The sequence below is a fragment of the Anopheles bellator genome, chromosome 2 (assembly GCF_943735745.2).
Source record: "Anopheles bellator chromosome 2, idAnoBellAS_SP24_06.2, whole genome shotgun sequence".
Taxonomy (NCBI): domain Eukaryota; kingdom Metazoa; phylum Arthropoda; class Insecta; order Diptera; family Culicidae; genus Anopheles; species Anopheles bellator.
The window spans coordinates 21,988,543-22,252,491 of NC_071286.1; the positions used below are offsets into that span (position 1 = coordinate 21,988,543).

Here is a 263,949-nt window from a genome sequence, read left to right on the forward strand (position 1 = left end):
AGTTTCCTCCTAATTTGTCGCAATATCGTTTGACATTTAACGAATACCTTCTTCAGATATTCCATCTAGCATTTCTGATTTACATCAATGTTCTTTCCATGTCTAATGCTTAAAAGTGCTCATAAATATATTTTATACGAAATTGGATCACAATTGTCTAGGACATCCATTTTCAAGTTCTTTTATGATAATTTTCAACACATTCATGGTACGGTAGGACACACAAACAGGTGTCATCCGTACCATCGTTCGCTGCCAGGGAAGGCAAAGCTTGTTAGTCAGCGCCATGTCTATTCACTAGTGCTACACTCGTTGGCCGCTTGCTCCTCGCCCGAGCTGATCTAATTGCGCACGAACCACCGACGGTCAGCCGAAAATGTGCTTCCGTCGACAGGATGTAGGACAGCCACTCTCCTTAGGCAGTTCGGAAAACTGTTAATGTACCGTGCGCGAATGACCACCACCGACCAACCAGGGGCCGACCGAGCGCCGGTGACCGTTGCCGGAAAATCGTGGCGGGAAAAAAGTAATATAAAAGACCGATCTCGTTAACGATGTCCAGTGCAGGCTGGTCAGGTGGGCCGGACCCTCGAGGGCCCGAAGGCCTACGGTGCAGCTTATCACCCCTTACCGCGGTCTGCCAATAGAAATATGATCGTGTGAAAAGCGCTTACATGTCTCCAGATTTGGTCACGAACTCTCGAGTCAGTCTTTTCGTTTATGGCACTCTGGTTGACAGTTTTCCGCTCGCCGTACCAGCAGCAGGGCAGCCATAGTTTTTCCGCCGCGCACACGGCGCCAGCGAATAAAAGCCCACCGGGAAATCGGCTACTTCACCGTGAAGCAGGAACCGGCACGGCAGCAACAACGACTGGCGGCCTCGGCAAGTGTTTTACAATCTCGGTAGCATAAATTTTAATGACGGCAAACATTTGTGTGCCGTTGGGCCGCCCACGATCGCTCGCCCCGGGATTCGCCTCCTGCTGCCGGTTCTCGTTCGCCCTCGTTCGGCAGCGATGGGGTTGTTTCAGATCGTTGTTGCTGTCGTCGGTTCCATCGTTTGGCGGTCGGTGGAGTTCCTTGTATCGACAGTCCGGTTATGTCCCCGATGTTCCCGGTTTCCGCGGAACAATGCTCTGCAGTAGGGCAGGCACGGTGGTGTTGGGGCGGTGAATTACCGACCCGTTCGTGGGGTACGGCCGTGCCGTTGCCGAAATCCACTTGAATCAAAGATGCTTTGCTGCTTCTACGCTCAGCCAGCCGCAACAATGTTGTATGTTTGCGAACGAACGCCGGGTTCCCTCGAGTCTTTCGAAGACATCAGGGCCGGGACAGGAGAGAGGAGATCTGCTGGGACAAATTACGATGCGTGTAAATTACGAGTGAACCCGCCCCACGTATCCTTTGGCGGACGGGTGATGTTGCATGTGTCGTACAAATACAGCCATCGTCGCTGTCGGCTGTCGCTGGTTCGCGTTGTCTTCGGGGAGGAATTATAGCTCCACTAGGAAAATGTGCTTCCGCTAAAGGCTCAAAAATATGGGACTGCCACCACAAACACATACACACCCGGGCCGATTAGGTCGTGCGGTAGTTTTTAATCGGTGTCCGTAAGTGGATAAGATACGACGGAATAAATCGTGTAGCGTTCGCTCGCGAAAAGCCACTCGCTGATGAAATTGTCGTGAAGGTCTTGGTGAAGGGGTTAAGAAGGGGTGAAACATAACCATTCGTGTCACCCAGCGGCACGGAGAAGGTACATTCGACAATGGTTGTAGTAGTTCTGCGTCGTTGTTTTAATGTGTAGCTAATGTTCAGAAAAGACGAGCTGCGTTTGAAACACGCACCATGGAATCGTCCTTCTTCGTTTTGCTCAATTGAACTCTCATGTTTTTCGCCTATTTTTTTTTAAATTTGGTTTTTTCTTATTGGATGAATAAATATTACAACTAATTAGTTTTTCGTTTCGTCGCTCCATTATCGAATGGAGCGACGAAATGAAAAAACGTACGTTTCCTCGATATTTTCATTTGTATATCAAAGCACATAAAAAACTAACTTTAGTGGCGCAAACTATTATAGTCATTACAAAAAAATTTTATATAATAACTTAAAAGGACTGTTCAAAGTTCTTTTCAAATACTTGAACTATAATGAACGCAAAGCGAAGTTTTCCTTAATATTACCTCTGAATTACATTAAATGAAAATGTGAAAGCAGCTATCATTGTACGATTGGACTCTATGTAAAGTAAGAAAAAAATGAAAATAGTTGTGAAAAAGAAAATTTCAATGTTACTGAAGCAAGCATCTGAAGCAATGAAGAAGCAATCAACTGAAAAGTATAATAAAACGTGTACGATTTTCCTATATAAAAAAGGGATAAATCGATAGCACGAAAGAACAAACATTGATTCGTTGGTCAGAAATCAACCCGCTATTCAAGTTCTACAGCTCACAAGAAAAGCATGCAGTGGCACGTGGCATTAGTAAACAGAAGACGATTCCATTTGTTGTAAAGTGCTCATCCGGACGAGTCCTTAATGGATAGAACATATTATAACTTTCAACATTAAGCAGCAGTATATCTTGCAGTAGTCACACGAAAAACAATTATAAAGTTATCTTTAATTTCCAGCGAATTTCTTCCCCCGCCCGGGTTGCTTTAAAGCAGACCCCAAGAAGGTAGAAGGTACGAGCAACGCCGAGCACCAAGGATTGGACTTACAACTTTCTCCAAGAAGTCGGTTCCAAAACATTCCTTGCCGAGTTGCCGGTGCGCGGTGGCTAGGCCAGGACGTGGATAATGCTTTGAACACATGGAGAGTCTCGGTCGTTAAAAGTAAATTAGAAAACATTACTTTACTTTCTTTATGCTGCGTTCCTCTCAATGACACCGCTCGTATGCTGCGCCGCCGCACGCTGCTGGTGTGCTGCTCGGACACGGTTGACCAACGGACCAGCACGAGATTAGTTGGCCAGGCTGCTCGAAATTGAAACAGCGACCAGATGCAGCCCGAGCAAGTATAATTACTCGGCATACTTGGTGGCGCCCGGTGGCCCCAGCAGCGCGCTGCCCTCGGTTTGGGACTCCTTATTCGGGAGCCGCGCGGGATCTAATGAATATTGACTTTGTTGGATTGGCCAATCTGCTGATGAACGGTTTTCGATCGACAAAACAGCACCCGCACCGGTCGTTGTAATTAGGTTTAGAACAAATTTGAAATTGTCCAACTGACACGGCCAGCGGGTAGTATAAATTTACAACCGCCGAGGTCATAAATAAAAAGAGCAATAAAAAAATTCGTCAAGTTCGTGCGAATGATGTCGGAAGCACTTCTTCACGATCGCCGTAAGTACGCCCATATGGTGGCGTACTTTGACTGTGAAAAAAACAATTGGGTACGACAACGGTGTTTGCTACATTGTGCAGTCGTGACCAGTGCCATGTTGCAACAATTTGCTGTTTTAATTAGTTGTTCAAGAAGAAGCAGAAAGGTGACAAAAACCAATTGTGTTGCTTCAATGCATGTTCTCGGAACTCGCACATATTTTGACCAGTCAGTTTTGGCTATTAGAAAGCCAAACCAACAAGTTTGTTTGTTTGTGAGGGACTTAATGTGCGAAAAGATACTCAAATTTGCCCCATAAGCTGCTAGTTTTTCATCTTATTTTCCACCAAAGGTAGTATAATTGACATACGACACATCTTTGAAGTAGTTTTTTTTTAAGTTGCATGGCCCCGCTATCCGATTGCGAGAGGAAACATAACTCGCCAAGTGTCGTTCATTTCGGTATGAATAGTGTTCCTCGGGCGAAATGCTTACAGTAAGAAAATCTAATGATGTACTTTCAGCGACAACGTTTACATATTTGAGCAGACGGGAAACCGCTTTTTTGTGGAGTTTTCCAATAACGAAATGCGTCGTGATGGAAAAGTTTCAGCGCTACAATCAACAAAATGCGAACGTACTAGGGAGCAGAGCGAAGCGGATACCAATCGTGAGAATTGTGATGGTGATTTTGCAATGTTTCAGCACCATTTCATCGCCTTCGACGGCGGGGACTCCGGTGTCTCCGGTGTGTACCGGTAGCATCTGCCGGCAGGCATCGTGGAAGTAATTTACCTTACGGTCCCTTTTGGGTTTCCACCGAAGCGGCGCGTAGCGGTACATGCTTCGCAAGTCGAGAAGGAAGCATCGTTTCTGCACATCACTCAGAACTCAGAAAGCCGGGAAAACAGGGCCGGCCGGGAGGGGTCAAGGGGTGGAGGGGTTCAGGTTGCCTGCAGCATGTCGTAGGGCAGCATATCGAGCGTCAGCGTCGGTTGGTGTAAGATTGCACTGTTCCTTTGAAAGTTGATTCCTTATCATTTTGTCAGGTACTCCATTTTCATCCGGGGCCCGGCGCTCAAGGAGGTGAACAGCGGGTCCCCGGCGAAGGATCGGCCATCGTCTGGCGCGGGAAATGAAGTGAGTGAATCAGTAATATCGGTTTCGAGGATACAGCCGACGGGTCGACGCCGGTGACAGGTAAAGTAATCGGAATCGAATGAATAACCACTTTTTGCCTGCGCACCGCTTGGAGGATGGAAAATTGATAGTTTCTTCGCGGAACGTGGTGAGCTGCAGCAGCTGCATTGCGAGAGTCACTCCGGCGGCGGTCTTGGCGGTCCGCCAGACCCGGTTTCCGCGATTGGCTTCCTCCAGCGACGATCCAAAATTCAAATTGACTTCGAAGCACCTTCGAAGCCAGCGCTCGGTTGGCAGCGCCAGAGGTCACCGGAAGGGCCGCCCTTCCATGCTGGTCGGGTTTTAATGAAGCATGTTGGTTAAGTGATCGATGGATGTTTGATTAGTTTCGCACGAGAACGAAAAAAAAAACACCCGGAAACGGAAAAGCAACGCGCCGCATCCGGGCACTGGACCAACCGACGATAGGACGGTTTCAATTACGTCGCTGGCGGGTCTCGGCTGCCAACATCTTGCCCGACGTCGGTTTGATTAATATGCACTGGAACGCGGTACGATTGACCACAAATGTATCTTTTTTGTTTGCTTCGCAACCGGCACAATCGTCTTGGCAGAATTTCTGATTGCCAAGAGAAAGGAATCTGGAGCAACAAGTAACTTTATTCGACGTCTCTGGATTTAATTTAAGTAAATCAATGCCTTAATTGTTTTCATATCGCTTGAATTATTTGTGCCATTATCGTGTTTAGACGACTTCTTGGTGGAGCTTCGGAATAATCTTCATAAAATACTCTTACATCTTGAAATTGGTGTCCGTTAACATTTTAACGTTTTACTCTACTTCAAACGTAATAAAAAATCGGTATCAGTATTTCAATAACTCGTTTTGCAACGTATTACTTATTTGGTTTTTATCGAGCGTTTCATTTAACGATAAATGTTACGATTTGCATTAGCGATTTCTTTGAAATCTGTAACACAACATTGTGCGGTGATGGAGAGTGCTTCTGCTGTTTGTAGCTATGTTACATAAAGTGCTCCGAGTCTCGAGAATGAAAATACCATTACATTCGCGCACGAAAATGCGCACTGCAAATGTGATGAACATGATCGGATGGAAATGATACTTGGCTATTTATTGAATCCAAATCGTCCCGTGCATTCTCCCGGGCAGTAGCTGAGGCGACTTCGTGGATCCTTGTGTGGTTCCGTCCCAACACAACTCCTGATTTCCGTCCGAAATGAGGAACTGGCTGTGCGGGGTGTCTAGCAGGAAAATGGGAACGGTCTGCGGTGATGTTCGTTTTTCCATTTGCGCACCGAAAACCGATCGCTTGAGGGAAGGTAGGAAAATTACGAAACCATATTTTCGCCGATCGTTTGCGATGGGCTGGGTCAGCACCATGTAACGCTTTGTATCGTCGTACCGGCACGGGATGTGCCAATGCTTTCCCGGTATGCGGTCCGTCTTTTAGGACCGTTCGGTCAACGATGGTGGCTTCGAATTGGCGAGCCTTTGTTGTCCGTTCCGCTGGCGGATGTTGGAATAATGATGTATTATTTCGAACATGTTGATGGCAAATTTCATATAAATCATTTCACTCGCATACGCATCGTGGCGCTACATAACAGTTCGCAGTCGTTTAACGTTTGGCCATGTTGGTGGAAAGGTGCAAAAGCTAGCTCGCGAATGTGTTTGACGTGCGATGCGCGAACGCCGTTTGGGACATTTCTCTTGTTTGACAGAGACACGCTTGTGCGTGCGCGCCTTTCCTGGCGTAACAATGGAACCTTTTGGTAAATTGCGAAAGGAGGTAGAATTGCACTGTGAATCAAGCAAAACTTCCGTGGTCTTAGACACGTTTGCTGGTCTCCCGTGCGTCATCGTAATGGCAGTAGTGATTGTGAAATTCATTTATGATTTCAATTTTGCACCGTCGCGGGTTGATTGAATAGTGCAAAAATAAAATGCACCATTTGATGTATTATGCCTTGAATATCTGTTTCTGAAAATTCACAACTAATTATTTTTTATTTCTTCTGTTGAAATGTTTGCATGAATATTTACAAAAATAACAATATTTTGGAACGACATTTAAAAAACACGTTTTAGAATACGTTTAGCATTTGTTGCGGCTCTACTATTGTTGGCAACAATTTATAAAGTAAAATTAACAAATTAATTTTTATAATTTCTACTACAAATTGCTCACACAACGTGTCTGTTTCCACCATTGTTAGTAAGATTGTTGCAAATATTATCTTTTGCTCTGCCTTTATTAAGCTATTTAATTTAAAATGACGTTAATGTAACGTGGCGTGCAACAGAAGTAGTCGATGGTTGCGTACGTTAAACGGTAATTAAGCCGATAATTATGCTGACCAGTGTAAAGCTCGGTGATCTAAGAATATTGCATCCGGTAGAGGTGCGGTCGTAACGGCACAAAGAGCGTCGTGTCAATCGCAGTGTCGGCACCGCGGCCGGAAGCAGATAGCACGGAAGTTACGATTCAGCCACGCTGCGCTACGGTAACGCGGAAACAAAGCCGCGAACATGAGCCGAACACGGATATGCTGAACACGACAGCTGGTGGCTTTAGACTGCGGTCAGAAGTGAAATATGATCAAATTTCGTTGTAAATTACAATCAATGCATTGGCACGTTCGCGCGAACGAACGCACGAAGCATCAGCCGAGGCGAGAGTGTAGCATAAATTGGTAATGCGAATAGCTGATTGGCCTCTTTAGCGGTGCATGGTTATGCCCGGCCTTAAAACGGTGCTCGAGAGAATGTTAAAAGTTAAACCGATGACAGGGGCTTAATAGAGGCAGACGAACACACATGGACAACATTGATTGATTACGAGCAATTGCTTTCGCTAACCTGAAGTAGTGTGATCAACTCATTCGTGAAAAGATTGAAAATGATGTAATAGAAATTAATAGACACATAAATAAATGTTGTATTTTGTGTATAACTTTCGGGTCAAAATGACATCACAGAATCTCAAGAACTGGAGCGCGTTTCACCAAAGTAACCCAAAACATTATGGTCCCGATCTTTTGCCAGCAAATCGACGACCAGCATCAAAGCTGTCAACAATAGTCTCGGTTTGCGTCTAGACTTTTTTGATTACTTATGCAGATTGGAACGGATCGTTCCACATTTGGGTCTGAATGGGCCGACAACGGAAAACGACTCAATTTCCGAAAAATAAACCCATTTTAAGCGCGGACGCCACGCACACGTCCTTCGCACGAGTCGCGCTGAAACTGAACGGGGTGCCCGCTAACGCCACCTCTTTAGGCCAAAAGTTTTCGTCGAATGCATGTGAACTTGACATTCGTTTGCTTAGCATAGCTTGAGACGACCGGTTCGAACCGGCCTAAATATTCATTTCTTTTTTTTCTAAAGAGAAACAATATCACTTCATCACGATTAACGACACATGTTTTGTGTATATTAGCATACTCCAGTGGTGGGTGATTCATAAGAACGAACTCTGGCTATTTTCTGCATGGCGCCAAAAATCCACAAACAAGTATTCACTTCGCATCTTGTGCAAGGAAACGTTGGCCGTACATAGAAACCAATCATGGTAAATACTTCGCATTAAGTTTCGTTTTTTCCAAAACACTGTATTCTGCTGAGTATTTTAAGGTTTGATGATGAATAAATTATTGTTTATTTTCTGCAATTTACAAGATAGATTGATCACAAATAGTGTCTATAGTTGAATTGATTGCTACAAAAGTTAAATGAATTGCAGATAGTATTACGTACTCAAATGATGGTGGCCGTTTCATAATTGTTGGAGCAGCTGAACCATACGGTGAACGGTGAAGAACGGTGAACCATACGTCAGCTAATTGAGGCTAACCACTTTCGCTAACGGTTCGCTAACAACAACTTAACATACTGCTACCGGAAGGATGGTAGCACAGAAACGCCAACAAGAAAGTTTTATTTTTGCCGCCTGCAAAATTGCTCAGTTTTGCCGCGGCCATCACTAACCCGTGTGGAACCCGAGGCAAAGTGAAAACCGAAGCATGTAGGAAGCGAAGCATTGGAAGCTGCGAGAAGTGGAAACTGGGAGAAAAAAGAGCCAAAACAGTGTCTGCCGAGGAGTAATTGAAGGCAGTTCTGCGGCGTGCAGTGGAAACGAAGGCAGGAAAAGAAACTTTCTACCTTCGTTCGTTCGTTCGTTCAACTTTTTGCTCGGCGGCCAGTAGGTGGTCTTGGTTTTAGTTATTTTGTTATATTAAATTACAATGTAACAAACTATTTTAATCAATTTTCTCTACCTGCTTGCAACCGGGACGAAAGCCACCCGTCCAGATTTCCCTCTCGTCGGCGCCTCTTATCGACCGCGCAACATATCTTCACGTAGCAACATACACTCAGTCAACGGGAAACTGAGGAACTATCGCCGATATTAGTTCGCGAAGATTGCCGGAAACCAGACAGGTACCGGTCCAGGATAGTAGGAAGTGCACTGATAGTACGAAAATAGAGTGTGTATGGGATGTTGAGTGAAATGAGCCTTTTCAACGGTTGAGCAGCGCCCGGCCACTACAGGTTGTCGGCGGGACCTGTAACAGGTTGTTACCTCGGACAGCATGTGTTACAAGGATGTGCGAAAGGTGGCTTTGAAACTTTCATCCCGCTCGCAGCTAATAACTCGTGAGATATTTCAATTAAACGGTGCAATCTTCTTCACGTCCGCCGTTCTCGGGCAACTTCCGGGCGAACGAAAAGTGTTCGTGTGATCGAAAAGTAATCCACCAATGGAAGCGCTTCGATCGTGAAGGCAGGCACTGGTGCATGTGCATACCGTTAGAGCAGGTCCCGTTGAAACCGCCATCTCGGTAAGATAAAACCTACCACCACCGGTCGGAGCCGGTTGAAGTGAATCCCGGGGTTTTGCATGTTTGAGCAAGGATTTTGACGCGGTATGGTAGAGCGGTAGAGCGCAAAAGCGAATTTGTCAGACCGATTACCGGGAAACGGGAAAATGGTGGCCCCCAGAAACGTCACCAACTGACACTGGGCCGGGCCCAGCCAGGTTCCGGCCAGCCCGACATTGGGGCTAATGGCATCGCAACGTCCATTCCAGTGCCCGTGGTGTCGTGGATGCCACAGCCCGGGCGATGGTCGTTTTTCTTGCTCCGGGGATTACATTTTATGTGTAATAAATGTATGCAGATTACATGCGACTGACTCGAGCCGAGCAACGAAGAAGCTCGATGTTGGCCACCGCTACGGGTGCGATGTTGGATAAGGCTGGTACGCGCCTAACGTGGTTGAGGGTGATCCCAAAGCGGTGCAATCGGGAGCGACGAGTTCGCCACCGGACAGCTCCGAGATGGGAAATGTCTCAGTCTTGTTGGGTGAGTTACGCATTAAGATAAATGCTGATTGTAAAATGGTGACACATCGGACCAATCGATTCGTGTGTCGAGGACCGCATGATTTCCGGGGAACAGTGGAAACAATTGGAGCCATCCACCAACCCAATTCACGCGACGAATGAATTTACTTTTCTTCAATTTCAATTTCAATGGTTAATTGATTCCTATTTAAGGTTTTAGTAATTTTCTTGAAAATTATACCACTTTATTGACCTAAACTATTTTGTATAACATTAACGACAGGTCCGTATGTGTAATCGTTTTGATACATCTTAAAGTTGGACACATTTGACTTTGGTACAATTCGTTCATAACTGTCCATAATTTCTTCTAACAATTCTTAAGTAAAATTGAAAGGACTTTATTTTTAAAAGGTTACATTTTAAATCCAAATGTAGTCGTCGTTTGAGCTAATTGACGACTGAGCCGTTATGACAAGAAGGATCAAACCTTATGCGATAATGGGATGCATCGGAACGGGATGATGAGAAAATAAACTCAAATTATGTGCTTTGAAATAACATTGAAATGGAAATGTACTAAACGCTTTTTATGTACTATTATTATGTACTAGCATTTGTCTCAAACACACGAAATGTCAAAGGACCTGAAATAAAATGTTTGGTGGTCGATTGCTCCATTTTACTTCTTTTTCGCATGGCTATTCTGTGTTGGTTACACGACTCATACACGATACCTATCAACATTTCTGATTCCGATACGCTAAGAATAAAGACGATTTTTAAAACACTTTTTTCAACGCTATAACCATCACTGCCACGATCATTCCAACCGAGATGGTGATCACGAGAAAAAGCTTTCTTTGGTCGCTGTGCCGTTCATGCGTGTCATTTCTGAAAACGATAGACCTCGTCTTTTGCTGCGAGCAGTTACAGCGAACCGTAATATCTGGATCGTCGGGAGTCGTAATGTTCAGCCATTGTCTCCAATGTTCGTGTAACCTGGTGTCCATAATCGAGTGAAGTCTCTGGCCAGTTCTTACATCCCGTGGCCCTCGGCTTAGGACCAGCAAACCGTAGGTGTCCATCGAGCGGGAACAGCTCAGCAGCAAAACTATGCTTTCGGTGAGCTGCAACACGTTGACTAATCGAAAATCACTTTCCTCGCGCGAATCGGTAATTCCAGTTACGTAGGTCTCATCGGGAAGGGTAAGAATGTCCCAGGTCGAAAGCTTGGAACTGCCGTGGCACCCGAAATCCACTATAATCACTCCTAGGTGCGTCGAAAGTGTAAAGTTATAGCAGTGCGCATTCCGCACGATATCCGGGGGCATATGAAACATTGTTCGGTAAGGGAGCGATGGTTGCCAATAACCGATGACGTTCCAGGTCCTGCTGTCACTCTCCTGTATCATCGCATTGAGGTCGGTCTTGAACTTGCTACTGAAGGCTTGAAGCACGCAAATCGAGTCGCGCTTGGTTCCTTCGACTACACCTGAAAATATGAAAAGCACGGCTACCACCGCCACTGCGAGGAAGAGCGCCATAGTTGGACTGATGTGACCCGTTAAATCACTACCGACTTTCACTGGTGATGTATTGTGATGTGACAGAGTGTCCTAACATTGTTTACCGCTTAGGCAATCAGAGAGCAGCTGGAAAATTATGTTAGTGACCTTTTTTTTACATAATGAGCGTGAGTGTTTCGAAATGTCCGATATCGGTCTGTGTTTTAGTCATTATCAGTTTCCATCCCCCAAAAATCGTTAGGGTCGGCATTCATATCCGATGTGGACTTTATCATTTCTGGCTCTCTTTGTACACTCGGTGTGGCAGCTAAGTGTAATGTAATTCAATTTTAATTGAACTTGAAGTATGTACAAGGCCAATCATTGGGGTAATCCAACCATGACATTGATGTATTGACCGATGTGTTAGAGAGGAACAGAGCATTTTACGTTATCACCTTTCAATGTTTTGTTTCAATGGTGAATGAGAGTAAAAGCCACTGCATGATAAAATTGTTACAATTATGATATGCTGTGGCAATTACTGGGGCAAAATAAATGAAAAATATTGTATGCTTTAAAAGCGAAGTTGGAAAAATTTGCGGTTGATTCTGAGAAGGTCATGAATTGTATTACAGTAATATATGTTCTCAGAATCAACCAAAGTCTTTGTTCATACTGATATCATACTACCATCAGCTGGCAGGCTGATAAGCTTTACGATTGGATCAGAAAAGCAGAATCCTGAACTCCCTTTCAGGGGTCTTACAGAACATCAAAACAGTTGTTCCAACGAGATTCCAATTTATTAATTCCATACCTGAATCTGAAAGGGCTGCAAAATATGCTTTCCTGCAGCTGTTATGACGTCACCATTTGCTGAAAAACGCTTTCTATGGATAACATTTTTTAGGTCTGCAAACAGATGGAAGTCACCAGGGGCGAAAATTGCTGAATACGATGGTTGCTCCAACAATTTGAACTCCATTTCGTCCATTAATGTAATTCCAATGTAATTCCAATTAATTCATTAATAAATTCCAATTAATGCATGGATGATTGCCATTGTCAAAATGCAAAATGTGCTCTTGAGGCAGCCCTGATGCATTGTCCTGATGAAAGAGGATGTTTTCCTTCTGCAAACCGTGTTTTTTCACGAGCTGGTCTAAAAGGTTACAATAATATTCAGAATTGATTGTTTTACCAGTTTGCATGTAATCGATAAAGAAAATTCCTTTCGCACCTCAAAACACTGATGCCAAGAGCTTCTTGCAACCCATCACTATGGATGAGACCCAAGCCTCAAGGAAACGAAAACGAAAGAAACGGAAAAGTACAGAAAACGGAAACAGCACGGAAAATTCCAAAATGAAACGATCAGAACCTAAGTTGGGATGGCAATATCTTCGGTCCAGTAGCAACGCTTCAGTCGCAGTAAGGTGCAGTACGTTCTATCGAACGTCGAAACACCGGACCCTCTGCCCGTACACGGTTCGCACCTTAAGACAATGGCCTCTTTCGAAACTGACAAAATCGAACCAGGATCATTAGTATGTTCGGGGCGTCGGTTCGGTGTAGGTCGCCGTCGCCACCCTGGGGCCGATAATTCCAAATGCACGTCAGCACCTGCAGCGTGCGAGCTGAAAAACGGGACGTCTTGCGCGTACGTGCAAAATTTGTAGGAAATTTTCCATAAGCTCTGAAAATATTAATCAATTTATCACGTCGCACGCCCAGGCTGCTCGGTCCGGGGGCCCCACGGAACGGCACCACTGTTCCGACCTTCCCATGCCTCTAATCGGCCGTGTGGGACGATCCGTGTAGCGCCCCGGGCACCCGGCCACTCCCGGCTGGGGCGAAATTCGGTTTTTGCTCAAAACTAAATCACGTACGAGGCGGGAAATTATTTTCCTATCAACGAAAACGGAAGTCATGTCACATACAGCAATGAAATTAATGCTGATTAATCCACTTGTACCGCCCCGACGGCCCGTCTTGGGCTTCGCGGCACCGAAGCGGAGGGAGACGAGAGATCGAATGCACATTTCGCCCACTCCGAGCAAGTGCGGAACCCAAGGCCCGGCCCGGTCGGGAGGACCTTCGCGCCGTCCGTCACCAATATCTCATCATCCGCCGCACGTGGGCCACGGTGTGGAGCCATGCACCGCATGTTCACATCAAACGCTCCGCCGGTCCACGGTGCACCGTGCAAGATGGTGATTTAATTACCACCCATTAACGGTCACATCGGTCCCTCGCGCTGCAGAGACGAACGCCCGGAACACCCGGAACGCGTCCCGTTCAATAATCACTCGATCTTGATTTACCAGCTGCCGGAAACGCCCATAACTGTCCAGGCTCCAGGCGGTTCGGGGCCGGGACAGGTCCAAGATATATTTGCATAATTGTCAAATAATGTATCTTCATAAATCCATGACACCCACAGTCCCGGGCGCCCCGATGCGTACCGTACCTGAACCCGAGCCCCAGGCCACTAGCGACCAACGAATGTGTCTAACTCGCTGCAAAGTGGGAAAAATAAATAGTTTTAATGGGTTCCACCGAACCAGCAGGTTTGCCGGAAGCGATCCTGGGCGGAAGTGCGACCGAACACAACCGTGTGACGACAACTTTGTTTTATCTCGCGCCGAACAAACGCCGGAACCATTCCGGAACGTGGTGTCCGCAAAAATGCTTCGGACGCCACTCGGTGATGGTGGTGGTGGCGCTGTCCGAAATTTGCCGACCCTCCCGGCCCGGCCAGCCATTCGCCTAGTGTCGCTCCCGGCGAGCTGGGCTGGTTAATAGGTATTTATTTACTGCTGCTACTGTTGCTGCTGGCAGCACTGCAAGCACTTCAACCACCGCGGCCGCGGCCTCGGGACTTCAAAACGCCGGTTAGCAGGTTGCAGTGGAACTCCGTGGAGTTTCCGAAGTGGTTTTGCGTGTGAGTAGAGATACGCCGGGTACCGGGCGCCTCCATCGCCAAGCGGTCCTGGCCGGTGTCGGTCCGTCTCTATCCGCACCGCAAAAGCAGAAGAAGAACAGGTATCATATAAAAGCGGCAGCAAATGGTCGACCCCGGCACGGGAGATGGGTTGCCATAAGTTTTCGGCAGTATTTCCGGGCAGCGTTCGCGTTGGGTTGGCCCGGAAGTGCATACAGGTGCAGTGCCTAGATGCTGCCGGAGCCGTGTGCAGTTCGTGTAGCTAACTTTCCGAACGTCCTGTTCATCTTTAATTGATGCATCGTTCGTGCAGTGGGTGCAGGACTGCATTTCTCACTCGATTAGATAATTTAAACAGAGTAAATTTGAATTATGAGTACGTTATTTGTTTGTATTATTTTTGCTCTGTTGTTGTTACCACTTTGAGTTGTTCATCGCTTATGCCCGAATGAAACGTTCCGTTTATTGACTTATCTTCTTGGTTGAAGCCCAATCTACATTACAAACAATTTGTTACGATTTTCCGTTCAATCAGTTCTCTTGTTTCTACTTTTTCCGACGTTGTTCGTTTTCCTGATGGTTGGTTGTTTAGTTTTTTATTGCTTTCGTTTGACAGTCGTTTGTAGCGAATATCACGTTAGCTTGGCATCGGTTGGCCAGCAATTTAATTACTAACCTCGGGTTGTCCGATATACTTTTCATTCAATTGATGTTGTGCTTTTTTCGGTTAATTTAGGTTTGCATCCGAAAGCGAAACGTATCGCCGCTAGTTTGTGGACTCTGTGGTTGTTCTGGTTTCGGTAGACACCCGAACGGGTCCCACTATTACGGTACCACTAGCAACCGTAGCAACCCGTTTCCCACGCCGGACCCCTGCCGGAAGGAGGGCGAAGTTCGGCACCGGAAAACCCCACGGCCGGCTCTGGAGTACCCCGAGAGCCGGACCGGACCGAAACAGTGGCTTACACCTATTAACGGGCGTGTGTACACTTTTTCGGTCGGTATCCCCGGAAAGTGTTTGCGACGGTTGTGAAATACTATCTCTCCTATTGCGCTTCCGGTTTTGCGGGGCCCCCAGCCAAGTGGCCTGGCCTAAAGTGGACGGTGGAGTCCATTTTAATTCCCACACAGTGGTGCAGAAAAATGGCTGAACAACCGGACCTCGGGTTGGGGCTCTTATGAAATTATAAATGAGTGATGGGGTCTAGTGAAGTGCGGCGGCCAGCGTTTGAAGGCGAGGGGAGCTTTATTTGCGGTGTCGAGACGACGGAATGTTTCATTTTTTTGTTGTTATGCACCACCGTTGGACACTGTTGGTAGGTTAGGTTCGCAGCGGAAAGGCGATGGTGGCCAATGTGCAACGGAACACCGGAGTAGCTGCGGAGGCGCTCGACGTGCTTCAAGTCGCTTCAATTAATTCCTGCAACATAAAAACCACGGCCAGCAACCGCAGCCGTGCACCGTGCGCGCGGTTAGGTTTCGTCGGCGCGCAGGACGCCAGACTTTAATGAGCAGCAGCAGCAGCAGGAGCAGTAGCCTTTCGTAGGCTGCCCAGTCGTCTGGCCACAAGTTTCCGTGCAGGAGCTGAAGGGGCGAGGGTCGGACAAAAAACTTACGCCACAAGTTTGAAAGGACGTCAGTCAAGGGAGATGGATGACGAGCTTGATGATGGCGACGCTTATCCAAATGAAATGAAAGCATGTGAGGCATAAAAGCGTGATCTGAAGAGGCACGAAAAACCAAACAGATAGGCGGCCAGGATCAACGCAATGCCGGGTGGTGCGAGCTGACCGGCGCCAGCGTGTGTGCGTGGGTGCCAGTGTTAACAGTTCGGTTGAGATGACGAAAATTGGAGGCAATTTATACGGACAACGGTCCGCTGGTCCGCTCCGTCGTGCAGCTGTCCTGGGGTGCGACGCTTTTTTTGGTAGTACCAGCGCTAGTAGACGGGGCCAGCAATGTAGGTGCACCGTGGAGGTGCTCCAAACGGGGCCGTAGATTTGGTGTGGAATGTGTCCCTTTTTGGCTGGGAGCGTAGTTGGTATGTGTGGGTTGCCTGCACACCGTTCGATAGTGCCGAGGAATGCATTTGCATGCTAACGAAGTGTGCCCGGCGAAAGGAATTTAATTAATAAATAATGAAGGATTTTCGGTTTCAAATACGCGACGGCCGCGCCACAAGATCGGACCGCGACAGAGAGAGTGGACCGAAGAGTTATTTAAATGGCTCAATGGTGTTCGATTTGTGGTCGGAAATATAGGGCGCACGCTTTTTAATCATTTGATACATTTTCATGAGGTGATTTTTTTCACGGTCGAACGATGTGCCCCGATATCGGGAGGATCGCGTTTTTGGGCTAGAAAGACGTCCTGGAAACATTTCACCGAGCAGAAATTCTACCTGCCGGAAATTGTGTTCTTGTATTTTGAATGATTAAAACGTGTTCAATGTGTCCGTAGTTTAAACAAATTATTTACACCATTCACTTCTTGTTTTTTTGTTGCAACAAATTAGGCAATTAATGCTGTGTGGTTTGGAAGCTAGTAATGAACAGATAATTTTGTTGAATGTTCGTATGTTATGGCCAGAAATTGAATTATAAAATTAGTTTTTCGTAGTTTTGCTTTCTGTGTTTTGATTTAGGGAATTTAAAGGCCATCTACGTCACTTTCGTAGTTTAGCATTTAGAAATGTGGAAATGTTTTTTTTAACTTTGTCAATGAAATTATCAATTATTCGAGGGATCTTAATGTACGTGCCGTAGCCTCAAACGCTTACGTATTTCATGATGAGAGTTCGCAGTGCAATGAGGTTAGATATGGAATCAGTTCCTAAGGGTGGCATCAGTTCTGTGCATATGCTGAATGCCAGAGGAATTAATAACCCGATATTTCGTAAATGAAAATTATTATTGATATTGAACGGGCAGAACAGTTGGACATGCAATGCCTGGGTTCAAGTCGATGATTTTTGTATTGAATTTCGTGGTCGGGCGACCGTTACTGTAAGTGAGTGCGGTGGTATTTTTTTTATTAAATAATACTTAGATTAAAGTTCCTACAGAGTTAATAAATTTCCTTGCGGGCTTAAAAATGCCTGTTCCCGGTCCACGGTGACCATGTGCCAAGAAGGGCCGTTTGAATTTGACCTATTTGTTCGATGCACCGCACCGGCCCATGTTGGCTCAGAACCCTTACCGTCTGGTGCGGCGACGGCGGCTACAGCGGCCGTTTCACTCATTTTCCCAGCGCCTCCCAGCGTTTTCCATCGTCTCGTCCTTCCGGTCGGCCGGTCCCGTTGTGAAGTGGGGCTGAAAATGGGGAGCTATTTTCGAACTCACCGCACTCAGTGGGGCGGTTGGTGATTTTCGAAAATAACCCCCCCAAAACCTTTCGGCAAACTCACCTACCATCCTATCCTTCTCTCTCTCTCTGTCGCTCTCTCTCTCTCGCTCTCGTGGTCTGCCTACCGGCGTCGGCTCTGGTGCTTGCGCGGATAAACCCTCATCCAACGCTTGGGGCTGGTGCTCAGCCTCCACCGGCACCCACCGGCTGGGCTTATCGGGCGTGCAGCGTGTTTCGGTTTATCACTCTTACAAATACACACGAGACCAGAGCGTTCCGGCTGCGTATCGCTGCCACCGTTCTCCGTGCGTGCTCTGTGTGTTGGGGAGCGAATTCTGACATCCGAACCAGCCGCGGACGAGAGTGTGAGTGTCCCCTCCGTACGGATTTTTTGATAACAGCTGTTGGCATGCGCACCTCTTCCAACGTGCTACGGGCGAATGTCACTTCGGTGCGCGGAGCGTGAGCTTCCCGGCGGAGAGCGAGACTGTGACTTGGCGGAGCGAAAGTCGACAGTGCGTGAGAGCGACCAGGGTGTCGGTGTGTTGGTAGGGCAGGCAGGCTGGCTTCGTTTTCCCAGCAAGGACTAGGGATTGGTGGCGCATTTCCACACAAAAGTACCACGCCAGGCGCCGCGAGTGACCAGACGCGTTTCGAGTGTGAACAGAACCGCATGCGGGTCAGCGTTTCTGCGCGTCAGGGAAGCGTGTGAGCGAAGCAAAAACCCGGACACCGTGTCACCGTGAGGTACCGTGTGCGCTGGCCGTCCGCAGGGAAACGGCAAGTGGGGAGCGTGTGCGCGTGTGTGGGCCTGTGTCAGTAGGTCTGGTCAGCCAGGTGACACTTGGCTCGCACCGGACCGGACCTGGCTGCCATTTTCGCCCTGGCTCTCGGGCATATGGACCGTGGATTGTAGTGGAAAGTTTTACTATTTTTCCGGTGAAAAGCACGGCAGGTGTTACGCGTACCGGAGTGTGGACTAACTGTAATCAATCGCGTGCCCCGGAGCGGGGCGCCCAATTCGCTGCGTGCTGCGTCGGCCGATGTCAATCAATTCTTCGGCCGGGACGGCGGCCATAAGTGATGGCGGTGGCCGCGAGTGAGTGAGCCTAGACGCAGGAGTCACAGGAAACGCTGGCTGGAACCGTGCCCTACGCGAAATCGCCTACGTGTGTTCGTGTGGAGCTTTCACGCTGCCGGAGAGTGTGTTCGTGTGCGGAGAGAAATTGTTTTCCGGCTGCCGCCGCGACCAGACCTGGACCATTTTGACATCCCTCTGCGGGGAGTCTTCTATCACACACCGATGCTTCCTGGGCCGGCCACCAGTAGTGAGGCAATCCGGTTTTAACGCTAAAGGCCAAAGATACGGACCAAATGCTCGGCGAGGCGTTGCGGTCAACACTGAGCTTATCAGTACGTGGTGACGGGGCCCATAATTCGGGGGCCGATGTGACACTTGCGATGGGGTGAATGTGAGTGCGTGCGTGCATGTGTGTGGCAATTGCGTATCTTTTCGGTTGAACACGGGCTTTTTTTTTCGTTCACATTGTGGCGTTCGCTCCCGTGACGTCGTTATTTATGCAACCCACTGATCACAGCGTCACACTCCACCGTGTGGTGATTGTTGAATGGACTGACAGTGTTTGGTGGGGCGAACGCAATCGGGATCGCCAGGAAGTTAGTGGGAAGTTGAGAAAAATCGCGCAATCGGCTCACACTCATAGCAAAGCGCAAAAGGGTGTTCGCATACGGGCCGAGACACCGTTTGCGGTTGACATTGTGGTGTGTGGTGAACACGAAACCGTGTACCTTTAGCGTACAAAAATAGTCCCGTGTTTTGACAGCTTCTACCTGTCTCTTTGCAAATGAATGCTCCCGATGAACGGGGAATGGCGACCCATTCAGCTTAGCCAGCTGAGAGCGTGTTCATTCGCGTTGCGAAACGGTGCCAAAACGAGAGGGAGCGAGTGAGAGAGTGAGAGAGAAACAATACAACTGACTTAACCAGCCTATGGGGCCAGAATGAATGAAAAGTGTTGAAAGTGGTGCAATGAGTTGGAGCAAGAACGAAAAGCACGACGAGATAGAGAGGCACATAAATGCAAGCGAGAGAGTGAGAGAGAGAGAACAACCCCGTCTGTGTGAGAGGGACAGAGAAGGTATCCATGGCAGAGAACACTAATTTTCCCAATCGAATTTTCATCCTGCAATGTTGGTACCGCTGAGGTTTGGCAACTGTTGACGCTCTCTCTGGCTCCGGCAGCGAAACGGAAAACTGAGAGCAACCGCGACTGTCTCTCATTTTCCTGAGCCCACTCCCGCTACACCGTGAGTTACTCCCCGGCAGTGTCGTGCGGATCTGGCGCTCTCGCGCTCTCTCTCTCTCTGCCACTGGTTGGGAAATTGCTCCGTTTTTCCGGCCTAGGATAGTCGCCGCTCCGCTCGGTAGGTGCTCTCACTGCACGTGCAGCGTGGCTCCTCAGAGAGGGGTGCGTCTGTGTAAGTTGGAAAACTTGTCCCTACAACAACACGTCGGTTGGCATGGGCAATCCTGGCGTCGTTTCGCGTGACCCACCGTGTGCGGGCGCTTGTGTGTGCCGCTTGCTTGGTAATGGTGGCGCAATACTTGAAGTGTTTACAGATTCGATTTGACGTTTGGTGGTGTTACGTCGTCCGGTCGCCGAGCGATGCCGGTTTCGAACGGAGCCGATCTCCCATATGAAACCAGTTTATCGGTAGGCCTTTCGGGGTGGATTAGTATCGAGTCGGGGGAAAAAACACAATTTTTGTGATGTCCAAACCAACCTTCTGGGCGAATGTGCCTTTTTGGGTCAACGATCGTCACGGGGCAATCGTATGTATGCGATGCGATACCACTCGCATTAGTTTCTCATTAGCGACGGCGAACAAGCGTCATAATTATGGAAAATTATGTTCACAACAGAACGTTAATATGTGTGGCCCACCGTCGGTCGGTTGGTACACGGGCGTACCTAATTACGATTTGAACGCCGTTGCGCCGTGGCACGGCCATCGATGCTCGGAATGGAAGCTCCCACTTTCCTGCACCTTCAAATTGTAATTATGGATGAACTAGGGATGATGGCCCCCGGGGCACTCGTCGCACACACCGACAGACAGACAAACAACCACCGACAAAGGCTGCGGGACCAACTGGATTCGGTGGCCCCCCGGGGTGGATCTCAGAGGGTGGACGTTTATAATTTCATCATTTCGCTGATAAAATATGTATGTAATCGTTTCATTCGCGCGGCGGAAGGTCGCCGATAGGTCGACCTTCCCCGCGAGTGCCCCTGTTCGGTTCGGTACGTTTCATTATGTTTGTCGGCCCGAGCGGCGTACCGGAACGCATCAATCATAGCGGAAAATTTCCTATCATTATTCGTCGCCGCGCGGTTCGTCCTTCGGCGGGGGCTTTCAACCAGTGTGTGCATCCCAAAGCCCCCGTGGCCTGGCCTGCGTAACAAAGGGCAGATCGGCGGTGAAATTGCGGGTTCCGGGCCAAACAGTTTTCGCTGACGTCAGACGGGCCACGAGCACCGTTAGAGAGCATCCGTCTAGACGCATCCATACGCGCGAGTCTGTCGCAGCGCGACACGCACACAGCTGCCGCCGGATCCCTCGGAGGACACTTGACTTTCCGTTAGGTTTCGGGGCTCCCGCGACCCCCTGAGACTGAGTGGAAAATGAGTGTGCCCGGGGGAGGAGGACTCATTTCCTCCGTTGCTCGGGTGCTCAGCAGAGCTTCCCGACGAGTGCCATCGAGGTTCGGTGTTCCCCGATTCGCTTCCGCGGGGCCACTTCGTGTGGCTCGAGTTCCACGAAATGGCGCATGTTAGGGTGGTGGGGGGAGCGGGGGTGGTAACTCACATTCCCGAGTGGGGCTCGGATCCACCGGTCGGTCGGTAGGTAGGTTTGTCGGTCGAGAGTGCGTGCGAGTTCACTAGGGTACGGTGCCACTAGGACTGGGTAGGTCGGGCCCGCCGAGTTTGTTTACCCTTCGGCGGGGGGTTGGGGAGGGGCACCGTCCGTCCCACCGGAACTGAGTGAGTGACGCCGCCGCCGTGACGGCTCGGGTTCGGGCGGCTGAGCGGCCGAGTGTCCCTTTTGGCGTTCGGCGGCGGCTGGATGGTTCGTAGTCGCGCCCGACCGGTTTCGGGCAGGATAAAGAATAAAACGGAGCGAGCGCCACTGTTTTGCGGTCAATTCGTGTCGCTTCGTGTCAGGAGACAAGTTGATCAGAGGCAGCCAAGCGCGCGCGCCCCACACGCCAGTGGCAGAGGCTAATCAAGGCAGCAGCAGCACTCTCTCGTCGGGGAGTCGTCGAGGCGTCGGGCAACTCCATCGCAACGCCATTGCTTAATTCGCCAACAAAAAAAACGTTATCAAACAGCACCGAAATTGGGCCAATCTTTAGCCATCGACTGTTGATGTGTCTTTCTCTCTCTCTCTCTGTGTGTCCGCCTTTGAGTGTTTGAGTGTTAAGTTTTGAAGCTGAAACGGAAACTGTTACTGCGAGCAAGAGTCTAGTTGCGTCGTCGGGCCATCGTGCCATCCATGGGAAGGGTAGTCGCCTAGCAACGCGGCGCGCTTCTTAAGTGTCATCCTCCGGTTTCGTTCGTGAACTTTTCCGACGTCACCACATCATCTGTTAAAGCGCATAGTTTTGTCCCGTTTCAAGTTGCTGTACCGTGTTACATCGTCCTGAAGGGGCTTTGGCGCCAGTAGCTGCACCCGGTGTTGAGTGACGAGTGATTGTAGTGCACACAGTGTTCTGCTTTTCCGGCGGGATCGAGTAAGTGATGAGTGGATGAAAACAGAAAACCCGCCCGAATCCGTTGGTCCAGGAACCAGCCGTGCGCAGTGTTGGCAGTGGAGTCGCCTGGTGGTTGTGGAAGCAGTGAAGAGTGGAGTGTCGCCAAGTCCAAGCGGTTATTAAACGAAAACAAACGAATCCCCGAAAGCATCCCAGGACGAGCGTGGTGAAAACGCCAATTGCGGCCCGTGGCAAGTTTCGCGATTCGCGTATCCGTGTGCGTGCGTGTGTAGTTTATTCGTGTGCGTGAGTGTGCGTGCGTGTGTGTTTAAGGTAGGGACGTGAGCAAGAAACTCAAACAGGACACTCGTCCGTTCGATCGGTGATCGGCAGTGCTTTGCGGCGCGACGTCGCAGCTGCCAGGTTCCCCCTTCAGGTTCTGGGTCCACGGCCAGCGCTTACGATGGGTGACTACCTGTACTCGAGCTCGGTCCTGGCGAACGATTCGTGCGTGAGCAACGCTTCCTCGCTGCTCGATACGCTCAGCATAAACAACCTGCTGAACATCAAGCACCTGACCGGGGCGGGTACCGGGAGCGGGGCCGACCTTGGGGCCAGCGTCTCGGACGCCCTGGGGACGATCGTCGGCGAATCGTCCTCGTCGTCCTCGTCGGTGTCGATTGGTAGCAAGAACAATAACGGTGCCATGTCCGGGAAGCTGTCGGTCGGAGCCGGACTCGCTGGCTCGAACGGTGTGGAGGACGGGCAGGGCGGTGGACTACTGATGACGTCCAGCGTGGCCTCGTCCAGCTGCGGCGGAGGTGTGCTAGGCTCGGGGCCGGGAACCATCACGACCGCCATCTCGTCCGATGGCTGCTGTCTGACCGGTGCATCAGGATCGACGGTTCGCGAGCTCTCGCTAGCGCTCGGTGGTGATGACGGAACCGTGACCTCGTCGCTCCTGAATGGAGGCAGCATTTCTTCGCCCTCGATCGTCGGTCTCGGCGGAGTCAGTGGAAGCAGTGCGAACGGCAACAACAACAGCTCCGCCAACAGTGGCAACAACAGTGGTAACGGCGGGCTCAGCAACGGCAGTGGAAGCAATGGGACCGGAGGCGGTTCGAACAGTACGAACAACAATCTGCTCCTGGAGGCGTCGGCGTCGGCCGACCAGCTCCAGCTGCAATCGGTGGCGGAGGAACTCAGCCTGAAGGCGGCCGATCTGAGCTGTCTAAGCTCGGTCACGTCCAACCTGATGAACGGCTGTCTCGCGCCGAGCGGGCTCGGCTTCGGTGCGACCCCGGACCACTCGAGCCCGTGGTCGACGGGACCGGACGAGGCGGGCCAGGCCGGATCGAGCGGACACCTGTCGATGAACGGGTTGGGTGGGTTCCAGAACTTCACCAGCAATCTCTACAATGGTGCCGTGGCGGCGGCTGTCGCAGCCACGGCAGCTGCCCAGCAACAGCAGCAGCAACAGCAGCAGCAGCAGCAGCAACAACAACAACAGCATCAACAACAGCGCCGTGCCATCACTGCATCGCACGGAGCCTTTCCGAACCATCACCACGGCATCTCACCCAACAGTCTCGCCGTCTCGCACGGTAACGCAATGCTCCAGCAGCAGCAGCAGCAGCAACAGCAGCAGCAACAGCAGCAGCAGCAAAATCAGTACAAGAGCTCGTACCCATCCTGGTCCAATCCGGGACCCTGGTCACAGCAACAGTCCAGCCAGCAACAGCAGCAACAGCAGCAGCATCACCACCAGCAGCAACAGCAACAGCAGCAGCAACAGCAGTTGCATCAGCAGCAGCAACAGAGCGCACTGTCTTCCTGGAACCGGGGCCGCTCCGTGCCGAGCCTGAATCCGTCCGGGCTGGGGCCGAACGGGCTGCACGCCCGCAAGCCCCCCGTTCACTCCCAAGGCAACCCGTCGCTCTCGCCGTACGGTGGCCTTGGCAACGGGGGCCATCTGCAGCAGCAGCAGCAGCAATCTCATGCCCATCATTCTCAGCAGAGCATGCAGCATCAGCAGCAGCATCAGCACCAACACCAGCAGCACCAGCAACACCATGGCCACCACGGTCACCATCAGTCGAACGCGCTGCAGCCGCTGCAATCGAATCTGGCCAATTCCCCGTCGCGCTATCGGCGCAGCACCTCGGCACCGTTTCCGAACAAAACCAATCTCTCCCAATCGCTGGGATCGGCCGGCGGTGGCGGCAGCTCGGGCGGGCCCGGAGTTGGCGGTAGCGGCGGCGGCGGCGGTTGCGGAGCGGGAATCGGCAGTATGGGTGGAGGCTTCCCGGGGCCGCTCGACGTTGGCGGAATCGACGAGAACCGCGATCCGTTTCTGTCCTCGTATCAGGTGAGTTGTCCCCCGAACCGTGTTTAACGGTGCGATTGGCCGGAGTCCTCTAGGCTGCTCAAGAAGTTCGTACTATCGATAACAGAGGGCGCTGCTACGAGCCTACTTTTTATTTGTCATATTGGTACACTCTTCATATGAATGTATGTGAAGTTTCATTTTAATCAGTCACTTAATTTTTGTTTTATAAACTATGTGGTGCTGTGATTGAATTTTTCTTGGAAGGTTTAAAAGTAACAGAAATTTATGGATGAATGTTGTCAATTAGTAATTTAAAAGGGGGGTTTCTAAATGTAAACATGGTCTTACAAGCCTTCAAGACGAAGCACGTTAAAGATCCCCAAAAAACAGATAAAAAATTCTGAAATCGTAGTAAAAAGTACAGAATTCGTATTGGAAAATCGTCGAATCCGTGAAAGAGATTTAGTACAAGACCTAGCAGTATAACCAATATTTTGACTGAAGTGTTGGGTTCCAAAAAGCTGTGTGCGCAATGGAACTAAAAGTGGAATAAAAGTGCATTCGAATGCAAGATTCTCGGCAACATTTTGCGCTGAGACACCCCTGTGGATGAGACTTGCGTCTATCACTATGATCCTGTATCAAAACAAGAGGCTAAAGACTAGTACGAGTAGATTATTTTAGACTAGACTAGTAAATTTTGCTAGTAGATTATTTGCAAACTGGCTAACAATAAACTTCGATACCCTCTTTATTCATTAGATTTGGTCCCTAGCGACTTGTATCTTTTTTCATACCCATATAAAAGTCGTTCGTGAAAAGCGTTTTTCATCAAATAACGACGTCATAACAGCGGTGGAAGCGTATTTTGAGGTCCTTCCAGTTTCTCACTTTACGGATAGAATTTATAAATTACAGTCACCTTGTAATAATAATGAAGTGTATTTCAAACCATCTCAGAACTTGATAGCGTCCTTTTGTCTGGCGTCGAGATGGCCGGGATCGATTCCCGGTCGCATTTAAGCGATTTAAAACTGTGTCTTCCGTGAGGTGTTGTGGCCTTTTCTTCGAGACGCATGGAACAATGGAAAATTAGTTACCACACGTTGTAGGGCGGGAAAGTATTCTTAGCACCCGCCACATGTGGCTGTGTGTGCCACGGCGCAACATACACAAGCACAAGCCAGCGCGCGCCGACTTGCGGGTGATCGATTACGCAAAGGAACGGAACGGGAAGGTTGCTTAGAAGTGATCGCGCGCTGCTATTGAGTAATGGCCGGCGGCGGGGTGATTAGTAGACTGCCTGTCGTGGTGGGGTGGTGGTGGATGGGTTTGTTGCTCCTCACCACACCGCGACCCCGTGGAAAAATGCCAAATTTAGAATGCTGTACGCGGGCGGTACGTTGCCATTGGCCTTGAAACATGACGACGCTACCTGGCTAATGCCGTTGGCTTTCGGTTTGACGCTTCGTTCGTTGGTTTGGTTTGCCTTTTTGTCACTGTCACGGCCACCGCAGCGAGCAGGCAGTGGAGAAAGTGTCCCCGGCGGGAGAGAAAGCGGGACGGAAGAAAGTAACTGAGCGAGCGAAGGAACCGAGACGAGGAGTGCGAATTGTTTTGGATTTATTTTTACTGCATCGCGGTTCCGTGCGGTCGAACAAAGATGGCGGTGAAGCAAAGGCACCGGCCCCGAGCAGCCGTTGCCAAAAAGGGCACCCTTCCCCTCGCTGACAGTGAACTGTCAGAGTTTTTTCGGTCGACGGCGTGACGTAGCCGATTTGAGAGGTTCGCAGCCCGGCTTGAAGTTTCACTGTCCCCCGGTAAGACACTTTCCTCGCTGTCTCGGACGTGGTTTGCCAACTTGTGTTTGTGGTTGTGTTTCTCGTACTGTTGTTGAGTTTCGCGGACACTTTGGTGGCGCAGATGTTGGACGAAGCTCCGCCGGAGACGGTTATTTGAACGCTCGGTCCAGTTCCGTTCTCGGAGTTAATTCGAAAACTTAAAAATCATCTTCCCGAACTTTGCTCTCCGAACGCCGGAAACTTGTTCGCCATTATTGTCTTAGCCGAGCTGGGTGCCGCTCCGGAAGCATGCTGGTGTACTTGAAAGTGCATTTTCAGCAAAATTCATTAGAAACATGACACAGATAATGGAACCTAACCGGGAGGAACCCGGTTTAAGCGGTTTAGTGTTTCGTTTTGCCTAATTGCAGTTCTTCCTTCTCCCGAAATGGGATTTCAAAATCCGTTAATTAAGCAAAGATGGTGATCCCGGCTCGCTGACGCGTCCGCCTTAAATCCGCTGATGGCTTAAGCATCCACGGGCTTAACTGTATGCGATCTGGGCGCTAGGGCAGCGTAAAAAAACTTCTTACCGGCGCGCAGATTATGCTACAGCCACCTGTGTGAGAAGTGTAAAAAATAAGTCTCGTTACACGCGCAGTGATGCCGCGGCCGTGACCCGGACGTGCCGCGTTTCACTTTTAACCTACACACGTCCACCGTCCATCACTCTGAGCTCCTTCGACCGAGCGTAGGAAAGTTGGCGACAGAGAAAGAGAAAGTAGGAAATGGCAAAAGAAGCACGACTCCTTCGCGCGGCCACTACAAAGAAAGCCAGCAATTGACGGCACGACGGTTGGCTCGCTTTTCTTTGCCGACCGCGGCTCCCATTGTTGGTGGGATCGGGATTTGTTTCTTCTCCTCCGTATCAGCCCCAACTCACGTCCTTCCCCCGGGGGAGCAGATCGGTCCGTTGGCAGCTTCCTATCGCCGATTGGTTTTCTTTCTTTCACCGACAGCGAAACGCTCGAAGCGAAGGTCTTCAAGCAAACGGATCTTACGTAACTCGGGCGGACGACGCTTCTTCTTCCGCCCCTTCGGCCGTTCCATCCGGCCTGGGTGGATGTAACGTTGTTGCCGTGCGACTGTTTGGTGGAATTAAAGCAGCGGGCAGCGAACGGGCACTTCCGGTGGCGTCTGAGGGTGTTGCGATGCGATGCCTTACGCCGCAGCTTAAAACAAATGATGCGAAGCGTTTCCGTTACGAAAAGCGCAACCGACCAACGAGCCCGTGAGCATAAGCCGCTTAGGACGATCGACTGACAAATAAAAACAAATCGGATATGCTTCTTTTGTTTGGATCGGTGCATCTCTGCAGTGTCGTCAACGTTGATCGCTTACGATTAATTTGTGTATTTTTAAATGAATTATTTTTTTAATGAGTTATATCCCAGCCGGCTATCAGGCGGATTTGTTCATTTCAATCATACACGCGATCCTAAGCCCCAAATACGTGATTTCATGCGTTAAATTGGGTTTAGAATAATCAAGAAAATTTTTAATTGAGCTTAAACATATTTGAAAATTTGTATTATGATCAATGGGGTTTCTTGCTGTTGGTCCATCTTCCACCAACTTTTACGTCAACTTCGTATTGATCTTCAAAGATGCACAAATAAGTGCCAATTCCCAATGTTTTGGGTCGGCTGGAGCTGTTAAAGGAGTTTATTTTTGTATAAAGGATACGCAATACAATACATAAACAATATAGTAAATCTGTTTCACTTTAAACTACCGAAAAGCTTTGGTCAGGCACTTGGTGACACTTTTAAAGGCCTTGCCCGGCGTGTTGAATTAAGATTGATCAAAGCACGATTGAACGAGTCCAAAATGACCACTACAGTAATGCTCACACTTACTTCGACCGAACGGCCATCGAAATGGTTACGGTTACGAATTGTTCACCAAAAAGGTTTCTGCTGCAGTTTTTATTTCATTTTGGAAAATCCCTTTCATTAATTGTTCCAACGCGTCCACTCATTTTCGAAATCGCCACCGTTCCTTTTCATTCCGTAGCGATTTATTCAATTTTCATTTGCTTGCATAATTGCGTACAGTTCGCGCAGTTCGCGCAGTGACGGCGGCGACGGTTCGCTGCTGCCCTCGTCAGGTGTGCACCGGGGCTTACTTAATGTAAATCGGTCCGTGACACCGGGACCCACTTGAGCACATTAAATTCAGTAAACGCAGCAAACTTTTCTCCTCAGCAAACACAGCGGCCGGCAAGTGAACGGTGCAACAGCTGCGACACAGCTACCACCGGTTCGGCGGAGGTCCTGTTGCACCTCGCCGCTCTTGCCAGGGTTACGAAAAATCCCGGGCTGTGTTAATGAAATGCATCTGCCATTAATCGCAACCAGTGTCGGTGCATCCATCCTGAAACCGGTCCGATAAGCGGTTCGTACGGTGGTCCAACAGTGCTGTGCCCAAAGTAAAGTGCACACGTCGCTTCCGGCAGCGCCAGTTTCAAAGTGCTTTGGTCAAAAAATTATACCACTGCTGCCGGTGCTGCTGCTGGTGTGGGGATACAAGAGAGTTGGAAAAAAGACGGCCCTTCGCAAGCAGGGCACGGGGGTCCTTTTTGTGTCACGAGTGTATCGATCCGGAAGCTGTCGAATTATGGCGAGAAAAAAGCACGGGCCCGGATATAACGAGACAGGTTCGTGCAGATGGTTCCACACACTCGATAGTCGCTTTCGGTGACGGCGACGACGCCACACCGTCAGTCGTCACTTTCTGAGGCCAGCTTCTCAGTGCTGTCGCTTTCGTGAATGTCAAACCGTGTGGCCGTGTACTTTTTCATTCCCAGCCTTCCTTGGGAACCGTCACAGGCTGTCTGTTGGTCCAGATTGCATAGCTCTTTTTTGCTGAACGCTTTTATTTTGTCGGTTCTCTAAAAGGACTCATCCATAGGCTTAGGGACACAAAAACAGTTTCGGCTGTGAAATTTCGAAAGAAAAAAAAATCTTGAACAGGATATACACCACAACGTAAAAGTATTTCGATCATATGATCTTAAACTTTGTGCAAAATTTCTTCGAAATATTATATATTTCATGTTCCAATTAAAACAATGGAAATGATAGAAACTAGAATTCTAAAATCACAGAGCACGCCATGTAAGGAATGCTGGCAATGATTGTTATGGTTTTAAGTGTTTGATACTCTATCATGCTATTTCTCTTTAAACTACATTTCGATTGCCACGTAGCTATATGATGTTTGCTTTATATTTCACGAATATTGTGAAGTATTTAGGTAGATTTATGTGAATTGTTGATTTCTAGCGAAACTTCTTTGCTGGACTTGCTTCATTATGGAATTTATTTATTCTTGTAAAATCGCACCATATACGTTGAACCAACATATCATATATGTAGAAATACTGCCACGGCCTGGATTGGGATTATTGGACTTCGGCAACTTGCCTTAATATGAAACCACATGTTAACTGCTTTCTACCCTCTTCCTGGAGCACACTCATGCTTCGTTTAGCGTTTCGATTGTTTTCGGAAACGATGACGATTCCGATGACATCTATTGCAGGATGCCGAGTTAAGGTTGTATGTGCGCCGCAGAGCGGAGGGATCCAATTATGTCTATGCTTCGTACTTATGATTCTTATGTCGTAATATGTCCTCTGAATAATGTAATAATGCGTTTGGCCTTATTGGGTGTTGGTTGGTAGAATTTTTCCTTGTTTTGTTTCTATTTCAGATGCAATTGGGCAATAGGACTTACTTTGTTGCTTCGACCTAGAGCAAGCAAACTGTTTTTTGAAGTCAGCAGAAGTTAGGGCCTCAAGCATTTACGTTCCTCCGGTTTACCTTACAGGATTAAACTACTAGTATTCTACTACTAAGGCTATTCTAAATAAGAGCTCATGACAAGCAATAGAACATACTAAATGAAGATCCGGCTGGCTAGAAGCCCAGATCAGAGAACGATTACTTGTAGTCGTTGAGGACAGAGCGTTTACATCCGCCCCGTGGCCGTTCGTGTACTTTTGACCTTTGGTGTATGCTGGCCTAGGAGAATGTGCCAATCCAGGGAAGTGAGACAACTAAGGAGCACTACATGAAATGGGGGATCCAAAGCGCGAAAAGGGAAAGAACAAAACGCTGTTCAGCATCCGCCGCGGTACATATCACACTGTATCGCCAGCGCCCTTTGAAGGGGCCTCTGAGGGCTCTGAGCTACCCGGCCAAAGATTATCAACGATGGGAGGAGGGCTCAAGAATTAAGGCGCGCGGTTGCCGGGGCGGGGTCGGGGATGTTTTTTTCGGTTGTGCCAGTGTAAGAAAATAAAACCCGGCCCGGCGTGACGGTGGCAGAGAAATGGCCATAAGCCGCACGCCGCTTTCTGTTTGCTCGCTTTTATGCTGGTGTGCCTACGGGGCGGGCCGGTGCCCGGTGCCGCCCGGAATGCTGCACCCCGGTGGTCTCGGTTGTGCCGCCCATTGCAAAGCATAAACGAACGAGCCCGGGTACTGGGCCCCGGGAAATGTGGCCCAGAATAATGACGTCATTAAAAAGCATCTTTTTGACCTACTTTTCATTTGCGCCAAGGAATCTATCAACAAAACAACGCCAAACGATGGGGCTCGATGGTGTTGGCTTTTCCGTCGGTTCGAAGCGTTGGCCGTCGTGGCCGTGTGTGTGCGTGGCGTCTCGTGAGTGTTTGTGTGGCCGAAGCGTGTGTAGGCGTGGGAATGTGCTCCAGCGGTGCGTGACATTTTCCTCCCTTTTTTGTCATTCCTCGCACACACTTTTCTCAGCGGCGTAGAGGTTCGAGAATAAATATCTTCCCGCTGGCCACGCGCATCGTTCGGTGCTATCTTGTTTTTTTTCCATTGATCCATTTGTACCCCGTCGTGCAACTCGTGCCCAGGCAAGGGATAACGAATCGCTAATGGGCAGACATCATCACCGCTTGATCAGAATGTCAACCAGAGCCTCCGTACGTCTCCGATCGGGCGCACTCAATCGATTGGTCCGCAATCAAGCCCCGGCCACATGTTTCTGTGTGTGTGCGCTACTCTCTCCACTTGTGGTGGTATTGGTGGGCGTCGTGTTGTGTGCAAAACAATGCTTCAAATGATTACCGTGATTAAAGAAAGCGATTAGCATGGCATCATGGCTCGCATGCCAGTCCCGGAATTGGAGAAAAATGGTTTTCCCGTTTCCCGCGCGCTGATCCGGAATCCTTTTGAACCCTTCGGCTCCGGGGGCTGCCTGCGCTGGATCGCAATTATGCTCGTGAAACATCAATCAAAAATTAGGATCCGGCCCTGGCTACTATTACCGGGGCTAATGGGGCGCACCAGAAACCGGCGGCGGCGGCGGCGGCCTCTGATGGGGATAATTTACTTTAATTACCCGCTTCCTGTGAACTGACAATTTTGGCGCCCGACGAGGTGGAAGAGCCTACAATTTACAGGAACAGTGACCGGGTGCCGTCGGATGGTTTATTGTGCCGGAATGGCCGTAAAAATAAAATCGTTTCAGTGTCGGCTCTGGCCAGTGGCGGTACGTCGGAACATATCACATCCAGAATCCTAGCTCATCCGAGTGCCGGTTCATCGAATCAACGGGGTGGGCGGAAAAATTAGCTCGCCTACTGACCCACCGGGCGGGCTAATATGTGGGCGGACGCCTTCGTTTTTCTGGCCTTTCCGACTGTTTCTGGTTTCGCTCCTTTTTCTGCATCCCATTTTTGAGGTGGCCTTTTTTGCTGCTATTTCGACTCCTTCCCGAACGGATTTACATCGATCGGGTGGGTTTTTGGGGCGAGTGAGAATTTTCTCAGACACTCCTTGCCAAGCTTCCGTGGGAAGCAAGAAGCGAGAGGATTTTGAACGGCGTGGCAAAACGGGGGCCCGGGAAATGGAAACTAGGCACAGAAGGAAACGGTCTAGTGGCGCGTGGCCCGGTCAGGATGAAAAATATGTCCTACGTGGGATGATTATGGAAATTTTTCCATCCTGGCCCGGCGGTTTTCGGTCCGCTTCTGCGTTCCCACCGGGCTGGGTCCAGGGGTCAGCTTCAGAGTTGGGAGTTTCGTTTCGCTTCATGCGGCGGGTTTTTCTGTTTCTGGCTTATTGTTTCTGCTAGCCCACCGGATTCTCGGACCTTTTCCGATTCGGTAACGTCCGCCGCTTGACTTATCCGCTGATGGAGTGGCTGCACAGTCGAGCGTGGCCACCACGGCGAAACGTTTCTGGCGCCGCTGGAAAGCCAGAACGCGGCGCAACGCAAAACTTCCACAGTCGGAGCACGTGATCAATGGGAATGCAATAACCCACAATAGTGGCCAGCGAAAGATCCTCAACGCTTTTTGCTGATAATGCAGCGGGCGCATTGAGTGTGTGCCTGTGTGTGTTAAATATGAGAGCAACCTGCCGAGGGTCACACTCCGTAGGTGTTGCACTTCAAAGGCATTCCGCAGTGATGGAGTGATTTGGTTCCTTCTATTTCTCATTGGCATTCGGCATTTATTTGATGTCGAGATCGTTTCGGCGAAAAGCTAGGCTGTTGATGGTGTTTTAATGGCCCTCGTGCTGCGGGCTGTTTGGTTGTTTCAGGAGTTGTGTCTGGTGTATTATGGATTTTGTTTGGACTCGAGTCTAGCGCAACATATCGTCCGCCCTCGGTCTGGCATTTAAAATACATTACCATTGACACGAGGACGACGCCTTTTTGAGAATTTGATGAACGCCGAATTGCAATCGCAATGTTCTATGCTTCATCCACTGTTACATACCTTTAATAAGTTAGTTAGTGTGAATGAAAAATGTTAAACATTATCTGAATTATCAATTGCTTATTTTGCAAACCCTAATTTTTCCATCGTAAGAAATTCCCGTCCCGTGAGTCGCTTATCAATAAATGGTCATAGCTGGTTCAAAGCTAAGGAAACTACCTTGTATTCGAAAAATATTTATCCCAAAACTTATCTTACAATTCATTGCAAACGCCGGGAAGCCCCGAGGCTAATAACAGCTTGCAATGGCTTGCGCTACACCAATTCGACATCGGTCGCACGTAGGGCGACTGTTTGCTCGACCTGCACTCGAATGAGTTTACTTAGCTGGTGATCCGTCAGATTGTCAGTGTGTTGAGTCGTGTTATACTACTTCCGGAGGATTTTTTTCCGCCCACTTCACTGGCTGCCGGAGTAATGTTGGCGCTCAGGACTCTCCAGAACGGAACGGGAGACGTCACGAAAAGTGGAAAAATTCATTTCCTCGCTTACAAGTGGGATCGAACGGAACGGAACGGCACGGAACGAAACCGAAACCTCCGGCAAAGTTTCTCCGTGGACCGATTGGCACCAGCGTGTTGCACTGGCACGGCACTTCCAGCGACTTCTTCGGTTTCCGGTTTTTGGTAGTTTTACACACCGAGATGATTCGATTTTTTCGTGCTCCTACAGACAGACCAGACAAGCACGAGTAGCACGGCGGCAATCTGCTACCCGACCAATCGATCCTGAAACGCTGCTACTGCTGCCACTGAGACTGTGAGGCATAACCGGTGGCGTACGGAAAATGAAAAAAGGATTTAAAATGTTAACTGGCGGAGGGTTTGTTCTTACGGTTGGGCCTTTTTTCGTTACAACTTTATGGAACGGCAGGGCCCCCTGGCAGCGTGTTTTGCAAATTCCAAAGGGTTGACCGGCTGACATGGCGTCGTCCTCGCTCTGGCGTCGTGTTCGGTTTTGGCCTTCGTTCGGTTCTTCTTCACGTCGTCGTCGGAGGCTCCGGTCCGTTACATTTGCCTGTCGCTGCTTGTAATTTATTCACTATGCTTTTTCGGTCGACTGTATGTTATTCTGGTCGGTTTGGTAGGCTCTTCCCTCCGTTCCGGAGTCGTCCCGATTCGTCTTAAAGCCGTTCGGCCTGGCAAAGCAGAAATCATCGGTCCAACCCCACCCATCGGTCGACGTCCGTTGGCGGCGGCGGCTCTGGAGAAAATCGATGCTGGTCGGCGCGGTTGTTGGTGCTGCTGTCATCGGCCGTCGAGCTGTCGAGATGGTCGATGACAGTCAGAAAATGAAGTCGCGGCCCCGTTTAGGCCCAGCCGACAGCCGATGGAGGCGCCTGGTTACTCATCCCGCGGGCGGTTAGTTAATTAGCAGTAAACCGGAAGCAGTCAACCTTCGCTGAAACGTGGAACACAATACGTCAAACTGGAGGTTTCTCCGCTACAATGGCGGGGGCTGGACCAATTTTGACGAAAGAGTTTTGCAGTCGGCCAGACAAGTATCGATGTTTATTCGGTTCCATTTTAAGTACACACCGAAAGGTCATTTAGTGGGAATGAATGTGAAGAAAGTCCATGTTTCAGAACGACTACCACCAGACCAGTAACGGAACGTTTTAGTTCATTTCTTCCCGACGAGAGCTGTTTATCTTTGCCGGTCTATTATGAATGACGGCGAAACTCTTACTGTTGCGTCGGCTAACAAACACAACAATTGATTGATAACTTTTGGCCCAAACAGTGTACTCAGGCTCGAACAGCTCGAAACTTTGAATCGAACAAAACCAATGGCCACGTGCTTCGTTGTGCTGCTGCTGGCGTTTCTTCGACTCGAAATGGCTCTACAGCTCCGTTCGAACGGTGCCATCTTTGAGCTCGGTGCCCGAAATATCAGCGCGTCGTCGTCCTCGTCGGTCGGTGGATGTCGTAGAAGTTGGATCGAAAACAGTAGCAACAGCGGCACGAGCGCGCCAGAGCCTAATGGTTCATTATACGCCGTGTCTTACTGTGCTAACGGCCCGGCTCCCGTGCCAAACTTTATGTCGCTGGCAAACGGAAACTGTGTAGTCGGGTGTAGTGTTAGCGGACGACGAAAACCAACAGAAGGCGGAGACGGCGAGCAGCGGTGGAACCATTTTCCGACTCCGATTTTATTCTCGACCATTTCCCTTGGCCAATCGAAGTTGCGAGCGCTCGACTGGCGCTGCTTGTCGGCGCACCACTCGCTAAATATTTGCCCGTACTTTTCGCTTGTTAAACTGTTTGAGCCGGCCGCTGTATTGATTTCGTTTAATGGATGCAATTTAAATTGTTTACCGTGCGCCGGGATGTTACTGTTGTGCGCCGGATTGTCGCACCCGAGCGTGACGGGAGCTGTTGGCTGTATGCAACCCAGTCGGGTTGGGTTTGCAGTTTCGTCCCAAAAAGTCCGCCCAGCCCAGTGATTGAAGAACAACGAACTGGAAATTGATACTCCATTTCGGACTAATGGCCATTCCTTCGCTCGAAAAAGTTACAGGAAGCTGAAGGTTATCAGCGAAACTGTACGCCAAACACCACTAAACTGAAATTAAACTTATACTATCCACGGAGACTGCATGGAACCCTTTATGAGTGCCGTAGGAATGAGAGAGATAAACGGATCGAAATATTTTTCAATGATACAAACCATGCGATCGTTGTTCGATGGAAGAATAAGTGCTGTGATTTCGTATTGGTTTTGCTTGGGTTACATAATTGGCAGAGTCCATCGTATTGCCTTTTGCCTTGTTTGAAGTTCAAATCATTTGTTCATCCCTTTTTAATGCTCTAATGGCAGAATATTCTCCACAGTCTTGTGTGTACCAATATGGCCAGCATGATGTTTGTCATTATTTCTTAATTAATTTTACGCTCATTGAGTTTTGATAATATGGGAACAATATTTCAAAATTGCCAATATTGCTTTATCTTCGAATAGAAAATGTCAAAGTGTTCTCGTTGGAAAAATTAGCTTCCACTGTAGCAACGGTCGGGCAGGAACAATGAAATATTAAATTTATTTAATGTTTCATAAATTGGTGGCTTAGCTTAACGTGCCCAACCCTGCATTAGACCGCTGATGGACCTGGCTTGTGCGGGATGGGAACAGCTGGTGGGTAATATTTTGTGGTTTGGGTAGAAAACTAATTTCTTCGGGACCAGACTGAAGACTGCTGCCCTCGTTGTCTGTCTGTGTTTGTGAGTGCAGCACGATAGTTAGCCGTCGTTACTTTCGTAATCCTTTTCCTAATCGTTCGCCTGCCCGCCCACTGATTGGTTCATCCATAACTCTCCAAGGTGGCTCCTGTTTCGACAGCGGGCGTGATTGATTATCACTTGGCCGGTTTGTGTTTCTTTTTTGCCCAGGGGCCGCGCCGCCAGGAGCCGCTCACACGGAGTGCAAATCAAACACAAGAAAAAAATAGATTTTAGCTTTCTCGTCAAAAGCGCCGTCCCGTTCTCCGATGTTATTCCTCTCCGGCCCGGTGTCGCCCCGTGTCACAATTACAAACACAAATCGGATCGATCGGGACGGGTGATCCTTATCTGCGTTATTGCTCAGCGTTCGCCGTATTAACACGACTCCCCGGCATTGCCATTCAGTGGGGAGAGATGCTTCGTCAGGCAAAAAATCCACTTCAACACCCGGGCACCCGGGGAACCGGGCACTTTCATCAGCGACCACCGGACCACCGTCTCCACCAACTAGGGCATTGAGCGCCGGGAATGACGGAACGATATTTGGTTATGTAAATTTTCCCGTCCCTACCATCGCCCTCGGTTCTCGTCCTTAGACAGGGAGCTTTCACCCCCACCCGGTAAGAGAACATCATTTGGGGTCAGTTGGTGTGGTTGGTGCGGTGGTGGTGGTGACGCGGTGTTACTGGTAGCCTTTTGTTCCTTCGGTTGAACAAATGCGTTTTTCGCAGCCACTTGCCGCCTGGTTCTGGCTGCGATCCGTCTGTAGTCATCATTGACGTCCCCTTGACGGCGCTTCGTACTCCTCCATGACGAGGGTGGTGCACACTCACACACCCACACACCTACACACATGATTGAAGTTTCCTACCCGGGGTGGCTTGGTGACGTCGTCACACTGTCTTGACATGCTGGCGATTTCTCTCCATGGGCCGAGTATTTTTTTTCCCGAGCAGTAGTTTCCCTCTCTGGCTTCGGCTCCATTCCGGGGGCATGGAGCCCGCCGACCTTAGTCGGCTCACTTCGGGCCTGTTGTGTGTATTATAGTTTTCACTCCGTTTGCTCAGCTTAATTATTCCACAAATGGTCGCCCCACGAAGCTCATAACTTGTGCAGCTTTACTTTGGACGGGTCTTGGTATGCGGTTCGCCGTAACACGTGTGGTGTGTGACGGGGACGACGACGACGGCATTAGAATGCAGCTAACTTTGTTTGGGAAGCTCTGGGTCATTGCGAAAGTAATGACTTTTTTAATGCTCTCTTTTTCCGTTACACGTTCATTCTGTGCAGGGAAACGTGAAAATGGCGGGCTTTTGTCGTTATGTTTCTATCAATTTCTGTTCAATCTTCTAGGTTCATTTCCAATAAGTGGTTTCGTAAAGGGAGGCACACATATGAAAAACGAAAAATTATTAGGAAAAGGAAAACTAAAACACATGGTCGCCATGTGGATGTACACGACAAGGCATTTCTAGCCACTTACACTCTGCACCTGGTTCCGGTTTTGCAGTAGCTGCCAATTATCGCTTGTCCCGGACGGCCCGTTACATGCCTGTGTTGAAGTTCTACACGTTGTAGATTTCGAAGAAGTTCAGAAACTGCTAGAGTCGTTCCGTCGGTCTGAAACGATCCAGTTGTCAGGATTGCGTAATAGACGGAGCTGAAAAATGTTGCTGCTCAGCTCGGCCTCAACGCTGCTTGTAATGACCGCACGTTGCTTCTCGGATGCGGCCTGCTGTTAAGTACCGTTTCCTTTTCGTGGCTGATAGGTTTCGCCCGAGATTTACCTGTAATGGCAAGCCCATTGCATGTGCCCATAGGAATGGGAATAGGATTATCAGTTACTGTGGTTAAAAATATGATCATAAATATTATATTGCCAAATAGCCTAATATTGCCAAATAGCATGATTTTGTTCCTCAATCCTTTCTACAGTCCTTTGATATTATTGTTTACCATATGATTTTCATTGAATTAGGAAATTTGATTGAATTTGGTCGATGTCTTCTCCTATACTCTAAGGTTCATCAATACCCACTTGTTTGCAATACTGGGATGGTATTTGCGAAGAGGTGGATACTTTAAAACCTTAATATCATTACTCTCGAAGTACTGCATTACCTTGGGAATTACTTGTGCCTTGTGAATTGATGAATTATTCTGTTGTACTCATACGGTGAAATCTTGACCAAAATACGTTTTTCCTCATGAATGATTTTATCTATCAACAGATTTTGGTAAGTTTTAGTGTCAACAAGATAAAGTGATTAGAGTGAACAAGATCAAGGCTAACTTGCATGTTTCATGGAAACAAGCATCGTTGGACCGCAATTCCCTTGTTATTCACGTTTTAATGTTGATTTAGCCCGCTCTTAGAAGTAAAGCTCAACCCATAACCGGAGTTGAGTTTTAAATTCATCATCATGTAAGAGCGATTCCAAAACCGGATGTAGAAATATTTTCACATGTTATCCAAATGCTCAGATGATAAACTTTGCGAGCATTGTATTTCTGCTCTCGCAAAACCGAAACTGAAGCGATTTCCCGGACAGTGGCCCTTCGCTAGTCCGATGATGTAATGCTGTTATAGAACTGGAACGGAAAACTTTTCACTCCAGGAAAAATGTCATCCCTTTCCAACCGATCTCACGGTCCAAGGGATTCGAAGATAAAGGAGTGCTGGGAACAAATTGTGTAATAGTTGAGCTCAACTCTACATTCAAATGTGAACCATCCTTTCACCAGCAAATTAATGGCGAACGAAGCGAAACAACGCTTTTGAATCAGGAATACATAAGATTGTAAGTTACAACCCTTAAAACGGATGCGTCACCATCGGTCGCCCGTGCGGGTTTGGCGAGGGCAACTGGGTGACAGCGGGTGACACGGGCCCCATTTTTATGGCCTGACCAGCGTGACACTTTTGCGCCAGAAACAGTAAAAGAGACAACGAAAAAACTTTTATGCGCCACCGATTGGTTTTTCGTCGTTCGATTTGCGGGTCGTTTCGAACTGTCCTCGTAGCCGCTAAAGTCCCTCTGTCTCTCTCGCACAACAACGCACAACGAAACAACAATCACCCAAAGCTGGATTAATGTTGTTAAAGTGGAACCACAGAGAATGGTTGGGTTGTCTCCGCCGCACGCTCCCCTCGTTGCACAAACCCCTCTGGCGCGCTGGACCGGATGGTTCGTCCTTTTTTCGTGACTTTTCCGTTTCTTTGTCTCCGTTTGTGGCCGCAAAAGTGCCAAATGAGTCACGTTTCAGTAATTTAAGGAGCAACGCATTTTATGCTCAGCCTTCTCGGCCGCTTCCAGCCGCTCCAGGCCCAGGATTTCATGCTTCATGCGCCCTCCCGGGATCCTCGACGGGGAGGGTATGTTCTCCCGACCCAGGGCGAAGGTCCCGCCCATACTTGGCTCCCGTTTTCGATTTCTTTCCGAAACCGACGGTTCCTCTGTTCTGTTCTGGGTGGGTGAAGGAATTTTCATCCTGAAGCGTTTCACTTTCTTTTCCGTCGCGCCGAACGGCGACATCGACTTCAACTTTGTGCGGCCCAGCTAATGGCCCCATTTCTGCGAAAGTGCACCGTACAGTGCACAGTGCCGGGGACTCTTCTTCGGGTTCCCGTCCGGCTTCATCTGCCTAATTCACTCTTCGCGCCACGTTGGCCTCCTGCCAGCAGTCGTCGGCCGGAGAAAAACAGGATCCCAACCCACCGCTGGCCCGGATTGGCAACTGAATTAAAGAAGACGCGAAGCGAACCCCAATAGGGACTGTGGTTTAATATTCCACGGGAATACCCACGCGGTCCCATTGTTTATTACTGCTTTACTGCGAATGCACCGCTGTCGGGTGAAATACCTCGCTTCCAATTCCAGGTTCGTCGTCGGCTTTCACCAAAGGGCGCGCTATGCTTATTAGGCAACTTTCTTAAAGCAACTTTTGTGAATTGCGTGGCATTTTTCTTTTCTACGCCGCTACTCTGACACTGGGCAAAGCATCAAATTTCTTCTGTCTTTCTTTGGCTTTCGTCCGTCTTCGTTGGCGTCATTGCCACCCAAAGTTCGTCGTGTGTTCCGAGCGAAATCCGACCAAAAGTGTCTACCGCAAAACTTTGCCCAACACTGTTACGCTCTGTGTATGTGTGTGTGTGTTTGTGGGCTGGAGGATAACGTTGACAAATGTCTGACTGGAATGTTAATTGGCCTTCCGGTAGTAAGGTGGTCCGCTCGGTACCGGAACATTGTATTTCATTTTTTTTTTCTAGTCGCTATCTCGTTCCCTTATTCGGGGTGAGGAGCGGTGAGTTTTTCTTTACATTGCTACGTGCTTCTCCTGTGCTGGCAGCCTGATCCGATTGTTAGGATAATATTATTTTCGGCCCCGGCTTATCAGCGAGGCGTTAAGTTGCGTCGGTGTGGAAGAAATAGACGTGGTGGAAACATCGGGCGGAATGGGGCTGGGGTTGGAACGTAAACGGCCCATATCACTGGCCCGGACCGGTGTGCTTCGAAGGAAATCATTTAAGTTTTTCCTTTTCGGAGCTCTCGGCAATCACCTAGAGCGCCTTTAAGACACCTTAGCCACGTTGCTTTTAGCAAGCAGCCTAAGCAAGATCTCGAGTGCTATTCGAATCGATAGAAGGAAATGGTATTTTTGAGAACATGCTTAACTGTCGCTATGGCTTACAATGTTTGAGAAATTATTATATTCAACTCACCAAAATTGGACTTATCAAAATGTGACGTGCGTTGAATAAAATAGTACAACCTATGATCCGTCGGTTTAGTAGGAAAAGCATAATTCACAAGACGAAGATGACATTTTTGTCAGCGTAGACATTAGTTCTTTTCTAAATGAAAATTTTCTAAATGATGAAGATCATTAGAATGTTTAACCATACATCAACGTACAATAAACATACTTTGCTTTTAGAACAAAAAATAGCAATGTCCAAGGTATTATATTAATTTACATCTCTTTGATGCCTTTCTAACGCACTGTAAACTTTAAGCGTGACATTCATGTTCATGAGTAATCCGTTACTTGAAATAACAATTTTCTTAAGCGAAGGGCATTCAAGCCTCATATGTTTCATTTTTCATATTATATGCAGTTTATGCGTCTGTCTGTTTGACAGTAAGACAACTGCCGATATTTTCAACAGACGCAGATTTGGACAGAACTATCTGAATTGGTGCTTTTTTTAAAGTAATCGTAATGCCAGATTATATCCACCTTCAAATTGGGCAAACAAAGCTACATTCGGTCATTTTGCCTGACCTTGTCTTCGGATTAGTGACATAATTTATAACTCTATTCGAACTGAAGTTTCATTTTGCTTTTGAAGTGATATTCGAGATATTTCCAGAGCATGATTAAGAAAGAACTGTGTTGGACGATGGTTTTACAATTGCAAATGGTCGGATTGACTTGGGTGAATTTGAAATAAACGATTCTTCTAAACAATCAACGACACGCGAGAGCATTTTATATTGCCAAAGGCTTCGAATAAAAATAAATTGACGTTAGATGGTAGAAACATTTGCCCAAAGTGCAATGTATGTGCAATATTGTTGCAGTTTTATCTAAATTATGCACTTGAGAATCGGTCGCTGAGAAATGATTCAAATACATAAAACATGTATCACCGTTCCACGCACCGGAAACGCACAGTAAGTGTTTCATGTGCTGGGTTTGAATAAATTCAACCCAACCATCCATCCATCCTGCCCATTCCTTCCTCGGCATTACATGAAAATGGAAATGTTATAATTCTTGGCACTGTCCAACTGTCCACATTCCCATGCGAACGATCATTTCCGGTTTCAACTCCAGTGTGGTGGTCCGCAGAAACTTTTGCATGCTGTCCGAAATCCCCCTAAATTCCTTTTTCTTCGAGCTGCATTCGGCCACCAGATCTGGGACGCTTCGGTTCCGGGTGGGATACGAGTTTCTGCGAATGAATTTTTGAAACTAAAATTAAAGCAAGTACACTCCACTCGACACGACAAGCACTTGTTCCGGCACTTTAAACTGGCCACTGCCCGATTCTGGTTCGACCGGGAGTCGCTCTCTGGCATCGCTTTAACCGACGTGCAACCGTAACCGAGGGTGCACGAAGTAAACAACCCCGTTCGGAAGCCCCATTCCGGTCTCGGGGCGCAACATTCGCGGTTCATTTGCGGCCAGGAAATGGAGCCCCAAAACGGACGCCCCCGAGTGCACTTCCGTTTCGGGGTTTACCAATTTGGCCCGTGCTTCGGCGTCTGTGTATGTGTGTAATCGAATAGTGTTCTTTCCTGTAAATTTTCTTCCACTTTCGCCGAGCAGCCGTCCGGCGGTACGGAGGTAGCGTTATCAACGTTGCTGGCGAAGCTGCAGGACGTCGGCGGACTCTTTTCTGGTGGCGTCCGAAACCATCCCCTTCGATGGTCAATATTGAATTCGTTTCCGTGGAAAACTCTAGCTTTCGTTTGTTTTTCAATCGGAAAAGCGTCGGTGCAGCGACGAGAACCCGCAGGGTCGTTCGCTTCGGTCGTGGGTGCCAATTGAAGGTTGCCGGAACCGGAACAATTGCTTGCCGCCCGCTCCGCTTCCGTCGGTCGTACGGTGTGCGATGTTCCAATCAAGACAACCAACACCTGTTAGCCTGGCGTCCGGTTTGCACCCACCCAGTGCTCCCTGTTCTGTTCCTTCAATTCAATTGCCAGCGGGTCGGCAAGGTCCATAAATTCCGCCAGATATGGGAGCCTCGTATGAATTCGATCGGAAAAGCGGCCATGGCCGCTCATGATTTTCCAACTAGCCCCGATCATGGGGCTGTGTGGTGAGGCGGACGGCAGTTGATAAGCATGAAATTGAGTGTCCGCAGGGTACAGAAATCGAATTCCGTGCAATGTTTTTGGTGAAGCTGCAAGACTGTAGAACTGCGAAACAAAGATGGGGCATTCTGAACCGCCTCATATCTGAGTGTCGTAACCGTAGATGCTGTGGTCGAAATTCGGAAGGACTATCCGACCAATGAGAACTCGCTTCAAAGCCCACGCGCCAAAGTGGCCTCAAATGCGCACGGCTGAATGCCAATTTGAGTAGCATTTTTCGCGGGCGCTTTTGGTCGCGACTGGGCTTGTGGCACCCGAGCCACCGAGCGACTGGCTGGGCGAAATTTAATTAAAACTTTAGCCCGCCATTGAAAAACGTGGCTCAAAATGTTTCTGTAAGTGCCGTCATTGAGCGCCGGGGTCCGGTTGTCATGGTGTCCCGAAGCGCCGAGCGCCGAGCGCATCACGGGCTGCAACATAATGCTGCGGCCGCGGAGATGCTGCAGCCAAAGGAGCACACTGTGAGTCGCGAGACAAACGAAACAAAGCACCGTGCACACAAACACAATGGGCAACATGGAATCCTTGGGTACCGAAAACATCTTCCGAAAAGTGGCGAAAAGCATAAACGTGCGCTAGTAAGCGGCAGCCCCTTAACTGCATCTTCTGCTGCGTGCTTGCGGATCGCGCCGAAATGGCATGCTGGCGGGCGACGGGGCACGATGGGTCGCCTCCCGAAAGCACCGAAAAGCAATCACGAATTTAATGCTTATGCCAGGCGCAAATAATTGAGATTCTTTTCCTTCGTTTGCTCCGGAGGTTTTAATCATCAGGCCTCGCTGCACTTGCGCATCGGATCGGTGGGGCCATGGATGCAGATTCGGTGCATTCTTTGCGGTGCAGAGACGGTGCGAGGTGCGAACTTGCCCAGCGGTGGAATGGCGACCCGAGGCCGAAGGTTGGATGGTGCATAAAAATATGCACATTCGCCCGCCAGGCATAGGGCCCTTGTGCACTCACACACACAAACACACACGCGCACACTGGCACCATTATTTATTCAAAACACTTTCAACCTTCCAGCCGGGCCAGCCGGGCCATCCGGGCCAGCCTCGGTTGAAGGATATGTTTTGTTTGCTCTCGAAAGCCGCCGAACAGGAGGCTTACTCCAGCATAAAACCATGCAATTTCCGCCATCTTTTGCATCTTGCTTCCCTTTCTCTCTCTATTTCGCCCTCTCGCCATCTCTCTCTGACTCTCATTTTATTGCAGTCAAAGTGCACTACGCCTACACTAAGTGCTTTCTCTCTGTCCCTCTCTGATTCGCTCCAAACATGAGGCCGTGGAGTTTTCTCCATTTTCTTCGTTGCAACCTCGGTAGGTGGGTGGCGGTACGGGTTTCTCTCTACCCGCTGGGGGGCGGCGGCGAATGTTTTCCACTTTTCGTCGCCGCAAGCCATTTCGCGGCCGTTCCCGTCAGGAGTGTGAAAAACCGCACGAAAACTAAAAGCACTCCCCGCAGGCTGGGTTGGGAGAACTCTCTCTCTCTGTCTCATGGGGACATGGAAAAGAATTTCACCCATTTCTAGTTCGCCCCCGGGCCGGTGAAAACAGTCATTAAGAATGTTTCGTTACAACTATTTCTGCTAATAGTTTCTCGTGGCCACCGCTTTCGTGCTTTAATTCGTCGCGAGACCAGATTTTGGTGCGAGGTTCGGGAAATCTTTTTGCGACTACGCTCCTTGCGCCCGTCTCCGGCTGCTGTTTAGTTATTTTAATCCTTGTACACCGGAGAAACCACCCGAGTCCCGGGGAAACGAAATGCGCCAGAAACTTAAGTACGTTTCGTGGGAACTCGTTCTCGCCCCTAGACCGGTGTACGGATGACTGGGTGCTTCGCGTTGGGCTGTGACCTTTTCTCGTAGGCGCCATTTTCTTGCTCGATTAATCCTTCCGAGAAGCCGGCGAAAAGGAGCAGCGACCGGTAGGGGATTAAAAACCGAATCGTGCCGAAACCTTTCTCGATTCAGTGTGCGCGGGTGTACGGGAAAAGGGGAAGCGGAGAAGTGGGAAAAGTGTGTTGTGATCGGTGAACTGGGCGATCGAATTTCGTTTGTACATTTTCTAACGACATGAAATAATGATTCTATTTTGTTTTGGCAGTAGTGCTATGCTTTACACCGCGCTTCAGCTGTTCGATGTTCGGTGGAAACATATTCTCCTTATGAAACGCTTACGGTGACAGGTGGAAGGTATACCATATCGATTCCCAAGAAGTATTTCAATACGAACCAATCCACTACAATCATCAATTGTGGGGCTTAGGGGAACGAATGGCACACTGATGTAGGTGTTACAAAGCCTTCCCGAGAAGTTGCCGAAATGATCCAATGAAATATGTAAACGGTTGGCCCGGTCGATGGCATAACAATTTCATTTAACTACGGTGATGGAATTAATTTTGATAATTGATTTAAATTTGTTGTTTAAAAGCGCATACAATTGAAAATAAGGATTAAAATTTACAATTAATATCAGAAATTTGTTAATAATTGAAAAAGTGTTTCCATAGTTTCGTTACTGTGCTGTTCTTTCCAAGGTATTGTACTATTTATTTAAAGGTATCTCCAGTAAGATGGAAGAATGTAGATCAATCGAATAATTATATTATTTAAATATTTGATCAACAGAGAATTTGAGGGATAGAAATCAACAGTAAATTTCGGCGCTCTAACAAATCGCTAAGACAAACAGATGTTTGCAGGACTAGCATTATGTCCACTATGAATTGCTAATCATTATTATCGAAAGCGATTGTTCAACGAAAAGAGATCAAAAATAATATAATTGACCAATACAAATTCATAGTACGAGAAGGAGATTGATTTGGATGCCATATTGCTTACGGGAGTAAATTATGACCCATTAAGTTTTGGGATAAGCTTCCACTTTTGCCAATATTGTTTTGTTCTAGCTATTAGCATATTTGTGGTAGACTTTAACTGTTTAATTCCCTTTTTGGTGGTTGTTTAAGTTCGTTTTGGAAGGAAAAAATATGAAAGGGAACCTTGGTCGGTTGTTTTCTTTATCGGCATTTTAGAAATAAAAACCCAATTAATGGTTTACCATACTGTGGACCAATTTTCGATGTTCTCGGAATAGATTTGTGTTTTTGTGTTCCTGTAGTGACGAATCCACAGCGCACCGCTTTAGTTCGTTAAGAATTCAGAGAAAAAATCATTATTCGAAGAGTCGTTTGCTAAGAGTAACGATAACAGCTTTTGGTGGTGTCCTTTCCAAAAATCGTGTACCCAAATTTATCTCTAGCAATCGATTTGGTGGAAACATTTTCGTTGGTTTTCCCGTTCCAGTGCGTTTGGGTAACTGAACGGAGATCTTCCATACATGATACCTGAAGATAAGTTTCTCGTTAGGACGCACTCATTATAAACGGGTGATTGCCATTAAAATCTTGCGGTTGTCGAACGGAAACCGCAAGCGAAAAAAAGATGTTCAAAACTGCGTACTCCGTAATCGGCTTTGACGGGCTGCAGACCGTCGTTCGTTGAACGCCGCGCACATCATTATTGGGTGCATGCTGGGGGGAGCGCACTGTACTTTTCCGCTCCGCAAGGAACCGCAAAAATCACGAACGCACGCACCCCGGTCGAAAGGAGGATTAGTGTCCTGTGCGGGCTCGGAAATGTGGAGCCCACAGCACTGACTTCCGCGGCAGCGACGGTTCGCCCGAAGGCAACGAAACAATCAGAAGCGCCTCCGCACACCCAAAACACACTCGCACACACACGCACACATGGTCTATGTGGAGGGCGAAAGCGAGCATAAAAGTTGCCACAGACAGCCCAGACGCCACAATTGAACAAAGTGATGTGGTATTACTTAATTCGCGTAATGGAACCGATAAGCTGCGTCTGTCTTTTGCCACACGAAACGTATCCGCACACACCCCCGGAGTGCCGCGGGGAGTGTGTGGCAGTGGGGCTCTGCCAGCCTGGCGGCTACAAGCGAACCCCGCGGCCACTACCCACCGCTCGTGCGCTCGTTCATCATCCACCGACGCCGGCGCCCGTTCTTTCGAAATGAAGAAAATGTCGCCGGTGGCGGATAACGAAGCTGTTTAAACTTTACTTTGACGAAGGAAGTAAATTGATTGGCTTCTCCGCACCACCTCCCAGCAGCTCCACACAGCTCCCCCCACAGCCATCGGTGCCATTGGAGGGATTTGCGGAGGAAATGGCTGCATCATCACAGGATAACGAATCGAACTCCCGCTTGCCGCGCGGATCCCGGCGAACGGTGGATTGTGGTCGCATGTGTGCACCGGAACCGGAACCGAGTGGTCACGCGGAAGACAAAGAGGACACCGGAAAATGAGGGCCAGAGAGAGAGAGAGAGAGAGATGGAATGAGAGAGAGAGAGAGAGCATAGGCGGAAAAGGCGCTGAACAGAAAAGCACGTCCTCGGCACGTCCTTTTGACGCGCGCATGTACGTGAGTGGCCGTGCAAGGATGTAACAAGGTTTGGGGCGTGTTTGGGGTTAGTTCGCTCTCTCGGTTTTCTTTTTACTTCGTCCGCTGTGAGGCAGACTGGCGACAAAATTTGCGGGCCCTTTGGGCACCGTCCGCCAGGCTGGCTGCCTGGCTCGCCGGCTGGCTGGCTCGTGTAGCTGGTCATGTGGCTGTAAATGTATAATTTACTGCTTATGAACTGTCGCCACACTGCGATTGCTGGCCGACCCGCTGAGAACGGAACTCCCAGAAACGCTCGCGATGCCCTTTGGCGCGTTGGCGCGTTGGCGCCCCAAAAAGGCTCCTCAATAAGGCACCAGCTTCGGGTGGAGCCGATCGTTGGTGCAATTTTCATCGGTCATCCAGCGGGGCCAAGATTAGCAATCGGTCGCCCGAAGACGTGCAGCATAAATGGTTGAATCCCCTGATTTATGTTGCGTGGGTCGACCGGTTGTTGGAAAGCTTTTTGCCTGTTTTGTCGTTCTTTTCTTTCGCATCGCCTCAAACTTGTCAAGTGAGGGCCACCGTTCGGTTGCGGCGCAGATCAGAGCATAATCATCATTAGGGGGGACGCCGGCGGGGTGGCTATGTTGACCGTGAGCACCCGCGTGGGTCCATGTTTTTCTTTCGCGGCGCGTAGAAAGTCCCAGATTTGCGATGGGATTTGGGGCCCGGCTGAATAATTCAGCATGTTTTGCCTTTGCATGAGTGTGCGGTAAAGGCGCGCCGCGCCAGCCCTGATGAGCGACAACAATGCAACTTATTAGGGACACCAAATAAGTTTCTGCTCGGTTCCCGAGTGCTGCTGCTGCTGCTGCGGGCCACTGGGATGCTGGGCTTCCCGTACGCCAAAGAGCGGGGCTACTCAGCCGCAGCTCTTCAGCCTTGCGGTGTTGCTATTTCCAGACACAGTGCCAATGTTGCTTTTTTTCTCTCCGGCCCTCACTGCTGCCGCCACCGCCGCCGCTGCCTAGCTAATGTTGAGTACCGTGTGGAGTACTGTTACACCGTAAAAAAATTGGACCGGAAGTTGGACCCCGCTCGGGACAGTAGACGGCCGTTGCGACGGGGAGCAAAGAAAGAAAGAAAAAGGTAAGCAAAACTTTGCAAACCGTTGCGAGGCGTTGCGAGCAGTCTTCCTTACTGCGCCACGCACGTCAACGGCTCGAGCGCAAGGAAAATGTTTCATTTTCTTTAAGCACAAAATAGCGGCATGAAAACTGGGGGAAAACGAAGAACTGTGCGACAGAGTTTCCGCGCGCCCCAAACAATGTCCCGGGGATGCGATTTTTCTTTTGCCATCGTAAGGGTTGTGCTTGCTGCCGCTGGCCGAGTGGTGGATGTCTAAGTATGTTTCTTCGGTGGTTAAATATTGTGACCACGAGAACGTAACTTCTTCTGCGCGCACAAGTCTTACGGCTGGGGGATTACTACGGAGGTTCTCTCATTATTGTGCCTTGTCCCTCAAGTTGGATCCCAAATTGGCTGCGGGGCTGCAGAAAAAGGATGGCCCCGGCAATTGACCTCTGTCCCTGGTTACTACTCTTTTGGTGCGGTGAAGTTTAAAATCTATTGATTGGTCTTCTGTCTTCTTTGTTTAGTGGTGCGATGTTTTCAGCACACGATCGCTAGAACATCTCCCAACTACATCGCGCTCTCTAAATCGAATTTGACGACGAATGTTTGCTGAGCGTTTTGAATAAAAAGCTGGCACCTAATCGCTGCCGTGGTCGGAACGGGGCAGTTTCAGGCACAATCCCGGGGTTTTTCGCTGGTTTTGCTTATTGTTGCGGTGGCACGGTACACATAGCACGATCGTTCGTAACCGAACTGTGGTTCGCTCTGCAATTTGCGTTGTTATCCTTGAACAACACACGCTTCGGTCCCGAAACAATCAACCGTTCGCGGTGAAAGCAACGTTCGCTGTGGAAGTGGCCGACTCCATCTTCTACTGCTTCTACGCTAGATAGCGGTGCGGTGATGCGGTGACAGTCGCAAAAATTATCAACCAACACAGAACAGGAAGTAGCACTCAGGGAGTGTGACAATCCGCTGCAAGGCTGGCCGTATGTGCATCATTTGCATGCGAGCAAACGCAGCACCGAGGGGCCAGGGGCCGGTAGCTTCTTGCTGCCATCGCCATCGGGTGGGAGATGGTGGCGCGGGCGGAAATCGTGACACAATTTCACCACCCCAGCCCCGACCGCCCTACGAACCGCCACTGCCGCTCAGACCGGAAGAGTAATTTCACGCCGCAACCAAGGAAGGCACACGGCACGGTTCAGCTTCTCCTTTGATGCGATGACTATAATAGTAGTAATGATGATGATGATGATCATGATGGCGATGTTGATGGTAATGCTGACGAGAGTGACGAGAGGGGTCTTTCGAGGTGCTGGGAGTCCGCGAAGCAGGAACCAGGGCCCTTGATAGGCGCTGGTGACAATGCACTGCTCGGCTACTTTTGCTGCCGAGTGCACTGAAAAATGGCTGAAAAAATATGCTGCCCAAGTGCCCAACGCCACTTCGCCCCCACCCTCCCCCCGGCCCGGTGTGGGCCCCAGCCTTCACCCGCGGGATAGCAACCAACAATCACGCCCCCGGATCGGTCGTGGAAAACCCGGACGGCGACGATACAGGGAGCGACAGTGAGAAAAAATGAAACCAGAGCCTTAAAACATGTAAACGAACTGCAGCACCAAGGGCCAGTGCAGCAGCAGCAGCAGCAGCAGAGCTGTTATAAAGCAATTCATTTGAGCACCAGCGAAAGGGACGGAAAACAGCGATGGTTAGGGGCGGGTTTTCCCCGAAGTACGACGACGGCGCTGATGGAGATGGCAAAAACAAAAGCCCTCCGTCCCACGTCCCACGGTTGGGTGGTGGGTGGTGCGGGGGATAAAGTAAAGAATAAACGACCGACGTGTGTGTAGCGTGAAATCAGAGCCAGGTCCTTTGGGGTGGAAACGGTTCAGAAGTGGATTGCTTGCGTGAAGTCGTCTTGGGCGAGCCGATTCGAGGCCAACAGCAGGAGAGATAGGAAAAACTTGATAAAAGTGTGTTGGTGTGTGAGAGAGAGAAAGAATGAGGGAAGGGGGAGAAGGACTCACCCACAGTACCGCTGTGTCACGGAGAATGGTCGGTACCCCGCGACACCGACAGGCTAACAAACTTCACGCACGGTTGCGGAACTTCACCGAAGCAATGAACTGACGTCTGGGTGGTTTAGAGAGATGTGAAAGAGATAAAAAGAGAGAGAGAGAGAGAGAGAGAGAGAGAGAGAGAGAGAGAGAGAGAGTGAGAGAGAAAAGAATCCAATCCGTCCAACGCAGGAGAACAAGAAATCGCCGGAGCGGCCCTAGCTTTGTTGGCGACAAGATACCGATTGTAGTCGTTCGAAAGGCACAAGAACGAATCCTTCGAAGCCCTTTTCAGGGTCTTCTCGGTTTGCGGTGCCGGAAGCACTCCAGCGAACGTCCCCCGGGGAGGACAAACCCCGAGAACGCCCGCGAGCGAATCGAACCGAAGTTTTATGAAACACGCTTATCGGAATGTAACGATGCACTTGAATTGCATTTTTGCCACCCATTCTAAGGTGGGGTGGAATGCACCGCATGGCGAGGGCACGGGTGATCCCGAGCAAATCGGGCGCACACAATTCGAAGGTGCATATTGCGTCCGGGTTGGTGAGTAAGATTTTAATGAACTCCCATGATATCACCAGACCGGCACTTCCAGACACCCGCCGTACATTCCGGGTGGAACAGCAATGCACTTCCGGCACCTCCGGATGCAACCCGGAGGGCCCGGTATCACACGTATTGATTCGTCAATCTCGTCGCTACGTTTGATGTTTGAGAGTGCGACTGGCAACGGGGCGGAAAACTGACAAGCTGGCGCACAGGCATCGTCGAATGGGATTAATGGGACAGCGGAATCCTTATTCACTATCCAAGAGCTTCTTACGTCACACGTATTCGAAGCTTTGTTGACAGCGAAATGCTTTGCTTACAGATTTTTGCCTTTGCTTTTGAAAACTAAACTTTGTACTATAGTGTTTGTACTTCGTGGCCAATTGTTTCGTATGTTTGTACCTTAGCAGCGAGTCTTTCGAATAATAAATATTTTTTAATGACAGATTCGCAATACGGATCTACTGACTTATGTCAAAGGAATAAAAATAAAGAATCATGATTAAACCATGATACAAAGGCATAGATAGTTCTGTAGAGCAAGCTCACACCTCAATAAATCTCCCTCATTTTTAAGTTGAGTAAATTGAGTTTTAGAGTATGATTTCTGGACGTTGCAGAATTCGATTCGAACGTGTGCATCGTTCTAGGCAGATTGAGCCGCTCATTATTGATGAACAATTTCAATCACAATCCTTCAAAATGGACTACATTACTTTTTATATATGCGTTTTATGACCTAATAGACACGTTAGGTGTGCTGACATCATAAGCAAATGCAGCGAATAGAATGTCATTTGGTGCCGAGTGGTAACATTAAACTTTTAATGACACTAACGTGGCCACGAGGTATATTGCACTTTTAAAAGGAGTGCCTATAAATTCTGACCCATTATCTGCTTTAATATGAATGCTCAGTTATTTGCGCATTTTCTTTTGTCGTCCGGTAGAGCTGCTGGCCACGATCGGAAGACGTTCAATCGTGTCGTGATGGAAGTGTGAAGCGTTTTGCAACGTCCGATCCCTTGTACCGTACCGAGCGGATGCAATAATGGATCACTATCAATACAGGTCCTGTGCCAGCTCGAAAGGAGCTCAACGAGTGTGATAAACAGCGTAAAACACTCATCATGATTAGCGGTGGACGGTGGCCAGTCCGTGGAAGATTTATATTTGTCTCCCACTATCCCCACTGAACCATTTATCCATTCCGCCAGAACGGCGCAGAACGAAAGCTAACCACAAAATTGCCTTCTTTCTCGTTCCCAGGTGAGTCGCTGGTTTCAACTTCACAGAACCTGACGCTTCCTAGGGCAGCTTCCGAGCGTTGCTCGAAACCATTAGCGTAAGTACGGCGAATTATTCAACTCCTGCAACCGGCGGCAGCGTTACGGTGCGTTACGAGTACGAGCGGTCCCGAGGGTTAGCGCCCGGATCGGCCCTGCTTCTCAAGTGGCCACCGTTTCGGGGCTGTTTGCATTTCATCTGACCGGAAGTGGTGGGTTTTTTGGGGGGCTGCGGTTGTGCTTTGCTTTGGCAACATCACACCCGCGACGGGCAATAAGTTGCTGGCCGCGAACCGAACCGAACCGAACCGAAAAGTTATGATACCGGCCGACGCTGACTGAAACGTAGGAATAATAATTAAAATTTTATGATGTCCTTCATGAATACGCTCAAACCTTGTGGACGGTGGTGGCGGTGCACAAGTTTCGCTTCCTCCCTCACTGTACGGTCTGTCAAGTTTCTGGCTGCCGGCCGAGGCTGCGTTGGGTCTGCGTTTAAAATTATTCATAAACGAACGGTGGTTTGAGTTCTCGGGAAGTTTCTATTTCTGTTTGGGGTTGTGGTGGTTTTTTGTTTTGTTGTTTGGATGACCAACAATAATCAAAAGTGATGTTGAAAATAATGTTCTCGAGCAAATGAAAACATCGCCATCAAACGAACGCTGCAGCTGGAGCCAAACTTTGCCGTTTCCGTTCGTTTCCGACTTCGGTTACAAAATCAAGGTCAGCAAAACATGCGACGGCGATGTGCTACACCGTTTCCGAGGGTCAAATTACTTCACCTTGGTTGGTAACGGCAAAGTGGAAACAGTTTACAGGCACCTATGGTGGAAAACTTTCTCCAAAGGAAAATGGACATTCAAATTAGGTGATACAAAAAATGTTAGCCGTTACTCGTAACGGGACACCCGTTACGAAACCCGATAAACCCGACGTTTGGGATAAGGTGGTTTGATGCTCACGATAGCATTTAACTGCGAAGTCAATTATTCGAGGCTGAATAGATTTCGCAAGCGGTTAACGATGTTTTGGCCAGAGTTTAGCAGAAAAAATATGTAATTTTCAGTGAGCTCCTGCACATAGCTTATAGCATGTTGAAAATCATTAGGCTGTGGTTAAACATTTAAAATAATTTCACGGTACAACCCAAACCTATTACCATTCTGCACTACTACTTTGTTTCGCACTTTGTAAGAACTGAAAAATGTAAAAAACAAGTACATCCTGGAAGGATGGGCTGAACGCCAAAATCATGAAGTTGATTAGGTAGTTCGTTCAGGTGCACGCAATGATTTAAACATATGTTTTAAAACGTACATTAACGAAAGCAGGAAAGTGTGCATGCTTCATAAGAATACTCCTCATAAGTCTCGTATCACTTTTTACTAAACGTATGACCAACTGAACCAAAGAAAGGTGCTTTCAAATGAAGTGAAGCTTATCTCACTAAACCGAATTCACAGAGTTCGCTTACCATTTGTTTGCACTTTCAACGCGTTCGTAGCTTTTTTTTCTGTGTGTTTCCCGCACAAAGGCCAGCGTTCGAAGCGTTTGAGCCTGCTTACGAAAACCAATCGACATTTTATCGCGCAATCGTTGCCACGGCTGATAACACCATTAATCATTGATGTGTTCGCGAATGGCGCCTTCCCATACACAGTTGATTGGCAACATGATTGCTTGCGCCCTAAACGGGCGTGGAGTTCGCTGAAACCATTTGCCCAAATCTCCAATTGGCCCTCACCTATTGGCGCCACCGCAAGAAAAAAAAAAAACGAAACAGACAAATTCAATTAAAGACTTCCGACTCTGTTGCCTCCGCGCGCTCTCGGAGGCGAGAAATCGCGGCCACGGCGGCCAAACGAGCGCTGGGTGCGTGCTGCATGTCAATGAGTCGATCAGCGCGCTGTTCGGCTTTCATAAATATTATTCCAATACGCCCGATTTGGCACCCCCAACCCATCCCCCCGTTTCTCCCCACGCCCCCCCCGAACACACACGAATTGCTCACAAAGTGGCAAATAAAAAGCGTGCGCCAAAGGAAATTCAAATCACCACCTGTTACCCCGGGGCCAGAGATGGAAGGGGCCACCCGCCCCGATGGAAGGTGGGTGTATGGCACGGGAGCCCCCGTCCGGAAAGTTGGCAAAAATTTGGCATTTGGCGGCCGGCGGAGAGCAACAGAAACATTAGAGAGGCAGCTGAGTGGCCGCGCGCTGCTTTTGACGCCCGAAACCGTCAGTTCGAGTGCCAGGGTGGGAGTTGGGCAGGGTAGGGCAGGGCGGGAGCGGTAGCACCCTGGCCTCAAGATTCATGGTCCTTCGCCCGTTCCATCCACCGGCATGTTCATGCATATTAATATCATTTACCATATCGTACCTTTGACACCTGGTATCATCGCCGCCATCGTCGTCGCCGTCGTAGCGGCCCTCGGGGGCCATCCATCCACCCACTCTGCACCCTCCGGGGTGTGTCTCCGCCTATGCCACGCGCCCTTGACAGGAGCCAATTTTTCAACACTTTTACACGGTCGCCTTCCTTACGCTGCGCCTAGCGCGCCCTACGAAGCCTCCCAAGGGGCGCACGCCGGAGGGAGAAAGAGAACGAGCGAGCGAGCGAGCGAGCGAGCGAGTGCTATTAATGTTGATGTGATTTGGCCCTCCGGGCGCCACTTCGCGCCACTGCCAATTTCGGTGCCTCGAGCTCCTCGAGCACCGCGTGCATTTTTGCTGTTGTCGGAGAACCCATCGAGCCCGGTCCGCTGGGAGAATGCTGGGAGCGTGGGGGGAACAGGGTGCTTGAAGTATTGAGTTAACACCGCACGTCAACCGTGCCCCGGAGGGGTGGTGAAGAGGGCACGCCGTGAGCCGATTCCATGTCGCGCGGAAGCGCAACGCTAGAGTCGGGAGGGAATTCCCCGAGCGTCCATTTCCTGTGCCGCTGGCCAGGCTCCAGTAGGCTTTGGGGACAGGATGGGGAATCGCAGGGCGGGGTAACTGCTTGCTTCTCTGCGAAGAGCGTGAAGAGCGTGTGTCCGTGGCCACGTTCGGCGTTCGGCATAATTTGAGTTGATTTGATTTATGTTTTCCGTGTCAGTGTCATATTTAGCATTTTCAGCTGTGGTTAGGCCACTAACGCCAGACCTCACGCCCTCCTGCCCTGTTCGCGCCGGTGTAGGTGTGCGGTCCCAATTAGGGTGTGGGTTTTGGACCCAAGTGGAGTAGACGTAACACCATTGGACCTCGGTGTCGGGCAGAAAAAATCTACTTCCTGCTGTCCTTGAAACATGCCCAACGGTCGACCGAATGGTGGCACGGACCATGTGGGAGGGATTCCGGTGGCCACTAAGTACCGAATAGTGGTCTAGTATTTGCACAAAGAGAGAGAGAGAGAGAGAGAGCGAGAGAAAATTATGTGTGACAAGTAGTTAGGCGGCAGGATAACATCTAATTTCGCCTTGCCTGCCGACACACGGCCACTCCCACGACCGCTAATGTCGCGGTCAACGCCAACTCGAGCGCTAAGTGTTTGCGCTCTGGCGATGATGTTTAATATGATTTACTTGCCCTCACTTCCAGCGGCCCCCGAGCCACCCGGTGGCGTCTGGTGAGCATGCTGCCCATCATCCTGCCCATGTTTTCTATGTTGCGAGCAGGGAAATCGCTCCGGTGAAGAGGCGAATTACATAATCGCTGTGTGGCCAGGGCAGCAGTGATGGCCAATTAAAATGGCGCTGTGCTGTCCTGTGTATGGGTGTGTGTGTTGTGGGGGTTTCTCTCGCTCCCTCTTTCTTTGCTCCCCTAACCCTGCCGCGGCTTGGTGGAAATGGGTGAAGTTAATTGAATTTGGTTGAGTACATGATGCCGTGCACTTTGCACCGCACCGGACGGCGCACCAGGCACCCGTTTTGACCCGGACAAGAAATGCCCTTTTTTGAGTTTCTTTTTCAGCAATTTTCCCGCTACGCACCGGGTGGTTAAGCTTTCGCAGGCTGACTACGGTAAGCGGGTTCTTTTATGCGGTCCCGTTTTTCTTTTCCGGCTGTCGATCAATGCCTTTTTCGTGGTGGTTGCGTCAATAATTAATAATACGCTCTGCTTGGTCAACGCTGGTATTAATTATTCGATTGTTCGATTCCATTCCCCGAGTGCCGCCCTTAAACAATGCTGTGCTGGAGGAATGTAATTTTCCGCGAAGAGAATAAATCGGTTGTAAAATATTGACCACCGTCAATTAGCTTGATGATTTTTGATACCTTGCACGGTGCCATTGAGTGTTTTCGAATGGCGGGGATAAATGACAATTGAATGGGTATAAACTGTTACATGCAATCAGTAAACTCACAGGATCAGTAGGGATTGCAACACTTGCCGACTGTGCGGTACACGTAATCCTATTTGAGGCACTTATCGAAAACATTTACTGAGCGACATGTGTGTTTAACCTTTCCAACAACAGTGGCTACGGTGTAAGCCACATAGCAATTGTAACGTACTCCCTGTTACACTCGTGACGTGATGATGGACCAATGTGTGTAACGTTGAATAATATGTTCAATTACCCATTCAACATTATCAACAGACAACCTAATTAAACTGTAAATTGTGTAAAATAAAAAATGCTTCGACGTAGCACGGTAAAGAGTATGCGAAAAAGAGCTTTCATAATTAAGTCCTGTACACGTCGCACAGCACAGAGCACAAATGATTTTTTGTTAAGTTTCCTTTAGCGTTCAGTGCGTTTTTGAACTCTACAACTCTTAAAACAATCCTCAAGTTCTGCTTTGCTTTCGCTTTGTTCGATATTTTAAATGTAAGATAAGCGATTAGTGTGACAAGAGTGAGTGATTCGATATTCGGTAAAGGTCAGGCATTCATTTTCCACCCATCTGTGCCAGTGATTATTGGCAGAAACCTTCACAAAGAAAGGGAACACTCTTCAGACAAACATGTTGATTGTCAACCTGCATCGTATTTACCGTTCATATCGTAAAAGTCATAACCTTTTTACCGAGTTTCGAAGACGCAGGTCGAGTATTACGCCATTGTTTGGTTAACCTTGTTCGTGGAGATAAACCGAGTTCGGAATGTCGCTTACGAAATAAATACCAAATAAAAACACTCCTAATGTGACTTGTTACCGAGGATAAACTTCTCGTAACGCCACCGTCAACATCATTCCGGAATAAGCTGCCGTGCCGGTAATATTGCCGACGACAACTGAAAAAAAAAACCATGCCCTAAGAAAACAGGTGAATGAGACTTTCCTGCAGCTGATACTGGCGCGGAAAAGTTGCCCAAGTATTATGCGCCATTACGGGGGGCCCCGGATGTCGTGCACACAGTGAACGGGCGGGAGCACAGCATTCGGGAGCCATCTTCAGCCAATTGTAGCGTTTCATAAACATCACTTTCCGATGGCATTACTGTGCAAATAATGGGGCCCGAAACCGTTGGGCGCCCGGGATGGGGTCGAAAAACGCTGTTTCAGAAGTCAAAGCAGAAGTTCGCATCATCTTCGCGAGTTGCAAGACTCCAGGAACGTGGCCAAGAAATGAGCACGGTGGAGCGCAGAATAAGAAATTCGGGAAAAAATCAAGATATAAAATTATCGAAAGTCAACCGAAGAAGCAAAAAAGCGGAAAACTTTCCACCGCCAGCAGCGCAACAACGGACGCTTATTGGGCTGCGTTATACGCTGTAGCTCCTGTAGCGGCTGTAGCTTATCCTGTAAATCGGCCGCGGGAACCACGAGTAAAGTTCGCCCACCCTAATGACAGTGGCTACACTTGCTAAACAACCAAAAAACCTCATCGTTTGCGGTTCTTTAGGAGTTTTATTTTTTTCTGAATGTTTCCCTCCACTCCGGAGAGGTTTACGTTGGTGAACCTGCTGCTGTTTCTTTTCGGCCGTTCCGCGAAATGCATTGCGAGTTGAACTGTGTGTTTTTTCTTCCCATTCGAGTGGAAGTCATGGTCGCCCGGCCCATCAAGTCGGCCCCAACAAATCCGAAAACATCCGTAACCCGGCGCAGAAACCACAAATCGATGCACGTCACGAGGTGAAGACGTTCACAGACGTGTGGCCCGGTGGGCTCCTGTTGCGAAACCCGTGTCCGCGACCGAGACTGTGTGCGTGTGCCTGTGGGGGTGTGCATAAAAAGGCACAGCGCGACCGCGTAGTTGAGCGGAAAGCAAAACGGAAAAATCAATAGCTTACGACGGTTTACTACATCGTGGCCCATTTTCTTTTCAGCGACCACACCGACTGGGGGCTCACTCACCTGGGCCCACCTGATTGATGTGGAAAAAGTGGGCAGGAAGGCGGGCAGGCAGCAGAGAGGTTACGCCGAGTTTGTTGTTGTGGTGCTGGTAGTGTTGGGTAGTGGTTGTGGCCACCCGTTCGGCCGTGCTCCGAGCAACCGTGGGCGCTAGCGTGCGGTTTCCCTGTTGTGTTGATTGGCACGATGTTGTTGGTGGTGCCGCTGTTAAAGTTGTGGTTTCCCCACCACATACCGGTAGGTGGGTTCACCGAGGCCAGGCCACCGTGCTGCGGGGAGTATTATTTTTCCTGCTGCCCCATGATTCCGGTTCCCTTGAAGGATTTGGTTCTTTTCGGTTTCCTTCTAAGCGCTCCGCTGGTCCGCCTTTTGAGCCTTAAAACTGTGGCGGGTTGTGTGAGGGTTCAGAAGTCAGTACGAATGGAACTGGCGGGGGCCGCAACGGTAAATCAAGCGGCCGGGGTTCGGTTGGCTCGGTGGGCCAAGAGTGTCACGCCACTACTCTGATTGGTGCTCCGGGTTGGCGCTGGGTTGGTGTTATGAATATGTATATTTTATTGCCAACTGTCAAAAAATATGCTTCTATATGGGTATGGAAAACAGAACCACACGATTCGGGAGGGAAATTTTTGCCATCGCAGCCCGTTGCTCCGTCGTCGTCGGATCGGTTGACGAACGGCTTACACTATTAAAACACATCCCGGACCCGAAGCATATGGAATGTGGCCCGAAGAAACGTTTTAATTCGTTTTAGTACCGCACGGAGCAGGGGTTCCATAAAGCCTCTCGAGCTTCTGGTAGGTCCCCGGTAGGCGAAGTTTATTTCAAACTCATCAAATTTTTGTGCCCCCGGTACGGGCGACCGGGCGCCTCCATCGAGAGCGACCATGCGCCTCCATCGGGCGTTAGCTGAGATTTTTATTCCTGTTCGATTCCGCAACCGCACCCGGGGCCGTGCGAGGAGCCGTGTAGCGGGTCGACGGTCGATGGAAAACTTTCGCCCCGAGCACCGAACGGCGCGTTTCGTTTGTTCGGCGCTGGAGGCGTAACGTGTACGAATAAAATCGAATGATAACGAGCGCCCCATGGACAGATGCCTTGTGCGCCCGACGCCCATCGGGGCTGGGCGTTGTTGAATGCAGCGGAAACGGTAAACCGGGCTTCCGGAAGCGAAATCACAGCAACCTTCTCGCACACACACGAGGAGATAAATAGACACGAAACGGTGGAACATACGGTATATGTGGCGCCCGTTCCGGCTCCGTTCCATTGAGACTTCCGCCATCCGCACCACCGCGGCACATGCTGTTGGTGACGGTCTTGAGCCTGAACGGTACCCGGGTTCCCGGTGCGAGTGAGAGAAAAAAACAAGCGAGCGAAAAATCATCGAAGGAGAAGCGTTTGCTGCTAAATAAAGCATGCACAATACGAGCGTTGAGGATGCATTAAATTATCTATGGATTTCTGCTCGCTTCCTTTTTCCGGCACTATCGAACCCGGGTGCTTCGGCTGAAAGATGTGTGTGTGCGTGTGCCAGCGACCACCGTATGTGTGCTGGATGGATCGCTCCGGCGGCTCCTAGCCCCTGAATCCATGTGTGCCATCGTTCGAGTTCGAGAGCCGCTGCGGGAATGAAGCTCCTATTTAAAGCTGAGGAAATCATATTGAGGCAGCTACGAGGGCGTTCCGTAGAGACATGAAGAAGCCGACTGAGCTCAGTACCCAAATTGGGTCGGAAAAGTTGATGGACAGGTGAGCCTCAATTGATCTTGGCTTCCGTGCTGTGACTTTGAGACGATGAGCACTACCAAAAAGGTATTTATTTTGAAAACACCGTTTTGCATGATGTGGGAATGGTTCACAAGTTGGTGGGCCTCCTTGTTGGAACTTTGATGTAGCATCAATTATGGAAAAGCGTTGAACTTCTCGTTGCAGAGCAGTAGGTTTTCAGCCAATTTCGTAGAACTACGAATCTGCCACAATTGAGCTGGCACCTTCATAATCGCAACATGGATTTGAGGATTTGCTGAATGGTTTACTGCAGACATTGGTGCTCGATGATGATGACCAAGAGGCCACATTAATAGTACGCTCACTGGAAAGCTATTTGGAAAACAAATAAGAAAAGCATCTACAAACGACGAGCATTCGAGCTCGGTGGTACCATGTAAAAAAAAACAGTTCCATGCTTTCCGCACACCCGAAACCAGTATCCTTACCGGTGTGGCAAGTTCTTTTTGCACCCTAATCGACCGTTTTGTGACCGTAAGCAAGCCTCCCCAATGCGGTGTCACCCGAAAAGCTACTTGCGTCGGTCCTTGCAGTGCCGATTAGGGCACACGAAATGGTGCAGAGCCGAGCGAGAATCGCTTTAATCGCCCAAACTTACGACACCCCGGCCCTTCAATTGCTCTTCCGGCACGCATCGCCCATTCTGACGTCACTCCGAGCCGGGCCGTCAGCGGGCCCCGGCCCGGCGTGGCTGCTGCGCAGTGCTGCGGTCGCCCGGGACACGCCGGAGTACGAGAACGACCGTCCGGGAAGCAGATAACAATCTGTTTGATTAGGCTTTTAATTATTTTCTACATGCCAGTTTATGGTGGGCGCAATGGATTGACTTGATGACTGGCGCACGGCGACCGGCGATCGGGTGACAGTGCCTCCGACTTACACCCAACGATGTTAACGATGACGCTTTATGTGAGCCACGGCACGTGGCGTGACTTTCTCGTTACGAACGTTACGGTAGGGTGTTAGAGGGTTGCTCGAAGGAGCGTGTTGTTTTTGTTTTGTCTGTCGTTGACGACATGCGATAGCGTGGGAAGACAACCATTTTCACGACCTCGACCATAACTTTTACAAAATTCGGGAGGGAGAAGAAATAGTGCCAATATTACGCAAGTTACGACCGGGGGCTCCGGCTCAGGCGACGATCGACGCGCGCGTTGCGCTTTTGCAGCTCATCTTCATAAAACGTGTGAACGGAAAAGATTTCGACAGCTTTACGAGAACGGCAGAGAGAAAGAGAACGAGAGAGAGGCCATTGTAACCCTCTCCGTGTGAACAACAAACCGAGATCATCCGGGATACTCCGTGAACCCGAAGGGGGGTTGCAAATAACGTTTAGTGGAAGAGCACGTCGGAGAGCACACCGGACGCAGCCCATCGTTTGTGGCGAAAGATAATTGCTGGGAGATAAATTTCACTTCCAGCGCACTTATTAGCCGTGAATATTTATGCACGGTCCCGGCACGACCGACGGCCTTCGACGTTTTGCGCGGCTGAACGGAAAACGGGCCCCGTGTTAAGACTTTCGTTTCGTTAAAGGATGTGCAGAAATGCTGCGTAGTAACACAGTTATTATTAATAAATGCCGTCCATAATCCAATGGAAGCTACGCCCCGAAAGGGTGTAGCGCACCTTCCATGATGGACGGTCGACGGCGTTCGCGTATCATTTCCGTTTTGGCTTTCTGTTCGCACTCCATACCGGCCAATGGTGGCTTGCTGGTGCCGGACCGGAGCCCAGAAATAGCATCATAACCACGTTGGTTCCAATAAATTTCGCAATTAAAGTTACCCCACGTTTAGCAATAAACTACCGTACCCGGTCCAGTCCCGGCGCTGGTGGAAGCGCCTGAGAGCCTTTGCGTGGTTGCAGCTGTGCATGGCTGAGGCTGTTGCTGTGCACAGTTTAGCGTTCGTTTCAATCAATCCGTTGCTGCTGCTGCTGCTGCTGCTGCTGCTGCTGCTGCTGCTGCTGAGTGCTTTAGCAGACCGGCGGATTCCATCATAGTCCCAGGTCCCGGTGCGGACGAGATGATTCCGTAAGCAATTGAAATGAATGAATGCATAGGTTTCCTTTTTCGTCCGGATCAGATTGAATGTTTCAATAACGGGAGAACCCATTTTATTCGACCATTGCAGTTGTTTTACTGTTAAAAGTTGTAATATTTTCACGCGTTTTTTGTGATATAATTAAACTCATTTTGAACCAAAGTTCCAGACCAAATGAAGGTTTGTATTAACTCAAAAAGTTCACAACTACTGAGACTTTAACAATAGCATTAAAGCCGTGGCTATACGCTGCGCTTTAAACGTACTAACAACGCCAATTTATGTGAGCGCTTCAATACTGTAGATGGGAAAACGAGTAAAAGAAAGTATTATAAAATAATGTTTTCGTAATTACTACTGGCACAACTGGAATATTTAAAACCAATATTCTCGGAGCACTTCAAAGCGCTGTTGCCATCAAAGCAGGAAGAATCAGCCTCTTCATTATGAAAACAGCAGAGAAAACACTTCCCGGCTACCATAAAGATCGAACTGAAGTGCATTTCTAATCGCTCGGTAGCTCAAGAGGCGAAAAGTCACCAGGCCCACCGTTCGATACAGCCCTGTTTGCAGTTAAATATTTACTCTACGCACCTTTCTCCGAGCTCGTAACACTTATCTACACCCACTTACCGGGTTGGTGGGCAAATATTTGCAATTGATTCCAACTTCCTAGAACGCTTCGAACGTGTCGAAAGGAAAAACATCACCCGACCCGGCTACTAATCACTACGGAGGGAGTTTCCTCAACAATGGACCAGTGGTGTGGGCCAGTGTTTGGAGGAAACATTCCTAACGGCACTTTTTCCCACCTGCCCATTCATTCTGGCGCCATTCGGGAAGGAACCGTTAAAGCATCTACCGTTCTAGCTAATGGCCGCGGTGGTACAGCTCCGCAACTCGTTGAACCCCATAAGGCAATCTTTGGCGGCAAACAAAACTAAAAATTTACCCAACTCCTAGCTGCCCTAGCAGCCGCTGCTGAAGCGAATTTTCCACCGAAAGACGATGTTTCGACGCTGCGCCACGTAGCACAACAATAAAAGAAAACTTGCTGCTTCACGAGCCTGCCACGGTTCGGCGAAAGAGAGTGGTCCAAACTCCGCGGATGCACTCCACGGCGGCGGCAGTTTAAGAAACATTATCGGGGCCGCAAAGCTTACGTGGCGCGTTGAAACAGGTTTAGAGAAAATGTAGAAGAAAAATAATAGCTCACTGTAACCGGTTCGCGAGCTTCTAGAGAGTTTTGCGGAGCGGAACATAAATTCGACCATAAACTGTGCCTCGGCTTCGGCGGAAAACTGCAATCGAGACGAACGGACGAATCCCGCTCCCGGTCCCGCTGATGGAATGCACTTTGGAAGTTTGGGCCCGTGTTTGGTGGTTTCCTTGGTGCCGGCAAAGTCCTGAGACCCGCTGCGCCGTCTAAAGTTTCCTTCGGACCGCCCGAGTCAACGCCGATGGGAAAGCCTCTTTCCCGGCAAACACATCTGTGCTCCGGAGCCGAGGACGGATAAACGGTGCATTTAACCTCGCCGCCTTGGGCCGTAGGTAGGCAGATGTCGGAGGGACGTCACCGAGTGTGCCGAGTTCCCCAAGGCCGTAGAAGCAAGCACTCGGTTTCGGCTTTATGGTTATGTGTGGCCCAGCTCTGGCACGTACTGCTTCTGACTCTGAGGCATGAAGTTCTGCCGATTGTTTCCGCACCGGAGCGGTGTGAGCTAATGCTTTCAAAGCGCTCATAAAACGGTGAATCATTAAACAAAATATGAGATAGAAAATGGATGGACCGAGATTCGTTGCAATCAGAGCATCGCGTCGTGGAAAGGTGTTGTGTCCTATGGATGTGTGAAAAAACTCGATGCATTGCATTGCGAAAGCATTTGGTTTGGGAAATGCACATACTTTTAGTATACTTACGAATCGAAAGAGTTATCTTTAAATAATTGTTCCCACTTGATGTATGTCGAGAAATTCGAGAAATTACTTATACTGCGTCAAAGTGAGCCTTTTTATTCGCGATTGAAATTCTCCGCTGTTGGTCTTGGACCCGGCAATAGATGAAGAAATACAGAATTCTTTGGAGTAAAGCTATATAGCTTTTAACAGTATTTGTAGTATGTCGTAATAATAGCAATACAGAATACAGAAATTATTTGACGAGATCACCAACAAAATCTTTAATAAACTTCTTGTGTTGCCATCACTTGAAACATGTCAAAAACAACAACATCACTCTACAACCTAAGGGATCTGAAAATTGTATTCAAAATTGCGGTAACGTTGATTGCGGTAACCTCCCATCGATTCCTTCCCATCGCTTATTATCATTGTCAATTGGCGCCCTTGAAGGTTAGTCGGTTGTTCAACTTTGTATTTGTTTAGAAAACCGTCAAACTAACCGAATTGACAGAGCGCATCGAATAATAAGCGTTGACTAAATATTATCCACAAGTATTTCTAAACATTATCGATTTTGATGGCGTTGACGTTGTTGTTGCAACGACCCATGTGCTTGGAAGTGCAGTAAATACGTAGTTGCATAAACAATTGAAATAGGATTTCAATCAAGTCTAGTCCACGAACGCCTAAGCTCACTCTATGGCAATAGAGCCTTGCTACGGCAGACATTCCCGATCTTCACCCGGTCGACGGGCGGTCATGTTCGGATGGTCCTGCCTTCGATGACAAATGTGACGTTTCCCGGTGAGCATTTCTGCAAACAAAACACCCGCGTGTCGTTGCCAAACCGTTTAGCTGTGACTTCGATTTCCGGGCTCACCGAAAATCAGCAGCCCTAGCGCTTAGCGTCCCGGCGGTGAACAAGGTCCTCTAATTATGGCTCCAGCTACCCGTTTCGAACAAACCGGGGGTTTCGGGGCTTCGAACCAGCCGCCCGACACGAACTGGCGAAAGTCCACGAACCGGTAAACCTTTTTTACCAACACCCTTCGCTCCGGAAATCGCCATCCTCGCCGGTAGCCGGTTCGTCGAGTTGGATGACTTGAAATGATTTGCTATTGCAGCGCATAACCGATCCGGGTCCACCGCGCGCGAAACTCCGTGTTTGATTGTCGTTTTGCTGCGCCGAATAGTTTGTGGAAAATAGGGCTGCGCGTCCTACGCCATTCGATAGGCTGGATGAGGCTACCGGACGACTGTACCATTTCAGGGCGATGCAAGGTACAGCATCCCGATGCACCAACCGCTCGGGGGATAGGTGTCCGTGTGTATGTGTGTATCGGGGTGTATCACATCACTGTTCCGGATGCATACGGTGGTCCCGGGGAATCGAATGAAAATATCAACTGTCCAATTTTCGGTGCATCTTGTGCACCGTTTGATTGAGTGGGTTATGGAATTTTAATGATTTTATGAATTTTTCCCAGACCGTGACGTGCCGTTCGGGAGTGCTCTACTTGTCGGTCCGTACGTTGTTTGCCGAAGCGATCGAAAGCTCGGTGGGTAAGCCGATGCCAAAGCGTTAGGCCTAACGGGGTCCCGTCGACGGGACACAAGTGCCGGGATCCCGTGCATTAGAACCGACCGGCCGTTGTTCTTGATGGCCAGCCGCAGCAGCAGCCAGCGAGCCTGCCCTGGGAGGCTCGGCTTTTCCGACCGGGTTGAAAAAGCGAATTGAATCGTTCATAATTGATCAGCCTTGGGCCACCATCTTCCGATGGTTCTGTTGCTGCATCGCTTGGCAGGAATTTGTGGCAAACTCGGTCCTCGGCGTGGGGCGGTTCGCCTCTGAGTGGCCGACCTGTCATTGGGATGAAATTCTTCAACGAACGACGCGCGCGCGAAACAACACCGAAATGGGCCGACGGCTGACGGCCAAACTTTTAGAGCTAACGTGTTGATTTCGGATCGTTGATGCTTTCCCCTCGCTCTAACTAACTTTATCTTCTCCGCTAACTTTTTGTTATCCTCTGGCCCGGCCCGGAAGTATGTGAGCGTAGAATGTGCTTTTGGGCGGATGGCGTCCGACGATGGCGGTGTTTATTGCGAAAATGTTATTCCGTGCGCGTTTTTCAGGTGCTTCGCTGCATCGTTAGTAATTCTGGCTCAGATAAACGAGGCTAGGTACCAGGCGGCTGCTACAAACCAAAGTTATTTAAAATATAATATTATTATGAGCAAAACAAAAATTATCGTTTTAGAAACAATTTGTTCTTAATCGCTAACCTAGCGTATGAACGTTTTTTGTTGATTGGCTTTGTCAAACAGCAGCATTGACCGTCGCTATTTTAAGACTCGCAAAGGAGCACTCCGTGGGGATGTTGTTTCACTGTGTCTGTCAAACGTCGACTGTTACAATAATCGAAACGACAGCTGAAAGTGTAAATACACCTAGCCAAACATGGGCTTCTGACAGGTGGCACAGCTGACAGTGAGGCTTGTAGTGGCTACAACTCTGGCTACTCCAAGATCTAGCTTGGGGCGATATCGATTTTAATCAATTACGTCCAAAAGTCAAACACCAACCGAACAAACCCCCTCACATACACGGCAGCAGCAGTGATACTGCCACACCTGTTCGCGCATGCAACTGTTGAATTATTAAAGGAGGCACCGAAGGGACAAACCCGAACGAGCCAAAGACCCAATCACGTAAGGGTCCGAGATGACGACGACGAAATGAAACCAGCCAACGCTTATAATGCCACAAATTGAACGAAAGCAATCGAAAGCAGCAACCATTGCCTACCTGCCAGGCGCAACGTGCCAGAGTTTGATTTGTTTGACATACGATCCGCTTCGGCCCGGGCCCGGGTCGGTCGGTTGGTCGGGCTGGTGGCGTTTGTGGTATGTTATATGTGGTGTTGCTTGTTTCTGTATCACTCTCAGTGCACCTTTTTCATGCTTTCTTTCGTTCTTTCTTTGCGGTCGCTAGCCCCGGGACCCACCAAGTAATACTATATTGCGATTGATCTAGCCCAACCCCCGGAAGGTGTCGGCGAACGAAGGTTGGCCATCGAGACGGGAACGAACAAATAGAAAATAATCAAATTTACCCACCTCTTTTCGGGGCCCGACAGCAGCAGTGTTGCGGGTTTGTTGCGGCTCCTTCTGGCGCCATCCGACACCGTTCGCAGCGAATCGAGCAAAGAACTAAGAACAAACAAACAAACAAATAAACTCGTTGTGGTTTGGATCTTCGGATGCCAGCTTTGCCGATGGGTTTTTGGCTGGGTGAGCTAGCTTCGTTGCTGCTGAGCGTGGACCTGTCACCCTAATAAACTATGCTCCTGTAAGTGCAACAGTGAAGTCAACATTCAAAGTCACTCTTTACCCTATATCATTGAGTGGATAGGAAAATAAGTGATCGTAAAACTGAAATGTTTGCCAATACAATAGTTAGTGTTCAATCGATTAAAAGATTCGAAAGTCACTGATTTATTAAACTCAGTTGTATGGCTTTTAAAATTATCCAATAGGCGATATTTTGGGTACCCTTATTTTGGTTGGTTGAAGCTAAGGTATTGATGGGATTTCGACATTGTTGTCAAATAATGCCACACACTTTATAAGCATGATTAGCTTTCTAGCAAAAATTCTACAAACTTAGGTAGCCCAACGCAATAAGTATTTTTCTTGTGCTTTAAGATATTTTAGTTAAAGTTTTCAGAAGTTTACACGTGAAATTTATAATATTTTACTTGAATTTTTTTTATAACACCAGTCACAACTTCAAAGTTTTTATTAAAAGAGCACTGTTCATAGACTTTGTTTTTCACATGTGTGAATTCTTCAACCAAATGTTACGGCCAACAACGTTTGTCGTTAATAAAACAGAGTACTTGCCCAGCTTCGTCCACTAGCGCAGTATTAAATGACAGCTGCCAGCAGGCAAAGAAATACTGCACGTGAAGCATGTTTTGATTTGCGAGCAATCAGTTTTAATAAAAAGAGACCCAACGCCGTTAGCTGCCACACAAGCCTGTGCCGCGCAACGGCGGCGCCGACGGCCACGTTTGGTGCGGATTGATGTAAAATTGAAAAAAGAAACCCAACGAAAGCTTTACATGACCATGATGCCGAAGTCCATACGTGGATGCATTTTTCGGCAGAAACCTGCTGGGCTGTTCGATTTTTGGCCGCCTCCCACGTAGGTCGCATCCTTGGCGTTTGGCGCGGTGATCATCTTTTTCAATTCCTTCGGCAAGCCGGATTTACTGCGGCAAAAGAAGGGCTAAAAGATGAATTTTCGGGAAAAGCTGCGCATTCAGTAAGGATTCCATTTTCCCGCATTGAACAGTGCCCCTTTCATTGCGCACGGATGTTTCCTTTCTCACGCGCGTCCGGTGCTGTGAGGCCGAGTGAGGAAAGTGGGCATCAAAATGGCGCTTTTCCCATCGAGTTGTGCTTTCGCACGTTAGAAACATCAAACCCGTCCACCGCGCGGCACTAGTAAGCGGTTCGAATTTTTCTCAGTTTCCAGGCTCGAGCAACAGATTGGGAAAGAAGGGAGCGTTATTTTTTTCAAGAGCAACCAGCGACGAGACAAAAAAGGTAAAGGACGCTGCAAAAGAAGTCCCACACATTTTTTCCCGTAGCTCCCGTGGCAGCTTACAGCTTACGTACCTTGAAGGGAAAACTGTAGGTTAAATACGTACTCGGCGTCGACATCCGACCCGAGGCACATGTGGCTCGGGAAACTGGTGCACATGCAAAAAACTCGAAGGGATTTTTCCGTTTTTGCTGCAAGCGTCTTGTCTTGTGCCGGGACTCGGCCCGACTGACTTTTCTGCGATTGACTGCGATCTTTCGGTAGAACACGAGGACGACCACGAGCACGAGGCAAGACCGGGAGTCAGCAGAGTGAGGCCAGCTTTGCACAGCTGTGCCGTGAGCGCCAGTCGGTGACTTCGCCCCGGAAACGGGACCTTCCAGTGGGTTTGGGCCGTCGCCGGCCCGTCGATGATGATGCGGTGCACGGAAATATTTCATTCAAAATCCAATAAGAAAATATTTATACGACCCAGTTTTGCCATTCCGCTGATAGCTCTGGGTCTGGATCCGCTGCTGGTGGCTGGCGCTATGACATTCCGCCCCTGTGAGCTAGCTTATGGCGGCCCAAGGAAGACTCGACAAAAAAGAGGCGAACCTTCATCGACACCGAACATTCTGGCACAGTGGTATCTGGCTCGGTTTCGCCGCGCCAGTCTCGAAGTGATTTGCCAAACATAGCCTTTGGCATTTGTTTGCGCACATCTGCACGGTGTATGGCACAATTGTTACAACACAGAATTATTGTTTGTATGTTTTATTGCAAAAAAAACATATTAAAGTTTCGTGTTGTTATGATTACGTCTTTAGGCAACGGCGTTGAACGTTTGTTTTTTGTTTGGTTTCTAATGTACTTTGTTAATTTTTTGTAACGAATCGATAAGGATAGCTCAGATAAGAGGACGAACTTTAGGAGTCGAAACGTATACCTAACAAAGCTTTATGAAAGCTTCATAAATAGCACTGAAACGTTATTTCGCCAATCCCGATTCTATTCGCTTGGTTATTCCTGTCAATTTTGGTCATAGGACCTCATCCAAACACCCGTTGTGTAATGCGGATTTATATTTCAAATCACTTTACTTTCGAAGGGTTGCAGTGGCCAACTATTCTGCTGACTTAGAAGTTCTAAAGGTTGATCCTGGAGGTTCTCTTCTAAACTTTCAACTGTTCTTAATTTATTTTTCTCTGTTTCCGTATCGGTCTGCATAGCCGCGCATAGCTATGTTTAAGCGTTGGACAGAGAAAAATGTATTATTTTTCAAATTCGCACAGAGTTTATACCGAGTTTTTGCGGAAAGTAAGCTTACCCACCCGTTGTTGACAGAGGTTTTCCGAGGAGGCCCATTTTTTGCAAACTTCACCGCCCGAGTGCGCGAAGGGCCTACGAAAAAGTGAAACTTACCCCGGGCAACCTTTTGCGAAATTAGTTTCCTTACTCGTGCACTCGTCAGCACGGGGAGAAACGATCCTAAGCCAACCCCCGCCAGCGCCAGCCAGACGTGGGCCCTTCAAACGACCGTAGCAATCTGCCATTTGGGACTAAATTAACATACACGACCAACTTATGAATGGGTCTTCTTTTCAATGGTTGACCTTAAAAGAGAAGACGTGCCTCGTCTTGCTGTGTGCTTTGCTTTGCGGACGAGCGCCAGAACGAAATCTAAAGGACACGAATGCAGAGCCGGTTGGGTGAAAGTACCGTCCACAAACGGTGGGCCGTCGCACGAAACTATCTCTCCGGAGGCTCGTAGCTGGAATTGCCGTGTGGGCGCAGGAAAAACTTCCATCCACCGAATCCATTAATTACCGTCGCAATCTTAACTCCAGCATTTTCTGGCCAGCTTGGCAACCTTTTTCATTTCGCTTTTCCTGTTTTCTTCTTTCCCTGATTCGCAGGACCGCACCGGGCTGAGCAACGGATTAGATATGCGCTCGCTGGAACACTGCCTCAGTGACATCATGCGGAACGTGGGCGAGGCCTCGCAGCCGGATCATCTGAAAGGTAAGTCGGTTCACCCACGAGATCACACAATTGAATCCACTGCAAACCGGAAAAGTTGAGCGTTTTTCACACTTTGACTAACAATTATGCGACGAGAACGGGCCGGGGTTGGGTCCAGGGGCCAAGGGCCCTAACCGTTTAACGATCGCGAAAATGCTACCAGCCATCGCCCAATGGCGTTTGGTTTTCCTCTATTCTCTTATGTTGTTGGAGGTATCACCACATGGTGGCCAGCCTTGTTCAAAGCATTGGAAAGAAACGGGTCCCGGAAAGAGATGAGTTGAGTGAAAAATTTAATTAAGACGGTATCGGTAACGCGCACTCCGTACGGTACTTGTGGCGTAGAAACAATAAAGGAACTATAAAACGGATCGATCGAGTGTAATGTGTGAGATGGGTCAGGGAGTTATTTTTCCATCATATTATTCCTGCTTTTTATGGCTTTGTGATGGAGGTCGATTTTGTTCCACCCCGAATCTCGAAGGCATACGAGATTCGAGTGAAATTCGAGCTAAACCTGAAAGCAGTAAATTCGAGAATGCGATCTCCGACCGCAAATTTTGAAGAATGCTTCGAACGGGAACTAACTCTTTTGAACTTTATTTACGTACGTTCTACTGGTTCGAGGTTTAAAGAGAGAGAGAGAGTGTGTGGGAGAGAAAAAGGGATATTTCCGGCCCAATAAGGATGATTAATGTAGATTATAAAAAAAATAAATCGCCCGTTAGGAATGTAGGCCATTTTCAATCATCGACGTGGCGATTTCAGAGAAGAATTTTAAAAACAGATTTATGCGATGCTGAAAAAATGATTGGAATGGAATGTGAATATTGAATATTGATTGGTTCGATTGAGCAGAAAATCATTACCAGTGAAGGGAGTAGTGACCAATGAGTTAGAGCAAATAGGCGGTCATACCAATTTGAGGTTATTCTGGAGTCAATAGACTGCCTCGGTTGAAGCTATCACGAATTGAAAATTGTGAAAAATGCAATCATGTTGTGCTGACTATATATCTTTTACTTATTAGGCTTTGTTTGTGTTTTTATTACAAGAACACTTTGATGTAAGAATTCAATGTTCATGATTGTTCATGATTTCTGTTAATTTTAGGTGACGCTTAATAATTATTGCGTGTCGACTGCGTAAATTTGCTGCATCACATTGCCCATAACACAAAGCTCTATTTCGCTGAGTTAAGGTCTGCCATCTTGTGTTACCCCAAGTGCACCGCTGCACTAGGGGCACCCATTTTGTGGTCCCAATAAGCTTGTCCCATGTCCCGGTTTGCCCGCAACGGACAGACGGTTCCAAGTTCCGAGGCAGACAGATTCCAAATTGTTGCCAAAAACAGGGATTTCCGGTAACATTTCCCGCTACACGCTGCTCTTGAAGGTAACCTCGCGAGCAAGGACGAGCTACGTAACCGGTGCACCTAATAGGTTACGGGGTTTGTCTACACGTGGCATCGTTGCTGTGGTGCGAGCCAATTCTGCATTGCGGCGGCGACAATAAACGATGACACCGACAGCCACGACACCAACGACGGCGGCCGAAATTGACGAAGACGTGCACACTGTGCATCTGACAAGAAATTGCTACCCAAATTTAGCAACCACACGGTTGCCGCAAGCACCCCAGCAACTGGTGCAAGCCGATGCGTGTTGGAACCGTCTGCTGATGGCTCATTTTTCGCGATGGATCACAAGTTAACAAATTGGCGCATCGTAAAACTATGCGGCTGGTGTGCAGTCGCATGACTTCAAACTGTTCGTTGCACGGGACCCACCTTTTTCATGTAACAAAATGTATCGTCTTGCAATATGATGCGACCAGTGCATAACTAGTGTCGATAAAATTAACGTTAGTATTCGCTGTTGAACTTGAAGCCATTCAACAGTAACATCAAACATTATGCATTAAACGGTAAGCGACGGTAAAAATAAGAATGAAATTGAATGAAACAATTCAACTTATTCGACGTTGGAACATTTTTTAATAATAGTAATGAAAGTATTAGGTGTGTGAATTAATTCTTGCGGTTTTTATTGGACATTTGTGACCTAATTGCAACAACAAAACGTATGACTACCTTAATGAAAGTATTGTCCGTCATTAGCTACTACTTTCTCCCATCTTTTAGGTAGTTCCTCGATTCCGTGTAGATAGAACTTTTTATCTTTAGAACTTTTTTATCTGGTGAATAAGGCGGCGAGGTTCACAGTTCCCATCCAACATTATCGGGATAGGTTTTTATCGGTTTTGCGATGTGGGGTCGGGTTTTGTCATTTTGAAAAATCAGCTTATCATGTCTTTTATACCATTCTCGACGTTTTATGGCCAAAACATTGCTTCAAATGCATTAATTGCTGTTGATGGGATTGTCCTTCAAAAATTCCATCGAGTTTTGAAAGCTAAAAATACACCACACCTTTCATATCCCACCATATGCACATCATAACCATTGCGCAGTGATAATTTCGCTTTGGTTTCGATGGACATGGTTCACCAAACTGTATCCAGGGCTTTTTGGGTTTAGCATTCATGTAATAACTCCACTTTTTATCACCAATGACGATTCAATACAAGAATCCCTTTTTTCTGCCGTGCAAGCTGTAATGAAAAAGTACTCCCCGCAAAAACGCTTTATCAGGAACAAAACTTGACATGTTCAAATGCTTAAAAAAGGTGTTGTTTACACTTTGACCAAACAATCTATACTGCGTTAGATGCGTAATGAGAGTAGCTATTAAAAAACAATCTGTTACATTTAGTGAGTAACGCCATCTATTCTAAAACCGGAAGGATTAATTCACACACCTAATAATAGAAGTAAAAGTATAAATAACTTGTATTACTAGCTTACAGAGAGCTATTGGAAAACGCTTCATTTGAATTTGGGCTTCCATTATCCATTCATTCCATTCCCGCTGTTGTACGGTAGCTTAACAAGAATTTCAAATGTTATAAAACCCGCCACCCGTTATTTCAGTACGTTTGTTTGAATGTTTTACTAAAATACTGATTCTCCCGAGAAATCTCGTTGCTCCAGAACCGATCCCATCAATCTGAAGTAACTTATTGAAATTGTCTGCATATTTTTGCATTTTTGCGAATTGTCGTTTCTTCACATAATTTGTGTGCCATTTGGCGAGAGAACATAAAGTCAGCAGTCGAAGACACTGTGGCCGGCGCATAAATTGCTGCCGGCGACGACTGTGCTCCCATAAAAATGAACGAAAAATCTTCGAATGCGGGTTGTTAAAGCCAACGGGAAAGCAAAACATGCCGAAACGCATTCCGTGGCTGTAATCCGGATGCCAGCGGATGGTACCCGTGCCGACTCCGAAATCAAAGAACATCTTATTAATATGCATGGGAAATTTTTCACTCACCATCAAATGTCTGCGCCTCGTGCGATCGCTTCTGTGTATATGTGTGTGCGGTCCCCATGGTAACCGAAACATCGGCCCAAATCCCTTCGTTCGACGGGCTCCGGGGGATTCGGCCCGGCTTGCTCCTGGCGAGATTGGATCGGTAAGATTCAATTTTTGCCAGTACAACGCGTTTATGCATCCTCGTGGTGTGTGTCCGCTCCAATCCTCGAGGGGCTGGCCTGGCTTGTCTTTCGTGTCCTCCTAGAACTTCGACACGTCTCCTTCGGCGTCCGATGGCGGACGCCGACCGTTGGCTTCTACGGTGGTGGTGTGAGTTTGGGCAAATTTGAATCACACCACACGTCGCGTGTTTGACGTTCTGGGCTGGGCGACAGCATCTGCTGGAGGGCCGCAACGTTCGATACGCGACACGTGGTGGCCCAGGACAATGTTGGCATTTGATGGACACCGCAGCCACGTCCTTCGGCAGTAATCACCTTAACTGATGCGCGCACCGTGATTGAGTGTGACTTCGAATCTAATTTTGACGCCGTCCGCACGGATTGATTGGCGTTGCCGGGAGGACATTTTGGAATCCCACCAGCCCCACCGGCTGGCCCAGGAAACGTAACCCAGCGAGTCAGGCGAGAAACGCTGCAGCGGAAATGGAGCGCTTTCGGTTGCTCCTCGGGCGATCGGGCTAAACGAGCAAAAGTTTCGATCACGCGCTCCGGACCCGGAGTTCGAAACATTACTTTGGGTGCCACCTTCCTCCGGCCGACTTGGCCCTCAAAACACCCCAACAAATAGTCTCGAATGAAATGATACTCCAAATAGTGCACCTAAATGAAGCCGTTTCGTGGCGCAAGTGTATTGTGCAGCGGCACGCTAACGGCCACCATCGTTCCACAGGAGGGCCCGGTCGCCGTTTAGCGGGCGGCGATCCTGCGGAAACTCCCGAATCGAACCGAAACACCGAAATGTGCCCCGGTGGGCGGCGCATTTGAATTGGTGCCACTGGCTGGTTATTGCCACTGCACTGGAACCATTAATCATCTCTCCGCTGGGTATGTGTGCGCGCCGGAAAGAAGTCCTTCCCTCGCGCCCCGTGCTTGGGGCGCCGAGACGAACATTCCGCGTTTCGCGAAAAACTTTTCTTCACCCCCCGAAAACCGGCAACATGGCAGCTGGACACGCGGGTGTGATTTTCCCGAAGCCATCGTGAGGGAACCTGGGGCGGGACTGGGCGGGAAACGGGGACCGAGGAAAAAGTGCAATTTTCCCACCCCAACCACAAGATGGGCGACACGGGCGGAGGGCCATGCCGTGCACCGTGCGGAGAAGTTTTCTTCTCACGGGGGGCCACACGTGGGAGAAGCGTGGGTGGCCGCGATCCTGTTCGCCATGCCCCGTGTGCGTGTGGGTGTGGCCGTGTGACCCGATCCGACCCGGGTGGCACTTTGTGGGAAACGTGCCCCGGTTCTGTGGCTTTCCGGGCGTCCGGAAATCCGCCAACGGGCGGGATCCGCGGGACAATAGCCGACGAGGCACGCATCCATCTCTCTCGCGCTCTCTCTCTCTCTCGCTCTCTCTTTCTCAGAAACTTCCGCTCGGCTTAAGATGGGAGCTGTTGGGTGTTTGGTGCGGTTTTCAAATATGCACTCTTCCCACCTCCTACGGTGGGGGTTGAGTGGGCATGTTCCTGTCGGTGGTGGAGGGCGGCACTGGGACGGTGTAAAAGTTATCCCATTTAAGGTGGTCGCGAGGGGGGGGGGGGGGTGATGAAAACCGGATGGCACAAGGGGTCGCGTTTAAATTTCCCTCCGGAAGTGAAGTTATTTTTATCTGTCAGAATTGCGATCGAATTTGTAACTGTCACCCAGCGAACGGGGTTTTATTTCTTTATTCCTAGGGATTTTCAACCTCCGGGTAGGTTACGGTATTTTTCTTCGGTCAACGATGCCACCTTCGCTTCGTTTTGCCTGACCAGTCGTTCCGCTTTACTACGCTTAGCGTAAAGTGTAGCAGAGTATTTCAGTTTTAGATGAATTCGAAAGTAACGTTTTCTAACTATCAATTTCAGCTTCGCAAGTAGTCTTTAAAATTAGTGATCTACTGGTGAACGATCTGGATGTTCAAGTTAAGTTAGGTTTCCTCGTTCTTTCCCTTCGCTCGTTTCTAAAAAGGCATTACAAAAGGTTCTGTATAACTCTAGCTTCGACCGTCTCGACACGAGATTTGAGCGAAATAGTTTCCTCAGACTGTTTAGTGACCTGTTGGCTGGAAGCACTCAACACTCCTGAGTTATGTCGTTGTTAGTGTTAACCTTTGACCCTACATACACGAAACTCGATACGTATACTCTCCGTAGTTATTGGTAGGACTGTGGTGCCATCAAGATTTTGACCAGCAAGTGTCGAAGAATATAGAATATTTAACCTAACTAATTCGGATAAAATAATGTACAGGAGGGATGTTTCCCGAACCTTGAAACAAAGTAATAGAGACAGAAAGATTTGAATAGACTTTTTCGTGATACTTTTTTAGAAACCAAAACCCTCAAGAGTTTGCAGGACGTTCGATGGAATTTGGAGTAATAAAAATACCAACACACAGGATACCGCAACGAAAAACGTATGAGTAATGGTAGTTTGCATTGAAAAGGAGTTACCTTCATAGCTTCTTTTTAGAGGCGTTAGTTTCAAGAGGTGTTGTTGAACATGATGGTTTATCATGAGATTCTGTGCTTCTTATCGCGAGGTTTCGTGCATACTCAAGCAATCATGGCCAAAATATGACCTATTGCGCCATGGGATGAGATGGAATGAAAAACGCATCTTCAACGGTGCGCTGCAGCCACAACGACGCAATGGAACAAGTTTGGCCAAACGTGCACTGGGTTAGCGGACGGGCGGAAAACTGGAATCAGAAAATTCGTTTTATTTCCAGACCAAAGTTTGCGCACACCAGATCTCGAGGATTTTGATACGCAGCTCGCCGATATAATGATGGCATCCCCGGTGGAAAGTGATGAATAAAATAAACAGCACCGAACGCAACAGCAGCAAACGGAGTATCCTGCCGAGCGATACCGCGATGCCGTCCCTGTCGAGTTCTGCCCGAGCGATAACAGCTTTCCATAAGCCAGCGCAGTGCATCCAGACGGTGGAGAATTGAAGAAAGTAAGAGAAATTTCAAATAATGAAAAACGATGTCGATGCCGGTCGGGGTTCCGACCGGCGCAGCACGCGGCGGAGACGTTCGGTGCTTTCGTCGACTTTCGCCGGTGAAGGCAGAACTCGGAAAGCCTTTGAAAGGCAAAAAAAAAAACAACAAACCGAAAGATGGAAAAGCTTAACCACTTTCGCCGAAATGTGGCAAAGATTTTCTGATGCCACGGGTGATGGTGGTCCACGGAAGGACACGTATCCTTTTGCTGCTACTTCATTTTTCACCATTCCGTGCCAGCCACTAGTGCCGACGAGGCTAGAAACGAAGTGCAAAAGAAAGTTCCCGTGCAGCCAGAGTGGCAATGGGCAGCGGTTTTATTGTTTTCCGCCGGGCTTCGGAAAGCATCATTCACTGTTCGGCATTGTTCCGGTGTAACGGTGGCATGGGCCGGCAGTCGGCCATGTTTTTCGGTCCGCGTGCTCCGGTTTCTGGTGGTCCAGTTCACCTAACCCAAGGCGATCCCGGTGCCGTCCGGGTGTTGTCTTGCGAGCGGAGCTCTCAGTGTCCTTTTCTGGGTTGCTGTGGGCGAATGTTTCCGATGCTCCAAAATCGTCCCCATCCGGCAGCCGCGGTGGTACGTGGCAGCAGCGGCGGTAGCAGCTGGTGCTCATTTCGAAATGAAAACCCGACTCGGCTTCGATCTTTCTTCGGCCAGGTAACACGTGGCGCACCGTGGCGGTCGGTGTGCGTTTTTGCGCTCCCCATTTTGTTGCGCTCCGCGTTTATGCTTCATTTTCAGTGATTTAGTGCAGAATGGAGCACGTGCATGGGGACGTCCGCGGTTCCCCGGGCGTGCCGGGAGAAAAAGTGTGTCACTCGGTTCGCCTCGTTCGGCTTCTTCTTCGTGAAGCAAATCATAATGAGGCTTTCTGTTTAGCATTTGGGACGGAAACCGTCTGCAAGGAGTGGTTTTATGATCTTCCCTCGGTGCGGCAACAATGAGGCTCACGATTCGTGATTCATTTGTTTGCTGTCAAGTTAGCGATGGGCTGCCGAATTACACATCGCACAAAAAGTAATCCTACTAATCTTTGCCGGCTGGTCAGCGTTTAGTTTAATTGAAACTAAATTCGACGCCTTCGGCTGCTCGTTTGTTGCTGCTGCTGCTGCCATAGCTCTGTAGAAATTAATCACGATAAGAACGGCTCGTTTTCTCAACCGACCGGGGAGTTTAGCAGAGGCTTGTGTTTAATTATGCACAGGGCTGAAAAACAGACGCCACCACGATTGGCGCGTCGTACTGCAAACGAAATGTTGCGACGAAAAACAAGTGACAAATCGTTGAAGCGGAAACGGATGCAGAACGAAAAAGCAAATAAAACAAACAATCGGATCTTAAAGCAAGGCCCGGCACAGTTTATGGGCGCGTGCACCATTATGCTAATTTATTCGTGTCGAGATTGTACGACCAAAAACGTGGCGCTAGGCCATTTTAAGGTGATCATTTCAAGACGCGACGCGACACCGCCAGGGGTCCAGCAATCGTAGCGAGATCGATGGGAAAAACGGTGTACTTGGACGAATGTCCACTTCCGATTCCCAGCGGGGAACCCATTTGCTAGGGTGGGCTTGCAATTAATTAGCAAGCCAGTTGTGACCGGGAACAGGTCACCTGTCCAAATTACCATTCCGGCTTCGACGCCACCATTCCCGGGCGATGCAAATGAGTTTTGTGTCACCGGTCGTCACGACGGTGGCAGCGAATCGGAAGCGAACCGAGGGGTTTCCCGGTTCTGGCAAGATGTTACAGCACCGCCCACAGATTCACCCGCCTCGCTGAGATTGCGTTCAGCGGACCAAGAAATTACAATAATTTCGATTTAAAGCGTATCCATCGTTCGGGTCGGTACGTGTGCCTCTCTGCACTGGGGTCGGCGGAAATGTCTCGGATTGTTGGGTTCGTTTTGCTGACGGCGGTGCGTGAAGTCCTTGTTTTGTCGAAATATCTCCGAAGCGGTTGCAGTGCCAATGCCGTCGTCAAAAATTGCTTCGCAAGAAATAAAAATAGTTTTATTGCGTTCCAATTGAAGTGCATACTTTCGGCGGAGAACGCGAGGTACCCCCAATAAGAATGCCCTAAGTGAGGCTTAGAATAGGTACGTGTTCACCGTAAAGATCGCTTCGTTTTGCTTTTAATTATTTTTCGAAATCACGAAAAACGGACCGATCCTTAAGCTACAGTTTATTGGGTTAAACAACCTTTCTGGCAAGGCAACTCCAATCGTTTGCTTTTACTAGGCAACATTTTCAATTTAAAAAATCAAAAGATTATTTCCCCGATATTTCCCACCACTCGTTTTGCTATTTGTTCTGAAAAGTATGGCGTCAAGGATCCTTTTCTACGGACGCTTTTAATCAATGTAAAAGAGACGTTCACAGAAGCATTTGAAACCGAAAAAAGGAAAGGAAAGGCAAATTACCATCTCCTGCCGAAGAAGGATTATTTGGATTACGTAAAAATTCCAGACAACTGATCGCTGCACGCACTCACCAAAACGAATTGAGATCACTTCACAAAAGAACGCTTCATAAATATCTCAGCACGATTGAGTTGAGAAATTCATTCGATGAACTTTTAAGAGGAAAAGCTGTTAGTGAAGGAAAATGGAATCACCATTCGCTGCCGGCACAACGTTTGCTGCCAACTTTTCCTGCTTAACTTCAGCTCTTGGTAAAAGAAAATAAAACCGGTTCAAGGTTACTGGTACCGGCAGTGGGGGCTCCAGTAGCGTCGGCCGCGACTCACAATTGATATGTTCGTGTAAATATGCTGGGAATTCTAAAATTGATTCAACATAGTGTCGCAGTGCTTGGTGGGTGCGGACACCGGGGAGGGCCCGACACTGGGTAGCACATTTCCATGAAAGCTCAATAAAAATGCCACGCTTACAGCATGCTCGCCGCGTGCGTGCGAGATTGCAATCGAATCGAGTGTCGAATGAGCAAAAACGCCCAAAAGTCCAAGATGGTCGCTGCCATCCTCCGGGGGTCGCAGAAAAGTCGCCAATGTCGCGCGGGCGTCGGGTGTGTGATTTTAGTGTATTTTCGGCCCCCATTCGGCACGCTTTTCAAGGTTAACCCAGCTCAGCCGGAAAAACGGTGGGGCATTTCAGTATCGCCGTTTACACTGGGACAACAGTTTCCAACGGTGTGGGCACAGATTGCCACCGTTTCGGCAGCATTTGGGCATGTTTTGGGTTCGCTCTTCACTTACCTTCCGTCGTTCGTGGGGCAGTTGGTCGTTGTCGTTTGAGATCGCTACGCCATTTTCAACTACTTCACCGGAGCTCCGGTAACTCGGCCTGTGTGGTAGCAAAGAAGAGCAGATGGGTGTTTCATTTTCCAGGTTTGTTTTTAGCCCGAACACGAGACCAGACATTGCGCCGCGTCGCTGGAAACCGAACAGATTGAGCATTTTGAAAAGTTGGCCTCGGATGGGTCTCGCGGTAAAACCCCGAGCATGAATTGGATAAGTTTCAAGTGACACAACACTTTGGCCCTCGTCGGGCACCGTTGCTGGCTACGGCCGCATTTCCTCCGGCGTTCCGGCAAAGTTTCCTGGTTACTGTCTGTTGAGTTGAGCTCATTTTTTATGCCGTGCGTCAAGTTTCAACGCACCGCTCACCTCAGCTTCTAGTGAGTAGACCAGAATATGCTTCGAGCATTCCGGGAAAGTCCATTGCACGTTGGATGCCCACCATTGCTCGTAAACCCTGGTGGATGTTTGGGATTTGGAATTTCTAGCTATTCGAAAGGAAGATGTCACCTGCCTTCACGACTGTCGGCCTATCGGCACATAGACGATAAATTGTTCTGCTTACGTGCGCGGTAACAATAGAAGGTCTTCATTTGTAGAAAGCTTCCACAAGTTGCTGTGCGGAATTGAAACATAATAAAGTAGGATGTCCCATTGGTAAATCATTATGCCAAAAGCTTGGGAACAGACAACCTTCCGCAATGAAAGCAGAAATGTAGAATCTCGAATAAATAATTTTAATTCGTAATGCATGTAGAGCATGTTAAAATCAATTCAAAGGGGTGTTAATGTAATCGAAATTAAAGCCCAGAACGTGCTGAGGGCACTCAAAACTGTTGAAAGGCCCAAGCAAACATACTCTTGATTTCCGTGTCAGTGGCGTGTACGTATGCCAGGAACTTTTCACTCATATTTTGAACTTTTCGCTGTTTTTCTTTTAAATATATCTTCTGTTACCTAATGCTGAGCTCTTTCGTTTTTTGCAGGTAGGCCCGTTCAAATTGTCGCACCTAACAAAACAGGATGGACACCAACCGTGCGGTGCAGTCTGGTCTGGTAAGCACTTTTTCCGGTGGCTCGAGCATTTTCAGCGTGGAACCCGGGAAAAGGAAACCGGTCCCGTGATGGCCGTTTCGTTGTGTTTGTACTGAAACAAAGACCGCGTTTGCAACGCTTGGCCGAAATTGAATCCATCGCCCATTAGCAGCTTGTGGTGCTGATTGTGGCTGCCCCATTTATGCACTCAAGCCTGCCTCACTCTACCTCTACCTCTCGCTCTCCACTTCTTTCCCTCTCTCGTACATTCGGACATTCGGGACAGGCTCCGGCGAGGCGGGCCGAAACGTGAAAGTGTGAGCCTGACGCAAAACTAATTACTGTCTAATTAGTTGTTTTGCCTTTCTTAAATGTCACTAACGGACTTTGTGATGCCCCTGACAAGAAGAGGTCCTTCAGTACGGAGCGGACGGTTGGTCCCCAAAATGGAACGCATCTCGCGGCGCTCTCGATTTGGAGATGATAGATGAAAGGCAATCTACTTGAGGCTCACTTTTGTCGGAACGTTCGGGCGGTGTTGGAAGTGGAACAAAAGACATCAGAAGTACGCCGGCGGATGGTGGATGGCGCCATCTCGCCGTGACAGCACCCCGATCCACTACCGTTCCGCTGACACCTGAGAATTCCTATTTCGTTAAGTTGCCGTGGCTTGCGAGGAGGGTTCTTTCAAAAGCGTTTCCAGCGCCCATTTCTTTGGCTGCGTAAGACTCTTCACCGACAAAAACCGGGATCTCCAGCCGGCAGGTGCGATCCTGTGGGGCTGTGTTTAATTTTCTGAAGTACCTGGTGACCTTGTTTTTGCCGAGCGCGGTGAGGCGCGCGTTTTCGCTGCTTCAACACTTTAGCTTCGGAAAATAAGCAGACCAAGCGTACCAGGAGGAGGAGCGTAGCACAAAAACAACTAATATTTTGCACAAACGGATAAGAACGGGCAGAAAGGCGACCATTCTCTGATGCAATCGAGGAAATTAATCAGCTAGAAGGAAGGCTCCAGCGGCACGGCACACGGGGCAGCTGGTTTTGGATGGTGACTTTTCGGAACCCGTAAACAGATGTTTCTTTGCCGGCCAAACCACCGTCATTAATGGCGTTGTGATTAATTGCAGTGTCCGATAGAGATAGCAAAGAGAGTAAAACAGAGAGAGAACATTGCACCGGGTTGGTTGCAGGGCACTGCTGTCCGGCCACCAGCGGCCAGTTCCTGAGACAAACACATCACACCCGGCATCATTCATCATGGCAGCTTAATCTCGGTAAGTGTGCCGTGTTTTCGTCGTCCCAACGACATGAAGACATTGGTGCATTGGTTTTTGCGGTTCGAGACTTTCCTGCTCTGGCCATTAAGCACACGTCCTGTGCGACGCAACTAATCAATTTTGTACGAATAATCGACTAACCAGCAAACGAAGAACCGATGCTTCGTCACATCGAAGCGTCTTCCTGCACGGTTCGAGGCCAGACTTTCGCTCCCTGTAACATCGGTCCCCCCAAGGATTCGATGTAGTGTGTGTGCGGGTCCGTCGAGTGGATACCGAAAGTTGCCCAAGGGGGTTCATTGTAAATTCAAGGACTAATCTCTGCATGCTCGCATCGAAGTGAACGAACTGGTTCCGATCTGTCCTTTCGATCCTGGCGCCCACCCGTAATCCGCTTAAGGGTTGTGTACACGAAAAGGTGCCCACCCAGAGCGTCGAAAAACACGGCCAACCAGCCAGGACGGAGTTCGCCGGAAGGTGATTGCGACGTTGATTTGCACGCCCCACGCCTTGCGTTTCGCGGTGACGACGAAGACACCGGGCGCTAGAAAGGCTCCTTCAAATCACCAACTTTCAATCCTTCCACCCTGTTTGGCAGGGAAAATAATGCTATTTTATTCATAATTGGACAACCATCTTTTGAGGGATTTACGTGCCGGCTTATCTGTGGCGGGCCCGAGTCGAGATCGAGGAGCGGTGAGAGGAGCTCCACAGCCCTTCGCGGGGAGTCCGGATACCAATCGCGAGCACCCTGGGAAGGTGATAATTATTATGGCGCCCAGCTTCAGGTGGTTTCGCGCTCACCGCTGCTCCGTTCGCGTTTCCGTTTCGGTTTTCGGCTGGAGTAAATTGAAATTGACGTGCAATCAATCGCCACCTAATCCGATTAGCGCTGAGTCACTAAACTCGATCGGATCGGGGTTTTCAAAGGTCGAGCAATTAAAACAGCTTGTTGTCGGGAATCGGAAGCGCATTATCTTCCGACTTTAGTTTGCGAGAAGTTCGTTTGAAAAGGAATTGTGTCTTTGGTTTTCCAAATCGAGCTCAGCAAGTTTACAACTCGTACTACGAACGATTGAAGTAATTGATTCGAGTTGTTAATAATTTTATTTGTGCGTTTGAAAAGTTAGCAAAGCTTTTAAAATGTTAACACATAATTGATCTTCTTAAGCTTCTTGCAGAGTTGTCGGTGGTGATGGTTTAGGCGAGGGTTGAGGTGATGGCTTAGGTATAAAATTTATTACATAAAACAAACCGTTGTTGCGATTACCCGGTTTCGTTCAAATGCCTGATTAATTTTCCCTTTCTAATATATAAGTTATCAATTCTAAAATTATTAAGAAATTAGCAAAATACTAAACTAACTTTGGCCATGAGGCATTAGGCAAAAATACCTACACTAAACTAACTCATTGCCCACTAAACCTAAATAGCTGGCTCACCAACCGTAATGACGTGTCGTACTTTTGTGTATTTATACGCGCCACATGCAGAATAGCGAGGTATTTGTTCAGTGCTGGGTTTGGCTACATTCTTCACCGTTCAGTCTCGTTCAGTTCGATGATGTGCTTTCACATCACGAACGAGCACAACGATTCCATCGAGCATTCATGATGCAATCCTTTTCCCAATCTGCATCCATCTGTATCCTTAGCGCTGATCACCAAGGACCGTTCTCGGGAAACTTCTTTGTGTCTCGGGAATAAAAATGTTGTTCCCCGACAAGAACATGAGGTAGCTAGCTGCGACAAAAGCGTTCTCATCATGCCAGCCACAAACACGATCGCACGTCAGTATCGCTTAGCGCAAAAAGAGAAGGAAAAGCCACAATACTCGACCGGCACCTGTGGACGTCCGTTTACCGCTAACGTCGATTAAAAACCGGAATTGCAGAACGGATCGCACTGGCAGAGGTACACGTTGCACGTTGATGGCAGCGAACATGTCCGTAATTAATTGGCCCTCGGTGGAGCCCCGTGAGAGTCGCTTCCGCAAGGCCATCATCTGTCACGTAATCGGTTACCAATCGTTTCTGGTAAATCACAATTATCCAGTTTATCCGGCCTAATTTACATGCAACATTCGTTCGAAAAATTGGTCTCCAGTTTTCTGCAGTCCGCTTGCGTCACCGCTCTACTCGTTATCGGGCACTCTATTTATCTTCGGCATCGGCACTGACGGCAAGTGCAGGCGAATGCGATCTGATGTTACTTTACTGCTGCTACATATCTGACATACCGACCAAATGCGCTCCGGTGGCGGCCAGCACAACGTTACTGCCGTCTGCTGCGCGACAACATCGAATGCATTTTTGCACCGGCTTCGGCTTCGGTGCCGAAGGATAAATTTGTATTCGATTTGTGTGACTTTTCATTCCGCTGCCAGATTACTGTCGACCGTTTCATTCCGCGCCGCAGTCCCGGCCGCCGGCCTGCGGTATCTTTGGCTACATGTCCGTCCATTGTTACGCTCCTTTGGTCGTCTCTTTTTATGCTCCTGCTTCGAATGTACGCCCGTTCTGCGAATGGGTTTCGATTTGTTTCGAAACAAATGGCTGCGATTGGTGTGCGATATAGCTTTGCATTAGCGCCACCGGTCTTACTGCCACTATCTTGATCATCGCGGGGGAGGCGAGCGCCAGGAAGTGATCCGCAACTCGGACCAGCTTTCTTGCAGCGTGCGCTGGGAAAGAAGCGAACAACAAAGAAGTAGCAGAGATTCGCCTTCCTCCAAAAAAGGACGCCATTTCTCGTTCGCCGAGATTTCGGTCAATCGAGCACAGTCGACTTCGGGCCGCTGGGTGGCCACCGTAAGCGGCCATTTAAATCCGGGGACGGAAGTATTGTTTTATCATTTCCAGCTCATCAAACAGGATACACATTCCGCCCAGCCACAAACCCTAGCCAGCCACCCTAGCTAGCGAATCGATTGATTAAGTGCGAATATCTTCCGGCTCCAATCAAATGTCCCGTTCCGGGGGAAACTTTCTTTCGATCCGACCCGAAGTGTGGTCGCTGGGGGCGCTTCTTTCTTTATCCCCCCGCCGCCGGCGTTTGGTTCGGTTTGATGGTTGAATGAGGGCACCCGACAGGAGGGCCGTGCCTATTTTGGTGCCCGATTCTTCGAGGAACTCTAATCTCATCGCCAAAGCCTATTTACTCGCCTCACTGCCTGATGTTTCTGCTTTTCTTACACACTCGTCGGGCACGTGGACGACCGCGCTTCACGTGCGCTTCCGGAGCGACCCAGAAACGCGAGGTGATTCATTTTATCATCGGGTTTCGTTTTGGACCTTCGTTCGTAGAACATGTGCCCCAGCGATCGTTGCCAATCCTTTCATCGGTGGCGGCCGGAAAGGCAACCATCAAGGGCCCACTCAAGGATGGCTACCTTTGCCCATGGTTTGCGGATCTCGGAGAGAGAGAGACGAGAGCATGAAGCGCTTCTCGTCGCAGTTTTGGAACTTGCTGCGGCTTTTTTTTTTCGACCAACCCATGCCAAGTCAGCCCGAGGCACCCGACGCGCCCGTGGGTAGTTTATTGAGATTTATTGGAAATTGAATTGCAAACCTACATCACCGTGGCGGGGCTGGGGTAAATGTTTTCCGAAAGGGGAGACGCTTTCCCGGACTCGGTCGGTCGGTTGCTCGGTGTCTTCCGAAGGAGTGTGGTTTTGCGCGGTGGCCATAAGCAGGACCGGGGGTGGCTTTCGAGTTGAGAGCCCTGCGGTCCTTTTCACGCAACGTTGAAACCGAAGATACGCGCTTCGACGCGGGCCGCGTCAACAAGTGCGAGCACAGCGAGCATTAAACCCGACGTCAAACTTCGGGCGGCTCCAGCCAGACTCCAGCCCCGGTTCCGCCGGCAATCTTATTTCCTTTTTCGGGTGTTGAGTTTTTCCTTTCACTCCACCCGGCGGCGTGGTGATTTGGTACGTTTACTTAAGACGTAGTCGGGAGGGGTTCGAGGACATTCGACTTTAGCCCTTTTTTACCTCGTCGCTACTGTTTGCTTGTGGCGCTTGAACGACGACGACGAGCACCTTAACGATGTCGTTAGGCTGCCCTAATACGTGGCAGTAGATACGGGCAAAACCCGTTCTGACAGCGGAGGATTTGTCGTCCGGCGTTTCGCGGCACGGTGATCGTGCTGACAGGTGGCGCTCCCCGTGTACATCTGACACCCGGGCTGATTGGGACGACCGGTGCTGGCTCTCCGGTGCGCTCTCTGTTGCATTTTTCATGCAAGACATGATTGGAGCACGAAGCTCGGAGCCCCCTAGTCTGTGCCGTGCCTGTTAAGCCATGCGATCTTAAAGTTTAATTCAATTTATGTTTGCCCCCGGTGCTGGGTTCATTATTGAAAGCTGTCGACAAAAACACACGCAGAAACGAACGCATAAGGCAACAAACTTTCACTTCACCCCGTAGCCGGTGCTCGGTGGTGATAGTTGCAACTTTGGCAATATTTAATTATAAACTGCCATTCTATGATACGTAAACATAGTTAGCACCTCTGACACCGTTCGATTACAGCCTTTGTGGCACCAATGAGCCGACACAGAACCGATGGGGCCGACCGTCAACTAGCTAGGCTTGAGCTGCAAGTTTACTTTCCCGTGGCACCCGGCCCCGACCCGGCACTGCACCGGCGGGACACCCCAACATCATCCTGTTGGAAAGAAAGTTTTCGGTCGTTTTACCTGTTTTCGGCGTGGCGCCGTGTTTCAAAATTTCAAACACGCTCTCGCCCACAAACTTGGCCCGAGGTTTTGGCCCGAGCTGGACAGCGGATGGGGCCCATTAATGGTTGCGCTGGGTGGGACCATCGCCACCGAGTCTGCAGCCGGGAAGTGCAAAGTTGCCAAAGTGCTAATAGAATGAGAATTAGTGAAAAGTTGGCAAATTGCCGGCAGTGATGCGATTAATGGAGATATTTTCTGCCCGAAAGTCGCCCGCAGACGAGCGGCAGCGGCAGCAGCAGTAGTAGTAGTAGCAGTACTTCCGCTTCAGATTAATGAACACACATGTTCGGCTGGTCGGGCGGGAAAGAAAGATCCCCGAAAACTTACTGTGGCACCTCCGTGGTGTGTTAGTTTATGTCAAGCGACACGCGCGTACGCATTGCCCCGTGCTCGTGGCTGCCGGTGGGAAGTTTGGAAAAAGTTTTTCTCCAGCGAGCCACACAAACACTCACCGTCAGTTTCGCCACAACCATCCATCCATCCGAGGGGATTCGATGCGATGGGAGTCCAAAAAGTCATTCGTTAGGTTCGTTGCCACTGACGCTGGAGCTGCTACGCCTTACCAGGCGCCTCCATCGTGTGAGAGCGACCAGGCGCCTCCATCGTGTGCCCAGCGCCCGGCGTCAGGCCGGTGAGTCAAATGGTAGATTATTTCATAACTTTTCCTTACTTTCACCGCCAGCCACCTTTGCGTACGGGGATGTACGGGGTGTTTGGGTGGCAAATTGTGGTGGCCATTTGAATGGCGGGTGAAGACAGCTACGTGTTCTTCTTTCTGTTCGCGAGCTTCCGATTCACCTCCCTCACTTGGGTGCCTTGGGTTTTTGGTCTTTTACTTTTTGGATTTCATCGAGCGTGATGTGGCCCAACCATTCACGCCACGCAACCACCAACCGCCAGTGGTGGACGTGATTTTACTGCTAATGAAGTCACCGGAAATTCGGTAACGGTAATGAAATACGAAAATGCAACAGGATTACTTCCGGTGGCGGCGACGGCGGCGTGTAGCGCACGGCGTATGCGCTCGCCACCGCACGATTATTGGCCGGCGGAGAGTGGGCAGCTCTCCTGGGTTCTTCATTTTGTGTTTGTGCTTTCTTTTAACAAGCACGAAATGTGCACCGCAACGCACCGGAAGGATCCCGTTTCTTTGTGGTGTTCTGCAGCTAGGACAGAAGATGGTGTGTACCGGTACTGGTGTGTGCTCCGCAGTACACCAACTAATTCCGAGGTTGATGAGGGTAATTCCATTAAGGATTAACAACGATTTCTTGGAAGCGGAGCGTCACTGAATTTTGCAATTCATTTGGCTTCCTTCCGATGCTTTACGTGCGTCGTGTTTTTTTTTTGTTACCTCTACCGATGAATTATCAGAATAGCCAATGTGGTGATAATAATTTTTAATGCGCCCCACAAGCTGCACTAAGCGAACATTGACGCGAAGTGCGCATTAAGATAGCCGAGGAGACCGAGGTGCGATAAGTCCGTGATAAGGCGATTTGGGGACCAGTGTTCGTTTAATCCGTCCATTAGGATACAGTAGCAATATTGTTTTCCTTTCAGTGTTGCAAGTAAACAGTGCCGAAACGAGATGAACCCGTGTTGGTAAATATCGCATGAAGTTGTGTAAAAACTTTTAAAATAGTATATGATTTAACAAATGTGATTTAAAAGCTGTGTTTTGTTGTAACAATTGCAGTTCAATCGTTTCGATTTGCTCCAACTTTCAGAAACTGTAAGGTTGTTCAATTAATCCAATCGTTTCTCTGTGAAATGGTTTTATGATTTCTATGGAAAAAGTGGCCTCAATCGTAAAGTAAAAAGAACTTCTTAAGCATTCGCATCATTTGATTAGTCAAATTGATAGTCTTCCCGAGTGAACATGGCGGCCTTAATTTGCAACTTTCCAACCAGTGACAATCAACAGATCGATAAATAGTGCTCCATTGTCTTACCATTAAAGTTGATTTCAGAAATCGATATTAAATCTTCGTTTATCGCCGTTTGCTCGAGGGCAATTACGGTCAGCGGACCGCAACATAAAAAAGGCAGTTTGAAAAATGGACCCCGATTTTCGATGTGGAATCTCAGCACCGCCAGCTATCTTTCAAACTTCTTGAAGTCCTGAAACCTAGCCCAACTGAAGACGGGCCGGGAAGACGAATATGAACTTCAGGGAAAATTAACTGCAACTCGGGAAGCTCTCTATTGGCACACCTCTTCCCGGCGGAAGATGGTTATTTGCTCCCTTCGGCCGGATGCGATGGACGGATGGGTAAGATTCAATGGTTCCGGGACACGGAGAGCAGTTCCGCGGGTGGCACGCGGTACTAGCTTTGTGTCGGGCGAATGGATGTGCTTCTGGCAGCGCAGCATTGATTTACGGGCACCGCAAGACGTATTTCATGCTTTAATTTATTTATGACCCTCTAGCTATCGGACCGTTTGACCCTTCACGCGCCCTTCGCCGGGCCAGCGGGACGATGGGTAGATCAGAAATTTATCAACCATAACCGACGCTGCTGCCCAACGAAAGTGTGGTGGTCCCTTCTCAAAACTGGCTACAATTTATGGGGATGAAGCGGCGTTCGAGTGTCCCGGAGCCGCTGCCTTTCATCTTCACGTGTTACGCCGTATTATGATAACGCCCGTAACATCGTCATCATCGTAGAGTCAATCCGGGCCAGATTGCCTGCTCACGAAACCTGTCGTCAGCAAAACGCGCTCTGCTTTCGGTGGACCCGCAGATAATCTTCAATGATACACACCGTTCCCGGCCACCACCGTGACGATAAAGAAAATCAATTCGCCCATTAACACTCCATTATTGGCACAAGTGTCCTGGTGAAGCTCGCCCGGCGAGGGATGGCAAACGGGCGTACCTACGGCTTATTATTGGCACTGAGCGTTGGCCGATACCCTCATTTTTCTCATCGGTGATGGGGCGCCAACCGATTTCTGGAAGGGATTTTTTCTCATCCTCTCACCAAACAGATTTCCTTCCCCAGCCCCAGAAAGGGCTGGTTTTCTTCAATCTGCGAAGCTCCTGAGACAGCAACGGGTAATTTAGCACAGACCCCGCCCTGTTGAGGTTCGCAGCGCCTCACTGCCGTTAGGCTGGGTGATGGAAACCTTCGTCTATTGCTTACGGTACCTATTCCGGTGTCGTTTGATTTTATTGCGGCAAGCAATCGTCAAGATTTTCTCCACAGCAACGCCACCACCTCTATGGAAACACCGATCGGAATATTCTTACGGTCGCCCACCAAAAGAAGCTGACGACGAAGCATCAAATAGGCCCAGAAGGAAAAAAGGGCTCCCGTAGACGGACTGCTGCGTTGTGTCGAGCCGCGGATTGCCGCGAGGCGCGTGAAAAGTGAGCCCGAAATTATTTGATTTGATATATTTGCAGATAAAATAAGCGCCGAAGATTGTCTGGAAAAGATTTCCCTCCCCCCAAGGACCAGCGCCGGGGCGGATTGACCTATTTTCCGGGTGGGCCCGCGCTCGAACGAAAGGGAAAACAAAATGTTTATATCGGTGCCGTATCGAACGGTATCGTTGAGGTCGTGGGGATTCGTCTATTTATTGTCGCCAACACGGCGTGGAACTGAGCACCCAGGCCGTTACGATAGGCCCGGGGCCGAACGAAAGCAGGCCTCCGGAAGCTTTTGATTTGGGCTGTAGGGCGTCCGTCTTTAAGAACTCGACGTCCCAATAGTTTGATTCGGTTTGCGGGTGCAACCCAAACAGCGGGCCGGGTTCGATCAATAAGACGTTATGGGATTTTCTTTTGCTTCTATTTTGTTCTACTTTTCGGCCACAATCTGTCCGACCCGATTTGTTGTTCGATATGCAAAATATTTGGAGTATTTTCTCAGACACATTTTCAAAGCACAACTTTCAAGCAAAACATTCTCTGTTTGTTTGAAGCATTTGTTTCAATGCATATCAAAATAATAGCGTTGTTTCGCGCTCGTTGTTTTTGGCAATAATCAGTTCCCTTTGCTAATACTGCTTTGTTAGTATTCACATTGAACTCGTAATTTGAGAAAAATGCTTCTGGCTGCACAAAAACTTGATGTTAGTATTTAGTAGTTTTCGTTGCACTCTAAATGCTCTTTTCAGTCCTCAGTACTTTTCAATAAAATCGAATCGATGCAGTTAAGATCAAACCATCCTTTTTTAAAGCTACATTCCGGTTACTACCGGTAGATACTTCAAAGAAATGCATTTGGCTTCTACTTCGCTTCTGCTTGTTGAACAGCCGCGATGTTCATCAAAATGTACATGAAACGAAACGTAAACGATGTAGTGCAACTAATAATACTTCTAGATTATGGTTGCAGAACTCATAAAGTCATATTTTATCACTTGTGTACTTTCTTGTAGTTTCCCAAAGTGAGACAACTTAAATGACTTCCAGTTACTCCTAGTGTTCGAACGAACTGTACTGCAGCACTGCTATAAAGGCGAATCGTTCGGGAAAAAACGGGTTTTATATGCGTTCATAAGAGTATCGTAAGCTGTAAACAGCGAACGCTGCGCGACCAAAATCCCCAAGACAATCCCGCGTGGCTTCGGTATTTTGATTCAATCGATCCTAGGAAAGCAGGGAAATAAGCCGTTACCGAGGCACCAAGCGCAGGCCATTGGAAGGAAACGAGGCGAAACCGGGAGCAAGGATAATGCCGGAAGTGCCGGAACAGAAGATGAAAACAAGCGCCACCAAATACCCCCACGTGAGGGCACACGTATGACGAAGGTTTTCGACTGACAGCGGAGGCTCCTTTTGCCAGGCAAGGTTGATGCTTTTATGCGTGGTTAAGCTTCGTCTGTCCGCGGACGCTGTTCGTTCATCCTCTGGTCGGATTCCTGCACTCCCGTGCCGCGGAGCCCATCATAGCGTCAATATCTTGGATGATGAACGCTAATACTGTTGATTTTTCCTTCAACCATCTTTCGATTAAATCGTCCGGAGCGCTGTGTTGAGGAATCGAGCGCCATCGTTGGCCTACATTCTGCGACTGTTCGCTGCGACAGCGCCGATAGCCGATTGCAATCAGCAATGACGGGACACGTCGTTGGCCTTGAAACTGGGTGCTAAATCGAATGGTTAAGGCACAAACGCGAGTTGAATCAGCTTCTTGATTTGATTTTTCATTGATTTTCCGAGCACCGGATCTTAAGTATGCAACAGAAAAGCATTATCCTTCGACTCCCGGTTCCCAACGTCCGGACAGCGGAGTTGCTGCGCCTTTGCTTTTATCGTGCACCGGAAGTATCTCGCGCACTGGTCACGTGCTGCGAAGTTCGAGGTCCGTGTCTGGTTTTAGCATAAAACAGATAAAATAGCCATTTCGGCCCCAGCCGGCCCGGCCCGGGTAGCGGTGTGCTAGGTGTCCATATCGAAACATTAATTTTCACCAGGGCAGAACGCTTTCCCACCGAAGGAAGCGAAAAGTTTCCACCTAAGCCCGCCAAAGCCCCGTTTTATCTGCAATTCTATCATAATTCGAGCCGTCGCTGGGGCAAAACTTTCGCATAACAAATCAAGAGCATCAGCAGAATGGCCCCACCGTCTCGACGGCTTCGTCGCACTGGCTGGCCGGCTGACGGGCGAGAAACCTGGCCTGGCCTGGCTTAGCCGGGAACGATTACTTCGAAACAAACCTGACATTTATCAGCACCATCTGTTATCATCCCTTTCGTGTCAATTCAACTTTCTGCTAAATAAAACTTTATCCCTCATCCCTCCGAGCCACGGTGGCTGGGCCAAGGGTCGAGTGACAAAGGAAAAGGTCCCGTCTTGGTGTGCGGGCAGGTTTCCCGGGGCTATACGTTGACTATGGGCGGAATGGATCTTGAACGAATAAGTTCCCTGTTCTTCGGGCTGATGCTCTGAGATTTCTGAGTCTTTCTCTTCTTCGTTTTACGCCACTCAAAGTTTGTTGTTTTTTTTCGGTTGTCGGCATTTTGTTCTTCTCTTGGTCTCGCTGGCTGCGCTTCGCAGCGCACGTCACCAGGTTCCGTGTGGAGGAATTGATCTACGAGCACGTGGCAAGTTATTATCCCTCGCACCGGTAACCCTTCCGATAACCGTCGGACAGAGCGGCCCGTTATTACTTTTTCCTTCCCCAGCCGGCCGGTCGGCCGGAAGAAATCGGTGCCAACGGCGTGGACGGGCACGAGGACGACGATACGATAGACGAGATTTTCAGTGTTGCCTGCCTTTTCCGGGAAAAAAGAATCTCCTGCCGAGCAACAGCAATCGGTCCCGGTACCTGGCGCCCGTGCCGGAGCCATTTATCTTCCTAGCCCATGGGCCACGGTTCGCTGATGCTTTCATCAGGATATTAACAGGAGAAAGGGGTCTGTGAATCAGCGTTGCTCCCCCCCGGGTGTAGTCAGGCCACGGGTAGCCAGCAGATGCCGGAAAGTCGAGCCTCAACCCCGATTGGGAAGACCTGGCAGTCGGAGCGGTAATGATTTGCAAATACCCAGGTTTTTTCGGTCTACTAGCGATCCTAGTGCCTGCTGTTGCTGATGAGTTTCGTCATGAACTTCGGCCACCTCGGGCCGGTTCGGAGAAAGTCTTGGATTAACTACAATCAAGCCCATGACACAGGTTTTTGGGGGCTTCGTTGGAATTAGCCCAACCTACGGCCGAATAATAGAGCCCCAAAAAGGTGACCCGTCCGGGGCTGGTAGTGCCCGGGGTTGCTAACTGGGCGAGTCCGGAAGCCGAAGCATTTCGGGAGTATGGGAGCTTGCCCTAGGGCAGTGTGGTGCTGTTGTGAAAAATGGCAAACATTCCTCCCCAGGGCGCTGTGAATGATCCCTAGGGCTTACAGCTTGGTGTGGCCGGGTAGCGACCCAGTAAGTTTGCCGAAACTAAAGAAGAGACGATGCTACACGATGCCTTATCACTTTTAATCATCTCTTGCCCGGAGTTCCTCTGGCACAAGTGTTTTTGTCCCAATTTTCCCGCTATGTGTTATGATCAAATTGATGATCATGACACCTTCTTCTGGGACACGCGCCATACGGGCGTACGGGTCGTGTTTCAAATTATGATCTTCGGGCCACATATTTTTCAACTCAGCTTGCGTTCCCTGTTCTCGCTCTCTCTCTCTCTCTCGCTCTCTTTCACTGCTTCTTGTGCACGGTTGGCGTAAAACAATCCATTAGGGACGGACAGGCACCGGAGAGCGAAAATTATCATAATAAAAATGGACTAACAAAATCGTTTCGGGCTGACGAAGGGATTTTTGTACAATAAGGGCTTCATGCTGTTTTACCCCTCTCGACAGCATTGGGATCATTCCTGACATGCTAAAGGGTTGTCCAAGGCTGAGGGACAGAAAAAGGAACCCGAACCCGGGGCAGAACCCCCTACGACACTCGGGACTGAAAAATACTGGACGATCAAACGAGGGGCGACCACGTTTTGAAGTGGTCAACATTAAAAAAGAATATGGGATTTAATCTCCTCACAAACAGAACGTGACAATCTGGGGTGGTGACGTTGTAATAAACAGCTAACGGACCCTGCTATCAGTTAGGTAACTAAAAAACAGAGGAAACATTTTGTTCCTCAAAACCCTATAGAAAGTGAAACTAGTTTTTTATTCACAACTCCGGTGGATGGATAGTTCATTGAATTGCTGGTTTCCGTTCGCACTTGTGATGAATTTTAATATGTTGCAAGTATTTATTTATTATTATTAAAATGCTAAGCTTAAACCCTTTGAGTTGATGAACCAATTCCAATAAATTCCAATTTCCATTTTTCATTTTCATCGATTTTCCAATAAAATTAACATGTTCATGTTTTCTTCGTCAGAGAAGAAAAATTCTGGGATTTTCAGGCATGAGTGCTTTGGGATCTTTCAACTAGCAATTGATAATTTTCATGTTCTTTAAGTTTCCCTTAAGGATGATACTTTATTCTGTTTAAGTTATACAACCGACCCGCTATTCAAACGGAAAGGATTCCTAACATCCGACTAAGCTACTCGAAACTAAACTATGGCCAGTCATAGTCATTGTAAAGCGAAATTATTTCAAGTATTGCTCTAAATGAAGGTTGCCTTAGAAAAATAGTGTTTTGCTCTGCAATGCATATAATGATCTATTAATGGATTTTTGCCCAACGTTTCACCAATCCTGCTGCAGCCGTGAATTACGTCATGTTTGTGAAACGTGCTGTGTACGCCCAACGGTAACCGGCTCAATCGATACCCCATAACGATGCCCTTTTTACCTCATCAGCACTCCATTAAGGGCCTTCATCGGAACACCGTTTTTTCCACCAAGCAAACTCCATTATATCTGCCGGCTTTTGACTGGGGCGCACAAAAAAACAACACTCGAGCCCACCCACACACGGCCCACACAAGGATTTCAGACCCCGGCGATAATTTGCCACACAGCCTCCTGCTGGCCCCGCCGGCACGGAACCCTTTAATTGGACCCGTAATAGTTTGCTTATAAATTTTATCACATAACCAATCAGCCCACCGGACGGCGGGTTGTACCGCACGGGCGGCCATCCTTTCCGGCCCTGGTGGACTGGAAAATGGTGCCGGATTTTTAGCTCAGATAGCGCCAAGGGAAGGGACGAGCAAAGGAAAAAAAACGGCTCAAACAAACACCGGCACGGGCAGCGCTGGCGAAAAATCTACCGAAATGTATTTCCAAGAAATTGATAAGGGCTCACCCTTCAGATGTTTCCGAAACGAGGGTCAGCAGGGTTCGAAAGGTTTACTGCTTTAGCGAATTGTTACAGCACTGCGTCCCTTTCCGTTGCTGCCGCCCAACTCACCGATTCCCACACCGATTGGCCGTCTTCATTCGCACGTTTGATGACTTTTGTGGGGTCAAACTGGCCGAGAACGTTAAAGTTAGAGCCGGGGGCTAACTTTAGTGTCCCTCCCCATTTTTCCGCCCCTTGAATCTCGTAGTGTTCTAAGCCACCGCCGGCAGGTCTTGTGACGTGGAGCCACCTTTGCGGAACCCAGACTCTGACACGGGCCGCTGGATTAAGCGTGAGTTGGCAAGAGATGAAAGTTTTAAATACGGCCCAGTATTCTCGACACACATCAGCAGCACCGGTCCACGAGTCCACGTCGGGGGAAAGTGAGACGATTTATGTCGTCCTGGGCGAAAGGGGCCCCCAGTGCCGAGGCGAATGGGAAGCCGTTCGCGTAACGCGTAACGGGTACTCGGGCGGAGGAAAGGACTACATAAACGCGGTGTGCTTTAACAACCGAAAGGACAGTTTTATTTCCATTTGGGTGTTGGCTTTTTCTGTTTTTTTCTGCTTTTCATGCATGTCCCCGTGCTTCTTTATTGGGTGGCCTTCGCCAGCCTTCGACGGAATGGAAAATGAGTCTCGAGGATAAATTTGTGTTTTATGTGAGGCCCCCCTGGGAGCGGCCGCCCCTTCCCAACTCCACACGAAACCCCGGGCACCGAAAGAGCGTAAATCAATCCCGTCGATCCACGTGCGTGCGTTTCTGTGTGTCTGGTTTCATGTGTTTCCAATCTCGACGCCCGGTTGATGGTCCGATGATGGGATTTCGGTGAAAAGTCCATTTCCATGTCGCCTGAACACGAAACACGTCCGCACATCGATTTGGTTGGGTTGGTTCTGCTGCTTCTGCTCTTTTTTGGCCATCTTTTATTTTTAAGTGTGTTAGTCGTCTCTTTCGTCCCGTTTCGTCTGTTTCCCTTTCGTTTCTTTAAATTCACTTTGACATGTTCCAAAAGCTGGCATTTTCTTTTTAAAAGCTACAGTTTTATAGGGATGGTGATTCATTAAGGCTTTTCCGAGATCACAGGAATGCTGCACGCTGTTTTTGCTGGAAGCCTTTCCCGTATTGAGATTATTAAAATCGATAACGACTGAAAGAAAGGAATTGAGGAACGTCAGCGATTATACTCACTTTCGACATTTGGCGCTCGGGCAAAGTAGAGCGAGCCGTTTCGGGAGCAATTATGTTTAGAATTTATGCTTCGTCCCCATTTTGCCAACGATTCCATCAGAATCGCTCGCTGTACGATCGGAATTCGGTGATGGAAAATGTTTGAATAATTCACCACCTCGATTGCTCGATATTTCCAGTGGTTCCAGTCCGCGAGCGGGGAGTTTATGCTGTTTTCCTCGCCTCCCGCGAGAATTCCCGCAGCGTCGGCCACGGGGTAGAATGTTTTAATTTCCCAAACTGATTCCGATCGCACCCGGCCTCGTGTGGTCGGTCGCCGATGTTTGTGTGCGCGTCCAAATTGCCGGTGGAGAGCGCAATTGGAATGAAAATTTTATTACACTCATTCTGCTGCATTAATGCAGTGAACGGGCTTCATAATGGCCGTGCGTGGGGCCATCGATTTATGTGCGCGCCGCATGACGTATGCTGCTTGATTGAATTGTTGACGCCAAGCAACGCGCATTGTGAAGCAAAATATCAAACAGAACTATTGCGACACCTCTCAGCGGGACCGTAACGCTTATGCTATTCATGATTCTTTTTTGTTTCCGTGCTGACCCTGTAATATCCGGCACCCAGCACAGCGGCCATCATGTAAGTGGCGGTGGGCCGGGCAGCTTATTAATTCACAATGCGCATTGATTTGCAGCGGATTTTAGTCCGGATTGATGCTCACGCAGTGACACCTAGGCATAATGTGATGTTTTGCTCACCACAAAAAATCGATAGCTTATTTCGATGCACTGCCAAAGGCTCGCCGGGATTCGCGCGGGTATGTGTGCCGACGAAGTGGATAAAATTATCATCATTATTGTTATGGCCCTTTGTCCACCGGGTCTCGCGCGCCCCACCGAGCGAGTGGGACTCGAATTTATGTATTTATTGAATGGAAATGAGCTCATCCATCTGTGAGGTGATTTCGTTGGAAATTGAAAAAAAGGAAGAAACATGCTCACCTCTTCCGAAGAGTGCAGCACATGATCGGCATCATGGTCATCATCAGCATGATTCTGTGTTTGACGGTGGGAAGAGCAAAGAGCCCGATTTCCGCCCACTGCGGGACTGCATTTTCCGCACTTTCGCAAGGTGACGAAAGGTGTGACCCCGTCCTAGAGCGGGGCCCGAAGGGCTTGAAGAAATGTCAGCCCAGTGGGAGAGCTGGGGGGGGGTACATTCTTGCCCCGTGGCAGCTGCGACAAATTCGATGAATAAATTAAAATCAGCCAATCGTTGATTGATTTTGAGGCCGTGGTGTGGTAAAATGTTGCTTGCACGTGCCGGATTCCCGGTGTGCGGATCGTGCAAAGCGAGTTGCTGTCGTGCATTGTTTTCCTTTTTTTACCGTTTCATTTGGGTTGTAATTTATTTTTGCATAACCTTGTTTTACCTTACTCGAGGCAGCGACACATGGCTCCGGGCAGCAACAGAATCGCAACATAGTCGTATTTTCGGGTGTTTCGTACATTTGCTTTTGACACCAACTAGCTGTTGGGTTAAAATGTTTATGGGGCTGTTAATTTCAATTTCAAACTAAACTAACGTATTAAGGATAAAGGGGTTTATTGTGTATAGCAAGAAACAAAATCAACTTTCATTTATGCTCGTATCCTAGAAAGATGCATTCTGATAACGAAACCTCATTGAAAAGTAGGAATAGTAGTAGTAATATATATTTCCAGACCAATGTCCCTTGTGTATTGCATTTATTTATTTATTAGAACGGACAGAGTTGTTTCAACCACCAACTCAAAGTTTTGCCCTCAAGTTGATACGCTGTGAGAGTTCGAACTGACATCTTTTCCATAGAAACCGTTGAATTGGTGCAACGCAGACAGATGATATACAGGACGAACCAACATAGCAAGCCTTGCTATTATCAGTTCGATTCATCGATTCAAACGGGGCAATTCTATCAAAGGTTTAGGCACCGATAAAACCCTGCGATCCTATACGTACTGCAATCAGTTTTCCAATTGCCTTACTCAATTCAATGGCAATTTGTTGATTTCGTATAAACCTATCACACAATGGCACCAGAACGATGGTGCCTCCTAATGGCAATGTGGAGATAATCTTTCAATAATGTATCAATTGGCCACATCAACACAGACGATAGCACCAAGAAGGCACCCAGCAATGGCTTCCCGTGTATCTTTTCTTCTTCTTTCGGCCGTGGGACTAATCGACTCGCACGAGTCGAGCCCCACAGCACCCAACACACATCGAATGACAGGTCCGTGAAGATGTTTTCGTTACCGCGCGCGTCTGCTGGCCACGCCTGATGGTGTCAACTGTGCCAATATTGATTTTATGGTAATTGAATTTGTACGTCATCACCTTCATTAACCTGGCATTGACGAGGACCTCGTCGGCGCGGGACGAGGAAACGCATGGGGCGGTCCGCTTCAGCAGCACCTAGACGCCCGCTCTGCTGATCATGTAATCGATTAATCGACGGGCGAAACAGCTTACCGTTATTATCTCTACCATCCGCAGCCTAGCGCGGCGCAGTGGGCCACTCCAGTCACGATTTACTGCACGAAAAGGACGTGCCGTTCTTAAAGCCCACCGATCCGTTGAAGGGTGGCATGGAGATGCTCCGTCGATACGCGTCGAGTGGCTGCTGCTGCTGCTGATGATGATGGAGCTCTGCTCCGCTTATCCTTGCATTATGTAAAGCGATCGTTAGACCGCCGAAACGCGAGCGGAAAGAAAACGGAAGAAACAAGAAGGACCGAGTGGACCTGAAGAAACGCAACGAGCGTTTTCGAGTCAATTTTCCTCTCAATTGGGCTCCGCGAGGGGCGTCATCCCCTTGATTGATTTGGAGACTTTGTGGAAAACTTCAAGAGCCATTTCGGAGCTCGAGAACTTTCCTGTGGGAAGAAAGGTAGAAGGCCGCGTGGCGCCATTTTTTGATTTAACGGGAATGATCGTCGACTAGGATTGCCACAGAGATTCATCAAACATTTGTTTGCCACTTTCCAACACTCGTTGTGTGTATTTGCAGAGTTTGTATGAGTTGGCGATATCTTGAATCGAATTAGCGCCCTGGTGGAAGTTTTGTTGAGTTATGCAAACAGTCGGAAGCTATTTTTAACCAGCCTACAATGCCAATGAGAGGTCAATTTAATATCCAAATCGAGGCAAACATTTGAGCAGCCCATAATTGGCACAGTCTGACGGCATCGAATCCGGTTCCCGGTTTAGTTCATAATCGAGTTTATGTTCCTCAATAATCACGCTCCAGAATGTTGCGAGTGTTGTGGTTTCCACCGTTCCCTTCCCTCGGTGCCTGCCCGATTCTGATTATCAAACAAATAAATCGAAGTTTATTAGATTATTTGCTTCCCACGCTTCCGCCCACGCCCCGGCACACGGTTCCGGGGGGCGCTTGGCATCGGAAGAAAGCAAAAGCACGGGAGGGATTTCCTCCAATCTTTCCAATCAACTATCGATTAGAGGTCGGGCCAATGGGCCAGCGAACGCTGCCATCCGAAAAAAGGCCCCACACACAAACACACACGTAGAAAATTGATTTTCAAAAGTCCGTTAAATTGAACTTCCTTTCCCGGTGCGAACGTACGCAGAGCCGTCGCCTTGTCCGAGGTCCACCGAGAGTCCTTGCGGAAATGAAGCGACAAGCGATGGCTGGGTGGTAGAAATTGGAAATATTAAAACCCGTCACTCATCCCGATAAATGGGATCATGTTGACGGTCCCATTGCTGGCCAACCGGCCGGCCGGCTCTTCTTGTCTTTGCGTTTTATTTGAGTAATAATCCTTCACCAGAGTGGTGGCTGAGTTTTGTGGTGCCCGGTGGCCCGGCAGGGCGGGGTCGGGATGGGCTTCACCGATTTATCATCTCCATTTATCGAGCCACAGGAACATTACTTTTCCCGTTTTCCCCAGCAACAAAATGATGGATCGTGTCGCGATGTCCGTAGCGCCCAGCATCACGACGACGGCGGCGCCCACCGCTGTCGCGCGAAGACACGTGCACAACCGCCAGGCCAAGGATGCTGCCGTGCAAGGATCTGTTCGCCATTTTAAAGCACAACCGGCACCAGTTCAGTTCGCGTCCGCTGCGTCCCTGGTACGCTTTAAGAGGGGCGATCGATTTCGCTCGACGGCGCGTTGGCGGTGCGCGAAATGAAACGAAAACAATGGAAATCAACAACAGAAAGCGAGCGGTTTGGCCAAATCGAAAAATAACATTCGATCATCGCGACGACGGTGACACTCCTTCGGCAGACATACTTCCGGTGGAAGACGGGCCGGAAAATGGGGCCCGAAAGAAAGAACAATATCATATCTCCGGGGCATAACCGGGCACGGGACGCCCTGGACCTGACCGCGATGGCGGTCTTGTTCTGCGGTCTACCGAGTGAAGGACGCGAATCGGGCACGGAAAAAAAGAGGGAACCAATTTGGAACGAACCACGCGCCAGTTTGTGTACGTCCCGTGTCCTTGTCTGCGCCGGTGACCGGCTTCGTGGTACTCTTTTGGTGAGGAGTCTCATTCACCGGAATCTCTATCATTTGAGTACCATGAAGACGGGACCGGGAGAGCTTCAGCATAAGACGACGACGAAGACGGACTTAAGGCTCCAGGAAACAGGGAACCACCAGTGCGTGCCAGCGTCTGGATCGCCATCAGCATCGTGAGCATCATCGTCGGACCGGGTAGCGTTTAAACGGTTCACCTAGTTTCCTGTCCGGCCGCTCACCACGAACCGACCACAGCAAACGGAATAATAATGCGCCGCTCTTCAAGGCGCCCCGAAGCCGGAAGGACTGGCCAAGTGTTGCGGAAAAGTTTTCAATTAGTTCGCAAGCCTAATTCGATGCGCGATGGTTGACGTGGCCGCTGTACGGCCATTGGCCATCGGCCGTGAACGGAGGGAGTAAATCGAATCAATTAAGTTAATATTTGTGAGCGCAGTGAGCAGGGCTTTGCCCTGGGGCTGCGTGGTGTCCTTCAGGTCAGCCCACTCGTGATGGCTAGCTGAATTAGATTCTGGGATTTCGATTAAGTTTACACGCGGATTGGATTTATATTTCCTAGTGGCTTCTCCCGTGTTTCTTTCAGTTCAGGCATAAGTGGGCCACTGCTAGCGCTAAAAATTCAAACGTCCAAATACTTTCCTTCCAAGTTCCAAAGACCTGCGCCTATAAAAACTGACAAACTGACAGTTAATTACTGTGTACTGTGTTAATCATCGATCGAGTGTTTATTAAAGTGATAGTGTAAAGCAAAAGTCTACCAAAGTACGGCCCATGCGCCCATACACAATTTAAAATTTAGATTGAAAGTTACTTATCTCTCCGATATTCTGACCTGACCGTATTTCACTTGTATGAGCATGCAGAAAAAGCAGTTTTTCTTGCATACATTTTAATTTGCTTCACTCAAGGTACAGCAATATTGTAGCAACTTCGAGTGGCAATCCAAGCGCGAAGCACAGCCCGATGGACTCCTTCGAGTCCTTCCGAAGCTCGCCGCCACCATTCAATAGACATTAGACCGCTGCCTCGTCAGCCGGCAAAGGGCAAAGGGGCAGTTGGCGGCGGTTAATTATTCATCCTGCCAGTAATCGCTCGCACAGGACCAGACCGGTGGTCCTGGTCCTGGTGGACTCCGTCAGTTGCTCCTGTAAATGCCACCGGGCAGAAAAGGGGTCACCAGTACATATTAGCCCCGTGGTGGGTCCCGTACATTCTCCGTGGGGTTCTCTATAGGTACTTAACTCACCACCACCACGTACGGCGAGAGAGCCACTGCAAGGCTCAGAAGGGTGTGTGCTTGTGTGCGTGAGTAGGTTGGTTGAATAAGAAACGGAAAAATGAGTTCGTAAAAAGCCTTACGCGGAAAGTGAAGTGAAAAAGCCATAAGAAGACAATTTACTTGACGGGTGTAATTAGCGAGTGTAATTAATGTTTTCAGCGTTCGAGAAAGAGTTCACGGGACGCGTAGGAGCGGTGGGAGCCAAGAAAACATAATTGATGTTATCATCAGGCCAGTGTTTGTGAGAGAGAAAGAGAGAGAGAGACTTCCGTTCGGCGTTCTCCGTACGCTGCACACGCATTCGACTCTCGAGAACGTAAACGTGCTATCGACGTTATTACGAGGAGTTTCGCTGAAAACCTTGGCCGTCGCAAATGGATTGATATTCCTCATAACACCGTTGGCAACGGGCGCCAAGGACAGGTGGGACCGAACGGGGACAGGCGGGACCGAAGGCACCGCTGGAATGTCAGCCAGTATTCGTACTCACCGACTGTGAAGTGAAGCCCGACCACTAGACGTAGTGCACCGTATGCACCTTCTGCTACCGGACTAACTCGCACCGCTTCTCGACCGCTTGGCATTTTAATGTCAAGTCAATCTTCTCTCTCTCTGTGGCTACGGAGCGAGGTGGGCCCCCGACCTGTTGGGGCTCTAGCAACATGTTGGGAAGCTTGTGCGGTTACTTTGAAGCAGAAATTACAGTGGCTCGCGTGTATGTGGGGTGCAGCCAAGCGAAAGGCCTCATCGTTGGGGAACCAGTCTTCCGAGACTGTACGGGTTGGCAAACCGGACCGACGTGTAGGCCGGCCGGCTAGATTTTGCAGTACCGAAAGAAGGTTTATCTTCGGCAGCAATCCGGCCAACCAATGGGTGACCGTTTTAAGAAGTACACTTCCACTAGAACAGTCTAACCCAGGCGGTCCCCGGAGCTTGGGCGTGTCCTGGTATTTCTGACTGATAACTAACGTGATTAATGTGATTACGTGTTCCGGGCATTGTTGATGCCCTAAGCTATGACAGCACATGCCAACAATTAGCCGGTTCCGTACGGCCGTGCGAACTGCCCGACGATGTCCGTACCGGTACCGGCCCCGTATCGCATCCGTAGCAATGATCCCCGGGCCGACGAGCGGCTGTTGACAACCGACAGTGGCGCGTCTGTTGTGTCCAGTAGCCCAGTTTCTGAGCGAACCGATTTATCTTCCCTTCTGGCTAGAGAACTAGCCATGGAACCGAACTGAACGTGCAGCACAAGAGCCCCGGAGGTGCTGGTTTGAAATTGGTTACAACGGCCGAAGCGCTGAGCTTGCGACCGGCCACCGGCGTTTGTCTGATTCTTCATGAGAGTGGTTTCTGTGGAGACCCGCATTCGGTGCCCGGGCGTAGCAACTCCGGCGGTTAAGCTGTAATCGACCCACAGCCCACATACTGTGCCAGGTGCACCCAGATTGCTGGTATCAATGGGCGTCTCGGATTGCTCGACGTACTGTGACACGTGGGGAACAATGGCTTAAAGGCACTGTTTGAAGAACACCGAGAGGCACTGAAGCCTGTAGGCTTTATTTAGCTGCAGATCTGGTTCCAGAATAAGCTGTTTGGTTCCAAACGGGGTGCTATGAGGGCGGCCTTAAACAAAGTCCTAGGTCGGTAGTTTGTTAACACCAAAGGTCCTGCTATCCGTAATTGATAATGGATTCTCACAACACTTTACTTTATACTCATTTTATTGGCATTATTATGCTGCTTGTGGAAAACGGCAACTCTTCTGTAAGCCGTTCTCTCTACCTTTCAACTCGCTTCCGGACACAGCCGAAGCAATGATTTGAAAGCGTCACTCATTGTGGATTTCAGTTATGCTGTAAAAGCGAGAAAAAAGGCTAAACAGAAGAACCTGTTACTAATCAATCAAGGCACTCCGAAACGCCGTAATTCCGCCGTCCTGATGTAGCATCGAGCAGCTGAATAGATTACGAGAAACGGGCTTAACATGGAAATCACCCAACCGATGGCCGAGCCAGAGGCCATTCCTTTTTCGTTCCCATTATTCTATACTAACACGGCATTCTTCTTTGTTTCGTTACAGGTAATGTTCCTGGCCCAGCACTCGGTGCAACCCTGGTGTTCGCAGAAAGGATTAACCGACTGCCACCTAGACAGGGTTCGTAGCATTTAATGGTTCTGACTGGTGAAGGAAAGGTTTCTCGACGTTGTTATGGAAATGTGGCAAACAGAGTGAACTGATCCCTACAAGCAATGGTTCTGCGCTTTGTTCCTTGACCTCAGATGATCCAACGAACGGTTTGATGGAAACACTCGTGCCATGTCGCTTCTGTGCCCTTTCTTCTCCCTGCACCTTAAAGCGCGTCGCTCGGCATTTAGTTTCATCCATTTAGTCCTATTTCAATGGCGCCTTTTCACCACCGTGGGCCACGACCGTTGAAAGTGGACGATGCTCGATGAAAATGCAAAGCAGAACGCAGGTTCGGTCAGGTTCGGTTCCCGCGCACTACCGGAGCGGTCCTGGCGGTCTCCGGCCCGCTCCGAACCGATCCTGGCACAATGTAGGATTGTTTTACTGTTTATTGTGGGTGCGCACGCTGTCTGCCGTGCTGCTCGCCTGAAAGCTTCAACTGTGCACGCCATGATACGGCAGATGATGACTGCGGTTACGGCCCATCGGTGTGCACTCACTCGCCCGGGTGCATTGATGCGAGTGACGGACGCAGACGCGAGTTTGATGCAATAGAAGTGGAATGGAGCACGCCTATCGGAGCGCAACAAACTAGCAAAATCTTGCACCGCGAGCTCCGCGGAGTGAAACGCTAACGGATTCGGATTGTGGGTTGTGTTTGACGTTTAGCGTTATGGATTATGCTGCAATCACTTTGTTTCGGGCAGCATTCGTCCGGCATCACTGCCGGACGAATGTGCATTCAGCGATTCAGGTTCGAATGCAACGTTGTTCGAACACATCGCTTAAAAGTATTTTTAGTTTTTGGTCACAGCATCTAAAATATTTTTTTTAATTCCTTCAATCTTTAATTGATTTTTTTGTTCTGTTGTTTATTTTTTGCCATAGCATTTTTGATTGATTGATTTCGTGATTGATTAAAGCACAACGAACCGGTTCATTTTTATACCAAAACCAGATTGCCTCAACTGATCGAATTTCTAATACAACATTCCGGTTCATATTAGTGTTTTAATATTACTCAATGCATTTCTTCGCATGACTTTATGTCGATACTTTTCTTTTTCAAGAAATTATGAAAATGACATAGGCATTCTGATACGGTCCCCAGCACCAGTTTATGTCGATCTAAATTATTCACTTTAAAAAATTTTCTTTACCGCTTCGCTGCCTTTTACACTGATTTACCTAAGTATTTTGGTTTATTATCGCCGGTTCGATGGTTGTGTTGAAATTCCACGCCAAGCATAGGGCGCTGAAGTCCGTAACGGTCACGTAGGAATCACCGGTCCACGAAGGATCGCTTTCAAAGCTCTGTGGTCCCCGGGCAATCCCAGAGGCCGAAACTCGATCGTGTGAAAAGTGTCGCTCCAAGAATAACATAAATGTGTCGCTGCGAACAAAATGTTGTAACATATTTTATCGCTGGTTGAGAGGTACACGTCACGCTGCATCAGGCACCGTGCCGGGGGCCGTGTTTGCAAAACTTTGCCGAAATCATTTAATGACGGAACATCACCGTCGACTTGTTGCACTTGCACACGGACTGGACTGGGCGACTCCTTCGAACATCAAACCCCTTAGCTGCTGGTCGGTCTCGGAGAGGTCTCGTGTGGGGGCTGAGAGTAGCCGCGTTTTGCGCTGCGGTCGATTTGCGTTAAGCGCTTGGTTCTCTCGTCCCAGCAATTTAACAAAAAGAATATGGCCACCGTGGCACGTACGTTCACGGGCAGTTTTTGGTTTTTTTTTTCGCCTAAGCCACGGACAAGACACGACGATTGCGATGGTTGTCACCGTGTTTGAACGTTGTCGGTGCCAACTCTCGGCTCCCGGGGGATCGGTTGGCGCTATCGCAGAGAGTTGTCCTGCCGTGCCCTGAACCGTCACGTTTTCAACCGGCAACGTGCGTGTCCGTAATGCGCCCGAGGGACACGCCGGTTGCGCCCCGCGCTGGAGACACTGGAACCTGTTCGACAGCCCAGTTTGCACTTGTAAAATCCGGAAAAAGACACGGGAAAAAGGGGCAACAGCGTCAGCCGTTTAAACAACAAAAAAAAGCGGCGTCCACCACAATGGCAACTGTACTGCGAAATCAACTTCACTCCGCAAGATACACACAGAGTAATAGAGAGAGAGAGAGAGAGAGAGAGAGAGAGAAGCGCGTGCGAACGGAGTTTTAATGCCGCTGGCGGCGTGCCCGAGAACGAGGTGATTACGAGGCCGTCGGAAAGGAAGTTGATTTCAATTGGCGTCAAATGCCGCGAACGCGTCCGCCATTGCGACCGGAACCGGGCGTCGGCGGTGGGTGGGTGGGTGGTTCGGTCGGCTGACTGTTGACACTTTCTTCGAACCGGGAACCCGGATGGGTGGTCTGTAATTGAATTTCTTTCATTTCTTTCGCGCGGCGATAAGACCGCGCGAGCGTGAGAACCGCCTTAAACCGGAAGCACGTGCTCGGTTATAAAGTTGTCTTCCCCGGCGAGTCCCGCGGAGCGGGGTGGTGTCGGTGGGGGTGGTCGTCGGTGGGTCGGTTGACTAAGGAGCAAAATGTTTGGCATATTTGCCGATACGATCGAAGCGCGCGATAGAAAGAATTTGCGGAATGTCGTGCTGTTTTAAGGCAAATTATGTGATCACCACCGTTAACCGGTTGGAGTGTGTGTCGACGGGCCCGAAGTGAATTGTTTCATAAACTTTATAAACTTCTCATTGGCGCATTGGCGTTTCCCATAAAACGGATGGGTGGAGGAAATTTTGCCGTCGAAATTAATGCGACTATACGCATAACTCGTGCGCTATGACTTCCGGCGACTTCGTGGTCCGCTCCACGTTCGTCACGAGGGATAAATATATATTGTCGAATGCATAATAAACATTTTTTTGCATTCAACCAGTTTAATTCTAACCAGTTTCTTGGTTTTTCTCGCTTAAGGTTGACTCAAGTGTATGACAGATTTCGTTCTGTTCTATTTTCTGTCTTTCGTTCTTGTTTGCTTTATTTCAACGTTTCATTTGGAGCAGTGCTTAGTGTCATTGTTTTGAAAACATTTTTCTCTTTAACGGTAGAAGAACGGGCTGGGTCGTATTTATTAAAATTCATTAACTTTTCTTAACTTTACTTCACTTTACTTAACTTTACTTAAAGTATTGGGTGAATCGATTGATGTATTAATATTGTTGTTGTTTTCGGGTTTAAGTTGTTGTTTTGTCTTTAGTACCAGATTGCCGAGTTTGCATATTTTTATTGCCACTAGGTGATGTTCCGTTTCTTTTTGTGAATGATGCTGTTCCTGAAGCGTATATTGTTCCCGGCGTAGCTAGTGTATGTAGTTCAGTGATTTTTTCCTATATCCTTTTTTAGCTCCCTTTATAGTGAAACAGTAAAGGTGAGAGAATGAGAGGACACGGAAAGGAAAAGGGCACGGAGATTCTAAAGGACAATTCGATTCTCACGGGCAAAGTTAAAATTCTTAAATAGGCGATGTCGCGTGCCCCCAAGATTGTTGTGGAAACATTTCGTGGCAGGATTTTTTCCAAACAAGCCCCTCACAGAAGGGCTTCCATTTTAACGAAGGGACGCCATCGAATGAGTATCATATTCAGAAGATGTGGTTTCCTGTGACCTTTCACTCGCTCTCACTGACTCGGTGACCCTAATTTAATAATGCCCCTTCAAGGAGCACGTTTCGCGTCAACTACCAAGAATCGATCGATAACGGCAGTGGCTAGTAAAGAAAGACGTATGGACAAGTAGGAAAATCAACTGAGAAGTGGCGGGCGACCTACTTCGAAGGCGATAGAAATGAAGTGTTAATGAATAATTTTAATTCCACTTTTAACTGCTCGCGAATATCGGCACCGCAAACACAGCTCGCCTTCAAAGTGGATGAGCCCTGTCACTGTTGTTGTCACGACACGACACGCGGTGACCTTGTGCAAATTTCCCTACGTCACGCCGAGCTCCGTGGAGGTGCCGTTTGTTTTTTCGTTCCACCCAGCCGACGTTGCTCATTACCGTCGGCGTTTGTTCGATGGTCTCGTTCGATGGCACACCGCAACTCCAGCTGCCGGCAGCTCATCGGCATAACCTTTTCGCAGAAACGCGACTCCAGGTGCATCGCGCTGGTTGGCAAATTACTTTCAATTCATCTCATTTGCAAACCCCTCCCCATGGCCATCGACGTCGCGGCCGTAGTCGTTGAGCACCCAATCGAGCACGATGCAGTGGATCTTCGCCGATGGATGCATCTCGTTTGCATGCACTTTCCTCGGCAGTCGTCGGTCTACACACTCCACTTCCACGCTGCGTCGTATGCTACCTTGTCTGACTGACTGACTGGTGGATGCCAGTGCTTCAGTGCCGGTGGGGCCGGTGACAATAAGTGATATTACGTAGCACCCCAAGTTGCATCATAAGTCCCCGCGAAGTCCATCTTCGCCCGCACCGTGCGCTGTGCCTTCAATGTCACGCTCTACACGTGACAAGCTAGACACGGTGTCACGCTGGAGTGTCAGTGCAGGGCCATTACGCTGTGAGCTGCGACGGGCGATGTGAGTGTGCGATGCGCCTCCAGAGAGTGCCGGGGCCCTGGGCATAAACCCAAGCGGAACCAGCGTTGGACCGAGAGTGAATGAAATTGATATCACCTTAGCACACTCCACTACGTAGAACGGGGCGCCCGTTTGTGTGCGTTGGAGTGGCTGGGGAACTGACCAAAGCTTGCCCCTCGTTCCGGAGCAGCCGTGGGCCGTGTGACCTACTTGGGACTTGGGCGAGCCAAAAAAAAGGTCAACCAGTGGTACACCACTTAGGGCGGTTAGCAGCAGCAGCAGCAGCAGCAGCAGCAGTTGTTGGTCCCGGAAACGGGAGAAGGACCAGGGGGGGGTTTTTTCGGGGAACTCCGGTACAACATCAAATATACCGATTACTTCTTGGCCCGACCCGATCCGGCGAGTGTAGGTAGCTGCTGAATAATTTGTAGCGTACCCCCCCGGACCGAACCGGACCGGTACTTGGGCGAACCTCCGTGAGGTCGGGTCGGGTCGGGACCGAAACTATAATGAAGATTTGTCGGTAGAACCCCCTCGGTCCGTAGAACCCTGCCGGCGACCGTGAACTTTAAACGGTGAATCTGGCGGCGGTCCGCAAAATGATTCGATTTTTGGAGCGGCAGCCCGAAACAGCAGGGAAACATGTTTGCCCTCCGGCTAGGCTCCGGGTTCAGCGGGATAGAAACGGGACAAAGGCACCGAAAGGAATTACTCGTACGACCCGGTCCTGTCAGTGGCACACTTTCATCTCCCATCAGGTTGAGCATGGTTCATAAATCAGACCGGACTCTCAGACCGGCTACCCAGCCAGCCAGCCAGCAAGGCAGCAACCAATCGCCAGTGGCTGTCTGTGCCGAGTTTATTGCCATCATTAGTAGAACCTCAAAATCATCGCCCGGCATTCACCACCGGTCTGGTGGTGGTGGTGGTGGCTGTTCACGTTATCTTTAATTTAGGGACGAGAATTGAGTGGCGACCGACACTTTCAATTTAGCGCTATTAGCGTTATGGTTCGCTGCATACGCGATGACGCCGCCGAGAGCCAGACTACGGCAGACGATCTCCGCAGCTCCGCAGGTCAATGTCAGCTTTTCGGACTCACCCGAGGCAGCTACTTACTTGCAGACTGGGAAGGTCATCAATTTAATGCACTTCAAACTCACACGTGACAGGTGTCTGTCATCCGTGGAAACAGTCTTGTCACAGTTTCGTCGATTTATTAGCTCTCCGGGAGGTTCCCATAATGTGGAACGTCTGGGGAGGAGCTCGGGCTCGGAGTTGTCACGAGCTCCCTTGGCCCTGTGCCACATGGTGTAACATATGTTCTATTACTTTGCAATTGGCGTAGCGTGAACGTAACTCCTATTGAGGCTTTGGAGTCGATCAGTGGCGTACGTAATGGCGCTCAAAACCACAACCCCGTCAGCCACGCTGCTTCAGCCGAGTATCATCGTCCGTGCCCGTTGACAACCCGCTGTAAGTATTTGCATACAAACACACTCACGCTGGCGACACGAAACTGGAGCGCAAACCTTCTGGCCGGCTGACTGACTGGCTGGAAGCCCTGCAAATGAGACAACCGACAGCTCGACCTCGCCGAGCGACCGAATTAACACCTGATCGCGAATCGTTGCCAGAGTGTGACGTTAAAGCCAGAGCGCCGGTCGGTGTGGTCGAAGACGTGGTCTTTCGGTTTCTTCCGACCTCGTGCGGGCTAACCTTGCGCCGTGCCCGGCTTGTTATCCGCACGACATGTTTGCGTGAGCCGTAAGCGTAAACCTCCCCGTACATCGGCGGCGATGGGGCTGATAGGGGCCAGACTGAATGTGTGATAATTTGTCAACAGACCTCTCCCGGCGCCCACCGCCGTTCTGTCAACATACGGCGGGCAGCTTCAGTTCAGCTCTGAGACGAATGGCGGGCACTAGATTCGATATTAAATAGAACGACCCGTTCCTGGTCGACAATGCCACCGTTGTTAGCGTATGTGGAGAATCACACAGTGATGGCGGTTTTTGGAATTGGTCCGCAATGCGTTTCAATGCGTCCGAGATGCTGCTCGTTTGCTGCTCAGATGTGCCGCTGGTTCTAGTTCTTCAGGCCGAGATGTGTTCACTGGGCCGAAGCGCCATTGATATCCATCATGAGCTACGAACTAGTAGTAGCGATGCACACTGAAGAAAACGGCTTCGTTTACTACGACACGGTTGATCAAACAAACTATGGCCATAGCTGCCGGTGAATAGTTCTTCAAGCGTCTGATATCATTAAATGACTTGTCAATGTCAACCGTCTGCCGTCCATTCAATGCGGAGTGTGACTATTTTATATTTGTGAGTTTACAGAAGTAACCCAGACCTAGTTCTAGACCTGGACAATGGACCAATTATTCGCGTATCCGCCGTGACACCTTTATTAACACCGCTGTCAGATGGCTCTCTGGGGGCCATCGGTGTAGAACTGTTAAAAACGTTGCCCATGTGATGTCTGGCGGTGTGATGATCGGTCAAAATTTTGACGGTGATTTTGTTCCGTTTCTGGAGCGTTTCAGTGTTGGCAATTTGGTCGATCCGAATTCGTCGCATCGGTTCATAGGGTTGATGTTTAGTGCCTTCTAAGTCTGCTGACAGTTTTTTTAAGTCCCATGACGGAACCAGAGCGAGGTGCATCTTTGACCTTGATTTTTTCGGAACGGAATCGAGGTATACCCTCTGTTGTGTTCGTCGTTTACAAATAGCATCCTCACCGTAAACTCAACGAAGTTTTCGACTGTTTTTGTAGCGTTTTTTGCTTTTTTGTTTAGTACTCGAGCGTCATGTAGGATTTAGGTTCTGACGTTGCAGATATTTGTTTCCTTTGCAAATCCTTTCAGATGTTCATTTCACGAGGAGACTTTAAACATGATGCAATACTTGATGAACAGTTCGACCTAATAATCAATATACAGGGCTGCTCAATAAGTTGGTAGCCTCGAGTTCGTAGCTACGTATTCGGCCGTAGTCGAACAGGGGGCGCTGCTACAAGTCAAATTGTTTTTATGTTGGTCCACTCTTCATATGAACGTATGTGAAGTTTCATTTCAATCAATCATTGAATTTGTTTTTTACAAACTTTTTGGTATCGACGTGTCACATTTTTTTTTTATTTTTGGAAGGCTTAAAAGCAAAGGATTTTTTGGACGAATGTTGAAATGGGTTTGATGGTCATACGAACCATGAAGATGATTCACTTCAAGAACACCCAAAAGCAGCAACAACACCTGAAATCGTAGAAAAAATACAGGATATCGTATTGGAAAATCGTCGAACCATAAAATAGAGTTTTTCTTATCGAGCTTACGAACTTATTGGACAGCCTAGTACTAAAATAGACACTAGTGTCTAGAATGACACTAGATAAAAGAACAATTCAGATTCCGAAACGATGCGAAATCTGCACAAACTATCAACACATTCATAACGGTGCAAATCGTTAGAAAATCGTAGATAGTTTCTAATACATTTGACAGTCTCGTGGCCATCGTCGATCGTTCGGATCGTTCTCCGCTCCGACACCACGTGAGCTGGAACCACCCCCCCTCCCCCCCTCTCCCCCACTCCCAAAAATGGGACCAACTTGTCAACTCCGAAGCGACGGCCATTGTTGCAGTCGCTAGTTTTGTTTCGCCTTTTTTCACCGTTCCGACTATTCGGTTCTCCCACACGATCACTATCACTCGCGAGTGTCACCCATGAGCCACCCCTCACCGTCCGCCGTCTGCACTTGACCCATTTCCAACCGACCCCTCCTACCCGCAAAGCGAACACGTGGAGCGTTAGCGCATCGCTTGCTCGGGCGCCCTCGGAGTACGGTCACGGATCCACGATTATCAGTGACTCCGCGGCCGCACGCAAAACCGCGACTTTGGGGAGCCCTTTCCCGCTCGCCCCGCCCCCCGGCCTCCAATGACGATCGCACACATACACGTGGGCGAAGGGCTGCATAGCGGACCCCGCAACATAGTATAGGGGTAGGGCTTTCCGGGTGGGGACGGACGATACCGAAACGAAAACAGCGTGCGGCCAAACCCTATCGCAACTCGCTTCGGGGCCCCCCATGAATTGATAGTCCGGAGCGACTCCCGGAAGCAACGGTGGCAGCGGTGGGGCGGGTTGACATTGTCGCTGCTGTGACAGGTACGGCGGCACCGGACGTGGCGGTGTGTGTCTCTCCCCACGCTCGCTCCCACACATACGGCTTATCAGTCGGCCAGACCACCACACGGCACACGCTGTCACCATCGTCGTCGTCGTCGTTGTTGTGTAGAGCGAGGCCCGGCTTCGGTCGAGCGGCTCCACCGTCCGCGGCGTATGATTAGTGGTGTCGCCGCACATCTTCGCGCACGTCGTCGGCCACTTTTGCCGGGTTCTGTTTCGCGCCGGACCCGTGAGCCTTGGCCCCTTGCTCTGGTGCTCCGGAAATCGGTCGCCATTGTTGCGTTTCTTTGCCGCTCCAAAAGCAGTCGTCCAGAGGGCCCACAGCCTCGGTGTTTCGGACCCCTCGGTTGCTGTGAATTCATTACGTTCTCACCTCACCTCGGGTGTGTCTGTCTGTGTGCGAACGATCGCTTGTCGCGGTGCCGGATCTGGATTACGCCACACGAGCATCGGGGAAGCCGTGGAGAAAGCCGTTATCTAGGGGAGAGTGTCAGTTCATCCAGCCAGCCGATAACGGCCAGGGCACGTTACTCTGTGTGCGCGCGCGTGTGTATGTGTTTGTGAGGGAGAGGGCGAAGCACACGAAGTTTCCGCTTCCGTGACGCGCGGCCAGCGCATTAGAAGCCCGGAGTCGGAGTCCTGAGTCTGCGATGTTCCGCGCGTACGGTTCGTTACCGGCCCGAGAGTCCATTTCGCCGGCCGTGCTAGGACCGTTCGATCTGCCGGATTGGTCGGCACCGGCGGATGGTGGGAGGCAGACCGATGGCCCTGAGCCATGCTTCCGGGTGCCAGATCCGGACAGTGCAATCGGTAGCAAGCGTGGCCCGGTAGCGAGGCGCTCCATTTCACTCTTCGACTGTGACCATCAACGTGCGCTTCACGGACGAGTGGACGGTGGGTCCACCCACCACCAGCCACACCCACCACCACCCACCGTTGACCGGGAGCCGGAATTGCGGGGGCTCGGATCGCCGTACCACGCACGCTTCCCCCGGGATAATGGCGGTCAGCGGCCGGATAATCGGCAGGATCTTTCCGGTCGGCTGCTGACGCCCGACGGCAGCGGCCATCTGCCCTACGGTGGCGATCCGGTCGAAGGTAGGCACAACATCCTGGAGCCATCCCGAGCTGGGGATGGTGAAAAAGTTTTTCTTCGCCCCGGGCCCCAAGGGGGGGGGGGGGGAGAAGTTTTCTAATTCTGTCACCCTGTCACGTCAGATTTTTCTCACGCCGCTGCACTTTCGGCGGCGGCTTAGCCGCTAACAAGCCGCTTCGTTAGGGATCAGGTGACGTGCACGGGACGGGAGTGAGTTTTCCCCTGCGCATCCTGGATATTTTAAAACCTGAGCCCTGGTTCTGGACTTTCTTGGATGTTGAGGAGTAGGGTAGGGCTTAGTGTGGAGCCGCGGGAACCTTTGCTCTTCTCGGCTATCTGGAGGAGCGAAGAGAGCCCATTAACGAACCGTGGCGATGGCCCAACACCGAATGCTATATCCGCACCGGGCTGACCCCTCAATCCTGATTGGTTTTGTTCACTGCGAGCGTTCTCGGTCGGCGGCTGGTAATCCCGGCCGGGTCAGGTCGGGAGGACACGCGGACCGCACGCAAAGTCAACAGAGGTAACCAGCGGTCGGTTAATTACCCAACATAATTGCGATCGTGCAAAATGGAAGCCCCTGTCCAGGGCCTCACGTACGGCGCTAAGCGTTCGCAATGGAGAAGCGCTCGCCGTTGCCGTCGCACGTCACGTTCCACTTTTCGTTACGGTTTGCTATCAAAATTAGCACCCGGCCATGCGCGGGGCCCCGAGCATGGCAACGACGTGTGGCGGGTTGAAGGTTTTATCGACTTTTTCCACCACAACACCGTCGTGGGTGAGAAGAATGGCGAAAAAATGCGCTGCAGGTTTCTGCTAGGACCGTCGTCCTCGTCGCGACGAGTGCAGCAACGGTCGTGACCAAACGGTGGTCACTGCGATTCGATTTCGTCAACGGCCGGCGGCCACCGTCGCTGTACTGGCACCCGGTTAGCAATCACCTGAACAAACAGAGGCTCCTCCAGAGCCACCGGATGCACCGGACTGCAAATGCGTAGCCCTCTCTCGCTCTCTCGCTCTCTCTTCGTCGTGCTCTAGGAGCGCCAGCGCCTTCGTCGGCAATTGAGCTAACAACTTCAACGGCTCCTGGCACCCGCACCCACCCCCGGGGTCGGTAGTTTTCCCCTTGATTTCGATTAAAGTTCCACTCGTTACCGTGTGACTAACGGTGGCACCATTTGCAATTTGCGATTTCAATTTTGGATTAGTTCGCTCTCGGTCCGGGGCGGCCGAAGATCCTTATCCCGGGTCCATTCCCGGGCTCCATTCGCATGCTCGGGGTGTTGCGAAGACGTATCGCCCAAGAAAGGTGCGCCCAAGGTGCGATGGTTACGCACGATAACACGCACAGCAACTTCGGTGCACTCTCCGGCAGAACATCGGGCCACTTGGCCTTGGCGCGCGTGACTCGTGCGTTATGTATCGGATTACGATGGCACCCCCCAAAACCCCACGGCAGACTGGCAGCCGGCGGCGGGATTAAAGTTTTAGCTCGCCCGGAACGAGCTCGCCTCGAGGGCTGTCGAGGGTTTCTTACCTGTCAAGAGTTGGCCGGGGCCTAGCCGAGAGCCGAAGTGGCTTCCTCTTTCCTGGCTGCATAAGCGTCCTCGATCGGTATCTTTCTATTTGCTCGCATCCTTCCACTGCGCCAAAGGAATGTTTGTGGGCTGTGGGTTTCTGGGACTCTCGATACAGGGGCGCTTACGCAGACAAGGTCCTCACAGGAACAGATTCCGTAACGAGGCTACATTATTGACCGTCCGCAGATAACTAGTAGTACTGGTAGGCCGAAACATTCCGCTGGATCGTGAGGCTGCAAGTAAATTACGAACTCAAAGTACCGCCACCGTGAGGAATCATAATCAGCGCCAAATGATGATGGATTATTTTACTGCAAGCATGTAATGTTCGATTGCATTGATCACTTATGCAGTTGTCATTTCTCGAAGGTTTGTTAGCACGTTTGAGCTGCTTACATGAATTTCGCTGCAACTTCGACAGTTTGGGAATATGGAAAATAAGATTATGCTAATGAAAATCTGTCAATTTGACGAATGATGATTGTTTTCGAGTCTGATTGGCATCTAAATATCGGCAATGGATAATTATCTTCGAACCAGACAAGTGTATCGCAACATGCTGAATTGCTGAATATGCTGTTAGGTAGAATTGTTTAATTCTGGAAAAATGTGCTGTGATCGGAATCAAGAAACTTTAAGACAAGGAATTTTTTGTCCTTATCTGTACGAAGAATTTTTCATTCTATAGGCAATTCAGTTACTACTAAATCCTTAGCTTATCCCAAAAACTGAAACACTGAAGAACGTGAGTGAGAACGTTCCCAATAGTAAAAGTTTAACAATAGATGCAGAATCTGCTTGATTAGTCCTTCTAGCACTGACTCCTTCACAAATTCGAATTCGTGGTCATTTCTTGAAGTTTCGTGTTGGACAAAGCGCTAGCGCATTCGTAGGCTGCTCCAGTTATCCGATGATCCGACCCCCAAAGAGATGATATCCGAAACTTGTTAGTCGCAAACGTCGTGGCTTCGGTCACCCGACGGAGACACGATTTGCCATTTGTCATCGCGCAACCAGAACAACACCTTAATGAAAGCAATAAAGGCTGCGGAATGGTGCAAATAAGTTGAAAACAAAGAAAGCTCCGTATTCGCCCTTCGGCTTGGATGCGGATTATGGCGCCCACGGACCATCCCTACGCCGGCCGGCTTGTCATGCGGCTCATGATTTCTATTGCTACGTGCCCATACAATCAATATTACTCCCGGTGCGCCCCCCGAGAGCGCTACGCCTTCACCGAAACATTCCTTCGTGGAATAGCCCGAAAAGCCTCCGATCCAGACGTTCGAGGCCCGCCGCCCGGTTTATTCCCACTGGATCTGCAACGGCGCCGGTAACGGTGGGGCCATTGAACGCACTCCAAACGTTGGCAATGTTGCTTGTTGGTGGGGTAGAAAAAAAACCTAAAAAAATGGCTACCACTACATCGGAGAAGTAAAACCAAAGCACTACCCCCACCGAGCCGTGCGCCTCTTTGCCCGTCGAATTCCGGAGCATCTTCATCAAAATTCCGATCAACATTCCGGTGCCGCCGACGATGACGCGATGGCAACGAAAATTGGCGCTCAAGTATCACGGAACGGAAGCGGGAATAAAACCCCGGGCCAGTGGAAAACACACTTTTCTAAATCCAACGAACAACGAGATCGGTCCCGTTGGCCCGATGGTGGGTGAATGGAGAGCAGGAGCAGCAGCAACAGCGGAGAAGAAATTCCACTGGGGCGCACGCACGTTATCGAAGAACTTTTTGCGAGTGACGGTGAACCGTCCGCGGCCCGAAAATGGAGCAGGGCAACGAGGGCCACAAAGGCACAAAGTTATTATAAATATTCAAAAACTCAGATTTATGAGCAAATGTGTGGCTATGGCATGGTACGCCCCTAGGAGAGAGATAGAGAGAACATCCTCGGGATCGCGGTTAGGAGCCATCGCCATCGGAACCGACTAGTGCCCATCCCACTTTTTCGTGATAGAGAGAGAGAGATAACACCGAAAATGGAAGTGGCTCAAAACGAAGCGATACTTTTAGTTTTAATTTAATATGAACCATTCCTACTAAGGCAGTGGAAGCCGGCTTTAAATTTAGCTCATAAAGCCCGTACAGTAATGATGAAATCATCGTCATAATGATAACACATGACTCACCCCTGCAGCACCGCACACCCATACTCTTACACGACCTTGGCCATATCGTATGTAGATCAATGACGATGCTGGGCATTAGCATAGCCTACTGGTGTAATGAAATGATTTCGGCAAAGAACCTTTGTTGATCGGAGAATGTGACTAAGATCGTGTTCATTTCGAGCGGTGAGCGAAACTCGTTGCATAATTTTACAACTTTTACAACAACTGAACGTCGATCGAAGTGTTCTGAAACATGTTCCATTTGGTCCATTTGATTTATTTGCTCTTTTTAGATGAAACATTTTAGTTCTCCGATTCACTGTGAAAATGACACAGCTCTCTCATCCTGACGAGCAGGTGTCATTGTCCGCTCATGGTCCATTTTACGTATAGTGGCATTTTGTTAGGCACATTTGATAAAAAAAATCGTTACATATACTGACCTAGGCCGATTTGATTCAATTGCTACAGTTTATAATATATCTGCCTGAGTTGGTCCCACCGCATATGCTTTGTACATTTCTTTACATTGTAGAACATGAAAGATAACTTGGCGCATAGTTATTAGGGGCCCCTGTGGATTAGTTTAAAAACTACTTTTGGTGGGGAATGTAACGGACAGTTGATGTAGCGACTCTTTCGAGCATTTCCGTGCCCAACACCGAACTCCACGTTTTAATCACCCAAGTATAAGACTGACCGTGGATTTCAAATAGACATTTCCGTTGGCTACACTTGTACTTTAGGTGATTCAAGCTCTTTAAGCACGTTGTCACATATTGCCACAACATTATACTGACAGCGGGCGAAGATCACGGGAAACGATAGTACGGACCGGCGGAAAGAAAATTCATCGCCGGAAGGAAGTGAAATCTCGTTCGATGCCCTATTACGGAGCGCAGTAAAGCGGAGCTAACTGTGTAAATATTCAAACGATTCCAGTGCACCTCGGTTCGTGGGCACAATGCGGACCCATGAAGCCCGCTCGCAAGTTGAGCATACGCCTCACGTACGGGCGTTCCGTTTCTTGCAAAACTTGCATAAATGTTGCTTCCATCAACATACACACTGCGCGCACGAGTGGCGCTCCTTTCGCTGGCGTTCGCCTTTGATCGCCCGAAAAACCCGACTCCGATGCACCCGACTCCGGACCGTATCTTGGTGTGCCGGGAACCACGCGCTGATCAAATGCGGTTTTGTGCCGGGCGCTGGAAACTAGTTTTTCCAGCTCCCCCCCCTAGCTCACCCGCTTTATCAGGATCGGCACGAATATCGAATAAATTGCTTCATCGGCGTGCGACGTGGAACCGGTGCTTATGTGGCGCTTGCGAAAGCCCGAGCATCGACCGCCGCCAGTCAATAAGCATTACGCGGAAATCCTGTTTGAAGGAGTCCTTAAGGGCCGCGTGATTGATATGCAAACAATGCGAGCCAATAAGAAGCGCACTAAATTAACGCAATTCATGCGTCGCTCGGCCCGCTGCCCGAGGCCATAGCGTGTGGCTGGGCTAGGTGAGCAGTTAGTCTTGTTTTTTATTACCACCCGAGACACTGCAGATGGTTCCGCGGTAGACGTCGCTGACAGCATCCCGCCCCCTGCGCCAACCAGACCAGATGGGTGTTTTGGTCCACCAGGGTTCTGGTGAGCGACTTCCCAGAACCGTCTTGAACCATCCTGGACCGACGGGCGATGGGAAGTAACATTTCAGTGCCGCGTGATGGGGGTGGCGGCCGGTAAATCCGTTTGCGGGCTTTGTTTAACAACACTTTGATGACTTCCCATGTGCATGCGCATGATGTTTTATGTCAGGGCGATGATAAATGATGCTCGAACCATCAGCGAAGTAATTGTGGGGGGATCGCGCGGGCGTGCGGCGTGAAACTCCTTAAATTGATCCCAGGGAACCATCCACCCTCCGACACTGCCCTCCACCGTGGTTACCGTGGTAATGGGCAGGCGCCACTGGCAACCCACAGCATAACGCCGGTGCGTCGTCGTTCCAACATAACCCGCGGGCCGGAGTAAAGCCGAGCAAGAAAACCAACTCAATTGTGTGCGCCAAAGCGTGTTGGTTGTGTGTCTATGTGTGTTTCGGGTTTTCCGCATCGCAAGGCACACGGAAGCCAATTGTTATGCTCGCGGTAATGCTCCGGGCGGCATTTACTGCGGAAGCGTCGGAGTGTTCCTAAAATCGTCATCATTCTTTCGCGCGCCCAAGACATCCACGTGGCTTCCATTATGGGGCGCAATCACATCACCCCCTGTGCACACACACCCATGTGAGCAAGCATACATGCTATTATCATCACCATCATCATCGGGTGGCTGGCTGGCTCTTAAATCTGCATTCACCTAGGCCCCGGCCCAGACCGAGGATAATCTGGGGCTGAACAGCAATATTCCATCTCCTTACGGGGCGTGTCTCAAGCGCTCCATCTAACCCCCTTGCCTGCCGCCCTGCCCTTGGACTCGTGCTCTCTCCCTGTCTCTGTCTGTGCCCCGGAACACCGCGCCCGTCCCGGTGGGACGGGCGTAACATTAGCGTTTCCCAAGCATATGCGTCGAACGACATAATTCACGCATTAAGGCTATAAATAAACGAACAGTGCCGCGGCCGGAAACCGGAAGCTACCGCTGGTGACGGTGGCGGTGGCCCCGCCAAATCTCCTGCCCAGTCGCTCCCGGTTTCAAAGCTTCCCCCAAAGGGCGCCGTCAAAAGGGAGAGGGCCCAGCTCCGGGCCGGGCCTGCTGAAACAATCGTGGGACATTTCATCATCGTCCTTTTGCCTGCCGGTCGTCCAATTTTAATGATGATTGATCTTAATAACGCACTCACTCACATCCCCGCCGCTGCCGCCGCCCGCCCTTCCGTGTGTCGTGTGCCGCTTCCTGTCGCATTTCACTCTTGCGGTCTGCGAAATGCATTGGCTAATCATCCCGATCTTTCCACAACGGCACAGAGTGACGGTCGCATTATTAGCGTGTTGTACCATTTTGTCGGGCTCTCGGCTCGAACCTGCCAACGAATTGTCCCCCGGTGGGGCAAGCAATCCCCAACGGGCCACGTCCTGCAGCTTACGAGCGTGCCCGGAGTAATTGTTTTCGGGAATTGCGATGTCCGAAAAGGGGTTTACTTGCGATCAATTAACGTGTCCCTCATTCCAACACGGAACACTGGCCCGGTCGTTGTGTGGACGTCGTTTAATTGTTTAATGAGAAATTAAGACGTTTATGCATTTCTCAATCTCAGTTCCAGTTGCACTTTAAACTTCGTGGGGTGATGAGTCGAGTCGAGGAGTTAGTGTCGTAGAAGTGATGTAGACGACGCAGCCATACTGATTGACTCTGTAGACGTACAAAAATGCTGACGTTGGACTGTTAATTGCAAGAAGAAGCCAATTGAAAAAAAGTTTCATGGTTTTAAAATGATGTTCACATCTTTACATTTGACCGATAGAACTTACTGTTTTAAAGTAACATGCCGATCCGGCAAACATTGATTAAATAAAAAATTTATCGTGCCCACTGGTGCATAGATAGTCAATTGTCCAGGACTGGTCTTTTACAAGCGTTTAGAAGATTTTAAAAAGATGTAGGAAGGCAGGTCTCGGAGTTGTCTCGAGCGAGAGTTAGCGGAGGACAACCCCGAGAACAACTTCGGATATAAAAGGAGGTCGGAGCGCAGAATTTAGTGAGTCGCAAAACAGCAGTAGACCAGAGCGGTCTAACGTTAAGTGATCTCAACTACGAAAGAGGAATAAAGTTACGAAAAGGAAGAAAATTCCAGTCTATACTGTTTTCCCTTTCTTACAAAGATGCTATTATGCTATTACTATTATGAATATTGAAAAACATTAAACCTGAAAGAATGATAAACCTGTTCATGTGCTACCAACTTGACAGACAAAAAAGGGAATTGGAAACATCTCAATGCATAACGCCGGAAGTGTTCTGCTAGAAATGATAATCCATCAAAAACAAATACAATTAACTTAAAATCTAAAATGGACGAAATTCCGTCCAAATAGGTGATGTGAGTTGAGCCACATTCAGCTAACATTCATGTTTCTTATAACACGCAATTGAGGCCAGTGGTCAAAATGGAAATTGGCTAGCATTGTGAAAACAAATATTAATTTCTTTCGAACATTAATTTAGCTAACAAGCTGAGCCGGATGATGGACCTTCAGACATCCGTTCCATCACGTGTGTGGTGCTTGTTATAGCTTTCTTCACAATCCCCACCACCTGCCCCAGCCACGCCATTAACATCCTCCGTTGGCTCGAAGTTGGCTAGCGGAGGCCCCAAAATGGTAGAATGTCTCAAATTCAAGATTATTTGCTCAGCGAATGCGGTGCGGTGCGCGCCTTATGATCAGCCATTGGTTAGTTCCAGCAAATCATGCTCAAACATACCGTTATCCTTGCGGCCCGGGCCCTACCGGGCGCGCCCGGAACAGTGGTGTATCCCCCCCTCAGACCGCAGCCATTTCGATTCGGTTCTTCGTGGTTTGGTTGGCTGAACCTCGCCCCGCCGTGCTTTGCCTCGTGCACGAAGGGAGTAATTTAATCTGATGGATTAAGCTTGCGATCCGACAGCATACTACGGCTGTATGTGTGTATGTGTGTGCGCTTGATAACGTCTTAGATCCGTCGCCCGTCCGCAAAGGGTGCGAATCGTCGAGGACTGGGAACGACTTGGGATGACTTTCGGTTTCAGCAATCAGCTCGGCGGCGCTAACCTCAAAAACTAAATCTTTTCTCCCGCAGGGCTTTTCTCGCTTCTGTCACGGGGTGAAGACTAAATCCGGTGCTCCTAAGCACACACACACAGACACACACAAACACGGGCAGACAAACAGAGAGCACGTAGCTTAACCCTACAAAACCCGGTTCGGGGAAATGAGTTTGCGGCAAAGCGTGGAAAGTGACTTTGGCAAACACAATTAAAATCAACCTCAACTAATCGATCGGCGACAGAGAGAGAGAGAGAGAGAGAGAGAGAGAGAGAGAGGGAGAGCAGGAGAGAGATAGAGCGAGTGGAGGACCTTTGGTGGTGGTGGATTAAAAGCAGCGTCGATAAAAACCTGCAACCTGCAACCTGGACCGGGGCCGAAGATTGATGAACTGACGTCAAAGCGTGACCGGGGTGGCGAGATTGATCGAAGGATGTGGACGGTCCCGTTGCCTCCTTTGGGAGTTTTCCGGTGCTACACTTTGACCTTGAACTTCAATGTTCATTTCTTCATTGCGACGGGCGCTCCAGGAGTGACCCACTGATTTCAGCAGATCCGATTGACAATGATTAAATGTAGTGCTCAAAATTGGAACGTAGCGACAGCAGGTGACCAAATCGTGGTAATTAGTGCTGGGCCAGTAATCATGGACTGGAGCTGGGAACACAAACCGGTGTAGGTGTGAAAATGAGTTCCCATTTCCACCCCGAAAAACCCTGCGTAAGTACTTCCGGTCCTTTTTTTCGCAGGGGAAGCAAGGGTTCGTGCGCGGGTGACACGCGCAGTCCGAAAAGATAGGAGTTTGTCACGCGACTCCGATAACACCATTCTAAACGGCCTCCGAGCGCAAATGGCCAACTGTCTCGGCCCTACAAATCTGCCACATCCGCCAGGAGAGATACACCGACGCCCGGTCCGTGCCTTGCCGTTGATCGTTATCCGTAATCGTGGCACTCAATTTGATTACGAAACACACTCGCTGAGCGGTCTCAGACTCGGATTGTGCCGACGTGCACGACGTGCGGAAAGCATGGACACGTCACGCGAAATCAATTTTCCACCGCGACGATCCACGAAGGGCTGAGCGATGGGACAGTTGGACCTTCTGAGTTCGGAAACGGGAAGTTGGTAATTATTTGGCACTCGCCGTATCTCTTCCCGCGCAAACGATGGCAACTCGTGATCGCCACCAAACGATTGAGTGACGCGACCCGGATGCCAGTCATTGCTAATGAGCGAAATGATGAAGATTTTCCTGTGACGATCCGATGAATTGCAGAGTTACGAATCGGAAGTGAAAAGAGAATCTGGTTTAGCGGCACTTTTGAGTGGACATATCATCGCCTGACTGTTGGTCTGTTTAGCCGAACTAACTGACAGTTAGTTCGATTCTCACATCCCACTCCAAACCCTCTACAATCAGCCAAAACGCCTCCCAAAACGAATATTCGGCTGTTTGACAGCTGCGAAAACACAATAATATTCGTAGCTGTCACCAATAGAAATGAAGCATTGTGCTGAACAATCGAGAAAGCGTTGTATACATCGAGTAAATCAACTTCAACAATCCGAGGAGAGCACCATGCTTACAAGCATGCTGTCCACCCCACCTAGGTTCCGGTCCAAAACGACACAACACGAATGATACACAACTTCAGCCACCCAGACAGGAAGAGAGATGAGGAAAACAAGTTCTCGAAAGTTGTTTCGCAGAAGGAAGTTTTTGTCTGTTTTCCGCGTAATTAATGCACGGCAAAGTTTGGTGATTACGGAAGCCCATGCTCGTCGCCCGGGCCCATGATAGCTCATCGCCTGCGATAATCGTCGCCGGCCGTCGGGTGCAACTTTCCTGCTGTCGGTTGGAGCGGGCTTTTCCGAGATTTTCCCCGAGAATTGGTGGCTTTTATTAACACTTTTGAATTAGTGCCAAATTAAGCCGTGGCCAATATAAATCAGCACGCACCCAGCAGCCGGCCGGGATGACCGACAGTACATTACTCGCGTGTTGTGCCGCTCAATGTTTAATGTGTACCGATGTGCTTGGGGCCGGGGGATTTCATATTTTCCCTGCACTGTCTTCCCGGCGAGTGCGCGCCGGGACTGCGACTCTGGGTGGCTTAATTGACGGGGCTCGTTCGTCAGTGCGTTCGCGCGACTACAGTTCAGTTGGTAATTAGTTGGGCGTGTAACTGTGAACGGTTAACGCTGCTTTGCAAATAAATAATTCCGAATTAATTAATCATAATATATGCGTCGTGGTGCAAGGCGCGTGAACACAATTTCATGCTGCCGGGTGTCTAAAGATGAGTGACGAGCGCAGAATCGCGGCGCAAACGTGCGTTTGCTGATGTGTATTATTTATTTTATGCTTATGATTATTTTGTACCATCTTTTATTCATGGCCACCCCAGCCGCCATTTAAGAGGAATTCGTGCAACGTTTACGGGTGAAAAAAAAACGCAACGGGTTCCCGTTTCTTTTTGGCTTCACAGAGCGTGCGTTCTGTTGGTAATTATTGTTCAATTATTGTTGGCGTAAAACGAAGGCCACCAATTCGCACACCGCGACCGTTAAGTAGATCGCAGGAGAAAAATGGGCTACAGATTAAAACTACAGATGCAGATGCCAAACGTTTTTTCGCTTCGTGGATGTTGCTGTTCGCGAAGTGCACAGAAAAAAATCCGACAACCCCGGATTTGGGATGAGTCAATTTATTTCACTCACCGTTATTACTGCAATGTCCGGCTGCGCTGCGTCCGGCCACCGTGAGCTTATCGTCGCCAGTAACTGGCAGGAAGTAGTACGCCCGTGCTCTCTGGAGGCAATTACGATGCAAGGCCCCGTGGGACCGCACACTCTCAATCACAGGACACGCGGAAAAATCGGACGCAAAAACCCATGATTAAACAAATTTACAAAAACACGGTGCACGCACAGCGCACCCACGGTGTCTGTCTGCCGGGCCGGGAAACGAACGCATTGGCCTGATCATTAGTTTATTGGGGTCACAGTTCGCGATAGTATCGCGGACGCTGGCGGTGGTTGTAAATAGTAATTAACCATCGCTGTTATACCATTTTATGGGCAATCATCATTGAGTAACGTTTGTTTTGCTTTCGCGTGCCGATATCCTTTTCCGCTCCGGTGTGCGTACCTGTTTGCTGCTACACCCATTTCCCCGGCACATTTCCCATTTCCGGCCCGGGGAAAATGGTTTTTACATTTCTTTTTCGCTGCGGTGTGGTGTTGTTTTACTTGTGTTTCGCTCGCCCCAAACGACCTCTACGCCAAGGTCCTTAATGTTTGTTTATGGGATACTTTCTGAGGCCAACAATTGGGGCAGCGATTTTTCTCGCGACTCGCGCCTAATTTGAATTCACCGATGTGCGTCCGCGAATGATGATGATGATATTAAAGTGTGTGGCTGATCGCCTTTAAGGCTGGGCAGTTTCCTTCATCCTGCCAGAGTAAGGTTCACATTATGTTGCTTAAGCCAATGCCTGCAAATTGCCCCGTTTGGGAAAATTTGTTTTCCTGAAAATTATAATTGGAAAACCGGAACCACGAGGCCGTATGGTGAAGCCATCTGGGAATCGTACAGGTTAACTACAATCGATATTCAAACTCAAAATCAAATCTCCAGTCAACTAATATTACGATAAATGGAGAATATTACGCCTTACTTGAGAAGCTCTTTCTCAGCTAATGATTTTTTTAAATGAAATTTGTCAACCACTTCTTAGTTTGCACACCGAAAACGGCGACTTCCGTAGCACGTTCCGCATACAACTTTAACGCAAAAAATCCAAATCGGTGACCGAAACCGAAATGGAATCATTTCCATAAATCTTCCTGCCAATACCCGACAGACCCCACGGACCGGGGGGATGTCGAGGACATCGGGTGCTCGAGCTTCACGTCGGAACTCCACTTCATTAGTGCGAGAAGTGGTCAAAGAATAAATTTAATGAATCCCACCTACCCCGACCACCCCCCGGAACAGTGCTCCCAAATCGCATCAGCGTTTTTCCAAATTTATGTCATCACCCGCCCCAGGAAAAGGCCTACATTAATCCAACACGGGCCGCGCGCTGTAGCGCACGGTTCATCGGAATCCCCTTTCGTACGACCTTCAAAGGGCTGCAAAATGCTGGAGAAAATTAGTGACTGCGTGGTGAAGCTCGTGTAAAGCTCCCGACTCCCGAGATGCTTTCCCAGTTTGTATGAGCAGACGGCAAAATGAAATTATCGTCTACAGCGTTGTTCGCTGTGCCCAGGGTCCGGATTTGTTTTTCTTCCCCGAACCCTTACCGAGTCTGTTTCAATTTCGCCAATTCAGGTCCCCGGTGGCGCAGCGGGCACACCACCTCCTAGGGACGGGCCTCGGGTGGGCTGGTGGGCGGATGGTTTGAAATATTACAGTCAAGTCAATAACGAATTGGAAATGAACGACAAACAAACTGGCGAACGCAACGGAGTCATTAAAAGGAAGCGTTTTGAAGAAGTTCTCCTGGCCGGAGGCGAGTGCGGCGTCTCGGGGCTGGCCGAAGAAGGAAAACTCGACTCATAAAACAGGAAATCGACATCGACAAAGTTCGGCTCGGGCTTCGGGGGGCGAACTCGCTGGATGGACGACTTAAATTATGCCGTTGGGCGCATAAACTAAAATCTTTCATAGAGGAGCTGGCCGTCTGCAAAGAGCTTTAGATTACTGGGATGAGACGGGCAGATAACGGGCACATGTAATAAAATATTCCCAACGGGAGAGAGAGCATAATTTGGTCAGTGCAGAAGTTTGGGGTCTGAATGTCGGACCACCGAAGGATGGCTCCCGGCGGGCACCCAATCACTGATAATGAGGGACACGCAATTTATTTCAGTTTCGATGGGCCACCAGCACCGAACTATGCTGCTTTATCAAATATGGATAAATCAATTATCATAATAGCGTGCTGGATGCTTTTCAATTAACGCCATGAATTTTGAACCGGCCCGATCAAGCCAGGGCCGATTAGTTCGGGGCGATAGTACGTACGTATGGATACGGAGATTGGAAGCGAGCACATTTATGATTCATGCGATGGCCAGTTTGAATGATTTAGCATTAGCGCAACTGCATCCACGGGCTGCCGTGAGTGGCACGCACGGATCGTCGACCTTCTGAGAAGCCGATGCCTTGAGACTTTCACTTTGCTTTCAATTGGTGAGTTATGGAAATGGTGCAACAGCTTTCAGTTCATTGTGAGTTGGACAGTTCGCACTGATCGAATAATCATTTTAAACTTTTAATTGCATTCACGGGCGACAAACGGTGCGAATAAATGTGGTTACTGACCAGCGTTCCGTGGGTATGAAATGTTGTTACAAAGTCCCATTAAAATGTACACCGCTGGGCGTCGTCGGGTTTTAGGCAATCTTATTCAACTTCCCTCCTAACGATATTTTGCCACAAAACCGCAGCCTTACGGGGAAGAAAAAGACGCACACATCGTGCAAACTTTCTCGAGCGGCAGAAACTCGAAACCGTTCGACACGGGCTCAACGATTCTCGGCGATAAGCACCAATTATCATAATTAAGTTTAACCGCCACCGAGCATCGGATAAAGTTATTAAAGTCCTGTGGCCTCGCGTGCCATCACTCTCTCGCTCCCTCTCACGCACTCTCGCTCTCTCTTTGTGTAAACCTCCTTATCTGTCTCGGTCTCTCTCAGAATCGCAAAATTTATCATACCAGCAGTAGATAATAAACAGCCGGAGACAGCCCGCCCAAGGATGTCTCGCCGATGTTCAGCGCTGTTTCGGGGCCGATTATCCTTTACACGCACCAGCACGCGGGTGCACCCACGGACCACGGGGGGCACGCTCGTATCGGTCGGCTCCTAATTATCTGGCAAGGGCGCCACGCTGGGCTCTAGCAAGGAGAACGCGACGACCGTGTGTATGTGGTTGTCGAGAAACCGTGGGTTAAAGTTTTCCTCGGGCGAATTTGAAATTTAAATTCCAACCGTTATTTACTGCCTCATATGCCCGGCACCCCGTGCCGTGCCGCATGGCACGAAGCCATTAAGCTCGAGAGACTCCCCCGTCGGGCTGATGATTTTAAGCCCTTCTCGGACGACGGCACCCAACCCAGCCCAAACAAGTCCCAAAGTGCATTTTCAGCTTCGGAGCGACACCGGCACACGCCGATTAAAAATTTAATTAAACTCATAAATTATACATAGTGTAAATATAAAACACTTCCATAAATTATGAATGCACAAAGTTTCGGGTGCCGAGCTGAAAACGGGCGTACGGAGCACGGGTCGTTCTTTTTTTGTTGGGACAAATGCGCTCCGGTTTAGAAGTTAGTGCACTTCAGTTCGAACCGACCACTAACCCTTTAACCTGTGGCTCGTTCGGAAAATGAACCGACGGCGAAATATTGCCGTGAAATATCCATGTTATTATCTGCCCCTGATGAAGTAGCTGCCCTTGGCCTGTTCGGAGGTGCCCAATCGTAATCGAAAGTAACAATGGCAAGTTGCAGAATAATCCGACGTGGCGAAGAACACCAGTTGCAACGATGAAACTGGCCATCAAACGGCAGAGACGACCGCAGAGTCGTTCCGAAGTGTATCCCAAGGCAAGAATAGTTTCGGTGGGGTGGCTAGTGTGTGCTAGTTTCATTGCCAATAAATTAATCCAGCTCCAAACCCGGGTCTCGGGTTCCGGGAAGCTGCACCACTGCACACCGGAATGCATCACCGGGAACCGGGTAACGAGCTTTTCATATGCATTTGCGCATAAATTAAACTGTCATTGCATTCAATTTATATGCGCCGACCATCAAGTGAGCGCGAGACGTATGCAGTCCTTCTTTCTCTCTCTCTCTCTCTTTCCCTCCGATAGGGATCCTGCTGAAGGACACCAAGATTTGGCTGGCAACCATTTAGTGTCGCAATTGTTTGCAAATGGACACGCCATGGGAATATGGGAATATGCTGTCTTGCGATGTCTTTGTTACTTGGTTTGAATGCATTTTCCCGCGACTGCAGCTTCCTTCCATAGCCTTTATTGCCCTTCCATTAATACTCGACGAAGGTGAATTCCGTTGACCGAAAAAATAAAACTTTTCGCTGCATTACGTCGTTGGTACGCTATTTCCTGCTCACGGCACCAGCAGGGACCATTAACCAAGCCCGAAATGACACGTTGGACTGGCAACTGTCAGCCGAATGCTAGGTGACCATTGCGCTGACGTTTCGCGGTTTTTCTCCGTTCGCGGTTTTCCTCAATTTTTCATACCCTTTCATGCTCGTGACGGTTCCACTGTTCCGGCGGCAGTTTATTACGGTTCCTCGCTATGTTTCGCACCGACACACAGTAAGGGGAAACAAATGAACACCTTTTTCGAAATCACCGAACAATGCACACGAGAATGTTGCCCTCGAAGCGGGGCTAACTGCTTCCTTTACCGATCACTCCGAAGGTCGACGCTGACGTCAGCCACCTGAGCCCGGGTCCAGACGGTTCCCGGGCCCAGGAAGCTCCGGAATGCCTTTCCGCACAACGCACCGCGCGGTTCCTTTTACGGCACTAGGGCTACACAATCGTCCCAACAGCACCTGCCCTTTTACAACAAAGCTACTCCTGTTGAAACGTCTCGGGTGTAATTAATCACAACACCGTCGTTCACCTTCTTCGCAGCGGAAGCACGGGTTGCGATGGGTTGAATTGTTTCGGAGAGAAGACGGAAAAAAACGAAAGAAAATTTGACCTTTTTCCCGTTTTGCTTCGCAGTAGATTTCCTGTTTGCCGTACCGGCTGAATGGCTGAATGAAGGAAGTTTGAGAGAGCGAGCAAAAGAAATAAAACATCAATGATTCCGCACCAGATTTTTCCGATTGATGACCACAACCGACGTTGAACTGTCATACGCCAGTGGAAACTTATTGCTTTTGCCATTAGTTTTCATTTTCCGGTTTCGTACACAGTAAAGCTCTTTTCGAGTTTGTTCTCTTGATATCAATGTGAATTTTTGCTATATTACTTAGTATAGTCGGTCCGAAAGAAGTTTCCAATTTCTGTATTCTAGGCTGTCCCCAAGGGGTTTGTCACTGGGGACAGGGTAGAATAAAACAAAAGTTTTCCAATGTCTGAACACATTTTTCTAACATCGTTTAGTCATGAAAGGTACTCAAACGGTTCACAAAATGAACCGTTTAATTATTTTAGATTTCTTTAAATTTTCCAGTTTTCTTGGGGAAATGCGAACATTCATAACATGCGCTGTTAGACATCAAACAGGAAACCTTTTGCTAACTATCCGTGACATTCCATATTTAAGGCCTCATCTAAACCCTCGTAAAACACCAACCACACCCATTACCATCAACACGATGGTGATTGTAGCTGTTTTATCAACACATTTTTCATATCACATCATCATCAACTCTGCCGAGGGCCTTCAACTAGTCGGATCTTGTCGTGTCCCAGCCGGTAGTGAGAGCTTGCTAAACTTTCTGACGCAACACAATAATTTGCGATGCAATAACAGTGTTCACCGGTGACCGTCCGCAGGGTGACTAACAGAGGGACAGAGAAAGAGACAGAAGGAATAAGGAAAAGATGGAAGGCGAGAGAAGAAACAGCGTTGACCGTAACTCTCACAACGCTGTTGAATATCCGGCGGGAATTCTAAATAGCACCAGATTTCGGTATCAAAGCGGAAATGGAAAAAAGAAAACCTCCTCGAGTCCAGTGAGGACGGCGCGAAACACACACATTAACGCAAGCACATGCACAGTGGCACCAGCGGGCAGCGTCAGGGAAAATGGAAAAGTTTCGTCGAACGCGCCCCCGCCGTAACCTCTGACTGTGGGAGGCGCAGCAAAGTTGCTTTGTAGCGGGACCGGTGGGTGGGGGGGTGAGCGGTACCCGGGGGTCAAAGGGATAAACGATAAGACTACTGCAGCCGTCACCTGCCGGTGACAGGGCGGCGAACAACTGAAACGATACTTATCGTCCGCCGGAAGTATGCAATTATCAGCGCGCGCAACGAGTCACCGGAGATAACCCGGCACGGAAGAAGCGAAGAAGAAAATTTTCTCCGCCCCTTCCGGTCCGCGGCACCGACCCCGCCCGACCCGTGTCCCACTTTTATCACTCCGTTAGGGGCTCGAAAGCGTGAAAGAAAAATGTGACGATGAAAGGAAAACATTTTTGATAAAAGGGAAACGGCGTGGTGCGCTCGGGCTCACCTCGGCCATTTCCGGTCCCCGGAGAAATTCGAAACAGAAAACAAGTGGAAGAAGTCGCGGAGGTAGCCGAGTGGTGAGCACGGGTCCAGAGTTCCCGGACCGGAGCGAGTGTCCGACAGTGATTAGAATACCAACGGCGATATCTAACTTTCCCGGGGCTTTCCCGGGAGAATTGCTAAACGATTGCGTTCCGATCGGAAAATTCGTGATAAGCGAAGCTTTTCCTGTGTTTTCTTTACGCCGTCGGCGTCGTTGTGCGCTGGCAGATGTCTGGCGACGGTGGGAGTCCGACTATTTTTGTTGTCCTTCTTTTATGTTATGGACAAAAAGTGTGTCGAAAAAGGGACCTTGAAGTTGCCTGTTTTTTTACACCCGACTCGCTAGCTGCAACCTGTGCGTACGATATCTCACGGAACGTTCTAGAAAGGCGTACTTCGATAACTCCTAACTCCCTTGATATAAAAACAAGCCGGGATCGGACAATCGGGGTGTGCGTACATTAATTACTGCCAAGGGATTTTCGTCAACCAACCACGTCGAGTGCGCCATCGAAAAGGGGCCCGCTTGGGTTCGTGCGACCTCCACTAACACCGAAGCACCGCGCAACGAGCGATTACAGTAAGCCCCTCTCATCGACGGGTTTGCCAGCACTAATTGCCAGCCATTTTCCCAGTCCACTATTTTTCCTCATTAAATCGACCGACGGTGCCACCGGTCGCCTGGCCATTGATTCCGCACAGTTCTTTCCCCGCCGGCCCCGTCGGGACCACTTTTCCTCCCGCGGGAAGAAAAACACTCCCCAGAATGAAAACACATTTTTCAAAATGGCCACCACTTGGCGATTGGACCGCAACGCAGGCGACAGTCGGCGCTGTGGAGACCCCGGAAGGACGGTTTCGATAATTAGCGATACCTCGAGTATCAATCAGTGGCCTCTGCACCTTCCTGCCTCTCTCTCTCTCTCTCTCTCTCTCTCTCTCTCTCTCTCTCTCTATCGCTTTCCCTCTCTGGCGATTCCTCTCATTTTGTTCGGTTCTTTTGATTTCGTACACTTTTCCCACGACGCGCTAAGGACAATAGAAAAGTTGGTTAAGAAATCGTGTCCAGCGGGATAATGCTGCCGTCCGAAATGGCCGCAAAGGATCCTCGAGCTCCTCCAGCGGGTGGTACGGGTGTACAGGGAGGTGCACGATTCGTGTTCTGATGGGGCGAACAAAGGAAGTTGGACTCCCGAAAATGGACGACCCCATCGCCCGGGCGGCTGCTGGCGAAATTCCCAACAATCAATCAACTGACAAAAGGCGATGATTTTTGTTTGGACCTGCACGGGGCGGGGTGTGGATGTCTATTGTGGGTGCACGCGCGTGTGTGCGTTTGCAGGAAAGCTCCTTGGCTTTTGCTGTCACTGTCACACTCAGGCCACCGTCGCTTCTCTTCCCCACGGCCAGCCGTGTTCTTGTGTTTGTTTTCGTCCGTCCAGGCAACTCGTAGGCCTGGGCGTTGTGCCGATTGATGGTTCCAATTTCACTCGACAGCGCTCGGATGCGAAGAACGGCTACCGCTGGAAGACGACAAAGGTGATAATCGATTGCGTGTCGATTGTGTGCCTATCGCTCCCGGGGTTTTGGCGCACCGATCGGGATGAGATGGACCGGGCGAAGGTCCTATTTTTAGCAGGACCCAATCTAGACTAAATACCTGGACCAGTGGTTGGAAAGCAAATTCGCCGGCGGGGCGTTCCAACACCGGCGTACCGTTGGTCGATGGAAGATTAATGATTAATTAAGCACGTTTAGCGTTGGCACCGGGGCTGGCAAAGATAGAATGTTCAACAATGCCCATTACCGATCGCTTAACATCATGCGATATGAGTTCAAAAGCCTCCAAACATAGGATAGGATGGTGGTTGAAATTTTCCACGAATTTGTAACTGCCTAACACTGTGCTCTGTCGTCCGCTTGTTCAGATGTTTCGAACTCTGAGCGTCTCTAAAGCTGAGCGTCGAAATTTTCCATATTCCTCAGCGGTTTAATATTTCGTTACATTTGTTTATTATTTATTGAATTTGCGAATCATCTTTATTTGTCTTATCTACTGTATAACTTATCATCAAACACCGAGACGAACATATAACTTATCGGGCGTAAAGCACTTTAAGAGCACCTCTAGATAGGTACATTCTAAAAAAGAAAGAAAGAAAAAACGTTGTTTTATTAACTCAGCAGTAGCTACGATTGCTTACGCGGTTCTAGACCTGTTCATGAACCTCGCACATTTAACAATTCAAAAATTTACATTACTTTACCAAGAGGCACATTAAATAAAGTTTAATGACTCTTCTCGAGTTTGTTGATCATTGAATGCCTTCTACCTTCTAGAAAATGTATTCACTGAAGGTGATGTACAGAAACAAAACAATCATAAAGCGATCGATTGACTGGCTTTATCGATTGAAAATAATGCCAAGAGACTGTAAGAACCACCAAGATGACTTTGCCTTAGACCTTAGACCCTTCGCCCATACTAAAAAATATTGAGCAATTTTTGCGATATTCGCTGCATTTCAGTGATATTCACGATGATCAAAAGTAGACGGTCTCTGTTTATTATGTAACGCTTAAAGTAGTCAAATAAATGAAAGTGTTTCGGCAGAATAAAAAGAAGCCCTCCTCAAGTTGTCATCAGTTTCGTGGCATATCTTTTGAATCGTTTCCCGTCATTCCTTTGCCTATCTTAGCACCTCGGGAAGCCGCAAAAAGAGTGTTTTCCTTTTACCACCGGGGGGATTTTCCGCCGAAAAAGTAATCCAAGGCGGATTAATGGTCAATAGTCTTCCTCCAGCGCAACGCGGAAAAGCGGAAAACCCACGGCCACGGCCAAGTCTAAATCGAAACCGTCCGGCCTTCACTCGCGCCCAAGTTCGCTTCGTCATCTTTGGTGCGGAAAAAGAAAATCTGGATTAAAAGAAAAAGCACCCAAGAAACGATGCTGTTTTCACCGTGGGTGGCGGAAAACCCGCCACTCGCTGGGGGTCGTGAAAGTAATGGCCAACCAGGCCCGGCTCGGCCCGGCACAATTGCTTAGCACATTTTAGGCCAGTGGCGCGCGGGTTCGTCGCAGCCCGAAATGGCAGCCTCTTTATCCCTTTTCGGTGGGTTTGGGGTGGCAAGAAAAGGGAACCGCGTCGGAGATGAAAAGCGGGTGGAAAATTTTGACAGTCTTTTGCACTTCGATCAAGGGCGCGCGCGCGCACGGCCGGGCTTGTCGGGCGGGTAAAGGATTTCTTTAGCCGCGTCGCTTTTAAAAATGCCGAAATTTCTCCGTCGCCCATTTTTTTTTGGCGTGCCCGGCGTGATGGTCTGTTAATAATTACGTTTTCATGTTTCCGTTCAACCGGTTTTGACCATTAAAGGGATAAATCGTCTGATCCTGAAAGGGGTGCTATCGTTTGGGGTTCCATTTAATTACGCTATTCTTACAAGGCTTTTTCCCTCGGTTTCGTTACAGGTTTTTTGAACTGCAACACCAACACGCTGCAGTCGCTGGCACAGCTACACGGTAAGTTAGGAACGTTCTTCAAAACTGTCCCATCAACGCAACACAACCATACATTATTCATGCGAGCCAGATATGCTGTAATCGGAGCTTTTGGAGTTTTTTCTCCATATTAAATGTTTGCTCTGTCACAACGCGCGTTGAGGCAAACCACGAACAGCGCCAGCGAAGCGCTAATCGTGTCAAACTTCTTTAACGATCAATAAATGTAAACACATCCCGCGAGCCGGCTTCATAAAATGCTACCGTTTCATAATTACACAAACAGCACTCTTACGGCTTACCGGTTCGCGCTCACGTGTGGGAAGAAAATCGAAATGCCCGGTAGTACCGAACTGGACGGAGTTTACCCGGGTGTCGCCCACAAGCGGGGCCCGTCGCTGTCCGACAGGGACGGGCGGGGACTCGTCCCCGTTCGCGAGGCCAGACATGTTAAAAGTATGCAAATTAGTCCATTAGCACACACACCTTCACCTACTTTGCAGGCGTGAACACACGTGCACCGGCAGCCCCACGTGGCGAGGCGAATGGGTGTCACAGGACAGGACGATCCCAGAGCGCTCGAAAGCCAATCGATGCCCCAACCGGCCCCGGCCCCGGCAGTAGAAGAACTTTGTCGATAAACTTAATTAAAAGTCATCCCACGATGGGTGGTCGGGGGCAGAGGATTTCCGGCTCCGCAACCCGGACTCGTTCGCACCCCCGGGGCAGGCGGCTCGGTGACATTTTCCGACACGGCAAAAAACGCATAAAGTCGGGGATACTGCAAAATAAACACTTTTTGACGACTGCCGCTGTTTAGCTAACGATGCACGGCGGACGGACGGTGGGGTAGGGTGACCGCCCAACCCGCCCTCGGAAAAATTAAAAATCATCCACCGTCTCGCCCGGGGGCTCGGCAAGGGGGACCCCGTTCGGTTCGGTACCAGTTTCAATTCCGCAAATTGCCCATCACATTGAGGCGAGTGAGCGAAAGCAAAAAAAAACGTAAATGCGTCACCCTGTGCCCGCGCCATGGCCTGAGAGGGTGAAGAAGCAACCGAAGAGCAATAACACCTGGAGGGGCCAAACAAAAAAGCGGAGCAAGAATAATGAGCAAGAAACCACGGAATAAACCACAAAAAACCTTCTGCCAAGGGGCGGCATTAGACGCGATGAGCACGCGGCACGGAGGTCGACAGGTTGAGCGGGATCGGTGGGACCGGGTCGGGCCGGGACACCATTTACATGTTCATAATTTTTACTGTTATTATCACTGTTATTGCTCACCTGGCGGGCATCGGAAGTGAAACGGAGCTGGCGACGATGACTTCCCGGTGGCAATAAAAGAAAAGCACGATTCAAATTATCCCCCACCGAGAACACATGTCCTGACACGCACACAGCCGTATCTTGCGCGTGGCGCATCATCGTCGCTGGTGTCAGATCGCCCTCGAGGATCGGTTCGGAGTAATTGCTGCCCACTTGTACATCCTGCCCCCGGGCCATCACTGTCACCGTCAACGCAAGCCGAGGCGCAACTTTTATGCATAACCATTTTACTTCCGACTGTTGCGACTGTCAACAGTCTCTTGAGGGTGTTGCATTTTTAATACCGCCCGAGCACGGTCCGGGGAACCCCGGGGACAACGGTGCTTAATGGGTTGTAATGTGCTTCGCGAGCTCATCGCTGTAGCGACGATTGTTTCGATACTGACCTTTTAGCCATTCCTCTCCGTGGCTGACGTGGAAATCATCGGAGGGACGAAATTCTGTGCTCTGCTCAATCCAAAAAACACGAAACCAATGGCCAAATGTCAATGGCAGGTATGTTGGGGACGCAAGCAGCAAGGAAGGCAAGGGGTCCACCTTCGCTGAAGGCTGCCGGGAAAGCGAACCGAGATTTGGGTGGGAAATCAACTCTTTATCGCCCTCGACCGGGTGCTCGGGGCGGTAAAGAGCCGCCGTGGGTCGGCCGGCACAAGAGATCCTCGACATTATGTTTTCCCCGAAAAAGGCACGATGAATGGAAAATTGCTCATTTATGAAAATTCCTTGCTCGGTTCAGGAATTTCAACCACTCATCGGTTGGGTTTTTCATATCTGCTTTGTCATGGGTGTTTTTTCCTCCCCATTTTGTAGCCGCTTTTTTCCTTGTTGTTGTGGGCTTTTGTGGGCTAAGAGGTTTGCTAAAATGTAACGTCAACTTGAAACGAAACGAAATGGAAAAAAAAAAATGGCAACCGCTCGGTGCCATCCGAATGTGATAAGGGCCGGGCCAAAAAGAAGGAAACGGTAGCGATACATCCGAAACGATGACGCACGGTGGTGTGCAAAACCGACCGCACGCTGACGCAAATGCTGAAATTGAGAAGAAGAACGAAAACCGAAAGAACCCCGAATTTGGTTGGGATCCAGGGGGCGGGCCATTTTGTTTCGGAAAGGATAAATTCCTTTCACAGTAATAATGTAGTTTTGAGAAGGTATGAGTTATGAATGTCAAGTTTTCGGTGACCATCATATACCGAAATACGGCGAGTTCCGTTTCACGGTTGAGCACTTAAGCTCACAGATATGCTGCATCATGATAGCTGAGGGTAATATGTTCAACTTTTTGCTGTACCTCACCAACTGGTAATAAAGTGCCCATTGTTTACTTAAAAATGAGTCGAGCAACCATAAATCAATTGTTGCTTACCACAACCAGAAAAGATGTACAGTTGATATTGAATAGACACACTTAAAACAGGACAACTGGAGCCGTGCAAGGATTAAGGATTTTTTTTAACAAATTACTATCAAAGCACAATACAAACAATTCGAGCGACATCATAGACATTACCATCACACCGACACCAGGACCCAAATGTATGATGGGAAAATTATAACCAAAATATTTATAATTGTTGGACAAATTAGTACTATCGGCTATTGCGGGTATCTACGCATTCAATTGAAAGGCATCTCCATTCATTTATTACTTTGGGGTTAACGCCAAAAGCACCTCATCGAATGCTAGGGGCAAAGATTTTCCATCCAATTAAGGTTGTCGCACAAAGGTCGATAGACATCCCACCCCTTATCTGGCAACTAAATCGGATTGCCAACATGGTTGCTTTCGCAACAGGAAAAACCAACTCATTTATGAGCTTGCCAAATTTAATGTTACAGCCCTACGGTTAGAAATCAACGTTAAGTAGACAGCAACAAATAATGGTTTCCATTGTGGACTGGAACGATGTTTCAATTTCGATGCGGGCGCAGCTCCCTTTTTCTGTCTCTTTCCTTCTCTCTTTCTCTCTCTCTCTCTCTCTCTCTCTCTCTCTCTCTCTCTGTCTCTGTCTCTGTCTCTGTCTCTATGTGCTCGTTTTCTACTTGCTGTGGGTGGTTCAGAAAATCTGCTGGAAAATCGTTTCCTTCAGCACGTACAACATCTTTCTTACGCAAAGCCCAAAAACCAAACGACAAATCAATAGCTTTTATGTCCCACCGACGATGGTCCCGGCGCGTTTGACGCCACAATCCGGCCCGGGAAGGCGGTGGGCGTCTATGCGAGGCACAGAACAATGGGCCCCATCCGCACCGAGGCATGTGGGCCCGTTTTGCGTCGTTGTCCACAATGCGTGCAGCTCGCAAGGAGCAATAAAATCAACGATTCAAAAACCATTACCTTGAGAAAGGTACCCGGGTCGGTGCGCGGGGCAGTTCCGTCGGGGAAGGGTGCGCCCCGTGGCTTTTGGCTATGGCCTAACCATTCAATCACATCCCCGGCCCCGGGCCACCGTTTTGGACCCACCCCATTATGCCCTCACCAGATGTTGCTCTTCCGGAGGTCCCGCGGGTCCTGCGGCCGTCGGCCCGGACATCAGTCGCCGCCAGTCGCGTACGCCAAGCACACGACGAAAGGCTTACGTCAACCGTTTCCGGAACCAACCGACCGATGACTCCGTTCGATTGTTATTGGCCGCACGTGTTTGGAATTTTACGCACAGGATGTAAATCTTGCCACAGCTTGCCCCCGAGGCCGAAGGTGATGGTGGACTTCCTGATCAAGACGTCACCCGCACGCACTCCGCCGTGCACCCTAATGGCACCTCAGGTCCGTGTCGAGTCAGAACTTTTGACCCAAACGTAATCAAATTTGACTCGGTCACGGCCAAGCGTTGCGGCCAAGCGTTGCGGCCAAGCACACTTGAATGCATCACCAAAAGATCTCCCGTAGGGATTAGCCCCACATACTGGAGTGCTGCGTATTAGCCAGACCTCTAGTGCGTCGGGCCAGCATTCTGTGTCTTTCTGGGAAAGTTTTCTCCCGAAGCTCTCCCCACCGAGAAAGAGCTCGTCCGTTGAACACGTGGGGCCCAGACTTTAAATGGTTCTCCCAATGACCATCACCGTAATGACCGATTACAAAGATTTCACAGGTAATTAAACTTAAGACGATATAATCCGGATCCGGTTCGTCCCACACACCGGTCCTACGTGGTTTTCGGGCCGTGACCGTCCAGATCTTCCTCAGTCCGAGCAAAAGAGAGAGCAGCCATGATTGATCGGTTTCGTCGGACTGCCCGTTGGTCCACACTCCGGTAATGTGTTCCGCAAACACTGCACGGATCATTGGACGGCAACCGATTTGCACGGTCCGTATAAAAGACAAGTCCTCGTAACCGGTGGGCGAGCAGCGAGTGCCGACACATCTGATGGTGGTAGAAACGTTCCGGATGGTCAGCTCCGATACTTGGTGGTGGTTCCTCCGTGTGGGCCAGATCGATCGACGAGTGTTACGGCCAAAAGTATCCGGAAACAGCTGGAGATTATAAAATCACCCACCACCAATCGAATTGTTTGATCGGAACGGTTGACGTTTCTTCTGTGCCATCTGCGAAACGCCGGAGGCATCGGGGAGCTTTTCCGGAGATTACGATCAAACAGGTTATTGGTTTATGTTGTCCCATTCAACCCAGAGCAGTCCCGGAGTTGCGGTGAGCTCTCTTAGGGCTTCAGCTTCGAGCCAATCAATGTAATCTGGTGCCATCCGATCGCCGTAACAACATTGATCTAACCTCACCGGACGGATGATAAAAATGGGCTACGGCACCAGAAAAGACCATTTGGTGTTCATTGGAGAATTGAAACTGAAAAACCGAAGCCCTGGACGATGTAGTTCCATAAAGGAACGAATCATAAATCAAATTGAGCAGTCAGCAGATAATCTTGCGTTACGTTTTCGCTAGAAGCGTTACAGTTTGCTTGCTACCTTTTCTTGTGACTCGCTTAGTAATACTGGTTTTTTGTTCATGCACAACGATTCGGATAGTATGATAATAACGCAATCGCAGCGAACCCGAACCCAAGCCAAGGGTGGTTGGCAGCTGAATAGGGTCGTCAAGAGTCCTACGGAATTCGGCAATTCGCTTTCGTTCATCCTGTTAGTTGCGTGAGGGTTTTCCACATCTTTATTCTAATGGTTGAAAGCATTACATGGAATGAACATTACAAACTTACAGAAATGAAAGTTTATCTGATGAGTGGGATGATTTCAACGTTTGTTTCGCCTAAATGTATGCTTTCCGCGTCACTCTTAACACAGTCGCGTTTTGTTTCTACTCGGAAGCGTGAACAATTCTTAGATTGAGTTATTAAGGTACAAAAAAATAGCCTTGGATCCACTGAATCGAAACCGATATTTATTAATGAGTTGAGGTAAGGTGTTGGATTCTTGATCCGATCAATTTATTGTGAAAACTTTTAACATTCTTTACAATTTTCGGATTCAAACCGTGTTTCATCGCAAAATGGATTCATAAACATAAACCGGCACGTGGGAGACAATTGACGCATGTGGGAATCCGAGAGCCAACGAAGCTAACGGACGCAACATTTATCAATCACCGGCCGGCTGGGCCCCTTCTCACCGGGCCCCGTTTCCATCCCGATCAGCTTATGAGTAATCAAAATCAAATCTCCCACGAGACAAAGCGCGCCGGAGTAATCTATTAAAACAAGGTCCCAGCCCAAACGGTTAAAAACGCAAACAAAGTCCTGCAAAGTCCTGAGAGTCCTGGAAAGTCCTGAGGGGCCGGGATGGGCTGGGTCCCGTTTACCAAACCGACAATTCCCAGCTCGGGAATACTAATTTCCATCGACCAACGCCGGAGGGGTCGGAGAGCCTGGCGCTTTATTGGCACACTTACCGAAGGGGCACGGACAGGGCACGGACCGACAGTGAGACACTGAAACAAATGGTTCATGAATCACGATCGCTCACAAGCAGAGAAAATAAATCCATCACATTTGCTAACTGCCATTAATCATTCCCCAGTTGGACCGATGGGCCTGCCACTGCCTGACCGACCGACCGACCTACAGACCGACCGAGTTGTTGGCCTTCTGCCACGCGCGCATTCTGCCCCGAAAAACTAGGCTATGTGAACCACCGGGCGTGCGTGAGAGAAAAAGGATAAAATGTGCACACCAGGGGCCACGTCAAGAGTGACACATGTAAAACAGTCCACTCCCCACTGTCCTGCGGATTGTGTTTGTGCGTGTGTATGTGTGACGCGTTTTTACAGACCGATTGGAGCCTGTACTGTAGTAGCTGTATTTAACTTTTTTTACTGTTTCGCAAGGCCCTTCACTAGTTGGCTTCATTCCCAGGCGGCGTTTAATGCTCCGGGTTCGTCTCATCTTTTCGGTGATAAGACACACTTCACAGAATCCTTGCGGCTTAGTTCCAACGGGTTCCGTAGGACGGACACTCGGATCGAAGAAAACCAATCGAAGAACCGGGAAACGGAAGCCGGGAGCTGTCGAAGCGTAGCGAATCTGTTGAGTTACGTTGCTTTAACAAAATGCAAACACCGAATTGGCATTATTTATTAGCTCCCGGGGCACCCCGGTGAAAGGGGTGTACCGCCATCTTTGAAAACTACTTAAATATTCATGATCTAAACTTATTCAATTACTGCCCGCCCGGAGGGTGAAATCCATCGCCTGGCCCGGCTCTGCCCACGAAGGGGCGCGATGCTGGATCGAAAATGGCAAAAACGAAAAACAAAACCCAGCCAGGGACCAACGGCAGGAAAACAAAAATCATTTATTTTCAAGGTTCACCAAGGAGTCGGGTGGACACGGCAAAACAAAAATCTCTGGTCAATTCTCCGCACCTCGGCCCAGGTCCGGTCCAGACCCGGACGGTATGTTGTAGCAAAAGTTGTTCCTAATTAATGCGATAATAAAATTGAATGGAATTAAATTTGTAAGCATTTGTGCGCCCTCTGTCCCGCTCTGTTGGCCAAGAAGGGGGCCACCAACGACCCCGAGCCCAGCCCAAGACTGTCCAACTTCGGGGAAGTTCTTGGCCAAAGGTTGCGCATTTTCTTTTGTCGGTTTTCCACCGTCTTTTTATTTCTCCCTCACTCTCTCACTTTCTCGCAGTCGGTCAGTTGGGATTTTACCACAATGCTCCGAGTACATGGCCCCTTTGACCGCCGCCATTTGTTTTTTTTTTGTCTCTGCACCGACTCTCCGTTAACTCCCGAAGGTATGCCGACTAAACGGGCACCAAAGTGGTCAGAGGGGACAAAGTGGAGCAAAAGGAAAAGGTTGATAGTTGAAAAAGTTCGAAATTTACTTCCGGCACTGGGCAACGGAGCGCTCCAGGAGCACAGTCGGTTCGGATGAAAGTGAAACCGGCGGGACCGGGATGGCCACGGTCGAATGTCCATTTGAAGCTCGGTTTGGTTCCGTGGGAGAAATGGCGGTTGCATCGCAGTATCACCGCTGCTATTCAAATGAGTCGAGTGTTTGCTTCTGTTCTTTGGAATAGAAAGTTGGTGAGTGTCCTTCTTCAAACATTCGCCACGCCTAACTTTGGCCTTTTTCAAATTCTTTCGCTTGGTTACCAAAAAGTAAAGATACAGAAAAATAGAACAGAGAGAGAGAGAGAGCTAGAAAAACACATCCTTACCGAAACAGAGTCAAGAGCCGTAAGCGGAAATACCGGAAAAGGCGGAAAACAGCCGAAAAAGAGGGCTAGAACTTGAATGTGGCCGACATGAGCGCCCTCCACCCGGCGAACCTTGGGACCGGTAATCCTCGAGAGCGGTAATAACCATTAACGCGACTCTTCAGCGTGGCGGAGAAAACAAAACGAGAGATACACCCTTGGCTCAACGGCGGATGGTTCTTCTTCCGATGCTCTGCCCCAAAAACATTCTCCCCCGACTGTAGTCTGAACCAGTACCAGAGTACGGATACTGTCTCAGGGCCAGACGAGCGGTCCAAGAAAATCTGACAAAAACAAACATGTTTATTATCGTAGCTTCGCCCACCCGCTGGGTTTTCTTTCTCGGGCAGCGTGAAAAGTTGGAAACAAAAAGTTTAAAGAGCAATCATAGCGCTGGCTAATGATTATTTAGCACACAAATGAAGACGCATCGCTTTGGTAGGCAAAAGGTCTTCCGGATGGATCGAGGTGTACAGATCTGTCGCTGACGGTTGAAACTAGGTCGTCCGCTAGGCCACGGCCGAACGGCGCCCTTCCTTTGCAGCGGTTCTAGAAGCTGACACAAATCTTTATTAAACTCTCTTTAAAAGAACGCAAACGCTGTGACAAAATGCTGGCGATTCTTGTTAATGAGACAGTGTTTCGGTGCATCAATTGTGCTTCGGGAAACATTTCTTCAAATCAAACGGTATCTTTAACAGTCGTGGCCTCGAAAATTCAATTCCGAAAACAAACACGTTGAGAGGCTTTAAAGTGATTTTGTTAAGAGAATACTTTGCGTGACTTACGGCCGAGACAACAGTTTACAGCCACATTTTCTTTGTGCATTCTAGGCTTTGGCCATACTTTTTCTGCAAAGTATCTTTGCTAACTTCTGGAACATTATCCTATACGAAAAATTTGGTTATAGTATAACTGTGATTAGTTTGAACTTGAGATTCTATGTTTCTTAATTAAATGTTATGCGTGGAACAGTAGAAATTGAGTTTCGGTGCAATTGTTAGTGAATTTGAAGCTTTCAGGTACGCGATACAATTCATAATGATTATGACCAACGGGTATAAGATCAAAAATTCACGGACTGTTTGCTTAAATTGGCAAATCTTTCTTCTGCCAAATGTCGTGATTGAGAGCCAGAAAGGAAAGAGAAACTTGTGATAACTCTATAAGAGTCCTTTTATCAGACACGACTACACGATCAAAAAGTCTCACTGTCTTGTTCGTGCATTTTTACTGCCTTGAAAAATAAAATATTGCTTTCGGATCGTATCACAAACATCTTTTTGACACTTCCCCTAAACCAAACGATACCCATAGCTACTTTAAGATTATAGCATCCTGTATTCGAAGTGCTCACGCGAATATTTGTGTCAGAGTCAAGCAAAAGCCAAACTCAAAGACACCTTAACTGGAGCACAATACAAAACGATATTGGAATTGGAAAAACCCGACCTTCATCGCAAAACTCACACAAGAGACACACAGATTAAAGGCAGCACAACAAAGAAGCGTCTCTTGCTCACCAAAGACAAGGAATTTGATGATCTGCCTCGGTTCGCAGATCATTTACTGTGAAGCTGTTAGCATCGCGTCACGCCGTCGCCGATAAAGTCTGCCTTGAAAGAGTCTAACCGGAAAATGAGTCGCTCCGCTCAAGTGAAACAGTTCCTCTATGGCCGAGACAGAAAAAAAAACGAATACGAAACGTACAGCCCCACCGGAAGAGGTAGGTAGCAGCGACATCAACGTAGCAACAAAATGACACAACCTGGCAACGCAAACGATGATGACGGTAAAGAGATTGTAGCGTATTTATGACAGATGGGGCCGCATATTAAAACAGAACTATGCCGCACGCGGAGCGTCCGTGGGTTTGGAACTCGCACTCGCCTGGCAGGACCAACGCCGGCCATGGAGCAGGTACCGGCGGCCATCCTCCTCACCGGCAGACAGACAGACGGAGCGTATCAAAACGGTTTTCCTGAAAAGCAAAGAGCGTGAACATATTTCTTCTGCCCACCGTCTGCCGTTTCGCTTCGACTTGCGCGAGCTTCATTTATCATTCTAACGTGTGTGTATATGTGTGTATGTTGCCGTTGCAGCAGACCCAAGAAGCAACCCTACGCCAAACGCACATAGAATCCGCCCATCGCCAAAGGTTGTTGATAAGGGATGAACTTATGGCAAGACCGCGAAGACAAACATTACAATCCTTCCACAGCATTCTCCTCACCATGCTGCTGTGTAGATCTGGCCCGCGGCCATCGCGTGGGTGTGTATGTGTGTAGGCAGAAGACGGTCTCTGACCGGCCGAGTGGGATTCATAATTTATTGTCACTTGCATGGCATAATGTTGCAGTAAAAATGGGTATGACGAAGCGGCACAATCCTTTTCGCCTGACGCGAGGTCGGTTTCAGTTCCCAACCATTCCACTGGCTGTCTCGTAAGCTCACCTACACCCTTGTTGCTCCAATTCTCACCCTCGCTGTAGGTAGAGCCTGGCCCCGGTGCGATGGGTTGGCATGTCCCGCGCACAGCGACCCAGTTTGAAATGGGCAGCCGCTCATCGGCCGAACCCGGTGGAGGGATAAATTTGATTTTCTATGCGTGGAAGCAAATCAACCTTCTCGGCCCCGTCCGTCCGTCCGGTTGACGTGGTTGGCCGGTGGAGACGCCTGGTCGGCGTTGCGCACCCGATGGAGACGCCTGGTCTTCCGAAGGACCGTCGTCGGGTCATAATTCTGTGTCGCATTACTTGCCCTTGTCCGATTTGATGAAAATGTTGACCAATTAGGAGAGACAGTTTGTGACAACATGCGCGCGTGTGTGCTTGTGAACATGGTGTCCAGCTGGCCGGCTGTCGGCCATGTAAGAGATGGAATCTGCTGCTAAGCTTCGTCCCGGTGATGAGCGTTCGATGAAAAACTCCCAACGGCTGGAATGGTGTTGGAAGGACTGACCGACGGCCAGACAGCTAAGCCCTTCGGACGGTCCCTTCGATCGTTGCAAACTTCATCCTACCGGCCCGGTGGTCGGAAGGTGGTATGCAAATTGTTACTTTTGTGTCATTATTCGAGCCCGGCCAGGCAACCTTTCGTCGTCCGCCTTCTGCACGGTTGCTGAAAACAAGCTGAAAACGACATAATGACACCGACGATAACGACGACGCCTTTTCGTTGCCCCCCTTCAATCGTGTCGGAGCTCCCGAGATGGTGATGGTAATGGGTGCGCACGGTGCCGATAACCGAACCGCGCCGGATGGTGATGCCTGATGATGATGACGATGGCGCGGTGGACGAGTTCACCGGTGCCGATGGTGGCACCTGATAACAAGCAAATCAGACGTCATTTTGCATCCGCGGCGTGGCTGGTTCACCCGATCCGACCCGACGAAAATCAAACAAATGTGCCACCAGAGGTGGTGAACAGAAATGTCGCCGTTTTGCTTCAGAGCATGGTTTCTGGTTGGGTATTTGTACTCTCGTCTTGGCCCGCTGGCCAGCGTCCTGTGTTCTGCCCGTGACATACCCTGCCGACCAGTGAACGTTTGGCCACCCTCGTTGGCGGTGGTGACATTTCGTTTGGCGGAATGAATAAATAGAGAAAAAGGCTGTTCGACTCCTAAAACCACTCTCAGGTCCCGGAGAATGTCGTGGCGTTCGCCGGCTTCGACACTGAAGGAGTTAAGCAAGCATAAAATTGAACTGTCACTTTTCAATTGTACAACTCAACGCTGTGTCATTTTTTTTCTGAATCTCTCCATCTTTCGATTTACGGAGGGTTGGTTTGGTATAATGAAATGCCAATGGTTCAACAGCAGGCACTTCGCTACCCTCCGACATAAATGAGCCACCATTTTGGTCGCTTACTCTTTCTTTCTCACGCTCTCTTCCACTCTTCGTTGTGACAATCCCTTGGCGGGGGCCGACGGGTGAATTGGGTTGTGTCAGTTGTTTCCATCAAACATGACAACCCCACAGGCACCAAGGCGCCTAGGTGAAAGTGATTCCGGCAAGTATTCCGGCAAGCTGCCATCGATTTGCTGTGTGATGCGCAGTCCTTCGAACGCCCCTGCTCCAGTGGCGCATTCCGCGGCCCGACATCAGTATCGACATCAAAATCAGTCTGCCATCAACCGCAGAACAGGCTGACCTTTTTACAACTTTACGACCACCAACAACCGACGACGACGACGCCGACAGCGACGAGGACGTCGGCGTCGACGATGACACAATCCGTTTGGCGCGGCAAGTAGGCAAACCGATCGCCCCGAAGCGACAGGATCACCCGCGACAGGATTCGATTCTACGATTTTCCGCTCCATTTGAAGCTTCGGTGCCCAACTTCTGCGGTCGGCCAGACGCTTATCCAGGAGCGCCGTGCTATGGAGCGGTACGGAGGACGAGGACCAAATCAGCAGCATTCGGTGTAGGTCGTTTGATTTGATTGATAAAATTCAATATTACTAGCGTCTTACGTATGCTGGTTTCGCTTCTAGAGCGACAGAAGACAGTAAGACACTGTGCCTAGCGTTGATTTCGACTTCGGAGACGGTCTCTGAGCGTCGATTCTTCTGTCTGCATTTTGTGTGCTATTGATGCATGCCGATTTTGCGCAGACTTCAATCATTTTCCCATTTTTGGTGCACACGAGGTGGTTCTCAGAAGACTGCTAGCTATTTTCACAAAAACCAATTGTTTGAAATGAAACGCTGGTTCACTAAAAACAAGTTTGGCACAACATTCTTTGAATAATTATGTCCTGTCGATGACTGTAGATTTATAGGAACAAGAGTCATAATCGATCAAGAACAAATTCATAATTTAGTTTGGTAATAAAAATTAGTACGAACCAGTTCAAAACCCTTTAGACTTATGTTCGAAGCTAACTACTAACTAACTGCATAATACTTATCAACTTTGGTGCTGGACACAACCAATGTCACAAAAAATCACATGCTGAAACCACACATAATTAGCAACTACGGCAAAAGTAAACATCTAACTAGGTTTATTAATAGATTTATTGTATGAAAGGACTTCTGTCGAAAATCACCAACAAAAACAGATGAAAATCCCAGAATTTAACATCCAATTTCCAGGACAACCATACAATTGAAACCTTTTATAGGGTCCTCCGTCACAATTCGTACGATTTGCAGTTTAAATTTAAATCAAAACGAAATTCATTCTCGCCAGAGAATCCTCACAACAAACAATCGTACCTTGGACAGCTTTCATTTTTGACGTCACAGTTGGGCGTAATAATGTTTTTTGTTGCTTCGACAAGGTTATTCTAAAAATACTGAACAAGACTTTTGAACCGCACGCTTACCCTTGCAACGTTCGTCCCTTGAGGGCACGAGTCATCGTAAATAAGAAGCGTGAGCATAAGGCAAAGGGCGCTGCCCACTTTCAACAAGCACGCGGTGCGACCAATCCGAGTGTTGCCAATTTTCACTGCTCCAGAAAGGGATCGGAAAAACGGCCGTGACGGTGCCGGTTGATACCACATAACTGCCGCTGCTCCTGCTGCTGCAATTGATTACAATCCCCACGTTTCCGGCACGACTCGTAGGGCAAATAAATAAAATGAATAATGAACCCTCTTGCTACGTTAGGAAGCGGCCCCGTGCCGCTACGCCACCTGGGCGCTGGGGGCTGCTGATGGAGTTGAGTGCAAAGTAGTTGTCGGTTGGCAATCGGATTGGGCCAAAATTCGAGATCCTCACGGGGAGCTACTAAATGAACTCAACATGGAGGTGGGTTATCCGATCGAATGCAAAGCCCAGCACCATTTGAGTTCAGGCAAGGCCTTTCGCCAGTGAACCACTCCATGCAGAATTGGCCACACGGGACACGGTTTCAACACTGTCTGACTGCTTCTTTTCCCCTCTTTTTATCCAACATATCGACGAAATGGATTTTTTGTGCTTTTTACGATCCTTTGGTACGATTCGGTTCGCCCGCTAGGTTGCGCCGTTAGCTGCGGTGGCTGTAAAGCGAAGCAGCAGGAATGTAGCAATTTCCTGCACAGCCACTCGCTGGCCCGGGAAATGGGTATCGTTATTGATTGGAAATCATCAAGCCACCCGGAACCCGGGAGACGCGGCCGGCCGCCAGGACTCCGACGATCCTGGATCCGCATGCTGCTGTCAGATTGATATTGAATCATCGACTGTGGGGAGGGCATCTGGCATCGATGCCTGACCCGGGGGCTTAAAGTAGAAAGGGGTCTGACAACATAGAAAACCTGCGAACGAAACTTACCCACTGCACCCCACGGGGGAGGCCAAAGAAATATTTTTAGCATCCAAACTAATGTTGTTTATCACGGGCGTCGCGTTTGGGATTGCGCTGGAAACGTTAACCCGAGTCATAGATGGCTCCAGAGCCCCCGCAATGTTCAGTGAGAGAATTTTTTTCTTCTGTCGTACCGTCGCTATGTAAAGCATTACCATGCAAATCGGTTTTGGTGCGCTTAATTTATGTTGCGCTCAATTTGCGAGCCCTGTTTACTTTCGCCACGCGGCCGGACGCACGCGATAACTCGTGAGCTTCGAGGGCGCCTGTTGGCGTTGGTCCCTGTTTGGGGTTTTCGCTTTTTAGATTTTTGGGCCAAATTTATTTGATTTAAAGCATCCCCTCCCGGGTTGGGCACGGTGTAAAATAATGACTCCCGCTCCGGAAGCTCCCGTAATAAACGTCCAACAACCGGCCGTCCATCGACACGATAGAAATCTTAATTAAAATCCAATCCTCGCAGCTCCAGAGACTGGCAGGCCAGAGATATTTTCAAACCCGGCAGCAGCGGCAGCAGCATCAGCCGCCTCTAACCCAGACACCGGGCACCGGGCAGAGGTGGAAAATACTTGCAGCGGAAGTTCATCCGCTTCCGTTCCGTTCATCACCGACGCCCGCCGGTGGCCTGGCGCGTATCGCAAAAGTTTTAACGACCTCTCGAAACAGCACCATAAATTAAACATTCAAAAACCGGAAGACAACAAACACACCAAAAGGCCCATCGCGGGCCGGGGCCTAGGGCCGGCCACCGGATACGGGGACGGTCCGGGGCTAGGTTTATCTTACCCTTCCCTTTGCCGCGGGGGCTGGCGAATCTCCCCCAGCCCCACTACGCACCGGGAGCACTTTCTCCACGGACTTTCTTCTCCGAATGAGGGTTGAGGCTGCCACGGCGCAGGTCTGTCAGATGAAGATAAATATATATTTTTTATTGCTTCAACCCCTTTCGGTTCATCGTCAGCGAGGATGTGTTTGCCGTTGAAATCTATCAGTACCTGAACGGAATTCCGAACTGCAGGAAGCGTGTCGCTGGGACACAACCACAATAAAAAAAAATGCTTGATCTGGGTTCCTTTTCCGCAGCCGTAGCGAAAACAAAGCCACATCTTCAGGAACTAGGCCATCTTGAACCGCATCGCAATGCTCTTGTGGGCCCTGAAGCACTCCTCCGGCAGCTGCCCTGCAAATACCTTGATGTATTGTTCAGACCTTCGCTCCTATACCGATCAAAGCGGCTTCCCGGTCGGGAGTATGTGGAGCGTTCTTGAGGCCGAGCCGTTGAAGGGTTGGATTGCCTATAATAGATGGAGATTCCTCTGGGTCGCATGCTGACGATGGGACTCTAAAGTGGACTTTGATGTTTAGTGTATATTGAGCCATCTTTGATTTTGCATCATGCAATCCATCAATAAAGGATGCTCTTTAGTAAAGTAAGAAGTGTATTAGTTTGCTTCTGACGCAACGTAAACGCTTCGCAATAGCAATGCAAACATTGTTCGCAATAACACGGCTTTCATCCCGTCGTTAAATACAATAAATGTGATGTCTGTGGAGCATGGCCATTAGCAGCAGGACATACTGTGTCTGATGTAAACATTTTCCGTTCGATTTCACACTTGAAAACCACTTTGAAACTGAACACAAATTGCAGAAACGACTTCTGGTTACAGGGCAAGATGGGCACAATGCACGTTTTACCGTTTTTCAATCCAAATTTAAGAGTCTGTTTAGAAGGGATAGCATTCGAACCGAATTCGCGAAATAAACGAAGATAGAGCATAAAGAAAATGTTTTGTGAAAGATTTTCCACAGGAGTCATCAGATTAAACATTGCTTGGTATGATGAGTATCATAATTTAGCACTGTCTTGCAATATTCCAAAGCACCACAAGCATTCTGCAGTATAAATGGAGGGTAGTATAGTATAGTATAAATACAGTACAAATTGAGAACAAAAATATTGAAATACAAAGGTCGCTTCGGATCGAATAATTGTCGGATAATTGACAAGGATAAAAAAATATGATTATGATATCATTGTGGGTTTTACTTTACGTGTCGAAGCAACAACAAAATTAACTTTTTATGCATAAATTAGTTAATATTTATTTATTTTTTATTTTTTTATTTATCTATTTATTTATGTTCAACGTTCTAACCGATCAAGCGTGTTTGTACTAAATGTATTTTACTACCTACTGTTTCGTGTGACAAATTTGTTTTGCTGCGAATGTACGTGAATGAATCATTGATTTGAATAAACTGAATTCCTCCACACGACCATTGGAGACAGGTAATCAATTTTCATTTGAACCAGTACGATGACAAAAAGAAATAAATATTAAACATTGCTAATAGCATCGGAGAATCGACAAGATGTCTGAAATAAATCGATCTCAAACTAATGTAAGACACCGGCTATTAATCTCCTGGATCTGCTATCAAACGCTTATGCAACAATCAACCACACGAAGTAGTCTCCCACTCAGTTTGATTTTCAGGACCAGCACATCCGCCACAATGTTCGCCACTTGACGCCTTCGTTCATCGGCGGCAACTTTGTACTCTTTTTCTTCATTGGTTCAACTCAAACCAATCGCATTCGTGGAACTGGTCATTGATGAAAAATTGTCTCGCTCTTTTCATTGCAGGAAAACTTGACTTCCACGAATTCATCCCAGGTAAGGTTCACTTGGCAGGGAGCACCCATCCACCCCTGTCTACGTTTGTTTGCTAACGGCTAAAGTAAGTCTCGTCCTCGGTTCTTTCTTACTCGCCAACGCCGGCACCTCTGACACTGGAAATGTGAGCACATTTTCACCACCCTGACACCGGCACTGGTTCGGTCGGTTCGTTCTTTAATCTTCGGCCGTTCGGCACGGCGAGCCACGCACACCTGAGCTGTTTAAATGGCACTTGCGGAAAACTTTTTCTTCGTTTCAGCGACTCTCTTTCTGGCCGCTTATCCACCACCGTGAAACTCGAGTCGTGAAGCCACGCAGCTGGCCAGAGACCCATTGTTCCGCGGCCGGTGGGAGGCGCGACCAAGAAAAACACACAGTTGCAAACGAAGTGGAACGCGCGCGCACACAGCTGAATGATGAGATGGCAACGAGATTGAGAAAATTGATCCTCGCCAGGCGCCCGTGGTGGTCACGGGGAAGAGCCACACACCTCGCGGTGGGGTTGGAAGCTGGGTGAAAAATGTCAACAATTTTGCCCCTTTACCCCGGTCCCGGCTGGTGACACGACTTGTCATTTCGCAGCCTACAGGTCGATGTTGTTGATAAAGATGCCGACGAGTGGAAGACAGCATGCTCGGGCCTCTGCTCGAGCAGGTGTTTTTGGAGGCCCAATGCTTGGCTTTCGCTGGCTGAGCAAACGATAGAAAATAAATAAACGGTACGAGGCACACTGAACACACCGGGTACACCTATAACCGAAAAGGAACCTGTCTCCGGGTCGACTGTCTCCGGAATGTTTTCGCGTTGTTTTTCCTGGGAAACTCTAAACTTTCCACTCCGGGACAGAAGGACCGTAATGGCTACCGTCGTGGCGCCGTTTGTGTGTGGGCTCTTCGAGTCTTCGCTTGGGCTGGAAATGACGCGGAAGAAATGAAGTAAATTCTCTTTCAAATATTTGTTTATGAATAAAACATCTTTCAAGCGCACGAGGGTACAGGGAGTTGGACGGACGGAGCACCGTACTACAATTGGAACTGGCGGGAGGGGGGGGGCGTCCAAACCACGGGCATATGTCCTGTCGCGGCGGCGTCAACATTCTGTCCAACATCGCGGGCGGCGAGTTTCAGTCCATAAACCGGAAGCAGATTCGGAATGGGGCAGCTAGAACAATGTGCCGCAATGTTGAAACAAAGGACGAGCAGATTCTTTTCGCTCTCGTTTTCTTCTTCGATCGGTACTTTGGCGTGTTTAATTTTATCTTTTAAGACGTTGAAGTTTGTTTGTTATTGATACTGGCTTGAAGCGTACGATGATGATGAGGCTTGGCGCAATATACACACCGAATCGCCGCTGAAAGCGTCGTTTTATTGGTGTTTGGCAAGAATGTTGAAAATGCTTTAAGTTCTATGTTGCGCACAACTCGCGTTCACCTGCGCATTGTTTAACTGTGCCTCTATAAAAACCAATGTGCATTATTAACTTTTTTTATAAAACTGAAAAACAATCTATAAAATTGTTTTTGATTATAAACTTTGATTTGTTGATAAAATTTGCAATTTTGCCTAATATGTTTAATAATTGAAAAATCTATATTATAAAAATGACGAGTCAAATCTTGCACAATTGTTGATAGTCACCTGAGAAATAGTCACCTGACCAAATTTGGTCCTTCTAGGACGATGGGAAGGGGATGGGGGGGAGCCTTAATCCTTAAAATACGTCCTAGGGCAATATGGGTATCGTTTCTTAGGTTTCTGTGGTCTCTAAATCGATTGTAGAGAGAGAGAGGAAGAGAGAGAGGGTGTGAGAGAGAGAGTGTAAGAGAGAGGGGGTGTGAGAAAGTGAGAACGAGAGAGGGAGAGAAAGAAAGAGAAAAAGAAAGAGGGAGAGAAAGAGAGAGAAAGAGAAAGAAAAAATAGAGGAAGATAGAGAGAGAGGGTGTGAAAGAGAGAGTGTGACAGAGAGAGAAAGAGAGAGAGAAAGAGAGTGAGAAAGATAAAGAGAGAAAGAGAGAGGGAGAGAAAGAAATAGAGAGCGAGAAATAGAAAGAAAAAGAGAGAGAGAAAGAGAAAGAAAGGGAGAGAAAAAGAGCAAGAGAAGGAGAGCGAGAAAGAAAAAGAGAGAAAGCAATTTAGCGCATTTTTTCTTTCCCCTTTCCCCACTGTGATTCACTTGGCCGTACACTTGGAGAATGGCCAAAGAGTATATTTCACAGAACAGGATGCGACCAGTTTTTGTCATCCATGTCAGAGTGATGATTTCGCCCGAACACTCCTATACTCAAAAAGGCGAAAGTATTACACCTGCTCCAAAACCCAAAAGGGAATTTCAAAGACGGAAACAAGGAGACAGGACGAAGTCTGTCGGGGCAGCTAGTATGTTATAATAATAGTTCTATGTTTGCATACAAAAACTATCTGATTAACGTTAAGGGAATCTATTCTGAAATGTATTTCCATTCGCTCCTCGCAGGTGGTTGAGGTTTTCGGGAGTGAGCTGTGCCCTCTCAAGCTCAGCACAAATAAAAACATTTATTCAGGATAAACACAGCTAAAAGAGGCTTTAAAAGATCATGAGAGCTATAGAGCTATGATTGGAGCTATCGTCAAATAAGAATCATGGATTTCATACCGAAAAGTTAATCAAGTATGGAATAAAAAAAAACGGTCAGGAAATTTTTTTGAAGTGAAACATTGTTTAACGCAGTGAAAAGAAAAGCCAATCTAGCTATTCCTCAAATTAATATATTCAATCAATTTTTCAATAAATTTTGACGGCGGCCATTTAGGAGGCAACGCTTTGAGACCCTCGTCAGTTTAGTGTTGCTTTCACTGGCAACTGTCTAAAACTGTTTTGTTAAAGCTCAATATTGAGCACAGAAATTTCTAAACTAGGATCTCTCCCCCTGATTACAGATTTCATTTAATTAGTTTTATTGGAAAACTTTCTCAGAGGGCAATCAATTTCTTGATTATTTATCCTACCAATCAACACCGCACCGTGGCCCGGTCGCTAATCTCAGCGTATTCAATTTGAACTCAAAATCCCTTCCCAAATCAGTGGTGAAAATGGCAATTTCTAGACAAAAGTGAAACTCATCAATCGCGTTTATCTGCAATCTTTGCACTGTAACTTTTCTGTGTGCTCACAGACACTCTGAGCGAAGTTTAGCCGACGGATGACGGACGTTCGAACGAGTGGCGGATATTGTTGCCCGGTCACCGATCGCACCGAAGCCGACCACCGCGTCGAACATAACCACCGGCTCGACGGGAGAATCGCATTACGCGCGCCATTTCGTAAGTGGTGCCCAAAGCGTTATTGGATTTAAACTTGGTGTTCCACCTTGGACGGTGCCAGGATGGCGCAACATGTCTCCCGTGTGCTCCGCGCGACGCTGCCACAATCGGGTGCTGGCTCGTAAAGAGGCCCAAAATATGGGCAAAGTTTTGTGACTTTTTCTCCCTCCTTGAGATGGGTGGGATTCAACATGCGCGCACGCACACACGAGCGTCGAGGGCGCTGGTGTTGGTTTGCGTGAAGTGAAGCGCGAACAGTTTGGGCCACTTTCGCCACACCAAACATTAGTGCGTGCGTGAGTGCGTTTGCATAGTGAAGCACGGCACGAATCATAAAATAGGAAGAAGAGCACACACGCGCACACATTCGTAAGGATTGCCCAAAGATCAAACCACGCACCGAACAAAGAACCCAAAAACACACACATGCACAAACGTGACCGTTAACAGAGAAACAGAGTCAAGCCACTTCTTCGAAGAAAGCCCCGTGACTTGCCCGATGCTCAACAAGCGGCACTGGCACTCGAGTGAAAAATGTGGGCACCACCAACGTCGGTGTGCGTCGGCGAGGGACGACATCAGATTTTTATCGGGAGTGGAAATTTATGGTTTTGCAAGCAATTGGAAAAGACGTACGACAATGACGGGACTTATGCTCGGCGGCCCCAACATTAGCGTGCGTGACGAAAGACGCACTCTCAACAAAAATGGCGGCGCGGGAGGTGAGCATAAAGATCCGGTCTTTAAAGTGTTGCTTTTTTCTGCTTCTTCTTCCTCCTCCATCATCCACCAGCGGGCGTGCCGGCAGCAGGGCCGTGTAAAGCTTGGGTGAATTTTAAATAAACAACACGCGGGCGAGACGGTACGCAGACGGCGGTTGCTGCCAGCTGCACGTGCCTTACGCGCGTTAGAGTACGGAAATAGCGAAGACACTTCGAGTGTTTGCTCTCGACGACGACGACCGGGCCGGGCCGGACGAAGACTTCCGGTACCCACGCTTTAGCCCGTTAGACGGAGCGCGTTTTAAGTAATCACATTTTGCAGCCCAACGCTCCGACCGCCATTTTGTGTGTGACTGTTTTGTGTCGGTGCGCTTATCGACCTCACAATCACCCTTCGTCCCTCCACGCACACACTGTTCAAACATTATATGCTCGAATCCCCCCCATTTGCTAGTGCAACCCCGAGTGTCACGGCGTACCTTCGTGTGAGTTGTCAGAATTTTTCAGCCCCGCCGGGCTTGGGGTAAGGTAAAAATTACTTCCACGCCCGGCGGAAGGAACCCCAACAGACAATTAAAGCGAACGAGATTTACGACCTTCCACCATCGACGAGCCTTATTGTCTGCGGGGCGTAAGAACTCCGAAAAAGATTCGCACTGCAATCGGCAAGCTAGAAAGGAAAATTGAAACTGGCCGAAGGACCGCTTTGTTGAAGAAAACAAATCACGCCCCAACGGTGCATACGACGCATGTTCCTGACACCCCAGACGGGTCTCGAACTCGAACGGCACTGAGGCGGAAAGTTCCACATTTTTCCACCGTCGAATGTTGCACTCGACATGTGTGGGTGCTGCTCGTTACGGGAACCTTTTCTTCTTTTCTCGGTATGCCAAAATTTGTTGAAACACAAGACGCTCGCTGCGAACCTCGGCTTGTTGGTGGGGAAGACGGCTTCGATGAAGTATTCGAAATTGAAAAGAACGAAGGACCGGCTGCGGGCGGATTCGATGGAATGTTGTGTTTATGTTGTGGTCTATGCAACATTCTAACGGCGAGGACCCCACCCGGGATTTGTTTGGTAGCAAAACTTTCCCTTTTCTATAACTTTTTACCCGAAAGATTTTTTTTACTATTTATTTCAACACAGGTTGTTGGTTTATCTTCGCCTCTGCTGAATCTGATCTGATCTACTTTGTACGCTACACCGTACCTTTTGTGATGCTTCTTTATATACTATTATTAGAACGAACAGATCACTGTTACTTATCTCAATTAATGTTATCTCAATTATCTTAAAAATATGAGGAATCTGAACGATATATTTATTGGAATTTGGAGTTCTCTTTCGACAGTGATTCATGAACAATAATAGCTCACGTATGATTACATACGATTTTAAGAGACACTGAATCATTCGATGATTGAAAACACCGAAGCTCAGAAGACACCCTTGGACACAACAATCCATTCCCAATCGCTGCCAGCACAACGGTAAAGTGCAACAGCGTTTTGGGTTTGGGCCCCATCTTTTTGCATCCGTTCAAATATTTATCGTATCGCAATGATGTACTAAAATGGTCAATCGCCACTTATCGTAAAAATTACACTCTTTTTATACCGCGCACAAGTGGCATTTGCATCCGAACGGCCAAGTGACGGTCCCGGTCGGTCCCGGAGCATCTGATTTCACAGGTTGTTGGCAGATTCGTGCACAACCCCTTTCGGGTGCCGCTTTAAAACTCCATCAATATCCACTTTCAGCCGGTCCATCGATGCCGGTCCCTTTCTGCCCGGTTAGCCCGGAGAGTGGCAACCGATCGTGAAGGCATCGGCATCGTGCCGGTGTTGTTGTGTCCCCGGAAGCGGTGTAATGGACGCGAGAGTGTACTCATCTTGACACTAAAAATAGGTGACCACTTGGAATTATTGATGAGCGTTCGAGTGCCCTTACCGAGGCGACCGAGTACAACATCTCGGACCGGGGCCCCTGGGCCCGGCGGATCGGAAGCTCCAGATGGGTTGGAAATGCACTCTTCTGTATGTGTATTTCGTGTCCGTGCCAACCGCGGCCTTGGCTCGATCCGGAACCCATCCAAAATCCATTCGATGCCGCTCTCGCCCAAAATCCGGAGCACTAATCAAGGGATGAAACCATAAAAACCCGGTGATCCAGTGGTGAAGTGAGCAACGGATACTTGGGTCTGAATCCAGGGCGCCAGTTCTACTCCGGACAACGCATCGTTCGCTGCTTGATCAGCTTTAATTTGATTTAATTTTCGAAGAGCGAGCTCATTACTTTCTTAGCAGTGAAATCCGGCACTCGACTCGTTCCACCGGCGAACTGTTGGCGACTCGCTTCGGGAGGGGTTTGCTTTGAAATACCGGATTCGGCTGGGCATGCTTCATCGCTTCCTGAACCGTCCTGATTTTAATTTAACCCCAAAAGGGGTGGATGCGCTTTCCGCCGATGGTTGCGTAGTTCGGCGCTACGGCATCGAAAGCAAACCGGTCTGCGGACCTCCGAAAAGGCTCGAGCTGGATTTTTAGGTGACTTCCCATTCGCACACACTTCCTGTTCCCAATCAGGGAAGTAGTTAAAGTGCTCAGCATTTTCTGGCCCGCCTAGTGCATAGGCATCTTTCGTAACCATTGCGTAACTGAGAAAATAATGTCCACCGTTCGTCGCGCGATTTGCTGAGAAAAACAACTCATCACCACAAAAGTAAACACACCCAAGTGAAGCGGAATCATTAAAAAGCCGTCACCCGGTAGCGAAGCGCTGGCAGTCGCTTCGCAGCCCGCTAGTAATCCTCCTCGGTTTCGAACGAGCTCCTACAATTATGTTACATTGTTCTAGCTTAAGCTACTCCGGTCCCGGACTATCACCGGCACCGGTCCACCCCAGCGGTAATCCAATTTCCCTGAGAAACCAACTCGGGGCTTAAAACGGGGTCTGGCCTACATTTCGATTTCTTTTCGCGGGTGCCCGAAGAAGTCCTCTTTCACCCCCCGGGGGAGGGATCCGTGCGGTGTCGAGGGTTTCCGTCGTTCCTTCCAGCCTTTTCTGGGCCAGTCTCGCCTCTCTCGAGTCCTGAGTACACCCTCGAGTCGGCTCCGTCAGTCGCCGCGGAACAAGTACCGAACACCGGCACCGGCGGCTCATCCGGTACGTCCTTCCGCCCGACCGGCGGAAGTAAGTTATACTTGGGTGGAGTAATTTATGGGCACGTTTTAAATTTCCTCATTAAAATTCTGAAACGAAAACTCACCAACTCGCCAATCAGCCACCGCGCCTACGCGGGCTCCGGTGCAAAGTTGTCCGAACGGCCACCCCAACTAGCGAGCGGGGCAGGTCGGTAAAGTTTGCGAGACGACGAAGTACAACATCGTACTAACGCAGCCCACCGGGTGCCCCGGTGGTCCTGGCTAACCTGGCAGCGGGTTCCGGTTAGGAGCCGGTCCTGTTGGATTATTAAACATATCCTCGAGAGTCGGATCGATTCGCTTCGGAGCCTACGATAAAGCGTTAGCTAGTAGATCGCGTACAAAAAAGCGAACTTGCATAAAAATGTGTGGCAAACATGGGCTAGCAAAATGCAAAATTGTTTCAAAACAAACAAAACGGCTCCGAGATGAGATTCAAGAGCGGCGGACGGGAAGAGTCGGGAAGAAGTCCCGACATATTCGTTCCAGCTGCCCACTTTAAAAATTGGAAAATGTTTCTCTAAACTCCTTCCCAACAGGAAGGAAAACCCATACTTCACTGTTTTTGGGCTTTTCAAGTCGCACTCCACCAAATGCCCATCTGCTTCGTTATGGCTTTTGGCATCTCGGTGGGAAGATTTCCGTCTTTTGCGGCTTTATCCGTTGCAAACTTTTAAAACACACACTAAACTGTGTGTCACCGTACACGTGGCCCAGCCCGCCAAGCAGCACACATGGAGGTGAAACAAATGGTAAAGTTTTGTTGGGAAAATTTACATCTTTTCCACGGCGATCCTTCAACACACTTAAACACGGCTTCTGGAGTTACTTCCTAAGAGGGCTTTACCCACACAAAAAATGGTACAGACACCAAAAGTTAAAACGTAAGTTTTGGTACATTTTTTCCCGACTTTGACAAAGTGTAAAATTTACGTCCACATGCGGTTTGTGGTACACGTCAACAAGGAACACACAGGAAAGAAGTCAAACTTTGAAGCGAACGAAAGCCAGCAGCAGGCGGAACAGGGAAGCGGATCCGGTGTCACAAGGAAACACAGGATTTATGCGTGCGAAAGTGAGGCTGAGCCTGTCACATCTGGTCACGCTCGGCTTTCCCGGTGTATTACGATTCTTAAATAAGCAGATATTCGCACAACCTGCCAGCGTGCCCTTGGGATGCTAAGCTTCGACGACGACTTGGAAGTACTGCGTAAAGTTTTCCATGGAAGCCTAACTCTTATGCTAATGGAAGAGTTCGGGCACGCGGCATTCACTTCTGAAGCAATGCACTAAGGACACTAAATAGTAACCCTAAAAGGGTAAATTATGTAAACTCTCAAAGTTTCTACAAGTTGGACAACTAATCGGATACGATTTATACGATTTTGAAGCATTATTGAAAGCGAATCTGATACGATGGAAAAACTTTGGATTGAAGCAAAAAAACATCCTGAGTTCTTGGGTAAAACAGGGCCAGAATTTCAATTAAATATGGTCAAGTGACAAAGCTTCCAGCACAATCGGATAGGATATAGAATCCATAGGATAGATCTGGATCATTTGGATGATTGAAATGAGTTCCAGTGATTAATATTAATTCTGACTAACACTCGAAGTGCTTCAAACACTATCGCTCTCGTCATGATATCCTTCGATGCTCGTTGCCAAAACGTAAAACCCACCTAAGACCCCCACAGACTGGATGGCTGGCTACCAGACCGAAACTCTAATGCCATGTCAAAGTTCCTTACAATCAAAAGTTGCGCCACGCCTGGGCAACTGTTGAGCTTCTCGCGATGCTCGCCGTATCGGCTTCGGTTTTCTGGCATGATGGTGGAACTTATCGATCAAATGCAGTTAAGATTTACACCACACACACCGAGAACCGAGCGATAAGGGCAGGAGCTTCAGCATACAGCGCGCTCCTGATTCCGAAACAATTCCAACTTTGTGGCCGTCGTGGGCAACGGGGGAAACTTCTCTAAATCGTGAAAAGCTATCGGAATCTAGCGCATCGTCGCGCGATGCCGGGCGAATGTGAATGGAATCCGAGCTTTTGTTTGCAATTGTTTACTCACACACCCGGCGATAGAGACAGACACCTGACAATCCGCAACTTTCACGTCCTTAAACAATGCTCACATTAGAACCGCGACGCGTCGCTGATGTTGCATCCGATTACGGAGCATTTGGCGTCCGTAGTAGGGGATCCCGTTCCATCGGAGAAACCACCGCAGAGTTTGTCTAACGCTCTAGATGCCCGCTTCATCCGACCGGCGGGTGCACTTTACTTCCGTTGCCACATTGTTGTTGACGATGCATGCAACATTGATGCGGCAGGGTGTCTGCTTCTGTCAGCATCGGAAGCAGACGTTCGGTTTCGGTGCTTACAATCAGCCACGCTCATGCTCTCGATGTTTGCATAAATTTTAGTACCTCCGGCACCGACCCCACCACACGATTGAGTTCTGTTTTTATTTGCCCGCCCGAGTCCGAGGCACGTGCAAGCGCACCTGGCACCTGATGCTGGCCTGCGGTGCTTCGAAAATTACAACAATCCTACTAATGAGCAAAAATGTCGCAAGCTACCCACGGGACGCCACGGACTCTGGCAGCAGCAGCTAACTTCAAAAATTATGTAACACCGTGCCGAATTCACTCGGCCCCGCTGTCAAACAGTTCCCGGCAGTTAGAGGGATTGTTACAACACTGGATGTAACTGGCTCGACAAAGCTGTCTCTGTTGTCACCAGTGCCGAAGGTAGTAATGCAATTGCACACAGACACTGATTGCTCGTGCCAATTTTCGGCGATGCTTCCGCAGTGGCTTTGTGTTCCGAATTCGGAGCCATGGATTAGCTGCACCGATGTCGACATTGGGCTGCCATTGTTTCGTGAAACATTAGGTCGGTCGGCGAAAAGCAGTGCTAGCTTTTTGGCCGGCTAATGTTGCAATTATGTGCAGTAATTTGGCTCGTTTGCGATAGGAATTAAACGGTGCAGATTGTACTGCATAATGTTGACGCGAGAATTAAACCAACGAAAACCTCGCTGAGAATGTTTCAGGTTTTTTTTGGTCTAATTGGACACAAAATTGAAGGGAAAAAATATGCTACGAGAATAAATTGTCTTTCCAGAAGTTTGCCAATATCCTAAGCACCACTTTAAAGAATCACCTTATCGCCTTTTTAGAATGAAAACAAACGATTTGATGAAGTACGAAAACCAGCAATTTACTTTAATCAAACTACATTAGAAATATTATAAGTTTAAAGATTATATAAAATGTGTTAATTAATTCTTTTGATACAAATGAAAAAGTTTAGCCATACAGATTTGAAACAACCTGATTTCAGCTGTCGCAAAACCAAGTTTAGTATCCGCAATTCACGAGTATTCAATCAAAAGTATGACAAGACATCTATGCAAAATATGTAATTGGCGCGTTACAGACCAATGGCTCTGAAGCCGCCAATATCTGAGCACTTTGACCGCATTGTTCATTTTATAAAACATTGCGAACTAATTGGCCATCAACGTACCTCAACCACTATTGCACTCAAGATTTGCAGATCGGTTGTTGAAGTGGGAAAAAACTCTGGTCAAAGTGTGCAACCCAATCACCTGCGTCCCCAGAAGCAGTTTAACGAGCGCTCGAAGCGATGCTTCACACCCTCGGGCCGTTCTGACCACAATCACGTTTGTCAACAAGAACAAAATAAAAACGAAGAACACTATTCTGACCCACCATTTGAGGCAATTATGTCCAATCGAATCAGCATCGGTCCAGGGGCGCCCGGTTCAAGCACCGTTCAGGCGAGCATCAGCCCAAAACACGTCCAAAGCCTTTGCGCCTTTGCCGCGACGGTGGAAGCTGGAGACACGCGGCGGCCGAACATAATCTTAATGCCCACAAGACAATGTCCGTCATCCTCCTAGACCCGCTCGCGCGCTTGCGTCCCCTGGGGCCGTCCTCCTGGCCACATTTTTAGAGCCCGACACCGATGAGCCGACGAGGTTTTATTTCTGATCGATCCATAAATCTTGTCAAATCGAACCCCCCCCCCCGAACATCCGCCATCGTGGGAGGTGGGGGTGATGGGGAGGGGAGCGCACGCCGTGGGGTCGGTAGTAGACAGCTACGGTGGCAATATCCGCCACATTAACCGTTTTGTGGTTCGATCCGGAAAGGACGATCCATCGTTTGCGTCGGGCCATCTTGGGAAAGGCCCGTCAAGTCCGGGAGATACGACCCCAAACACTCAGCCGAGCGCCTCTTGAGGCCTCGAGGGGCAATGTTTTCCTTCGCTCGTTCCCATCGTCCACCCGTCCCGCCCGTCCGTCAGCCCCTGTTCAGACGAGCGAAAACCAGTAGCGACGGTGTTACGTTTCAATCCTGTTTCGGATCTGGTTCCGCCACGGTGGGTGGTTCCGGCTTTATTACATTTTCATATCCTGCGGGAAGCGGCGTCCGGTGTGGCGGGTATGACGGACACACCCGTTGGCTGCTTCATAACGTTCGTTCATAAAACCGATGAAGATCTGGTCGCCGTCCTCGTTGTCGGTGCGTTGCGGGTGAGAAGCGTTTGCACGCCACTTCCGGATGAACCCGACCTATCACCTCGCGCACCGTGCTTGTCATCCGTGGGGACATCACCCGCCAGTCACTCCGGGTGCAGTCTGGGCTGGGGAAGAAAAGGGGCGCGCGTTCCGGCGGCGCTCGCAGTAACCGCGCACGTAACCAGATTTCTTATGCACTCTCGCCTCAGTCCATCCATCATAATCCCTGCCCTGGCGGGCGGTGGGACCTTCAAGATGGCGTACCCGGGACTACAACCACACACCCTAAAGCGCCCACCAAAAAAATGTAAACCGAGCTGCAACCGGGCGTCGTTCGGCGGAAGGAAGGAAACAATTTGCCTTCGTCCATCCGCTGAGTGCTCCGAAAAATGCACCATCCACCGGCAGTCTGGCCGAACGGAGTGGAAAGTGATGGCTCCCTTGTGGCGCGACGGAGAAGAGTGTAACATGCTCGGTGGGGCCCCGGGTGTTGTTGTCATCGGACCTCTCCGAAGTGCTCGGACCGGAGCAAGCGAAAAGAAACACACCGCACACCGCAACAGCACTTGGCGTCCTAAGTGTGTCCCCTGGCAGACACAGGACACACTTGAATCTCCCGCATTGGAGTGCTTTCGGTGTGCGCCGGCAGAAAGGGGCACCCGGTGCACCCGGCACGAGGAACACATGCGATTACATCGCATCATGTTACTCGTGTACTGGGCCGGCCCTGCCCGTCGCCTTTCACTGCTGCAAAAATGAGCATCACTCATTGACCCACTGACACAGAGCCGGGCACGTACAGACCATAAGCACTAGCCCGGACCCGGACTAATCCCGAACCCGGGATTCGTCGCCTTCCAAACGGCCGCACTCAGAGGGCCACCGTTTTACGACTGATTGGAAAACTTTTTCGGGTAAATTAATAAATTTCTCTAAAGCAAGCGGGCACTCTGGCTCCACTTTCGGAACGGCCGAGCGATGACGTTCGATTGGGAAAGTTTCTGACAGGAACAGTTTTGGTAGCAGCGACATGTTACCGCTTTCAGCCGAAGACCGTGTGTCTTTGACGCTTTTGGCACAGCGTTACAAAGGTTGGGCTGGACCTCGATCATCGTTCGATCCCTTTTGCGATGGTTGGAAGTTACTGGCAAGTTGGTCATTTTGGTTACGCCGGGACCTGGTTTTTCTGGCCTGCCTGCCAGTGTCACACGGAAATCAAATGGTACACTTTGGCGGAGTTGTCCGAAAGAGGGGTTTCCACTCGAAGTGGTATCATTCAATCATATTTAACGTTATTACTTTATTATAGTAAGTGCGGTTCGACATATCAAACCCGTTAAGAATCACACTTAGACCTTTGATTTCGATACTTTGGATTGTGTGAAAACAATAAATTCTTTATTGATAATGTATTGCAATCCAAAAAAAGATGTTCATACGTAAAAACAATTCAAACACTCATTGTTCACTTAGCAACTCCGTTTTCGATACGTTTGTGGAGCCGAAAGTTAACACCTTCTTCGCGATTCCTATTTTGTTTGGCTGAGTTTAGATACACGTTAATAGTAATCTTAAGAACTAAAAGTATGTAGTCTAAAGCCGCGAACAAAAAGAAAAGGTGTTCTTTGGCCCGATGATAATGTTCCTGGTCTCCATGGATGTCGTCTGACGAGAACTGGCCCAATACATTGGATAGAACATATGCTATGATCATGTTTTTACTAATCAATATTCAATCATTAATATTGAACGACCCACAGTTGATTTATTCAAATAATCAATTTTTAAGCCTTACGTTCATTGTTTGTGTTTGTGATTGCAAATAACTACCGTTGTATCTGATTTATCTTCAAAAAATTTTACAGCTGAAGCAAAATAATTTACAGCTGAACATATCATTTAGGAACAATTTTGTAAGAACCTTCTTTAGATCATTTTCAAATGTTTACCATCTACTCAGAGCTTTGAATAAGGGATCATCCATGTTGTAGTTTCTCATTTTTATCAGGCATTGGGCTTAAGCTTGATTGTGCATCGACAACCCCTGCGGACAGACTGTTTCAAGCTTACCGACATCACACAACCAAAAAACCACTCAAAACCAAATCCACGCTGGTGGCGCTGCCAACTTCAAAAATTGATCTGTTTTTATCATCCCAGCGAACGCTGTTGGGTGCTCGACATATGCGCATCCACCCATTTTGCATTCTACGCATCGGTCAATGGAACACAATTGGGCCCTCTTCAGCCAATCCCAACGAAAAACGAGAGAGAAAGAGGGAATGTTTGTGAGAGAGAAAGCAGATATAAGTGGAAAATAAGCTCCACTTTTTACATCACTCAGCAGCGCTTTGTTCAAAGATCATCAAACGAACCAAACAAAAAAATGGCCATGTTATCCGATTGGATGCAAATAAACTTGCATAAATTGCGCGAATTCACCTATCGCATTGTTTTATCCCATCATAAAACGCAGCGTGGCCCCTTCAGCGAGGTCGCCGCATTGAATATGCGCGTTGTTTGACCGTTTACACAAGACACGGCTCAACAAAACAAATCAAAAACTGAGCCTCATCACAATTCACGTTAAAATGTGCAGCGGCCGTGGCCGTGTAGCAGCCGTCGATTGGCCAGCATAACGAGCAAGTGCATAAAACTCACACGGAGCAGTGATTTTATTTCATGTTTTTGCGTCGCTCACATATTCCAGCATTTTTATTAGCTCACAACGAGCGCCTCGTCATCGAGCGCAGTCCTTCGAACCGACCACCACACGGTGGATTACGATTCCTGCGACGATAACAATCGACCAACTTTAGCCAAAGTACTGAGCCTCTTTGGAAAATGTGCGGATTGTGTATGTGACTGTAATTGGTGTGTGATGGCAAACAGTTTGCTAATTCTAATTGATAATAATCATCAAAGCGTGACAAATTACACAGAACGGCAGTTTAATCAACACTCACATCCCGGGCAACATTACGGCTGATATTAGCAGAGCTTTGACAGATTCTTCGACGGTAAATCCATCATGCTCCACGCTCGATGCTCCGTCGGCACGGCGTGCAAATAGCATTAACAAAACCACAATAGCCACCATTGTGTGTGGCCGTGTTCGGGGCGAAACAAATGGCAAGCAATCTGCACCGTGGCCACCGGACCTGAGTTATGGTGCAACTATGGTGAATTTTCTCGCTTTTTACCCAGCCCTTGGAATGATAAACGATCAAACCCACCTTTCCACCCACCGCAGTGGGGGATGGTTTGGGATGGAAAACTTGCTCCCCACCGGCGCACCGTTCGCCTTCTCGTTCGCGCCTTCCCATGGCAAACGAATACAGTTTTAAACAAATTTTATTAATGCACTTGCAAATGTGTCTTCTGCACACTTATGCTGCCCCGGGCCCCGGCTGAAACCGGGTTTCCGATGTCGAAGTGATGAAGTGCGCCGGTGGCTGCAACTGGACGGCTGCAGCGCAAACAAACGATACACAACATTACACAACAGCCACGGTCGGTGTCGGAGTTGCTGCGCGATGCTCTACACAACTGGCGATTAGGAGGCGATGGCCACCATTTAAAATCGCTCATAAATCTCTCCCGGTTTTCGGGCAGCACCGGCCGGGGACAGTTTCACACTTGCAGTCAGCCCGAGCCCGAGGATGGTATGTGTGCCCGCAGCGAAAAGCGAGTGTTGGTGCGAACTTCGGGGTTGGATTCAAAAATAACGAACAAACGAAAGAGGTTTATGAGCCACAGCCAGAGGGACCGAGCTTAGGCTCCATGGCCCGCCGTCGACTGCCTTCTAAGCTCCGACTAAGTCCTTCTTGGAGTCTGTGTCTGTGTTGGAGTTGCAAATTTTCACCACCCGGAACACCTCGCTCACATCGGTTTGCGATGACGTGCGACACTGCCGGGATCTGGAGCGAGCTCGTTGCTCGACGTCGGGACACGGCTTTGATCCACACCCATACACATGTATATTGCTGGGGCTGCTCATGGCTCTCCCGGACCAGGCCGGACCGGATTCCGGTCCATAATTTTACGATGTAATTGAGAAACTGATTTCGGTAACTTCCGGCTCGAAGCCGCCACTTTCGACGCGGCCCTTAAAACTTTGAAGTAACTTTCGAACGGCCTTGCGTCGCCGCGATCCATGGTTCGCCGTTTCCCCTCTCCCTAATGAGACTACCGGGGGTTAGGGCGATAAATTAAGGTCGTTCCGGGCTTTTTACGCTCCGGCCCCGCAACGTCCTGAAACTCTCGCCCAAGTACGTCGCAGCTCGGCGACGCGATACACAGTGTTGTGGCGTTGGCGATGTACTTTTTGCGGAGAAATTGTGAAACTTTAATTTAATTCCTTCTGCCCAGGCTGTACTGCTCACTCACTTTCTCTCTTTTTTCTCTCTCTTTCTCACACAGGTAATTGCAATTGTTTCCATACTGGCCACCGCTGGGAGGGTGGTTCATAAATTTTTGCGCGTGAGTATAGAAAGTTTACGGTTGGGCTAACAGCAAAAAGGCCGACGTCTTTGGTGCATTTCTGTAAGCAGCTTTTCTTTTCCACTTCTTCCGGGGCTCTCGTTGTTACCATTTTAACAGCCTCCTCAAAAGTAGGATAAAAATATTTTAACTATCCTCTTTAAGCAAACCCGGAATTCATCTCCCGGTTTGGTGTCGCGAAATGGTGCAGATGACGATGACCCATTCTGATTGGCCGACCAAAGCATTATGGGTCCACTTTTACGATGACTCGTCTTCGTACTAGTCACTTCGAGTCGCTGTAAATCTCCAGCGCAGTCACAAAAATTTATTAACCATCAGGGAATCATTCGTCTCATGAAGCTTCCGAGCCATTGTTTTGCTGCGTCGGTGACTGATTAAGCGAAAACTCGTTGCAGGAAGGATAATTCCGGTGATGATCCGGAACAGGAAAGTATCCTGAGATAGGCACCACAATTAAGGAACCACAATTACACCCGCAAATTTCATTTTGTAGACAAACTTTTCCACGCTTAACTCGTAGCATTTCCTAACGCTTTCCGGCTGGCAAAACAGAACAAACTGAACTGATCAATCTGTGGCGCTCGTCCCTTCGAAATAGGGCTTACTCTTCCGTGAGCTTGTGGCGCTTATTGGGCACCCATTTTCATGCCACACTTACACAATTACGCCTCAGGTGATTAATCAGCCACCAAGAGACAACACCTGCACATGAGTCATTTATAGCGCGGTTACGCAAAACCATAAATGCGCCTATTATGCGAGACGATTAGTAGACCAAAGCGTTGAGCTGAACGAAAAGTTCGTCGTCTTTCAACAGTCAGTAGCAATAAGTCAACATTGTCACAAAACCGATTGATTAGTAAGCACAATTGCTAATGTGAGTTGTAAATCACTCAATAGTATTTAAGCTTTATCCTGATGTTGAATCGAACTGGAAAAATTCGCCAAATTTCATCAATATCATCAAAAAAGCACTGACATAATTTTTCCATTTTGAATTATTAACTGAAAAGTTTTTTAACGTAGTGATAAAAAAAAACAAATGATAAAATGGATTAAATTCTATTGACATTGATACCATCAATCAATATATAATCATTTGATGCTTTTGACGTTATTTTAAATTCTCCAATTATATTCTACACAGAAATTCGAGTTTTAATAATGTTTCACTAAAGCGTCAAACGAATGACATTATGTGTTTCAACCTTCACAGAACTTTGATATAGTTGCTTCAATAACATTACCAGCCTATTGTGCATTGAATTTGTCAGCCTAGCAGTAAAAGCTTTCCGAAAAAATATCGAAGAAATGAGAGTAAATGAAAATGAAATTAACGAGAGACAAACTTATTGTACGACCCAACGCGTTATGGGAGAAGCGTTTTATCTAAACCGTTCCTGCACGGGGGTTTCAATGTTGAGTTCGGAAGCGATTTCAACAAAGGAAGCAGATCGGATGCTTGATAAAAAACAAGAAACCAGTGATTGGTTTCCAAGAAACCCAACCCTTTAGCCAATTGCCACACAATGTGGAGACACTTTTTCTGTTTCGCACAATCTTCATCTGCTGGCCGGTGATATGCTTCTATATGGATTGACTAATTACCGTCAGCCTTTTGCCACTTTCGGTCTATAAAACGGATCCGTCGATTTGAAGCAGCTCAGTAGAGTACGAACCGTGAGTACGAACCGTGAACATTCCACTGCCCGTCTAGTATCCGGACCTTGTGACCGTTCCCAGTTTCATAATGCGAGTGTCGAGCGTTTGCCTAGTGCTGTCGGTATTGGCTGGCGGGGTCGTCTTCGCATCCACCGTCCTCGAGCTCCAGCAGGAGCTTAACGCCTTGAGTAGCGCGATCGAACATGCGGTACAGCAGAAGCGGGCCGAGCACAGTGCTACCATCCGGGCAATTAACACGGACGTTCTGACGATAACGGGCAACAACACCGTGGAACTACGCTGGACCCTCTACTACAAGCGCATCCAGTTGGAGGTCGATAGTTGGTTGCGCGAAAACGATACCGAACCGTGCTTCGACGAAGCGTTCCGAATCTTGGACGGCCAAAAGTATCTGACGGGTTTGGACATCAGCTGGTGTGCGGAAGCTGCGTACCAGCAAACGAACGCCGACTCGCAGGACAAGTTCCACTGGCACGCCCAGGCAATCGTCCGAGAGGCATCCCGTGCCCTTCACCTTGCGGCCGAGGCCTACGAACAACACACCACCGAGGAAGGGCGCGTGGCTTACCTATCCGAAGCTTTGGAGCATCTGCATGGGTTTTGGGGCAACTACCAGCCCATCTTACAGACTGAGATCGACGTCCAAAGAGAGGTTGGCGATCAGGTCGCTGAGTCCCTCGCGGTGTGTTTAAACGATGCACACGCCAATGTGGAGTATGTTTTCGACCACCTCAAGGACAATCTGTACGTGTGTCTCGATGAGTTGGAAAACCAATGAAGAGACGTGTGTACGACAACCTCGTGTTCAAGAAAGTAACTAACCAGGACTCCGGGCACTCATTCGCGCGTTTAAAATAAACTTGACAAAACTACCTCATCTCGGTCTCGCATATCGACGCTTTCTAATGCTTCAATTCATCACCTAAAACTTGGATTGCGCATACACATTCGAACGATCTTTGGTTTGTGCGTGTTCCGTAGATAGGATCAAAGCTTAAGCTCACTGGAAACAGTCTCACCTTTTACGCACGTACCCAGTGCTAAACGGCCCACGGTCCATAAAACCCCCGATTGTTAGGACCCTTCGATAAGAAGCCGTAGAGGGTACGTATCTTGAGGGCACACGCATGACATTGTTGATAACTTCGGTCATAGCCGCCGACCGTTCAGTTTCTATTCGGCCGTCCACTGAAAAGGTGCTTTAAACAAAAGTTCCATTCCCTGCCCAACGTCACAATGCGAGTGTTGAGCGTTTCGATAGTGGTGTCGGTGCTGACCGTCGCTGCGGTCCTCGGGTCTTCCGTACTGGAGCTCCAGGAGGATCTTAACACACTCAGCCGCCAGATTGAGCACGCCGTGCAACAGAAGCGAGCGGAGAACGGTGACGCTATCCTGGCCACCAGTAACCGGGCCCTTACGATAATGGGCAATCGAACGGAGGAGTTGCGATATACGCTGTACCTGGAGCGCGGTGACGTTGAGCTGGAGCAGTGGTTGCGAGAAAACGATACCGCGCCGTGCTTCAACGAAGCGTTCCTTGTGCTGGATAGCCATGAGTATTTGACCGGTTGGGACATCAGCTGGTGTGCGGTGGATGCGTACGAGGAAACGAATGCCGACTCGCAGTACACGTTCCACTCGCACGCCCAAACCATCGTCCGGGAGGCGTCCCGTGCTCTACGTCTCTCGGCCGAGGCGTACGAACTACACACCACCGCGGCCAATCAGACGGCGTACCTGATCGAGGAGCTGGAGTATCTGCGCTACCTTTGGGGCAACTACCAGCCCATTCTACAGGCGGAGATCGACGGACACGCGGCAGTTGGCGATCGGATCGTCCAAACGCTGCGGGAGTGCTTCGACGCTGTTGTCGGTAATGTGGAGTATCGGTACAACTACCTCATGACCACGCTGCACGCTTGTCTTGATGCGCTCCCCTAAGATGCTCCGTTTGTTTTCTTTCGCAATAAACTACGAAACTAAATTGATAAACTTTTGTAGATGTCTCGCAAATACTTAAAACCTAGCCAGCTCTACTGCGGATTTGGCCAAAACATATTAGAGACAGTGGAACTCGGCGTAGCGTATCGTGTAATCGACGTCTACGCGACTCGTCTCGATCGTAAGGTCGACGCACTGACGCATGAACGCACCTACCGCCTCCTGTCGATCGGTGTCCCTCGCCAGTTCCTCCTCCAAGTCCTGCAGCCCACCGATCCACAGCTCGTTCAGGTGGTCCAGCGTGGCGTCCAACCGGCTTTCGACGTCCTCCGCGTCCGCTATCACATTTTCCTGGGACAACACCAAGAGCGTGGTGCGCACCACCTCGCTGCTATCGCGATGAAGCTCGTGGGCCCTCTGATAGAACCGCTCCCGGACATCGTCGCGCATCCACCGGCTGTACCCACCGTACACGCAGTCCTGCAGATCCCACTGGGCGAACAGGGTGTACAGGTACACCAGCGTGTCGACCGTTTGCCAGCATTCGCTATCGGTCCCATTGGACCTCAGGGCGGTCACGCGCTCGACCAACTCCCGGTTCGCATCGCGGATGCCAGCCGTTCCCTCGGCCACCACCGGAAGCAATCGGTGCTCGATGAGTTCCGCGTTGAGGGCACTGTTCCGCTGGAACTGCCGTCCGATTTCCGTCACCATCCGGGTGTGCAGATCGGTCAGCTGAAGCTGGTACGTCTCCAGGAAGGTAGCGGTCACCGTGGACACCATCAGCGCTCCGATAGCTCCCACCACGGCCCGGCTATAGGCGTTACACGGCGCAGGCCCCATTACACGATAGGGCGGTTCGATAGCTTCTGAACGGCCTCACGGGCACTAGGTATCAGCGCTCGGGACGATTATTAAATATCCACCCGGCCACAACGAGCGCGATAAGATGATGAGATTATGTCCGCGGATCCACGGCAGCTTATCGCTCGCGCTCAGGCGGATTGTTGGCCGCCGCGGATTTTGTGACCGTCATTTTATGGTCACCAGCGTTCCGAGCGGGGTTCACGGGGTTTCTTTCTCGTGCTCCCGGCGTGGGAAGTGGCACCGCTCGGCTTCCGTGGCTACTTTAAAGTGTTCGGTTGTGTGTGTGTTTTTTTTAGGGCCGGCTGGTCACACTTCGATCGTTCGAGGTGCCCCATAAAATTCCGATCCGAACACCAACCCACCCGACCATGCGTAACCCGACTCACCCCGGGGGCCTCATGGATGCCATCATCATCAACATCATGGCCATTGCCACCGGTAGTAAAACGATTCCGCAATGAAGCGGAAACGGGAACACGATTATCGGCTCCCCGATTACGAGTGTCGAGTCTGGGGAAGGGGAAGAGGGGTCTTTTTGGGCCCAGGCCTTCCAGCGAGCGGATGTTTTCTTCCAGAAAACTTAACACCAAATCGCATCACGGTGGCTTACTACATGGTTTGAATGCCGGCGAGCCTGCAACAACTGCAATAAAATGTTGTTTACCAAAAACAATTTTAATTCTGAAAAGACGAAACGGGAACAAGAAAGAAAAAGAGTTTAAATCAAGCATTAGTGTTCTCAAAAGATATGCCCAATTGCTCATCGGTCAAATCAAATTCACGTTCGAAATATTAATATAAAAAGTCATAACAAACCTTAAGGATCACTACAACATCTAACTAAATTAACCGAAGTTTTGCGAAAAATCTACCAACTTACACCTAGCTTTGGTCTTTTGATGATTTTTGTCGGATTTTTATTTATGTGTATCGCTAAACGCTTACAGCTATGCTATGAAACCGTTTCGTTTTCTTTTTTTAATAGTGTAAACCTTGTCGACACAGTTTCCGATCTTTCCGAGTCCTAATGACGCACCGGGCCGTAGCAAGAAAAATCGCTTCACGCGCATTTTACGCACAACGTTGACAGAGCAAAACCGAAACACATCAATGAGTCGCCCAAGTTGTGCTGTCGTACACAAAAGTGCCGATTTAATTTCAAGTACATCCATTTCGATAAGACGTTTTCGCGTGCCATTGATTGGGGCGAGCAAGGCGCCCCAAAAGCGAAACACGTGAACGCTGTCGACACGAACCGTACAGCTCACGCCAACATCGGCGGTGCCGTTGCTTTATCTTGAAGCCCCCTAGGGGCCTTCAGGAAGCCTTCATCCTTCGCGGAACGAAAAAAACGTACCCATCATGTAACATATTTAATCATTACGGTAACGTCACACCACCAGAGACTGTGGCTGCTTTGCCGGGGGCCGACGAGAGTGGGTTCATAAATTTAAAGCCACCGTCTTGTGTTTGCCTCCGATAATCCATTAAACGCACATCCATCTCACGGCATGTCACGCGGGCGTAGCCATCGCGGGCGTTCCCGCGAGACTCGCGGGAATACATCATTGATTAATTACTTTGCGGGTGATGAAATTCTAAGCCTCTTATCGGGCGACGGATCCCGAGCAAACAACCCATTCCCATGCCCACCACCCGGAACCTGCCTGCTTTTGCCCTTTTTTGTCGCCACGACTTTCCAGCACCGGAGGACGCGTCTTGGGTTGCGCGGCATTTTGTGCTCGTCCTAACAAAAAACCCGACCACGAAACCCATCGCTGACAAGGTGTTAAACGTTGATCGAGGTCCATTGCGCCTTGGAATGTGTCTCGCGATCCGCAGAACGAGCGAAAAACGTTACGCCGACCGGAATGAAACGGCAAAAACCGAGCAGCTTTCGGAGAAAAATTTGAATCGCAGTGAAAATGATAAAATGTGCTTCACCATTGGAAAAAAAATCTCAAACCGAGTATTGAAGGTCGAAGGAGGAAAACAATTTGGCCCCATACAGCGACTTCCAGCGAACGGTGGACGGTGGGAATTACTCTGTAAAGGCGGGCGAAGGAAAAAAATGGCAAAACACCCCACCGAAGTGTCTCCTCTCCATGCCAAAAAGTGCTGACAGGCGCCACGGTGCGGCTTGTGCTGAATGTAATTTTGATTAATGAACTGGAAAGATTGAGTTAAATTGAGGGTTGCTACAGCAGAACCCTGGTGCTGGTGGTGCTTGTGACCTGCTGCTAATGATAGCTCTGTGGAGCAGCTTCTTTAAAAAGCGCATCCTTCGAAGAGCCATCAGGCGTCCTGGAATTTTTATTTAAAAATCCTCGCCGTTATCAATATTTTCCTACATCACATGGGTTCAAAAGCCGCCGAGCACGAGATCATTGTGTAAATTAAACTTTGAATTGCATTTCACCGTATCCATGAAATTTGACCTCCAGCAACAACTGGAAGTTCGTAGACCTCAGAAAGATGGTCCACGGCAAGGAATTCGGTTCCAATGAAGAAGTGTTTGCCAAACCCGGAGCAATGTTCGAGAAGTGTCACTCATATCGCCCTCTTTTGAAGATTTCTATTATCTAACATTCGTTTAATAAAACAAATGTCCTTTATGTGCTACGAGGGTGAGCTGATATGTTCCCGACCTCAAGATGACAGCATTAGTAAACAAATCCTAGTGAACTTGGTTGTCAATCTTCTGACAGTTACTCACCAACATTTCAACCATTATGGACCCACAGTTTCCGTTCAACAATCGATTGATTGGTTTTGTGGAAATGGAAAAAACTGAGTATCGAGCTGTTCTTAAATAGTTGTTTTTGAAAGGTAGAAGTGTTTGAGGTAAATCAAAGATGAGTTGTGTTCTGTCTATGAGAAGTCTGTTTGAAAAATTTTGGGAACGATTTCGAAAACAAATCGCAAATTTGACGACAGAGACAGAGTTTTTCGTCAAATGAAGTGGCAATTACCATTGTAAACAATTATTTTGGAGAGAAAAAGAACTACTTTCAGCATGTTCTATTTGGACGGATTTCCGAGATGGGACTAACACATAAAAAACGAGTCTTGCATCTTTGTTAGGTCGAAAATGTTTCATCCCACGAACCTCGTACATCTTCCGGACTTAATGGCCCTCGAAATACCTACAACAAAGCATTCGTTTTTCCGCGTGACGCGTTTGCAGAATTGCGTCCCCTCGCTGCGCCACGATGAATTAGTTATACCACTTTAATTGACTCCAACTTCAACTCCGGCACCGTATGGTGGCAACCCGTTCAGGCGCGTTATTTGTGAACCGCCACTGGCCAGTGGTCACCGTGCATAAAAACTGTGAACGAAATAAACTCCCCAAACTGCAGCGCACCGGAGTGCGTCCAGCGAGCACGAAATTTATGCACCTATAAGCACCCGCCCCAGTAACTGCCAATAGCCATGCGGCCTGCCATGGACTGACTAAGTTGCAGTGCAATTAAAATGCACCCGAGTGCCGAGGGCGGCCTCATTTGGGCCGCGCTGCGAGCCAAACTGGTGCCTACTTGTCAATTGTTTTCACACCCGCCCCGTGTCTGGGACGGCGTGAAGTGGGGCGTGAAATTCGGTCCAGCCAGCCTCTGCCGGACGGCTGCCCACCCAAACAAATCATGTTCGTTCGCTCGTGGCACTCCCCCAAAATAGCCCGGTCTTATTGAGTGCCGTCCGGAGCCACGAGTGCCACGAGTTTGCGCGTGTGTGGTAAGTGCGTGAGAAATATTTACATTTTGGCAACTGTATTTCACGGGGAGGGGATACGTGCGCCACCTCGTTCACCGCACCCCGTGCAAATAAAATATTAAATTTAATTAAATTAGGAAGCAAATAAAATGAAACTCAAATATGGTGTGCCGCCGCCGCTTGGTAAATCGTCCGGGTGGCCACTCTAGGATTTTGGGCCCGGGGCCAGACTACCCAAGCGGCCCAGGAACAAGTGTCCTGTTTCGCTGGCGCAAGGAAGAAGAAAAAAAGCACGCAAACATTGAGTAAACACTAACCCGGGCTACCACGGCCATTGTGGCCGTGTGCCGCCTCGGCAATGGGAGCAATAAAACGTTTGCCATACTTTTTATCGACTTCATATTCGTTCTCCATAAACATGTTTTACACTGGCGCTGTTTGCGCTGCACTCTTCCCCGGGCGAGCTTCCGCCGTTTTTAGAGCCGAAGCTTCCGGCCCAGTGCGACCCCATGCTCTTGGCCGTGTATTTGGATATGAAGCAATTTCTCTTGCCGCATGTATGTGTGCGTACCCCTAATGCATATGTATGTGTTAGTCTGCGTATCACTGTTCGTGTTGGTGATACAATTTTCCCTGCAGAGTTTCCTTTTTCAGGCCGGGTTTATGGACGTCCTTTTTGGTGGTCCCGACGAGAGGGGCCGAAGAAAGTGATGAAGCAATGGATAACATCCTTAAACCGTACCGCACACACACCAACGCGGAGACGGACGGACGGAGAGCCCGTTTGGCCGGCCGAGACCGGTTTGTGCAGTGTGGTAGAAATTATTGCGCGTAATTTTATTATTCATCCTTTTGGCTGGACGCGTAAAAGCGGAGCGACGGAACCGCTGCGTGCTTTATGTAGCCGCACCCGTGACCATTACGAACCCCACACGCCCTGCGGCCGCGGCGGCGGCGGCGGCGGGGTGAAGGGTTAATTGTTACAACCAACCCGTGTGTGCCGCGTGTGGGAGGGACCGATGTACACGGCCCCACGCGGACGTCGGGTTGTTGGTTTGAATTTATAGTCACGCTTGATTAATCTGCTACCATACGTTATCACTTTGCGCGAGCCGCGAGGGCGTGTTCCAGGGGGCGAAGCCAACCTTTTTTGGTTCGTGTTTTTTTACGATTCACCAATCCTCACATCACTTTTAGGGCTCATCGGCGTTTGCAGCTGTTTTCGTTTTACGCACGCACATCATCGTCTCGTGGGGCCCGCGAAGCGGAACGAAATATGAAAACCATTTTCTCTTGGCCAAACGTCTTGCGTTTGATGCAAAATGAAAGCAAAAGAAGAGTTTAGAAGAAAAAAAAGGCCGGAGCCAGCCAACATAACGACAGCAATAAAACCATTCAAAATCTGAATGGTAAAGACACTGGCGGCATAAAATACGTCGCTTTGTCAGCTCGTGCAAATGGTGCACGATATGGTCTGCGCGAATGGCCTATTGGCAGTTTGTTAAGGCCACTAATTTCGGCGACAATCGCACTCTCCCTCTCACATGGGGCGGTGGAGCCCCATGGACCTTCTCATTTCAGACAGTGTTTTCACCGTCGAGGCGCCTGCGAGTGCGATGAAGCACCATGCGTCTCCATCGCTTATCTACCGTGAGGAATGGTTTCATTTTAATTGAAATGGAACCGTGGCGCGGTACGCGTCACTCTCACCGGCCGGCTGAAAAACACTGTTCATTCTTAGCCTATCTGATTTCTACGACGCAATGCTTCCGCGTTAGGCGCGAAAGACTCGCGACATGGAGACGCCCGGTGGCCCAACGGAAACTTTTGAAGCACCATGCGCCTCCACCATCCGCAACGCTTACAGGCCAATTAAAGCTGATTGCGTGAGTAAGGGGCCATGTAAAACGACAGTGTCTGGCACGACTCCAAGCCGACGAATTCGTCAATGAAAGGGCAATAAAATCAAATCTCTTATTGTCAACTGTAATGCTTCCGCTAATCAATAATATCGTCGGCGCTGCAGCTGACAGTAAAATTGCGAATAAAACAACCGACCAGCCAACCGGCACTCCGAACGGCCGATCGCGCCAACGTCGGAAAAATCATCAATCGAAACGAACGGAGCGACAATGTTTTCCGACAGCTGTGCCACCGTTCCGTTGCGTTTTCTATTTTTTTGCATCACGTATTGCGCCATTCCAGCGTCCCGGGCGTGGTGCAAAAAAGTCGGCTCGCTCCGAAGACGAATCACTATCGAAAATTGACTGATAAGACGGACCTGCCTGCCTGCCAGCAACACTCGCTCCACGGTGGCCCCCCTCAGCAGTAACGCCGTGCAGCGTGTAGGAAATGTAAATTTAAATTATTCACTCACTTTCCTTCCTTCCGGAGGCGAACGATAACATACCGATCCCCGGAGAGAGAGAGAGGGAGAGAGAGAGAGAGAGATAGCCGGTCCGTGTATCCGACAGTTGGTCGCTGGTCCGCGGGGAAATTGAAAGCAGCAAACGTGAAATTTATCGCTGGGAATTGCCGGCGTACCAGGAACAGTCAATTTCTCTTTGCCGATCGATCAGCGCCTGGGGACTGGCTTGGGAGAGCGCACGACGGCAGCAGTGGTGGCAGATACCCATCATACCCGCCCCGCGTATGGTTTGCTCTCTGGTTTTGGCGTCACAATGACTGCTCAGTGTCTTTACAATCGCGCACAGGCAGAGAGACAGAGGGTCGTAGCGTAGCGTTGTGAAGAAAAAACACGGCGCGGCAAATAATTCGACGTCTGCGAGACGCGAGCCGCAAAGGCAGCATGATGTGCGCCCGATGTGATGGAAGCAGCTAATAAGGGCCTACACGAACCGCGTGCTCGGCCGGAAGGAAATCGTTTTTGACAGCCACGATTGACAGTACCTATTAGCGCCCCACGCCCCACGGCGGTGGCGTGAAAACGCGGAGAAAAAAAATGGATATCTTCATCCGTTTGGGGCCGAACACCGCGAGACAAACAATTAAATAGATAGTGCCGACCCACCAGGGCAGGGCAGGTTGGCGCAGCGTTAGAGGAGTCACGTGTGGTCGAAGTGTGGAGACGATATATTCTCACGCTGCGTCTGCATATGACAGTTAATCATTAGTCACCACCGCCATCGGAGCGCATGCTGCGAACGTGCGAAGAACGTATTGCCCACACATCAGCAACCATTTCTTCCCGTCGTGGGTCCCGATCGGTGGTGGTGGGTAGCATCGAAAACGATTCACTTGATAATGATTTGCCCAGCAGGATCTTTTTCTGGTGACCTCCCGTTGACACTCGTTTGCCGTCGGTAATGGCAGTTCATGCCGCGAAGAGAACGTTCTTTGATCAAACACTCGACACCGTGCGAGTCTAATGCTGCAATCTTGACATGTGACACAAAAATATTCTATCAAAAGTACAGGTTACTGGTACAGTACAGGTTAATTCCTTCGCAAGGAAATTCGTACTTAGTATGAATTACTTCTTTCAATAACTTTCCTACGGAAATCCTCTGTTGCATAATAAATTATAAATTGTATACGACTTATTTAACGATTTTCTGTCGCAATTTGACACATGATGTAGATGAAACTTATTCTATTTGATCGTGATAAACTTATTTAATGAAAATCCAATGTGAATAAAGGACGTATAAAATCATACAATGATCAATCATTCGTTTTGATTTTTATTGTTATTTTTGTATTTTAAACAAAAAGGTTCTTTCAACTGTAAAATGCCTTTTACCATTGCCTTTTAAAATGCCGAATACCAGCTTATTATTCCACAAGTCAGTCAAAAGTGATTTGCTTCTGTTTTATATTGGAACAAAACATTTTATCAGCATGAGAAATTCCATTGCATAGGGCAAAATTAGATGAAAATAGCATCCCAAATTGAACTGTAGATTGACAGGTAATAATTCAATTTAAATAATATAACTCAGCTTCTATTTGTAGATAATGGAAATACATTTAGAAGCACTTTTAAAAAAGCCACACCACATTGCGCTGCTCTGCATTAACGTTAGCTTTTCTCAAACTCAAGCAAGACAAGTGATGTAATGTTAATGTCTTGAACAAGCCATTCACTGTCGAGAAATAATGGAAACACCGACTACTGTTTGTGTCAGTTCCAATTCCATCCAGATTCTGCAGCAGAATCAACAATATGGCACGAACTAGCCGAACGGCAGAACCACGGCCCATCAGCGAGCGGGAAAGTTTTGCGGAAAACTAATTTCCCATTGCTCTCTAACTAAAATGTGCTCTCTTTCTTCGTGATCGTGAGCGCAAACGTGAAAGCTGTTGATGCTTTCCTTTTCACATGCGAGCTCCAAGCGTATAAATGTCAATTATGGAAACTTTCTCTTCACAGCGACATGTCCCACAAAATCGTGAATAATTCCGAAAAAGGGCTCCACAGTGCCGCAAAACTTTAATGTCCGCCGATGTTATGAGACTGCATCCGAATTTCCTTAAAGATCGATCGATTAGATTGGGCGAAAGAATATGACCCTCTAGCTTCTTTGTCCAGCTTGCTCAGCGTGCGCCGCTTTCGTTGGAGTTATGTCGCCCCAGAACTCGAATGACCCCCCACGGTCATCGACTCTTGGCACCATTTGGCACCGAAATGAGCAGTGCAGTGGTTGTCGAAAAGAAATAAGTTTCACTTGCCGCACTCTCTCGAGTTATGTATCGTGCCAACTTCAGTCTGCAGCTCAATCATAGCATCGCCCTGCACGCCTTCTTCAAACCCCAATGTTTCAATTGAGGCAGCGCTTTCTTGCCATTGAACGAATGAAACTTGAACTGCTCGTCTAAAGCGCGTTGACATCGAGACCGTAGCCCGATTCGGGCACACTCTTCGTCCGGCGTCTTCAGCTTTAACTCGACAAAACTCCAGTTCCAGGAACATCGTTTCCGATGGGGAAAAGTTTCGTGAAAATGGAAAAACTGGCCCACCCCATAAGTGGCTCAGTCCCTCACATACACACAGCAGTATAACAAATCAGCTAAGGGACGGGAAAATGGAACCGTCGCTATAAGCGAACACCGTTCGTGGTCGGCCAACTCCCCTCCAGAATAAGGTAATAATAAAGTCAAACGAAATATTACAAATGTTACGTGTTATCTACGCCAGCACAACCACCGCCATCACCCAACCAGCGTCGCCGTGACGCTTCCGGAACCCATTTTCTCCAGCCACCCGATTCTAAGACGATGGTTACATTCCGGGCAGCATATCCGCAGAAATTTATGAACCCTCCAGTGGCAACCATGGCCCCGGGCCCGGGTCCGGGCTCGCTGATTGCCCCTTGTTCCTAGTTCCTCTGGTGACACTGTTCGGCCACTTTTGCCCCCCTCCGCCCAAACGATGATGAAGATGGTGATCGTGTGCGCGACCGACCGGCTAGCTGATCCTTGCCCGCCGGTCCGCCGGGGCTCCGGGTCTGGCCGCTTGGCAAGTGGGAAACAAATTAGAAGATTTATGAATGTGTCATAATTTGGGTTCTGGTCGTCGTCGTCGTCGTCGCCGTTTTCTTTTCGACTCGGCCCACACGCCCGCTTGACGTTTAATGGCCGTTGCCGAGCTCGAGCGCCGAAGCTCGGGAGTGATAATTAATTGGAACCAGCGTCCGGAAAGGACTATCTGCTGGCTCTCAGGGTAGGGTCTTTTCGAGGGCGTGAAGCATCAACTAGATCGAGCTATTTAAAGTTGTTTTTTCTTGTTGTTTGAGACAGAACAAACATCGCTTAAATGTTACACACAAAAAAAACGATTTGGTCTCATTAAATCCTTAATGAGTTACGCGTGCAGCCCCACTAAATGGTGGGTAATTGAACAGACCGTTTTGTGCCTCTCGATTTGTCCGTGTTTTGATTGCATTCCACGATATTTATAGGCCATTCTAATAACTCGTTAAGAATTGTATCCTCCAACTTATCGATGGGCCGCCGAAACGGCCCCGGTTAGCAATAATTCGCCCACCAAAGTAGCGGCCAACGCACGGCGGCGGCGGCATGGAAACAATTTCCGCCACAGTACGTGATCAGACCTCATTCACACCCGAATGGAGGCCATAAAAATTATGCGTGTACTCACTGGCTCCCTCCCTTGATCGATGCCACCAGAGCACCGAACATTTCCCGGGCCGCGACATGCTTTAATGGTGTTAATTTCGTTCCACTGCCACCCGGAAGCCGTCCCGGCCCATCAAAATCAATAACATCTGTTAAATATTTGCTAGTTTCTCATGATGAGAAATGGCCTCGTAAGGTAGTTCCGTGGAGGGTGAATGGTACGCTGACGGCCGGCAAAACAAACACCGTCGGCATACTCCACACACTCAGACACACTGAAACAACCAGTCTCACCAACACAAACATTCCAGTGCCGTGCTAAATTGTCCCAGAAGAGCGGCTTTTACGACGTAATTCTATTACCCAAAACTAGCAAATAATAAATCATCGAACTATGCCGATTGCGTGTAACTGCCAGGCAGCGGCAGCAGCAACATAGCGCAGCATACACGCGTGCGCGCGCGTGGCTCGGCGCGTGGGCCGTTTGTCGGCGAAACTTTGCCGCGGCCCGTTTTCGATTATAGCCTCGTTCGGTGCCGGCCACGGCACACGGCACGAGAAGGGCAAACTTGCGCAGGTATTGCGTGAGGTGTGCCGTCACACATACAGCCGAAGCCGAAGCATTTTGCGACAGACCCCGGCCAGACACCGGCCAGCTGCAGCCCGCAGCGCCGAAAACTAAACACATATCTCATAATTTATTTTCATTTCATTTCGATTCACTTAAGAGATTTGGGATTTCGAGCGCGCGCGCGCACACACACAGCAACAACGTCCAGCACCCGAGAGCCAGGACGGGAATGTCCGAGACCGAGGGCCGGTGACGATCCGACCAGTGCCAGCCAGCCATGAGCCATTTTTTGTTCGGTTTCGCCCGCCACGACAGATAACGCGAATCGGCTGGCTGGCGAAGGACCTGTTCGCAGGATATTCGGCAGGTCGTAGGCAAACAATTTTCACCACCCATCACCGGGGGTCCCGGTTCGAGCAGCGGCCCCCCGGCGAATCCCGAGCTGCCTTTGTGGAGCATGGTGAACAGAGAAAAAAGTTATGAATCCCTCAGAGAGAGGTTCTCGCGGTGAAGGCGAAGAGCAGATTGGATACACTTATCGCTACACTGCATCGCCACCACGGCACACCCGGGCCAGGGCCGGAAGGTTTTTAATCTATCCGCGCAAAAGTTGGCCCATCGTCGCCACCGTCACCATCTTCGCCGAAGCGCTGCTTCGTGCTCCCCCTGTGTGGCTCCGGTTCCGTTGGCCTTCTATCTATTTTGGGCTCAATGTCTGCCGTTTTGCCCGCGGCCAAAAGCTTTCGCGTGGCCTGCCGAGTGCTGAGACAAGGGAACCGGGACGCGGCGAGGTTACCGAATCAACCGCAGAGCCTTGGCCTTTGGGAAGTTTCCGGGGCGCCAAAAAAAAACGGTTCGAAAGTGAGAAAGCAAGCGCAACACATACACTTCTGGTTGCTGTACCGTTTTTCATCTTTTGTTGAACGGTTTTCACGGTTCGAAAACAAACTCTAGCACGCAGTCAAAGACTTTGCTGTTCTGATTGATTCTTAGCTGCTCTTAAAAGTGAGATATTCCAAAGCGTTGCATTTCCAAGTATTCTTATTACGTTAGTAGTTCATCAACATAAAGGTCTGTTTTACATATTTTGCATGTTTATTAAAAAATCCGTTTCACCAATTATACGGAGCACCCTTTTAATAGGTGCATTAAATATTCTACGCTTTTCATTATTGATTAAAATGTTTGAATTATCCTTTAATTTACTAAACGTTTTTATAACAATTATAAAAGAAATCCTTTTAAGATTCCACTTTGAAAAACAACGAATTAAATCTCAATTTTCAATTTTCTTATCGTTATTATTTTAGAACCTTTAAAGCGTTTTAAAACTCCTGTGTTAGTACTAGCAAAGTTTAGCCAGCCCCCATCTGCCACAAAAATACTCCACAGCCTGTCATCCAAAAAAGAGATTATTAGGCTTTTATCTCACGGAATACACCGCAAGCGAACTGTTATCTAACAACCAGCGCACCACCGAACGTGGGCCATTCCATTGCATGACAATTTCCAAAACTTTTGCTGCTCAACCGTCGGCGATGCGCTCGTTCGCAGCTCGTCAAAACCACAAAATCCCAGACCTGCGGACCTGCGGACCTGCAGCAACCGCGAAGCATCGTAGACTGCGTAATCTCCGATTGTGTTGGCCTTCTGTTCGAACCGTGCCTCTCCATTAGACCGAACCGCGAGCTTAAAAAACCTCCCGGCCCCGGCCGATTCCGCACCGTGTTTGCGTCGGATTCACTCGATTACTGGTGCCTGCGACCACAAAGCTGTCGGACCATTGCTTCTTCCGCCTCTCGCTACCCTACCAACTGTGTGCACCGCAATCGCCAAAAACACGCCAAATGGCCACCGGATGTACTACGAGCTTCGAGCGTCGAGCGCTGCTCGGGAACCAAACTGGTCGGTGAGGTGTGCTCCGGAACCCCGGTCCACGAAAGTTTCCAAAAACCGTTTGATTGATGATGTTATCGTTTCGTGACGATCAACTTCTTCCGGCGATATACAAACGTCAAAACGCAAACGTCAACACCCCGGTGCGCCGGAGGCATTGACCGGTGGCCCCACGACTCTCCCAGGGAAGCCCCTCGCAAGGTGGAAGGTGTCAGCACAACCCGTGAGGCGGGAGGCTCCTATTTTATCGCCTCCGACGATCGGACCGCCCGAAAAGTCGGTCAAGCGGTTTACGCGGCCACGCTGTTTGGCGAAAGTCTCTTCCGGAGGAGGGATTTACTCACTCACGCCCACCGGTGGGGCACATGGACCACTATCCCTTTCCGCGGTCCGGTCAAAAATGCGCGACCGGAAGCGACCAAAAAGTGAAACGAAAAACAAAGAACTCGAACATGCATAATAAACACGCGCATTGCGAGCGGTGGCGCTTTGACGGACGGACGGATCCTTCTCCGATCGCTGTGTTTACACATTCGACGATTTTTCTGCACACACTTCAGCGCTTTGTCTGTATGTGGGTCTGTACGTGCGCCTGCGAGTAGTCCCCCAAAGACAAACGGCTGACGGATCGCACCCGCCTATGTGTATGCTTTGGGATTTTTTTCCTCTAGTACACCGTTTCCGTTTCGCCGACTCGCCAACGGCCAGCGCCGAAATGTCCGTCCGGTGGATGGAAATGGGAGACCACGACGGATGTGTCGGTGTTTGTTTGTGTGGTGGCCACTCAGCAGCCTTCGTGTGAGAGGCACACGAAACACAATCAAAGACGGCCCGAGACGTGAAACCATCCATCCGCCTGCACCCGGGGATCCCGGTCCCGGGATCTGGCGCGCTCTCCCGTGCGGTGTGAATAATGAATGAACGCATCCATGAATATTTGATGGTACTTCTTTTAATGCTACCGATTCGCATTTGCAGTCCATTTTGTTCGTGGCTCGAAATTTTTCCGACGGATCGGCCCGGGGTTCATTTGTGGCCTCTCGTTTTTTGTGGGCATGTCCGTGTTCGTATGTGTGTGTGTTGCCTACAGGAAGCTGGGAAAAGGGTTGTCCACAGCAGACGCAGTGAGTGAGTGATGTTCCTTTGAACGCTGCGGCCAAACAGCGGAGCAGCGAGGAACGCTTCCGCTTCCGAGGAAGGGGAAGTGGTGCCAAAATCCGCCATTGTTTCCATTGTTGTGAGAGTTGGAAAACGAAGGGGCTGGTTGCGCATTTATTATGCTCGCCTGTCCCCGCCCCGGCCGAAAAGGGGCTGACTCGGGGAAGCAGCATCTGCCAATCTTCGCCCCGAGATTGGTCTGTGCATGATTAAATAAGCTGCGACTATAACCGAGGCCTGTCACCGAGGCCTTCGAAACTCGTTCATCACAACCGATGAGACTCACTTTCTAATAAGCGCATGAGTTGTTATTTATTCACTCGCACTGGCTGGTTGGCGAGAAGAAGTTCTCACTTTAATGTTGGCAAATGAAAATACGGAAAGGGGCCGGATTCCAACACAAACACTGAGCCGGGCACCCGGGAACCACAAACGGCTAGAAAAGTCTACAACAAACACAACGCACGCAGCGCTTGCACGGGGAGGGCTACAATAAAAATAGATACCTCCACTAGAACCCGAACCCTCGCCCGAACACTCACGACACAAAAGCAATAGAGGGTGAGCGTGCTCCGCACGTTGAACAGCACAAATGGACGTCACACGAGGCGCCCCACAAACGTAACAGTAGCAACAGCAAACAAATTGAATAAACAACCCGAGCCCCGAGCACTGGGCACAGGATTAAAACTAACTATTAGCCCGCATTGTCCTGCTCGGTGCCGGCGCACCGAGCGATGATGCGTTTTGCCGGATTATGACGGTGTGTTTGTGAAGCACAACGATCATTTCTGTACGTGCGAATGGCTCGCTGTGTGTATGAGTGGGGTCGGGTGGCCAGCCAGGAAACGGTGCACTAAGCCCTTCCAGCTTATAAACTACCAAACTGGATTTGGAGCCACAGATTCTGTGGGACAGGCTTGCTGGTCCAGCGGCAGCCATAACGATCGGGCAACGTTCGGTAGCTCGCAACCCCGTAAAGCTGCCGAGGGCCTATTGATTCCGGCCGCTGTCGGGTTTACGTTTTATTTTGCCGAATTTTTGTATGTTTGCCACGCGGAAGGCTTTTCCGAAGGCATATGTCACAGCACATGCCCGGTGCTGGTGGGCAACATAAAAACATGATGCGGGGCGAAATTTTTAAAACTCTCGTGATCTCGTTGTACGTTTCAGCATCCGTGAAAATAAAGAATTACGCGTCTGTATTATTCACATAGCCACTCGCCCGCCTCGACTTATGAGTCTTAACTCAACTTTGGCAGAGGACAGTGCCAACAAATTAGTTTACATTCGTTTATGTTCGTTTTTATCGCAGTCCTTATTGGTTGATTAAAATGAATCCGAAACATCTTGTTCTTCTGCTCATCTCGAGCTCGATTTTTGACCTAAAAGGTCCATTACTTCAACAATGCAGAATAAAACTTTTATGAAAAAATACCTTTCCGTAAATAGCAATCAGCATTTTGCTTTCCACAAGCATTAGCTCATCATCGCCAGGGGTTTGTTTTGCCTTCATTGATAAAAGTTCAAAGAGGTTTGAAGGGCCAACATTATGGTTCCTTCCGCGTCAACTTCATATTTGATATGTTACATGAAAACGAAAAGAAATCATAACAGTTTATACACCACAACAATTTGCGATATGAATACTCAACGATCATTGGATACGAAATAATGTTAAACCTTGAATCACTCAACTATGATTTCTCTTGGTTTCTCTTCGGAGGTACTCCGATAAAAAACAGATCAAAATGTTTAAGACTCACTTTCCTAAACAGTAGTTTAGCCATGCCCCAGCATCTGTCGAAGAGACTGTTTCCTATGGCAGAGAGTGAAGCAATGCTTACACTTCCCAGCATCCCGATGCCGGCTGCAAGGCATCTAACGAAAAAGTCTTTAATAAAACCAGCAAGCAATATAAATTGCACTACATTAAGCAATGGTTGTTTGAATTGTCCGCAATAAATAGCTCAGCACGCCGAGAGCACGGCAGTGGCAACAAAAACTCAGCAATATTTTACGTACCAGACTCGTCTCCATAAACTGCGCTCCCCAAGCGCCCGAGGACCGTGTAAAGCCATGCCGACCTGTTGTATGGCTTACGCCGCTGTTTACACCAGGTCGCTACAGCTTCCACGGCCACGGCATGACAGTCAGCTTATGATTATTTCCCTTTTCTCTCTTCGCAGGTAAGTGGATCGTTCGGACGAAATAGTTTCAACGGCGCCGAGTTCCCCCCTCCGAAACTTAGGGCGGAGTGCCATCAGCACCCTCGAACATCACACGTGGATGAAATGGATTTACTTGACCAAAGCCCCGGACCGGGGCCCATATATCCTGGTTTTTCACATCCCACGTGAAGGCCCACAGGGTGAGTCCCCGGATGTGCGTCCCGGCATGTGCCGCTCCCTCTCTGTCTCTCTCTCTCTCTCTCTGCCTCTGGCGCTGTGTCACTCTCGGGCTCTGTCCGGCTCTCTAAGTGAAATATGATGCCGGGCAAATATCCTGCGGTCGTATTTTGATTAGAAAAATGTGGCCACGAACGGCCACGACGCACCCGGTCGTGCCATTGACGCACCCACAAACACACACATACATTCAGGGCCATTGGTCCCGGCGGAAGTGGTCCAACTGACACGGTCAGCTTCACACACTAGTCGCGCTCGCCCAATAATGATGCCCCGAGTAATGGTCGTAATCATGGAACATTATTATCCTCGCATCGTTACGCCCGAAGTTAAGCCACAGTTGATCCTTGATGACACACGCTTCAGTGAGTGGATCCCGCCCGGGTCAGGCCCCGGCCCGGACCGCCGCCCGGAGACACCTTTTTTGAGCGGACACCACCACCGCACTGTATCCGTCCATCGGGTGGGTGGGAAGCGGCGGCCACTGGCAGGGGGACCGGCAAATGGCCAAAAGGGAATGGAAAGCAGCTTTGTAATCGTCTTTGAATGCGTGACCTCAATGCGGACGCCATTTCGCTTCGCTGGCCGCGGGTAATGGTGGGTCGGCCGGACGCAGCCAATAAAAAGGAAAGTTGAGCGAAGATTTTGTTTGCGGGGAAGTTTGTGCACCAGCACCCTCCGCCCGTCCAACCTGTTGTCGGTGGTGGTGGTAACAGTTTTGCAATTCAAAACTTCGGCTCACCTCCCCGGCGGGGGGCACACGCTACTGCCAGAGTCCGGAGCATTTCCGGGGGCGGAGCGGAACGATGCAATAGCATACGGAAAAGCTCGATGGCACCGATGGATGGCGCCCTCCGCTCGATCTCGATGATGGTGTGTGGTCGTGCGCGTGTGTGGGTTGGTCGTTAGTCGGTCCACCTTCCGGGCGTGAACCGAGCGAAAAGCGTGAAACGTTAGGGGGCGCATAGCCGAGGTCCGAAGGGGGGGGAAAGGAGTCACGCAGACGGGTGGAGGATGGAAAACTCCCATCGTACAGTTTATAAACCGAACGGTGTCACGACCAGCAGGATAGCGACGCCCGGAAAGAAAAGATTCTTAGTCGTTCCTCTTTTGTTAAGGTGGAACACCTTTAAGCTCGTAGTCTTTGACCCTAAAATCGTGTTTATTGAATGTATTACCGGACCACGTCAATTTCAATTTTTTTAATGTATTTTTTGGAAATCAGAAAGGCAAACGTTTGTCACACGCAACATGTTGTTTACACCAAGCCAAGAGTGATTGACCGAAGTGATCTGCGACGATAATTAACTATTTCAATGGCAAATGTAGTTAACGAATCAGGTTATAGTTATACTACTGTGTCCAAACAATATCTGGATTTTTTCATAAATCAAAATAATCTTTAATCTTTGGCTTTATTTATGGACCTAAAAGTTTGAATTTTTCCAGAAAAACCTTCTACACAATTTCCTTTTTTGCTTCTTATCTTCAGGCTCAGTCATTGTCGTGATGCGAAAACCAAGAATTGCCTCTCCACAAATGTGGTCTTTTTTAAGGCACAGAATACTGAAATAGTATTCTTGGCCATTTGTAAGGAATACATGGTGTACCACAACAGAATACACGAAGATAACCGTTTCGCTTTCCATAAATTTAGTTCATAAACAATTTACTACTTAGATGTATAAAAAGACGTTTAAAACAATTGGTCTTACCACTTGACCTCAATTTAAACTGAATTGAACTTTAATTTAATGAACTATTTGACTTAATGTCAAATAATACTTCGTTTGGCATTTTCAAACCGACTTTCGAAACGACTCCGTGGGCCGAATCTTCGTTTAAAACGTGTTCGAATCGCGTTAGTTGCCGAGCTAAGCTTCAAAATACTAAGGAACAAAAATCATTACTAATAGACTGGAAATCTGCTAGTGATCCACCTTCGACCACCATGGGGGGAACTCTTTAGGCGCAAGGACTTTTTCTCCATCATCAGTTCCTTCCATCATTACTGTCACACTGCTGGCCCGCACTCCGCCCCCGGATCGCATCTTGGACCCCGAGATATTGCCATTCAGCTCAGGGAGCGAGCTTCATGCAGCGTTTTGATGGGATTTATTTTTGTTCGTACGCCCTGAACGTGGCCCCTTAAAGCTACAGCAAACCCGCCTCCTGTCGGCTTCGGAGTAGACTCTGCACATCCGCAAACGGCCTCCTGGTGGGCGGTTGGGCCCATTTGCGCGGCTAGGCCCAATATCGCACCGGGAACCTCACCCGGGGTTCCTGATTGCAAATGTCAAAAGTAATTCGCACACCGCCAGCTCTGACAGCCCACCAGACTGGTGCGGGCTGATGCGGACAGTAAGCCCTTACCGGTGCCGACGCTTATCCGCCATCGGCCCCTGGCGAAAGCTAGGCGAAGCAGTGCAACAGTTTCGCCAGCTCGTTAAATTGTCCGACCCACGGCCGAGTCCCGGGAATCCCGGGTTCTGCCGGCAAAAGGTTAATGACGAACAAATCGAAGTCAGTGGCGTGGAACCGGAACCCACAACCATCACCAGTGCCGACTCTTCTGTGCGGTGCGGCAGTCGCGCCCGAAGCCACCACCGATGGTCAATCGATCCTGCGCCAATGGCCACCGGACAGCATTCCGGACACATTGTTGCAGTGCGGCGCCCACGCCGACGTTAGTGTTGGGAGTGGATTGCCATCCTGAAATGGCCATCGTTTTGCGCGGGCTGCATTGTCGTCTGGGTGTGGGTTGGCTTGATGGTCTTACCGAGCAACACAATTACGGTTCCGGAGTCACTGTGGCTCAGCCGGCTGTGTCAGTTTCGCCAAGCTCCCGGTAGGTTACATTGTCGAATGGGTGGACCGGGAAGCGGAAGAAAACAGCGGTCAGGTGGTTTACGTGGCAAAGGTCAGCAGGAAAACAGGGACTTCGTTCGTAATGGACACAAAAAATGGCACCCGGTATGGGAGGTAGCCAAGTACTTCCGTTTCAGCAGAACATCACCCAAAGCAAACCCTTTTATTGTAGCGAAAAGATGGATGGAAGTCGAAGCCAATCGACTACTTACGCCGAGAAAGATGATGGTTTTAAATCAAAGTCCGCACGGTCTTCTTGATTTCCGGTTCGCATTAATTTGTTGAACAGCTCAAGGACTGCACTGTATCAGGTGTGTAAATCCTCTTTGTTTTATTCTTAGTTTTGTTACTTAAAACAACATGATGTTGCCAAATTTTTTGGATTTTTAATTCAATTTGTGTTATTAATTTCACCGATTTCTAGTGACACCAAAAATCTTTTGTTGGTGAACTCTATTTATTAAAGACTAGAATCAGCCCACAAAGTAGCTTTATATAGTCAGCCAGTCAGATATTAACAGCAAAATCTATTTGAACTAGAACAGATTCAAAGAAAGGACAAACGATCCTGTTGAGTCCGATCGGGCTTCTGTCATCAAATTTTCTTCTTAATTTCAAAGAGATTGATGGATGATGTCAAAGGCATCGAATTTTAACGAAAAAGTTGTACATGTACCCCTATTGTTTCCCATCGGCTTATTTCAGTCTCTTAAGAGGTCACACAATCGTTTCCGACGAGCATGCTAAGTATTGAAAGCTGTGTTGTTGTTAGAAGGAATTACAGCTAATCTCTTAACAACAGCAGAAAAGCTCAGAAAGACTCTACTTCGCACCGTTTGATTTATGCTTGACCCTTTAATTGAATATTATTTTCATGCTCTAATTTCCACTAACTGGTGCAACCGAGTGGAGCCACCGGCGCTCCGCGCACGGTGATGAGTATTAATTCCGTGGGGCATTAAGAAGCCATAGTTAATTCCATCAATTATGCTCAAGTACCACCGTGTACACACTTGGGAAGGGTGGCCAAACGGTCGTCCTCGGCCTCGGGAGTCTCAGCGGAAGTCGGGGAACATCTTTCGCGAAAACCCACGGCAACCTGGTATCGGCCCTCAGCGCCGTTCGGTCGTTTGTTTCGCTCGCAAAAGCCAAGCCAAAGCTTTCACCACCGCACGGGTGCGCCGTGCTGGGCCACGGTTTCGACCACACTCCATTTATCGATTTACCAACCATCATTATCTTTAATGGTGCACATTTCATCGCAGCGAAAGTGAAAAACCACAACCGCGGTCCTGGCAATGGCTCGACGAGCCGGCGAGCCACCTCGCCACACTTACCTGCCAGCTGCCCTGCTTACACTCGCAGGGCAAAGAGGACCCACCGCCAGGCTGGTGGACATGATACGAAAATTGATACTCCTTTCAATCCTCATTATCATAGCGAACCGCTAAAAGAGCACCAGCACCAGCGTCAATAGCAACAGCGAGTCGTGTATGGGCCGCCCTAACAACCCTCGGGGCCCAGGGTCCTTGCGGCGTGGAGTGCGCTCCTCGGCGGGTGATGGATTGTGGCGTGCTCGGAGCGGCGACGGGCAGTGGCAACCATCAACCGAGCAAATGAACGTACCCCGAGAAAAAGAGCGGTCCATCTTTCGCTAACCACTTTCGTTACATGCCTTTTCACCGGGGAGTCCTTTTCCATTTTTTTCCACTTCTTTGGGGCCAGGGTTCCTCAATCTCGGGGGTCCGTGTCCGTAATTCACCACCTTTTTTTTTTTTTTTAATACTACCCATCGTGGTCGAAGGTGCGAAGACTGCGAAGCAGCTCACGGACCAAACCGGACGACCGGCCATCGAACGGCACGGCGACCTTCGGCCAAATGGACACTTCAGAAACGCCGAGATTTAAACTCCGCTGGCCCGCTACGGTTCGGTCCCGAGGGGCCGCTAACGGGGCCGGTCGGTTGAAAGGGCAACACTACCCATCACGTGAAGGACCGCAGCCATTTGCGAGAAGCAAATGGTAGCCCGACAGAGCGAAAGGTCGATCGTTGAAACCCACGGTTTAGCTGATGGCACGAACCCAGAGTTGGTGTCGGTCCGGAACGTAGGGCCGGATAAATAAGTTTTGCTTCCATTCAAGCTGATAAACATAAAAATAAATTATAATTCACGCGGGTAGACCAGGTAGCGCCAGGATCGGCAGGATGCATGATGCCACCACAGTCTCGGGGCAGAGAAGCCCTCATCACGACGACGGATAGCCGCCGCTCTCGGTGGCCGATGATTAGGGTGCGTACTTGAAATATTGAACGAACGTGACAAGTGCGCACAGTCTCGTGGATTTGCGTGGACTTGGCGAACCTGCTGGCGATAGTTAAGCAAAGAACCGTCAACCGATAGTTCAACAACTCAGGCTAAGAACCAGTAACGGAGTTCGATCACCGGCATGCAAATGCTATCATCTAGCCTATGGAGAGGACTTCGATGGGCTTGTCCAAAAAAGCAATAACAATCAAATTTTTCAAAGGACCCTAAAGTGAGCAATCATCTACCGGCCGTAGACGTGGGTTTGCGCTCTTCATTGCCAATTGTTGATTGTGGGAAATCGATTCCACGCACCACTGGCCAGTCGGATGAATGTATCCGGGGCCCGGCAGGCCCTTATCCCTGATCGGCTCCTGCAGGCACAATGTAAGAAACTGGGCCAACTCCATCCAGCCGCCTATCGATAAATGCACTTTCATTAAGCCTAATTGTGATAGCAACGCATTCCATTCCTGCGAGAGGAACCGCATCCTGTGCTCGTGAATCCGGATGTCTGCCCGCAGCGAGTACGTCCGGGACAGGGCCGCCCCGCTGCTTGCTACGTGCCCCGGCCCGGCCCGGCCAAGCCGGAACGCAAACGCCGTTGAATTATTCATAGCTACCAGGATGAGCGCTTCGCATCGTTCCCCGTTATCGCCGACATTCTCGGGCGCATTTGAATAACTGTCTGCGATATGAAAACTTGCTGCACACCCACTCGACCCACCTGACTCCCCGAGCCCCCATGGGTGAAGATTTCTCCCTCTGCATCGCGCCCGCGTCTTCGCCATCGTTGCAACCGCTTCCGGGACGCGGCACAAGAAGCCGGCCCGGGAGGGCCAAGTTTTTGGGGGGAAATCTCCTTTCGGGCACCGCCGGTCCCGAAAGCGTCTCACGTTCCAGCCAGGCCAGCCGGGTCCGGTGCGTTCACGTACCTCCCCTTCGCGCTTCACGGCCCCGGCTCGAAATGACAACCACTTTCATTTGAATAAAAATTTGCTACTCTTGTCGTTTCCGCTGACGCCGATGCCGCCGCCACCGCAGCCGGCGGGGTTGTCCGCACTTCGTCGCCTGACTTCCGGATCTCATCATCAACCCCCGGTGGTGGTGACCCGGCCGAGGCGCGCGTGGTGGCATCCTTCCCGAGCGCACGCGGAATGACGCCATAACTCCGAAATGGAGAAATTTCGCCCTTCCCGGGTAATTGAATTAATTTATCGGTACATTTTTCTCGGCCCAACCTCCACGGGCGTCCGCTATCCACCCTACGGGCAATGATCCTTGCAGGGATCCGCTCCCGTTTTTTTGTTTCCTACTCCGGCTCGTCTTCGATGACCTTTTTTTTCGCGTCAGTTGTTCTACACACAATGGCCAAATGCCCCCCGAAAAAAAGGGCCACCCTCAGGAACCGGAAATCATCGCAACCGTCCTCGTCGTCGTTGTCGTCGCGGAAACGGGCCCTCGGGAGGAGGTTGCGGCGCCACGAAAGTGTGGCACGAAAGAAAGATTACATTATCTGATAACAGCGAAATGATCGGCCAACAAGCTCTGAGACGCTGGGCTGGCCCAACGTGAACCCCGGCTAGAGCCGGTGCTCGGAGGAAAAAAGAAGAACGCCCGAGAACACTCCGGAATGCAGTCCTCCGTCCTCGCAGTCCCCGTCCTCCAGTGCCGGGGAGCATTTGCCAGCCAGCCAGGCGAGGGAACCGGCCCGGACGGATCAAAAGTTAATAGGATGACATTTACATATTATGCTTCAGCCTCGGCGCGCTGTCCGCCGGGGGCCGTGGGTGCCGCACGGATTGCTCACGTCATCAGGCCGGGACGTTCCGTGCGAATGCGAATTAAAAATTTGTATCTCCTTTGGCGCACAGCACGCGGTCGTCCACGCGGGGTGTCCTTGCATTCGCGCCGACAGGAAGACTGTCACGCTGTCACGGCGATGTTTCGCAGTAGTGTGCGTAGGCGTGTGTCTCTGTGCGATGGCCAAGAAAAGGACATCGGAGTTTGCATGTGAAGTAGCGCGATACATTTTCTGCGTTTGTCTTCGCGCGGATTCGGGGCCGTTATCACCCCAAAGGTTCCACCCATCGGGAAGGTGCGCAAAAAGTCCTAAAGGGCGCCGCGCCCAATGTCACACCGGAATGGATGTCTCTGATTACTGATTTTTTTTTTCTCACCGTTTACGCCCTCGGCGTAGTGATCAGCATTGTTTTTGCTGATTCAACTCTCGAGCAAACATTGGAAAACCTGAGCTTGGTATTTTTTTATCGTGATTGGAATGGCCGCCAATTTGGAAGCCGAATGGCTGACGGAACCAAATTTTGACATTACTACCATTACTTCCCAACCGTCCCAATTATGCTTTTGGCACCGAGTTTTTAAAAGAGCGAAACGATGTGCAACCAAAACGAGTCCTAGGCCCAGGAATCAAGAACGCTGCCTGGGGCCTAAGCTAACTCAAGATTAATCGCTTTCTCGTCTCTTAAAACACAAACTATGTCGCGTGTGCCTGCGTGTGTACCCGCCAGAATAGACACATATTTATCTATTTTCAACGACACTTTCGCCGGCCACTGGAAGCGTAACGAATACGCGCTCATCAGTCAGACTCTCGGCCGTAAGAGCGGCAGCAGCGCAGCGGAGCCGGAATGGACGACGGTCATGAATCAAATGTGCGAGGTACGAATCTAATGGCGATCCAGTGTACGAACATCAATTACAAGCCACCGGCACACGTGCACCGTAATGGGAGGACCGCACACTGTGGCGCCGGCAACGAAAAATGGTCAAAAATAAGGCAAGTTGATTGATACGCTGGAGGGCATTTTGGGCAGTGTTCCGTCAGGCGGGAATGGCGAATGGCTTCGCTACGTTTCGCTTACTCTACTATTCTGCTCCATTCTGTTGAGGTATAATTATTCAAAAAGCGTAAATTGAATTACTCGATACAACCAGCAGGGTTTCCTCTTTGATGAAGGCCACACAAAATAGAAGGAAAATTTAATTATTTCGGAAATTTAATTTTAGATACTAAATAATGCCACGTTCAAGAAGTGCTTCGATTTAAGGAAAGGAAACTTTCTCCAACTAATCAGGCAAAGCACATTTAATAAACTTTTTCTTTAATAGTAAATCCTGATAAATTTTCCATAAGATGGATGTGGTCAAACAGTTAATGTCGTTGTGAAAAGGAGTTTTAGCAACAGTTCCAAATGATGTAACCAAATGATGTAGACGGATTTGTGGGCTATTAGTCCATCTGAATAATGCAAGCAACTGCTTAAAACCAAAACATCAAAGGTTTTGTGTTGATAAAATGGAAAGACATTAAACAATGTGCGAAAAAAGCTTTTCATCCGTTTCAATTCCCGCGAAAAACAATTTTGTCCTTCCTCGCAGACTCCCCACTGTGCATCGGCGGGATACCGCGTGAAGCGCGCCGAAACGAAAGGCGACGAAAAACACGGATTTACAACGAATCCATGCCCGCGTGCAACCCAAATTCCGGAAACTAGCACCACTGCGGTGTCGGCCACCGGCAAGAAGGGCAAATAAATTTCCGTCACTTTCAGTGCCAGCACCGTTTGCGGGTGCTTCACACGCGCGCACCGAAGAAAAGCTGCTGTATGTGTGCACCGGTGTGTGTGTACGGATCTTATTTTTATGTTGCCAATCAATTTCCGGAAGCAGCCGCTTCTGCGATGATGCCATTTCGGGAGAGTCGCGATAAAAGAGTCATTCCTTTCAATCAGATGTCGTTCTCGGCGGGAATTTACATGGCGTGGTGGATCAATAAAACCATCCCACGGTGCGGTGGGGCACGGGCAAGGAGAGGAGCGTTAAATCTTTATCACACCCAACGCCGGAAGTTACTGCCAACGGGGTCTCGGAAGTGCGCCCGATTTCGGGTCAATTACGTGCTCGCTCGCTAGGTGTCGGGTTCGACGGGTGTGTACCCGAAAAAGGGAGTTGCAGTCGCTTTAAAACGGGAAAAACTCTTTAACGGCAGCCCGCCCAGTTTGATGATACTTTTGATTTAATGTGCTTTCACCGGTGGGCCCGTAACAGGCGGGTGATGATGTGCCAAAGATCACACCGATGGCGACCCGCACGTCCGTTGGTTTTGTGGAATAAAAGCGAACGATTATGGCACACACGCAAATGGCCATTTTTCACGGGCGGACGGACGGCCGGCACCGGAAGCAGTGTAATTATCATACTTTACGCCGTTTTCCTAGCCTCGATATTAAAACGATATCCGTCGCTGGCTGGAATGCCCGTTGGAAGCGTTAGTGCAGTGCAAATTGCATACCTCGCAGGCGCGAAATACTTCGCCACAAAACGCGCGTAGTGCAACCGATGCAGCGGTTCGGGAACCAGATTCACGGACTGAACCCACGGTGGTCGCTGGGTCGTACACTTTCCAATACATCTTGCCTTCTCTCGGCCTGGTTCGGCGGGGACCATTCAACTTATGCGGCGATATGCTAATAAGTTAAATTCCTTCACCCCAAAACCGACCGGAGACCGACTCCTTTGTCGACTACATCCGGTGCACCGAACGAGCGCGTGTGTGCTGGTGAGCCAACCCGAAAGCGTGCCCTGCAGACGGCGAAAAAGGGACGTAAAATATCACCTCTATAATCATATTTTCATTCCCACACGGCGTTCCCTGCCATGTTTGTTGTGGCTCCGGCACCACCGGCAGCACCGGATGTCGGATGTGCAAAATTTGCAAACGCTCCCTGCTGCTGCTACAGAAGACGACGACGGCCACGACGCCGCACGGATGCAGAGTACCGTTGCTGGGCGCCCAGCAAGCCACCGTTATTAACCGAACAGCATTCGGTTGGAGAATCATTAACACAGTGTCATCTCGGGGCGTGTGCTTCCGGTTTGGGCTGTGTGGCCAGCAGCGGGCCACCTTCTTTGGCACTCTGACGACGCCCGAACCAATCTTGACGGTGGCCGTGTTTGCCGTGCCCTTTTTGGAAGCCGGACCGCCCCAAAAACACGAACGGCACGAAATGAAAAGTTATGGAAAAGTTGCTCTAAAAGCTGCCATAATTTTAGTAATAAAATTTACCCGGCTGTTGTTGTGGGTGTGCTGCTGACTCGTTAAAGCGGGAGCATTTATTTTATTTTGCTCCCATTCTTTGCCCTTTGCCAGCCCAGGACTTAGCCCAGGAACCCCCAAAAGGCAACCTGCACCCGTGGCCGCCTGCCGCGTGGGCAAGTAGTGATTTTTTTCTTATTCGTGTGCCTTCTCCCACTTCCGGTTCACTCTTCCGGAATGTGCTGGTTCCTGTTGGTTTCCTCCGGAAACGAAACAAAAAACACTCGCTTCCCGCGATCCGGGAACCGCTTTATTGCTCTGTTTCGAGCCCGGGCGGGCCTGCCGTTTTTGTTTTCGGTTATACTTTTTCCCGTCACCCGTGGCCATGGAACGCGCCCTTCCCGCACACTCGGGGCAAAGCTTAACGTTCACATATGTAGCGGCGGAAGAAGCGAAAACGAACACACGGGATTGGGAGCACCGCAGGCACTGGGAGCCAAGCCACCAGCACTTTCCATCCTATTTTGATTATGTTATTTCGGTAATCTTTCACCACATCGAGGCAGCTGAAAATGGCTGCACTTAACTAGGGGCACACAAAAAACCGAGCACAACCGGGAACGGTTCCCCTCTTCGTTACGCGGTTCCTGGGGCAACGACGTCCTTTTCGGGGACCCATCGACGTCGTCGACATCTTCATCGTCGCCACCGTCTATCTTTAATGATCACAATTCAATTTAAACGAGCCCAAGGTTGCCACCGACTCGCGCACCGTTCGCTCGGAAAAGCGGAGGAAAATCCTGCCTCCGATAGTGAAATTGGGCCACTTCGGGTTGGAGGAGGCAGTGGAAGCAGTGCCTGATGTTGATTAAAAATTTGCCGCCTGACTGAATTTAGAACAGGCCGATTTTTGTTTCCACACCGTGCCCGGCCACGACAACTTATGCGCCGCACCGGTGTTCGCTGGCAGGGCCACCTTCCGAGGCCGTAACCAACCGTAACCCTCGGCGGATTTCGATCCGGCCCGGCAAACGGGAAACGGCCGGCAGGGAGGACAATTTCCGTCAGTCGATTTCAATCAATGCAAGATGATCCGCGTGGGAGCGATGAAAATGTTTATTGCCGGTACCAGCGGCCAGACAGGGTTTTCCGGTGCCGGATTATGCTACCCGTGGACCAGTGGGTTGAAGTACTGCTTCGTCTTCGTGCGACAGACTAACCGAGGGTTCATTTAACACTCGTTTGGGTTTTGTCAACGGCGACTTCAAAGTCTGTCGACGGGGACCGTCTCCGAAGACCGTCGTTGCTTTGCGGCGCGAAATCCGTTCCGGTGGCAATGAGCTTTATAATTACGCACGAGTTCCTGGGTAAGGAAAACCATGAACACTTCAAAGGGTCTATGATAAAGGCGAGCAAACAGAATACGGCCTTAGAGTCCTGGTTTTGACGTAAATGATTCGCAGAAACTTTTCGCCAATCAACCGAATTATTTCTCAAAGAAGATGGTTTTTTGGAACAGGAAAACGGCGCAATGGAAGATGGTTGTTGTGTTAGGTCACTATAAAATGTAAGACTTTTCTTCCCTTTGGAGTTGGAACTATAGTTTGACACAATTTTATGGATATTATGACAAATTGATGCAATCTGGACGAAGAACTATGGTTACTTTTAAAGCAATCCAAATACTAATCTGTAAAAGGTCCCTCGGAATATTTGTTTCGTAAGGTCCATTCAAATGTTTAAGTTTTAAACCATAAACCGTTGCTCAGTCGATTTCTGTTAGTGCTTATAAAAGTGCAGCGGCCGTAAGATTTCTCGTTAGCCATTAGAATTGACACTTTTTTTATGGTGATACAAAACATTTAAATAAATAATTCTAATTCATTGTTTTATGTGGGCATTTTAAGTGGACTTTTAGCATCCGGGAACTAAATAATGTTGAAACACCACTCTACTTGTCCGGTATGGGTCGATTGCGTTTTGCCGGAGTAAACAGCGATTCCACACGACCCGGTGTGGATCCCACGATCATCTGACATCCCGAAAAATAAGGTTAATCAGATGGGGTCGCATGGCACAAAGTGGATTCTCGGTCCACGACGGGTTTAAACTTGTGATTTAAATTTAAAACCCTGCAAATCAACCGATGCCACCGATTCTTCGGGAGCTGATCAAGCGAACTGGGAAGGATTGGGCGAGATTATTCTCATGCGCGCCGTTGCGTACATAATGTGCTGCACATTTACCAAACCATGGCACAGCGAAAAGGGGTCAACAGCTGCATACGAAAATAGCCGCCGAAAACGCGAACCGGAAAAAAGGCATGAAAATAATTGAATTTCATAATCATAACCGAACCGTGCGTGTATCCAGGGCCTCGGACCGCTCGACGGCATGCAGACGCGGTTTCGCGATTATGCACTGAGGCCTGAAATGCACTGCCAGCCCGTAAGCCAGCTGGTCCCGTGTGTTGCGTGTTGCGCAAAATATGTATTTATTTAAATTGAATGTACATGAATAAATTGGTGATAAAAAAGGAAAATAACAAATAATCACGATTTGCTCCGTTCGTCGAAATGATGTCCTTTTTCACCCCTCAAACACGCCTCCCATGGCCGATTGCTCGGGATTTCCATATCCTTTAACGAGTCCACGATCCGTCGCCAGCTGAGCGTTTTCTGTTATTTTTTTTTGTATATATCACTCAGAACCAAGCCTCGGATATCGCATGAAATTCAATGCAGTCATATCAATACAACACGAAATGCGGAGGCAATCGTACGCCGGGCATGTTAGAACATAGCTCCAGGATCCGGACGCACACCATCTGGTCGGATTGAGGAACATTCCTTCCCAACGCTAGGCACAACGGTGCGGTTCGCGCGGGAAAAGCGGAATGTAAAATGGGAAAAGCTCCCCCAATGGTGCCTTGACGATGTCAATCGTATGTAAATGGGCCCCTGGAAAACGAGCCGTATGGCTCGGTGCTGCACAATACATCGTTTAACGCCGACGGAGGATATGTGGAAATTCTTAATAAGCACTCTCGCCGCCGGTGATGATGGTAAAACAATAAATAACGATTAAAATTAGGGCGACGTCGGTTGGCGATTGCGTATCACCGGGACGCCATTACGAAGGCAGGCCGTGTCCCTTTCCAGTACGTCCCCGAGCTTCATGAATGGGGGGTCCTTTGGCTTGAACTTGGTCCTTTGACTTCGGACCCCGTCCTACATCACGCAACATCCTTAAGCAACCCTGCTGTGCGGGTGAAGACACGCGAGCACCACACTGTGCGGAACCAGCGCAACGTTCAGTTTGCAGCAACGTTGATTCAGGTTCAGGCAGACGATGATAACCAACAACTTTCCACCGTGGCCAGCTGATAGCCACATTCCCCTGCACACTGACACCACCGACAAGTGTTGAATTGTTATTCAGTGATATAAAATTACACCGTGGAGCTGGCGCACGCATTATGTGCACCATGGATGTGAAGGCAGCTCTGAAGCAACGCGAAAACCATTTTGCATGCAGTAAATAAACTGAAGAAACTTCAAAACAATCATAAAACACCTACGTGTAGCATAAGAACGAAAGTTTGTAGTCAAAGTGTTCGCCTTATCCTTTTCTGAGTAGCTTCTTCCGACGCGGCAATATTTGTTACATAACTACCCTCTTGCGGTTTGCCTGACCTGGGTTTGCCTGTTAGTGTGGTTCTACATTTTAAACAGAAACTCCCCAAAAACATTGCACCCGTGCCGCCGCACCATTCAAACATGAAGCCCCAAAAACAGCTTATTTCAATATTCCGAGCTCCACCGTCTGCTCCGTCCTGAGTCTGATTGCCGATGGGGAGGAATTTTGCGGTAAATGAAACTAATTACTGCTGATGGATGGGTTTCGATTGATATCGGCACGGTATCCAGTTGGGAAACTTGCCTTTGTGCTATCTTAATTAGTGTTCTGCTCGGTCGGTACTTTCCACGAGCATCCACGTTCCGCCTTTGATATTGGAAAACTGGTGCTCCGTCTTGCCAATCACCTGCGAACTCAACTTCCTCGCCGCCAGCAACAACAACGAACGACGGAGCGAAGGGGTAATCGGTATGGACCGATCCGAATGCCTTCGCCACGGTTGCCAACATTTCAATGCGAACGATACTTTTCCGGTACAGTGTGTAAGCATAAGCATTGGTCAATTAAAACTGTAATAGTTTTGCTATTGCCTATTTAATGAGTAACCTCCGGTAAGATGTTGCTTGGCAGTCGACGAATTGTAAAACTTTAAGTGTTTAATTTGTTCACAGTTTTCTGCCATCTGAGGGCGCCTTCAATACTGAAATTACAATTCGTATAAAATAAGAATTGTTTCAACTGCAGACAGAGCTAATGAAGTGTTTATAGCAGCAACCGATTCAGTTAAAACAAATTAGGCAATTTAAAATTTGTATCTCTTCAGCACATTCCCTAAAACACTCGATTTGTTTCCGGTCCAACATCCGACTGGCACGCACGTTAAATAAACACATTTTGAGCCAACAGTTTGATTGAAGTACCTGAAAGTTATGAAAACATAACTGAACTGAAATACGTCTGCCAAAACACATCGCACGATTACACGTAATGCTACAATCGGTTTCTTTTGATCTTCATAAAAAGGTCGGTAGAAACAACAAATTGGGCGATCTGTTTGGCTTTACAAAAACAAAACCACTCGTGGCCGCTGCGCGCTCATTAACGCGCTTCGATTTCCGTTCCCCTTGGCTCTCTTCGCGCTTTTCCGGCAGCAACCAAAAAAAAAAGCTGCTGCCCACAGTATTCGCTTACACGCCGGCGGGACCCCCACGTCTTTGGTTTCTTGTTGATTCGCATCAAACGAAACCTCGCCGGGTGTGTTTGCAAACAGCCAAACCGGACTTTGATTCGGTTAACAACATTGTAAACAGTGCCGGACGCTCCGCGCAGGACGACGCAGCGCACGCAACGCGCGTTATCTGCCGGGTCCCGGAACGCAAGTGAAACTGGAAATCATTTTCCCGATCGATACCAACCATAATTGCGAATGTGCGTGTTAAGCGTCTTGCCTACGGGCCAGGCGGTGGCTCAAATCGGTGGCACGGGAATTCTCTGAGCCCGCCGGAGTGGGAGCGAAGTTGTGCACGAATCATGTTTACCCAAAGCCAACCCAAAGCCGGTCGACCAACCCCTTTAACGCAGCTAAAGGGTGGTCCGGGTTGGTGTTTTTTCTTTTCCCTTTTCCCGTGCTTTCCTCCATATTTTGCGCGCGGACACTTTCCTTCCGGTTTGAGGTGGTTTTCCCCGCGCAAACAGGCCGCTTTGGTCGGTAAACGCAACAGACAAAAAAAAACAAGGAAACGGCACACAACCAAAGAGCAAAAGATTTATAACAACGGCACAATCGCCCGTGTCCAGGGCCGCAGCAGATAGCTACCGGTTCCGTAAACACGCCGTTTATTTACGTGTCAAACCCAATACAATGGCGGAAGTAACTTTTTCCAGGCGCACACCCACGAGACTTGGTGTGTCCGGGTTTGTAATAAATTCCGGGCCGGTCCGATTCCGGTCGACCGGTCGGCCGCCCGGCCCGGGTCGCTATCTGACGGAAGGTGGCACGTTCCATTTTTTCTTCCTTCTTACTGCGCTCCCATTTTTTAACACTTCCGTTTCCCGCACACCGACCGATCATGATTAAATACGATTTTCCTGGTGGCGCTTCCTAATCCCTTCCTGATTTTCGGCTTCCCGTTGCCGATGAGGACACGGCACAGCCACCGGCCGGAACGGAAGGTGTAGTTCGACTTCCGTCGGCCTTTGCCAGAGACTAATGGTTGGCCGGTGGTTCCGGCGGTTGCTAGCTGCGATCCACCAAAGGTGACCCCATCGGCTACAGGTTGCAGCGCATCGATATGAAAACGACGTGCTAAACCCGGGGACGGGCGCAGCATATGTTTCATTCAGACCTTATCAGTTGTTGGCTGCCGGGGCTTCGGAGCTGGAATGGCACCTTCGGAGCATATACACCGTGTACACCAATAATGGAGTAGAATGTACATTTTGTACTGTTTTTAATCGGTGTAATTGAAGATTAAACTCGAGTGAAACTAGTTGAACAGTGTACCACTTTACCTTATATTAAGGATCAGCTCGGTGTCGGTTTGAACAGAATTGATCAGGAAAAGGACAGACTAAACCTTTGGTGACCTTTAATAGGTTGCAAATCTTAGGTTCCTCCCACAAAACGCGTTGGAGTCACTAAGGGTCAAATCTGATTAGTGCTATGGATGCTCCAAAGATTCGATATAGATTTTTCGAATTCATGGATTTTTGCCATTGGCCAAATTCTCTTGTGACATGGTGCATTGCCCTGATGAAAATGGGCTTTTTTCTTCTACAAACTGGTTCTATCTATTGATTTTTTTTCCTTGAGCCTCTTTTCCAGGTTCAAAAGGTTAGAATAATTTTCAGAATTTATTGTTTTACCAGTTTGCAAGCAATCCACAAACCTAATTCTTTTCACATCCCAAAACACCTTCTTGCAATCCATCACTATGGATGGAACCCAACTCTCATCCATAGTGATGAGTCGATGCAAAAATTTCTCTTTATCCTTTCGAAAACGCTCTAAATGTTACGGAAAAAGTAACGAAAACTAAGACAAAATCTTTAACGTTTAAATTCACGTTTCACGTTTAAATTGAGCCACCCATTTTTGTACTGTACTAATTTAAGGCGAAGAGTCCTTATATTGAACCCATTCATTCAACTCATTCAATCGGAAAAAAATTATTGACAGAGTTGCGTATGTTTTTAAAACTGCATGTGCCTTTCAAGTTCATGGTCATTGAGTAAGTAAGTCGGTGTCCTTTACTGAACAGTCCTTGGATATGGCAAACAAGCATTAAATAAAATGCATTGAAGCAATTCTGTAGCTCCACTAACATTCTACACCACCGTTACATCGACACACAGTTTAATGAAATCCTAATTCGATGAAAACCCACCTATGTGTACACTTTATTAATATCCATCGTTGTACACCGTCAACCGAGCACACCGAGCCCGCCGGGTCGAAACCGGAGACTGGTCAACCTGACACACTAAACTTGCCAAAGTTTAAATTAACCTCAATGTCACTTCCATTCTAGTTATTCCGTGAAGACACGTGAAAACTAGCTCTAAATTGTATCTCTCTCTCTCTCGTCTCTTTCTACATTGCAGGTAAAACACCATCGGGGCTACATCGTCGCTCGTTTCTCACCCGGGTGCCAGTTACCGATAATTGAATTACACGTGTCAAGGGAAAATTGTCCCTTCGTATAACATGAACCCGGTGGCGGGTCCGGTATGTATGTCATCGACGCGTTCGCAGACCCTAATCCGACCCGTCCACCACCTGTAGCAAGAGGATATGGACCCCACAAAACCAGGGATCGGATGCTGGGAAGACCTTGTTAGGGGGAAGATTTTAATTAAAGCACACAAAGCTCTTCAAAGCGTGTCGGTGGGCGCCGCCGTTGGATGGGTAACCGCAGGGTGGCGCAGGCCTCGCCACCATCGTGTGGGCTGAAAAATGATCTTTCTTCGCCGGAAAGACTTTTCGCTTTCCTCAAAAAAACCACAAAAACTAGCACCTAACCACAGAAACCCACGCTCGGCTAGCGGAACACCTTGCGGATTCAAATCACGGGACCGCATCGCTTTCGGTCGCGGCCGGAAACGAAGATAGTGGCCAATTTTCGAGCGACCCGGATACAAAACAGGAAATCGAAACGGGTTGCACAAGACTCGGCCCCCCGGGGGCAAGTACCATAACCATCGTGCCAGTAACGGAGCCGCTGTAACGATCCCTCCGACCAACCGACGTTCTCAAATCGAACGTCGTTTTTCGTCGACTTTGTGGTTTTCGGAGGCGGAAAAAACTGACGCGAAAAACACTTGTTCCGCCGCTTTGCTTGCGGGTTAAATCGCGTTGGCCGGAAATCGTGCACACCAAGGGGGCCAAGCGTTATCAGGAGCTAATTTGTACAGGTTCCGGCTTGTTTTTCTTTTTCTCCGCCGACACTGACGGGCATTTTTTGCCCCGTACTCGTATTGAACAGTTTTCAGCCAGCGGTTGCAACCAACACACTGCACCGTAAACGGTGCGGTGGTCCAGTTCGTGCTTTCCGGGGGTTTGCTTTTGTGGCCGGGTATGTAGCGTAAACAGGATACATTCCCGTCCATGGATAGATGTAATTTATCAATCCAAACTGGGCGATATTCATGTGAGTCCCGGAACTGCTGGCTATCTGTTTACCGATGAATGTAATATTTTTGCGAAACGGTCCATTGAAGTTAAACTGGAACGTGCGATAAAAACGGAAATTATGGTTGGTTTCGTGTTTCGTGGAAAATAAAATCGCTTTTCATGTAGTTTACTTTTTTCGGCGCAACCCGTTTCTCGAAATACGTGTTCGGAAAGTGTTGTTGTTGATTACCAACATTCTTCAAAGCAGTGTCGCCAGTCGATCCTTTGCTGTGATTTGTACACTTATCAGTTTCATCGGCTGTTTGATCTCATTCCGCAATAACGAGCTGGTAAAAAATGCCTGTAATTTTTGACGAATAAAATGGAAAACTGAGTGTAATTGAAGCGGTGCTTTGAACTTTGTGTCACGCGTCCACTAATAGTGATTAATAGAAAATCACAACTCTACTGATGGCACCGATATCGTGCACCGTATAAAGTGTATCATTTTGGTACACTTTTATCACTGGTTAGTGTTAACCACCGTGATTCTCCCACAACTTTCAATTAGCAAATGAAACGTGGAAAAGTGACAATTCAAACCTCGAATTTCGATGGAAAAGTGTGATAATTTGTTGTGATATGAAACGTTACATAGATCGGCATTTATGTTGTTAGGGAATAGATTACAGAACGATTTTCTTGCTTAAAAGACTCAATTACAAAATGTTCAAGCTTACAGTTCCAATGCTGTTAGTTTCAGTGCGATTTGGAGACTATTTGTTTCGATTCCAAACGAACGATTCCAAATATCAACCCTGACTTTCTAAATATAATATTTTCTCGATTCTTTACCCTTTCGATTTCTACTTACTGCCATTATTCCACTATGTTGCATTTTAGAAACATTTAAAAACGTTTGCCATACAAAATGAAAAGAGTTATGTTAACAGAAACTGGAACTGACCAAAAGGTTTGACAGTTGGTACTTTGTACAACATCTAATGCGGATGGTTGACTACTTTTGATCATTTTTCCCCGAGGCCATATCGCAAAGCCGCCCATGTTTGCATTATTTCCGCAAACTTTCAGTCTTCCAGTAAAATTATTACAACTCAAACGACGACGTTAGGCCTCCCGACAGCTTCCGCCGGGTGCGCGAACCGTCTTGATTACAAACGGCCTCGCGGGCGCCGGCCTTCCGGGGCGAAACGGTGTGCCGAAACCGGAAGTTATCATCCCGCCAACTACACGGTAACTCAGGCCCGAAAGGCCACTGAAGTTTAACGACTACAATCACCATTTTCATCACTCAAAACCGGGACGAGCGGCACGGGACGAGCTGCGTGGAGCTTTTCTCCGGCCACTCCCGTCACCGCCGCTGCCGCCTTGTTGCTCCTCGGGTCGGCTCGACTAGGACGAAAAATGTGCCTCATTACACGTAGATAACGTCAACATCCGGACGGATTTTTGGGGTTAAGTGTCTAATTAACGCCACCACGCCGGTCGCTGACGCTGCGCCTCGTTCGCTGGCGCGCACACGTGCACCCGAGCACGTGGTGCAGCGACGTGCACCGTTTCGGCCTTTTTTCCCCGCCATTCGTCGGCGCTAAATTTTCGCTGCACAACTTCCGGTGCCGATCCGGCGCCGCGGATTGCGTCTTAGCGGGCCCGCTTCCCCCCAGCCCGCCCCGTCCCGCCGGCAGGTGGCACGTTATCTTTTTAATTACACTGTTACAAACTGACATTGAATTTAATGTAGACTCCCATTTGGGCCGCCACCCGCCCGGGGACCGCGGGCTGAAAGTTTGGCACTTATTTGCAATTAGTTTTGCATTCAATTAAGCGAAGTGCCACTTAAGGGTCCCGGCTCCGAGCTCTGCGAAAACGGGGCCCGATGCTGTTTTCGTAACGCAGTGACAGCATTTTTCTAGCCTCGCCTAGCAGACCGCCTTCCCAGACCGGAACCTGAGCCGTGAGCCGGCGAGCAGATTACAAATGAAGTTTGCTGTCCCAAGATCTGCACTTTGTCAAAAGAGTTTCAAATTGACTGCACTAGCGGAGACCCTCGATGTCATCCATCACCGGAACCTTCTGGTCCTGCTGTAGGCTGCATCACCGGAGCAAATCGGGGCGTGAATTACTGTCCCATGTCGCAGCCGTGCCCTGTTCTGCACCGTGCCACATGAATACAAATACCCTGCGAAGTACTGCTGAGGTTTCCGCGAAGAAACCGTCCGTCCGGACGAAAGGTAAACATGGACCAATGTCATCATGCTGTGGCCACGGAAGTGATGACAGTGTCGGGTGCCCACAAAACCCTTCCCCGTCATCGAGCACAATAAATCATGGCGTCATGGTGTGTGTCTGTATTGGAGAAGCATAACCCACCGTCCCAAAGCTCACGGGCGCAAGGTTAAGTAGAAGATCTGCACTTAGCGCGGCTGTCGTTCCTTGGGATGAATCCGCCAGTGCACTGACTGTGGAAGAGATACGGTGAGAAGATTACGGAGGCTTGCTCCGGCACCGTTAATGCAACCTCACAAATCAACCTTCGAGTTTGCGGGGGGCCCACGCCCTGCCCACGAAAGACATTCGACACACCGTATTTTCTCCCGAATGCACCGCTGCACCTATCGGTGGGCCAATGCTATCGATTTGCTCATAAAGTTCACCCGACTCCGGCACCGGAGGCACCACCTCCGGAACCGCGCGACGGAGTGGGCCCCAAACGATAATTACTGTTTCCACTCACTGTTTGTGCTGCATAATTTCGATGCGATTGATGATAAATATCTAATTATCCATCCGGCCGGACTGGTGAGCCCACTCTACGCGGCCGCGGTCGGGCTGCAGGACCTGTGCACACATAATACGGACCAGACCGGACCCTGCAGCACCGCACCTGTGCAACCGGGGCCGTGCGCGAGCTTCAAGAGAAGGCTTAATTTAAACTATGAATTATACTCCGTCTAATTACATTAGCTCGCTGGACGCTGGACGATGGTGGCGGCCAGCACGCGGACGTGTTTTCTATTAAAATCACGGGCGAAAAGCTTCTCGGTCGCCGCGAGCGCCAGGATCAAAAACACGCGCACCAGTTCCGATCGGTACCGGAACCGCATCCGGATGCGCGATGCTGATTGACGAATGCTTAGCTATGGCCACTTTGGTACACCTTTTTGGTCACGTTTACCCGAACGATTTTGAGGAAATGTAACACGGTGTTCGTGATTGACGGCGCGACAAACTAATCGCAAACTAGTGGAGGCTTGGGAGGGAGCACAGGTTGCATCCGTCCTGGTTGCCCCGGGTAGCCAGCCTAACGCGTGGCTCGGATTTGAAAAGTAAATTTGGATGATTGGACTTTCTTTGATGTTTGCCGTTTTCTATGATAGGAAAATAGTCAGTCGAAATGTATTTGTGTAAGCAGTTTATTCGAGTTCGTTTGTACGTTTCAAAACCGGTCGGTTTAGTTTGAGTTCTATATGAAGCCCCTTCTTTTCTTTTTTTCTAGTTTTGTTTAGTTAATTGAATTACCTTTTCATTTACCTTTTCAATTACCTTTGTTTAACTCTGCTTTCATCATTAATGGTTTGCCTTCTTTATTGCAATTCGATTTTCTCGGCACTGAGAAGTTTTGTGAACTTTGTCTGCTTACGCTTGTAAACAACGTATCATTTGTTAACACTTCCGTAACTACGATGTAGTACATTTGAAATGCTTTCATTCCCACAGTTTCTTCATCACGCGACAATCCAACCGCAATCCTTTGTCCCGAGCTACCTACCAGCAGCGCCAGGAGACGGCACCGTCAGCCACAGTGCAATATTTTGTAGTAAACCCCGCAGAATAAACCGTGGCGATGGCCGTGGCCGGATATTTGCGCAACGTAAACAGAGCACGAATAAAACAACGGCTCCCGACCATTTGCATGCGTTTGTTGTCCGACACACGGCCACCACACTGGGGACGAAGGGGACCATAATTACCACGCTTATCAGACGTGACACTGTTCAACTTCCACCGGAACCGGATGCAGCTCAGCACCGCGGCAGTGGTGCGGCCACAATCCTCATGGGTAGTTAGCGCCACAGTAGCACACCGGGAAGTGTGGCGAACAAATATGTACCATAAAACGCCAGGAACCGGTCAAACACGGCCGACACGGCATTTAGCGAGAACCCAGGCCCGGCCCGGCCTGGAAGTGATTTCTTTTCACCATCGCCAGAGCCTGTTACTGATTGAGATATGCTCCGGTGCCAGCACAGCCCTGGCAATCTCGATCCGAAACGGTCTAGCGGTCCCTGCGCTGCGGTACCGGACACCCAGCGTGGGTCAATCGGGAAAGGCAATTAGTTCGATTTATGCAACATTTTTCACCCCTCCGTCTCTCTCTCGCGCACGTCCTTTATCTGTCTGTCTCTCTCGCGCTCGCTATAACTCTTGGATTCACCCTATGTTCACAACCTTGCGAAGCTCCCGGCGCAAAAGCTGCGCGCGGCCATCAATCACGGCCATCGTGGTGTAATTTAATTAAGAATTCTATCATTGCCTAATTAAAACCACGGTCCCGAGCTCTCGTTTGGACCACTTCCGGTGGCGGTGGCGAACGATCTTTCTATTGCTTCACCGATTGGTTCACATCGGGGTGGATCGAGTACTTCCGCTAAATTGATAGTCTTCGGGTGCGCATCCACACAAATCAGTCCGGGCTGTGGGGAGTTCCAGTTGTCACCGGGACGAGGGACAGGATTTAATTACGGACAAACTGGATAATGAAGCCGGTTTGAAAATTTATCCAACACCGTCTGTGGGTGTTGCACCGTTTATGCCTAATTCAGGTGCCACCGGCGAATGTGGCTTGCTGCCAAATAGATCCATAGCGTAACACGATAGGAATTATAGGAAAAAATATGAAACAAAGGCGAAAGCTCATTTGCTTCCGTACAACGAAATAAAATGACGGGAAAAGGTTCATCACATCAAACATATACTGAAGGTTTGGCAAATATGTTTTGAAAAACATGAAAACCCATATTTTTTACTATAACCCACCGAAGTTAGTGCTTTGCTTTGGTGGGACTTTACTTTCAAACTTTCAAACAGACTTTGAAAGGCCAGGACTTTGATGTAATTGAAAACATCGTTCTTATTTTAAGACTCCTATGTGCTGAATTAGACAATATTAGGCAATGACAAGGCCAGAGTCAGGGGTTGCATTTTCTGTAACAACTTAACTTGTTTGTTGAATTAGTTTCCGTCGATGACGAGTCGAGGTACGTGACTGCCGCTAAGAAACATTGGCTGATCGTCCCAAACGGCGCACCGTGTAAGAATGCTTTGAAGTCGACCCCGGATAATTCAATTGCCCGAGATTTGCACCGAACAGACACCGCGAATGCGCGTCTTAACGGCGTACACAAAAACACAAAATCCAAACATCAATCCCCTGCCCCTTCGTCGTCCTTCGGAAAGCTTTCGAAACACCGGATCGATCGAACGAACCAGACCGGCCAGATTCGATGATGATGATGCAACGCTTTAGATTTTCCGCCAAATTGCATCGACCAAAGCTTAGCCGGTGGGTTTGGTTTCGCGCGAAAAACTCGTCCACCGTGCCCCAAGCGTGACGAACAATGTTACGTTATGTTGCGCTGACCGGCGCTCTCCGGTGACTCTGGTTGCACTCCGCGAGACTGGTTTTTGTGTGATTTTTCAACCCAACTTTCGCCGCGACGTACGGCGCTGGGTACTGGGAAAACTTGGTCGGGAATGAAAACGGTTCACGATCTCGATCGACCATTACTGTGCACGGATGGGAGCGGTCGTTTTTTTGTTGCCGTTGCCGTGGTGTGTTTCAGAAGTTTTCCGACGGCTAGGTGTTTGCGAGGCACGAAACCAGAACACTAGAACCACGGTCGTCGTCGCCGTCGTGTCCGCGGTGACCCGGATGGATGGACGGAGCAAAAGTTTCGCTCACATAGGCTTCAACCACGAGACCGAGACCGGTGCGATGACGCAAAAAAAACCGACCCACCAAATGGTGGAGGGCAAAAGAAATGTCTCGGATGCACCTTTTAAGTTTATTTGATAGAGCGATCCGTGTGCCTGGCCAGCCGAACCCCAGGAAGGGACGTGCCACGGGCTCGACTTATTAAAACAATCGACAAAATATCCACAAAAACGAGGGGACGAACCATCACGCCATTTGTCGGCCAATATTTCTCTTCTGTGCTTGGTGCCTGGTTCTCGTTTTTCCTGCGCTTGATGATGAAAGTAACGGATCGCCATTTCGAGGCACTTGCTGGGAATTAAACCGAACGTTTCAGTTCTCAACCCGAGCTGCGGCCTGGTGGAAAAGAAAACTCCCCCGACGGGCGATCGTGAGGTGCCCGTGTATGTGACGTCAACCCGAACGCCTACGCCACTTCCTAACGCATTCAGTTCTGTCGCCCACTAAAATCGCGATGTTGTTTTAATGCGCCCTTTTTCCTTCGCTCAATCAGCGCCCGGAATTCATGGGAAAGTTTCCCAACCGTGGCCGGATTCGGGGGGAGAAAAAATACGGGAATCGAAACAAACGGCTCAACCGGATATTCTCAGGCGCACTCAGCGAGCACACTTTCGGGGCCGATGCGAAGCCGGTTTGCATACATTGGCCGTGCGCTGTGTAAATATCAAGAGTTTTGCCGTTCGCCGCCCACGTGGCGTTACGAAACGTTGCGTTGCCAGCGATGGCTGCTGCTGCTTCCGACAACCATGTGCGGCAAGCCTCGAATTTCGGGCCGATGTAAAAAGTGCCCAATCCCGTACACAACCCAGCAGGCAACAGTGACTTCCGTCCGAACCATTCGAAGCACGATGGACGTGTTTCCGTTATTGCTTTTGTTCCTACACGGAGTTTCCCTTGCGCCCGGCTGACGGCTACGTGGCGGAGGCTGCGCCCGGGATCCGCCTCACGCAAAACAGCCAGGCTGTTGTGGCGCGTGTAAGCATGCCTCGTAGGCGTACTCCCGGAACCGGCGGACCGGAACGTTACTGGCTCACTGGCGGCTCGTAACGGTTCCCAACGCGATTCGCGTCGCCGCCGCCGCCGCCGGGCAGGGCAGGGTTCGGTTTTATGGGCCGGAAATAAGCAGAAATTGTTCTCAATTTCGGTTTCTGTCAGTTCACGGAAACACGACACACGGGAAAAGTTTAAATTAAAATTTCGTTGACAAAAAAAAAAACGCAACATCGGAGCACGGACGAAACAACATGCCGCGCCGTCGCTTGTAACACGGAACGCGGGTCACGAGCGCCCGCCACGGGGCTCTTGGCAGGGCTCGGGAAAGCTTGCAATCTGCCAACCTGCGGGAACGTGGCGCTGGTGGTTTAGCTGACGACGACGAGTGCAGTGGGCGTGCAGAATGGTAGTTTTGGGCGAATCCGCTCACATCAATGCGGAACACATCTAGCACTGTGTTTCGCACGTGGCCCACGTTAGAACACATTGCAGCTCGAAAGCTGCTTCATTTTCGAGCAGTTATTCGAGCATTGGATGATAGTGTGCCATTGGCAAAATTCGTAACCGCCAAAGGAGCTTTTAACTTCCTTTAAGCGATTATGTTGCCCTTCTTGAAGACCATCCATATTGTTGTTATATGTTGGTCATAAAATCAACCCTTCACGTGACACGGCCGCACAGGCGCTGCTTACATATACATCAAATGAGTGTTTACTGTTGTAGAACATGCCCGAATTAGTGCCCGAAAAAAAGAGGTACACGTTCAAGAGCGTTCATCAAAATGGCGACCAATGCCGTCGTTGCTGGACTACCATTTGGATCCCCGTTCAAGCAGCTTTAAACCATTTCCTGTTCTCAATTTAGCAACATACGAATGAAACGCAATAAAACCCTTCCGATGTGTTCCCCATTTGCCACCGTTCAGCGTTTGGCTGTGGGAAATGTGACCGCTTTTTTCGGTGCTGCCAATTCGGTTCCAGGGCACGGTGTAACGGTTTGCATGTTCACGTTTTGAATGGAAAATGAACATGCAAAAGGAATGGTGGCTGCCCTCCGGTGCCTCCGAAACGAACCGGAGGAAGTGCTCCGGTTCTGCGTGCCATCATCTAACACACCAAAAACGCCGAAAACCCGCCAAACGTTTTGATGGGTGTTATCTCGGTTTTTGCCACTAATGAATAGTAGCATAAAATTAATGCACGGGGCATAGTTTCAGTATAGAGCGGTATGTAGAATAAAAACCGTGAGCAGGGAAGCCCGCTTCGGAAGCGCCAAACCACCACCACCTCGATGGGCTCGACCGATGTTGAGCGGTATGCAAATAAATTCCTTTTTGGGCGCACCTGGCGCAAATGTCGTCTTTTGTGTTCCCGACACAGTCAAATGCCACATTACATTCATCAAACCATCGGCAATTTATCATTGATAAATGTGTGTATTCCGATTGTGTCCGGGCTGGCTCCTCGCCCCGTCCCGGCATTCCCCTACCCAGCGGTCCAACGGTCCGCCGGTGTTGGACTGTAATTTTAGAGCCCATCACCACCGCGTGTCCTTCAAGCGTCCCGCCATTTCCTGCCGAGGAATTTGCATGCGCGTCATAAATCATTGGAAAATTGATAGTCTACAAGCAATATAAATTACGCCAATTCATTTTACTCTCGGCCGCGCTTGGCAGTTGGCGAAACGTGTCTCCCGTGACACAGTTCTCTCGCTCTCTCTCTCTCTCTCTCTCTCTCTCTTTGTCTCTCTCACGTACACTCCGACTAGCGGAAGGTATGCGTATTGGCAATCCCTGACCGGAAGTGGGCGGTGTGTTCCATTTTTGTGTGCCCCCGTTTTAAAGCGCCCGCCGGTCGGTGGGGCCCTACAAATTGGATTATCAACAACTGGCAAATATGCACAGACGTGGCTTTGGGGCCCCATCGGCTCCGGGAGTGGAGAATGGGAAGCAGCATACACAAATTAAACAATATTGGGGATGGCCGTTAGCAAAAACAACAACACGGAGACTACCGGGGCTAATTGTGACAAACCAACTCCGGGCGGCACTTACCTCGCGAACGGTTTCAATCAACGAATTTTCCCGACCCACGTTATGGTCGCTAATGCCGGAAATTGAGTTTTCTCGTATCGCACTCCTGCTGCTGCTGACTAATCCCCACGATCGGTGCTGGAAGTACCGTAAAAAAAACGAAACAACGCGGTCGGATTGAAGTGACCCCGATTTATGTAAAGTGCGATAAAATTTGTGTACGATTGGATTTTACGCCCTGCGATGCAATTCCTTCTACCTTTTGGCGGTTGGGATCGATGGCTTCAATAGGCGGGCCCGTCGGGCGAATAAAAAAGGATCCCGAATCCTTCGGGGAGAGCCCTAAAACAACACGCGGAACGGAACGGTTCTCGTGCTCTACTGCGCTGGTTGGGTCGTGGCGCAACCTAATGGCTGACGATGTTCCGGTTCCACAAAGCCGTGGTCTCACTTCGATGCCCACCGGCCATTACTGCTTATGCAATCCCATTCGGAGGTTCGGTTTCCCAACCGGACCGGAATTACTCGCAAACCGCGAGCCGCTTTTCCACGACGACGACGACCACGATCACGACGATTTTCCAACCCCTTATCAGATAACGATGCATCGGTGCGCATCTTGGCGCAAAACTTTAAACGAAACGCAGAAAGTTTTTACGTTCGTTAAAACGTGCACGAAAAACTGGTAAAAAAATGAAAGGAAAAAAACCGGTGCCTTTCGTCGAATGTGGCCAAACTTAGTTTTAAAACCCCAAGCGAAACGAGATTTTTCGTCCATACTGCTTATCTACCCGGGCTGGTCCCGATGATCCGTTCCCTTTTTTGCGGCCACAAATCTTGATCGTATGCCACCGGGGGCCCTATGGCGTACACGAAACTTTCAATTTTTATTCCACAAGACGAGAAAAACTGTGAGAAAAGTTCGGGACACCATTTTCGGGATAAAATACCACGTTGTTCGGGGAAACCTGCCTGCAGCAGGTCGAAGAATGTTGAGTGGATTCACCGTATTTTTTTTTTTTGCTTTCGCCCAGTTTCGTGCTCCGAGCGCAATAGTTTTACCGCTCGGGTCCCCTCGGGGCAGCGAAAGTATGTTTTGATGCTCGATGAAGCATAAATCGTGTTCCGGTCCGGTGCGCCACGACAAGTAGACATAAGAATATGTTCCTTTAGAAATTGTGTGAAGTGAAGCAGCGATCTCCATTTGCGATTAAAAACCCCACGAAAAAACCTGTGTGGACCAATATGGGAACGTGCTCAGCCACGGGCCATGCTGTCGATCGAGTTCAGTCGAGTTACACTCCATTCTTCTCGCGGCTCACCGAAGAGAAGCGGACAGAAGAATCATTAATACGAAAGCGTAATTAAATTGTTAAAACATAAATGGCAATTAATCTTTCTCCAGCGTCCGGCGTGTTTGCCCACACACAACTAAAAGCCCTGGCCCAGGCGAGGACATTAAAATCCGTCAACGCGCCCTCATCGCCATCGGCGACGAGCCAATCAATCGCGTATGACCGCACGGTCGCGCCCCGGCCACTCGGACGCCGGACGCTGTGTGTTTGAGGCAATATAATTTGATATAAAATTTATTAAAGTTATTTAATTACGATCTCGAACAATTGCCCGAAACCCCCTGCCTTTTGGCCACGGTGCGATTTCTTTTTTCGCGGGCCCTCCGGGCAGGATGTGGCATCATTTTTAATCACAAACCGACCGGTGACCGGTGATCGTGTTGGTGGACCGTGGACCACCGGAATGCAGCGTGCGCAACCAAGCCAAGCCTCGGGGCCACCGTGTAAGCCGTTCCGTTCATTTATGGGTTTTATCTCGCGCCATTTTTCTTTCGCCACTCCACCACGGGGCGACACGGGGCGACCCGGGGCTTCGCTAATTCCTGTGAACCAGTGGGGCGAAAAATACACAACTTTTATTACCGTCCCGCATCCGACCACATACACGGGCGCTCGAAGGAATCGAGGGAACACATCCTGTTGAGACAGTATCAAAATGATTGTACAAATCTCGTGGCACAACGGACTAAAAAAAAAACAACCAGCGCGGAAAACTTCCATTCTCGGGACACGGGAGGGCAGAGGATGGATACGCCCTCCCGCACTCGAAAAGGCATCAACGGACGAAAACCACACTGGTCGTTACGTATCAACCGCACACGTTCGGCCACAGTGCTCCACACGGGGCACCGCAGTCTATTTTACCCGGTTTGTTGTTGCCTTTTTTTTTGGCCCGGTTTTGTGTCTCCCAACGTGTATCCTTTCGACGTGGACGTGAGCTTTTTTCCGGACCCGTACCCTGTCGCCGCGGTCCGTCAGAGCCCCGTCGTCGTCGGGGACAACCCCGCCCGGTTCCAGGCGGAAAGTTTTCAGTTAAATTTAATTTAACGTGAAACATTGCCCCTGACCGCTTCCGGAAGGAGAGCTGTAATTTATCACTGTTGAAAGTTGAAACCGGGCCACTTCCGGCCGGAGCGGGGGGGGGGTGCGGTGGAGCAAGTTCCCAAAAAACCGCCCGCCGAATGCCGAAGGGGGTTTCGCAGATTCGAGTGTTGGTTTTGTCCGGCTCGTTTGGCTTTGTTTTCTATTTCATTTTTTTGTTTGACGTCATCGGTTTGAAGTTTTAGAGCCCGGTTTCGAGAGGCCATCCATCCGAAGTGTGCGGGTTGCCGATGGGCTACTAGAAGGGCGAGGACAAACATGGCGGTCCTGGGAGACCACTGCCCACCGGATATCGGGACACTCCACGCCGGACGCGTTGTGAAATATTTATACGCGGCGCCCACCAAACGTGCCAATGGCCGAACCGTCACCTACCGCTGTCGACTTGTGGGCAGGATGGGCTGTCAGATTAGACAGTGGTTAGTTTGCGTTATCGCTCCGGTTCGCGCTTCATAACCTACACGTTTGTCACCCATCAGATGGACCCCATCCGACACGCACGCCCAGAACTGGCGCAGTTCCGGGCATCGATTCTCTCCACCGTTCACTTCCGCCTCCGGGCCACCCGGGCAACACCGGGTCAATAATTCATTCGCAGGACTGGTTTTATTTTAAGCTGCCCACATCCAAGCTCACCAACTGGTTGCCATCGTTTCGGAAGCCATTTTAAGGCACTGCAAACAGTGCGCCAATTGACAGGGGATGTTATGGTACACACAGAAACACCCAACCCCCCCATACAGACACTCGAACGCATAATAAACTTCGAGCCCTTCGAAGGACCCGGTCCAGGTACAGGCGTGAAACGCACGTTTCCAGGATCAACTTTAGTACGCGCGTCGCCCAGAAATTAGAGCCCCGAACAAGAAGTCGGCTCGCTTGGGTCCCAAATTTATGGCCACTGCGCCGTGTGCAGTGTGCAGATTACTTGCACAGAGAGCACAGCGAACACAGCGAGCGGAAAAGCTCACGTATCCGTGAGTGGGGTTGAATTTTTCCACCCTGGTGCCGGCAATAAGGATTTATGCGGCGAGCACGTTCGCGTGCGCCGTGCCAATGGCAGCGTCGCGGCCGTAAAATGTTGATTTAATTTTGGCATTTGGCGTTTTCTGCTGCGATTTTTCATTCTCACCTTCCGGCCTGCAATCCGGGAAGTCACTTGAGACACTTGAGATTCGTCCCGGACACTTGTTAGCCGAACGACGGCGACCGGCTCTAACCGGTCTCTTGGCCACGTACCAACCTTACACCCGGAGCGGCCGTAAAAGTATGGCCACGTTCCAGCAGCCTGGGCGGGTGGAAGCTTAATCAAAGCGGTGGCGCCCGTACACGAAACCGCTCCGAGCATTTCCATAAATTGTTCGTAGCCTTTTAATTAAAACCTCCCATTCGCCGGATCATATGCCGATCGGCCGCACCGGTAATGGAAGGGTTTCGCTCAATTTAATTTTTGTCACTGAAGTGGGCACCGAATTGGGCGCACTCCGATCCGGGGAAATAATAAAATAAAACCCGCCCGTAATTGATTCGATGACTCCTCTTCATTGGGCGACAATCGACCTCCGACGGTGGCACGGGTTCAGCATCAATTCCGCACCGTCCGCGTGACGGTCACCATTACCACAAGGAGGGCACAAGATCACCGGCTGCCGGGGGGGCCACTACCGCAATGACGTTGGCCGGGAAAAGGACCATTATACCGTTGCCAGCCAGGTTCAAGCGCGATGCCACACTTGCGGGTACTTCAGGCGTTATGCTTCATTGAATTTGGGACTTCGCCGTCCTCAGCAAGGACACTCCGCCCGCAGCCAGGACGGTCGTCGAGACTGTAATAGTTTACTGTTATTGTATGCTCGCTCAAACACAATCCGGTTGACACACCACCGACGGACGCACGGACGGAGATTGGACCTGGAATCCAGCGGCGGCGACGATGCCATCGACAACGACGACAACGACGACGACGACGATGATGGTTGTAAATATAAATATTAATTAAATCGGGATGCCACTGCGTGCGCGGTTGCTTTGAATCTAAATTACATTTTCATACCGATTATGACGAAGTTGGGATGGGATTGGCCCAGCGGCGGAGGGAGAGACACTCCAGCAACCCGGACGTATTCATGGAACAAACGCTTCAGGACTCTCAGTACCTAGCAGCACATACTAGCACATGGCACAATCAGGGGTCACGTGAGCAGTATATCAATCTATGTATAGTAGACGACACATTGTTAAAAAGACTTAAAACGAACTATTGCTTTAAAAATTGTTGTTAATGTCTGAAATATTTCATCGACTGAAACGTTGATTAAAAAGATCTCCAATGAAGAACTTGTCAGCGTCAAAACAGCACACGTTAGAAATCGGATTGGAATAGAAATGTGGTCGTTTGCGAAAACCGTGCGTTAAAGTTGAAATGGCCGGAAACCTTTCGTGGACAGCATAAATGATTGAGTAAATTGGAACAGAAAGACCAAACCTTTTAATCTTTGGCTTCGGCAGTTGTTGGCCGACATAGACCCTCTTAACGCGCGGCTAATTAATGAAACCAGTTCGTTCGAAGGCAGTCGAACCGGAATGGAACGGTGTAATGGCCCACGGTTGCTGATTTGCCTATGCACGGACGATCTCGGTCACAATTTACACTACCGCTTTCCCGAGCGAAGGTGGCAATTTTACACCGTGATCGTGCTTAATGTGAACAAACTTTCGCCTGTAATTGACTGTGGCACGTTTGATAGAAATTCAATTAAATTCTAGTTCCCGGCGAGCGTCGGGCAGACGCTCACGCCGATCCCTAATCGAGCCCAATGGCGGGTCTAGTTTCGGACCGGAGCTCGTGTTAACTTCCTGGCGATGCTAACACCGTGGCACGACGACCGCACCGACGCGCCCGTAAGCCCCCTAAGTGATCCTCGAGTGTTGGCAAATTGTTCGACACTAAAATTCGTCAACTAATGCCCGCCCGGCACGTATGTACGTATTTGCAGCCTTATGCATCGCAAATCCCGGCAATCGTGATTTTGATCAACAACGTCGCACGCCGGCCATCCGGGGCAGCACCTAAAAACGGGGCAGCCGGGTCTGATTCCCTCCCCCGGCAGGGTTCCCTCGGGGAGCGTACTATTTGGGAAAATATAAGACCATCGTCTAATAAGCTTTTCCATTGAGCGCCTTATGCCGACATCGTTCTGTCGGTGGCGACTTGCAGTTTCTCATTAGAACCTCCACCTTAGGGCTCGCTCCCGGGGTGCAGCTCCAGAAAGGGACGGAAATTGTCAACAAGCTTTGCACGTAACCCGGCCAGACCGAGCGATCAGGAGAGACCGAGCGGTCGGGCATAAAACCTTGCCATAGGATCGTAAAAAAGCCCCGGCGCACTGGGTCTGGTCCGACGGGAGCCCGATATTAAAGGGCCAGATTAAATTAAATCATGCAATGTTTGCCTTCACACCGCCATCGGGATGCCAGGGCGGATGCTACGAGGCGGGTTTTTACTTTTCCTACGCTCCTGCGCCCGGTCGTTCGCAGACCCGGTCGTTGTGCTAATCGCCACAATTCAGTCCGGCCTTCGGGGAGTGGGCGTTTCTAATAAATACAAATTACAAGCAATAATTACGACTATTTTGATGATAATTTTTTCCCGTCCTATCACGGGCCGGAAAGTTAATCCCGGTAGTAACGTTGGCCCCGTAGTGTAACCGCTGCCGGTACACGCAATTCCGGTCCGGGCAGGGACAAACACTATTTGCGAGGGAATGCGCACGGAAAGCCGGTAAACAAGGGGGCCAACTTCACGCACGGGCGCCTCCTAAGCATTGGGAACACTTTTTTCTCGCCACTGTGTGTGGTCTCTGTCGATTTCCACGTTGACTGCGCAGAGTTAATTGTGAAAATCGTTTGATTATAGCCTCTGTAATAGGTGCTCCACGCAACACTCTGTTTGGTTTTGCCAGCGGTGCTCGCACGGGAACTAGGATCAGGGAATTGCTAACACTCTTTTTCGCCGTTTGATTTCCCAGCGAATAAAAGTTATAGCCAACACGCCCGCCGAACACGATTTAGGTCTCAATCGTAGGTTGGTGACGGAGTGGAAATGGGAAATTGCAGACGCAGTGGTGTAGGCTGCAACCGCCAGCTATTGGAGCCATTGTGGGTTGATGTGGCCCACAGAACCCGTCGTATGTCCTTTCGTTTTCCTATGCAACAGAACAGAATGATTCCAGCCTTTCTATGGATCCCACACGTAACATAACTTGACTGATTCGAAGAGCTTTAGTTTGGCAGTCCCAGTCTCATCTCCCAGTCACTAGAACGAGAAATGCCTACACAGCGGAAAGGAACAGAATTAATGTAGATATTGGCCTGGCCTGTTTTTAGACTAAGTGCTACTAACTATCGTTTAGCTTAATCGTTGAGCAATGTTGAACAATGTGTTAATTGAAGCCCTAGTTTGCTATCTTCATTGATCGTGGCCTCTAAATGTGAGCACTAGCACTATTTGTTGCTGGATTGACCAAAATTTGGATATTTTTTCTCTTCAAGAACGAACTTGGTCGCATTTGCTTGATTGCGTTAAAGCGCATCGTAGTGTGCCGATCGGCAGTTGACACGGCAGCAACAGCCTCAAGCGGCTCTAGTGGGAGCGAAAGAGACGGCACGTTACACACAACGTCAAAAGAATGACATCTCGGATTTATTCAGTTTCATCGTGACGTTCGAAGGCAATAGAAGTGCTTAGTGACCAGTGAAGAAGTGCAATAGTTGCGCTGAACTGTGTACTTGCAAGAAACAGATTTTGTCCGTTGGCACTTACAGAGCCGAGAACATTCGCTACAAAATGCTGCGTTTTCACGACACCAATTACACCAACTACGAAGTACTGCGGCAACGGGTGGTGCCGTTCTTGTCGGCGCTCAAGACTCGTGATCTGCGCAGTGCGTACCGGGTTTTGCTTCGTTTTCTTCGGTCCCGGCATCATCCGGTAGTAGCCATGCTTGCGAGAACAGCTTTCTAACGTGCGTTTTGCGTACTTTTGTTTTGCAGGTAAACCCTTCTTCACCGGACTGGACGAGCATCTGAATGACGACGATGGTAATGGTGGCGGAGGCGGATTTATCGGAGGCAATCAGCTGCAGCTCAACTCGCCGGCCCGATCATCGCCGCACTCGAATGGTTCCGAAACGACGGAACGCTTCTCGCGGAAGGTTTTCGTCGGTGGTCTGCCGCCGGATATTGACGAAGGTACGTACTGTCCAATAATATCATCGCGCCGTGTTTTAATCCGTAGCCCTTCCAATTAAACGCAAGCGAAAGGTAGTAGATTTCTCTAAACGCGCTGCCGGCCACCGAAACAGGCCCCTTGGCTATACAAACGCTCCCCCGTGGAAGCATTCGGGGCCGGGCGACATTACTAAAACTCTACACCAATACTCCAGATGGCAATGGCTACTACGATCAGCGGCTCGGTATTTTGGGTACTGCAAATGGCGGCTTCACTCGGCACGACGCCACGCTCGCATCACACACGGCCTGCTTTGTTCGCTCCGGCAAAATTCGAAAGCGTCGTGCGTTGTCACTGAACTGCGGCGAACGTAGGTGGCCCTCGGTGTGCCGCACGCTCCAAATTTTTTCGATTTCGGTGTGCAACGGAATACCAGCATCTGCCTGGGCCGGCCATTCTAGCTCACGGTAGCCGCAGTATGGAGTAGGCCATCAACCCCCCCTAAAAGCATCTACAGAGCATTCCTCTGCTTCACTTTCGGAGCTGGAGTTTTGATTTGAGCGTTTGATGTGTCTTAGATATTGTATTCTCGAAGCTGTCTTGGCACGAGTTACAGCAGCTAGGTGTGCGATACACTCCTCTCGGTGGTGCTCCGAGGCTACGGTGGCTTCATTTGAGTGTGAGAACAAAAGGTTGGCTATGAAATTTAATTTGTGGCACAGTTTGGAGCACCGAGCACCACGATACGATGGATGGACTCGAGAGGCGTACAGTGAAAATCACCCGAGATCCTCTGCAGCCATCTCCATATGGAGCAGCGTGTGTAGTTGGTAGGAACTCGAACTCACGCCGGTCTATAGGTGTTCTGTTTCTGGTTGTTGTTTTCCAATCCGACACAGAACTCGAGACCACAAGATGGTCGATTGTTTGCGCTGAGAAAATAATTTTCTGCACTGCTCACCGGCCCTTGTAGCAAATTTCTTGTTCCAGCCGACCCTCAACTCAAACGTTACAATTGGCCCGATGTGTGTGTGGGGATCCATAACATACTCCCCAAGTGCGGAATGTTTCCAATTGCACAGGGCTGCTGTTATTTATCGTTGCACTCTATACCATCCCTTGCCAAACTCACTTTTGCGTGGATTCCACACGCCGCTACCGGCTACTGCTGGAGTAGAGAAGCGAAGAAGCGCTTCCGCCACGGACCTCGGACGAGCGTGGTGGCTGGTAAGCAAGAAATCATGGCCGCCCCGTCACCGCTCTCTCCAACGTACACAAACACTCCCTGACACGCTGTAGTATCCTGTTCTGGGGCTGCCACGTGGATGTTTGTTGCCGACTTGGGTTCAGTTTGTTTCTCCTAATGAATTACTGCGTCATCTGGGACACGTTCCCGGCTACACGGCCACGGTGCTGTGCCCAGAGCGTTCGTTCGAAACTGCCACCAGATCCACAATGTGGGTCTGGTGGGCTCTATTTTTCGAGAAGGATGTAAATTTTACATCCAACACTTTTAAGTCCTCGTGTCCGTCCGTGCCTCTTCCGACAGCTTCTCGAAAAATTTCACATCGGTTCAAAGTGGTTCGGGACGCAGCGCTGTCGGAAGTATCGTAAACAAAAGCATGATTTACGGGGATCAACATCTTCGCAAACATCATAAATAACTGACATCCTCTGTCGGCGCTCTGACCCCCGTGAGCGTAAGTGTGAAATGGCAAACAATTTGCTTTGCCCCATATCCCGGTGATACTCTCGAGAAACACCAGTTGACGGTTTCGGTAAGCGCCATCTTCGGCCCACTGACAGGAATCGTCCTGGTGGTAAGGATGCTTGAATACGGCCCACGCCCGTTCTGTTGTGCATGTTGAGGCTCCCGGAATGCACTCCCGACGCTTTCTTTGATTCCTGGAAGACAAATTACCCAACGGCAAATGTTACCGATTTGTAAATTGCTCTTTTTAAAGCTTCACGGCTCTCTGTCTCTCTGTAGTGTTTCTTCGCTGCCGTTTCAGCCGTAAGCTCCTGGGATCGGATTAATCTCCATCCCACGGGGTACAAGACGCTGAAGGTAACAAAATGAAAACGTACGTCCCCTGCGGAACATCAAAAGTGTTCGCACAAGACGTCGAGATGAATTAAATTACCACCCTGTGCCGACCAACCGACCAACTTTTCATCGCCCAATCGACGCGCGTTTGGACGCTTCGATGTTCGTCGACGCATTTTGCCAAAAGTTCTCGAAAATATCTCCCAAACTCCCAACATTCATCAGCGTCTCATTTTTTACAGACAATTCGTTTCGCTATCGGTACCTTGTTTCGCTTCGCTAAGCCCTGCGCTGCCGATGCCGACGATCCCAACTCTAATTTATTTTCTGCCGTTGTACTGGAAGCATTGGAAGTACTCAAGTGTCAGCTGGGCGCGCTGTGAATTGATCAGGAGTTGTAGGAGAAGTAATCAGGACGCAAGAAGGGGCTTCAAGTGAAGGGACTTTTACCATTGCATCCACCACAATTGACTGGGTACGATAGGAGTTACCTTTAGCGAGCTTGTCGTACTAGGAGGAGTCGTTTGCATTCTTCCAAAACGAGTTAATTTACCACTCAGTGGCATTTCCATCGGTTGAATTTTACTCTTATCTTTCAACGCTCTACGCAACATTTGCTTAGTTCTTGCTTAATAAACAACATCCACGAAATTGTCACATACAATTGTTTCTCACAAACTATTGAAGCGTAGCGAAACGCGCTATGAACTTTCTTTTTATCAACTTGTTTTTTCTGCTCTAATCAATGCAAGTCGTGTTCCTGATAACTCCTACAAGTTTCAAACTAATTGTTTTAATCGCCAACACTATGCCACCCTTGTTTCTCTGAAGCCCTCAAGGGTCAGTCCCTTTCTTACGAACTTCTCGTGTTTCGGTGTCCAGCCAGGAAAAGCAAACTATTTTCAAAAGGAATGTGGACTATTCCTTATTCGAAAATGTTCGTTTCATGAAGACATCAAATAAGCCCGGAGTCCTTTCAAGAGTAGCTCCCATTTTACTATGCTTCATAGTAACCGGCTTTATTTCTTGTTCCATGTTCCACCGCGACTGCTGAGAGCCCAAAGTCCACGGATCCATTACGGGAGTGAAATTAAAGCTCAAAAGAATCGTCTGGCACGGGCACCACCTTCCCGTTTATCGTCCGGTCGGACGAAATTTCAAAAGAAATTTATCTTCCTCTTAGCCGGGCCATAGTTAGTGCTTTCGCAGGCCTTCCGCTAGAGCGACTACGAATGGTCACTTAACGGTGGACAAAATGAGAACTCGGATTCGCGGGTTTCACCACCACTCGCTACCACTGCTTGCCACCGTCGTTGGTCAACTGCAGTCCTTGCTGCAACGCAAGATCCGGGGATGACGATGACAGACGACGACGATGTCGGAAGCTTTTTAATTAAATACTAGCTATCAAATAAACGACCATAAAAACTATTCTCTCCTCCGTACGCCCACCGACACTCACTTGGACCGGTTGGTGGTTGCCGTGGTAGGGAACCCTTTGAACATTAGCGAAAGCTCGGGCAATTTGTCAGTGTTCATCGTCACTTTCGCCGGCCGCCTGGTTCGTCATGTTGCCGGCCAAACGCGCAGCCCGGACCAGAGCCATCTATTAAATACCGCTTAATGTCCAATTCAAACAACATTTACATTTTGTCGCCAAGCGTTTTATGCTCTCTCCGTCCGCCTGGTGATGTGGTATGGTGGCGAATTTCTCGGCACACTAGAGGACACCAGCCGATGCCTGCGCAGTGGGCAGCAAGTGTTCATGGCGCCAAAGAAACTCGCAATAGTGAAACGATATTCTTAAATTAATTGCTCTACTATCTACTAAATCATGACGCTGTTTCACACATTTCGCCACTGCCATTACCCGTGACCGGGGAGGATCTTGCTTGTGTTATCATAACTCCTCGTACGCCCTCAACACTGGGTATGTAGTTGTTTATTTATTCGCCCCAGCTAGTCGATTTGCTAACAGCAAATTGAAATGCACAAGTTATGGGCCCATTTCCCTGCTACGCTTTGGGTGTTAAGCTTGATTATAACAAGCCATTTGCTCAAATGTTTCGATGCTTCTGCAATGGACATTGTGTTTGAACAAATTTGAAGTTAGACAAACAGCGTCCTCCAGTACACGACACTAAGTTTGTGCAGTGCTCTAATGATGTAAGAGTCCATGCTGTAGCTTTCTGTTAGAAATTTATATCAACCTAACTTCACTTCACAGTAAATAAAGGAATTAAGGAATATGTACAATGTACTTCATGATCTCTTTCCATGAGCTGTACCTATTACCGCACATCATCAATATTAGTGTTCAAACTACTGTAAAATCGCCTACTACTATGTGTCGCCTGTCACTGTAGAGTTTATAAATTACTTCCGTCGAATTTCTCGCTCCAGTTGATGCCAAAACAGGTGGGAGATAAGAGAAGTATTTACTACGATTACCTCATTCTTCACAGCTGTAACATGACTTGGCACCACAATCTTCATTCTCGAGTCCGTTGCAACACCCGCCAACCCGAATGTGTGGTGGTCATATTTTGGGAGTACTGGAACCATCGGTAACATTCCTGTACAAAAAGTGTGAAAATGGTAGTAACTTACCAACGATACCGAGCGGGGCCGATAAGGGACTAACCAACATCGTAACGGAAGAAAAGTGCTGGCGCATGAAAATCGAAACAAAGAACATTGCAATGCGGCGTAGTAAAGGATGCTCGGGATGTGTGGGCCGAAACTGAAACGAGAAATCCCTGGAAGTGTTATAATACAAGTAGTGGTAATAGACAGGCTCTGCTGCATTCGCCCGATCGGATGCTTCAGGCGTGTGGATAGCCGAGCACCGGTGGCGCTTCTTCGTCTAAGCTGGTCAAACAAAACATTCACGCCCAGGCCAGGGCTCTCGGACCTTGTTCACTTTGGTCCGTTATTATCATCATGACACGATCCCGAGACACCCACTCGCCCTACGGTCAACGCTTACGGGGCAACTAGCTTGTCCGGGATCCTTGGTCGGCTGTCACCCCCGAGGTACCGAGGGTGAGTGCGAAAGTCGGTGAACGTGCATGTCTGGAAAATGGTTATTATGGTAAATTAAGTTAGCAAATATGTGTCCCGGTCCCGCCGGTGCAGATCCCAGCTTCTGACACGCTCCTGGCATGACCCCTGGCGCATGGTGTACCGGCGTCCCGACGTCCTTATCTCTCTGTTCAGCCTCAATCGTCCCACACCCGGGGTTAGCTCCTTCGTCATGCCAGTGAGGCCCATTTTCATTGGTGAAAGAAAATCATCTCCCTCCATTTATTCTAATTACATCGCTTTTGTGTTCCATTCTCGGACGCGGATGAAAGCCGTCGGAAAGGACAGAAAAAGTTCAGCTCCTTCGGACTAACGAAGAGATGACGAAAAGCAAGATGAATCTCGAGACGGTCAGTTGAATTCTGCTGTGAAGGAGAGCCGGCCCATGACATGGGCACATTAGATTTGACAGGTCGTTTGTGTGTACCGATTGATAACAGACGGTGTGCCATGTCTGCTGGTGTCATCTAGCAGGAGATAAATGTTGTAATTAACTCATAGAGCAGCAGAAAGTAACACACCATCCTGTGGACGAGAGTCCACAATGCAGGGATGCTAGTTTGCAAACAAACCACGCAAAGGAATGCGTCGAATAAAATATAACTGCCTCAAAGTGCGGTCCACCACGTCGAATTGTCATGGACCGTTTGGGAGAGGAGATAGAAATCAATTTCCTGATTCTGACCATCATTCGGAATTCTCATTTGGGCTGAATGTTTGTTACGGATTGATGGACAAAGTTTACCAAAACAAACCGTAGTGTAAGGGTCCCTGTTTTGGGCGGGGACACTATAATAAGGAATCCTTTTCTACAGCAATCCTCATCAATTCCTGAGCGCAAAAGTTCTTTAGTCATGAATATTGATAATCCGATATAGTAGCTTATCGATATTTCAATGGGCAAAACCTCTCCGTTTGCAAGACCTCCGCCGACAGCAACTTACAACGCGCTCCGCCAACAGCTTATGCATTATTCTTCAATATCCCACCACAGCGTTAAACCTTCCTGTTTCCTATTGTACATATTTCACGCCTTTCGAACTCTTTACAAATTCTCCTATTGAAGTGCGCCTTAAATCCATGCTGCCAATCGTTTGTAACACTTTAATGCTGAGCAAACCCTGCAATACGTTATGCCAAGATCCCGACCGCTTTGTTTTATGCATCAAGTTACGCGGAATGGACTGGGATAATACTGGAATTAAATGAACAAACATATCATCCCACGTTAGCCCTAACGTCGTTTCGTCGTTGCCAAAACGTCGTGGCTCTTGCAAACGAATTGGCAACGCCGTACAACAATATCCGTACGGTGTCTTGCCAAAGGAATCCCAACTGTGTATGGGATTATGCTGTTATTACTTAAGCAGATTTATTATTTCTTCCTCGTTACACCTGTTACGGGTACCGGGATGCCGTTTCGCTATTGACTCTAGACCGCAACACGGGAACGATGCACGATGTGCTAGTGGACTGCTCGAGAGCACAGGGACAGGGTGACTTGCTTGTTATGGGATACATTTGGATTAGCGAATCAAAAAACAACATAGCTGCAACTCTGACCGGTCGAAACTGTGCAATGTTTTGTTTTTTAAAGAAGTGAACACTTCTCGCGAATGTTTGGTGAACCACGGAGGATTATTAATTCAATAAATAAAATTGTATAGGACAGCCAAAAAAGAAGGCTGCGCGAATGATTAACTTTTTCTATTTTGTTTCTTTGTAGAGGAAATTACCACATCTTTCAACCAGTATGGAGACCTTATCGTTGACTGGCCGCACAAAGCTGAATCGAAATCGTACTTTCCACCCAAAGGATACGCATTTCTCCTGTTCCAGGTAGGTTTCCTGGGCCGTGCGTTAGTATGCACAAGTTCGCGGTGAAGACGAAGCGAATCTTGCGCACCGCGAATAATTCACAACGAGTTGATCGTTTGAGTAATGAGTAGAACAAGTCTAAAATATCATCAAAACTGTTTACAAAAGTATCAAATATTTGACAAAACAACTCAGAATCTTTCATCAACCAGAAACCGGTAGAAATGTTATCAGTTTTAACGATGAGCCCAATAATTATCACCAGTTGCACAAGCCCTCGTAGGCCGTAGGCACCATTGTTTCAATCTTTCATGGTTGGACCACCACGCTCAAGACCGTTTCTCGGAGCTATCAGTAGTTGACCAAACACGCAGACTGCTCCATGGTGTGCTAATTGGATTAGGCCGCCGGTGTTACCGAGAAACTCGACATTGACGTCGAAAGAAGGCCGATCCTTTCGACCGACCGAGCATGGTACAGCGCGATACAAATCAGGGAAAATCACGTTCGCAGGATACATTGACCACCGTTCATCGGCCAGCCACGGGCCATTGCGTTGATAAGCAAGGCAAAATTGATGGAAACTTGTCCCCGCGAAAGAGCAGGAAGTTACAAGGAAGTAACATGGTGACCATGGCCGCTGCTTGCTGCCAGGCGCGGTTGCTCTGCTGGACACGGTTGTTTTTTTGGTTTCGATGTCGTTGAAAAATGCGAAAGATGAATCACCCCTTCGATGAAACATGAATGGCAGCGTTGATTGAATTATGAGTTACCGATAGATGCTCCTCTGCCTTGGTGCTTCATAACTGGGCAACACTGGACGACGCTTTTCCAGGCGCAGGTCCTAAGTCCAAAAACCACCAGACGTGCTCACGATCGGTGACAGTGAATGTTGACCGAGCGATACAACGAAAGCACCTTCGCGCTGTCCGTGGTGGCAAAGTGCCGGGAGAACGTAGCACGTTTGTTGTTTTTACTGGCCCAAGAGCTGGCAGACATAGCCACAAAAAGCTGTTCAGTGCTTGCCAAAGGATTACTTTGCAGTCTCTCTTACTCTTATGGCCCCCCTTTTATTTCCAAGAAGCTTTGCCTCTACCGATGATGGCATAACTGTTTCGGGTCTTGATCGGCCGAGACGGGTAACTCCCTTACCATTGTTTGGTGTAATTTTGGGTCAATGCTTCGAAATTATGGGTATATCAGTAACCGTTTCAATGATCCGTTTGGTCTGCTCGACTTACGGTGACTCGAATTCCTTTCAGCATCAGCATAAAAGTACACAAGTTTTCCGAAAACATTTTTAACTATCTGTACTGTTGGTTATATTTTCAAACACGATGTTGGAATAAAAATGAAATTTGGAAAACGTGAAAAAAATCGGCCACCGAAGCCAATATATCAACTTATCACAATCGTCGCAAGTTAATTAATCACTATCACGCCTAAGCAATCACACCGCGCACCACCACCGATTCGTGTCGCTTCAACGATTAATCTTAGCTTCGATGTCCTTCGGTTTCGCCAGCCAGGCCAAAGGTTTCTCGGACACTTTGGCCTCCGTTGCCCTGAACCCCGGTTCGCCCGCCGAAAGTTTGCTGCCCAAACAAACGAACGGCAGGACGTACTTGGGGCCTGTTTTCCCAAGGGTGCAGTTATTAGAGCAACGCGGCACTACTCTACGCCCTTCCCCAAGCTCTCTCCTATGCCCTAACGCCAACCTCACCGTCTCACTAGGACGGACGGAAAAATGGACGGTCACTGCTGTCTACGTTCGGCGTTCTGTTTACGCCGATTGTGCCATTGGTTCCAGATTCAACACTGAAACCGTTAATAGAAAGGCAACGAAACAACGACCCGGCATTGTGCAACTTCTTCTACCGCGACACACCAAAGAAAGGGAGTCACCATTTCTGCCTCGATCGATCCGGTGGGTTTCCGGATCGTGCTTTTTTTTGTCTCAGCAACTTCGCACGATCCTTTTCACGGATCGAGTACGAATAGCACCCTGGATTGGGCACCCGAATCATGGGGCGATTAAATTTTAAGCCACGCTGGGTCACGCAGACATTGGCCGCTCTCAATCGTCCGCTCGGTAAGACTTTTCCGAAGAATGAAACTGAGCTTATTGTGGAAGAGAAACCTATCGCCTTTTCACTAACTTTGTCCAGCCGGGTTCTACTTGTCGGCAAAGTGAACCTGCCCTTGTCCGTGTTGCAGAACTCCCCCGGCATCCAAAGACAAACGACAATCGTGGGAAGTAGACCCGGAGACCCGTGCAAACGCGGCAAAAATAGTTCATCATTGAAAAAGTTTGCTGCTTGCCAACCCGAAGCTACCACCCTTTGCTTCCATTAAATTAAAATGCATTATTTCACTGTTTCTTAAGGAAGGGAAAGCATCAAACGGTGCCATTTTGACTCGCGCAGAATAAAGGAGATAAATTGTCGTTGCGCCACTGCGAAGATTCTTTCCACGTGGATTTGCGCGGCCTTTGTTTCTGTCTCATTACCCTTAGACCGGTAGCTTAACGATGAACCTTTTTCATGACACCATTGTGTGTGTGTATGTGCTCTTTTTTATTGTTTCCCCTCGTAGCATACCGCTCACAAGATATGAATCGACCGGACAATAACCGATAAATTAGACATTGTTATGGGCCACTTTTTTCCCCTTCCGGTTCAAACACTAGTTCCTCCGCTAAAGCACAGCAGACGACGACAAACAATGGTGTGATCCAATCGATGTTTGTGTTGCCACGGTCTTGCCACCAACCATTCGTCGCTGACATCGCGCGGAGGGGGTGATGCTGACCCGCCGCAAAACGGTGACTTTGTATGATTTTGCCTTACGCAGCGCTCCTCGCCGCTGCAGCCGCAGGGGCGACAGCTTTCTTATTTTCGATCCCTTTTCCATCACTAACATTCGGCCACCAGCATCGGACGTGGGGTTCCATTGTGCACCGTAAATGCTGGCCATTCGTCGTACTTTACGGCCAAGTTTCCACCCACAGGACACGACGACGCGTGTCCTCCTCCCACGTCTGTGCATTAGTGTTGGCCGGCTCTGTTTCAAGCCGCGTCTCTCAGGGGACGGTGCGCGCACACTCGAGAGTCATTTTTTATGTTATCGTTGCTTTTATGCTCTTTCCTTGGGCCGACGACAGCCCCAAGGTTCGACCGCGCCATCGCACCGGCACCACAGATTCCAATTGCCCTTTGCGACCCTCCCAAAAACGAGCCTACGAGGGAAAAGGGAGAGGGGAACAGTAAACGATTTTCCGAATCTCGGTTCCTTCTGCTCACTATCGGACCGTCGATGGTCGGTCATTTCGCTGGCCAGCGGAATCCGTAAAACAATGCTCGCTGTGTGGTACACGTTTCAAAGGAGCAAATAATGAGTGTGTCTGTTTGAAGCCAAAGGGACGAAACAGCAGATTATTTACTTTGAATTGTTCCCATTGTTTCGCTGCCACGCCTTACAAGAGGGATTTGGGCTTTTCTGGAACTGCTGAAGCTTTTATCTTTTACAAATTGCTCGCTGTTTCTGATAATGTTTGCCATCGGACCTTCGATGATTGCCTTGCCAATCAGTGCCAGCAGTAGCAGATGGGGAGTGTTTCGCCGACCACGCGGCCACATATAAGTTGATTATAGCGAGGAGCACCATGACATCTGGTTCCCTACATTTAATGGGGACTGTTTTTAAATATGTGAAGAAAAAACTACACATACACGGAACGTCTTTCTAGAAAATGCACCGGAACGAGTTGGCAAACTTTCTGTACATTCTGCAATGTCACAGGTGGCATTTGCCGAAAATTTGAATGAAACATCTTGGAGCAGAAAACCGAGACATCGTGCTACCCTGTCGACCGCTGTTTTGAACTCCCCTTTTTGCCTGCCCCGAGACGCCGTGTGTTTCGTTGGAAAAACTTGAACCCACAAAACATGTTAATCACTTTTCCAATGTTTTTCTCACATCCAGCACCAGCACAGACGAGCGATACTCGCCACTTGTTCCGTGGCTTCACTGGAGCAAACTGAAAGTTTCAACTTGAGCAACCAGCAGTTTGCGAAATTGTTTTGTAAAAAAATAAACATTGAACGATAGGAACATTCCACCAACGGCAACAGTTTGCTGGTGACACAGTCTTCTTGCTTGGTGCACGGAATGTTTTCACCCCCCCCACAGATGAAGGCAGAAAAATGCAGTTCGCGCGTTCTTTTGTAGCTACAGAATCAAGCTGCCAGTGAAGCGCGCAACATTTGACGACATTAACTTCCACGCCTGACGGCGTGCTGTAGAAAAGTATTCCCAATATTATTGATTACCTACCCCGATTGGGGTGTTTGACTTTATTGAAAAGTCCAATCCCAGTCCCAAGAGTGCCACGCGGTAGGAACTGCATGCCGAAAAACATCTTATTTTAAACAGGGTCCGCCTCGCAGAGTGGGCTCGCTCCTGTCCGAGACACATTTTAATTTAATTAATTTGACGGTCATCTGTTGTACGGTTCTTTGGTCGCTATCCAGCCCAACCGACGGTGCTGTGATGCCTACGGTATTGAAACATTCTGAATGAAAATAACCGCAGCTACTAGCGTGCTCGATGGATGGGCGGCGGGCCAGTGTGAAGAAGGAAAAACCCTCGCACTGTGACACGAGGACTACATGAAAAGGAGAAGATTAATTGAAGGAAAAATCTCATTATTTAAATTATCTTCGTCCCTGCTGGGGTCGGAACGGTCGGAAAAAGCGTTTCTGTTCCCCGCTGTTTTTGCTTGTGTGGAGCGGAAAATATAATCATGAAAAAAGCGCATGCACGGGTCGTTGGAAGCGAAACTGGCGGGACTAACCCACGACTGATGCGATGATAATTGAACCAAAGTCCACAGGCAACAGGGTCAAGATTGATGACAAGTATTTTTCGGGGTGATTTGATTCTTGCTCTCTATCCCGTTCTTTCTGTCTCTCGGCCCATGAGGAGCCATTTCTGGTTGCTCCCGGGAGCATATTCCGCGCCATTGCCAAGAGAAGAGACACATCCGGCTCGTCAGGGAGAAGAAACGATTTTTCAAACGATTAATCCTGGCAAATTGGTTTCTTCCCGTTCCAAACCGACCACAATGGTCCAACACATTGCTTCTTCTGTCCGCGCTGGATGATCGACATTTCGCCGCCCACCCGCAGGAGGAGCGTGGCGTCCAGAAACTTATCGAAACGTGCGTGCCGGATGATGACAAACTCTACATCACTGTGTCGTCGCCGACGATCAAGAACAAACCGGTCCAGATCCGTCCCTGGCGGCTAGCAGATGCAGACTATGTACTGGACGCGTCCATGCCCCTCGATCCTCGAAAGACCGTCTTCGTCGGCGGTGTACCGAGACCGTTGAAAGCTTGTAAGTAGTCACATCTCTGTCACGATCCCACCAGGACGGTCCGTCACCTTCTCTTTGAACCCATTGCAGATGAGCTGGCAATGATTATGGATCGTTTATATGGTGGTGTGTGCTACGCTGGAATCGACACCGACCCGGAGCTGAAGTACCCGAAGGTAGATCATCAGGCACCATCGTGACCCTGCGAGCTTCGCGGAGGTGGATATGTTTGTCAAGCGTTTAAAACTCTTCCTTCTCCGCAGGGCGCCGGACGTGTAGCGTTTTCCAACCAGCAAAGCTACATCGCCGCCATCTCAGCCCGTTTCGTCCAGCTGCAGCATGGCGATATCGATAAACGTGTCGAGGTGAAACCGTACGTTTTGGACGATCAAATGTGCGACGAGTGTCATGGCCAGCGCTGTGGTGGCAAATTTGCTCCATTTTTCTGTGCCAATGTCACCTGTCTTCAGGTAAGTGACGAGTGGGGCTTAATCTAGCATGGCAGGCATTCAGTTAGTAACTGCCATTGCCATGGTCTAGTAGCTCTGAGCTGCTCCTTATAACAGAAAGCTTGATTCTCCACACTTTTCACAGTATTATTGTGAGCAGTGCTGGGGCTTGATTCACGCGCGCGAAGGCCGTGAGTATCACAAGCCCCTCGTCAAGGAAGGTGCCGACCGGCCCCGGGCGGTGCCCTTTCGTTGGTGTTAACGCCAACAGCCTCGATCAATATCAACTGCAACTGCTAGGACGGCGTCGTCGGCGCGGACGGGTGGTGGAGCTGCCGGCCCTTCTTCCATCGGGGCCCTCGGCTGCACTGGACCCAACCCGTCCCTCGCCAGCGGTCCCATATCCGCAGGAGTCTATTATAGCGGCAATGGCTCTAATTCCGGATTTTCCGGATCCTCCAGCTACGTACCACCGCCGCCCTCGTTTCCCTGGACTTCCGGCACTGGAGCCGGTGCCAGTGGAGCGATCGGACTTCCCGGACTGTCTAAAGCGCGACAACACCACCTAAGCCGACCTCCACCGCTAACGTCGTCATCGACATCACCGTCATCGTCGTCGTCGAACTCGGTGCTCGGTGGTGGGCTCGGTGCAAGCAGCACCTACCATCATCTGCGGTTTGGAGCGGCAGCTGGATCCGGCAGCGGGCTCGGTCCGCTTGCTCCGCCGACCTCGTCGTCCTCGTTTAATCGTTGCAGTTCCATTGATCAGTATCAACACTCTTCTTCTATGGCCGTTGGCAGCGGCAGCAGTAGCGGTAGTAACCACCACCATCATCATCACCATCATCATCATCTCGCTACTGGCGCCACTGCCACCGTGCTCGGTGTTAAGAAGGAAGATCTTCTCAAGCAACGGCTCGCCAAGCTGCAATCTATCACACCAACGCCAAACGTGAGTCCTTAATCTGCGCAGCGCGAACCATCACAAGACGCGGTTTCCACAGAACCCCAGATATTACTGTTCGCTCTTGAAAAATATTGTTTTTTTCTTCTTATTATTTTGCAATTCGTACGACAAATCGCCACGACAATGTTTGCAACTTTGTATAAACTAGAAATGTATAAATTCATACAAATATAATACTTATTTGCTACGTTCCTAATAACGTATCGATCTGATCGATCGATGGGCACTACCAATTGTAAATTTTTGTTTATGTTTTCAGTTATTTTGCTTTAGCATAATACTATGAGCGCTCAGAAAATCGGTTAGAAACAAACCCACAGCTCTACTCACACGGCCTCAGGCTGACTGGTAGCGTGTTAGAATATACTTTTGGAGCTCATTTCACAGGAAGTACAGAAAAACAACGTTAGTGTAAAGAGAATTTGTTTCCGCATCGGACCAGGTGCCTCCATGAGCATCGATGGGTTGCCGGTGCGCATCGACACATAAAGGCTTGAGGTCAGTGTAAATAGTCACCGTTCCATCAGCAGTCAAAGGCCTCCAATCCGGTTCTCTCTCGCGTTGAGTGATTTCATTCCCTTTACCGTTCGGTAATGGTGATATTCGAGCGCACCGAGAGCACGAACCAATCTGAATCGCAAAGAGCAGTTCAGCAAAAAGACAAAGCGTAGCCCATCGGCAAACGGATGAATAAATCGATTTTTGTGATAATGAATAATTGAAGAAACCCAAGAAAAGTAATATTTTTTATATAGCAAATTGTGCAATAACTGCGTAGCGAAACAACATTTGACTAGCGACTGTCGAATGTTTAAATAAAACAGAAAAGAAATGATTTAGTAAGATCTGGTGAACACACCGCTGCTGTTAACCGCAGACCGTGAATACCAATATACTGTCCAGTTTTGACGAGTCGCGGGGCACCACTTGGTTGTAATCATTTCAAAATTGCAAACCAAAGGAGAAGTCTTGTCACTCGTAGGGTTACCTTTTCAATCCTCTAGCTAGATAGATGATAACCGTCTTTTATCGCCGCAGGGCATAGGAACGCTAGCCATTGGTAGGTTTCGATTCATATATCCGATTGTTTTCGTATTGTACAAATATTTATATGCATATTCCGTGTCCTAAACCATTGCTTAGCGAATCGAATCGAACGACAATTCCTTACCCTGTCGTAATAAGAAACTTTTTATAGGTTTTTTTTTATCACGTTCATGTTTTTCATGTTTTTTAAATCGTTGTTATCCATTTTTATAAGCTTAAACAAGTAACAAAAATACACGCATGATCTCTAGAACGCGTTACCGGCTGGGTGTCGCCGCGGGCACTTTGGTGGAGTGCCGGAGAGGCCGACATGAAATCTGCTAGTGAAAATAACAGTAACACATAAAGTAATAGGTAAATCAAATTCGTGCTGCTGCAAAGGATACGAGCGCAAGGTTCAAGTTTGGCCGCCTAGCTGCAGCGCGGAGAACCGGTACGAGTTTCCCCGAAAACTCACTATCACAACATAGGTTGCCTCACAATGTTAGTATGCTGTAGCTAAAACAAGTGTGTTTGTGTATGGGTTTGTGTGTTTTTCGGTTTATGTTACCACTTTCTCAACTCTTCTCTCGAAAACTGATGTGAGAAACGTAATTGCACAGCACATTCACAGCAGCTAAAACCGGTGTGTGCCAGGCCATGGAGAAGTGTAAAAACTATATTGTCAAAACGCAAAGCGCTGCTAGTTAAACCCGTTATCAAATATAACCGCAAATCCATAAAATGATATATTAATGCTGAGCCGATGGCGTATCGTTAATAGTCTGTAGGCCGGTATCTGCGTGCGCGGCGAATATGTATCCCTCTTATCATTGGCGGGGTCGTGCATCGCATCCCGAATCTAATCCAAGTTAGAAGTCAAGTGAAAAGACGATCGATTCTCCAGTCACATGGGACTTAATAACGAGCCGATCTGATTTAGATAAAACTTTACATAGATACATACGTACATGCATAAGTACTACATGATTATATGCGGCACGCTTCTTGCCGCGACATAAAATCTAGACTGGTGTATAATATTACCATGTATAGTTTTAGCAAAGTGCGCGACCGGAAAGGGGTTTAGTAGTTTTATTCTTTTCCTGGAAACAACCATATGCTCAATCCCATACGGATTGGTCGGTCAGTCTGTACAACCTTTCGTAAACGTAGGTAGAACAACCTTTAAAATCAAATTGAACCCCACTAGCCAACATGTCACCGGTGGCATGTTCTTTTGTTCATCCAGTTTCCCGCTATTTAGCTAACTCGCCAGTTTAGGAGCATATCAAAACTTTTTGTGTCGCAATTGAAAGATTGCAAACCTTCTGATCCATATGGACTTTTTGCGGTTTCCGTTCAACCGTAGCTTATTATGCAGCCGAATTGGCCCCGACATACGATTTCATATTACGTCAAAGCTGAAACCGGTCGCTGTATCGGTCCCTGTATTATAGACGTGTGAGTTATTGCAAAACAGACGATCGCACTCTGTATCATATTTTTGGCGTCGGTACACGGTGGCTCATAAAAGGGGGTGGCTTCAGGAGAGACACAATTGAATTAAGATGTCCCTTGTTGTCGGTCAGCTTTTGGGAATTCGGCTAATGGGGTGAAGAAGTGTTTTTGTAAAACATAAAAAGGTGACACAAGTGTGTGACACCAAATTAAACTCTATAACCACTAAGCGTAAGGCTCTAGTACCAGCTTCAAAGGTTGTGTGTGTCTGTATGTGTGTGTATGTGGGCTGAGCATCTAAGGTTCAGATGTTTGCTATCCGAAATGTTACAAAAAGCAAAAAGACCCAACGCACTTGTGGGGAATATCACTCGCAAATGCGTGAATTGGCCAAAAACCGAACCCACAAGCACGCTCGCCAACGTGACGCTTTTCTTACTCGAGTTGCAATCTGAGCAGAGCAGATCCCGTGAGTGGTAGAAAGATCGTTGCAATGGAACGATCGCAACAGTCGGTGAAACAACTATAACAAAAGTATTAACATAATTTTATAGCATACCGAAGGAGCGATAAATAACGAAAAATCATAAGAACGATACACGAAGGTTAGCAAAAAGGGACAATTGTGCTAAAAGAAAACCCAAAAGTAGTTGTTTCGTTAGTATGGAAAATTTCAAGTCACAGGCTTACAGCCGTTTGAAGTATCGTTGGTGGCAAACGTTTACTACTCGTTTCAGTATAGCGAAACTGTTGCAAAATTCGTTTTAAGTAGTTTCTATTAACATGAACCCGTTACAAATGAATACGCTGATAAACGTTGCGAACTTACCAGGACGATGGGAAAATTTTAACAGCAAATTCCATAAATCACGATACGATGCCACCATAAGGTGGAGAAAAGTAGTGCTTTTCTGCCCTGCCGTCGTCGGAAAATCTGTTTTAACTAAACCTCCAACTAGACGATCACTTTTATCACGTAGCTCAACTATATGGACGCCAAGGGGAAATAACCAGATTATCATTGGAACGGAACGGAAGCTTTACTTTTCCTCAGTTTTATGCCGCCACACATTTATGGCCAGAAGCGGTTGGTTTTTGTTGGTGTTCTCCGCTAATGCCAGGGGCAATGTAGTGTGTTTGTTACTGACTGTAGGCTGCAAAGTACATTGTCTTTTCTGCAGTTGCAAAACCAACACAGTACGGACACGATAAGGTAATAATATGAGAAGCTTATGAACTACATTATAGATATCGCGACGTATCGATCTCGTTCTCTTTTTACACAACGATCAGTTCCCTAATTAGGTGGGAATGTTAGCAAACCTGCGCGAAGCTGTAAACCCTTTCATCCTATACGGAAGCACGGAGATGGTCCATCATGGCTAATCAGAGAGATTGAACCAGTTAGTATATTTTTCTATGTAGAAGTAGCTAACATTTTTAACATTTCCCTACTACCCATTGACAAACGAAGGATAGGGTAAACTTGTGTTTGAAGCAAATAGAAGAACGTTCTTGTATATTTTTCTGCGCCCACTACCCCCCCCCATACAACACAAAGTTGAACGAGGTTTCTAGCGAATTCTTCTTAGTGGATCCGAGAGCAAAACAGCGTTTGTTTTCCGCGTTCCGTGGTGTAGTTTTCCAACGCTGGGTGCAGCGAATTGTGATCAGGAGCAGCGTGGCGGCAAATCACACATTTCCGGGTAAAGGTTACGGTAGTGTCGCTCGTTTGTATTCCACTTGACGCTACCAAGGGGTGCATCCTACCAACCTACAGTACATTTCGGAACTGCTATGTCGGCGAATGGACGCGTTCGAAAGGCGATTTGTATCACTCGAGTTGTTACGGCAATGCGAGGAGGCCCCTTTTGATACCACGTTTCTTGACGGATGGGAGAGAATGTCACAACACATCAGTACTCCAAGTACAAATTAGCTAACAAAGAACAAAATCAACGATTGTAAAACTTCCCCAAACGCCAAAGGACATCTTCGCGTCTTGGCAGCAGCATGTTTTAAAGTTCACGAAGAAGCACGACAAAAGTGGAACAATGCGGGATTTAAGCTTGAAACGCACATCTACGCCCCTCCAACAAAACTGACGCGACCAAAAACGCAAGATGAAAAGGAAAAACGGTGAAAACCCAAGGCTCAGACGAACACACTTTCTTCCAACACATGTACAGAACCAAACTGAACTAGGCTTTAAGGCTCTATTTAGCAGCTACCTATAGTTTTAGTTTCGTTGTGTAGATGAACCGCTAAGGCCTCCCAAAGCAAATGAAAGAACCACCTTTTTATGTAGTGATCGAACCCTTTTAGAACATTTTATTTTACGATAGTATTCCTTGATACAGTATTGCTTTTTGATGTAAGCGTTTGTTGCGGTTCGTTAGTTTTTGGTTGATTTTTTGTTTTGTTACACCAATTAGGGTAAATGTCTTACGTCACTGGCTTCCTACGTTATCAGCTGATAGGAAACACGAAATGGTTTGTCTTCGTACTGTGCAACATACAGGCAACTCTAGTCATGATATTCATTGATGGTTATAAAAAAGATCCGATGAGCGCAAAACATTATTTGGCAAACATCAGCAATCGCTGTGCGTGAAGCTAGAGAGTAGAAGCTCACGGAAACAATGGTACAGAACGCTGTGGATCCGAACCAATGCGAACCAATACCAACAAACGTCGTGACGTTTTTGTACCTGAGTCCCGAATCCAAGCAATGGCGAGAATGAGGAAACGTCACGCTCCACAGCGGAGCTGGGTACCACAGTGTCTCGACAAGCTGCAAGCGGACCTAGCAGGTCCAGAAGCACTTACTTACCGCGGAGATAAAATATATTTTTCTACTGTCCTAACTAATGCAAAACTTAGCAAGGAAATTGATACTTCGACTGTACCGCTTTCCTGTCCGGTCGGCGTAGTGTCGGCGCTCGAGCCCCACACAGTGCTCCCTACAAATGTTCCCAAGCGATCTGGAAAATATATTTTTGCAACGTTTTAATGATTGCACGTAAAGCTCTTATTCGTTCTTTGAAGCACACACCAATTATTTCGCTTATGATGGAAGGATCGGATGGTCCAATAGTAAATTCTATTATGCACCGTGCACCTCCTTCAAAGGACCTCCTGTACCCTGCTCCCTCTCTCGAAACTGTTGAAAAAGTAAGCACTCTCACCGACCGGACAGGAAAGAATGAGAAACGTGGAAAATAATGTTGCCATTGTGTTAAAGTTGCTATCGTTTCTCTATTTTTTGTACTAATCAAACTCCCGTTATCTAGTGTAAATGAGTACATAGCATTAAAAGGTAGGAGTGGCGCCACTGCGCCCTGCTGACGAGCGCCGCATTTTTTTCATGCGGCTCAATACATGAAACGGAAACTATTGGAAAAGAAAAGAAATGGAAAGCGAGAAGGGAACGGAACCCCTTTAATGATGTAACTCGAGTCGATAATAAATGCAAAAAATGCTAACATATATATAATCTTACCATCCCCTCGCTAATGCTACTAACTAAATATTACCCGATATACACCGATTATCCATACACAGTGCAGTCCACGCGTGAGGCAATAGGAACAGCGTTAATAATGTACTTGCTCTACGGCGTTTGAAGCGTGATCGCGTCCACAAACTAATCAGTCGGAAGAACCACTCATGTCTTACTCTATACCCGGCAGCTAAAGACAAACCATCAAACCAACAACAAAGCAATGAGCAACCGTAGACAAAACAACAGAAGCGAACATTTAATAAAAACAAACTACAAAATAACAGAACAACAAAACACTAACACATTTTAATACAACTCTATAACAGCAGCTGTAAAAACACGGAAACCAGCAAAAAAGTATCGATTCTCAGTGTAACGTTTTTGCAAAGCCAACCCAAAGAAACGGAGGGAAAGCAATGGAAAAACTAAACATAATAGTATTTGTAGTTCAGTGTTCAAGCTCCTCCTCCTAACCTTAACCCGATGGCTAACCAAGCAAAACCGCAAGCACGAAAAAGCAGGCAGGCAATATAAATTTAACTCGAAAACCAAGAAACACACCGCCAACGCAGCGAGACGGCGAGACTTTCTGTGACCCACAAAATACCCACAAGCGGAAACGGAACTCTATTGTTTATCTCCCACGCGCAGGACGCCCGGGCTGGTGGACAGAGGGAGGACAAAATAGAAGAGGAATTCCCTTTTTGTTCTGTTCTACCTTGGGCGCGTCGGATAGAGTATCCGAGCGTGCTGGACGGGATGAACTTTCCAACGGTCACTACCCAAACTTACCCAACCACCCGCTGCCAGATAAGCGCGCCCCCTTGTGTGCGTGTGTATGTGTGTATGAACGCAATAGCATCGTCTATGGAAAAGCAATTTCAAAATAAGCAATTGCCAAAGTGCAATGTCGTAAGAATGATTTAGAAATTGGTAATTCAACCTCCGTTCGTTCGGATCGTCGTTTGTGAAGCGCTGGTTTTCTTGTGTTTCGAGCGGGGCGAGTTGAAAAACGGCAGAACTTCTTGAAGGGAGCGATGCGCGCAACCTCTGTCCCCGAACTCTGTCCGGGGGGTCGTAGATGGGAGCGCATTTGCTCAACTCTCCACTTTTCTCAAACCCAACTAGCGAAAAACGAACACAAGTGCGTATTCAGTGAGGGAATGGTGGTTGGCAAAAAAGGCCGAAATTCCTCGATGACACGAGATCAATCGTAGCACCTTTGGGTAGATGTTGGATCCTAATTTTAGAGCATTTTTCACGAAGTAATGGCAAAATCATAAAGTACGGCAATTGTCAAGCGCTTTTATCCGTGCACCCTTCTCTCGGAGAGGTTGCAAGGATTATAAATGGGGGCAGAGTGGCGTTGAGTGGCGGACCCGCAGATGATGATAAGCATATAAACCAACTTGAAAACTGAATAATTAAACTTAACTGATAAAACGTACGGTTTAGGTATTTCTAAAAGCAAAATGTAAAGCAGCAATTAGGAACTGATTCGACATACAAGAAGAAAAAAAAACGAAACACGCAACAAAAAGCAACAACTACACACTCCACCACATGAACGAACGACACATACGCCAGAGAGACGGCGGTGTGACACGGCGGACGGACTTTAGAGGGAACCAGATGGGAAAATGTTTTTTATACTTGTAGCTGACATTTTTTAACAAAAACTAAATCATTCAAAAAATACAAACGTCGTGTGTGCATGGAACGGGAAGCGCGCAAAAGCAAAATACACGCAATCAATTCGAGTTGCGCGCGCAACACGCCGTAACGGTTCTTACCCTTAACCTACAGGCTATCTATGGGCTAATCCGAGTGACAGTGGACAGAGACCCGTGCCACTCCACACTTTTCCCACTGAGTGAACGAGAAGTTTGCGTTGTTTCGGCTGTTGTTCGGTATTACTAACTTTTCTGTTCCATCGTTGCGCAGCGCGCGCGCACACAGACTGGGTGTTTTTCAATCGGCAAAAATTACCAAAAGCAAGGATTGTTTTTATATGGCCAAACAAAAATTACTAAATAAACTCGTGCAATACCAGTTTGGTAGTAGAAGGAAGCTTCGCCATCGGTCGAATAAGTTTGATATAAAAAAAACGAAAACTTGAAGAAAACACAAGAAAAATGCGACAAAAGAAGCGGCGAGCGTCGAGCACGCGGGAGGTCCCAACTGCAATCCACACTTCTTACACCACACTCTCCGCGGCGCGATTCGTTCCAAGTGTTATATAGTTTTGTTGTCTGTTACTTAGAGTAGGGTTGCGAGAAGGAAAGCAAACAACAGCTTAAACAAAAGCTTTGTAAACCAATGGTGTGGTCCAATGAGTGTGTCCCAACAAGATGTGCTTGTTTACTACTTCTGTTTTTAGCCCAAACATACATACTATGCAATGCCGTTTTTCCTTCGGTGAAACATTGTGCACACTTGCAGTGAGTTTTGTAGGCGAGCAGCCCCTTGAAGCCGCTAAGTTTGTAGCTAATTTTATAGCAAATATTCTGTTCTTATTTAGATTATAAAAAAACAACACACAGGCACGCGTTGTAAGTACGTTATCGCCGCGAAATCGTTGCTTTTGGCTACCGTTAGCCTTGTTTAGATTTTTGTTACCAGAGTCGGATAAGTCACGTTCCAGTTTGGTAAGTGGTGTTCAACGGCACTTATAGAACGATACACACACTCGTAATGCGTCCGAATATCAGTTCAAAAGACACTTGTAGCCATTTACTTGAATTTGAAACACGATATCATCGATTCCGTAGCGCGGATATACTTGTTAATAAGCTTACGAAGAAGTAAAGGCAGTGAGGCTAGAGAACCAAGCTAAATGGAAATCTCATACCCTACACAGACTCACCTTCATTTTTTATCAAATTCCCAAACACAACACAGCCACACGGCCCACTCGAGAACAGAAAGGATGAGCTGGTGAAAATGATGGTGAATAAAATGTCTTACAAAAGGACAAGAGAGAATAACACTTACACAAACATTGGACAGAACTCAAACAAAGAAGAAAAAAAATGGAAGCAAAATTACTAGCGAATAATAATGAATAATTATAACAATTATTAATTAATAATAATAATTATAATAAAAATAAAGAACGAGAGAACAGAAAACGGGAAGGAAACATCCAACAAAAAAAAACATTATACATGTAGGGAGAGGAAGCAAAACAACAAAAAAATATTTAGAGGTTTATTACTGTTCTAGCTGTTTTTTATTACATCCGTCTATATAGACCAAATGTAGGCGCCATAGTTTGATGAACCTTTTTTTACAGTTTAGAGTGTAGGTTCTAGAGAAAAAAAGAAATTAAAAGAATAAAACAAAATAAAAGTAACAATATATTTAGACAAGCAGGAAATCTGATTCAAAGATAAAGAAAATTAACAAGAGTATAATAAAGCAAAGGCAAAACAAACAAAAAACAAAAATCGGTAGACGGCCGGCACAGAGCCGCGTGCGCGTCCACAGGATGGGATAAAACACAGGCTAACGAAGAAAAGTACCAGAAACCCGGCCACCGCGAAGAAAGATGCAGAAAAGATAGTGCGGCGCAATGGATGACACTACATGCGATCCGAAACGAAAAATGAGGGGATAACGTTAACTCATTTCGAAAACGGCCACAACGATTTGATATGACGCATTATATATGAGATGGAATGGCAACGGAAACGTAAACGTGGCGCAACCTTAATGGGCCAACGGCTCCTTTGCGAAACACAAAAGACCAATACAAAAATTGCACTCATTTCTGCAACGATCGGAAACGGAAGGATGCGTGTCGCGCGTGTTCCACTAGGCGGTGGAACACGAAGAAGAAAGTATATGAAAAGAGCGGGCAAAGAACAACGCACCACACAAATACAAGAGTAATAAAGATGAAGAATACGCAAAGCGCCGCGATCGTGCTGTGTTTGGTGTTTGAAATACGAACAGATCGCGTGCCGGGCTAATGAACACGACGCGATAAAGTGTGAACAGTGGAAACAAAGGCTAACACACGGGTTTGTAAGCGAAAACGAAACGCAAATGATTTTGGAGAGCCGCGCGCAATACATAAAAAGCGAAAGAAGTCGAAGAAGAAGCAGAAGACGAAAAGAACAAAGGTAGAGCAAATTTTTGTATTCCTATCAAGGTAGTTTAATTTTTTAACTATTTTTTACTGATCAAATGAAAAAGGTAAGAAAAACTGAAAAATAAAAAAGTACTATTTTTTATGCTTCAAAAAAGAAAACCGTGTGTTTTACTTGGACTTTGCCCTCATTGCAGCCAATCGGTGGGAGTATCACAAGGCGGCCGCTCTTCCCAGAGTACGAACCTTCCATGAGCCATACTCGGTGTCCTTGTTCGTCCTTGGCCGGGGTGTTTTGATGTGCTCTATTGCTTCTACGTAAAAAACGATCATTTAATTTTTCTATTCATTTATACATTTAAATGTTCAACGACGAAGGATCAATAAAAACAGTGGCGCCATCTATATGTCAAATCGGTGAAACGTTTTGTGGTGCGCGAATCACCCTGTGGCAGACGTCAACAATCCGAACTGTCACCACTGACCGGCAACGCGCGATGTAAACAAATCGAATTCTGGCTAATCGTCGCGGCGTTACGGTTAGTTTCGAAACGGCGGCACCATGAACGAGATTAACCACAAAACCGTGTTCGTGCTGGACCACACGCCGTACTTTGGCATCTCGTGCGAAAGTCCCATCGATTGTGACTTCATCAAGAGCAAGCTGCCGATCCCGCCGATCAGCAAGAGTCTGTGGACGTGTGCGGTCGAAGCGTCGGTCGAGTACTGTCGCATTGCGTACGACCTGTTCCCGGCCGGCAAGCTCATTCGGTTCGTGGTCAGCGACTCGGCAGCGCACATCGTGAACACGTGGATGGCCGGAACGCAGAACCTAGCGCACATCATGAATGCCATGTCGATGGTGGGGGTTCCGCCACAACAAACCCAAACGAACGAGTACTCCGTTATCCACGGGTTGCGGGCGGCCATCGAAGCGCTGGCCGAACCGACCGAACCGCAGCGAGAACAGTTGGCCGCACACGCCAAAAACGAGGGCTCGAAGCTCGTCAACCGGGGGCGCGTCATTTGTATCACTTCGGCCCGGGACGATGGCAGCATGAACAATTTGGCCGACATCTTCCAGACGGTGCTCGAGAATCAGAACGCGATTGCGGCCGGCCACAAGGAGTACATCCGGATCGATCAGTGCCACCTGGTGATCATCAACCTGTACCCGGCCAACATGGAATCGATGGTCACGAACCGGGCGCCGATCGACATCTCCCCGATCCTTCGCTCCGAGATCCACTCGAACAAGGCAAACAAAATTTCGAACAAACTGACGCGCCTGATTCTGCTGCACTTCGATTTGGCCAGCACCACGGTCACCGGGATCCCGATGAAGGAGGAACAGAACGCCAGCTCGAGCGCCAACTACGACGTGGAGATCTTTCACGGCCGCACGGCCCACTCGGTGTTTCTCGGCACGGAACTGGTGCTACCGCACAGCGTCAAGGTGGGACTGGACTACGAGACGGTGACGCTCAAGTGGTGCACACCGCGGAGTTGCGGCTCGTCCGAGATGCAACCGTGCCTTGCCCAGTGCCGTGTGACACCCGTCGATGTAACGTCCCGGCCCAGCTCGTGTCTCATTAACTTTCTGCTCGGCGGTCGCTCCGTGTTGCTCGAGATGCCGAAAAAGTCGGGCGGCAAAATCACGAGCCATCTGCTGTCGGCACACGGAGGTGAAATTTTCATCCATTCGCTCAACACTGCCCGCAGCTGCCTCGAGGACCCACCGTCGATATCGGAGGGTGGCGGTGGGCGCGTGACCGACTACCGGATACCGGACTTTGGCCAGCTGATGCAGCAACATCGGCTGGTGCCCTTGAAGCCGCTGCCCGAAAGGCAACTGGATGAGGGACTGCAAAAGATGCGCGCCAAGCTCGGGCGCAACTCGCGCTACTGGCCCCTGACGCTCGGCCGGACCGTGCTCTACAACGTGCGCCAGTTCGTCGAACCGGTGCTGGTGCTGACACAGAAGCCGGACCTCACGGAGGAGGAGAAGATGCTGTGCCTGAAGTCGATCTACAATCTGTCTCAGCTCGAGGAGCGCCAGGAATCGCTGGCTATCCCCAATATGGGCCACCGGTTGAAGGGGAGCAAAAAGGAAGAACAGTACCGGTTGCTGTGGTGCGAACTGGAAACCATCGTCAACTGCAACGGCTCGTCGCCGGCGCACAAAGCGATCGTGAGTTGCATTCGCGAGTGCCGCCGGATGTACCCGTCGGCGGACGATGGCCACGGTACGGGCGGTAGCGGCGCCGGCAGTGCACTGGACGGTGGTACGACGACGGTCGATGCGCACCGTGCCAGCGTGATCCGGGCCACGACCGATTCCCCCATGTCTCCGCCGCACTCGATGGGGACGGGTGACTCTTCTGCCGGAGCGGCAACCCTGCTGGGTGGCCGGGAAGCGTCCGGTTCGACGATCAACAGCGCTCTGGCGTTGCTCGGAGCACGCGGCATAGCGGGAGGGAACAAAAAGCTGTTCAACACCGGGGCCCGATCGCTGCTCGATGTGCTGGCCACCACCGAGCGCACCATCAGCCAGAAGCGCATCGATTTCAGCGGCCGCCTCTGTACGCCCCCCGGCCAGGTGGCGAAGTTGTATCCTCACGTGGGGGCGAAGGATCCCGACGCCGGCCAGGGACGATCGGCCGATGTGAAGTAAGGGAGAGATAGGACCATCGTGTGTAAAGTAACGTCTAAGTTGCGGAAAGGTTGTACATTTGTTTTTGACCCCATATGCGTAAATAAAACAAAACATACTTTTAAGTCACTTCAAACTCCTTTTTGGTTCGATTGTTTGGATTCCCCCAAGCGAAAATTGTCCACCCGCAGCGAAACAAACGAAAAAATTAAAAAGGACCGAACAAATCCGAAACCCGAAAAATCCGAAATTTGACTAGGGGAGCAGGAGCGACCCAAGACACTGGAATGGCCAGCAAATGGCGCAGCATGCGAAAACCTCTGCGTCAGGTCGAGAAGAAAGGCGCGTGTAGGGTTTCCCAAATGTTTTTTTTCCTGAAGCTTCCAACGGAAACTAATTTTCTTTCGTGCATTGCCACGAGCTTTATCTTACTTTCCTACCTCATTTCTTTCGATAGCTAATTTCTTTCCAATTCCAGCGGAAAGAAAATTCAAATGACGGCTTTTACGGTTCTAAGAGCAAAAGTTTGGAATTTATTACAGGCCGAGTGTCTTAAGGAAAAACACTACAATGAACAGCAACCCACACCACGCAGTGTCCCGTAAAGGTGATCTCCTTCTGCGGCTCCCAGCCGCCGCTTTCAGAGATCCACGCGACGATCACGTCCGCTTCCGTATCGAGGGGGTTCCGACGATGCTGCGGATCCGCTGAAAGGACCAGCTTCCGGTTGAACACTCCGGACCGCTTCAGCCGGCACCACGTAACAACCACGTTACAGAAACACGCCCTACGGGCGAATGGCAAACATAACGAACGATTTACTGAATTTACGTGAATTTCCGTGGCTACGAAAACAAACGGATGGCAATGATCTGAGGATTTTCTTTCATTTCCAACACCATTACACTGAAACAGAATAAACACCACGTAACAGAAATATAAGATTATCTATATTTATCTTTTGGTCGAACTACAAAAAAACGCAAACTTTTCGCTAACTCTCCGTACCATCAGCACGTGCACCGCCACTCACGCGGTGCTGTGTGGTAGCGTTTTTTTTTCTACCGTATTCATCATTCTTTTTACTATCAATCGCTCTAAACAAGGATCAATTCAACTCGAGGCAAACGGAGAACAAATACTTCGCCCTTATTTTTGCGTAAACTTTCCGTTCCGTGTGGCAGGTACGATGTTCCGATATCTCTCTCTGTTGTTGCACTACCCGTTGCAGGGTTTTCCCCATTTTCGTGTTCGCCCTCCTTTGCCTTTTAACCGGCGACGGGGACCGCGCTTTTTGTTTTCTTACACTCTGAATTCGTTTTCCCGCAACAGTGTTACTATTTGGTTGGTTTTATTTGGAAACAGTGCAACAAACGCGTAGCACGTGTCCGCACACACACAAACACACATACACAAACACACAGACAGACAAACTGTTGCGTGTAGCGCAAACACACATCGCGTAAGTACGTCTTGCACGCTGTCTTAGGATAATAGCGCTCCAACTCACCCCCACGGACGAGACTAGCGATCCTGCGATTTCCGAAGTGTCCACCGCAGGACGGGCACTCTTCAAGCAATTCGATACACTTTGTTCGCTTTTTAACTAACTTTTTGCCTTATTTTACAAACCATTTACAGAAGTGACAGCACTTCCCGCCGGGTCGTCGCTCGGCGGGAAGCGCGGTCTGTATATCGCGTATCGCGTAGAATTAGTTTCATTCTCTTCGGATCAGCATTCTTAAACCGGACAATAGTAGAGGATGATAAAAAACGAAAAATGCAACTTCAACTATCAGGACTTCAGCGCACGCGGCTTACTAACGGCTCCCAAGTGGTGGTGGTAATCGTAGCGATTGAGAATTGGTAATAGTTGCAGTAGTAGTAGTAGTAGCAATAATAATACGAGTCAAAGTCAACGTGGAATAAGGAACGGCAGTTGCGCCTCCCAGCGCTCGAATCCCCTTAAACTGCTGGGCGGCGACGAGTGGGGATCGAACCGACGCGCTCACCACCGAATGAGGCGCCGTGTACGGGCGGGCGAAGTGGTAACACTAGAGGAGTGATGCGGAGCTGTACCCCAGTACGACGGCGACATTATGGTACGGCGTGCGTTATGGCTTGGACAGGAGCGGAACACTGCTAGGGTCCGTGGAATCCGACGACTTTCGGTTTCCAGCAGCAGCAGTGCCCGTCGAACTTCCGCCGGTAGTTGGGGATGTCGCTGCAAAAGGAAAGGAACAGTCAAGGGAGAAACCGAGAAAGAGAAACAATGACATTAGACGGCGGAGATCGTGTTAGCACGACGGAAGCGGCCTCGGTCCCCCGATAACCCGAGCCCACACACTGTGCGAGCGGGCCGGGTCTCGGAAGTGGGCACTTTAACTGAGTGTATGTGACAAAATGCATTTGCCAGCCTCTACCTATATTATTCTCGTTGACAGCAGCGGCACTGGAAAGATTGGCGTGCACTAATACTGTATGGTTGTTGGTAGGCACATTGAAATTCGTTTTGTTAGTATGATCCTTGAGATGGGAAGAGATGAGAACGTAGAAAAGAAAAGGAAACGGTTATTTTGGGCACACAACAGAGAACGTTATCACAAGGTGGTTCAGTTTCGGCACCCGACTGTGATACGATGGACAATCCCCTGTCGATGGAAACACATGTTCGGAACATACAGAAACACTTAAACATGTGTGAAGGATAATCGGTCGATGGCGACCACTTACATTTAAGGCCATCGTCGGTGAGGCTGCCTTGCTGGACGCTTTGCTGGCCTTCGTGCCGGAATGCACGGTCAGGTTCGTCGTGTCGGCCGTTATACTGTGATCATCTTCATCTAGCGAGTGAAGCAGCTGTTCAATGGAAGTAGAACATGATTATTTGTGTGAAAGCGAAACAAAGCTTGCGAGTCGCATTGACTACCTTCTCAACCTCCGCATCCAGTGGATCCATCTGATCGCTGCCCATACGCTGCGAGCGTTCCATGAGCGTCGCACGCTTCGCCGCCAGGTACAGATTGCGGCTAATCTGCAAATGCAGCACCTCCGTCACCGCCTTCACCGTGTAGTCCGGGATGAACGTGTGGCGCAGACTCGCATCGCGGTTCAGCGACTGCAGCGAGCCCATGATTTGCTGCGGCGTATCACCGGCAAAGTCTGTTGGCAAATAGTAAACATTCCAGCCTAATGAATCCACCAACGTCGACGGCAAAAACTGCCAGCGGCCACGTACCGTAGCCAACGTTTTGCGTGAGCGCTTGCACACCGAAGTACGTGAATGGGCCACTCTCGAAGATGAGATTCTCCTTGCCGACGGTCACCTCCACGCGCCCCTCCAGTATCAGCACAAAGTAATCGAGCTGCGTCCCGCGGGTGATGATGCTGGTGCGAGCATCGTTCTTTTCCTTGCCCTTGAACTTGATGTGATGCACAATGTCCTGGTTGAGCAAGCGACGCAGGATCGTGTCCGACACGTAGTCGCTCTTGAACGCATCGACAGCTGAAAATTCGACACACCACTCGTCAGAATGGGCTTTAGCATGGAAGAGACCTCACCCGGCCAACACTCACTAGTCGTAAGGTACTGGAACGTGGCCAGTGTGAGCTGCGGCGAAATGCGCAAACGCTGCGCGTTCGTGTCACGGCTCTGCGCGAAGACGGTGAAGTCTTGGCGCTTGATCCGGTCGCGGCGCACCTTGCGCGTGTTGTCGGTGAACACGTCCGTTTCGTCGATGATCTCCGCCTGTATCAACTCCTCGATCACGTCCTCTAGCGTAACGAGCCCGATCGTTTCGTAGAACGGATCGCCTTCGCCCTCGCTGTTGACACGGTGCACGAACGCCATGTGGCCTTTGTGGCCCTCCTTGAACTCCTTAAACATTACGTCGAGTGTTAGATCGTAGAACACGAAATGGCACGGGTTGCGATAGAACTCGCACAGCGTTTTCAGTGGATAGTTTTCGTCCGGGTCGACGAACGCGAGGTCCTTGATGTACATCAGTGCGATAATGTTCTGACGATCCCCTTCGTACACTGGAATGCGAGAGAATCCTGCCGGCATCCAACCGTGGGAAGAACGGCACACTCAATAAACTATCATGTAGGGCAAAAAATGGGACTCTCGGTTGTTACCCGATTTCATGATTTCGGTGATGGTTTCGAAATCCAACACCGCATCCAGCGACAGCATGAACGCGTCTTCGAGGCGTGTCATCACCTCGCTGACGGTTTTCTTGCGCAGCTCCAGCACGCCCGAAATGACGTTCACTTCATCCTTATCCAAATCATTCATATCGTTGGTAACCTACGGACACCCAAACGAAAGCCGAAAACCGTTGCGAAAAGACGACGAAAAGAAAACTCCGGCCCTGGTATGACTCACCTTTACCAACTCTTTCAGGCGCTCTCGGTTGTAAAAGTTGCCAATCTCCTCGCCCAGGAGATAGTCCAGGATCTTCGAGGTGGGATACGAGAGAGGGAACGTTATCAGCATCACGCACTTGGTGACGAAGATCGTTTTGGCACCGACGGCCAGACCGTGACGAGAGCAGATGGCCTGCGGAGATCAAAGGTGTTGTATTTCACAACGAACAATTCGAGGCTTAGGGACCGCCGCACGAACCGACCTGCGGAGTGATTTCACCGAAGATGACGATTGCTATCGTGGAGCAGATGACGGCCACCAGCCCCGACGTGAGACTGTCGAGCAGAATGGTGAAGGTCGAGTTGACCAGCACGTTACCGAGCAGAATGCTGCACAGCAAGTAGTTACCGTGATCGCGGACCGGTTGAATCGCTTTGGCGTACAGTTTCTCCTGCTCCGTACCCGTGTTGCACAGGATCTGGTGAAGGTGGACAATTGTCGATCACTGGCTGTTTGTTGGAAGCCACTGGACGAGAACCATACCTTAAGATCCGTGCGATCCAACGACATGAGACCTAGATTGAGCCCAGAGAAGAGGGCGGAAAATACGAGGCACACCCCAATGATGATCAACGCTAGCCAAACAGGCAGAAAGGGCGTGAAACTCGTCATTCGCATCCACGGTTCCGAACCCTGATGGATGAACGGTTGCACGGTATCGAGCACCTACGGAAAGTAGCATAAACCGTTACATGATAATACATCAGAATGAGATTTGGCAGAAAAATGAATAATGAATAAAAAATTAAATTAAATTAATTTTCGGTTTAACCAAACGACGACATCCGCCATACACTGTACGAGCACGCTCCATCGCGAAATGTCGCCGACGTCATCACTCACGCTAGTTTCAACCGCATGGTCCGCGGTTTACAATATTAGATTCTTGCATTATATAATCACCGCCGTTCAACGGAGTGCAAACATATTTAAGCGCTGGCGCGGCGTAACACGTGGCCCGGAGGCCATTAGAACCGAGTGCGATGGACCCAATAGCGTGCACACGACGGCACAAACCGGCTCGATGTCCTTTCGTACCTGTTGCGTCGTGGTCGTCGCGGTCGTCGCGGTTGACACTGGGTCAGTGGCCTCGTACTTGGCGCACAGGTAAAAGTACTTGTGCTTCGTAACGTCCGGCAGCTCCACTGGCACCAGCCCGCTCGTTCCGCTGGCATCGGCCTCCATAACCTACGGGGACGGTGGGCATAACAAAAGGATGTGTGAGTATTTAGATGCATAATCCATCTGTACCATCGCCGCCGTCGTCGTCGTCGTCGCCGTGGCGTAGGTGATGCTATGATTCTCACTCGAAACTTCTCCGTCACCGGCACCTGGCATGGTCCACCGTGGCGCTGCTGCTCGTGCGTAAAGATGATCACCGTGCCGCGGGTGATTCCCGTGCCAAACAGGCGCAACATCACCGGGGAATTACTGTGCACCGACGGAACACCGCCGTCCTCCGTCTCGAGGTGCTTATCCGAATGCTCTACGCGGTAGCCGTCGATACGCGGCTCGCTAAACTGTTCCGTGTCCGCCGGTTGCCGCTTAATGGCGTTTTTGCTGCCCCCAGCATGGTGATCGATGTTTCGTTTGGGACGCGAGTCGCTGCAATTAATATTTTGGTTAATCATCGGACAATTTTGAATTTTATTAACTGCTGTGCGATTCTTCTGAAACGGAATGCTTTATATTCGATCAGCGTGTTCTATCGTCTAAAAAATGAAAAAAGCGTCCACGTCCTAAAACAACCACGGTGTCAACCACGCCCGGAATGAATAATCGATTACACCTCGGAGCCGGCGAATCGGCCGGCCGGCCGAAATGAAAAACAGCTCAACCTTCCAAGGTCCCGTCGTCGTTAGTAATTAAATACATATTGGTAAGGTTGCGTGCGGTGAGGAGGGACACCGTACCATAGGAAACTCGCGCCCCACGACAAGATGAAAACAACTTGAATCCTGGCAAGATGATCACCATCATCGCGGGAGTGTTGTCGCGGACAGACCTGAAATGCATCCTGCACAAGATAACGTTGCTCGGCGAGGTTCGGGTCACCGTGGCATTCCGCGTTTTGAAGAGTGGGCTCAGATTTACCCACACATTCTACTGAAAACCCGTTGACCATTCTATGCGCTGAACTTTTCTTTCTGTACAAAGGCTCCAAATACAAAATGTTTGACGAAAAAAGCACAAAAAGCGAATAAAGAGGAAAACATTAAGGCAATGTTATCATGAACTCTCCATTGAGACAACAGTAGAACAGACAATATATGAAATCATTGACACCTGCTGTATTTTCAAGGGTTGCACAATAACGAAACCACATTTGTTGATCAAAATAAATTAGATGACTAATTCTAGTCACACGAGACTGGATTCGTTAAACGACTTCTTATCGGCGGAGAAACACGGACTTAGCGAACGGAATGAGGATCCCGAACTCGCACATATCGATAAGGAGGCACTCATAAAGTTCGGCAAACAGTCGGTGATAAGTCGGTTTTCAGGTTTTTAGACTGACATAAAGATAAAATGGTCCATTATCTCTCTCCAGCCCCGTTTATCCCCAACACCAAGCGCGTCATCAGCATAGAGAGGAGTGTTATGAAGCCGGCAGCAACCCGCCCACCGGTAGCATTTTACCGACCGGGATACGACCAGGACAAATCAAGTCAAAGGTAAACTTGTTTAATCAAGAAACACTCCTAAGCCACCGCACCACACCGGGGAATGATGACTCAAAGGAGCAAGGATTACTGATGCCGAACGTGTTGGTTCGCAAGTCGGTGCTGTTACCGAACACTGCAGCAACAAATCGGTCGATCGCGTGATTTGGACGCGATTTCAACATGCGCCCAACATGGTGGTACAAGGACAAACTCTGGATGCGTTTGTGGCACACAGCCATGCCACGTGGGGGTCGATGTCTTCATAAGTGTGGCAAGGTGTAAGTGGTATCCGACCTCTTGACACCAACAAATCACCTTCATCGTCGGCGGAGAGACCGGCTGAGTTTCTGCATCAGCTGATAACGAACAGATTCCGATAATACTGCGGACAGTGGGTGTCTTCTGGATGTGCCATTATAAACACGTTAAGATGTGGCCGGCTGCACCAGGGAATCACCGGAGTAATTGACGGGTTCGAATAAACCGAGTGCCCAGATATCGGTTGACCCATCAATCATTTACGCGGACAGATTCACAAAGAAGGAGTCCGGTAATTAGTAACGGTGTTAAACGATCATGACCCGTCTTCATTACTATAAAAAAAAATATTTATCAAGAGTGCAAGAAAGCAGGGAAATATGATTGATAGTAAACGGAAATGACAATCAGCTAAATGTCGGTCACGCTTCTACTGCTAAGGGAGTCCAAACAATTTTTGGTAATAAACAAAGCAAGAGTTGTAAAATAGGGCGTTTTCATCACGAAGCCGAACACCGTAAACATTGATCGCTGTAGCATTTGCATCAACGCAACGGTCAATGATGACTGTTTACGGGAAGCGAAAATCGTACGAAAAAGAATGCACACAAAAGAAAACTAAGACCAAAGAAGCAGCAATGGTGCGAACTCTTCACACATTTTTCATTTCATGTTTTTATTTAATGGAATGTCACACGAAATGGACCGGGAATCGGGCAAACGTGGACCACCAAGTGTGCGCATTCCGCGGGCGAAGAATATGCTGACAAATTGCATAGCTGCGGTGCTAGGTGAGCTTAAGGTTAACTCGAGTGATCGCAGATCGCGCGTAGCGACAAACGGCGCATCAGCGCCACCTTCGCGCTCTGTGTAGCATTGGTTCTACGAATTGGAAGGAAATCAAAGAGCCCTTTGTGAAAAATGAGACTGTAAATGGTCGGAAAAATAAGCGGAAAAGAATAGGAGTTTAGGTTTCGTGAACTAATTATTTTCGTTGTCAACAAGAATGAAAACGTCTAATAGGAACCGCCGCTTGAAGCACACTCACGGGAAGTCGTAAAACGTTAACCTGGTGGTAGTTTTAATCATTGTTTACCACTTTGTGTGTGGTTCACCGCTTTCGAAAATGTTATTCAATGGATCGATACATTTTAGTGACCGCTACCGTTTACTAGTAATCCCGCGGGTCGCTCGTATCGTTAGTGTATCGTGATGCGACGGCGTTCTAAATCGCAGACCCCGCACTCACGTTTCCGCCACGCCGCGCCATGTGGCCGTCCGTCGGTCCAACATAATCGAAGGCCACGGACGCTCGCGTCGTAAGTATGTTCGCTTTCGGCATCATAACGCTTTTTACTGTTCTTTCGCTATCTCTTTCTGGCAAGTGGCAGCCCTGCCGAGTGCACCCGAACGCGGAGAACGCTGACCCACTGTGCAGAGTAGAGTTGCCCCCCCCCTCGTCGCCTACCGACCTCCGCGGTCAGTTGGAGCCCTTCTTCTCAATAGAAATCATTTAAATGGTGGCGGGTTCGTTAATGAAAGTGAGTTTCTTGGCACGGCCGAGCAACGCAAGCCGCTGGTTGAATCGAAAAGAATCAAGACACTGCGGCGGCACCGTCTTACTGCATACTGGTGTCTTTGGGGTATTTCGCTGGGTTTTTTTTGTTCCTCTTCCGTTAATTCCGTTAACGGTTCTCAGTCAAACTGGTGGAAGAGAAACAAAGAGATGGAATTAATACTTACCGATATTCAAACACAATCGCAATCCTTTCTCCCCAGCCCGAGATGCAATCCAGCGTTCCGCCCGGCTCCAGGTTAAGCCCAAGAATGGGTCTTCCGTCCTTGTCCAAAATCAAACCCACCGTAGTAGTCCGTTCGCCCGTTTGCCCTTGGACGAGGGCCACTTCCACACGCTTGCCGAGGCCACCCGCCACCAGCGTGTCACACACCAAGCGTCGCAAATCCGGTGGCACGTCTTCCGTTCGGCCCAATAATCTATCCGCCGCGTCACCGACCGTCCAAAATGCCCCACCGGGGGAATCGCTAAACGGGACGGCCCGTACACGCGTGACGAGGTTGGTGCCGTTCGCGAACGTCTCCGGAGTCGCGCCGGACTCCGGTGATCCGCTGAGCGTCGTGAATGGTGCATTCGGCGTCGCGTGGACACCATCGGTTGGCAACGGTTGGCCAGGTGTAACGCAGAGCAACAACAGTACGGCGGTAGCGAGGCATGGGAATATTATTTTTAACATATTGCACTCGGCGCGCGAGGAGGAGGCCATCACAAAGGGCGCGCGCACCCAGGACCCACTGTCCGCACGCTGGTCTCTGGTGTGTGTGATGGGGACGCGCGCGCGTACCTTATTATTTTGATGTTAATTGGCTCGTTCTTTTTTAACCACGCTTTTTCGCGGGTGTACCACGACGGACCACTCGGGCCACTCGGGCCACTCGGCTTTTCTCTTTCACTCTCTCTCTCTCTTTCTCTCTTTTGGCTCGTTAGCTCCCCGTACAGTTTCACAACCAGCTCCAACCAGATTTTTCCGTTGCAAAACACACGGAATTGCGATTTAAACCGCTAACCAAACGCACACGGAACCCGCCGAGCACAAAATTACGCTCGACAGGCTTTTAACAACTGGTCAGCGAGATGTTCTCGGCCAGATTCGATCGATCTGTTGCCGCCTCTCGATTCGATGCGGTACTAGGCTCGTGCAGGCCGCAGCACCGAAGAGTGAATGAATCGGGCGGATCAGCAGCGAACGCACAAGTGTCCGGCAGTCCGATGGCCCGGATGACTCACCGTGGACACCAGCAGCAGCAGCAGCAACCGCATCGGAGTGCCGTATGCGCCTCACGGGGTATTTTTGCGAGAAATGGACACACAATTTTCACGCACACGTCTTATGCGCACACACTTCTAACGAACCCATTCTCTTGCGCTGCGGTGGTACGGCGCGGGTACGGCACAACAATATAAACATTTCACTATCAACCCACCGTAACCCACTTTTTGTTTGCTCCCCGGTCCGGCACAAAGTGACCGGAGCCCCGACTGCTGAGGCCCGATTTTATCTCCTCGTACTCTGTTCAAGCACTTGACGTCGAGCGGCGTCCACGCAGAGGAAACAAAAAAAGGAGTACGCACGGCGAGCGCGAGTTCTGACCACCGCGTAAAGTGTCCCGAGAGAGTGCAGATCCGTGGCGGAGCGCAGAAACAACTTTTGCTACGGTCCGGTCACCAAAACAGTGCTTCTCCGACTGACACAACGAGCTTCTGACAGCTGTTCGGTAAGCAGCCGCCGCCGAGTGAGCCGCCGCCGTTCCCGTAGCAACAGCCGCCGGATTCCGGTTGTTTTGAATGCGCGATCGCTTCTGTTAACCCTCAACGTCGGCAGTCGAGAGAGATTCGGTGTAAAAATGATGGATGCTAAATTTGGATGGGTGATAAACTTTTTCGGTTTATCGGTGCATTCAACTCCGTACGAGGGCTTGCAAAACTTGCAATTAAAATGCACTTTTTAGATCCGAATCACGTGCAAGGTACGGCAGGTGTATGACCGCCAAAAACAGGCGTCATGATGATGTCCTACGACTTTGCACATTATTTATTAAGGTGGGGTTTCTGGAGGGAACACAATTCTTCTAACAGTTCAGAAGAAACCGGTCCAGCGACTTCCACGAAAGTTTCCTCTGTGAAAAGGATGATGCAATAACGGCAGCATATGATATCACTCTTTGTTTCTCAAATCACCGTACCCATCGGCGTACATTTCTGGGACGC

At 49.0% G+C, this 263,949-nt stretch overlaps 3 protein-coding genes across 3 annotated transcripts; 2 read left to right on the forward strand and 1 right to left on the reverse strand.

Annotated features, from left to right (window-relative positions):
* Positions 1-22,883: 22,883 nt before the first annotated feature.
* On the forward strand, positions 22,884-240,913 carry LOC131208642 (cytoplasmic polyadenylation element-binding protein 3-like). The gene is made up of 10 exons (XM_058201449.1): positions 22,884-24,788; positions 71,433-71,538; positions 137,468-137,518; positions 154,457-154,486; positions 226,150-226,347; positions 233,185-233,297; positions 238,466-238,676; positions 238,746-238,831; positions 238,919-239,125; positions 239,250-240,913. Exons 1-10 carry the CDS (start codon positions 22,884-22,886, stop codon positions 239,364-239,366), a joined length of 3,024 nt encoding a protein of 1,007 aa, XP_058057432.1. The 3' UTR covers positions 239,367-240,913.
* A 9,805-nt stretch (positions 240,914-250,718) lies between these two features.
* LOC131210698 (protein asunder) lies at positions 250,719-252,830 on the forward strand. Its single transcript, XM_058203978.1, has one exon. The coding sequence runs from the start codon at positions 250,719-250,721 to the stop codon at positions 252,828-252,830; it is 2,112 nt and encodes a 703-aa protein (XP_058059961.1).
* A 949-nt stretch (positions 252,831-253,779) lies between these two features.
* On the reverse strand, positions 253,780-262,417 carry LOC131207183 (unextended protein). Its single transcript, XM_058199794.1, has 13 exons — positions 261,909-262,417; positions 258,546-258,843; positions 258,277-258,426; positions 257,722-257,904; positions 257,441-257,656; positions 257,197-257,370; positions 256,947-257,118; positions 256,386-256,865; positions 256,048-256,314; positions 255,739-255,971; positions 255,543-255,668; positions 255,233-255,335; positions 253,780-255,033 (listed from the first exon to the last, which is right to left on the reverse strand). The coding sequence occupies exons 1-13, from the start codon at positions 262,415-262,417 to the stop codon at positions 254,924-254,926; spliced, it is 3,021 nt and encodes a 1,006-aa protein (XP_058055777.1). The 3' UTR covers positions 253,780-254,923.
* Between the last annotated feature and the right edge of the window lie 1,532 nt (positions 262,418-263,949).

Excerpts from the sequence above, each read along its gene's own strand:
- LOC131207183 (XM_058199794.1), bottom strand. The coding sequence starts at position 262,417 with ATGTTAAAAATAATATTCCCATGCCTCGCTACCGCCGTACTGTTGTTG. Across the intron at positions 257,905-258,276 it reads CGACGACCACGACGCAACAG|GTGCTCGATACCGTGCAACC; the intron begins GTACGAAAGGAC and ends TACTTTCCGTAG. Across the intron at positions 255,972-256,047 it reads CACGCAAAACGTTGGCTACG|ACTTTGCCGGTGATACGCCG; the intron begins GTACGTGGCCGC and ends ATTTGCCAACAG.
- LOC131208642 (XM_058201449.1), top strand. The coding sequence starts at position 22,884 with ATGGGTGACTACCTGTACTCGAGCTCGGTCCTGGCGAACGATTCGTGC. Across the intron at positions 24,789-71,432 it reads CGTTTCTGTCCTCGTATCAG|GACCGCACCGGGCTGAGCAA; the intron begins GTGAGTTGTCCC and ends CCTGATTCGCAG. Across the intron at positions 71,539-137,467 it reads GCAGCCGGATCATCTGAAAG|GTTTTTTGAACTGCAACACC; the intron begins GTAAGTCGGTTC and ends GTTTCGTTACAG.
- LOC131210698 (XM_058203978.1), top strand. The coding sequence starts at position 250,719 with ATGAACGAGATTAACCACAAAACCGTGTTCGTGCTGGACCACACGCCG.